This window comes from Plectropomus leopardus, chromosome 21 (genome assembly GCF_008729295.1).
Source record: "Plectropomus leopardus isolate mb chromosome 21, YSFRI_Pleo_2.0, whole genome shotgun sequence".
Classification (NCBI taxonomy): domain Eukaryota; kingdom Metazoa; phylum Chordata; class Actinopteri; order Perciformes; family Serranidae; genus Plectropomus; species Plectropomus leopardus.
The window spans coordinates 16,338,818-16,569,908 of record NC_056483.1 but is presented as its reverse complement, the minus strand read 5'-3'; the positions used below and the strand labels follow the sequence as shown (position 1 = coordinate 16,569,908).

Genomic DNA, 231,091 nt, shown 5'->3' with positions numbered 1-231,091 from the left:
TTGCTTTCACGCTAAATTCCCTCATAAGATGTAGACTGGACTGAACAAGTTCCTCATTAGTGCGCAAATGTGTAGAAATGGAGCGATGATGAAACATCCTGTGAGCAACCAACAGTGTCTACAAATATATCAGATTATTCAGAATAACCTTTTTTTGGCACGGCAACATTTTCCATTATTGTGTCAGATAAAAGCTGATTATTCTGATGATTGTGACTTTATTCAAGCAGCTGGAGCTGAAAAATTAGGTCAACTAAAGGAAGCAGATGAAGATTCCCCACAACATTTCTTGTTTGGTCCATTTTTTACAGTTTAACAGCTGAGCAGTCAACTGTTCAAGAATTAGGTAGAGTAACAGAAATAGGAGACATCCATTTTGGAGAGACTGACTTCTCCAAGAGGAGACCTGAAGCGTCTTCGACCACTGAGCAGAACAATGGACAGCGGCAGGATTCACTGTATGCACAAGTCAAATTGTCCAAGAGCAGGATGCTAGAACTGTTACCACTTCTCTGTTTATTTGATTGAAGACTGCAATGCAGCATTTTTAATGATTATATACTCATTACAAATATCCCATTCATTTCTTTCATTTTTTAAAATTATATTTACAAATGTTATCAAAATTATGATAACACAGCTGTTTTCAGCTGGTGTATATACAGAATAGATAATAGAGTAAGTGATAACTTTATGCTCCCTGAACAGCCTTTTCACAGAAAAGCTGAAAGTTCAAATATTAATCCTTATTTTTTAAGAAACATATTCATTTATTTAACATGTATCCAATGGAAACATAAGCTAAGCACTTAAAATAAAAAATGAGGTCTAAGCATCTTTTTGAAATCTACAGAAAAAAACAAGAATCAGTTCAATGTGAGATTTAATGATTCAAGTGGATGTTTTTACTTTCGTGTTGTGTTTGATAAATTCAAACAAAGCAGAAAAAAGCTAAAATGTTATTCATTTGAGTTCAAAATTCTACAGAGGAAATGCACACTTTATTGTAGGTGGTAAGCTGAAACGGCAGAATAGACAATACAGTGTGTGATTGTATTCATAGTGAACATCCTCCTGGTCTCCTGGCTCATTGTGAATTTAAACTCCACAGCACTGTTGACATAGACTGCTTCTTCTGCGTCCTGTAGAAATGAAACAACACACAGAGTGGTGTCAGTGCTCTGAAAGATCAAATAGCTGAAATATGTTATTTTCTATACCACTTAGCTGCAGTTGTGTCACAGGGCCTCACGACAAACAACTAAAAGAGCAGCAGATGACGCAAACAACCACAATAAGATCCTCTCATGATGATGCTCACCATATCATCTTTTTAAGGTGATTCTGTTTTACAGATGCTGCTCTTTAAATATTATGGCCTTTGAAAGATTATTTCTGCATAACTATTGTACATAACTGACTCTCAAGAGCTAAATGAGAAAATAAAATAGCTCTGCTCATCTGGTGGCTTACCTTCTCTGCTTTGGTGGAGTGTCTTGATCTAAACCAGCTGGAAGAAAAAGAATAAATGAAGGTTTTAGTGATAGTGATCTGTGCCAAACCACATCTAGAATGAGACGAACGAGAGTGTAGGTCAGAAAAGTTCATCTCACCACTCAAAGATGCCCAGCGTACTGACAAGCATTAGGATTCCCAGGATCTTCAGTATAACTTGAACACCAACTGATCGAGACTGTTGATCTCCTGCAACACAACAGCACGCTCACCTCCTGCTGAAAGGGACATTTCATCACTCTGAAAACATCTTCATATCTGTCGTACCTTCAAATATCAGCTGACGTCCTGTTGACAGCTGAATGTCCACATCGTTTCTGCATCCACAATAATACAATCTGCCTCGATCACCGTCGGTCACCTTAAATCCATAAACCTGTGTATCGACTTTGATCATTTCCAGTCTGCTGTCACTCATCATGAACCACACAAAGTTGACAACAGGAGGGTTTCCTCTGCAGGAGCAGGTCAGGTTCACCACGCTGCCCACTGACACTGGATCAGTGGGACTGATGATTACTGAAGTGTCCCTGGGAGTCTGCAAGATTTGGCACATGACATGAAAAGATCAGTTGTCTTGCCACCTGCTGTCATCTCCATAAAACACAATAAATGAAGTCTTACATGAAACACTGAGAGGCATTTCTTCCTCTGCTGTCTTATAGTTTCCTCCCTCCACAGGATATGAGGCAGAACAGCTGGTTGACTCCATCATGTTGGTCTGACAAAATGATGGTCGTCTTGATTTTAGTTGTGAGGGTTCGGTCTGTGTTTTCCTCGATTGTGTTGTGTGGGTCTTGTGTAAGAGTCCAGGTGAGTTTGGGAGGGGAGTGTGGACAGGGAGTGGACGCTGAGCAGGTTATAGTGACAGACTCATTCTCCTTCAGATCACCTGAGATCTCAATTCTGGGCCTTGGAGGAGAATCTGTGGTTTCAAATCAAACACAGATTTTACCATGAAAAACAGTAAAAAATAGTCACCTAACAGATACTGTTGACCAGTTCTGACAAATTTGAATGCCAATGTGCACACATTTGTATATACATTGTGCCCATATTTGATGATGGGGATGGGGTGATTTCACATTTGCTTCCACAGCTGTGAATCAGGGTGTGATTGCAGGCAGGTGTGTCTGGGTGTGCCTGGGTGTGCCTCACTCTCTTGTTGGTTATATAAGTATGTGCTGCAAACACTGCTGCCAGTCTTCTGTTTGTGCTGCCTCTGTGCATGTGAGAGTTTATTCAAGGTTCTGCTAACAAAAGAAAGAGTTCCAGCTTCTGAAAGGCTGAAGTTTTGTCATTCTTGTCCAAAAGTGTCACCTTGAAGAGGACTGTCTCCAAGAGTATAAAACTGTGGACTGTAGAAGCAAGAGACTTGTGGCACCGCTGTCTCTCGGCCTGTCCCCTGTCCCTCCCCTGATAAGTAGGCATGACTTTAAAACTGAAAAACGTTTGAATGTAGATGACAAGTGTGTCAAACTAAGAAACTGTGTGTTATAAAATGTAGTGGAGTAGAAGTAGAAAGTGCCATGAAAAGAAAAGCTTCTAGTCAAGTACAAGTACTTCAAATTTGCACTTAACCCTTTGAAACCTGGGCAAATTAGCTTGATTTCATGGGAAAAGGCAATGAGCACCTTAACAAGAGAAATAATTACAACTATACTTTTAAAAAATATCTCTACCTCTTTTTTTCAACTTTGATAAAATTTCTTGCAATTTGTGAGACATTTCTTACCAATTTGCTGGGTGCATTTTCCCCTATGATTTTGAAAGAAATTATACCAATTTGCTCACATTACAGAAGTTTAAGTTCTTCTGAACAAATGCAGGAAATGCAAGGGCTAAACTCAGATAGTGATAAACATTATAGTTGCTGAACATACCTTACCTCTTACGATTATCTGAAGAGGATTACAAGAAGCTGTTGACACAAATGGCCTGTTTTCGACTCTGAAGTAGTACCTGTCTGTATGACTTGTGATTACACTGGAAAATAAAGTGGTGCAGTTTTTCTCACTCAGATCTCCGGTTATATTCAGTGGATAGGTGTTTACTCTCCTACTATTGTTGAAAATCACATTGTTTGGATATCTGGCAAAATCAATGTCACTTATAATCCACACTCCAAAGGTTGTCCTTGTGCCACTGAATGTTTCTTCTGGTTCGGCACGAAAGCTACATGGGATCTGCAAACAAGATCCACTCAGCGCTTCCATTTTCTCTGGTGCAGTAATGAAAAGGGCTGAATGATGAGGACAAGCAGCCAAAACATCTGTAAAAACAGACTCATGATTAACATTAAGAAGGAAACATCTGCATAAAGGGAAAGTTATGATACACAAACTTTGACTTTTAACATATAACCAAATAAATTAAGCAGCAGCATTTTGGTTCTTGATTCTTACGTTAACTCTATGAAACTAATATCAATACCAATTTTATTGTCCTGCATTCAGACGCCTTTCACAACTATTTAACCCTTTTAAACCTGAGATTTACCCAGATTTCTCACAAAAACATGGGGAAAAGGGCAATTAACCAACTTGGCAAGAACTGTGAACATCAATTGCATGAAAATAGTAAAAAATGACAAAAAACAATTAAATAATTACATTTTTTAAAAAAGGGAGGAAAAATAATCAGAAAAAAATAAGAAAAATGTTCATCGATATTTATAATTGTTATAATTTTATATTTAAAATGATTTTGCACAAATAAATATATGCATACATATATATGTATATATATTTACAGCACATTTTACAGGTCTTTTTTTCCTCTTTTCTTTTTCTTTCTTTTTCCACTTTTATTGATTTGCTTATTTTCAGGTATTATTTGTAACTGTAATTTTTTGGGACATGTCTTGTCAGGTTACTCATTGCCTTCTCCCTATGTTTCTAAAAAAAAGAAAAAGAAAAAAAGTTTTAAAGGGTTATTAGATACAACACACAAGTTTTGACTACTCTCTGAGAACATGAACAGTTGGAAAAAAAATCAGAGTCAAATATAGATTGTAAATGAAGAGTAACTCTTTCAAATAAGAGTGACTCACCTGAAAGAAAGAGGATGCTCAGTAGCATGTTGGCTGTCTCCATTTTCACAGACTGGACTGCTTTCATCGCCTGGATTTACAAACACAACAATGCTGCTACTTCCCATTCTTGGTCATGTTATTTATGAGGATTTCAGTAACTTCCCTATTTAAAATGCACACACGTCATCACTTACATGTCCTTCAGTTCACTGTGTTTTAAGCAGTGATAAACATCTGCAGAGCTACATGATGACATCTGTAAAATCTACTCATCATCAAAAACCTGATCCAGTTATTTTGTCCATCAGTGCAGGTCAGAAGACAAATAACTTCACTATGTGGCTTAAAATGCTGAGATGTAAAAATCAACAGCAGTAAAACTCAGTCTTACCAAACAAGCCCACAGCAAAAAGGAGAAACGAGATCATTTTTTAGTGCTGCAACTCAGAAATGTGATGTGACATTCATGTGATGAAACCTGAGCATCAGACCAACCACCTATTTAACATTTGCTGTACGACTTTTGAGAAACATGTCAAGCCCATTATGTTTAACAACTAAATCACATGACCTGAATTTCTGCAGATGTACAGAAAGGAAGCAGAAGCAGAATGCTTATGTCCTGTGTGTATTTTTATCAAAGGACTCACTGCCAGCCTCTTTCAGTGAAATTCATTAAAGAGGAACTATGCTCATTTTCAAAAATCATACATTTTTACTTCTAAGGTCTAAGACAGTCCAAAAATATTGGTAAACATGGACAACTCTCGCCCAAATTTAAAAACTAAAGTGCTAGAACTCAATTTATGAGGCATTCAAGTATAAAGTCTGAAGATAGATAAAAATGAGAACACCCATTTTCTGTTTCTAAAGTGAGAACGTTACATTAGAATAAAGCTCATTTTTAATTACAAAAAACTTTCTGTGGGTCCTCAAAATCAGCCTCCCATATGGAGCAGCTCTAGACTACATGCCTTATTTACTGTTTTCCCTGTTTTCTGGCTTTGGGAGATAGGGAATTGTATTATCAAGTATTGCTTGAACTTTCCTAAACCCTGAAAATAACATTGGCGTTCTGGAAAAACTAGAATATGACATCCAGCACACTATGTTCTGTCAGGCTCAATCAGGGTTCCTGTGGCCTAACGCAAGGCAGATTTAAGACTTTTTAAGATGTTCCTAATGCCACCCGTAATTGAGTTTAAGACCAATTTTCTATTAACCAAAACTGAAGGACAATTTTGTTTTGCACAAATGTCTATTGTGACATAAAAAATGACTTTTGTTGTCCAGTGAGGAAGATTACATTATCTATGTTAAATGTTGTGGAAAAAAGAAAAACTTTTTTGAGTGAAACACATGCAAGACATTGAACATATAATATTATCAAAAATGGTATCTCTTTGGTTTACCTGCAGTAGTGGAAAATATCTATTGAGTCTGGTTTAGTTAGCATAAAGTTATATTAGGAAATGTGATCAAAGTGAAACAACAGTCAGAAAACACTTGTATGTGTTTAGTGCAGCAGCATTATATGAGTGGGAATTTGGCAGTGCATCATTGCATCGACAATAAAGATGACTATACACATAGTGAGTCCTGATTTTACTCTGACGTTTAAATGTACAAGACAAATATTACTTCTGACTCAACTGACTTTCAGAAAGCCACTGACAGCGAAAACACTGCAGAATGTCAAGCAACTTCCCTGTACACATTAGTTCTCAGTATTTATCGAGTGCTTTTACAGCCTTATCTTGCCCCCCCCACCCCCCGTCTGACCAATCTGCCGCACAGTCAACCCACAAATATTTCATCACATTTAGAGCCGTGCATACTAAATAAGCATGAAACAGTCTGGGAAACTAGACAGTGACAGAACAAGTGGCTGCCAAAATGAATTTAGTTGTCTTGCAACAAATGCAAAGTCATCCTAAAATGCTTGCAAAACTCTGAGTCTGATTCACTGGAGAAAATCAAGCAGATGTTTTTATTTATTTAAATCATATAGTCTGCGAAACAAGTTTGTAATGGCTGCCACTGCCAGTACATGCAGAGGCGGATACTGTGAGTGCAATATTTTGGACTAAAAATGTTTGCACCGTATGCATATCCTAAAATTAAAACCACCATGTGTTTAAGCAGGAAGCATAGTGCAGGCTACATTATTTGCCCTACACACATGCTTTACACAGTATGAAATAAGTGCTGATCTACAACTGTTTTTCCAGTTATAAATTTGACTCACAGTTGTTAGTTAATCCAAAATTTGAAAATCACAAGACTAATAACAAATTGCTCTACAAAAGGACTTTTATTCAATAACAGAAACACACTGATAAAACCATTAAACACAAATTAAAACACTGCTAGCTTGGATCAACAAAATCTTGTTTGGTGAAGCACAAATTCAGTTGTTCAGCTCATCACAACCTCTTACTGTGCTGCAGCTTCCTCCTGCCTCACCTGGAGCTCTATGGTCTTGTTTTTTACTTTTATTTAAAAGGTGTTATTCATTACAATAATCACTTCCCAAAGGAATCAAAGAAGCAGTGTGTTCAGTCTATTTTCCCTTCTTAAATTTGCCGGGCGTTGCTCCTGTCTTCTGCTTCTTTTTTGCTGATCCTTTTGGCTCAGGTTCCTAAGTTTGGCAAAAGAAATAGAAAAAAAATGAGTCCAACATTTAGAAGGTAACTGAACATCCACAACAACAATCTACTGTAAGAAAAAAGTGAAAATATACACCTGCATCAAAATACAGTAAGCCCAATGAACATACTGCATACTGTATTTGTTCTACCTTTCGTTTGGAGGACAGAGATCCGGTGACGGTGAAGAAAGAGTCCAGTCGTCCCTGTGTGCTGCCCTGTCGGCTCTTCACAATCTTCTTACAGCCGTTACGGATCCTGTCCTCACTGCACACAAACACACAAATCAATAAATGAATCATTAATCATGTACACATTATCATATCCTCAGTGTTATTTCCAGAAATCAATTTCCCCCTGAGGAATCAAAGTATTTTTTTCTGAACTTTACATTATTTTTCTTTTCTGAGAAACAAAAACAAGCATCCAAAGCAGCATTTAGAAGATTGTAAAAAGTAACAAAACAACTGCCAGGGCTCACTGTAGTAACTGTCATTATGAAATGAACTCTAAAGCTCAGATTTTATGAAAAAAAGGTTGCATTCTCGAATGATGCTTAAACCGTAAACTCTGCCTCTAAAGGGCCAGCAGTGCAGCCTTGTGGACAGATCTTTGTATAAACAGTTGGTCTGGTCATATATAGACAGCACACACCATGTGTGTATTGCAGTTATCCTGTGCAACTATCAATCATCAACAGTAGCTGTACAAGTAAAGTTGTATATAGTGTGTATAGATTTTATGTTACTTTATTTTTATTTTTTCTTATTTGTATGTAGTAATGTTTTATCCTTTTTGCACTCAAGTCACTTTTTTGTGCATTTTTCTCTGTTTCTGTGACATGTAAATTTCCCTGTTGTGGTATTAAGTAATTCTTATCTTCACTGCAGCCATCCATGTCATCATCAATAAACTCAAAAAAAAACCACATCAGATGAATCCAACATGAAGGACAACATTGAAAAGAGTCTGCTGATGTTTCACCTGAACTGCTTCTCGCTGCACATGAACTGGATCAGTCCCTCCTCGTCCGGCTCGCTCCACTTCAGCTCCACTGTCGAACAATCCACCACCTCTGGCTTCAAAAACAAACCCCTGGCCTCTTTGTAGAGCCAGTCCTCTGGAGCAGGGTGTTTCTGCATGAAGACGGGAAAGATGCACACAAATAATCAGAGCCAACCCTCCAGTTTAACAGCCTGGACCTTTGGATTGTAGCAGACATCAACTTACGTTGGGGTCAATGTTTTCCAGGATCTCCTCGATGCTGCCGTGCTGTCTGATCAGGTCGATGGCTCTTTTGGGGCCGATCCCCTTGATGGTGCCGCAGTAGTCACAGCCCAGCAGAATACACAGGTCTATGAACTATGATGGTGCACAGAAAGAAGGAGACCGTAGTATCACTCCTGTGCCTGATCTAACTGTGTTTACAGCTCCACAGCACAAACAGATCTAATCACCAGGAGGAGGTTGTGATGTTTCTGTTAATATTTGCATGCCGTGTTGACACTGCACCACAGGGTGTTTGCAGACTGCACATGTTAAAAGCAGGGGAGGTTCCTGAATTTTCAGATGGAAAATGACACTAGGAATAATTAAAGTGCTGCAACTTTCTCATGTCAGAGAAGAAAAGTTTACCTGTTCATTGGTCAGGCTGATGTCCTGCAGGATGCGACTGAAGTGGAACTCTTGAATAGGAAGTTTCCTAAAACAAACAAATTCTGCAATGTATTATAAAGGTGGATGCAGTAATACATAGCAATTACTGTTATTTGTGTTGTGACACAGTTAGCGTCTCCTCTTTCAAACCTCAAATATACACAATTATTTCAGAGTGAAGATGAATGGGAATAATATATGTTTATGTCTACGGGCTCACAGTGATGCAAACAATAAAACCATCAATAAAGCTTTTCCATATGAGTTTAGTTATTACTTTAATAAAACAGAGGAGAAAATGTATGGGACAGAACAACCACTAGTTTTATGGCTGTCATGCCTCTGGGCTGTCATGCAGTGTTTCTCCTGAATTATTCAGAGCTGGTAGGACAATCCAACAACACTGCCCTTATTAAAATATGAACTGTGATAGCACGTAATAAGTAATTTGGCCCCATTTTGCCCTTTACACGATATTGGATAGTTAGAAAAAAAAAGGAATTGTTGCAGATTAAATGTTATTAAAGTATAGAAATAAGATTATTTCTCAGGTTAAATTTCAGGGAAAATCTCATTCCTTCAAATATCTCTTCTACAGGGCCGAACAGTTGATATATATGATGCATTAACGTTGGGAAGCAGGTGCAACATTACTTTGCTTCACTGGCTGTGAGGTGTCTGAGCAGCACATTTGTCCCAAAGGTCAGCCCGTCCATATCCTCCGTTGCCGTGGCAAAGACCTTCCCTGATTTCACCAGAGCAGCACAGCTGGCCTCCGCCTCACATGGAGCCTGCAAAAGAAAACAATGCAAATCACATTTCACAGAGTGATTCACCCGCACCTGTCCTGTTGAAACAGATTTCTCTGATGTGGCTAAAATACTTCGGGGGTATTTCACTACACACAGACTCAAAATTTACTTCCTCATTTCTCCAGATGTATTACAGGGTGAGGACATTTCTGTTCAGGTGTGCTGAGCAACAACAAAAATATACTTCTAGTGCCTCATAAGATAAGCATTTACTGTTTATGTTCTAACTTTTGTGTCTATCAGGGCCTGCAAAGAATATAATAGAGATAAACACCCAATTGGAAAATGATGACAGAGATGAAAGACTGAAAAAAAAAACAGATTCCTTAAAACTGTTTCATAAAATCACTGTCGATACAAATGTGAAAATGTTCTTAAAGCCAGTGAGAGTTGCAAAGTGACCATCGCTCTAACCTCAATGTATGGCACTCCCATCAAGGTCAGCAGCTTCTTGCACTCATCATTATGCTGCTTGGTGACTTTTACCAGACGCTTGGTGAATTTGTCAATGTTCTCCTGTTCGCCTGTGTTGGGGAAAAAAATTGCAGACATTTCAATACTTATCAAGGTCAAACATTTCTAAAATCTTTACCATGTAATTAAAACAAATTACATTTTAAAAAAATATAAAGACTGATCACAATGGTTTTTCTCTGATTAACTGGATTAGAGCCTAAATAAAAACACAGCACATCAAGGCCACACTGACACAACTCCTGATTACTGTTAAATAAATTATGAAAAGTATTAACTGTACCCATTTCCTGGGCCTGAGCCAGCAGCTTCTCAGCCTCTGCCCTCCTCTCCCCTCTCTTCTCCAGCTGGGGGTGACAAGAAGAGCAAAGACAGAGAAAGAGAAATATGAAACAAGAGACAGAGGGTGTAGCTTTAAAAAAACAAAAAACAAAGCTACTTCATTTTCACACATTATTTTTATCAGAGGGTGAGAAACAAAAATCTAACTCTGCAACATTTTCTTGTCACATATTCCATTACTTTCAAAATATACAATATACACATATGGAGAGATTTAAAATATTTTTGCATTTACTGATCTATCAAACAATAGATTACAGGGAGTAACACCGTGGTTACACAGTAAAGAGCGCCACTTTCAGACACCACACTGTTTGATATAAACAGGTGATCAAGATTACGTGTGAGGTGCAAACAACAAAAATACTACACAGAAATGTAAAAAAAAAAAGGTGCATTTTGACTGTAACTTCCACAATACCAGTATGCAGGGAGAAGAGCACCAAAGGAAATCAGAGCCCACACTAACCTCTGCTGACTTGAGCTGCGGGGGCTTGCCATCAAACACATATACAGGTTTGATGCCATGTTCCAGCATGCGGATTGTCCGGTAAAACATTCCCATCAGGTGGCTGAAAAAAAGAGCAAGCAGGTCGCAGAAATATTTCAGATTTGAAATAGTCTGGGATCAATCCAGAAAATACTGTATTTTTATGTGTCTTCTGCCATGTCTTCACAGTCTGAATTTCAAAGTGTTTGCATTGTGGAGTTTGTACCTTGTTGTTTCTCCATCCTCGTTTTGCAAAACATTCCCATCCTGTCGTACAGCAATCAGGAACTGGTAGATACACATGGAGGCATCTATGGCAATCTTCCTGCCTGTAAGAGTTCAGAAATTCAGTTAGCTAATTATTTGGCATTTTTAAAGCAGCAGGGGCATCAAAACAATGGCATTAAGTGTGACAAATTATTGCCAACTATAAGTTTTCTGTGAAAGCCTTTATTCACTGTATTATAAAGCAAAATAAAGTTCACAACATTCCTTTATTTGCCCATAGGTTCCATACGCATATTGGATATTGATCATTTTTTATTCAAGACAAGTAATGTTCTGAACCATCAATTTGAATTATAAGTACATCATTATGACAAATTGCTGAATAATAACTGACTAATTTGGTGCAGGGCTCAATTAATCTGTATTAAATTAAGTACACTTGTCAAGTAATTATGGTCTATTTTGATTCATCCACCATCCTTGTTGTTTCACCATGCAGTCTAATAAACTTAGATCTGATCTGATTATCATTTCTAATGTAAGTTTCATCATCAATATGTTGAAAAGGAACTCGCAAAAGTTGTTACCAAAGTAGTTCTTGATGTCTTGCTCCTTGATGGCACCAGGGGCCTGGTCGGCTATTAGCTTGGCGAGTCCGTGTATTCCCATTGTGTTTGGCTGAAGCTCAAACTGAAATCACCAAAGTCCAAACGCACAAATTACATATATTATTAATTTATATTCATCCATCATGACTTCCCTTTGTAGGGACCAAAACAGGTAAGATCTGAAGTCCCCCAACCATTGTTTAAAGCGTGCTTTAAAAGTTTATTTTGTTTACATATGTGCTGGGATGGATGCCGAGTTACAGAATAGCTTCTGATTATGGATAAAACATTACCTAACTGTATTCTGTGATTGTAGAATTACAGTGACAGATGGCCACATTAAATTGCCATTTTTTAAAGGACACTTGGTTTAGGGGGACAGAACTTGTAACATTAGCTTTGCCGCACACAGCCAGGTTAAGCTGCAGAGGCACAGCTAGCTGGAGGGCTAACACGTGAATAACGTCACATTTATTCCTAACGTGCATGCTATTAGCGGACAGCAACAGTTGTCATTGCTATACTTTACACGTTGAAGTAGGTTAAACCGTGTTATGTTTACAAAAGACTCACCAGTTAGCCGTGTTACACGAGCTTGTGCACTTGTCCCGGTGTCTCGGGCGCGAGGAATTGCGTCTCTTTCGCGGGAAATCAAATAGAAGGCATCGCCTATCAATCTGTCGAGCACGGCATCGTTAAAAACCACGAAGAGCTGCGCATCGATAGTGCAGGTGTGATTTTTCAGGTCTGAGTTCTAACAAGGAAGTACTGAAAGGGCATTCGATTGGTTCACTGAGGTTGAAGGAAATCCGGTCAATACAGCAAAAATAATAAGCGTCGTTTCGGTCGGGTCTCAAACGGTGTCATTGCTGCTTTTCGGTGGAGTTTAAGCACAAAAACATACCATTTTGAGCACAAATGGCTCCTGAGAGTGACAATTTACCGGCTGTGAATAACCGGTAACGTCGGAGGTGTGTTTTTGTTTCTCCGCCCACTCCGGAAAACTCAACCGAGTCGTCGTTATTTTTATTTTTTAAGGTGACGTGGAGTCGGACCCCCTCTTCTACACTGTCTCATATGTCAATAAAAGTACTTGGTGTACCCGGATATGATCGCAATGAATCCATAGCACGTTGGGACACTGCATCGAGGATTTCCAGGATGTTTAGCTGTAAATCGTTACATTGAGCTCCAGCATCGGCGCATACCGGAGCAGAGAGGAGACTGTCGGGGCCTGGAGTCCAAGAAATCCAGCGGACAGACAGGTTTTGTTGGATCTGCAGCACTGGGACTGAAGTGACACAACAGAGATACTGGTAGCGCGGCATTTTCTGACTTCCTTTCTGTTTCCATTAGCTGTCTTCGTTATGTGCTTCTTTGCAGCTGCTGTGCATTAGTTGTTTTTTTTTTAGTGTTGTTTTTTTTTTTTTTTACATGAATCAATGAGGTTCTTCATCATAGTCACGTTTGTTTCCATAGAATCTGCCAAAAAACAGGAAATGTCCTGGGTTTATTCCACTTTGATACTTGATCTTTCTCTTAATAGCGTAGTAAATTAGGGAATAGTCAATTTATTTATTACTTAACACATAAATATGGAGAAAATGATAATGACCATCTTGACAAGAAATTAAGGGAAAATAGTAAAAAAAAACAGGTTGAAAACAAATTAACTGAAATTTCAGTTTATATGTTTTGATATTATTTAATTATTAGAATTAAATATTTAAGTTTATGTTGCAGCAAAAAATGAAAATAGACTTTTTTTCAGCTCTTTTTGTGTAATTTTTGCTTTTTTATACTTTTCTTATTGTGCTTATTTTCAGGTAATTTTCTTGTAACCTGTTACTAATTTCTCACTCATTTTTGGGCCATGTCTTGTTAAGTTGCTCATCACCTTCTCCCCATATTTTTGGAAGATATCAAACCAATTTGCTGAGATTTCAAAGGGGTAGCTCTGTAGATTTCAGTACAAAGAGTTTAGAATGACTGCTTTGGCTAAAAAAGTTGTCAGTTTGTACTGTTGTTATATTATGTATGTATATATATATATATAAAACTTAAGGAGTTCATGTAAAAAAAAATCCCATTTAAATAGGTATTTTAATGGCTGTCCTAGAATAATACAGTCCAGGAGGTCTAGACCTGCAGGTGTGATGCTACTCTGAAGATTCATAACAGGAAACATAGAAGATAAGAGATGAGCTTTTTGGGACTTACCATTTCTGCGGAAGCTCTTCAGAGAGCAGTGCTCTTTCATGCCAATGCTGCTCTACTAAGAGACCAGCTAAATCCTTGTTATTGTGTTAGAAAATCATGCCCACAATCTAGAGAGCACAAATTGGGGTGAGAATCACAAGAGGCCTGTGATACAATATAATGTGATTTCTTACCTATTTTTATTTAATTGCTGCGTTTTAATATTCTTGTAGGCTGCTGAAAGCTTAATTTATATTTGCAATATTATATAATAAATCGATATTTGGTGTCCCCATATTAATACAATATTGCCACTGAAAATATTGCAATACTATGCCGTATCAATTTTTTCCCCCTACCCCTAGCACATATCCTGCAGGGGCACTCACATTTATTAATCTGAAATCTGCTGTCACCAAAACACTGAACACTTCAGGTCACGTACATCACAGAACATCATCCAAAAACATGATGCTGCTTGCTTTGTGAGGTTGAGGATGAAATTTGTATGATTGAACTATTGCTTTTAAATACGTGTTATGGTAGGTTATTAGCTTTGATTAAGTTTGCATATTTGCATATTCCAGCACTTTCCTTAAAGAAAAAGAAACAATGGCACTGTGGCATAAGTGTAGTGTAGTGTCATCATTTCACTTTCAAAATGTGGTGATAATGAATATTAGCATGAAGGTTTTATATTTCCAATACATTTTGTTATTGAAAGCAACATCCTTGTGAGGAATTTCTGGAAGATCCTTGTATGTAAATTAAATCTGACCTGTATAATATCAGAGCAGATAAAAACAGATGGAGCTCATATAATTCTGGTCAAAGAGCCCTCCTGGACTGATAAAGCTGATGAAATACATTGTAACATATGGTGGTAAGACAGTCTCTCACAATTCTGAGTGTTTCTCAATTTTCGGCTGTGTTTGCCTCAACTTTGAAGGAGTGATGTTGCATAAAGTGCTCCACTTGACACATAAATCATCACATATCAGGTATCAGTGGCATCCACGTGAGCTAATGTCCTGACTTGTAGTGAGAGACATACTCTAAGTGTCAGGACAGACAGCCCAGTTTCAATCCAACCTGTCCCTGATGAACTGTCCATCTTTGCAACAGGGGGTGATGCAGTGTGGAATAGGACACCTGCCAGGTGGCTGCCAGAGGACGATGGGCCTGCACTGCGTCTTGATCCTGTGCTTGTTCTCAGGCTGGGCAGTGGGCTACAAGGTGGGGGACAACGTGACTCTCTATGTCAACAAAGTGGGCCCTTATCATAACCCCCAGGAGACATATCACTACTACACTCTGCCTGTTTGCAGGCCGGAAAAGGTCAGTCTTTGTTCTGATTCACAGTGTAATAATGAGCTGCTAAAATCCACAAAAACAGCAGATTATTTTGTCATGCTGATGCTTGTGCAAGGATATCATGTCAACATTTCTTGTAAAAAAAAATCTGAAAGTTACTGTGCCTGGCCATGAGATTTAAATGTTGTCATATAAGATTATAAACTAGTAGAAATTATTTCCACATGCTTACATCTGTGTAGGGTTTCACTTTATTCTGTGTTCTCAGTCCATCAGACCTTCATCAAAGCATGCATTTTTAAAAATTTTATTTTATTTTATTGAAAAAGGACCATGTACAGTATACAACATAAATGTTGCCATTTGATGCGCTGTGCCAGATTATAGCTTTGAGTTAATTTGCATCTGCAGTCCCTCAGCAGGTCAGAACAAATACACAGCACAATGACATGACAATGTAAGGTTTAAGGTAAGACACAATAAAACATAAAACTACACAAAATGTACATCACACAAAACAGCTACACACAATAGCGCATCACATGTGAATGCTTGGCAAATTAGTACATATGCATATACATATATTTCTATATACACATATACATATATGTACATGTACATGTTCGAGAATATTTTCTTCCAGTTCAGACTTATTGATGTTTCCAGTATCTTGCCAAGACTAAGCTGAGTGGAGCGCTGGTCGTAATGCATCATGTAAGATTACAAAAAGGGAACAATAAAGGGGATTTGACATTTTTTTTTTTTTTTTTTTGTTGTTTTTTTTACTCCTGTGTCCATGTGTTTCCTTGTAATCAGGAGGTAGCCAAAGGGGTTTTTTTAGACTTTATTCTGGGACTTCACTGAAGAGGGCTTGGCACATTTTAATGAACACAGAATGAAAAAAAAAGACTCATATTTTCATCAAACCATTGTTTATTTGGGGAAAACTGACGGAGCTTTAAGCTGTTTTACAGCAATGCCTTGGAAACACACTGGTGGGCTAAAAGGATATATAATATATGATAGCAATTGCAATAATGTAAATTAGGATACCTAAATGAATTCCATATGGATAAATAACAGCAGTGGCCGTCAAAGGTTATAAATAGCAATAAAAAAGTAAAAAGGATGAAAAAGTTAAATAGCAAACAAATATGAAAAACAAAAAACAAAACAATAACAACAACAGAAGAAAACAACAGTAAAATGTTGAAAAAATACAAACAATAATAAATAACGACCATGTCTGTGAATTAACCAAAGCAGGAGCGCTGTACAGTAACCATATTATCTAGCACACACTTAAAACACTTAAAAAGATCCAGAAAAAAAAAACCCAAGGCACTCGTCTTTAGGAAAAAAGAAAAAAAAATGCATTTATTGCATTGGCAGATTCTAAAGGTAGATCATAAAAACTATTACTTCTTAAAAAACTTAAAAAGATCTACTGACACAGACCTACCTAGTCTCAATACCTCTTGTAGTTTTTTCTAACTATTTAGAAAAAACGCAAAAACACCTAAATGCTAATTTTGCTATTGAAAAAAAAGTGTTCAAATGTATTTAGTATAAGTATACAAGTATAAAACTTTGAATTATACACCCAGAAACACAAGGTATAATTAATTTGTTTGTTTATGTATACACCTATTTGCTGTCTGTGTGTTACTGATGAGATATTTTCCCTTTGTTTAAGGTTTAATTCATGAGTCATTGAAGAACAGTCATTATTGGAGGTGTGGTTGTTTTGGTAGCAGTGCAGCCAAAATTTACCATAGCTGTAACTTATTGCCCACCGTTTCAGGACATGTACTTTAACATCGAGCATGCAATGTTGCTTTAACTACCCCAGAGCTGTGTACCCACTGAGTTATGATCAACTAATTCTTTGTTCTGCTCTTTTTTTGTATTTTTTTATACACTACTTTACTCATATTGTTACATTTCTTCTTCAGGTGCATCACAAGTCCCTGACTCTGGGAGAGGTGTTGGATGGTGACAGGATGGCAGAGTCGTTATATTACATCCGATTCAAAGAGAACGTGGAGAAAAGAACTCTTTGCAAGCTCACTCTATCAGAGAAACAGGTATTTTTTATTTTTTATTTTTACTCAAGAACAGGATGACATAACAATTTGCGAACTACCAGCCTCAACAGTGGATTTAGGCCATAATTTTACCCTTTAAAACCTGAACAAATTGGTTTGATTTCTTTTAAAAACATGGGGAGAAGGCAACAAGCACAAAGCCCAAAAATTAGAAAGAATTTCAGAAATTCAAGAAAATTACCTGAAAATAAGCAAATGAATAAATACATTAACTGATAATTAAAATATAAAAAGTAAAAAAACAGACAAGAAAATGACCTTAAAAAATGCTGGGGATAAAATAATTCTATGCATTTCTTTTTTTTCTGAAACTTAATATGAAATCTAAGATGATCATATTTGTGAATGTAGTTCTCTGACATTTCTTACTATTTTGTAAAATCATTTTCTAATTATCCTTTCCTTTTTTAAAAAAACTAACCTGTAGGTAATTTTCTTGTCACCTTTTACTAATTCTTGTAATTTGTGGGACATTTTTTGCCAAGTTAGTCCTTGCCTTTTTACCTCATGTTTTGAAAAACGGAGGAAAAAAATCCAATTTACTCAGGTTTCAAAGGGTCAACTAGCTTGTGACAGGCATCTTAAGGCAGCACAAGAATACAAATGTCAGTCCTGGTTTCAATGGGTTAAGCTGCTTGATTTTTAATTGAAATTACTGTATGTCTTAAACTGGATGATAAATGTTGAAGCACAAGGACCATTTCATAACCACTTTTTAATAATACTTGGAGTGCTTTGTCAACTTAAGTTGCTTAACATTTCATGAATGGTCCTCATTATGCCGGTCCACTCCATTGTAAGTTTAAAAATGATAATCGAAATATGACAGCCCTTAAACAAATGGGATATGATGGTGGATTTTGTGTGTGTCAGGTGGACCAACTCCGTGAGGCCATCGAGGAGCTGTTCTACTTTGAATTCGTCCTGGATGATATTCCAATCTGGGGGTTTGTGGGATACATAGAGGAGAGCGGCTTCCTGCCTCACAGCCACAAGGTAAACGGTTTGTGCCTCTGAGATATGTGGAGTAGATCAACTCTATCAGGGAGATGAGGAGAGATACTGTGCAGTTTTATCTTTATGCAAAGTTCCTGTTTCAGCTGAACCACAATCACTGTCATTCTTCTTATCTCTCATTTCCTCAACAGCTTTCTTTTTATTTTGTCCCTCTCTTTTGTATCTCTCCCTCTCCTCTTCTCTCATCTGCAACAGGTGGGTTTGTGGACTCACCTAGACTTCAACATCGAGTACAACGGCGACTCAGTGATCTTCGCCAACGTCTCAGTAAAAGATGTCAAACCTGTTCCCCTGGAGGAGGGGGCGGGTGCAGCGGTGGGTGGAGTCGGGGTGGGCGGAGGCAGCTTGACGGTCACCCACACCTACAGCGTGCGCTGGTTCGAGTCCCCCCTGCCTCACGCCCGGAGAGCCGAGCGCCTCAGAGACTACTCGTTCTTCCCCAAAACGCTGGAGATACACTGGCTCTCTATTATTAACTCACTGGTGCTGGTGGTGCTGCTGCTGGGCTTCGTCATCATCATCCTCATGCGGGTCCTTAAGAATGACTTCGCCAGGTGAGTCAGCAAAAGAGTGGAAGTGCTTATTTCTGAGCCAATGTATGGGTCACTTTATGTTTCATGTCTTTTATTATGAAAGATTATACTAAATGAAAGGCTGATAAAGATCAGTGCACTATCAGCATGAAAACATCCGAAAGACTGTAAAGGCTGTTAAAATATCCCCCCAAAACACAAGTTTAACAACCTAATAACTAACCAACAGAAAATATCTTAATATATACATAAAATTATTATTTTTATTTTTTTGCTATTTGTTCATCAAAACAAGCAGATTGATGACACCACCCTGGAATCTGGGACATTTTAATGCAGTTTGCGTCATTGTTTTTGACATGTTGGATATAATAATACTGTGAATTTTATATACTGCAAAGGAAGGTACAAGGTAGATCACATCTTGTTTACTCGCAGACAAAAGACGTAAGTCTTTCCTTCTGACATCCACTGCTTTAATACGGTAGGTGTTCTCCTGAAATTGTCTGAGCTAATCGTGTGACTGTATTAAAATAATGGATGTAGCCACTGTGACATCAGCCTTTTTTTGAAGCCTGTAGTTTGGCATTTTGGCCTTTGGCATCTCGGATTTCAGCAGCAGGATGTGATCATATTTGCATGAGAGGGTTGAGCTCACTCACAGACTGTGGTGACCCCTTAAAAGACAGCCTGTCAGTCAAAGCGTCCACACTCTTTAATATGTATAATTTTTTTTCCATAATACAATGTCAGTGTCAGCATTTTTCAGCCCCAAAGGAGTCAAATATAAAGTTACATACAGCACCTTGTCTATTCTTATTCTTGATTTGAGATGTTTTCAGATTGATCTCATTCCTTTGTGGACCTTTTGGGCCGACTTATACGAACCATGATCCTATCAGATAGACTTTTTATCTCAGCTTCTCATATCCTGCTCGTGAGATATATGATAAGATCCTGTGTGAAAGCATTTTTCTCCTCACCTGCAGATATAATGTGGAGGAGGAGGGCGGCTGTGATGATCTGGACCAGGGAGACAACGGCTGGAAGATCATACACACTGATGTCTTCAGGTTTCCCCCTTACAAAAGCCTGCTGTGTGCTGTGCTGGGAGTGGGAGCTCAGTTCCTTACCCTCGCCACAGGTGAGCCATTCATTCTCAAATAGACCCAAACACAGCAACACACACATACACACATAGGACTATTATTTTCCAAAGCAGTATTAGGGGCTATCATTGATCTGTTAGAAAATTGAGCAGACTAGTTCACCTATAGCAGCGGTCTTTGTACTGACCAGCAGAGTGATGTTACAAATAGAAAGCTAATAATGAGATATATATACAGACCACAGATGCAAGAGTCTGATCACACTAATGTCACCTCATTGCTCCAGGAATCATCTTCATGGCACTGATGGGAATGTTCAATGTGCACCGCCACGGCGCCATCAACTCTGCAGCCATCGTCCTGTACGCTCTGACCAGCTGCGTGTCAGGCTACGTGTCATGCAGCTTTTACACACAGATCAACGGCCAGCGCTGGGTGTGGAACATCATCCTCACCTCGTCGCTCTTCTCCGGTGAGTCTGATGTCAAGGTTTTGGGATCACATCCCATACTGTAAAATCTGAGGTGATAACTAAAAATCTTGAATTTTTAATTGTTAAGTTTAATTGGAATTTAGTTATATTTACTTAATTGGTTTAATTGAATCACTCTTTCTAAGTTTTAGCATCTTCAGTAAACCAAGTATACTGTACTATATATCTGTATTCTGCTCGTTGCAAATTAGTCAATAATATTTGTATTAAACACATTATCTTAAACATGTTAACAAAACAGAACTCGCTGATCTCTTAACTTCATCATTGGCTAAATCCTCCTTGTCATGATTAAGTTTAGTCAGACTTGGTTCACTGAAGTTGCTAACACTAAAAAAGAACAAGGAAAGTCCACATGTCATTTTTTAGTTGCAACAACTTCACAAAATTAAGTAAATAAAGATAAATTTCAAGTAAACTTGACACTTCAATATAAAGGAAACATAAATTAAGATTTGGAGTTATATTTACTTTACTTCTTCAAGGTAATGGGTCTCCAGCATTATTTGAAGTACAATCAACTTGTCAGATTGGTTGTGCATTTTGTGCACTTTGGTCGTAAGAGCCGAGTAAAAAAAGTTCATGGAGCACTTGAACATATGCCCTGAAACATTTTTTTACATAAACAACATTGATTTACTTGTTAATATCTTCACAGTTTATTGAAACTTAATTTATGTATTGTCCCAGAAATAATTGTGACTAATGACATTGATATTTTAAGACCATTTTATGCCTTTTGCCATTTTATCCCACTGATATATTGATACTAAAAGCGCGATAAACCTTTTAACTCTTAAGACATTCAGGCGTTTGAATTGGAATGTGAGGAAAGTATCAAAATATCCTAAATAAATATAATTAAGTGTGTGTGAGTCTGTGCGTGTGTGCTTGTGTGTGCTTAGGCGTTGCACTCAAGTCTTACAATGGTAGAAAAAACCCTGCTGTTTATTCTGGCATCATGTTGACTGAAATGTTTGTGACATTGTTGTTATGCAAATCAAGGCATATTAACACATGGGTAATTTTTGCAGACCTTATTATATATAATAAGGTATACTTATTGATAGTGTAATTATCGTGACAGGCAATCTGTAATGGATTCAAATCATTCGCTGTGTTAAAAGCTTGGTGTTTGTGTGCCCATTTCTCTCCACCCATGCCTTGTTTTCGTCTTTATTTCCTCCTGTCTCTCCTTACCACTCTCTTATTTTTCCTTTCAGCAGTTTCCATTTATGCATTAAAACTGTCATGGTCTTTAAGGAGTGTTAGTTTGCACTCTGTTGGTGGTGGGGAAATAATTGTAAAATATAGCTGAGATTTAACTTTTAACAAAAAGCATTTAAAAATGTAGTCATAATTATTTTGATTAACTTGTCGGTAAGACACTTTATGAGAGTTTTCGTCAAAAATATACAATGTCTATTGCACCTCGGTGAGAATATTCACCCATATTCTATGAACCACGGTTGATCTTACATGAATATATAGGTTTAATGACAACACAAATGGGATCCGAGAGGCATGACCATGGACAAAGACAAAAAAAACTTCAAGAAACAGAACAGTGATTCACCTTAGAAACTGTAATTCACCCGTCATACAGCTGTGTTTAACATTGGAGTCTAAACATCTACAAGCTCCAAATTGCCTAATTTTAACCTTCAGACACTCTGGAGCCTCCTCACATGCCTGCATGCACACAGTGAAGGACTCTGAGGCCTCCAAAAGTACCTAAACCATGACCATTAGGGGTCGACAGATAATCATCCTGGCCGATAATTGGGGCCGATATTTGGCATTTTGCCAATGTTTTGTATCGCCTTTATATTTAAATGATAGATAAAATTTGTTAATTGACATCTGCTAATTGAGTTTCAACATGGCAGGAACTTTTACTCTGTAAAGCCTCAGGGAGCTATTTTTATTAATTCATTTTTAATTTAAATGTTCACTTGACTTTATAAAAAATAAAAAGTTGCTTGGATTAGCTGTATGATGTTGAACGTTTCAGTTAACATTTTGCTTAAGGCATTCAAACAAAGTCTTTTGTTGGAGTTTGTTATATTCAGAATTCTAAATATTGACAGGAAGATTTGCATTTTTTATTGTGAGCTGAAATCGGTTTCAAATATCAGTTGTAAGTCACATTAACTACTAATAACCGGTGTTGGTACTGGCCCTGAAAAACACAATATCAGTTGACCCCAAATGATTGTGCATGAGTCATACATTTATACAGTTACTATTATACTTGATGACATTCAAATACTTCCATACTGAATCATGTTAAATAATTTTCCACAAGAAAACTCATTCTTACGAAGCCTTGTTATGGATCCCATGTGTGCTGTGATTGGCTAGTACTCATCACGCTGACACATCGAGGCTGGAAGTGGTTTGGATTAGAGCAAAGAGGTTATTGTTAGGTCTGATGTTAGAAAACTTTAGATATTCTTTGAGATTAAAGTGGTAAATTTATGAGAAAATATGTCAGTTAGTCAGGTGATGCAGTATAAAGACACAGTTTATAGAGATCGCAAAACATGGTGGGTGAGTGAGTTAGCACAGGATTTACACACAGGAGAGTGGATTTTGAGGCCTGTGTGAGCCAATGTTTATCATTTTTAGACTTCATTGCCACATTGGCTCTTTCCACCCCAGGTGCAGATAGCACTGTTGGCTATGAACACCTGTGTGCTTGTCTCTGCCATGATGATGTATACACCCAGGTGTAAAAAGTCGAATTGGCTGTTCCACCCCGAGTGCAAATATTGCTAGCTACAGACACCTGCATGCAAATAGCACCTGCCAAACACAAATTGTCTATAAGGATGCTCTCTGCTTTTATTTACAGTCCCATCATTATTCATACATTTGGCTTTTAGCTTTTGCGTTAACATTTCGAAAAGAAACTAGAATAATTTCACCCAGGTCTAATGCTTATTAGAGCTTTTATAGATTTTGGAAAGTGTCGTTTTTAAAGGTAAAAGCTAAATAGATTGGGGCACCTAGAGTGTATTATGGCAGCGTCAATCCATGTTCTGTACGATGTGACAGTCATATGGTACTCATTTAATAATTAATCATTTATCTATAGTATATTCACAGCTTTCACACTTTACAGGAGCGCAAAATACCCTCTGCCACTTCTGGCTTTACTGAGTAATCAAAAAGCTGTATCATTATATTTCATCATAACAACACTGGTCTCATGGATTCTTTTTTTTATTAATACTCTGAGGCAAATCTTCTTAAAGAATCAATGTAAAACGATGTCTGTACTTGATTCAGTTGTTCTTTATTCCCACAGCTCCTCTCTTCCTGACATGGAGTGTTGTGAACTCAATCCACTGGTGGAGCGGCTCCACTCAGGCTCTGCCGGCCACCACCGTGCTCCTCATTCTGGGCGCCTGGGTGCTGGTAGGCTTCCCACTAACTGTCATCGGCGGCATTGTGGGGAAGAACCGAGCCGGCAGCTTTCAAGCACCTTGCCGCACCCGCAACATCGCCCGGCAGATCCCTACACAGCCCTGGTACAAACACACGGCTGTGCACATGGCCATCGGAGGCTTCCTGCCATTCAGGTGAGGCATCCTTATGTGTGGGACAGAGGTGCTTCGATCAAAGGTTGAATTTAATGGCTTTAAAGTCCTTCTCTCCATAGTTATAAAGCAGAGAAGTGAATATTTAAAACAACAAAGGTACACTCCCAATCGCCTTTTAACAGTTAATGATTACTTTCTTTATTTCTTTATTTGTTAGTCCACACAATCAGGCAATTAAAATGTACCTCTTTATGTATACCTCTTTTATACAAACATCACACACTTGCATTAATTTTGGGGGACAGCATGACATACACAGGTCCGCTGCTGGAGTGGGGGGGGGCATGCTCCACTGGTGGTTCTGGAGTGTGTGTGTGTGATGAGGAGCCTGATTTAAAAAATTTTGTCCCCCTGTCAGTAATTTCTAATGGCTGGCCTATATAAAAATATTTTTCAAAATGTTATGTTTGATAGCAATAAATTGAATTTATACACTGAGATTTTATTTTATGACAATAATCTAAATGTAAGTGAATTTTTTATAAAAGAAAATGTCTTTGATGTACCATTTTTTTTCCTGCACTTACTGGTGTGTAGCTTTTATAATACTTACTATTAAGGTCCAGAATGGTTTAAAAAATGGTGAATTCTACTATCTTCAAGTGTTTGCACTTAAAGTTATACTTTAGTGTCATCTTAACTGATGAGGCGTCACTATTTGCTACTTTTCTAAAGATTTGTATACTACAATGGAGAAAAATGAATAAGCCTGTGGCAGTCCATTTTCTGCAGACTAATTTGTCCTTCCATCATCTCCCTCAGTGCCATCTCAGTGGAGCTGTACTATATCTTTGCCACGGTTTGGGGCAGAGAGCATTACACACTCTACGGCATCCTGCTATGTGTCTTCGCCATCCTCCTCTCAGTGGGAGCCTGCATCTCTGTTGCGCTCACCTACTTCCTGCTGTCTGGTGAAGACTACCGATGGTGGTGGCGGAGCGTCCTGAGCACCGGCTCCACCGGCCTTTTCATCTTCGTCTACTCTGTTTTCTACTACCGGAACCGGTCCTCTATGAGCGGCCTGGTGCAAAGCACCGAGTTCTTCGGCTACTCTCTGCTCACGGCGATGGTCTTCTCACTGATGCTGGGCAGCGTGTCTTTCTGGGCCTCACTGGCTTTTATTCGCTACATCTACCGTAGCCTCAAGATGGACTAGACGAGAAATGTGCATACACAGACACACAACTATAAACACTTTCTCATAGCACACATGGACAATCCTCATATTTCTCCCTTGCTTTCAGTCATACACAACTCACACAAACACACACCTCCACTGTGGGAGGAGAAACAGGGGCCTTTACCGTGATTTGTCAGGAGTTCATGATAAAACTGGAGATTTCATTGTTTTAGTAAGGGATGATTTGCTGGTTGTTTGGATGGACGGATCATGTATTTAAGGGATATTTCAGTACAAAGGGATAATTAAGTCCTTTCAGGAGTGAATGGGTAAAATGTATGATAATTGAGTGAATGGGTTTAATCATTGTATAATGTAGTGAGGCATCTTCTGCTCTGGTACCTACTTCATGGTCTGTCAAGGCTTGGCAGGATCTAGCTCTACTTCCTGCATCCCATCAGTTACCCACTGAGACAGCTGACTCATACTGTAGTTTTGATTAATTATGCAGCAGTGCAAGTGTTATTACTTGCAATTATACTCCCCGGCACAGACAATTGTGGCAGCCTATTCAAATAAAATATGAAAATTATGTTTTGCACTGGCCCTGTCAAGCTCCACATGGCCCTGCAGTGGGTGAGAGAGTGATGCATTGTAGATTGAAGAGCTGTTGGTGATGGGAGCAATATTATTGTATTCTAAGGTCACCACTGATTTTGGTTCTGATGTAAATATAGTCTTTTCAATAAATGCTTTTAATACAATATTGCCAGCAAAAAACTCTTGGGTTAATTTTCTCCCCAGAAAATGTACATTTCCCTTCAATTCTTTTAGAAGGGTCTATTTTCTGCACATCCTGTATAGCCTGTAAATGTCCAGTGAGTAGGATTTTGACAATTATGTTGATAGAAATGAACATAAGTAGTGTAGTATATGTAAATGTATGTTCCCATATAATCAAGCTCTCAGACAAAACACAAAAGACACACTGAAACAAAGTTGCCAAAGTGAACCTGTATTTATAGCAAAAAAGTAGGAAATTTGTGCAGTACTTCATCAGCACTTTGCCTTAAAAGATTTTCAAAAAAACATTGTAATCCGAAGAATGTAGCCGACTTGGACCCATCTCGGCTTACCAAGCGCAAAGAACACACCAACATATATTAAATAGTTGCGTATAAAAATAACACTTCATGGTAGAAAAGTAACTTTTGAACAGAGGTATGAACAAGGCATATGTACACCCGGCCACATCAAACCGACCTCATCAATTACATAACTGCACCGGGAAACTTGAATAGAAGAATATTAACAGGGCTGTTTGGGTAACATTTACAGAAAAGCTCAAAAGCAGCACAGCATCGGCTACTGGCTGGCATTATGCATGGCCATGTTTAAGGAGCTCTGGCTGTTCTATGGCTCCCCGTCTTTGCCGTCAAAGCTTGTGTCCTGCCCGGAGATATTCACAGAGCCTGCGCTGGCCGGGTTGAATGCATTGGGGTTGTATTCATAGTGGCCGACTCCTGGAGGCATGGACCAGCCAGCCGCCTGGGGCCTGTTGGAGGGCACTGCATGCTGGGATGAGCTCGGCGACCATGGAGGGTAGCCAGCAGATCCAGCAGCAGAGCCCATCGCAGCCAGATAGAAGGCCAGGTTCTGTGGAGCGGTCTTCTTGAAGGCTGCCTCCATCATGTGCTGGTTGTAATGCTCCTTGAGCTGAGCCCGTGCTTCTCCTTGATACTGAGAGACAAACAAAATGTTCAAATTAGTATCCAATGAAGCACCCAGTTTGTTGTTTCATTGACAAATTTTCAAAGCCTTCCAATGACATTTCAAGGACCAGTAACTAAAGGTAAAAGATATTCTTGTCCCATACCTGAACATAAGTTCAGGTAGCTGGCATACATGAAAAAAAGATGAATAATATTTCACAAATTGACATTTATTAGAGTAATGTTATTTCAGCAACCACAGAAAATAAATTTGCTTGTTGCATAATGTGGAAAGTTATCCACCAATTACTGTAACAATTTCAGTACACACACACAAAAAATCCAAAAAATCCACCCAAATCCCCCCAAAAAATCCATGACGAACCCTGTATATTGTATGACTGTGTTTTGTCTCGCCTTTAAGGCCGTAACTAAACTATGGTTAGGCCTCCATTGTGGACAGATTGTTCTATGTCCAAGCCACTGTTTCTCTGTTATCATTTAACAGCAAACCTGGGCAGGACAACAGGCATAACTTTTAAGAGAAATGCATAGATCTTGCTCAGAATTATAGAGTACAAAAATATGGTAGAATTGAGTCAATATGAAATACCTCATGACATGCAGCCCCACTGATAAATTGAGCTTTATATTGCAAATTAGAGATACTTACAGTTGGGATGTGCGTGGGAATGTTGGTGTACATTGTTCCATGTATCGAGCTGCCTTTGTTGTTGGCGTAGCGCTCAGACACCCAGCTGTTGTCTTTCTGATGCCTCCTTAGCTTCATCCTTCGGTTCTGAAACCAGGTCTTCACCTACAAACAAGATGAAGGCGGTCAAAAAGTGCAAAAACACTTTATGCTTGTTATTGTTGTTATTATTGTATGTTACATTGTATGTTAGTCAGCAGCCTTCTTAAATCCCTCACCTGTTTGTAGGTTAGCCCGGTAAGTTCTGCCAGGTTCTTCATTTCAGCCGGGGTGAGGTACCTTTGCACACTAAAGCGCTGGACAAGAGCATTCATTTGAGTCTCTGAGAAGGCTGCCCGGACCTTTCCTTTTGGAGTATTCACAGCAGTTGTAGTGCTTTGTTTTTTTGGAGCAGTTACGGGTGCATGTATAGAGCTGGTGTTGTCAGTGCACTCCTTCCCACTGACAGCAAAGGTCCTTGGCTCCTCCATGAGAGAGCTGGAGACATCCTCGCTGGCATCCGGGCTCCTGCCGCTTGCCTCATCGTCAAGATCTTTAATTGCCCAGGTAGCAGGGTCAGCCTGCGGGAGACTGCCTTCTCGGCTGCTGCCAGAACTCCATGAATCTAAGTGAGGAGGAACAAACACAGGGTCAACATGGATGGAAAACTTTTATCTTCAAGAAAAAACACAACAACAATGGTATCATTCGTATATATATATATGCGACAGTACATTCAGTGGTCAAGTAACAATTTAGTGAAGTTACAAAAAAGTGTATGTACCAAAAATGTGTATGTACCTAAAAAATGACACACATATGAACACAATGGACATACACAGGAGTTTACCATATTATTATATTTTTGTCATTCATATCAGGATCGTAGCTATAACAGTAGAAATCAATGGTCCGTTTATGTGTATAAATCCAAATTCTGTACAATGTTTCTATCAGTTTCGATATTCCCGTATCCTGTCGCGAGATGACGCCAATTTCCCTTTCCAAGGTGCTCATTAAAATCAGTGGCGGGTTGAAACTTTACATCAAGATTCAAGATGGAACTGAATTGGACTTCGTGGTCAATTCTGGCCGAAGAAATCATCGTTTTCAGCAGCCAACGAGGAGATGTAAGCACTGACACAATGCCTTAAATTAGAAATTAGATTGCAACAGCGCCATACCTTGCCGGCTTTTTCCTGCTAACATTAGCGCGTTTGAGAAAGCTAGCTTAAGGTCAAAGCGTAGCTTTTATACCTGGTGAGGTGTGCGCCTCCGAGTCACTGGTCGAGTCGCTCCCGGCCCGCCTGGCTTCAAGAGCCCGGGCATTGTATGCAGCCCGGTGGGGTCCTGCCAACAGCAGACGGCCTGCCTGGGTGTCACCGAGGTAGACAACCCCGGAGCCCTGGTAGTGACCGTGGCCGCTCACGGCGTGCTGCTCCGGGCTGCCGGGCGGAGACTCGTTCCGGGTCCGGGCGGTGGTGGCGTAGTAGGCCTGAGTCATCCCGGCATTGTAGTTGCTCAAATCCGTGACCCCAGCTTCGCCCCAGCTGCTCAGGTTCCCGTGGTTTTGCTCTGCTCCGGGTTGATACACAAGGCCGTAAGCGTAGGCATGGTAAGAGGGTTTGTAGTTGTAACTTATCTGCGCCTTCCAGTCTGCCATCTCTCTGGAAGGTTTTTTTCTCGTGATAAAAGTTATAAAATGCAAAAACTACAAAGGAAAAAATACGAGGCAAGTTAAAATTTTAGTTTCAAGATTGCTTAAAATCCTTAAAACAGCCTAATAAAAGCAGTGGCGAAGTCATAACAAGCAGTGGTCTTCAAAAATTGCCCGGAGTTGTTCACGGGCTGTTTTTAAAGAGGTGTGTGGGTGTGGAGCGCAGGTGTGGGCGGGGCTGTGGGTGGGTGTTTTGGTTTGAGCCAATCGCTGTGAGTCATTGCCAATGCCTTTTCATTGGCTCCCCAGGTAAATTTTGTAATCAAAATCACAAATACTTTATACTTTAAATGCTTGGGGAAATTGTAGCTAATAAGATTCACTCTGATGTCAAGCATAGAGAATTATAGAAAATCAAAATAAACATTTTTATATATTTTTACATTTATATTTTATATTTTAAATTTACATACTAGTGCATTGTAGTATAAGGCACAGTTTATACACACTCATTACATTATCCAAAATATAATTTAAATTTCACATACTGGTGCTAATTGTCTTTTACTTTATTTCTTATATTACTATTTTTACACACTTACATGCTAAATACATGCATATTAAATACTTTTTTCAGTCTTTAAACATTTACATGCTGTGCTAACTGTTTACTCTTACTGTATTTTTATTTTCTATTTTTATACACTTGTTCTGGTACTTATTTCTACTTGCTATAATTATCTTTGCTGGCATCACAGCGAATGTAATGAACCACAATTTATCAAATGGAATCCATAAAGAATTTCTCATATCTGATTCTGATAAATAGCACAAAGTATGTAAATATTTAAAACAAATCTCTCTATATATAATATGCTGAGTGTGTAAAAATACAAAGTGGAAATACAGTAATAATAAGAGACAATTAGTACTAGTTTGTGAATATTAAAAGAAATATGTCTAATGTACTGAGAGTGTTAAGTGTCTAAAAATAAAAAAATGTGTGCCTTGTGCTACAATCTATAAAACTAGGATGGACAGTTAGGAATATAAGATATGTGCATGATTCCATAATGTAAATCATATTTATATATACATGGTTAAGAGGAACAACATGAATATATACAAAATGTGCAACATGTTGAGGTATATCCTGCATTTAAGTTGAAAGAATAATGCACATTTGGATAACATCACAGAGGATTGCTTTATTTGAATTATTGCACCAATTAGCCCACTTATTTAACACTGTCATCAAGCACTGTCTATAATCAGAATGTTTACAAATGACTAATTAAGTAATTCATTTAATTACTAATTAATTTAGTGAATAATCAATAATACCACAGATCAGATTGAGCATAATCTCACCTGGTGTTGTAGCTGAGTTTTAGTGGATTTGATTGACTTCGTTCGAGGCCCGCATTCATTGTATGAGTAATGGGTTAGACTTTCATTATTTCAGCTGATTATGATTTTTAAATAATTATTTATATTTACCCCTTTATAATTACCCCTTGCCCTAGGCCTTCGGATTATGTGCCAACTGACAAATCAAGATACATACTGATGAGGGTCAGATAGTTACTGTTGGAGGTGTTTTGTGGTTGTTTGTTAAAGAATCACACCTTCAGCAATCCTAATCATCTTTTATATCCTCAATAAGGAAAGGACAGTATTGCAACATGGTGTTTTATGGCATCTTCAGCGTTGGTTCACAAAACAATCTTTCCCACCTGGATGAACACGTCGTGCAGCAAGATAAGTATCTAAGCAGGAAATGGCTTTTGTGTTGACCAGTTTCACAAAACAAAAATTAGTACCAAATAGGAGCTATCCAAATAGTTACTGTCAGCACATAAGTTTCAGTGCTTTTTAAACCACGGTATGTTGACTCCCCCAGTGGCATAATTAATTATGTTTTCATGAGCTTCAGTCCCAGATCAATAGACTAAATATAGCATCTGGGTCTTAAGCATGAATAGTTTATGAACCACTGATACTTCTTAGTCAGCGTTATTGTTAATGATGGAGAAATACAAAAATAAATCTAAGGCTGTGAAGCAAAGAGGTGTAAGGCAGTATTTTTTAAGTGCTGTCTGTGAGGAGTGATACATTTATCCTTAAACATAATGTAAAAAATATATTTTAACTGTTCAATTTATGCACTTTGAAGATAAGAGTTCAAAGACAGAAACTTTATCTTTCAGTCCCTGTATTTCCCCATTCTGTGCAGTGGAGTGGACATGTTGACGCAAACTGCTTCGACCTTAATTTGCATTTCTTTTCACAAAGATGATTTAGATTAGCCTGTGTGTTAGCATCCAAGTGGTTGTTTGTGCTCTCTGTCCTTCGCTGTATTGTTTTGGTAATGATTCAGTTAGTGATGAAATGATGTGGGAACTATAAGCCTAATGGGCACATTAACATTTCTACTGATCTCCGCCTGGACAGGGTGTGTGTGTCTGATCTTGCATGAGCTGAGTTTAGGAGGGGGTGATGGTGTAGGTGTGTACAGAGGGTGGGTGACCAGGTGTGCAGTTAATTAGCATTGGTATGTGGTGAGAGGACAATAGACTGGCTTTTGATGCCTATTGCACTGTATTTTTAAGTGTTTTGTGGGGCACTGCTTCTGTAAAAAAAGGATGTACAAGTCATGTTTTCCATATATTTGAACTTAATCATTTTTATTAGTTATGGTTTGTGTGTATTGTTTCGTTACTACATAAATATTGGAAAATTTTCTTGCCCTCCTGTAATACATCTATTAAATAAATGCAGATTATTCCATAGGCACAAGTATCACAAAACTGATGCTGATTTAGAGCTCTTGCTGTCCTCCGGCTATGTGATTAGTTCTTCAGAGTGTTTGTATTGGAAAGTGCAGATTGGTCCCTGAAGTTGTGTTTTCAGTAATGGGTGTTTTGGGTGTGAAGTGCGAGACCATGAATATTTCCTTTGTTGCCTGAAAAGTGTGCAAATGACCACTCGTGTGGTTACCTTCTTCCAAATGCAACCACAAGACTGTTTTTATGCAATCCTTCTCAGTAGTTTATTCAGTAAATGTGTTTTGATATGAATCAGAGGTGGAAGAAGTACAAGGAAGGTCCCTTACTTAGGTAAAAGTAGTAATACCACAGTAGAAAAAAATCTCGATTGCAACTAAAAAGCCTGCACCAAAAACTGGACTTTTATTTTTTTTATAAACTTTAAGTATTTTCAATTAAATGTTACTAAATGTCAAAAGTGAAAATACTCATCATCTTGAACTGTCCCTTATCAATGTTTTATATCATTACTGATTTGTCTGGGCGTCACTTCAATGTGGTAGCTGGTCGAATAAGGATTTTTTTAAACTAGCAAAATAGTGCAGCTTTGTAGTTGTGTATATATATATAATTATCAATACAGTCTGAACAGTATTGTATTTTGGAATATATAAATATATATAAGTTGATATTCAATTTTTACAATATATCAGCTGATAATCATTGTATATAAGCACATAACCTTTACAGATAGGTTTCATCAGAATTCCTGTGGGAGATTTTACTGTTCAAAACATCCTCAAAACAAGCATGCAGTTGAATCAATGCCTCTCTGAAACAGTTTTAATAAAATTGACATTATACCTTCATGAAGGTAAGGATTTATTGTGGGACTGTTCTATAAGACTGCATCACATTTAGCTAAAGATGCGGGACAAATACAGGGAAAAACTGAATAAAAGGTTGAATAAACATCAAATCCAGCTGCTTCTGTGCACCATTATGACAACAATGTGATAAAATGCTACAGCTTTTACAGTCACCAGATTTCAACCCTGTTGAACAACTATGGCAATTTTGAACCAACTGTGCAATAATGTGATCTGACATATTCAAATCTTTCCAGTGATCTCTGATTGTCTAATGCGCTATGTCCTTTTGTTATGTCTATGTTTTTTTCTTTCTATCTAATCCTTCTAAAAAAAGAAATCATTGTCTCTATGAGATTACCTGATTAAATTGAGGCTGTATAATTGACTTAATTTATTGTGAGAGTTCCTCAGACTTGGTGAGTAGCGTTGAAGCTGCTGTTCTGGAGGCTTGTAGTAGCCTGACTCCATACTAAGACACTTCATGATGAGTTTTCCCTTTGATTTGTCACCAATCTATTCCTCATTAACTGGCAAGTGAGTGTATGTTCTGTGCGTAAAATCTGCAAAGTTGCTATTAGATAAATGTAGTGGAATAACAAGAACAAGTATAGCAGAGTAGACAAATAAAATAGCATGGAATTAATGTACTAAAGTAGTGTGCAAATACCTTAAACTTACACAAGTACCATAAGCATACCTGGTGTTTTCCCACCACTGATTTACATGTGTTGCAGCATGCCCTCCTCGCCGGTGGGAGGCGCTGTGTGTTTCTTTCAGAGTGACTGCACACTGATTGCTGCAGGTCCCTTTAACTCAACTCACATGGAACTCCTGGCCGGTTTTGCCCCGCGTGCTGGCAGTTGAAGCCCTAACCGACCAGACCGAGCTCGGGGCTCGAATCTGTCAGACTCGCCTTTTCTGCCTGATAACCTCGCACGTATCCTGCTTTTCCGAAGTGAATTTTCACGGAAAACGTGGAAGCTAGCGATAAGACCTGCCCTCGGAGGCTGTGTTTACATATTGACAGCTGTAACATACTTGGGACACCGTCGGTAACCACACCGCGAGGGGCAGCTCGTCTATCCAGCCCGGTTTATTAGAAATCTGAAAGTTAACGGTCACGACAAGCTGAAGGTGGTAGCTTTGGGCTGTCGAGATGACAGAAGAACTTGAGCAGATTCTTTCGCAGCTAACTCAGCCTGATAATGCTGTTATTCAGCAGGTAACACCACATTTTTTTTAATTAAAATTTAAACTGAGCTTCACTAGTTTGTTAGACAGATGACAGTTTAGATAACTAACGGTTATTGCATCAAGCTAGCTAACCTAGCAAAGTTAACGTTTGGTGACAATGGCTAGCTAGCTGTCAGTTGGTCATCAGCAACACTATTCTAACGTTTTCCTGCTGAAGTCTTGTCAGTTAACTTATGAAGCTAGGTCAAACTTTATGTTAAAACAATAAATTAAGAATTGGATTGTGAGTCAATTGGCTGTCTTTTGTCATATTGATGCCCTGTGATTTCTATGATATTGCCTTGCAGTTTGTGGCAGCCAGTCTAAACTTTGTGCGACCTCTTTTGTCCCCTTTTAGGCCACCGCCCAGCTGAAACAGGCTTTCAAAGACCCAGCCATTATACCGGCCCTGTGTGCTGTCATGAGCGGCTCCCAAAACCCTCAGGTGTGTGTGTGTGTGTGTGTGTGTGTGTGTGTGTGTGTGTGTGTGTGTGTGAGAAAGAAAGAGAGAGTAGTGTGATCATTATTCTACCCCACATAATACGTATAAGAATAATTTACAGAATGAGTGTGAATGTGGGAAAAAGTGAGTAACAGGTGTCAGCTATTGCCCTCTGTACTTTATTCCATGTTTACTACTCAAAGTCTTTACCCAATTTTATTTCTTAGATCCGCCAGTCAGCTGCAGTGATGCTGAGGCTGCGAGTGAAGAAACACTGGAAGAAGATTAGCCCTAATGATAGAGAGAGGTTTGCTCATTTCTTCTCACTGAGGATTTTCTGACTATTGTAACTCCACACCCAATTGTTATAGTTGAAATGAAGTTGAACTTACGAAATTGTAATGTTTTCCTTCAATCATGCAGCCTTAAGGCAGTGGTGTTGCAAGCCTTTATGCAGGAAACCGAGTAAGTCATTAATTTAATGCAATTTACTGTGTCTTAAATTACCCAGATTTTGTGTGTTGTAAATGACACTTAAACACATAAAGTATTGCTAAAAGTGTGTACAGCCTTATGAAGTCATACACATGTAAAGTGTCATCAGTGAGCCTGAACTCTATGTATATGTCCATGTATCTCTCTTTTGTAGGCACACAGTGCAGCACTCACTCTCCCAACTGTGCGCAGTGATGGTTAAACACGAGACACCAGACCGCTGGCCTGCCCTACTGCAGCTCCTCAATCAGTCCACCAAGAGCAGCAACCCCAATGACAGACAGGTACGGGACTCGTGAAACACCTAGGAACTTAGATAAGGCTAATGTAGCTAATAATTGAACAGAATTTCTGCAATTTGACCTTCAAATGATGGCTGAATACCCCTAAGTCTAAGCTGTGGCTGTTTTTTTATTTAATATTTTCAGTGATTGTTGTTTAAATACATGATCTTCATCAGTAACAACCTTGAAATGTCACTGCTCTTGTGTCCTAACAGATTGGCCTCCTGCTGCTGAATAAAGTAATGGATTCCAACCCTGAGCCTTTCAAGCCTCACTACTGTCAGCTGCTACAGCTGTTCAATTCTGTGCTGCAGGACCACAATAACCCAACAGCCTTGTACTACTGCATCCTCACCCTCACAGCCATAACTGCATACACCGGCTCAGAAGAGATGGTGAGGCAGTGACATAGTTTAACTTTGACATCTGGCAGGAACAGAGTTTCAAACAGTATAGAGACATCATATCCATTACAGGTGGGATCGATTTAAACCCTTTTTATTGACTGAAGTGACTCTTTGCTGCCCCACAGAATCAGATGCGTTCCATTATTCCCAGTCTGATTGTTGCTCTGAAACACCTCATTAAGGCCGATCAGGTAAATTGTAATATGTTAAAGTCATTTTTTTAACAACTTTTTGTTGCCAGATACATGTGTTAAAGTTTGTGGATAAATCAAACATGTCATAGTATTGGGTTTGCTTGTGTCTGCACAGGACCAAGCCAGCGAGGCCATGGAGGTGTTCAATGAGCTCATGGAGAGCGAGGTGTCCATCATCGTCCCTCATGTTACTGACATTGTCCGCTTCTGCTTGGAGGTGGGAGCTTGTGGCCGAATTTGTGTTCTGAATTTCCTTTTAATTTCATAACGGGCAAATGTTTGTTATTTCAGTGCTCAAAGGGCCATATGTGAGAACTAAAACAACATATGTTCAATATTAATGTTTTTGACAGGTGGGCAGTGACACCACACTGACTGATTCTTTGCGGGTGAAAGCACTCTCTTGTATTGCCTTCCTCATCAAGCTGAAGAGCAAGGTAAAGTCGCCCCTCCGCTTCGATAAGTAAATGACCCATCAGTGTCTTTCAGTTTGAAATAAGTAACAAGGATCAAGAATGTCTGCAGTATCAGTCATCATGGTGCACCTCAGTCCTTTTGGATTTTTTTTTCTTTAGAGGGTATAGCAGCCCTCAATGTTGTCTTGATTTTCCATTCACATTAAACAAAGGTATTAACAGATTTGCCCTGTACACTAAAACATATACCATTTCCCTGTTTTAGGAAAACTGAAAAACAAACAAGTTTTCTGGGAAATTTCTTGATCTAAATTTGGTTTAAAAAAATGTAACTATACCTATTCTTTTGTCATTAGAAAAGTTTACTTTCTGGGGTCCAGATGAAGTAAAAGAAATAAACCGCACACCTTATTAACCTAAATATGGTACGATTCATTGATAACAAAATGTGCAGGTCTCCTGGGTTTGCATATATCCATTTCTTTTTCTTTTCTGGCCAACAAAAGGTTGAAGATTTATACTGTTTGCTTTTCTGCTTAATTACATGCACTGTTAGTTAGCTTGTCCCCAGACAAAGTATTTGGAGTAGTAAAATTATATTGATTTAATTTAAAAAACTCCTTACAATTTTCTCTACTTATTTTTAGACTGTGCTGAAGCAGAAGCTGCTGAACCCCATCCTGCAGAACATTTTCCCTGTACTGACTGCATCTCCCCCACCTGGCGAGCAGGACCCAGAGGATGAGGAGGATGACAGCGGAGATGGCACAGACAATGACAATCCCAAACATTGTGCTGCTCAGGTAGTGGAAAGTTACTTTTGTTGATGTGCAATGAGTTCCTTTGTTGTGACAGAAAATGTGTTTTACAACAACTGTAGTAAATTCACTGTGGAGTTGAAAGGAAGATCAATCTTGATTTGTTGTTGATGTATTCCCAGATTATTGACACTATGGCACTCCACATGCCCCCGGAGAAACTGTTTCAACAACTGGTAAGTCATTTGGATGTCGATACAAGCAGTAATGTGCTATGTTATGGTGAACTTTCTTGTTTAGTTCATTGTTTAGCTCTTGGTTCATCTAAAAACTGCATTGTGCTGTAAATAGCTAACACAGTGACCTGCCTCTTAACAATGAATTGCGTTGTATAAATTGTCTCTTGTGTTTTAGATGCCCCTCACACAGACCTGCCTCGCCAGTGAAAACCCCTATCAGAGGAAGGGGGGTCTGATGTGTCTTGCTGTGCTGGCTGAAGGATGTGCTGACCACATACGCACCAAGTACGTCAAGTTTTTTCTTTCTTTCTTTTTTTTTTGTAAAATAATCTATCATTAATTACAACACACTTATAGTCTTTGTGAAAGTGGTCTGATGACTGGCGGTTGACTGTCACCAGTGTTTGAGTTTATTCTCCTTTTGCTCTGTATTTGTGTTAGGATGCTGTCATCCATGCTGCAGACAGTGTGCCAGAGTCTTTCTGATAGTAATCAGGTGGTTCGCAGTGCCGGGCTTTTTGCCCTGGGGCAGTTCTCTGAACATTTACAGGTGAGTCAACACAGCAACATGTACAGTTGTATACATGTGTTTTTTTATTTTTATTTTTGCTTACGTTTAAATATTTTGCTTTATTATACTTTTAATGAGATGTGTTTGGACTTTATGTAGGACTGAATTGCACTGACTCACTTCGATTGAGTACTGCTTATTTAGTATAGGTTTACTAATATATGTGCACAGAATATAATTCTTTTTTTTTTTTTTAATTATTATCATAGAAAAAAAAATATTTCAAACAGAATAGGTCTATTGTTTGTTGTTCACTTTGTTTTCCACCTATTCTTCTTAGCCTGAAGTGAGCAAGTACTGTGCAGAGTTGATGCCTTTGCTGCTGGGCTACCTTTCATCCTTGAATCAGGCCAAGGTCGGCCATGTCACTAAGGCCTTTTATGCTCTAGAGAACTTCATGGAGAACTTAGGTAAGCTTAAAAAAAGGTTCATGCAGCGACTGACACTGTAGGATCTGCACACCTTGCCTAATGCAAGAGGAAACAAGAAACTTTCATAGACATCAACTTTCCTGCTTTTCATTTTTTTTAAAAACCCAACCTTGAAATACATTATTAGAAAACTAACAATAATAATCACTGATCTACATAAAATAGTCCAAACTTTGTTATAAGCTATTCATCTGATTTTTTGGCATACATTTTACAAGATGCAGTCTTTTTAATAATTATCCATGATTTAATCATCCAAAGTTTGTAGAAAAGGATCTACATTTCTTTTAATCTCCCTTTTTTTTTGCTAAACAGGAGCGGATATTGAGCCGTACCTGCCCACCCTGATGGAGACTATGTTGTCCGCCCTCAACAACACTGAAAACCTAAAGATAAAAGAGCTCGCTGTGTCGGCCATAGGGGCCATAGGTAAGAAACACAATTTGTCCAAAGATAAGAAAATAATTCTGCCATTTTTTTACTGGCTAACTATGTAAGCTATATGTTAAACTTTCTTCCAGCTTCAAATTAATTTTCATAATCAACACTGTATAACTTTGAGCATAATTTTACAAGTCTATAGGTGTATTTTGCTTAAGGAATGTTTTTCTCATGTGGACAGCTGAGCATGAGAGCAGCTTTACATTTTAGGCAAAACTTTTCACTATGACACAATCTTGCAAAACAATCTTGTGACTGCTTGGATTTAAAGTCAGGTGACCCAAGCCCCATTGTGAATCATTGTCTTATCAGCCAATGCTGCCAAGGAGCTGCTGGTTCCCTACTTCCCACCAGTTATTGAAAGCCTGAAGGGCTTCCTGACCACTACCACAGAGGAAATGAGGTCTCTGCAAACCCAATCACTGGGTAGGTAAACCACAGAGATTTGCAAAGGACAAGGAGGAAGTTGGCAGTTTGGTATATTTAGAACAAGAAAACATCCCACTGATCACTGGTAGCATCTTGTTATACTTATTATTTACTCTGTTAAGGCAGCAAATATGACATCTCATTAACACCAAACTTAACAGCATGAATGACTGAATGAATGGATGTTGGTCCTCGTGTGTTGCTGTCAGATACTCTCTCCGTTCTGGCCCGCACCATCGGCAAAGATGTCTTCAGTCCTCTTGCTGCAGAGTGCCTTCAGCTGGGCCTCAACCTGACAGACACCATTGATGACCCTGACTTGAGACGATGCACGTAAGTCACTCAGTTTGCGTGAATGTTTTAGGGTTGTTGTCTCCGCTCATTAAACCAGTCCACACACACACACACACACACAAAAAAAGAGAAATAAAAATACATACATGAATTTCTGTGCAGAGTATACACATCATTGTCATTATTTAAGATAAATAAATAAATGTTGGTATCTATCTATCTATCTATCTATCTAACAGCAAAACAAAATCAATAATTAATGTCCTTGTGTTGTCTGTAATCTCTGCTTCATCTCTCTGTGTTCCCCCCCCCGGCAGGTACAGCCTTTACTCCTCTGTGTCCACAGTCAGCCCAGAATGCCTGACTCCCCACCTCACTGCCATCACCACAGTCATGCTGCTCGCCCTCAAGTCTAATGAAGGCATCACGGTATGAGGCACACAAACAACGCTCTACAGGCTTTTCACGGTATAAATAATGAAACAGATTTTCACTTATCACCCCCCTCTGTCCTCTCTCCAGGCACACCTCGAGGAGGATAAGACCTTTGTCCTGCTGGATGAAGATGATGATGACGATGCAGAAGAAAAAGATGTGGATTTTCTGGAAGACGAGCCTGAGACAGATGTCCATGATGTTGCAGGGTATTGGTCACTCACACAAATGTATATTTACTACCATTGTTAAGCAAAAGACTGCTCTAACTCGGTCTATTCATCTCTCAGGTTCAGTGTGGAGAACGCCTACATCGATGAGAAGGAGGACGCCTGTGATGCTTTGGGAGAGATCGCCTTAAACACTGGGTAACAGATATTTAAAGAGGATCTAGTCTTAGCATTTATATGGCATTTCCTGTATTTCTCCTCTAGTCAGAATTAATTCTCAAAAACTGTATTGCAAGTTATTTGAGTAATGTGTGCAGTTACACTATAGCTAAAGCTCTACTTTTGTAGGGAGTAATGATGAAAGGTTTTGCATTATTTTCGTGTCAGATATGTTCTTAAAAAGCTTGATATATCAACTAAATGTCAGACATTTTCTTGTGTGCATACATGTGAATATTTGAACTTGTGTTGCTCTGGTGTCCCCCCTGACAGTGCTGCCTTCCAGCCCTTCCTGGAGTCCAGCTTCCAGCAGGTTTACGAGATGAGAGATGTAAGTCACTCTGGCTGGTTGGCCCAGTCATCCTGCTCTGTCTAATGTGCTGTGAAGAGCATTGTGGTCTTGGTTTGTGCATACATTGTGCCACTCCAGGGTTTGTCTCCTTATTGATGGACGAGTCTGTTAATAGATTTATAATGCAACTCTTATTCTCTCAACATGTCATTATCATTTACTTATTTTAACTTTACCCATGGTGCTTTAACCTAACCTCCCCCCAGTTTCCCCATGAGGATGTCCGCAGGGCAGCATTTGGAGCCATGGGCCACTTTTGTCAAGCTCAGCATCAAGTGTGGAAGGAGAATCCCACCGAGGCCAACTACCAGGGTAAAGCCTCTCTTTGCTGGAACTTTACACTACTGTTACTGCTTTCAGGAAATATAGAAATTAGCAGTGCTGCTGTCTGCTGCCCTGGGGATTATTTAAGATCAACATCAAGGGACAATAAACAAATTGTCTCCAAGCAGATGTACAGTATACTGTAAGACTGCCTTAACAGTAAGGCAGAGGCCAGCTAACTTATGTTTTTTATTACAACTGTGTCAAAAAGGTATTAATTCTGTTGCTTTTAGCTAATTATAAGGTATTTCTCCTCTTTCCTGTACGTCCCCCCACCCCCAGCCCTCCTGAAGTTGCTGGATGTGGTTCTTCCATGCTTTGTGGAAACAGTGCGAACAGAGCACGAGCGCCAGGTTGTGATGGGCATCCTGGAAACCATGAACACTGTCATGAAGTCCTGCAAAGAGGAGGCTTTCAAAAATCCCTCACGCCTGAAGGAGATCAGCCATGTCATCCGTGATGTGCTCAAGAAAAAGGTGAGATGGGGAGAGACTGATGAGGATGGGGAGATCGTGGCTGTTAAAACTATGGTCACTAAAATAATGTTTTATTATAGGTGGAAGCTATAATAGTAACCTTTCACCATTGTTTTTTTTTCTCTCCGATCAGACCGTTTGTCAGGATGGTGGTGGTGATGAAGCCGATGATGAAGACCAACAGGTAGGCTGTCCTCTTGCTGCATATCAGAGTCAAAGTCATAAACATCACAGTACATCTACACATACTTATCTATTCTTGTGTGTCACCACAATAAAGCAGATTTCAAATCAAAGTTCTGCATGTTTGGATGAATATGAATTGGCATCATTGTGGAAACAACATGTTGATTTATTTCTATGTAAAGTGTATGACCTCACATTACACTGATTCAGTCAAAACAAAAACATCCACCAAAATGCATGCAGTGTGCTTTAAACAAAGAATTCTAAATGTTGATTGATATAAATACAGAATATATAGATATTGAATCACAGATTTTTACCCATTATTTCCATGTTTCTATGTTCACAATACTCTCCATTTGCTCATTATGCTTTTTGCTGATGTGCTGTCTGGTTCAGGCGGAGTATGATGCCATGCTGCAGGAGTATGCTGGGGAGGGAATTCCTCTGGTGGCCTCTTCTGTGCCTGCAGACACCTTTGCCCCTTTCCTCAATGACCTGCTTCCTCTCCTCATGAGCAAAGCCGTGAGTCTGAAACTACTGACAGAAGTTCACAGAAATCTTATTCACTCAAACACATTTTCTCAGCTCAAAACTATCCCGGTCCTGTCTTCTAGTACTCATTGAACTCCTGACACTGCAGCTGCTTTTTTTTTTTTTTTTAACAAAAACTCTTTGCAACTGCAAGCTCATTTTCAGAGAGCAAACTCTGACTTAGAGGTTGATTAATTGCTTACATACAAAAAGTGGCATGTGGTTGCTTAAAAAAGTGAATATAATAGAAACAAGGGGAGTTTGTGTCAGAGACAAAGCTCCCTGCACAATTCAGCAATATTCAAGACTAACAGATGATTCAGATTCAGTGTGATATGTCAAAATGACCTCAGCAAGTTCTTTGCATCTCTTTCTTTGCAAAGCAAGCTATATCCCTCTGAATGAATTCCTAACTACACAAGGGTGTAGGTTACAATGTCATCATAGTGCAATCCTTTGATATGCTACTAATTAATGCCTTTGACGTGTCCTTTTTTGACAGTGTCACACTAATTAATTTTCTTTATCCCGTAAAAGAAAACCACGTGCACTGTGGCAGACCGGTCCTTCTCTGTGGGAACAATCGGAGAAATCCTGCAGGCCCTTGTGAGCGTGTCCGGGGGCCAGGCACTGGCAGGCCGACTGTCCAACCGTTTGCTTCCCGTGCTGGTAGCCGGAGTGAGGGACAGCGATCCCGAGGTCCGCAACAACAGCGTGTTCGGACTGGGATGTCTGGCCCAAGCAGCTGGACCCATCTGTGTAACGTATCCTTTTCACTCGTGTGTGTTTCTTGGAGTGTGGATGTGGGTGTATGAATACATAATCTAAAAACATCAAATGCAGCTGTTCCTTAACGAAATGTGTTTCACAGAGACTATCCCATGATGCTGTCTGTGTTTTCCAACATGCTGACTAAAGAGTTAGACCTGCGGGTGATTGACAACCTGTGTGCTGCCCTCTGCAGGATGATCATGAGTAATGTGGATGCTGTCCCTCTGGAGCAGGTATCGTTACAGCTTCCACCTCTCCTGAGAAGATAGTATTTATTGTAGCCCCAGCAAGTAAACTTTACTGCTGACCACGTATTTCCACGAGCAGGAAATTCACTACAGACACGGTGTGCTCTCTAACAGGTTTTGCCTGCTCTGGTGGCCCGTCTTCCACTCAAGGAGGACATGGAGGAGAATAAGACGGTGTTCAGTTGCCTGGCTATGCTCTACACACACAGTCCTGCTCTGGTACAGTACAGATACAATGTATTTTTTTCCGGCCCTACAGAAACCTTTTTCGTTACTCCTCTATATATATTAAAATGGGACATTATTAAGGTTAATTGATAGTGGCATCATGCATGGGTGTAAGCACCATGGTAAATTCACTTCTTACAATATTGCTATAATTTATCAGTTTCTCTATATATCATGACATTGATTTATTTATTTATTTTTTACTAAAAAAAAAAAAAGACAGAATTCCACATTATTGATGCCGAGGCAGCTTCAAATGCGTTGTACTGACCACTATCAGGCTAATGTTTTCATCATTTTTTTATTACATTTTGATATGTTTTATAAAGTATTACTACATCACATGCATGCATACAGCCTACTACAACTCTAGATCACACAATTCTATAGAACTAAGACAAATTTAGCAGTTACACGAAGACAAAGAGGTGACAGCAGGATACATAAACCGAAACATTTTGATTCTGAACAATTGGTTTTAATTGACATTACATGCCTTCATGATAATCCTGAAAATGTACGGTTCCTCAGACTTTGTGTGAATTTGGTCCTAAGACTTGGACACAAATATTCAACAGTGTTACTGCATTTCTTTAAATCCTTTTTCCCTTCCAGGTTGTGAAGCTAATGAAGCCCATAGTTGCAGCTTCCAGTCATGTCTTTGGCAACAACAAAGTTGATACAGGTGAAGATTTCTTAAGTAACAGGCAGCATTTTCAGACCTGATTTTACAGATTGCACTGAAAGAGCCACTGATTTACCTGAACTCTATGGTTAGTGTTCAAGCCCTTTGTGCATCTAAAGTTATTGAAAAACAAAGCTAACATCCTCTTTTCCTTCCATTGAGTATCCAGAGTCAGTCACTGCTGCCTCCTGTCTCAATATTGCTGTTTTAGTCTCTGTCATCAGTGTTTTGCTGTCTCCCCTAAACTTATTTTGTCTCTCCTCCCCAGAAACACAGAACACTTTGGCCATGCTGATTAAAGAATTTGCCCAGCAACACTCTGCAGATTTCCAAGCAGCTGTGACATCACTTCCTGGAGAGCAGCAGGCCAAACTTAGCGCGGCCGTCTCTGCCTCATAGCCCACACACATCCTTCCACTCCTTTGTGTGAAAGCCAGCCAAAAAAAAAAGGAATTTTTATACTGTAGGTGGAAAATGGGACAGTTACTTGTGACGTTTCCCCAAAATGATCTAAATGCAGCACTTCAACCATTCTACAATTTATTATTACATTCAACGGTCATGCTCCCGAGTATTAACTTTTAATTTATTTACTTATAAGCATGCTATATTGAAGTTTTATTATTTTAAGAGTAACGGTTATCCTGTGTTGTTACCACTGTATTTTGTTTCTCTGTTATTCCCAAAAAGTGCTACTGTTAATTGCTACTGTCCCATTTCTGCCACTGTTTGGACGGGCTCCTGGCTTTGCTATGTGAGTGTGAAGCAATGAAGTTGGATTCCTGATAAATGTTTTTGTTTTTGTTTTGTTCCAACCTTCAATTACAAGTCAGCAGACTTTAAACTTTTGATTTAGAATTTATTGTTGCCTCTCAGAGATTTATTGGTTGCTTACAAAGGGCTTTCTCTAATGGGCCGACAGTGCAGCTGTGAGTTGTGTGAACTCTGGCAGACACACAGCAGTGAGAACCCCCAGAGGTAACTGACTAACTGGACACACTGAGCTATTAGGTCACACTCAGTTGTTACAAAAACAGCACTTACTTTACCCTCAATACGCTGTTAAAGCTTACAGCAGCTCAGCCTGTGACTGCATGCAGCAGTAACCAGTCCGTCTCTATTGGTGCTATTTCTGGCCAGCTTGTTAAAATCTATTCGAGTATCCTACAAAACAAATTTGACAAGTGCAAGAGATACTTTACAAATGCTTTAAAAATTTAACGTGATGCTTCAATGCTGGCAAGTTTCGCCATGCAGTTAATGTCAAGCCATTCAACCTCGCCTCACTGCGGAAAGACGACACTTTGAATCCTCTAAATAAATGCAAAAGTGCATCTTGGAATCAAAATGGAGTTAAAAAGTGCTTTGCCATGGAGTAGTTGAACATGTATGTCAGCCTAAATGGCTAGCTTGTTGATTCACATTAAACTGCACTCTTATTTTGGATGATAGTTGACTCTGTGTTGCTCCTCAGATCTCCCGTTGTCCCTGGTCCTCAGTAAAGTCCGGCTGCTGATTTTCCAACGCCATAGTCATCTGCACCGGTGTCAGCCCGTTCTCCCCTGACAGACAGAGAGAGGTCTTTTTTTAAATGCTTGTTCCATTTAAACCACAACGATATATTAGCATGTGCTAATGACGAGAGGGACAGATATTACACATGGATAAGAAATTCCTATGAGGTTGTAAACACGACACAACTGAGACGATTTGATCGAGTGGCTCTATTTTGTCTGTTTTTGCACTGTTGTTGACATTGAGCATAATCTTCAGCTCTCTCTGTTACACAACAACCAGCCTTTTCTGCACAGATGTCATAAAAAAATAACAGAAATGAATGACCGTGAGTCAGACAAGTCAAACAAATTTTCACAAATTCCCGATAGCGTTGAGACTTTATCTGGACTCTGATGCCATGTTTACCATGATCTCATTTCAGTGCCTGAGGCTGTGGCACACCGCTGTGATCTACATCAGCCTGACAGTTTACCCGTTATCTGAGAGGTCACTGTAGGCTGTGGCATGGCTGAGTGACTATTTGGGCATGGTTGTGCAAATACAGAAATAAATCCTCCATCACATGAGCACAGACAGAAGATGAGGAAAAATTTGAATCCAGGAACCCCGAGAGCTGACAGTAACAGCAACATAAACTACATTAAAGTGGTAGTTTGGGTTATTTTCAAGTGGGGTTGTATCCATAGACAGTTTATTACATACAGTAGAAGTAGAAGTAGAAGTCGGTGCTATCCATTCAAGTGTGCAGTGTATTTAAAGTAATTTTTTTTACAGCTTTACCTTTAAGTCAGCCTGCAATTTCCAACAAGGTTGTTGGAATAAACATTGATTTATATTGATCACCTCAAACCAGACTCCATAGAGAAAAACAGTGATTTAACATCCCTGAACACAGGAGCTGCTGGTCTCCAGCTGCCGTTATCTGGTGTTTTGTGCATTATTTTGTGACAGTGGCATTCATAAGGGTGAGTTCAGATTCCCCAAAGTCACACAATAACACTAACTAACTAAACAAGGTAGCAGTAGAGCAGCAGCATGGTCGGCGAGCTAAAACTGCTGTTTTTTGTCACTGGAGTCTGGGGGCTTCGACAGGAGCATAGATGCAGAACTGAAGCAATTCACAGCTTTCCCGTTGGCACGGGATATCTGATGGAAAAATAAAAGAGTGACAATTCTCTAAATATAGCATACAACTTAAACTGTTATTGATTGTTCGTGGCCAAAATCCATTTCGCTGCTGACCTCTCTGCAGCGGTGCATTGCTTAGCTTTCATATCACACTCCAGCCTGCTTTTTCAAACTGGGGGCGTGTTGACCGCCATGACCTGTAGTTATTAAACTATCTATGGATAAGTGTCTTAAACAACCACACCTAGAAAAAAAAATCTGAACTATCCTTCAAATAACTTGACAGTTTGAAGGATTTCAAATTGGGCTGATTTCAAAGCGCTTGCAGACCTGTGTATCTGTGTTTCCAGGGCAGGATATCCATTCCTGTGCGACAGAATGAGCGGTCAGTGTGGGCCTCGGTGCTGTACAGGACCTCCTGCAGCTGTTTGTCTCCGGGCTTTTGGGCTTTCACTCTCACCTACAAGAGAAAACCAACGTTATGTTACGATCCTGCCCCTGGCATCCTTTTGTTTGCTCCTACACTGTAAAATCTGACAAGCTGATTTTATGTACAATAATCTTGGAAACTGATTGCCTTGAAAAAGGAAAGTAAATGTAACTATAAATCTGAATTTATTTTACGTCAAAGTGTTAAGTTTACTTGAAATTTAGCTGCGTTACTTAGTTTTGTGAAATTATCGTAAGTTAAAAAGTGACGTGAAACTACATTGTTTGGTCTCAGTGTTAGCAACTTCAGAAAAACCAAGTTGATCTGATATAACTTGATTATCACGAAGAGGATTTTACTTTTGATAAACTTAGGAGATCTGTTTTGTTTTCCTAATATGTTTAAGGAAATACAAATATGATTGACTAATATACAATGAGCAGAATACAGAGATATAGTACAGTGTACTTGGTTTTCTGAAGTGTCGAAAACTTGAAAAACATGGTTGTAATTAAACTTAATTTTGAGTTGCAACTTCACAAAATTGAAAAAGATTCATACTTACATGTACTTATCTAAGGCAATCAGCTTTCTAGATTTTTGTAAAATTACCTTGTCAGATTTTACAGTGTATTTACATAAAGACGTCTCATTTTTGAGTCATACCTCCAGGATGGTGATCTCTTTCTCCTTCAGCTTCCCTGCTTTGCTCTTAACCTGTGTCTTCTTGGTGTCAACCCACACTACCCTCTCCTTCACCTCTGACCTGCACACACACACACGCACGGAAACCTGTTAAATCTCATGAAATTCCTTTTAAAGATTCCTCACGCTGAGAGCACACTCACTCTTGGATGCCCAGGTCGGCCAGTGTGGTGTCCAGGAAGGGGAACGGCTGGTGTGCCGGGTCGGGCAGCACCTGTATAGGCAGTGTCACCGCCATGGGGATGTCCCACTCCAGTTCGACGCGCACCAGCTTGCCGCGTGACCCGGGGGACTCCATTCCCGCTGGGCTGTCAGGTACTCCGTTGGCCTGCTCCACATTGGCCTCTCCCTCCTCCACCAAGCTTTTTGTCTCGTCTGCTGCCAGCTTGACTTTCTGATCGCAGTCTGAAGCAAAGAAAGATGTGTACCTCTCCCTTGCCTGTATGCTTTATCTCTGTGACAGATGCTCTGTGTTGTTGCTCTCCCTCTCTGGGCTGGTGATTCAGAGCTCTGACGATGAAGGCCTCTGGAAAGTGTGAGTGTGTGTATGTGTGTGTGTCTAATGCATTCGGACTTGTGCTCTCCCCTCCAGGCTGATATAAGGAGCCGGTGTGAATGTGTGTAATGTGTCACTCAGGTGTGAGGTTTATTAGACTGTCAGGGCGGTGATGGACGGGTGGTGGTGTTCTCTGTGTGGATTATCAGTCTGACCGGGTCTGGGTGACGTCAGTGCTTAGTTGTGCATGTTTTGATGGTAAATAGAGGAAGTATGTGGCCTAAAGTACCTCCAATCTGTGAAGAAATCATTGAGAACTGAATGCTTTGTGATTTGTAATTGGTATGTAGTTCGTTTTCATAACAAAAAGCCAAGAGGTCACATCAGGTTCAGTGTGACAACAGATTTATTACTGTGTAATGAGATGATTCTGGGATGATTCGTCTCCCCTCCGTGCTCTCTCTCCCATTCCCCCGACAGTTCAGGTGGACAGGATTGATGTGTGGATTATTCACAGCTCAGCGCCACATTTTCAGCTTTTGAAAAATGTGTTCTTGCTCTAATTTACAAAGTGGAGGACACACGTGTTGTGATGCATGTGTGTGTAGTCCCGTACAGCAGGGATCTTTTTCCCACTAAACTAGCACTCTGTGCTCAGCATGTCACATTCCAAGGGCAGCCACTATAAATCCTCCTGACGTCAGCACTGTGGAGGGATACAGATGATGTAAAGGCTCGGGAATGTATGGAGCCAACGGGAGGTCGACTGTCTGAGCATCAGGTTGTGGTGGCGCATGTTGGATTTAATGTTCTTTAAAGCTGCTTTTTTGGGGGGGGGGTTACTCATAGTAGTTAGTCTATTGTTCGTCTTAGGAATTTGCCCTTTTGATTCACTCCCTCGGCCCTCATTGCCTTGTTTTCATAGATTTTATAAAAGAAGTGTAAGTAGCCACTGTGATGTCACACATTACTTTGTGAGATTATCGTTTTGAGGCCTTGAGTTGTTTTTTTTTTTTTTTTTTTTTGGCATATTTTTTTGCATGTATGCAGGCATATTAATGCCTGCATATATGCAAAAATTGTGTTTTTTTGGAGCCAGATCATACTCAGATGAGAGGGTGGAACAGCCATGGATACACATTGTGACAACTCTGTTTTGAGTTTTAGATTGATGTGGTAGCGACTTGTCAATCACAAGTCGGCCACACCTTAAAGCATACCCCGCTTTATCGTCTACCCCATTTGGGACCATAACTGACAAAATAATTAAGGGCAAACCACTTCTTTTGACAGTTTTGGGTCCTTTGAGTTGATACATGTAAATGTGTTTTGATACTTTTTGCATTATATGGTGTCAGTGTCTCCATGACAATCCTCCATAGTGCATGCAGGTACAGCTAGAGCTGCTCGCACCACAAAACTTCCCCTCAGTGATTTACCAATCAGCATGTGGACATTGATTAAGTAAAATGTTCATTTCAGTGCATTGATTCAGCATCCCATTTGTATATAGGTAGACTATGTAAAGTCACTGTTTCAGAAAACACATCTTTAGTGGAGCATCCTTGTTGTTTCCACATTACAGGTAAAGCATGAACATGAACACACCAACAGAATGAGGAGCATGTGAATGCACCATTGACCTTTGCTGGTGGTGGTCTGGACTCAAATCCTATTTAATTGGTCCTCATGTGTTCATAGACCTTTTTCCACGGCAGACATTTTGACATTTCATAGTGGGAAAAGCAAAAAAAAAAAAAAAAAAGAAAGTTTATTCAATATCATTACTGATAGCTGCATTCAGGTTTGGTGGGAACCTGGTATTGTGCATGTTGTGCTCACTGGAACAGCTTACTGGCACACTTTTGGAACTCAGTCATTATTGATATTATCAGTTTCACATTTGCTTATTCTTCTATGACGTGAAAATGTCTGCCATAAAAAAAGGTCCATTCAGTGCCTTTGCTGCGCTTTGCTGAAATACGCTAAGGATTTTTGAACACTCAGGCATTCGACAGGCTGGTCCGGTCAATGCTAGACACTGACAAGAGTCATTCAGATGTTGTGTTTGTTCATTTTCGCCCGTCACTATTACAAAATGAACATCATGGTCTATAGAAGGTCTGAAACTAACGATTTAGACCATAAACACTTAGGAAAATGTTTACTGAGGTAATAAATTAGGTGAGAAGACTTCTACACTAACAGACTACATGTTGTTACCAGTGGAGTTGTACTGCTTGTACCGCACTGTTTGTGAACACAGTGAAGTCACAGTTACATTTTGGTGTCTGTACAAGAAGCTCACTGTGACCTCTGTTTGTGCCAGAGGTGACAAACCATCAAGCTGCTTTTGAGCAAGGCACTTATCTTAAACTATGTGGGTTTGTACCTGTATGAAGGAGGTAACAGCAGGGGGAACACAAGAGAAAAAAGTAGTTGACTTGTTTTATATAATGAACTTTTGAATAAAACATTACGAGGCAGTGAGAAAGGACTTTTCCTGGCATAGCATCACAATCGGGATGTATCACAAGTAGTATCAACAAAATTATCATTCTGCTGTGTTGATGTGAATTTGGATTTCTGCTCTGTGACTGCAGCACTGACCTCAGCGCAGTCACAATGAGGTGCAACATGGACAGGGTCTTACTCCCGACACACACACACACACGCACAGACACAGTGTGTTTAACAGGCAAACACTTTAATTGTGTGGAGTTATTGAGGCATGAGGTCAGATAGGAGTTTTCTGCCAGCGAGGCACAATCTGGTCCAGGGTAGTGCTGATGTACTTACAAGTCACATTTCAGTGGTTTCTGGATGTTTTTCTGCAACATAAGCTCAAATCTGAAAATGTAAAGTAAACTGTTGGATTTGTTGGCTGTTGGATTTTTTTTCTCTGATGCATTCAGTTTAGAACAAACTTTAAGCTTCATGTTCAAAGTAATTTTTGGGATTTATCTCAAAGGACCAACACTGGTAAAAAAGTTCAACCAGGATTTTGACAGCGTTTATGTTTTGTGATTCTTGAATAGTTGATATTAGAGAATACTATGCTGCAGAAAATGACAAACCTAGGTAGTATTCTCACAAATAAGTACTGAAAAAAAAGTGTATTGGGCCAGCTTATTTTTTAGAATTTGGAAGAATCATTCAGGATCACGGTAGAGCAAAAACATTTTATTAAACGTTTGAGATATAAATAAAAGAGATAAAAATTCACTCAACATATACAAACCGCATGAAACGCTAAGTTTAAAATCATAACGATGGTTAAAATCCATACAAACTGTATTAAAAGCTTAACTTAAAATCATAAAAAAGGTTAAAATCCACACAAACTGTATTAAAAGCTTAACTTAAAATCATAAAAAAAAGTTAAAATCCATACAAACTGTATTAAAAGCTTAATTTAGAATCATTATGTAGGTTAAAATCCATAAAAACAGTTTAACAAAATCCTCCAGGTCCAGATGTTAAAAAATTTAAATTACAGTATGTGAAGTTAAATTATTTACCACTAATATACTTCAGTGGGTAAAAGATTTTAAAAAACCACAACCGTATGAACAAATTAGAACCAGATGAAAATCTAATTTAAAACTGTAAGAAAGCGAAGTAATGCAGTTCATAGTTTCACCCTTCAGAGTAATTTAACAATCACAGAAAAACACTGAACAGGGTGATCTGATGATCTCGTGTGTTACGAACATCATCAGTAAAAAAAACCACCAAAAAACTGTACGTCTGTGGGACTTCAGTGTGACTAACTATATTTGTGTGTGTTCAGGCGGTCTTCCTGAGCGCTGCGGGGTGTATGGTGATGTAACTGTAGGGTTCGGCCTGTTGTACAGTCACCTCTCGAGCAGACAGCAGCTCTGAAACAAACAAACAAACGTCACAGATTGATGTCATCACAGTGTTTCCCTCACTGTTACTGAGGACACCTGAAAAAAATCAGGATATATATCAGGAATATATAATATACATATATGCTAGTCAATGAAGAGCAGGAACATTATGTGTTCATTGTTGAGAAACCAGCAGCATTTCATTTCCTCACCCAGCAGTTTGAAGAGTGTGTGAGCTGCGGTGGTGCGGTCGGCCTGCGGGGGCAGCAGCGAGTCAAAGGTGACCTCTCCAAACCTCTGCAGGTTGAAGGAGATCCAGCTGGAAAAGCAGAGCAGTAATAGCAGTGCACAATAGGATTCAACCTAGAGATGTATGTAATGTGACATCAGCATTTTTTTACACTACTGATATCACAGATTACTGATGATGGAGCAGAAAGCTTGTGCATGTATGACACCGTTTACGTGCGTCTTGATTGATCGGGACACTACAAGTCAGCTCTAAATACAGGTGTGAATGCACCCAATGCATCCTTTATGCATGTCGAGATCCAATCGCTTTGATCAGATGATCTGAGCTGCATGTGGCCACATTCCTTCAGCATTGTGAACGCTATTGTATCCTGTGCCACAGTGCAGGACTGCGTTCTCAGCCGACGTTACAAAACTTTCTGTTGCTTCTGTGACACAGGTTAGACGCAGCGCTGAAGGATCGTCTCTGGAGCCGCTCTCCTCCGTCACATCGGTTAGCACAGTCTTACAAATGGTCCCAACAAACTCACATCAACTGTCCCAGGTGCAGAACTCACACTCCCGCAGCAGTAGTCTCTTAGCAGCGTGGAGGCGGAGACAGACTTAGAAGTGTCCACTTGTAAGAAGATCACCCAAGATGCTTGTTTATACCAGGTGTAAACAGGCTCTACAGGGTTCCCAAACATTTGTACGGATAAAATACTGAAACTTTTCCATGAAATTTCAAAGACCTATACTTTTTTTTTACTGTAACAATTTCATTACACACAACAAAAGTCAATGACTTTTCCAAAAATTTCCAATATTTTTTTTTTACTAATTGCATGACTTTTCTAGACCTGGAAAATGTTATTGTGGAATTCCATGACTTTTCCAGGTTTTCCATAACCACCCTGGCTTCCACTTTCCAGTGAAACCAATAATCACAGAGCCACTATTGCTGCTGTTAATACAACTCTGGTAAAAACAGATTCCAACAGTCCAGTTAATACAACACTGCCGTTCAAAGCAGTGTTTACAGAGTCTATTCTTAAAAAGAGAAAAAAAAAAAAGAAATGTAATTTTGTATGTATGTAAAGTATGGATGATCTGCATGATGCTTTTTTACATTTTAGTTTGTTTTTACTTTGTGTTAATTTCTCTTCCATTTTTTTAAGACTGATTTTGTCATAACCTGAGGTTGAATTGAAGTAACTACTGTTTTTCCTTTCAAACACGCGTTCAAACAAACCGCTTTACGTCTGATTTGCTGACACTGGTCATAGTGTGTAATGCGTAATGGAGGAGTTAAACAGGGAAATGTGTCTCTGGCTCAGGTTCGTCCCTCAGGCCCGCTGTTTGCTTTCTATTTTGAATTTCAAAGCACATGTCAAACAAAGTAGGATGTGGGTCGACCTGTGACGCTGGAGGCAACAAGTGTTTTTCCAACCTTCAACAATATCGCCATGACGACAAAAATAACTTCATATGAGCTGGTTTACCCTTCATGGCCACAGTTATTCAAACATGCACTCAGTGCAGCGTAAGTCCTCAGGACGATTGGGACAACAATGCTGGAAGTCTCCAGATCTCGACACACCACTGCAATTAAGCGGAGCTGGAGAATCGCAGCCTGAACATAGAAACAAAGTAAATCCACTGCCTCACACTCGTATGCCCCCTCTGTTCCTGAGTAACGCAAAAGGCTCTTTCATGAGGAGTCTTAGAAAAGTCGTGAAAAATCACAGTCAAACTAGGTGTGTGTGTGTTTTTAAGCTTGCGTGTGTTCTGTGTGTGTACTGCATGAGGTACCTCAGCATGTCCCTGCTCTCTGTGTCAGTCTGAGCCTCGGGCATCTCGATGTTCTCCTCCGCTATGGGCTCCATTGGTGGATGGGCCTCCTCTTGAGGAGACCTACACACACACAAACACACGCACACACACTGTGATCTATTTCTTTATCCATCCAGTCATCCGTCTGTCTATCCATCTGAGACTCACCATCTGCTGACAGGAGTGATGACATCGCTTACAGATTTGTCCTCTTTGGACATGTCCAGGATCACATCTAATGCAGCTGTTTACACACACACACAAACACAAAGAAACACAATAAATAGCTGCCAGCTTTAAGTAAATGATGTGTTTATTGAGCTGCCAAAACATGATATTTAAGGAGGATTTCTTACATGAGCCCTCTGCGGGTTGCAGTCCTGACTCACTGGATATCTGTGAGAGAGAGAGAGAGACAGGCAGAGATTCATGAAATAGAAACGAGGTTTATAATCTAATTTGTCTCACCACTGAACTGAACACTCAGTTGGCAGGCTGCGACTGCGGGCTAGCTGGCTAACCTTTATTATTATAGACACAGTTTCACAAATACCCTCTCAGATTTCAACACATTACTCAGGAGTTTGGAAAGAATATAAATGTTTCTCCCTACAGATGTGTGACTTTAGATCATTATTGTAGCAGACATAAATGATCTATGTACCTTTACACAGACCCACCTCTCTTCTGCTTGAATGCCTTCTCTTCCTCTCTGCCCTCAGTATTTCTCTGTCCTGCTCTGACTCCCCTCTCGCCTCCTCCTCCTCCTCCTCCTCCTCCCTCTGTTTTTCCCCATGTACAAGCAGGGCAGTGATGGAGGCACACTGTTTCCATAGTGACTGGAGGTCAGCATGGAGCAGGGCTGCGGAGAGGTCAAAGGGCAACTATTGGTCAGTATTTAATATTTTCTTCATCAGTGTTGATGTTAAGAGTTTGTGGAAAGTCGGTGCAGCTCACAGAATGCTGTAAAATGCTCATAAAATGTTTCAGAGGTCCTGCGAGGTTGTAGCTGATTAGAAAAAGCGTTAAAAGTTATGATGAGTTGTCGGTACACTCCAGTGGCTCTCAAGAGAGCAAGTTTCTGCAAGAGGTGTGTGTCCTTGAGCATAGCTTCTCTCTGACAGCGAGGTTTCGAGTCTAAATCTGATAACCACTGGAACTTATTTAACTGGCTTAAACATAGACTTTATGGCCATTTATTAACAATTAATAAATGAATTATTATTTATTGGGTTCTTCGCCCAAAAACACATCTTTTAAAATCTACATTTTTAATGTGTGAAAGTTTTAGAGTTTAATAGTTTTTTTTTACCAGCAACGTTTAAACGTTACAGGTGTCATTTTGGGATTTACTCATGTAGAGATGTGTAGCAAATGAATAAAGGTATCTTGTGATATACATTTTTTGCCAAAATTGCAGCCCGGTGTTTCAAATCAGATGCATCAACTGATGTGCGTGTATTTATCTGTTTAGTCATTATATTTTCAAAATGCATTTGTTGATTGTTTTTTTTGTTGTTGTTTCTCTTTCTTTTGTGTGCTCTTAAATAATATTTTGTACTCCTGTCTGGGATTTAATTAATGAAGAAAAAAAGCTAATGGATAATGTTATGTCAGTAGTGTGGTCTTTTCTACAGTTTGGGGTGAAGAGTAGCACTTAGCACTGACATCCACAGGGGGCACCGAGGAGCTGAGCAGGAGTGGCATGCTCGGTCATGGAGGGCAAGTCCAGCAGTACCTCGAACTGAGAGGGAGACAAAATTATTAGCTTGAAGTAGGATTTTTGCTTTTTTTACACTGATTTTTAGAGAACACAGTGAAGAGAGAGAGAGAGGGTAAAAGTCAATGATAGTGTCTCAAAGGAAATTAAAGAAATAAGGAATGAACGAGGGAAGACGGAAAGAGAGAAAAAAGGCAATAAAATCAATGAGCACTGTCCCACGGGGCTCAGAGAGCAGGAATAAAACTGGAGAGCTGGGGTTTAATTAACTGACCCGCTGTGAATAAACACTTTGATGGCAAGTCTTTGATTACAGAGTCGCAAAGACGGGAATTTCAGCTGGTCACCGTCAGTGAACCCATGATCCCCTTCAGAGTGTGCTGTATGTGTGCATACTGCTCGTACAAGTTTGGGTACAGTGTGTCTGTAATTACGTCATGACGTGTGTTTGAGAGGGAGAGAAAGGGCTGTTTTTTTTATGGTGTGTGTGAGATCACTGAAAAAAGCCTCAATAACAGCTGAAACTGTCAGTTTGTAGAGTGAAAATCAGCAGTACTATGTCATGCAGATGATTATTTAAGGGCACCAAATATCACTCTAAATGACTGAAATATTTAATAATATAAATACTGCATTTAAAGTCAGTGGATTCACTTTAAGCAGGGTTCATACACACCGTCAGAAAGCTTATAGACATGTGCGTAGGAGGAAAATGTCCATAAAATGCCTAAAACAAGGAATTCTTGCACATTGTCCAAATACTTGCAAAAAACATTTAAAAGCTTCTGACCTGATGAAGGTCCGATGACCGAAATGTTCACTCAGTAACATTTTTTGCAAGTAGGTGGGCAGTGTGTGGGAACTCTCTCTTTTTTAGTCAGTCACTGGATCAACTTTAATCAGGGTTCATGTGCATTTTTACCACGAAATTTCCATAACTTTTTCATGCCTTCAAGACAAATTTTCATGGCCATACATTATCTGAAATGTCTTTGTACCGGAGCGGAGACTGTTCAAATGCTGGAACTAACTATGATCACAGTCTGCCCTTAAAACACGCAGAAAACAACAGAACTTCAAGTGACGTAACGGATCTAACCGAACATTAACACTGTATATACACGAAATATAGGCTATTACACTATATGGGTATTTGTGGGGCAAATTTCCAAGACTTTTTCAAAAGTTTTTTATTTTTCAAAACTTCTCCAGGCCTGGAATCTGCTGTTTTCAAATTCCATGTCTTTTCCAGGTTTTAAATGACCATATGAACCCTGTATATCATATAAGCTGTAAGTCTGAGTGACGTAATCTCAATGTGTTTTTTGTACCATTTCCAGTGTTTCGGTCAGCGGGTTACTGATCTGCTTCTTCATTGCTCTTTCAGATATCTGGACCTCGGGGTCCACAAACACCAGCTGATGCTTGAGACCTCCGCCGGGCTTCCTGAGAGGAGGAACAGCCACCTGACGGCAGAGTGAGAAACACACAGCTTTAGTGTTCACAGCGCTGCTTCTATAAATGGACGTCACTCTCCAGCACACAAACTGGAAATTATGAATCTGTATGCTGACACACCCACATGTGCTTTCCATTACTAGTTTCCAAAACGAAACTAGCTGCTCATGAGTCACTTTGTGGAATGCCAATTAAAGTTGACGATGACCGTCACAACAGAAAATGCCTCGTCACTGTCACCTCTTTTTCCTACATGTCAGAAGTTGGACAGCAGGTCAATAAAAAGGCACTGTGAAATTTATTTTAGGCTGATATTGTGTGTGAAGAGGCGCTATACTTGAATTTCATGCTTTGTATTTTCCATTCAGGCAAATTAATGACCCGCATTAATGAACCGAAAATGTAGTTCTCAAAAAGTTTCTCAAAAAACATGTTTATATATGCAAGTGTCTTTAATTACTTGATGTCAGTGCAGCAATAAGTGCAAATAACTATTTAGTCACACACATACTTTAAATCTGACATTATTTCACTTTAATATTTGAACAATACAAAACTACAACTGAACAAACCAGAGAATAGACAGCATCAGCCATGTCTCACCTCCTCATACAGTTCCTCTGTTGCTCCCTCTTTTCCAGATGCCCCAGAGGGAGGAGTTGGCATGGCAACCCGCAGTGGGGTCATCTCTAGGGCAACAGCTGCCAAAGGAACCTCCGCAGGGTGACCTGACTCCTCGTCTAACATCCTCACACTGTCCCGCTCTGCTCCCAGCACTGTCTCCTTCAGCCTGGATACAGTAACAGACACACACACACACACACACACACACACACACACACGTGCACAGTGCACAAACTGATGTACTCTACACTGAATCTGCCAAGTTAGTTGTCATCACAAAGCTGAGCTAGATACTGACTGACTGACAAAATTCTCAGTGTGTTTAAAGTGTCTCTTGGAACTAAAAAAGGTGACAAGCGTACAAAAGTCAGACTGCTAGTATCATGTTTACATTGCCCTGAAGGCACCCTCTGAGCTGCAGCTTTATAAAGTAAAAAAAAAAAATAAATAAAAAAAAATAATATATATTATTTATATATCTTATACTTTATTAATTAATAAGTAAAATTTAAAAAATAATAAACAAATAAAATATTTTAAGTTTTTCTTTAAGAGGGAATTTGAGATTTGGGTTTATTTTGCTTCCGTAACAAAACAAAACATCCAAAAAACACATTAAGGTGGTAATTATCTCCACTAGGTGTAAGCCTGGAGGTGATCAGGCGTTCTGTCTGTCTGCCCGAAGCTAATCTCAAACACTGCTGGATCATACTGGCCTCATATCTTGTTTGCACATTCATGTCTGCATGCTCAGGGATCTCTCTCGTGGTTGCGGTGACTCACAATTGTTGACAAACCTGTTTCACTGGCTGTTCTATACCATCCCTCCTAACCCTACTGAAAGTGTAAGTTTTCCTGAATAATGTGGCAAAAAACAAGCTCACTATCTGTTGCAGGCCACATTTTGACCTTTGTCACGGATCAAAAACTCACATCCGTCGTAAAGTTGGTCTCATTTATAATCGAAGCATCTGCAGATTAATCTAACACCTGATATGTTATGATTCTTTAAAGTTAGGCACGATAGTAGATGAATGATTTCCCCCTTTTTTGTTATCTCTGCCACCATCTAGACTGCGAGGTAGCCTGGAGCTATAGTTTCACTGCTCGCAGCTGCCACCCGGTTTAGTAACATTCTCTGCACGGTTTCATACCACAGCGGGAGCATGGCGCATTTTGCCTGCTTGATTTTGTAGATATTGTAGTTTTTCCTTGATATTTGTGCTTTCACCGTGAGTAAGTAAGTAGGTTGGCTAAGTGGTTTTAAATTGGTTCTTTTTTTTTGTCTATGTTTGTTGTGTTTATTGTTGTTATTTCAAACTTTGTGCTGTAGTCTGTAGAGAAAGTTGATACTGTTAAAAGTCCAGTTATGGATGGTATGAATCAAGATTTTTTTTAAATAAATTTTAAAAATATAGTCATCCTCATGACTACATGGTAGACTATCTATATTTTAAATAAAGTGCCTGTTAGTGAGAAAAATCGGTGCACCTCCTTTAAAAACAGAGAAGGTGTGTATTTTCTTAGCTTTTGGGACACCTCTGAGACACTTTGCGGCACGTCTGCTGACCTTAAAGGATTGTCTAGAATAGCCACCATCAGCTTGGGTTGCCACTGAGATCGACACTGTACTGAGTGCAGTTTTAGCTCTTATTTATGTTCTGGAAATGTTTGCATAAAATGCACATTTAATAAGAAATTGCCTCATTCGCATAGTTCAGCATAAAATTTCAGAAAACTACCAAAAAAATGAGTTATAATGCAATTGATCAGCTGGGGAAGTTTAATTTTTATGTCTAATTGTTAAAACTTTTACCCTGTTCACATGAAGTGTCTCCCCTTAAACTGACTAAAGACTCACTGGTCAATAGAGGACATGGCGCCTTCAAGTTCCCGAGTCCTCTCATCCGTCTCCACTTCTGTTCAACACACAATGTCACTTATGTTTTATATACACACACACACACGGACACAAATAAACACAAGAGATCACATTTCCCCCAAAATGATCTAATCTGTAAAAAGCTTATTAACATTCAAATCACATACATTATTCAAGAAACTGGTTTTCCTTGTTGTACCAGACCTCCCCGAACCAAACTCCCTCTCTGCTCTTTAACTGCTGTTTTAATGCAGGAAGTGAAGTGAATGCAAAAACAAACTGCCCAGCTAAACACATGTTGTCCTTGTGCTGTCTTTGCTAAGAACAGTAGGCAGTTTTGTTACAGCAAACGAGGCTTTCCCAAACTCAATTCTCCCCTGAAATGAAACACTCTCCTGAAAATAACCTTTTCTGTCTGGTAGCAAAAGCACTCACAGAGTCAGAATTGCTTCTTTTTTTCAATTACAGAGGTGGCTCAAAGCATTTGACCTGGCTGACTGCTGCAGACACATTACAAGAGAGGAACACACTGTGGGACTGATAAATTAGACACTTCACAGATCCCCCGTGTCGAGATGAAATGAAAAATGCCTTTTTTAACCCTTTAGATCATATACAATATATACGAAATACAAAAAAAACAAAAAAAAAACAATTCATCTATATTCTTATATTAAAATCAAAATCTTTTCTTTCTGTAAAACCAAATAAGGTGTTGCTAATCTCAGCTAGTTCCAACCGATGATATGACGGCCATCAATTTTTAGCCACACAGAACTAAGATTCATTAGTTGGCTAGCAACAGCATGCTATATCATCGTGTCATCGTTTAGATTTAGTGAAAACTGACAGCATGACATCAGACTAAACAACAAAAAAAAACCAAAAAGATACTTTGCACATGTAATGCTTATCATAAATGTTGAAGGAGCTGTACGCGATGTTACAAAGAACCAAATGACAGTGGCATCTTTCCACTCCAGTGTGTGATTTTAGATAGCATGCCGGTATTGTGGAATCAAAAGAGGCGTGACATGTAACACAACAGCATTGGCCTCTAATGTAATATATAACATAGATGCGGGCAGCACTTTATAAACAATAACAATGGCATTAAGTAACAATAACAATCATTTACTGTTTGTTATATGGCGGCTGATCTCGTCCTCTGCTCACAGGACAAGGAGCTCCTGCACCTGATTGTTTTCCCAGTTGAAAGACGTGCTCTTTGTCTTTAAGTTAGCAGCTAAATGCTTGCTTTTAAAACTCCCGTGGGGGGTCATAGGAGGTGTCAAAACGTCACACCTGTGCTACTTGTGATCCTGTCCCACCCGCTGTCCTGTTTATACAGACATTGTTTTGGCGATGTTACTACTTCAGATGCTAGCTCAAAGTACCTTTTATACATAACGGCAAGGTGGCATAATGGTGGGATATTCGTGCCTTGAAGAGGCACTATAAAAGCAGCTACAGAGGGAGTATGACTTCATTCTCTGTTCAGGATGTCACTACTACATCTTTACTTAGCAAATTGTTGTTTGCTGCTAAATTAATGCTCTGAATGTCGCTTAGAAAACCTTTGAAGACACCCACCTCCTCTGAACTGATCTGGTTGATCCATCAACAAGTCGATCTCTCTGGCTGTGGCTACAGGAAGGTCATCTCCCTCAAAACACTGATACAAAAAGAAGGCAACATTAGACAAAAGTACAGAATAAGGAAAAGGGGATAAGAAACAGAAGCAATGCGGTCTGTTTATTGTCCTTAGTGATGAATAATGTAAGAAAAGTGATGTAAAACAGCAGTAAAATAGAGCAACAACAAAAGCAGAAGCATATATAAAGATATTGCTCAACTTTTGCATGCAAAGCAGAAAGAAACCCAAGGGGCAGACGAGCGGGGGAGGAGGACAGCAGAAAGTGAGCCACATATCTCCGTAAACAAACTGTGAGTGCAGGCTGATGTAATTAAGTCAGATCTTATTAAGCCAAAGTGGACTTCATCAGCTGATGATGCTTCAGGAGGAGCATTATCAGTCCCTAAGTGACAGAATGAGGAGGGTAATAGTGTGTGGAGGCACTGCTGGACCCAGACTGACTGTCGTGACACACAGCTGCATTTTATGACTAAGATACTATAGCTCTGCTCTCTGTTAAGCACTGTAGACACTGAGAGGTGAATCCAGGACAGTCGTCAGTTAAGCATCAGGTATTTTATGTCCACATTCCCCTACATCATTAACTTCACTGTATCATACACACCATTTAGAAAGATGATGGATTTTTTTTTTTAGCATTTATGAAAAAAGATCTCCCATAAATATCTGTTCTTTTTTGGCCACTGTTAACCAAATACATCCCTCGAAACTTGTCTTAAGAGTATTTTCACATCAAGAACCCCAGCCTGGATCCGAGCACACTTGACCCCAAAGTTCAGTATGTTAGATAAGTTTGATCACAAGTACACTTAACCATGCCCGCAACTAATATGGAAACGCCCTAAAAAATATACATTATTGTTGCACTGGACAATATAGAATCTGTACCAGCTTTAATGCTACTTTTTCATCACATAACATGCCGCAGTGACAGGAGAGGCCAATAAGCAAGCAGCTTCCATTCTTTTTATTTATGTGTTTTTTTGTTTGATTTGTAAAGCATTTTTATTTTTGTATATTGATATAGTTATATGTTATTTTACTTTCTTGATCTAATTCACAAAGTGTTACACAAACAGCTAAGTTGTGACTTTAACTAAAGCTGCTGTAGGCACACGGTCCACATCCCAGCTCAGTGATTCACCTGATGTGCCTCAAACTGATGACAGGGATGTTTCCTGTCCCTGGACTGTGACAGAGAGTTTACCTCAGCAGCGGTGATGATGAACTGCTCCTTTTCTGTCAGGGTGATGGCAGCTGGAGGTGACCTGAAACCTGGTTTAACACAGCAGGAGGAATTAGGAGCCGAGCATGTTTGCAGTGTAAGGAGGATGTGCTGAGAGTCAGCCGCGTCTGTCGCTTTAGGGAGAATAACAGCCAGGACAATGAAATCTGGGCCTGCCTGGGACTGATGCATATTTAATTCAACAGATAAAATACGCTTAATTCACTGATGAAAGGACGTTTATTCACAATTTTCCCAACAGGGGTGGAAACAAAAAAATCTTCCTGTTCCAAAAATCTAAATTTAGGAGAAAATCCATTTATGAAATCTAAGCTAAAGAACATTTATAAAGCCTCTAAAGATTATTAGATTATCTTAAGCAGAAACATGCAAAAATATTAACACAACCACTGTTAGAAATCACACTCAAAGTAATCTGGATTGTTAATTGAAGTAGGTTTATAGCTAATTATAATCACAAGTGTAACAAAGCAATTAAGAATCATCCAGAAAAATCCAATGAACTGCATCTTTTAGAGGAATTATGACATGTTTGGTCTTGAAAGTTGGGCCGCACCTTAAATGGATCACATCTACAGTCTTTCAAATATTGGAATATCATTCTCACCATCTGTGTCAGGTGCGGTGTGGGGACTGGGCACCAGGGAGTGCTGTGAACCTGCCTCTTCAGTCACCATCATCGGCTGGAAATGTACAATTATAGATATCATATAACGAGACAGAATAGTGAAACTGATTCATTTTTATTTCTTGTTTTATTACAGAGTCTAAACTGAAGCTTCAGAAAACTGACTCTTCATGACCAAAACGAGGTGAGTTGAAACTGATTCAGAGGTGATATGTTATCTATTTTCATCGTTTGCCTCTGTGCACTGAGAGGAAGAAGCCGCTTTGCTCTGACTGCATGTGGACTTTTCGGGTTAATATTCAGTCGTTTCTAATTTACATTCTGGGAGTTAACATGCAGTTTTGGGATCCTTTAACCCTTTAAAACCAGAGAAATGTGGCTTGATTTTTGTTAAATCCATGGGAAGAAAGCAATGAGCAATCAAAGAAAAAAAAAACCCAACAAAAATTAGTAAGAAATTAGTAAAAAAGCACAAGAAAATAACCTGAAAATTATAAAAACAAAAAATAAAAACAAAACAAAAGTAAAACAATAAAACAAACAAGTAAATGAACTTGAAAAATGTGTTTTAAAATTATGATTCTGTAACACAACTTTAAATATATAATTAACATCATTAGAGATATTGTTTTTCCCTAACTTTTCTTTTCCCCTATTTGTTAAAAAACAATTTTCTCAATCTACTAATTTTTTGCAATTTGTAGAACAATTATTACTAAGTTGCTCATTACCTTTTCTCCCATGTTTCTGAAAGAAACTGCACCATTTTGCTCAGGATTAAAAGGTTTGAATACTTGTAAAAGGCATCTGAACGCAGTAGGAGAAAAATGATGCTGCTCCAGGTTTCAAAGGGTTAAATTCCCAATAAATTATAGTCATACTATTGTCCCCATGCTGTGTAGTCTTACACTTCAGCCATGACTGTGATTTAAGTCACACTGGGTATCTCCACAGGGAAAGATTACAAGGAGGACAAAGTTCAGCCGCGTCCGCCAGATTTACGGCGCACACACTGAGCGAGAGTTATCGACTGTGATTCACTGCGACAATACCAGCAGATTGTATAAAGGGTTAATGCACATATGCTATGTTAGAATGGGAGTGACCTACACTTGTGTATGCAAGGCGATAAAACAATGACACACTTATAGTATATTGATGACTTGATAATAATGGCTGTGGAGGCTACATATACAAGGTGTGTGTGTGTGTGTGTGTGTGTGTGTGTGTGTGTGTGTGTGTGTTAGTTCTGTGTGTGGAAACTCTTGTAGCAGCTGAGCATTTGTGCTAAATGTGGTCAGGTGAAGCAACTTACTGTTATGTAATTTTAATCTTTTATCATTTTACTGCTGTTATGGACACTAAAAGTTTAAAGCATTGCTGAAAGAGAAAAGATGTAATTCAACACACGGTCTTACATAAGAGGCTTTTCCTGATTAATTAACTGATCTTCAGATGTGGGAATATTTTCTGTCAAAGCTGCAGTTTGTCTGAGACATTGGCAGTTATAAATGGATCATATTATGAGAACGGGCTACAAAACATTGAGTGTCTGAGGTCGTGTTTGTATGGACCCCATGAAGAACCTGGTATTTCACCTGTGGTGGTGCCTCACGTCCTGCGTCACAGTGTTTTTGCCTGATTTGTGTCTCCTCACTTTGGATACAGTTGTTTCATCACTCTGTGGATAAGCTAGCAAAACTAAAAGTTGTTTATTAGCCTAATCTTTGCCTTAATCTCAATTTTATTTTTGTAATTGTCAATTTAGGAACACACACTTTGCTCTTTGTACTGCTGGCACGACTGCAACTGAGACCAGACTTCCCTGCAGATATCAGAAATTTTTAGCTGACTGCTGATAAAATTCTCAAAGTGACCACTATAATGTTATACTGGAAAATACCTACAACGAAGTAGTACTAAAAAATATTTACTTCTAAATGGACTAATAAATATCCAACAAAAAAAAAAACTACTTAGATGGAGCGTCTGTATTCTGATATCAGTGTCGTGGCTTGCATTAATCGAAACTATCAGTTTCCACCCACATAAGTGTGAGACCAAACGTACAAAGTATAGAAAAACATCAATTGAATATTCTGTATCCCCTCATACTTATATACTGTATTATTTAGTCAAATTTGCCTAATATTCCAAGCTTTGTAAATAAAAGTAGTAGTGTTTTTAGGGAGCCCCATGCTTGTCAGGTATGTGTATTGTTTACTGCGTTATCTCAAACTACTGCAACTACGAGTCAAGGTGAATTCTGTACTGCTATAATTATAACAGTTGTACTGAACACCAGAGTGGCTGCGGCTGCTCCTTACAAAGACTGTTCATAACACTTATCCAGCCCTCACATGTTTACAGAGTGAATATTTGATTCAGGTGCAGGAGGGGATGGCGACTGTGTTCAGGTACATTTGATGTTTGTTTAGCTTCGCTGAGCTGCACTGCAGAAACACGAGACATGAGATTACACCCTCTGTGTAGACATCCTGGCATGTTTCAGAGCCACGCCAGCACATACAGTGAATGCCTCTACACGTTAACTGTTAATGTACCTGGTGTATTTTATAGGGGCTGGGCAGTTGGTGTGACTCCATGAGCCCGAAGAAGGGGTCCTGAGCTCCCTCAGCCTCCTCCATCATGCACAGGTTGTCGGGCACATCCAAGGACAACCTGCCAGATAAGAGAGCGAGACAAAACCGAAATATTAAAACACACGTACAGCGCTGTAAGAAATAATGCACCACTATCAGGGTTCCTACAGCTTACAACAAGTGGAATGTAAGACTTTTTCAATGTCACTCAGAATAAATTTAAGACTGAATTCATTATATCAATACCCTAAATAACATCAATTACTTAGGATTAGGGGGAACTTTTCCCAAATATTTACTTTAATATAATAATATAATTGTATTCTGTGAATTTTTTTTGGATTTAACAATGCAGTGTCACAAAGAAAGATCAGTAAAATTGTAGCTTTGCGCTTATAATATGAAAAATAATGTAAGACATTTTAAGACCAATTAAAGCCTTATTTTAAGAGTGATTAATTTAATGCCTTTTTCAGGACCCTACACTATGCATGCTATCATCAGCGCTGTTTGTTTCATGGATTTATGTAATATAACTGGAATAAGATTAACACACAGCATCTTAAGAGAGCAGAACTTGGAAAAATATATTGCATCTGTAGAAACAAGAGCTCATACATTACCACTGTTACATAACATGGCTTATTAAACATTTACGAAGCCATTCACATGAAAGTAGCTCAATTTGTCCATCACTCACTGTAAAACACTGCCATCTCCTTTTCCCAGTCTTTATTCCCCCAAAACAATCCCCCTCATAAATATTCCACCAGATGCTTTTGAGCTCAACTTCCCTAAACACGTACAACCCCGGCACAGTCCTGCTTAAAATTTTAGCCGCCCAAGGATACAAAACCACTGCGTTTGATCAAATTTGTTGTGTGTGTGTGCAGACCTGTCAGACTCAGCCATGTTTATATGTGTGCAACTCTTAAAGCGCAGCAGGCGGTCAATGGTCTGCTGAACCTCCTCTGGAAAACAGACAAGGGATTAAAAGTTTACACACAAAACTCTTAGAAGTGCAGTTGTTTTCTGTAGAAACAGAGATTTATTCCTCTCTACATGAGAGGAGGCATGGATGGTAACAAGGCATCATAGTAATTAAATGGTATTCACCACTGGTATTACTCAAGGTCATCTCTAACAGCTTCTTCAGGGTGCGAGCCTTTTATGCATTGCCTTCACTGATTTTCTTTACTGCAAAATTTTCGTCAAATACCCAATTTTCATTGAATCTGTTCTACCCTGCGTTTTCCAGGCTACATCGACAGTTAGCTGGCAGACATCGGACGCTCTGCTCTGAGCATCCTGAGCAAAAACTAAACATGAGTGTTGTTGGTTCCACTATCCCGATTTGGTCTCGTTAATGCGAAAGGCATTTTGGAAACTATTTTACAAAAGGGGTTTTTACTAATTATTTGAGATTTTACAATGCAGGATCAGAAGAGAAATGATCCGGGAAATCCTACTTTTCATGTCTTTGTATTTTTAAGACTTTAGAAAGACTGATTGAAAACATTTTAATAGCAATTAAGGCCTTACTTTTAAATGAATGAATTCAATGCCTTTTAAGTTTTTTTTAAGGATCCATGGGAACCATATTCTTATACATAACTGGGTTTATATCACCCTAGTCTGGGCAAACAATGATGAACTAATGGAAAAATTCACATTTTTTAGAAGATCATATAATGAAATTTGGGGGACAAACTCAACCATGCTTATGAAAAACAGCATAAACAAAATTATGTTTGTCTCAGTTGTATGTGACAGCTTTGGGGGGTTCTATTCTTTTCTTCTGCATGATGAAATGAAATACCGTTGCTGAATCCAAGAGCCGTTGTAGACAACAGAAAGTGGATGCGTTCTTGGCGTCTCCCCCTGCTTATCATTATGCATTGTATTTCACTGTTTTCATCAACCATGACAACAGCATGACTGCGAATCTGTCGGATGCAATATCAGTGTCAGGGTGTAATTTAACACCAGATGAATGGAGACTGCTGAGCTGTGTTTGATGATATTGCATTCATCAGCTCTATATTGGCTTCTAAATCAGACTTGCCACGCTGATTTAGGAAGCATTGTGCAGACGTATGATGATAACACTGTGCTGGTTTTACACCAAAACAGCAGAGATTTCTACATTTAGCAACTGAAAGAGACAACTTGTCTTCTGTGTTGGAAAGCCGCCCAACAGAAAATAATGTTCCTTGTTAAACTGAAAAACGTCCTGCTGACTGAATGCATTTTCTGCAAATGTACAAAAATTGGAGATGATTCCCTTGTTTTAAATCCAGCTACCTCACTGCATTTGCTGACTTGTGGTTTATACTTTTGCTACACGAACAGAATATTACAGTATACTGCAAAAAGAAGTAAAGTCTCTATTTTTTTTTCTCTTACGGAGCAGGAAGTTGCAGTATATTGTGTGTAGCGAATGTATTCTGGAGGGGAGTTATGACTGATTTTTCTATTTTTGTGTGTTCCACTTTGTCTTTTGCCCTTACCGAGCAGGAAGCCACACTGCCTGTGGTAAACAACAACCACTCCATACTGCAGCTGAGATGACAGGTAGAGAGAGAATCGAGGCCTCGGTAGGTTGGGTTGCGATGCAGGAACCTGAGCTGTCACATAGTCCAAAATGTCCCCGCTGTAACATAAAACATTTGATAAAATTCTGATAAAAATGTACATTTATTGTAATTTCTTAATTAGCATTTGATCTCTAAAAAAAATACCATACAAAATTTTCCTGTTGGATATAATACTGTTTCTTTATTCTCTTTTAGCTTAAACCCCCAGAAGTGAGAATACCTTTACACCAGGGGTGTCGAACAGACCAGTAAAACAATAAGTGATTTTAAAGTAAAAATGCTTGATGTACATTATGGGTGTAATTTGGGATGTCTTGAACTCAAATATTTCACTTATTGTCTGGAATTGTGGAGCTATGTTTTTTTGGTTTTTTTTTAATAGCACCTAGATTTTCAGGTTTGAAGTCCTTTCAAGTTAAAATTTATAAAATGAAAATGCTTGATTTTTGTGAGTGCATATAGTCAGAGATGTCCTCAACTGAAATGTAACAGTCAATGTCTATTAAATATTGAATAACGAAGAATGTGCACAATTTCCTCACAATTTTGTGGTATTTACTTTTTAATTTAATGGAGATAAAAAATCAGTTAAACTATAGTATTAATGAATTCTTTAAAATTTCACACTTTGCAAGTCACCCATAACTGACAAATTGGACCCTTTGGAGGACTGGCTCTGGCCCGCGGGCCCTATGTTTGACACCACTGCTTTACACCAAACTAGGACAGATTTCTCGAGAGCTGCTAAAAATAAACTCCAGCCCACTGATACAAATAAAAATGATCTAATGTTATATTACAAAGTCATATAAGATACATTGTGATAAGTCTTGCTAGCAATAAACCAGAAAGCTAAGCTAACGATAGCCACTCACTGCAGATGTTCTTACCATGTTCGCTTGACATTGACTTTGAGAAGCTCTCTGCGAGTGACTCTGATACCTCTGGTGGCTGCTAACCTGAAACACACAACACATTTATACAATCTAGAAATCAAACTTTGCAATCAGACTAATCTGGTGTGTAGTTAGTTTAAGATTTCCTACTGTAATATGTTATCGTTAGCTAAGTTAAGCTGCTTTGTAGCTAACACAAGCTCATGATCTAGATTTGATTTTAGATTTGAACTCACCAGATTGTGGAAAAACATCCGGTGTGGTGATGGAGGACATTTGGGTAGTAAAACATTTTCGCCTCTCTAGATCTATCATATACTTTGAGGTAAAACTTTATGGATTTATTTAGCTAATGGGACAATATTAAAAGCTTGGAAAATGACGCCACAAATTTTCCCGCGTCAGATCACACTGGACCAATCAGGCTGCGAGATTCATCACACTGAAAGTAAACACTCGTGATGCATTGAAGAACTCTAGGAAAGTTAGAAAAAAGAGTTTGGGGAATCCAATAGTAGTAGTAGTAGTAGTAGTAGTAGTAGTAGTAGTAGTAGTAGTAAATTATATTGTACTTGTTAATATATGAATGTACCTATACATTTACTCATACACATCCTCTACATTCAATACAACACAGCTAGTTACTAGTTACTTTTCAAACACAGGCAAAAATGATGATCATATAGGCATTTTTTAAAATTTATGTAGGCAAAATAATTACTAAAAAATATGAGCAGATTACTATCTTGAAGTATATCAAAATAGTTCAAATTAGAGCCATATTGGCATATTTAATAATACTCGTGTTTTTACAGGGGTCATTCTTCTTAGAAGCAAATTTTACTTTGGACACCTGAAGTACATTGTGTTGTTGATACTTCAGTGCATAGAAAAACTTTAGGCTAAATTCTGAGTTTTAATTGTAATGCAGTCATTTCATAATGTTGTATTTCAGTGCTTCCTCCACTACAACAAATCAGCTTAACAAACTTTACAAATAATTTAAAAATATTGTATTTCATCATAACTATTTTAGATGATTAACAAGAAGAGAAAATAGAAGTGCTTTGATTTGAATACATTAAAAAATTATAATTATTTCTCATACATTCGCACATTTCTCCTGTAGTAAAAGATAAATGATTACAGGAGGGTTTTTTTTGTTTCTCTCTTTATATTTTTACTGTTTCCTTTTGCTTTTTTTCCAATATTATAATCATATTCATTACTCTGTATGCACTGAAGGAAATGTATGATGCCATCAGCAGCAACATGCCCAATAAACCGGACTCAATTTTCATCTTAATAACCAAGAATTACAACTTTGAAAACTTGTTTTTATTGTGCTGTGTCTTTACACTTGTGATGAGGGACTTCATTTCAGTGACATAATTTGTTAACTATTTTAAAATGTGGTTTTCTTACTTCCGGGTGAAGAAAAAATCTTTAGATCTTCTAATGTTTAGCTTCAGTTTTGGTATCCTGAATATTACGACCAGTAAAACAATAAGTGATTTTAAAGTTTAACAAACTTTGATACAGTAAAAATGCTTGATTTCCATTAATTTGGGATGTCTTGAACTCAAATATTTCACTTATTGTCTGGAATTGTGGGGCTTTTTTTTTTTTTTTTTTTTTTTTAATAGCACCTAGATTTTCAGGTTTGAAGTCCTTTTAAGTTAAAATTTATAAAATGAAAATACTTGATTTTTGTGAGTGCATGTAGTCAAAGACGTTCTCAACTGAAATGTAACAGTCAATGTCTATTAAATATTAAATAACAAAGAATGTGCACAATTTCTTCACAATTTTGTGGTATTTACTTTATATTACGGTTTCTATTTTTGCTCTTTTGAAAGGAGAGGAAAACGTGACGTCACCCTCCTTATGGGAAGTGGTGAATGATTGGCCACGCCTCTGTGCGCGAGGCAGGCAGGCAGGCAGTAACGTGAACGTCGGGGTGGTGGTGGAGTCTGATTGAATCAGCTTAGTGAAGAAACTACAGCGGGAGGAAACACAGTCGGTCGGTCTTTACTTGCTCAGTTTTTTTGTCAGAGCATTCCCTTTAAAATGGCGTATCACAACAGTCCGTACAGAGCTCCTCCGCACATCAACGCGCCTCCGGACCAGGGCTTTCTGTGGAATATCTTCCAGAGGTGAGTGCGGGGAAGGCGGCTTGTTTAGCTGCTGCCGCTCCGCTCCGCTCCGCAGTGAAAACTGCTGTCATTTGTAGCGCGAGGAGAACGAGAGTGGGGCCGGGTGGTGGTGACACGAAGTATTTCATTCACAGCTTGTTTTGTCTTTACTCTAATGAACTATTTTTTATCTCAGAGTAGTGCTCCGCAGTGACATTTTGTCAGGTCTTACTAAGGTTACCTTTCAGTTGTAAAGCTTCCTGGAAATACAACTGCACAGACACATAGCCCATAGCAATTCACGTCACTCAGCTTGTGTGTCAGTGTCACAGAGCTTTATCATTGGCGTTAAATGTCACGAAATGAATCTGTGAACTGTCTCCTACAGCAATGCAGAGTTGGAAATTAATCTTTTTGGCCACTTGCAACTGTGGCTGGTGGACTCCAAGATCTACCAACCTCTGAGCAGATTACTGTTGTTTTTGTGGCTGGTGAGTGAAGCAATTTAAGCAGCCACTTGCATATTTTACCAGTATTTGGCTGTTGGCTGTTGCTAATTTCCAACCCTGCAGCAACGAGAGTTTACAAACTGGGGTCCAAGGACCTCCAGGAGTCCTTGAAGGCTTTGTGTTCTGGGTTATTCCAGCAAAAGAGAGACAGTCCAATTTTAAAATGATCCATTTACAGATGGAGACACGAGAGAATAATTCATGAATGAATCTTTCAGCTGCCTGTGTCTGCACCATATCCGCACCAGTGAAAAATCCTCTCAAGATGGGGTTTCCTAAAAAATTCTGACAGTTGTGAGTCTATATGACGCAGTGTGAATCTATTTATGGGGGGGCTGACTTGAATACATTGGAAGGCTCTGTCCAACACAATAACCATGGAGTGTGTTATTTGTTCTTGAGCTGATGCCAGTATCAGTGGCGCTTTTCAACCACTGATAGTCATCAATTTCACCACAGAGTCAAAAGTGTGTCAGCAGCTTAGAAGGTCACATAGTAAGCAAGGAAGGAAAAGCATGATATGCTATGGCCCCTGGTAATAGTAAGCTATAGAGTTATGTAATACTGCAGAGGATTTTTTCCTGCTGCTTTGCTTTCTCACAACATTGAGATGCTGCGCGCATTGCAAGGCACCCTTAACGAATTATTAATGTATGGCGCAAATCCTTTTCAGGTTGGAAGTACACCATTTGTCTCATACACATCTTTTGCTATAGCTTTTACACATCAACAGCACTTCTCATGACTATCATGACTGTGTGCACATCATAACACATCATTACACGTCATGCTAACACAACAATATGACTTTCATGAACACAGTCATCCGTCACATGATCATTATGCTGCCTCATCTGCTGCCTCCTGGTAAATATCTGTCAGAGCCGTGCTGGAATTCCCTCAGTCATGTGATCAGAGTCAATAGAGCATAGTTGAAGTGGGAGGCATCTCAATCTCAGTGTCACACACACACTTTCCAATGGCAATGTATGACTCACCGTTTCACTGTTACACAGTGTTTGGGTAGCCATTCAGGTTAAGTCACACCTTCTAACTCTCGTTCTCTAATCCTGAATGTGTAATGACAGGAGAAGAAATTGAGTCATTCATTCAGAAAGGGGTTTTTACGCAGTGAATGGTGGAAGAAGACTGCATTTGCACTGTAGTCTGCCTCTACATTATTATTTTTTTTTTATAAATATGGCCCATATAAAATCTAAAACCTGACACTGGGTGAAACATGAGGATGCCACTCAGTCCCTCTTGCTTGAAAGTTTCAATGACGTTGGTATGACAAAAATGTTTGAACCCAGCCCTTCACGAGTCAAGATGTGTTGCTATGGGAGTAAAACAACACTGACTGTCTGCTTCTACTGATCATTTAGGAACAAATTTAAACGTATTTTAAACACATTAGAACTTGTAGGAAGGGCATTTGGTTCATCTAGAATAATGGTTCCCAACTAGTGTGTTGTGGTCCAAAAGTGGGTCGTGGGTCCATTCTGAATGTGACGCAAGTGTTTGTGAGTGTGTCAGGTTTGTAAAAAAACACACAATATTTTGAAGTACAGACCTACAGGGCCTAATTTATTAAGCCAACCTGTTTTTACAGCGACTGTTTTATTACCCTATTGTTGGTATTTTTGGCCTGTTAACATGCTGTGCCTTACAGCATCGCTGATCTTAAAGCAATAATAAGCACTTTTTTGGTTGCAGTCCTATTTATTTTTCTAAATTTCAAATAATTTTACTTTATACTTTCATAAGGTTTTATTTTATTGTGTTCTGAGCCCATGTGTTGTTTACATTTTTTGAAATAAAATTGAATATGTTTGAACCTTGAACTAATGACTAAGGAGAAATCTGGCCCCTGTGAGTGGACGAGTTGGGACCCACTGATCTAGAATAAATGAACAGGAGTTTTTACATGCAGTAGTGATCACTGAAACATGTGGACAGTCTAACCTGAAACAGACCCATTATTTGATCCACAACTTATATCATAGATTTTTTTTAAAAAGTTACCCAAAGTAGCAATGGAAACTGACCGTTGGACACCAGGATTTCCTTGGAAGCTTCTGTGAACGCAGCTTTAGTTTGGAAGTGTTTTCCATTATTGGAGCCACAATGACATCGTTTATGTGGAAAAGTAGGGCGAGCTTTATTCCCCGAGCCATATTCCAACCCGATTGCTCAATAGGAAACAGTGAAACATGGGAAACTCTGAGCAGAACAGCCCACTGAGCCGTGGTGTTTTATGTCGTCCCGCTGCTTTACCTACAATTTCTGTATTTGACGGTGTGAAGATGGACACGCCAGATGGTTTACTGTCTGCGCTGCAGGCGAGACTGAGTTTTAATGATGCTTTCACTTTTTCAGCTCCCTTTACGTGAAAGTTTGGAGAGGTAACTTAACCTAAGGCTGAGTGAGTGAGCTGGTAAGAAGAGAAGAGGCGAGAGCTCATTCTGTACACACATACGTCTTTGAGTTAATCTATCAGTGTTTGGTAAAGGCTGGGTACCCCCACTGCCTGCCCCGACCCAACCACTCCTCACCATCAGGGACAAAGCTCTCATTTATGGAGGCGTGCTGAGAGCTGTTTTTCTCCCCAAGGAAAGCTGTCGGGTTTGTTTTTCTTTCTTTAGGTGGGGGGAGGTAAAGCGAGGAGAACGCACAGACTTATAGCTGATCAGTGCACAGACAGCCATGAAGGCTGCAGACATGGAGATGTGACCGCACACAACACGTCACAGCTGGGAGTGGAAACCCAGCCCACAAAGTCAGCACTGGGCCGGGCTTGAGGTTTTTTTCTGTGGGGGGTTCCCCGTCTCCTTCCCTCCCTCTTTTTCTCTGCTGGTATTCAGCTTATGTTTGATGAGTGTGCTCTGTGTCGACAGGTCGGGGCCAAGCAGGTTGCTAAGGAACAACTGAGTCACTGAATGTTTAACTGCTGCATTTCAAAACTGCGAGGCCCGTTATTTGTGTCATAGTCCAGCCTGTTAATGTTTTTATGTCTCTGCGTCTCAGAGAAAGACTCTTGGCTTGAGTTTCAGAGCTACGTTATCAGCTGCCCTGTGTTTAGAGAGATGGTTAAAAAGTCAGTGCAGAAGTAATGCAGTTCTTTTGAGATCTAGTTTCTGAAAACTAGATTACGGATCTTGACCACGAGTGAGTTGTTATTGGTATGCTTTTTTTCCCCTTGACCTAGAACTGCTGGATGTTGGTCACGGGATGATGACATATCCAGAAAGTATTTCTAAGCTCTACTAAGACTCTGATCTAACACAAGAAGATACAGAACTCATGAAAAGCTATTGAAAGTTATAAAACCATCTCATCACACACTGAACTACACAAGTTTATTGGCTTTTATTCAAGCTGTTATTATGCGTGTTAAATGATCCTTTTGAAAAAATGTAGTCAAGATAGACATATCCACTCACTCTGTATTTTTCCCATATTAACAGGGTCGACAGATTATCGGCCTGGTCGTTTATTGGGGCTGATATTTGGTTTATTACCTTTATTGTTGATTACCTTTACTTGCATTTTATTTTAATGATCGTTAAATCTCAGGGAACAATTTTATTTAATTATCCTTTTTTTCACTTGAGTTTGTAAAAAAGGTAGCTGGGAACTTACTGTATATGATGTTAAAAGTTTTAGTTTTGATTAAACATTTGCTAAAGGCATTTAAACTAAGTTTTGTGCTGGAGTTTGTTATATTCCAAATGCTAAATATTGACAGAAAGATTTTCTTTTTAATTGTAAATGCATATCAGTTCCAAATACCAGTTATCAGTCTCATTAACTACTGATAATCAGTATCAGTATTGGCCCTGAAAAAACAATATTGGTTTACCCTTATTAACCTGACAACCTATTAATTTCTTGCTATGACCTAACTTTAGACACTTAGCCTAAGTGTGTGGCTTTACTCTCTTTCTCTGATGTCCTCAGTATTTCCCTGGAAAAGGTTTACACTTTAACTCTTTTCAGTATTACCTTTAGAGTTCCAGTGTGTAGGATTTAGGGTCATAGTGTAGTACAGTGTGTTATCACCTGGAAAAAAAAGTTTTGTTACCTTTGAATGAGCTGTTTTTGTCTACACAGGGAGCGGGTCCTCGTCCTTGGAGTCCGCCATGTTGTTTTGCTGTGCTTCTACAGTAGCCCAAAATGGACAAAACAAACACGGGTTCCAAATAGGGCCGTTAGTGTTTTCATGTCGGGCACCGTAATAAGCAACACCACAGTGATGAGCTGAACAGCGTCATAAAAGCACTGATTTTTAATGTGAAACGGCTTTATTCAGTGCTTTTACTGATTTAAATTCCAATTTGTCCATTTGTTTTGGAGAAGAAAAGACCTCTGCGGAGAATCCGGCTCCCGGTACAAACCTCCTTAACAACAAACATTGAATGAATCAGTCGACTAGCTGATTTACTGGCCAGTTATCTAAGATGTAAGCCCCAGGTCCTGGAGAGATAGAAAGAAATCAAAATATTAAAGATTACCTTGTCATGCTAAATTCTAGTGAATTAATTCTCATTTTGAGCCTTTAGAAGCTGCAAATTCTTGAGGCATTTTGTCTTCATGTGATAGTAAAGATACATGCAGGAAATGCAAAAAGAGGGAACGAGAGGGAGAGGGTTATAAGAAGCAACAAAAGATCCCTGGCCAGAATCTAACAGGGGACATTATATGGTCTTAACCAGTAATCCACAGCACGCCTCAGTAAGCTCTTTTAAAATGTGCTGGAGCTTCTCTAAAGCACGAGGCGGTTTTTAGTTTTGCTTTCTCTCTTTAAAAATATGCTACACTGTCTGAGATTCTTGCAAGCTGATGCTGCATGCTGGTAGCACTACAAGCTGCGTGTGCAGTTGCCAACATTCAGTTTCACCTTTCGCTGTCTCTGGATCAACACACACACACATTTACACACACACACACACACACACACACACACACACACACACACACAGCTTGTCTGGCTGGTCTCAGGGGAGCTACAAGCGTACAAGCTGCCTTGTGTGTCCCGATCATAAAACTCCATTCATTCTCAGTGGACTGTTGAAATACTAACACGCGCTCAGGAGGATAAACTTTCAGCTGGCGAGTGTTGATACCCGCTGCTATTGTGTGTTTGAGTGGGTGGGTGTTTGAAGTGGTTAATGCAGGCGGTATCTAATCTGTGTTTTCGTCCCCAGGGTTGACAAGGACCGGAGTGGAGTGATATCAGACTCGGAGCTTCAGCAGGCTTTATCGAATGGTATGTATCAGAGTCTGACTGTTCTGCCACTCCCTATTTGTTTCCTTCTCTTGATATCTCCTTATTTTGGACCATCATTCCTTCTTCTGTCCTCTGTCTTCTCCTCTGTTTTATTACCTCTTCTCTGTTTTTAATCCCTCCGTCTCCCTCCCATCTCTTTGTTACACACCATTGCTCTCTGCCACTGTTTGATTTAAGCAGCTGCCAAGGAGAAAATGGATTGTGATCTTATTTTTATCCCAGAGTGGCAGGTATACTGAATAAAAATGAATGGAGTTTTATTTTTGTCCCAGGACAAAAGAGAAGCAGGGGAAAAGTTTATCAGTGCAGCTTCAAAGAAAACACTTCAGTGTGCCTCAGTGTCCCTGTGATGACAGCCGACTCCGCACTGTAACGGCTGCTGGTTGAAAGCGTTTGTTGTGTGGACTATAGGGATGCACAATATATTCTTTTTTTTTAAATCGTCATTGCGCTGTCAACATCAGCACATTGCAAAAGACTGCAATATGGCAGTTAGGAGTTTTTTTAGGTAGTCAAAAGAGAATATCACTACTGTACTTGCCTTTGTGTTCAGTTCAGTGTGCAATCAGCTGAATAAAAGAATGAATTTATTTCCTTTATTTTTTTAAATTCAATGAGTAGTTTGTTGTATTTTAGCAGTATACTTAAAGCATCTGAAAGGAAGAATTGACCACATTTGAATTTTAATTTATCACAAATAATATTATTATCGCGTCATTTGACTGTATTAAACAGCAGTCTGAGCGGTGTCTCACTTTGACAAGAAGTGTCAAAAGGGAGGGATCAGAACAAATTTTGACCCTTACTGGAGAAACTATATGATTGATTTTTGTTGGATTTGCTTTATTGTGCCTAAAAGTGCCCAAATCTCATAGGTTTACAAGACACCTAAAGTGCCATTGCATGAGTCCAAACTTTCATGACTTTTAATTTTTTTCTTAACTTTGTTATTTCATAGCTTGTCTTTTAATATTTGTTATATTGAGCTTGATCCAATACTTATATTTACTTGAATGTTGATTAAGTATCAGACATGAAAGCTGTACCTACTAAATCTGACACCATAGTTTTCACGAACTACTTGATCCAAATACAGAAGAAGAACACTGAGTCCACTTTGATTGCACAGTGTTGTTACAGAGTGAAGGTTCTTCCTTCACAAACAATCTTTGGCTGATGACAGAAACCAGCGTGCCAAGTTGAATTTTGGCCTGCCATCAAGTCACTCACAGAATTAACGTTAATTAGCTCAAGAGACGTTTGTTTACATCGGCTACAAAAGCTGCTGCCTGAATGTTTTGTATGCTGTTGGTAGCATCCGAGCCTCGCAAATCTGTGTATTTTGCCAGCCTCCGCATATGAAAGCAGAGTCAGGGAATGGTACACCAAAGAAATTAATTCACATTCACACACGCGTGATTTTCACTTGCATATGGAGCATATTGCTTGCACTGTAGAGCCTGCCTGTAGCATCAGGGACACACTAGCAGGGTTTTAGTCATAGAATGTGTATTAGTTTTTTTTTAATTTGTAAATATGATTGATGTGCATTAATATAAGCAGAACAAATAAAAATGAATTGAAATCAGAGGGACAAAGTAGAGTTCAATAAAAGGAAAAAAAAGTGTTTGATTTTTTTTAATTTTAGCCATACAGATCATTTGAAGTATGGGAAGTCCTCACCTTAGATCACTTGTTGTCTTTTAAAAAATGGAAAACCATTTTAACTAAGTTTGCCCCTGTTAATGTTTTTACAACTTTGTGTTTATTGGGGAATTAAATAAACATTTCCATTATTACAAGATTTTTTCTTTTGAATTTTACTAAATGAGAATCCGAATTTGTAGTCTGTAAAGATCTCCTATACTTCCCCGTCACATGTCAGCTTCAACTCTACTTTCATCCCCCGTTTTCATTTTAAACTGAGTATATTCTTTGTGAGAACAGGCAGGGGATAGGGAACAGTCAATTTAAAGAAATCTGGTAATCCAGCGAGGAGTTTTTTTGTGCTGAAGACTGGGATTCATCTGAGAGAGATTGAAGACTTTGAGGGAATAATGAGCATGAAAAGGACAGAGCCTGAGAATAACAGCTGCTAGTGATGGAAGTGCCATCGCTCCTGGTCCTGTGTAGCTCGGGAGGAGGAGGATTCAGCGGATTAAAAGTTCAGCTCAGGGACCTTCTAAATAAAAAAAAGTATACTTGTGATTCTGCAAGGCTGTTCGGGGAGTGGTGTTGAATAAATGATACAGGTCGTCCTCTCTGCTCAAATCCTGGCAAGGGAAGTCAGTTTTACACTTGTGTGGACTGAGAAGAGAAAGCGGCTGGTGAAATATCTGTTTTTTCGTGCCCACACACACAACAACACTGTGCCAGCGTCACCTCTTGACCTTCATCACATCGAGACAGCTGGGTTGAAATATGGCTATGATTAATGAGACGCATATTTCGGTGCACAGGAGAAATTGTAGCACAGGTTGATGTTTGTCTTCTCATTAAAATATAATGTGTCCCCCGTCAAGTTTATGGTTGAATGGCTCAGGCAGCTTTTCAAAGACTTTTGAACAGATTACTCTCCTCTGAAACCCATTTTTCTGGGCACTTCAGAGGAAGAAAAAAAAAAAAACAAGTGTAGAAGCAGCAGCAGCAGCAGCAGCAGTGAAAGAAGCTGTTATCAAGCTGCACAGTGGCTATGGCTCAGCATACTGATTAGACTGTGAGTGTGTGTTTGTGCATGCATGCATGAACATGTGTTTATCTAAAGTATGCGTGAGCGTCATTTTGTCTGCATTCATGTTAGGGGTCAGCGAATAGCCTTCTTGTTTTTACAGACTTGGCATGTACGTGTGTTTTCTTTCCAGTGTTGTGTGTACTTGTGCACCTTGCTGCGCATGTGCGTGTTGTGAACGGCAGGTTTCCCGGTCCAGTCCCATCCAGTTCATTAGGCTCACCGTGATATGAAACAGAGCCAGTGAAGCTGAACACACACAGCACTACATCCTGTCCCACAGTTTGCTGGCTAAAGCCTAAAACTCAGCCACTGTCTGTCTGACACTGCAAATACTGCTTATATTTACAGCACACCATCATCTGAGCTTTGTCTGCCATGCCTGTGTTTTCCCGCTAGACCTCTGCCTTTATCATCCACCTCTTCTGTTCTCCTCTCCCCTTTTTCCCCCTCCTCCCTCAGGGAGACAGAGAGCAGAGAGTATCAAGGCCCTTGAGGCTAGGTAGTGAGGCAGGAGTTTACACACTCCTCCATCCTCTGCTGTTTCTACACCTCTTCTTATCTCCCCCTTCAGTTCTCTGCCTTCAATACCTGCCTTTTTTGCACTTGTGAAAACTATCAGCCTCCCTCTCCATGTTCCTGTCCTGCATTTTAATAGTTCCTCTAATCTTTTGCTGAGTTTTTTTTTCTTCTCAAAGTAAAAAAAAAATAATCTGCCAACAGGGATGGTGGGATATTTTCAATTGCTTTTAACCCGATTCTCTTTTATAGTGGTTTGATGCTTCTGAGGATCTTTGCTTGCTGTAAAGACGATGTCCCTTTTTAACAATGTTACAAACTGCATTATAAGCATGATAGTGGGCCGCATGCAGCAACATTCTCGTAAATGTCCAGTTTTTAAGATTTAGGCAGAAAAATAATATAATAAAAGAAGTACGTTTTCTTTCGTGTATAATCATCTGAAAACAAGAATCTTTTTTTTTCCGTAACTTATGAGCTGTTAAAATCTTTATACAGAGCAGGTCCTGTTCCACAGAGTCAACCATGTTGTTCATACAGTAGCCCAGATAGGACAAACCAGACACTGTCTCTATTTAGGGCTATTCATGTTTTCACGTGGGCCGCTGTACGTAGTTCTCCTACATGCTTGGCACACAGGACAAGTCTCAGTCGGTTGCAATATCCAAGCCTTATAGGGTTGCAGCCATATATCGTTTTTAAGGTATACTGTGATATGAAAGTTGACGATTATCATACCTTCTACATTTACTTATCTACAATATTGAAAAAAAATGTAACTGGATGGAAAATCTCACCTGTATTTTATTTTTTTAAGAGAGACTTTTTTCACATACTTCCATCAATTTCTTTTTTCAAATCTTAATTAGTGATAAAACATTTCTTTAACCAAAATTAAATTTTCTGTTTTCATTCCTTTTAGGGTCATTCTGACTGATAATAATAATAACTTTGTTATACCTTGATACGGTGAAACCACAATATTTTCTGAGACTGTTATCGTACCTTGAAAATCTCATGCTGTTACAACCCTGCGTACCGGCTTACCCACACTAGTACTTTAAATTCCTCTTATATTTTCTCTACAGAGAAGAGTTCCTTTTCTTGTATTTATTAGAAACTAACAAAATTAAACGTGAGACTAGATATAGTCCGGGGGCCCTCTCCTGTTCTCCTGGGTTCTCTCTCTCCGGCTCTCCTCCCACAGTCCAAAGACATGCAGCTCAGGTCTCTAAATTGCCTCTCCTCTCTTATTTATGTGTCGGCCCTGCGATTCTGGCGAACTGTCCAGGGTGTACCCCGCCTTCCGCCCGATGATGGGATTGTTACTCATTACCGAAAATGACCTGACTGTGTCCTCTCCTCTGTTTCCTCCTCTCTCTCTCTCTCTCTCCTCTCCTCTCCTCTCTTTCTCTCTTTCTCTCTCTCCTCTCCTCTCTTATTTCGTCTCCCTACATTCCTCAGGAGGATATGGCATTGTCTCATTGCCTGCTGTGTCCTCTGTCTGTTTGTCCTCTCTTTCTCTCTCTCACTTTCTCTCTTTCTCTCCTTTACTTAGTCCCATTTTTCTACTCTTTTCCTCCATCCCCCCTCCCTCCTCTCTTCAGTCTCTCCATCCCTCTATCAGTCCTGGGTGTGACAGTATCATCCCCGATGAGACACCGATTGGCTGTGTGCTGCCAAAGTGTGCGTGTCTGTGTTGTGTGTATGCCTTGTAGCTGTGCCATTTGCTATAAATACAAATTTGGCCTCACTTTGCTCAGCAGTGAGTCGACATCATACCAACTTGCCGTCATGCTCCTTCACTCTCCCGCGCGCACAGATTTATACTCCTCCTCAAGTTATTTATTTAAGTGTGTAGGAGCAGTAATAGCCACTAAAATTGCTGATTCGTTGGGAGAGCACGGGCCTGCTGTGCAGATTGCAGAGTTGGCTGAATGGCAGGACTCAAGGAGCTCGTTCAGCAACTCTTGCCTTTATACTACTATATTTGTAGCATTTTGTAAAACTCGGTTACACTGGAGCAAAGTTAGATGGCAGTAACCATTTATTTTTGTTTGCCAGTGTTGAGCTTTTTCAAATGTTTTCCTTGTTACCAATCTTCAGACCTGTGTAGCCATATCTGTCATAGCTGAATAGTGGATGTGATGCTTCATGCCGTCACTGAATGTGTAACACCCTGTAATTATGAGCTAATGGTCTGAGGCACCAGGGCTGTTAATGAATGAGAGTCCTTGAGCCCAGCCTGCTGGTCTGCGTCTCGCATCATGACTATTGTCTGGCAGAAAAACAAACTGACAATGACTTCCGCACTGACTCATTGGCCATTGACTATTTTTGTTTCATGATACATGAGCAATGATTTGACTGAGTCCTGGTGTTTGTTAAGAATTGCCTGCCAAGAAAGCTTAATTTGCTAAAGTCAGATGTCTGAGAGGACTACTTTATATGTCTGAATGGTCTTTCATGCTTTTGGGTTACAGGGTTTCACTCAGAATCAATGTGTGGTAGTAGTTGCTGCTCCGTCTGTGCCCAGAGTACCTCTGCGCTCTGAGAGTGTGGTGCAGTCAATAACCAAACAGAAATATATTCCAATAGCGCACCTAATGAACTAAAAATATAAAATCAACCAAAAATAAATAAATGAATAAATAAATATGTGGGAACCCAGGGGTTGTAGAAACTCCCTTTTACAAATAGATGTTATTTTGTATGACAGTTTGTTTTGAACATGGAAAACAAAAAGCTGGACAGTGGTTCAGCCAGCCTGACAACTAAGTCTAGATATCGGAAACTTGATACCTATACGGTATCAACTGAAATACCCTAGTACCAAGTAGTGTCAAAGTACCATCGGTCAAACAAAACCTGCGTTTGATCTTTTTGTGCTGGGACAGTGGCCTCGTGCCGTCCCACCTCCCTGTTGGATCAGCAAACTTGCTGTTGCTGCCATCTCCTTAGCTGCTCTCCTGTGGTGAGCAGTCAGGTCAGTGCCTGCCTGGTTAGTACATGTTTACACAGCACCAGCAGCTAACATCCAACACAGAGCCATTAAACAGTCCCAGAAAACCCATACTGACACTGAAACGGCTCGACTCTTTCATTAAATTATTAGTTAACATTAGCTGTGTGATGCTAAAAATCAGCTCACAATTGTTCCCGGGACAGAGCTCACACTCCCACAGCAGCTACAACCTGCAGACTCTGTGGTGTGATGAAGCAGGTCGTGGTGTATTTGAAAAAGGTAGCAGTTCAGTGTGCCAAGATGAAAATATGGCTTTACTACACCCCCCTCCATTCATATTATGGGTATTAAATGACGTACATAGTTGTTATCTGTGTTAATTTAAGAGTAGGCCTACTGGTATCGTAATTTTGTAAATCATACTCCGCCTTACTGACAATTGATTAGGCAGAAGGAGACAAAGATCCCTCTGAGCAACTGTTAAATAAGAATAGAAGAAATCATTTATTGGTAAAAACAAACAAAGAAACAAAACAAAAAATGGAAGCTTAGCATTAAAATGTATGCAGATTTAAGTAGGAGCAGGTTCCTGTTTCAGTGTCAAAAGCACGATAATGCCTACAACAAAATCTGTTGTTCAGACTTCACAATAGAAATACAGGGTCAGTCTCAGGTTAGGACTATTGTGTCTCAGATCAGGAAATATCAGCTGAGCATACAATGGACCGATAAATCACAGTTTAAATGCATTCACTCCAGCCGCTGAGTAGACTGCAGAGGGCCCGAGGAAAACAGATTCCCCAAAAAGTCAGAGCCAAATTGCACTGTTTTGGTTCAATAATGACTGAGGGTCTCTTGCGCTTTCCTGCACTGGAAAACTACTTGAAAATCAAAGGGCAATTGGTAGAGCCCTACTGATATTGAATTTTTGGGGGCTGATGGGGAAAAAAATGCTGATATTGATATATTGACTGATACTATACATATATGCAATTCAGTTATCCCTCAGATATGGTAATCAAACAGCTGTCACAAAGATATGTAATGGAGGCAGGATATTTCAGAGTTTAACAATAAATATTATTGTCAAAAATGACACAGCTGCACTGAAACAGTAAACCTCATTGGGAATGTGATAATTCTAAATTACTCTAAGCATCTTTTTCTGCATTATGATCCATAAAAATAAACTTTTCATATTATACATATCGGATAACATGTAAGCCGATACTGATATATTTGTGATGGACCAATATCAGCCCATAAAATCAGTTGACGGATATATTGGTCAGGCTGTAGTATTTGGGAGAAAAAATGGTTACAACAGTATTCTCCCCTGTTATGCAATACTTTGGGGACATTGACTAAATGGAAATTTTAATAAATTATTCACCTTCGGGGCCCAAACTATTTTAAATGCAAATAATACATTTGGTGTCTGAATTATACTGTTTTTAATCTTAATAAATTATCCTTTCTTGAAGGAAAGAAGCAAAACATTAATTAACATTAACAGGTGATTTTAAACTTGAGAGTTTGAGAGAACTTGAGAACTTTTGAACATACCACACAATGTGTTCAATATAAATTTAATCACTAGAAATACAAGGTGATGATGATAATTAGGCTTTTTCAAGAAAGGTGTGTATGTACAAGTGTCCCCGCTGAGCCCCAGCACAGCCGTTATATGTATGTGTATACACCGCGGTCAGTTCACTCTGTTTTTCCACCAGCCGGCCTCTCTCCTCACCTCCTATATTCCCTCTCTCCCCTCCTCCTCTCCTCTCTCTCTCCATCTCACCACCGGCTCACCAGTGAGAGAGCTCAGTGTGCGGACTGGACAGAGAGTGTATTGTCCCAGTTTGCCATCACACTCACACACACAGACACACACAAACATCTCAACCAACATGACCACCTCACACTGGGCAGCCGCAGTCTGTCTGGCATACACTGGTGACCTCACAGTTCGCTACTGGTGTGAAAAGTGTGTGTGTGAGTGGTAGGATCAGTGTGGCTGCAAAGGTCACAACTTGTTCTTCTATCCTCTGCCTTTGGCCATTTTTGTGATGGCTCTAATGCTGGAGCGACATTTATTCAGACGTTACAAAACGATTTCTGATGTCTCTGTGTGTCTGTCTGTCTAATAGTCTGGCCATCTTCCAGATTTAAATTTAAATTTAACATTTTGGCTATGGTCAAGTCTCAGCACAGAAGAGCTCAACGGATAAATCAGCCATCCTAAACTCTGGCTGACATTAGAGTCCACAGTTAAACATCATTATGGACGATGATATCATTGTTTGGCGGTGGGAGGGCTATGTCTATAAATGTACATTAACTTTTTAAATACCTCATCATATCATTTCTATATGTATGTATGTTGGATGGAAATTATATGTTTTATTTTTTGCCAGTTTGAGCCCAATTACATACCATCCTCATTTACTCACCCAGGCTTTCCTAATGTTTCCTCCTTGTAACAGCTACCTCATGAAGAAAATCATCTAATTATAAAAAATAAATAAATAGTAATGGTTCATTTAAAATGATAATAATAAAGAAATTGATGTGAGAGGATATGATCAGTGACTGTGGTAAATCTTTGTGATGGCAGTAACAATTGGTCACCAAGAAAGGTACCTCTTGTCCATCTGGCAGTAACAGAATCTGGTGTTAAATTGTGCAATTAAAATCCCTTTTTTTCTTTTAATGAATCGGGCGTCACAAAGTTGGGCGATTACTTTGGTCCACGGGCAAGTGATCATGTCCAGTCTCAGGGTTTATGCATCCATCTGCTCATAAGTAACAAACCATTGCAGTACAACAACACAGGCTAACATTTTGATGTTAAACAGGTATAATGTTTAACATGCACTGTCTTAGTTTGCTAACATCTTCTGACGAGCACTTGAGAAGAATTAGAGCTGAGGCTAATGGGAGTGTTTTGCAGTTATATGTTCAGAAACCAAAATACCATAACAATAAAAAAGACCTGATGATGGAACTAGATAAAAGTCAGTGGATGAACAAAATAATGAAAATCAAATTCAACACGATCCCTCTGCTCTACATACTCCAACCATCTCCACCCCCCCAGGACTAAGTTCTGCACCGTGGGGGATCAGGCCTTCTGTTCTGCAGCCTCTTGTCTGGGGAATGTCCTCCCTGACCATCTGAGGGCAACACGGACTGTTGAGAGTTTTAAAAAACGACTTCAAACATTCCCTTTTAGCTAAACCTATGACTTTTAAGTCGACTCTTGCTGGTTTCTCTACTTGCTTGTTGTTTTTATTTGTTTTTTCTGCACCTTTTAGCACTTTGAGATTTCTTCCAAATGTATAGTGCATTACAAATAAAATGTATTATTATTATTATTTTTATTGATATTATTAAATGAAGGGATGATAAATGCGTATACCAAATTTTCTTTTATATTAAGACATTTCACTGATAAACAAAAATGTCAACCTAGTGATAGAGGAAAAGTCAGAGGATCACCAAAGTCAGTAGGATTCATCCTCTGGGAAAGTGTGTACAAAATTTAATGGCAATCCATCAGATAGTTTGAAAAAAAAATGTTTAAAAGTTTTTTTTGTGGGGCTTTTTGCCTTTAATGGAGGACAGTGACAGTGTGAAAGGAGGGAGAGGGAGGGGACAACATGCGTCAAAGGGCCGCGGCCAGACTTGAACCTGTGGCTGCTACTTGGCTTTGTACAATCCATCAAATAGTTAAGATAATTTAGACTGTGAACCAACTGACCACCTGACATCGTAACACCAGTTACATAAGAAGGAGCCCTCTTTTTTCTGCCATTTAGAAATGGTGGCAGAAACGATGTCAGGTGCACTTCAGTGTGCAGAGAGCAGACCAAACATGTGGATTGTTGTGTCTGTCATTAGTGGTTATGGCTCTTGTAAAGAGGGGAATCGGGGCTCAAGAGTGCAACATGGGTAGCTGTGTCTGGCATCGTTTTAAACCAACAAATGTCCATTTACAGACCTGACTGTTAATGCATCCTGCTGTGATCAGATGGCACAAATGTCATCTAAAAAACAACTTGCAGGGGATGCGAGGTTTTGATTACACTGCACTGCAGCAAAAAACAAAACAAACAGGAGTCACTCTTGGTTCTACAAATTGGTCTTGCATCAATATGCTTATGATACTCTCTGATTGTTGCTTTAGATGAGCAGATAGTATAATATTATAGATTCTGGCCCAAACCCCAGCTTCCGTATGAGCCTCAGGCCTGGTCCCAGGACTGCTCTGCCCACAGTCCCAGACAGCCTCACCCATCAATAAAACAAACCAGAGAAGAGGAAGGAGTGTCCTCTTTAAGCGCTGAAGTAAAATCCTAAAATCTTGAGGTGCTGAAGTCCTAAAGCCTTTTCTTTCACTTTAATGGGCTTTTTTTAAAAGGTGAAATGTAGGTGAAAAGGAATCAACAACAACTTCTATATTCTACTTTACTTTTATTTAAATGAGGTGCTCAATTTCAAAGAGTTTTATCTAAGCTCTTATGGCTCACGCTGCAAACCTGCTTACTGCTGGCATAGCTAAACTGTGGAGGGAAATCAAAAAACAAGCCGTCAGGAGCAACACAGTGTGAAAAAGCCTCCATGCTAAAATTCTGCAGATGCTGTTTTTCGGGGTCTGCAGATAGAGTTGCAGGGAGGAATCTTAGGTCAGCAGAAGCAGAGAGTTCAGGTTACTGCAACAAAAACTAAACTGCAGATGTTTTGCGCTCCTTCTCATCTCCTCTTGTCTCTTCTCTTTTGTTGCTCATCTGGTTATCTCTCCTCCTTTCTCTCTTGTTTTATGTTTTTTACTTGTTCCCCCTGTCTTGTCTCTTCGGTGCATCCTCCCACACTCACTTCTCTTTATTTCTGGTCCCGAGCTGTTGGTCCTCTGTGTAATAAAGTGAGATGGTGAGTCAGCAAGGATTTAGATGCCCGGATAAATCTCAGTGTCTTGAGACTGGAGAGTGTGAAGAGGGCTATAAAGTATAAACACCCTGCTGAGCTAAAGCCCAGTCAGTCTTTTTCAGGCCGTGTAAGTGACAGCTATATTCACACAAGATTGAAGAGTTTGTCTCAAAGATGAAAAATAACCATTTGGTGGGTGTGAGGGGAAAAAGGATGCAAAATGTCACAAAACTTAACTGCTTTTGAAACCCACAAGCTCATCATTAAATGCATTTATATCTCACCCACTCCCTCCTTAATGCGATTTTGACATTTGGTGAATGCTTTTATCCTCCTCTCCCACGAGTGCATTATTAGTGTGGGTGGCTCCTGTGAGAACTGAGTATGACCGCTGTCCATCATCTGTCTGCACTTAGATCATTTCTACTTCGCTGTCAAAATGTCAACAGGAGGAAGTTATGATATTGAAGCAGATGGACGATAGGTCATATATTCCTAATTTAGGCAATCTTACATTGGCTTCCATTTAGGGCTGGGCAATATATTGATATTGTATTGATATCATGGTATGAGACAAGATATTGTCTTAGATTTTGGATAATGTAATATCATAAGTGTCCTTTTCTGGTTTTAAAGGCTGCATTATAGTCAAGTGATTTAATTTTGAACTTAACAGATTGCTCCAGCTATAGCCTTTCCCACTTTCCCATTGTGTGTATTTTGTAAAAATACAAATAGTCAACCCCACAATGTTGTCACAAGACCGATGTTGAGGTATTTGTTACAAAAATATTGTGATATGTGATTTTCTCCATATTGCTTTGTAGGGGTTGACTGAAATAGGTTTTTCAGGTCTGATACCGATACAGATTATTGGTAGTCAATGAGACTGATAACCAATAGTTGGAACCAATACACATTAACAATAAAAATGAAAATCTTTCCTTCAGTACTTAGAATCTGGATTATAGAAAACTTATACACAAAAGTTTGTTTGAATTTCTTTTACAGATGTTAATTGAATTTCTTACTCATTTGTACAATAACAGTAAAGATATTCTATATTCTTTATCAAAATTGAAACACTCATCATCATATACAGCATATCATATCATCATATACAGCTGCAAGTTGAAAAGTGAAAAGCCTGTTTTTTAAAAAAAATTAATTTTATTTTTATTTTTTATTCAAAATGGTGTTTACTCTTATTTATGACGTAGCAAATAAAGCATTTGTTGTTCAACAAAATGTTACGACAGAAAGTTATTGCAGTATGTTTAAGTGCCAGTCTTTAATAGTTTTAAGCATATTTCTATTATTATTTACTTTTATTATCAGGATTATATGGTCAACTGCAGTTATTTTAGCCATAATCGTGACATGAAATTTTCATATCATTCCAAACCTGAGTGCAAATTTACAAATGTCCATTGCAATTGCACTGCATGAGCTTTTATCTCCTCATAATTATCACCTTGATTATCTGATGCTTCATCACATTATTAACTATATCCCCATGCCTCCAAAAGTGAAATTATTTTGATTGTTTTTAGTTTTGTTGTTCTTAGAGTATACACTAAAATAGCTTACTGGTCTCACTAGTGTGGTATGTTTTTAACTAGTATTCTTCTGTCTCACAGGCACATGGACTCCTTTCAACCCAGTGACCGTCCGCTCCATCATATGTAAGTAGCTGCTGACAGTGACGTGCCCAACTTTCACACAACTGCTTGTTGTTCTCAGTCTGTGCAGGTTGTTTATGTACCCCCCTCTCTATGACAACCGGATAATTTCATTACGACTTGAACAATCTGAGGGCAGACACAAACTTATCTTTGGCTTCAGTAACTGCTGCTCTAGTGGAAACCCAGCAGCCATCAATATCAGGAGGAGGAGCAAGCATCAGCAAGGAAACGAGAAAGTCGGTCTCAAAAGGCAGCTGCCGATTGCCTCGGACTCCAAATATCGATCTGTTTGCTCTCATAAAACAGTTGTGATGTGCAGAAACTATAAACTCTGCAGTGTAGTTAAAGATGAGTTTGGCAGCTTTTTAGCTGCACTGTTGTAGGTCGAACTGTACTTCAACACAAATAAACCTAAAGATATTTTAGATGTTTATTTTTTTATATTTTATTTTTTTCCAGAAGAAAACTGAAATACAGTTAAACACTGCAGTATATACAAACAGTTGGTCGCCTTTGTATTTATACTAGCAATTGCACTGATGGAGGTACAAGTGAGTTCATTTGGTAAATAGTCAGTGATAATCTCATGAGGTCACATACACAATCCATCTCTGCCAGTAATTGTATCAGTCTGTAAATTTAATTAAAAAGACATTCTTTACATCCCTTGAATAGTAGAAACAAAATCTATCCAGTCAGTCTTTGTTGGAGGTTCGGCCTGTAACCATTTTCGTGTTACAGCTTTCTTGCTGGCAGCTAATAATATCTTTAGAAGATATTTATGTTGGGCCAAATGATGAGCTGCAATATTGCCTGAATCGATCGTAGTAAAGGAGCAGTCAATTCCATCCCTAAACATGTTTTGTGTTGCTTGTGTTACTTCCTGCAAATACCACAGAAAGCCTGGGCAGCCCCAGAATATGTGGAAATGATCTGCCAGCTGTTCACCACATTTCCTCCAGTGTAGACCTCTGTCCATCACACCTGTCTGTACACTTTTTAACTTAGGGGTTACAAAATATCCAATCAAATGTTCTAGATTTTCAGTCTTAAGTCTTTGGTATTTGAACTAATGTGTCGGATTTGTTTCGTACTTTCAAACTCCTGGCACATTTTGTGCTATTGCTCCAAGTTTACACAAAAATATGTTAAAAATATCTTTCCCCGGGTCTCACATGTACTTTGTTCCCTTTTTGTTGTGTGACTTGCAGAGTAAATCCCTGTAATTCCATCGCCTCCTTTTCCCACTATTCCATACTCAGTAAAGCCATTGTTTAATAGTCCCCCAGCAAGAGGCATATCCTGTGATAACACTCTCTTTGTTAGGAGGTAATTGGATTGAACCGCATGAGGGTGAGCAGTGGAGTATTAGTGGGGGGATCGAGCAGTCTTATGAGGGTGCGGTTAGTCAAGTGTGAGACACTTCTCTGCTCTCTGACAGCCATTTCCAACTATATGTGAGACCATTTCTGCTTTCATGTCACAGGATCTGTCCCAACTGCATACTGTTGTAGACTCGAGTGAATAACAGATTGTGAATACTGTCTCTAACTGTCCACCCTCTCCCCGTCAGCCATGTTCGACAGAGAAAATAAAGGTGGTGTGAACTTCAACGAGTTCGCTGGTGTGTGGAAGTACATCACAGACTGGCAGAACATCTTCAGGACCTACGACAGGGACAACTCCGGCTTCATCGATAAGAACGAGCTCAAACAGGCGCTGACTGGATTCGGTGAGCAGCAAAGTATGCTTCTGTATTTATGTTTGATTCATGTGGTGGAGGGCTCCATAGCTGTCTCTAGGAAGGTCCTTTCTCTGGGTCCAAAGGTCAGATTTTGTTCTTTCAGTAGCTCTGTGTGTGTTGGGATTAGGGGTCGACAGGTTTTTTTTTTTTCAGGGCTGATATCGATTATTAATAGATAATGATAGCCAATATTTGGAACCAATATGCATTTACAATAAAAATGAAAATCCTTTTGTCAATATTAAGACTGCCTTTACCAAATGTTTAATCAAAACAGCAAGTTTCCAGCAACTTTTTAATAAAGTCAAGTGAAAATTTACATAAAAAATGAAAAAATAAAAATAGCTCCCTTATGTTTGACAAAGCAAAATTTCCTCCCATGTAAACACTTTGCACTTTTTATTTGATTAATTTTATCAGCAATCATTAAAATACAACGCTGACACAGATAATCGGCAAAATGCCAAATATAGGCCCCAATAACTGGCCAGGCCGATAATCTGTTGAGTTTGGATAGACCAACATGCCACTAGAAATAGTTTATTAAAGAAATAGTTTGAAATTCTATCCTTAATTTATCATCTCTGCTCATGTATTTTGTTAAATACTTTAGGTTTGATATCATGGACATGCAATTTCAATTTGTGATCTGCAACAAGGAGCAAATAAAACAGGACGAATCTAAAATCATTTTGCAGAAAAAGCATTCATATTTGAGACAAAGTCAACATGATGTGTTTGACTTTGAGATCCTATTTCCAGTGTTTGTACTGTCTAAAAGTGTCACGGCTAAATCCCTAAAGACTTTTGTTTAAGTTCAGTAAATGCCAGAGGAGCCGAAAATCGATACGCTGTTTGAATTGTTGCCAACAATAAGTTCGAGTTAAAGCTGGGGAAACTGTTCTGTGGAGTCTCTCTCTCACAGCTGAAACTTTAGGCTGTTTCAAGGTCACATGTTTGTCTTCACACTAAGTTCAAATCTGTTTGTGGTCACATTTTTAACGTCTTTTTTGTTACTGTCTCCAGGCTATCGTCTTTCAGATCAGTTCTACTGCACGCTGATAGAGAAGTTCGACCGTCAGAGGAAGGGACAGGTTGCCTTTGATGACTTCATCCAGTGCTGTATTGTACTACAGGTAAGAGATTCACCCTAAATCAAACTGTATAAAACCTGATTTCTCAGTTTTTCTTCCTCCCCACACATTTATGTTGTCACAAATATTACATCATTGATTCTTATCAATTCTCAATATTTGAAATGGTTTCAATGGTTATTTTCGGTTGTATTTATGCGCCACTACCAGCTGCGCTTTCTCTCTATTGTTAATATTTACTTCAGGCAGTCATGCTGCTTTTCTCTGCCACTAACTAAGAAAACAAAAGTAATCTTTCTCATGTGTATAGCCTTATTATATAATAGTACTGAAAATCATATAGACTATTGATATTTTTCAAGGTATTGTATGAAAGTTAGAAATTCCAAGACTGTGACAGCACAGCACAGAGTATAGGACGCTCTTTGGTTTTACTACTTGCATCACAACTAAGCTCCTCTTGTATTCATAAGATTCAAAAGGGGAGCCTTAATTATGCATATTTAAGAAACACATTACAGTCTTCCCTTTTAGATTATTAATCCTCCGAGGAAGTTCAACTTGAGCCTCTTTGTTCCGTTTTAGTAATTTCACACACATGGAGTTGTAATGGAAGCTGCCAAGCGTAACTGTAACCTTTCACTAATGCAGAAGCTGAAGCAGCTCTTCAGGTACACCAGTGTAGAAATATAACAGTAGCTTTTGAATCGCCATGCTCAAGGTCTGACAGTAGCTCCCGAGCTGTCAACCACTCACTTTGCTTTGTTTAACACTTTTTTCAGACCTGGATTTGAATTAATGACCTTGTGTTGCTATAACTGCATCTTTATAAGTATAGGATAAAGAATTAAAGCACATGTATCATTAAGTGACCCAGTGTTGAATGCCTGTTTACTGTGGTAGTAAATGTATGAAATGTGATAGTGATAATGTTGTAAAATTGTGATTAAAAGGTTTCTGATTTTGCCCAATCAGTTTTCCTGTAGATCCTTGGAGTCTTAAAAGGCATTGAATTCATTAATCTAAAAATAGGGTCTTAAGTAGTGTTAAAATGTCTTAAATCAGTCTTTCAGAAGTCTTGAAAAAATGTTTTGGACATGTAATGTAGGCCTCGATGAATTCTTTATTTTTCTGATGTTGCATTTTAAAATCTCAAAATAATTGGGAGCATATATCTCTAATATAATGATAACATCAGGTGATTCAGGGTAGCAGAGCCAACACAATTCATGTTTTAAATTACAAAACACATATGGGAAAAAATGTCCATAATCCCTGTTTTTTGGTTTGTTTGTTTGTTTTTCGTGCTTAAATTTAATTCTAAGTGGCATTTAAAAAACGTCTTAAAAAGTCTAATGTGCCTTTATCTGTAGGAGCCCTGCTAATTTCTACTAATAAATGTACATCTATTTTGCATTTGAGACTTCGGCCCAAAGATAATGGAAAGTTTAATGTATCATTTTCCCGTCCTTTGCACAGAGGTTGACTGACGTGTTCCGGCGGTACGATACAGACCAGGACGGCTGGATCCAGGTTTCATATGAACAGTATCTATCCATGGTCTTCAATATAGTATAACGCACACGGATCATCACAAAAGAGCACAACTGGACACAACTGTGCCAAAGCTACCGGCACCTTCCGGATGTCTGCCATGGTGGACACTACAAGATTTTTTTAAACCTAATATTTAGCCCTAGTTGGGCTGTTTCACACAAATTTCTAAAATGAATACAATAAAAGAGGAACCTCCAGGTTTTTGAGGCTGTAATACCCTCCATGTGACAGTATTTGTCTTGAGGTACAACTACAGTGCTTCACATACTTCAAAAAAATCTTGTAGTGTTTTGTTTGAGGACAAATCTGAGCTACGTCTGTTGGGGTTGGGGAATATTATGGACACATTCTGTCTCTCTGTCAGTCTATCTGTCTGTTATTGTCAACAAACTTTTTAATGTCTTAACTTTAATTGATACAATTAAAAAATAATTGTTGAGAGTAAAAATGATGCATTGTAAATAAAATGCATTGCATGCTTTTCAGGGAAATTTAACCCCACGTTGAAGCATGCTTTCCCTTTCTAATCGTCTTTTCCTCAGCCCTGTTTTGCTCAAAGCCATGTTTACAAAAACAGTGAAAGCAGGTGATGTTCTGCGTCAAGATTCACTGACATGCCAGCTTACATGCCATATTTGTACAAACTTATTTTTAATGGCAAAATCTTCAAAATGTTAGAACATATAATTTTTGGTAGAGGGTAAGCGTAATGCCTTTTAGTATGGCTTATTTTTTTGTGCATGATGCCTTAAAATGTGTGAAAACAACACAAAAGAGAAATCTTTTATTAAAAAATTGAAAATCTGATGTGGAGTTAGATTTCATCATTTCTAGGAGTTCACGTTGCATTGCAGAGTAAACAGTTGACCTGCAAAGTGGCTCAATGTCTCCATCTGCTGTACTTTAATAGTGCCTACCACCGCAATGCACCAACATAAGACCCGGATCCCCGTGCGTTGCTCTTGTTTCTCTGGGGAAGTTTAAAAGCGTTGCGCCATCATATCAAAGTTGTTTGTAAGTTCGCTAGCATTAGCTTACTGCTCAAAGAGTAGAAAATACAACGACAGTTTTTACATTTAGACATTAAATAGTACTTTGTGAAATTCGATGGCGCTTAATACAAGTTAATCCAGAGATTCCCGTGTTTTCGTGAGTTTTAGTGATGGCACTGAAACATTTTCGGACGTTGACACCGATTTTAGCGGACACCTGTTACAGTAAAACATTTAGACTGTCGATAAAAGCCAGTTTGTTGCCTGTAAAATGCTACAGCACAGCAACAGGAGGTGAAGACACAGGAACAGGTATGTCTGGAAACGTGTATTAACTTAATATTGGCTGTAGGAGGCGGCAGAGGCTGCCATTATGTCAGTAACATTAAATAGCATAGACTGTGGGTACACTGCAGGCACCTGAAGCACACACACTTTAAATTAATGCGCTGAACGACACGTTCTCAAACCGGGATAACATCAATGACTGAAGAATACTAAAACGTCCAAAGTTGTGCGATTAAACATTTAAAATCTTAACTTTTCAGCTCCTTCACAATCTAAACGCTTATTTTCACTCAGAGGATTTTTTAAGCATTTACACAGCATACATGTTTAAGGGCCATTGCCATCACTAATGCTTTTCGCCTGTGGCTTCTTCATATGTCAGTGTTTACAAAATAACATTTATGATAAATGTTATCTTGCAAATATTGTTGTATTAATGATATGGCATGAAATCCTTGTTGTTTTTTATATGTTGGTAAATATTAACTTTTTTTGTATAATGCTCACTTCGTAAAATGTTATTGATACACTTTGAAAAATAAAAAAAAAAAAAAAGAAAAATGATGTTGAAGTTATGTGTATTATCACAGCTGTGAATACTGATGTAATTTCAATGAGTGAACCTGAAGGAGCCACAGGCGAAATGCATTGCTCGCTCTGAATAAAGTCCACAAAATGACCTAACAGAACACACAAATGACAACAAATAAATACAAAACAACAAAAAAGGAGGCAAAACAAACACAAAGACTGTGTTTCTTGATCCTAGACAGGAGAGGTAGTGGGTCCTTTTGCATATCTGTGCCCAGGGGCCGATTCTCTCATTATCCACCCATAACACCTCAATTAGGATTATTGAAGAAATCTACTTGCCCTGATGAAATCCTTGGGCATATATTAAACTGTTAAATAGCCATGAGAAGTTAAAGACTTTTTAAATGACAACCCTCTTGAGTCCTAAAATAGTGAAAAAAAAGTGAGGAGCAACAAAATCAGTGGGACACCTATTTTTTTTATAAACCCAAACTGTACTCACTAATGAAAATAGCTCCTGACTTGAGCTATTCTTGACTGTTAAAAATTGGCAGTGTAACTATACATTGATCTGGGTCTGTCCATTGACCTTATGATTCCATATTATTGATGCAAAATAAAAACATCAATACGGGTTGTCATATTTAAGATTTTAAATGGCCTTGTCATGTCTGTTTCACCATTTCTGTCCAAGCACACATCCCTCCTAAAGATTCAACAGTGTTAGCGGCCTAGCGCCAGGCAGACGGTAGTGAGCAGCTAAAAACAGACAGTGAGGATATTAACTGGTATCGTCTCATATCGATCTAACGCCCCTGAATTGAATCAAAGCGAAATCATGTCTTGGCAGACTTTGTGATATCAGCAAATATCGGATGGCTGTCAAAGGAATTTATATTATGCAGTGAAGAAACTTGTGATTTACACTTGTATAAAAAATGTGTTGTTATTGCATAAAACTGACATGAAACTCCTCTCAAAAATAATTATACCACTAAAATATGATCCTAATGTTTAATTGCCCTGCTGACTCACTGTGTGTTGCTCAGTCTCAGAGCTTAAGTCCTAAAGTGTGACCGTGAAATGAAGTGAAAAACAACACTTCACACAGGTGGTAAAAACGTGGTTCCACTCCCTTGCGCACACTGTACTGTGTGATAATTTGTTTGAGGTGAAGCAGAGTAGAAAGGGCTGCCTGAGACAAATTGCCTTTTTTTCTTCTTCCTCGCTTCACTGCGTTTTGTTTAGTAGTCCCCTCTCCTTAGAATAGCCTGTGTGAGCAGGGTTAATGCGCTCAGTAGCTTTGTTTTCCTTGCTGTTTCTTTCTTGGATGCAGTTGCCCCTGGCTGCGGTTGACAGCTGGATTCCCCAGGATGACCCTGAACAATGTCAGGTCAACTGCCTGCTGCAACCTCAAGCCACAATCACTGGCACGCTCACACACACTTATCAACACAGAGACAGAGCGAGAGCCAAGGCCCTCACCTCAACCCGGACCATCTCTTTCATTGTGTCACTGTCTGTCACTCTTTCTGTTATCAAGTCTGTCCACATAAAAACAATTTACATTCCATCTCCGTCCCTCCTGCTGCGGAGGTTAAACTTCACATCTCTGGCTCGGCCTCTTTCTAAGTGTTGTGGTCCATATTGGTTTCTGTCTGTGCATCTTTATCATTCTCTGTCATTAGCTGCGGGACAGACTGTGGTCACAGAGCGCAGGGGGTCCGTGGTCACCGTGGCGATAAACCGTCCTGAGGTGCGTAATGCGGTGAACCAGGAGACGGCGAGGCGTCTGCTTAAAGAGTTGGAGGCCTTCGACAGTGACCCAGACTTGAACGTGGCTGTCCTGCATGGGAAAGGTAAGAGAACTGTAAGAGACTGAATGGATGGGTGAAAATGTGCACTTAGGCAGATTAAGATTTTGTCTGTAGTTAGAGACAAACTAGCCACCCTCAACAACATAAAAAAAGTCCCCACACTGTAGCTCCCTTATGTGCAATTTGTCGACACATCAGTAAGTGATTTAGAGCTATGACACGTCCACAAGTGACAATCACGTTGTGTTACAGGAGAAATAGATAAATTAAAATATAAATAATCACACACACAAATATCACAAATACATGTTTGAACTGTTTTAAACTGTACATGTAGAGAAAAACACACATTCAAAAAACATTATACACCAGAGGCCGTCATACCTCTCATATGGCTAGATCTATGTAGAAACGTCTCTATGTTAATATATAAGAAAATAGGATGTCCCTGATCACGTCTTCTAAGGACATTAACGATATCCCCCACTTTGCCACTAGCCGCCCTCAGCATCAGTCAGTTTCCTCTAGTTTCTTTTTTCTTATCCTCTTTCTGATCTATGCTTCTTTTTTTTTAACATTTCAGCTTTATAACTGGTCACGGACATTTTGGGAGTATCATGAAATTCTGAGAGCATTACACCTGAAAGAAATAGTTGAGAAAGCTATATGAGAAGAAGGTTGATATCATTTTTCTGTCTGTATGCTAAGTTTGAAACTGCTGCCAGCAGCCGGTTAGCTTAGCTTACCCCAAAGACTGATAACAGCGAGAAGTAGTTATTCTGGCTCTGTGCAGGTATCAAAATCCACCAACAGAACCTACAAACCTCACTCACTATTATATCTTGTTGGTTTAATCTGTACAAAAACTGAAGTATAACACATGTTGCCGTTTACTAGCTATTATGTGCAGGATTATTTCTTGGTCAGTAGCAATAACTTACTGGAGTCTCCACTGGTTGCTTGACAACATTGCAATGATTATTGTACAGAAATGAGTAGTATTGATATTTTCGTCTGACTTTGCAAGAATGTGAAGACGTTGATTAACCGAAATGTCAAACTAATCCCAAAGAGAGGATGAGGGAATTTTAGGCATTGTCCTTGCAAGATACAGAATTTAGTTTTTTTTTTTTTTGTCCAAATGCATATTTAAACCTCTTAACTAATAAGTTAAAGTTGCAGCATGTGACATTCAGAGCATTATTATAGCAGCAACCAACTATATACTATGTAAAGATATATTGGAGTAATGGTGTCTGGAGCAGAGAATGAAGTTACGCTCCCCTGCGTGTGTTGTGTCCTGAGCTTCTCTGTTTTTTGTTGTGGTAGCTGGTTCAGCCGTGTGAACATGTTATTGCATGTGAGTCCCTGTGTGCGTGTCTCACTGGCAGTTATCGCTGATAACGCCGTCCCAACCAACAGTGGCGTGATGGCATTGTCGCAGAAATGTAATGCCCACCCTCTGTTTTACCTTCAGATTAATGCTAAAAACTCTGTCAGCGCTGTTGTGGTTGTTAGCATTGTTTATGGAATTAGCACAATTAGCTTCTAGCCACCTGCCCTTCATTATTAATTTGTTTAAGCTGAAAAATATTTGCAAACCACAGAGGAAAAACATTGTAGGTTGTGCAGGTGCTCTGATGCAGTAATAGGTAGTCGTGAAGCTGAACGTGCTTTCATCCTTCCTCAGCTCTTCTCTCTCACGTCTCTTCACAGCTCCCAACCTCCCTTCTCTACATCACATTATTGCTCTGCATCTTTTTTTCCAGCTTTTGCTCCTCGGAGTCTTTAGATCTTGCCAGAACGCCGAGGCGACAGACCAGTGCGCGTACAGAACAAACACACACACCTGTGAGGTGGCCTGCACTGTGTCAGCCGCCCAAAGCCAGAATCATGCCACAGCTCCTAATACTTCTAAAAATAATCATCGCACACACTGAATGAACTCCTTCCCGCAGTGGAAATAATGTCTTCAACCTGGATCAACCTGTCTGCTGTATGAAGTGCACTGTGGCCTCAAGAGACACAAGAGTATACTTTGTGTGGTACTTGAGAGGTTGGAGCCTCTCCAGATGACGGCTGTGGAGTGCTACTAGTCTCAGCTGTGAATAGAAAACAGTGTGTGTTAGAGAGTAATTAGCTCGTGTTAAATGGGTAAGCAACGAGCAGCACCGTAGGTCGTTCCAGCAGAAGTAGCTCTTCTGTGATTCCCACAATGTCTATAATGTGCTTTTAATTGTCTCACCACACATTCCTGTCAGCATGTTGTCCTGTATTGCTGCTCCGCTATAACAGGAAGACTGACCCTCAGTGATGATTAGCAGCCTGTCTGTGCTATGAGATGACAAGCAGGGAGGTTCGAGTTCGGCTGTAGTGTTTCTGACAGCATAAGGAATCCATTTTGTTCAAATTAGCTCCAACAATGATCACTCTCTCAGCTCTCATTTTTCAGTGTCGACGTGTTTTTTTTAAAGTCGTGAAATTAAGAGTAATTGCTTTCTGCAGGTTTTGAATATGCTGGCGCATAGTTGGAGTGTTTGGGATTCAGATTTCTGCAGGCGTTTGTGGTCAGGTACAATCTAGATGTCAACCTGGCTGTGTCCCTACAGCTGTGCACATGCTCAGCTCAACTGAGGTGAAGACGATTGTCTGTAAAGCCTCACTAGTCCTATTAAAAACACAACGATAACTATAACCAAGAGCACACAAGTAGTTTTATTTGTCCAAGATTTGAGAAATCAACAGTTGATGTTCCCAGTTTATCACAAAGGCACTGTATGAGGTTGAGGTCATGTCTCTTTGCTGTTTTCTTCCAGTGGTGGAACAAAATTAAGTATATTTACTTAAAGAGTACAAATTTGAGGAACTTGTATGTTTTTTGAGTATTTTCTTTCTATGGTACTTTCTACTTCTGCTGCAATTGAGAGGGAGATGTTATACTTTTTGACTTCATAACATTTATTTCACAGCTTAGTTATTAACTGTGCACATTAAGATGTTTGCTCCCTAAATGTATGAAGAGCTTATAGAATTCACTGTTTTCTTAAAAATTAAAGCACCCAACGGTAAGCACAGCTGAAATTATATATATATATATATATATATATATATATATATATATGATATTATATATATATATATATACATATATAATAGATGAATTAATTAGTTGATTGACAGAAAATTTGTTGACAGCAATTTTGACAAGACTTTATGTTTCATGCTTAAACATTTCATGGTTGCAGCTTCAAAAATGTGAAAAGTTGCTGTTGCAATTTTGAGTATTCTAATAATTTAATTTTAACAACCTTGAATCGCCACTGATTTGACAAAACATTTTGACAGCATTTTTCACTATACTTAGAATTTTTTTACAAACTAAAAATCAGTCAGTGGAGAAAATAATCACTGTAATAATCATCAGTGAGAATGATTCATAGGTGCAGCACAATACAAAATAGTTAAAAATCAACTCTACCTCAACCAACAGTAAAATCCTGCTTTCACATTTTAATACATGAGTCATTGGCATGAATCCCCCTAAAACAATGAAGAAACAATGTCTATTTGTGACTCTTAATCAGGGTTTCCAAATGTCATTTTTGACCAGGTTAACCTAAGACTATATATATATATATATATATATATATATATATATATATATACATATATATGTCTATTATATGTACATATATATTTGTCTTTAAATGTACACATATATAAAAAGTTATTTAGTGGCTTGAAGTAGTAACTTTTTTTAACTGACTGAAACATACATACATTTGTATGGTGATGTTTTTTAATGCTTTTTAAATACTACCCTGTCAATTGTCCTGCCACACCTCAGATTCATCCTGTGATCCCCTGAGGACGGACATCGCTGTCCACACATACTTTTGGTCATACCATATGGCACAGAAGACATGGTCCCTGTGAAAACTGTGAACAGTATAAAGAAAATGTGTTTTCATTACTTTGGTCATAAGCACCCTTTAAAAGTCAAACTCTGAACCCATGAGGCTTGAGTTTAGTCTCCCAGTCATTGCTCATTTGCAACATTTATCATATAACTGCAGTGCATATTTTTATTAAATAAATAGAATATCTCTCTGTCCATTTGGCCCCTCAGAGGAGGTTTGTCATGGACTTTGAGTCTAAATAATGCTTTTACGATCCTCTGTGAATGGGCCAGCTCTTGAGAGCTTCTGCTCTTTTTCCTACCAGGACAAAGGGGTTTAGGGAGCTCTGTCACATCGCTGCTCCCATAAACAGCATGACGCACTGTTTTTCTATAATTGCCCTGCACTGACCCACAGCTGTAATCAAAGCTCCCAGTTGATGGGTGTTGCTGGCACATGTGTTGGTTATAATCATTTTCATTACTGTTACATTACGGAGAGAGGAGGATTTTATGAGTCCCTGCCTCAGCCTGTGACATAGTGTTTGTAGGCCTCTCGGGCAATGTTGTAATTACCACATGAATCCAACGGAAGGGGCTGTGGTTGGAGTATGTTAGTCCTCCATTAATGAGCATATTGTGTATGTGCATATGTGTGTGTGAGCACTTGCATGATTTGTGACTATGTATTGGATTTGGGCTCTTAAAGGGAAGAGGAGCATTCGTGTGCCAGCCAGCCCAAAGCAAGCTGCGATCCAAATTGCAGCCCTCGGACTCCAGCTCAACTTGTTGTTTTTTTCATCCTCATCATTTTCCCTTCCTCTCTGACTTTCCAGCTGCCATACTTTGTAATTTTGTGGTCTCCTCCAGGAGGGAATTTCTGCGTGGTTATGATCTGAAAGAGCTGGCCAATCACACAGCCTCCCTCAAATTGGAGCAAGATGTCACCAAGGGTCCCGGTCCGATGGTGAGCCCTGTTTGCGTGTGCTTGTGAGGGTTATATCTATATTCCCTTATGATGTTAATGAAGGGCTAAAGGCCTCCACAAAAAATCAAAAATAAAACCAGAAAATGATTGTGAATATTTTTAAGGCTTTAGGAAGACAGGTGGTGGTGAAGGTTTGGGTGTGTGTGTTGTACTTGTGCAAAAAAAGTCCTTTCTCACACTAATTTAACTTGACAAAGACAGGTTATAGCATAATAGATGAACTGTAAACTACAAAAAACTACAGCCTCCATAAAGTCTGTTTGGATTGCATGTTAAGTCTTTTGGGATTGAGTGGACCTCCTGTGCAGAAAATTATAGCACTACATCTCTTACAGTATACAAAGTGCATCATTTGTTCAGCAACAGCTGGAACTTGGATCATTTGTTACTCTTTTCTAGAACATTTTTTGGTAGATAATCCATGGAAACAGAGAGGTAAAAAAGCACGAGATGGGTAGTAAAAGTAAACATTTATATACAGAAGTGCCTTCTTTATACCATACAATTGATGTATTTTATAGGATGAATATAGAATGTGCTCATCTTCTGTGTTGATTTTACCATGCTGAAGTCCCATAGCTTTGCATTTATACAGTGTGTATATGTTTTGATGCACTAATCCAGTTCTTTTCTCCAGGGTCCATCCCGTTTGGAGCTGTCAAAGCCGCTGGTAGCAGCAGTCAGTGGCTTTGCTGTGGCTGGAGGGCTGGAGCTGGCTCTGCTGGCAGATCTGAGGGTGGTGGAGGAGAGCGCCGTCATGGGGGTGTTCTGTCGCAGGTTTGGTACGTCTGACATCGCATGCTACTTTTCAGTTACTACTGTACCATGCTGTGCTTTTCCTCAGTCAGTGCTGGTAGGAAAGTACCTCTGCATCAGGGATACTCAACTTGCTTTGCTGTGGTTCCACTTTTGCAAAACATCAGGATGCCAGGGGCCAGTTGCAGCAGCCCCGTACATGTTTTTGGGATTTTAGGACATTGCTTGAGACTTGCAACAACTTAATGTTCATCTTTTACGCCTGCAATTCTCTCAGTAGTTGTAGTAATACTGTAGTAATAGCAACAATGCTACCTCTCAGCACTACTACTTGTGTTTATAGTAATAGTACCTCGACTACTCCGACCACAACTACCATCACTACCTAATCTCAGCTACTGCTGATGTCGTAGCTTCCACTTGACTCATTATCTGTTAATATTTATATTACTGCGACTAGCTTTTGCTACTTTGACTGCTTCTTTTTGATGTTTTTCTATTTATAATACTAGTGATACTAATGTGCATACTGTTTCCCTTTTAACTGCTGCTGTTAATATTGCTAGTACAATCTTATCACTACTGGCAGTATTAATAGGAATAGTTCTGCTGCCACCACCACCTCTCTTCCACCTTACTCTGTTTTGCTGCTCGACCTGCCTTTGTGTATCTGCTCATCTAATTATAGCTGTCCATGAAAACATCGTTGTGCTTTTCTCTGCATCCACACATACATCATTTGTCTCCTAATGCCAGGAAGTCCACGCTGTTTCTATTTTTCAACTATGTTACTCTGTCCTGTGTTATCACCCCAGCCTCCTCTTGTTTGTGTGCAAGTCATAGTGCGATAACACAAGTGACCGTGACCTTTTGGCATCACGGCCTGAGTCTGCTGGGCAGTCTTGATAAGTAGGAGAGGAAGCAGCCCTCTGCCAGTTTTCCACTGCGGGGCCAAACAGGGCTTACATATTATTTATGTCACACAATTTCCTCATAAACAACATTTTCCTTTTTTGGCGTCTTGTAGCTTATTGGCATAGTTTGCTCGCTGACTCGGCTATAGTTTTTAAAAGAACAACTAGTACTTTGGGTCTTCTGCTGTAAACACTTTAAGTCAATTCTGATCCCAGCAAGTCATGGCTGGCTTTAATATGTAAAAGTGGCTCATGTTGGACCGTTGCTGTAGCATCTCTCATGATGTAGCTGTCATTGCTCGAGCCATGCTGCTAGAGGGTTTAAAATACAACCATGGTGTTTATAAATACAACTGATGTACTATAATTTACTGGCAGTACTAGATTTAGAGTGTAAACATGCAGGGCTTATCATCCCAGGCCTGTAATTTACAGGAGAGCATCCTGGCAGTGCCCTTGTCTTTCTGTCTGTCTGACTGTCCGTCCTCCCAGACTGTCTGATGGCAAGTCTTCAGCGCCAGGCCACACTCCAGTCTCTGTGCACATCACATTATAAGAGCTCTTTTACCATAACTTGAGGAAAAACATTCTCAAAGTAAAGAATAGAAAAATAGATAATAATAAGTACGGAAACTGGGGTACCGTATGGGCACCAATATCAAAAACATTCAAACTATAACCTGGTCTTTTCCTCAAATCTAAATTTTTCACATCTGATTGCTTCTGTCCTCTGCCTGTCGCAGATTTGTGTAGTTAGAGTCTCTGTGTAAGAAACCAAAAGTTAAAACATTCAGTTAAAGGTGGAGTATGCAATTCTAATCCACCACAGGCTCTGTATATGGTAACCAAAGTCGCTTAAGCCACACAATACTAAAATGATGTTATAGTCCCTGTTGAATAATATTCCCTTCTGTTAAAGTGCCTCCCTCGATGGTTAGAGTCGGGGATAAGGTTTAGTTCAGGTTCTGTTAGGGGGAAACATTTCGACAGGGGAACAATCTTTGGCACAACACAGCATCTCCCTCTTCCATGTCCTCGCCCATGAGGAACAAAGCTGTACAGCAACAGAAATCAATTCTAAATAACATTGTAAATATTACTGAAGCTTCTGGATGAGCACTGATGGTATATTTGTTTTCACATCCAATCAAGTTTATTTATATAGCACATTTAAAAATGCAGTTGACCAAAGTGCTGTAGAAATGAAAAGAGATGGCACACATATAGATAACATTTAAATAGGCACAACAGCAACATAATGGTACTTGAAATTACAAAGCAATATTATATGTACACAAATAAAAAACAAAATAATACCAGTAAGATCAGTTACATACATAAAAAGATTCTGAAATATATCAAACCACTGTGAGCAACCCAAGGCCTTTGAAAATGTACGTTTTAGGATTAGTCTGGAAATTAATTTCTTGAAATTCATGAAGATTTCTTACCAAGATGCCTATTGCTGATTTTCCTGAGTTTTTTTTTTTTTTTTAAAGAAATTGTGCCATTTGCTTAGGGTTCACAGTTTAAAATGAATGAATGCGTCTGAAAGCAGCACAACAAAAGTGACGTTGCTCCAGGTTTCAAAGAGTTAAGTAACATTAGCTGTATGTCAGAATCAATAACAGGAGAAGAAGTAAAACACTGTCATTGACGATGGAAGTGAAGATTAGGGGGAGAGGCACAAGAATTGTAACAGCTGATTATCGGTGCATCTCTGGACACAAACTGACAAACTTCTTTCAACAGATTCAAGAATCTCGATCTGAGCTCTGCGTGTCCCATTAGGGATGAAATTAATCTAGTGCCTGCACTCAAACCTCTTCCCTCAGCTCAAAACTATGTTTGGGAGGCAGAAATTAGCATCGCTGCGGTCTCAACACATTAAGTTGCACATTTCCTCCCAGTAATTAATTCTCTGCCTCTTGATTGCCACATATCTTCAGGCTTGTTTGTCAACACATTTGAGATGTTTCCCCCAGCTTAGTTGAAACCACTGTGGTTTTTTCAGATGTGCATTTAGCACACTGATTATTACTTTGGCTGCTGGACCCAAACTCTGTGGAGCTGTATGCTGCACAACCAGCATCTTCACCTTTTCAAGCCTGTAGTTAGTGTAGTTTAAATCCTGAGGTGGGTGAGGGAACATTAACGAGACTAAATGGGGCTGCATTCCACAATGAGACATTTCTCATAAGGGCCTAAGTTTAGAAAAAACAGACTTTACAGTGGAAAAGAGTATACATTCAAACTTTATTTTCCCAACATTAAACAATTGAAAACCAAGCTTCCCTCCCCATTTACATCAAATGTGGTGCTGCTCTGTGGGACGCACAGTTTATTTAAAGATCCTGTGTTTCTTACAGATTATTTCCTTTTAATGGTTGAATTCTGTAACCGTTTTGGGGTCGGGCACAGATGGCAGCAGCCGGAGGGAATCCCTGGTGGCTTTGGAGTCAAAAAACCCTCAGAGGCTTGCTGCAGCGCTCTGATGTGGGCCAATGGCAACCATAAGGATTTGACAGCTTTCTGGCACGTGATTGGCTGCCGAACCTGTGGCTTCCTGTCTGGGGCCCCTCTGCCTCGCCAAGGAGGAAATGAGAAGGAGGAGATGGTTGCGTCACAGGAGTCTGGTATTAGTGTCTACTGCTGTTGGATTTTGATAGACCTGAATGAAAAACCACCGTGCTTACCTAATTCCCTGATGTTATTTTGGTTCCTTAACCCAGAGGAACATTACAAAGCAAAAAAAAAGCCAAAAAAAAAGTTGGCAACGGAAGAGGAAACTTAAAATAGTTCAGTAATACTTCATTCAAGGATTTTTCTTTAATGGTGAGGCTAAATCAGGCAAGCGTGGAAGTTGTCCAGGACTGTTAGGATAGTACTCCTCTGATTTCCCTGTTTGAAGTAGAAACCGATAAATGGAGACCCCTCACACACACACACACACACACATACTGATCAGTCATGTCAGTGTCTCCTCCCACTCTCCTCTTCACAGTTTTAAGTCCTGTCTCATACCTGGACGAAGCCGAGAAGTAGAGTGCCAAAAAAAGAAGAAGCCACATGTTGAATCGAAGTCAAACCTCCATCCAAAGCTGACATAACATCGGCCAATTCAAACACCCGCTCGGTGAGTTTGAAACTGAGTGACATAGTCCAGTGATTACATCACCTCGCTTTAAAATCGGCAGGCCCTCTTGAAACTTCAGGTTTCTTTTCCATGAAGAGTGAATGGACGGAGCAGTTGTGTGCAGAAACGGGATCAGTCAACATTTTGAAGAAATACTTCACTCACAAAATGAATTGTGTATCAGTTACTCACCTCGTGTTACGTTGACTTTGTGAAGAAAACTTTCTTGCATGCCTCCAAGGTGAACAAAGAATCCAAAAAGCTGACAAAATTCATGATGAATTAAAGTAATCAGATATCGAGTGTAACAAAAGCAAAACTTTATCAAAACATCTGTTTCCAAACTTAAAACAAGTCTCATTTATTCAGCTGTGTGTCCAATACTCAGCAAATACCCATTTTCACTAAAAAACTTACTTTTTAAACACTTCTGCATAAACGGTTTTATACATGGATGAGTAGCGTGCCTGGGCAAGTGCGTGCGTTTGAACTCCGCTCAATGGGATATATGAGCAGAGTTCAAACGCACGTTTTTAACCAGGTGTGCTTCTGTTATACGGATGTGTTTTAAATAATACGTTTTTAGCCAAAATACATGTGTTTGAAAAGTAGTGAGCGTATGACGATACAACATGAGCTGTATGAGAGTATGCCAACTGATTTTTTTTATATAATTTTGCTGTTATTTGAAGTAGACTCAATTCATCAAGAACTTTCTCAAATTTTGGATTCTTCATACACCATGGAGACATACAGTTTTTTCTTTTTGTCCAGATCATTTTGTGGGTGAATTATTCCTTAAAGTAGAATAATTGATGGCAAATATTATTTTCGGCAGTTCAAATCAGCTTTACTGTCATTCTAAAGTCAAATGGAGTCTCGAATGATTGAGGGACTTTTTGGCAGGTTTTATAATGTTTAAACCTTCAGGTGATTTTGTGTTTTCCCATTAGGTGCTACATGTCCTCCGCAGTTTCACAGTGTAAGGCCCCGTTTGCAGCTTTGGTGGTCTCGTATAATGGTGCTCTGCAAACTAAAGAATATGCAGCCCTGGTATTAACTCAGTGGGCTAAATACATGAAATCAAGTTAACTGTGTGGCACTCATGTTTGACCCAGCCCAGTGCAGCTATTTTCCTTCATTCCTCGGGAGTAATTCAAAGTGAGCTGCTGCTCTTTTCCCTTTGTCCATTTTAGTCTGGAGTTGTCCGGAAATCGTTAATCCACATCAAACTTAATCGCATTACCCTCATGGGAGGCCATTGTGGTGGGTTTTACTTTGATGTGGTGAGGATGCCAGCAGCAAACCACCACACCTCAGTGTGTCGTGTTTCACACTCTGTTCTCAGGTTTGTAGTAGACGTAGATGTTGGATGTGATGTACCATCGAGTGTGGTCTCCTCCCGTTGGACTTGGTACCACATCACATAGAAAAATGTTAATTTTTCTGTTTTGGCTTCCCAAGTCCGCGAGGAGTTCAGAGGTCAGCTACAGAGCAGCAGTCTTTTCTTTAGTAGGGATTGAGTGTCTTTATCTGACTTCTCAGCTGGTTGATTATGTAAGTAATAGCTGACAAGGGGGCTTGAACCCAGAATTGTTTCATTGTTTTCTCTCCAAAATAATTTTTATAATGTAATAGATACCTGTAAGACAATGGTGGTTACCTACAATAATGTACCAAAGGATGTGCAGATGCAGAAACACCTGATCTGCAGCATTTCTTGTTTTAACTGAAGCTATAGAACACATAGATTAACTCTTTTTAAATGTTTTTTTTATGTTAGCATAGTTAAAGGACCACTTTATGTTATGTCTTTTTCTGTCTTATTAGAAAAAAATATAGTTCAGTGTGCATTAACTGTCCTTTCAGTGCAAGTTTTGAATTAAGAACTTTGTATCCATGGTCTGAAATTTATACCGGCCAAGCGCCAAATGCGGGTAGATTTTCTGTTTGGCAAGGAAATCTCAGAAGGCTGTCTGCCACACTATAGAGGGTAAATGTTAAAATAGTCACTTAGTAAAAAAACTATGCTTGGAGTCTCTATCGTGTTTTGGTTGGACTCACAGTAGCGCAGCTTTGTCCTCTGCAGTCTGAGACGAGTTTTGCAGAGCAATAGAGACTCAATCTTGCATTCAGATGCGCCGTGTAAACTCTGAAATCTATGTTGCCTTGTACGGCAAAGCATGTGGGCGCCAACTATGGTTCATTCAAGCACACCTTGTAATCTATACTTGAATGGCCATTAAGGTTATTTAAAACAGGAAAGCATTTTAATAATTGGATGCTTAAATCTGAACAATATCCCATTTATCTCTACCAAGAAAGATTTTAAATATTCCATTTAAAAAACAAATCAGGTTGTTATCAGCAGCCCTATCATATTCTTATTTAAAGGTCTACTTAACGGATACTGTTATTTTGGCTTGTAGAAAATACAGTATGTTTGGCCAGTGGATTTTTTTTATCTAACAGTCCTCTTGGCCTGTGAGTCAAACAGTTAAACTGGACTCTGTATCATTACTGAGTAAGTATAAAAATATTATTGAAAAATATTTTTTTGGTAAGTGAATGCTGTTGAGAATCCTTGAAAAAGAAAATACCCAAGAAGCCTTAGTTTCCAACTGAAAATGTTTGTGATGACTCATATAGGATTCGGGAGGAACACATTATTTAGCAAGTAGATAAAATGCAGAAAGATAAAATACAAAGTTCCTTCATTCTTCTAGATTCCTGCATTTCAGTCAGATAAGCTGTGATGACCTGTTGATGCAGGAAGAGAACCACCTCCCATATCTAGTTATTAAACAATAGACTTTGCTGACTCATGTTCAACCTTGCTAATAACAAGCCTCAGTCTTGATAATGGGCTTATCTGCTTTATACAAGAAGGCAGAGGGCTCCTTTCCAAAATGTTTGGCTCATTACTGAAGAACGATGACAAATCCACACTTTTGTTTTGCGGACACTTAACTGATTATCTTGTATCAGGATCACTGCCAAACATTTGCCTCCATGAAACTTGGAATAGAGGATCAGAAGCCACCGCTCTCCGCCTCAGCCAAACATGCCTTTTGAGTTAAAGCTACTTCAATGAGGTGCTCCCAAGCTCTCAGCTCCCATTCATATGGGACAAAGCGCAGGTCTGTATAAAGTCCCACAAAACAGGACACATCAGAGACAGGACTATCAGACAGGGAGAGGAGGGTGAGGGCTGGAGGTGCTGGAGACAAGTGCTGTGGATAAGAAGGGAGATCCTTCCGCTTGCTGATAGCGATGGTGCCAACAGCAGCACCAAAGACAGACAGGCTGGAGGTCAGCTTGGCTCCTTATCTGTCCCTCTAAGAGTCAGGCTCTGTCTTCCTCTGCCTGTCACTGTTTCCTAGCCAGCCTCCTGTCTCTCTCTGTCATTCCTTTTTCTGTCTTTTGCTGTAATCAGAGTGATCGTGCTGGACACAACATAGAGGAGCTCTGTGCGATAATCGACCCTCTGTTGATGAGGACTAGAGCAATGATTGTGTCTGAAGTTATCAGTGGGTACATGGAAAAAACTGTAGAGTAGCTGAACAAGAGGGGGGGGCTAAGTTATGAGAAATAGTTTTAAATACATAACTAAAGAAATATGTAGATGGATACATAGTTGATGTTATCAGCTTAAAGTAATGGCCAAATTGTCAAAAGAATAAGAATAAGATAATCAATAAATGATTTAAATTATTCCATTATGAGGCTCGATGATAACAAGGCCTGCAGTATGGATACTATTTCTGCAGAACACTTAAAGAATGCCAGTAATAGGATCTGTCCCCTGCTCGCATTGTGTTTTACTGGTTTCGTTATTCATGGTGTCCTTCCAGATTCTATCATTTCTGTGCTGCTAGTTCCTGTAATTAAGGACAAGGCTGGTAAATTATATGATATGGATAATTACAGACCTATTGCCCTTGCCAGTATTCCCTCTAAGGTGCTGGAAAGAATCCTGATGGAGAGGTTGGAAATACTTCTTGTAACTGCTGATAATCAGTTTGGCTTTAAGAGAAAACTTGGCACTGATATGTGTATTTATGCTCTTAAGGAGATTATTGCTAATTACAGGACTCGCAATTCTACTGTATTTTTGTGTTTTATTGACGCATCCAAGGCCTTCGATTGGATTAACGATGAAAAATTATTCATGAAATTGCTTGATAAAGGTGTCCCAAAATACATAATTGGAGTAATTGTTTTCTGGTGTGCTCCTCAGAAATTAGGGGTTAAATGGGGGAATGTGGTGTCGGCTCCATTCTCTGTGAGCAGTGGTGTTTGCCAAGGTGGAATTTTGTCCTCTATATTGTTTAATGTGTATCTGGATGAAAGAAATGGATCTATTTTAAACAGAATTCTGACAGTATTGGATAAACAGTGGAAATATCTAAAGGACTGACTTTGCAAGTGTCGGTGGGTCTTCCTGTATCCAGACATTTTTTTAAAATCCTTATTTGACTACTTGCCCTATCTGAAAAAAGCACCTGATTTTTTACAATCACCTACACCGTGTCCCTTGTAGCCCAAAATCTTGACTGTACAGTGCCTTAGTGTTCATCATGGTTGTCTCCAACTATTTCTTCATAGTATAAATGCACTTACTGTATGCACTCAGAATAGCATATATAAGCACAGAATATGGGATTTGAGACAGCAAGATATTGATGGTTAAAATGGTATTTAAATGTAATAGATAAATGAGTTGAGTTCATCTGACTGGACTGTGGGTGTACATCAAACAATAAAGGTTGTGAACCACCGGACTACAGTCTGGTGTGTGTGTGTGTGTGTGTGTGTGTGTGTGTGTGTGTGTGTGTGTGTGTGTGTGTGCGCGCAGAAATACTTGGATAGGAATGCTATTGTGAGTGTGTGTGTGTTGCATGTGGTGCAAGACAAAGCTCCACGGAGCAAAACCTTGCCTCAAACACTCTCAGTTGTTGTCTCAGTCAATATTAAAAAGACCTTGAACCTCACACACACCTGCGCTGCAAGAATCTGTGCTATTCTTATAATTGAATTGCAGCAAAAGGAATCCAGCTGTCATTTTTGTTGCTTTTCATCAGCTCCGAGTGCTCAGCTGTATACTCTGTAATTTACATTTCAGTAGGATACACTCCTGTAATGGGGAATGACTGAAAAATTGAGTGAAATCTAGTATTTGCAGACAGTGTAATACCCCCCCTCCGTCCCCAGGCTGATCACAGTCTTTTGTCTGTCAGAGCGCCATATGTGCTGACGGTCTGAACCCAAACCAGGCCTCTTGGATTGGTCGCACGTGTATTAACAGTGGTATTCCATGTATTCCAATTTAATTTATTTGAACGACATGGAGAAAGAGAGTGGCTTGCAGAGCATGAATAGAATCACAGTATTTCCACGACTCCCTAAAGAATGAGAGAGAGAGGGGGGGAGAAAAAAAACTGAAAGCTAGCATGATGATTTGGGGTTATGAAAACATGTCCGACACATGTGCTCTCAATAAGGGGCGGTCAAATAGAATCAGCGACTTGGAGGAATTAGGGAGTCGGGATTGTGGCGTGGAACTTGGGAGCGCTCAACGGTAGAAAGTATGCCAATTCCAGCTGGTGCTCTTTAGAAATTAGGACAGATGCCAGATGCTTACTGTACCTTGCAGTGTACTCTCTCTCCCTCCTATCCCTCTTTCTCTCTGGTAGACCCAGTAATAATGCAAATGTGTCCAGTGAGAGTGGAGTTTTCACGTACTGACTGAAAGAAAGCAGAGTTACAGTGAAGGAGTGAAACTGTTTCAAAACTTTGCTCCCCTGACAGCTGTAACCCAGATTAATGCCAGCAGTATATTATGTATTTCTAAGTGTTTCTTTGGCTGTTTTCACACAGTTTAAGTCACCTGAACCCCATATACTGGCACAGTGGCCTACATTCCCTTTCACCTTTTCACAGTTAGGTAATCCAAATTTTTATCCGCCCACCTCCACATTCTGGATATACTTTTCACAGGCACAGGAATTTCCAAATGTGTTCCAGTGCAGTACAGGGCTATAATCAACCCATCAATTTATTTTCTGATTTATCAGTTAGATATGTCAGAACATCAAGAACGTTTTCCATCAAAATGTTGCAGAGTCCCAGATGACGTCTATTTGTCAAAAGCTCAAATGTATTTCGTGTGATTAGTTAACTAGTCGATTAAATGTTGCTACCCTCGCTAGTCAGCACCACAAATGCCAGTCAGTTAAACTTATTTTTACAATGATTATTATTATTGCACAGTATTGTTTTAACTCAATGAAAATGCCATTGTAATAATAAGGTACAAAGATTTACTTTCCTAAAGAATAATTAAGAATTATTATTTTGTGAGTTGTTTTCATGTTTTGTCAGGTGATAATAATGCACAGTGCAAAATATGATTAGTTACTGAAAAATGTGATTAACAAGGATAAATGGCTCTCAAACACAGTATCTTTTGGACTATGTTTAACTTTACAGATTAAATTTTGCTCAGTTTTGACTGTTTTCTGTTTTCTAGACTATTCAACTAGTCTAGGTTTATATTATGTTTAAAAGTCTGGAAAATTAGTCGTTAGGAACATCATGAGTAAAAGACTAATACTGCATCTAATAACAGATAAATCAGTGGGCTTTCAGTATAAATGCATTGGCCTGAGATGTAGCATAAAACAGTGTGATTGTGCCTTTTATATGAAGATATATTTGATACTGAACATCTCATCTTCTTTCAGGAGTTCCCCTGATCGATGGAGGCACAGTGCGGCTCCCACGTCTCATCGGTCTGTCAAGAGCTCTTGACCTGATTCTGACTGGGCGACCAATCGGAGCACAGGAGGCTCTCGCCTACGGCTTGGCTAACAGAGTTGTGCCTGATGGCCAAGGTATTGGAGTTCCTGTAGATTCTGTTTATCAGTGCTCTGTCAAGGTATCAATCCTCAACACCAATAACAACCAAAATGTGTCACTGAGTATCAAAAAGTGTCAAATATTGAAAGTTGGTATTGAATGTTTGGTCAGATTCTTAGAAATCTAACTAGATCTTTCATCTGATTTAAGTTTATTATTATATATTTGAAAATGACATTGTCATCTGTCCAAAATTTAACTGTCATTGCCATATCCAGATTTTTTTTTTTTTACTTGCAACATAATAACATGTTGACAAGTGGGAGGTAAAAACAAAAGCACTTCAGGAAACTGCTAATTTAGCCCAAGTCCAGCATACACGGCAGGACAAGTATATTTATATACTACATTTCAGCACCAAGGCAATTCATAGTGCTGCACATGAAACATCAAAATCACTGAGAAAAACCCATTTTAAAGGACATTTAAATACATTTAAAAAGGGATTAAAGAGAAAGTGAATAGAAAATACAAACAAGATTAATAGTGTAAGAAATGAGTAAGTATCGTATTTCATAAAAGGCAGCAGCAAACTAAAAAGTCTTGCAGTTTGTTCCAGATATATGGCGCACAAAAACTGAACTCTGTTTCTCCATGTTTAGTTTTGACTCTGGGGACACAAGGCAGACCTGTCCCAGACGACCTGAGAGTTCAGGATGTTTTATAATGTTACAGAAGATCAGTAGTTTGACCCTAAACCATTCAGTGCTTTATAAACCAGAAGTATTCGATATCAATTATTTGACGGACAGGAAGCCAGTGTAAAAACCTCAGAAGTGGAGTGATGTGATTCACTTTCTACACCACTGCAGTAGTCGAGTCTACTGAAGATAAATGAATGGACAAGTTTATCCAAATCATGCCGAGTCCTTTTATCCTTAATATTTTCTAAGATGATAGTAGGCTGACTTTGTCATTTTCTTAATGTGGCTGTTAAAAATTCTGGTCCGTATCCATGACAACACTGAGAGTTCCTGCTTGGTCCGTTGTTTTTAACATAGTCAATTAAAGCTGAATGCTGACTATAATCGTTCCTCCTTAGCTTCAGTAACAATAACTTCAGTTTTGTCTGTTTAATTGAAGAAAATGATGGCACATCCAGACATGCTTTTTGTTCAGTGCACTTACTCAGTTCTTGTGTTGGACCATCATCCCCTGTTGATATGTAAATGTGTGTGTCGTCTGCATAATTATAGTAAAATACAGTATTTTGCTGTTTTTCCACAATCTGAGCCTGTGGAAGCATGCAGATATAAAACAAGGATGCTGATGGGGTGTTCACACTGCATTGTAGTTGGTATTTCATGATATTTGATAGCAAATGGTGGAGATGTAAAGACCAGATATGGGGGAGGCTGGAAGTCCTCTGTCTGTGTGGGGGAAGTAGAAATCATTATTCACTGTGAAGTCCAGTCGTGTCGACACCACAGAGAAACAGGCCCGTGACCCATTTTCATTCAGGAAACACAGTTTTTAAGAAACTGTTCTGTAGGTGAGATCAGACAAAAATCAGACATAATGTAAATTTGTTCCAGTGAATCTGTTTTCTTTATTTGGCTCCGACATTAAGCTGAAGCCATAACTCACCATTAGCACTACCCTCTCCTCGCTCGTTCAAGCAGCAGCCTGAGGATTAAGTTATGCACGCATTTCAATACGGCATTTCCTGTATTACATTAATACATGAACGCTCCCGTATCCTTAAATCCCAAAAAAAGCCCTTCCATGTGCGAACCCCCCCCCCCAACTCTCCTTAGACGTTAAAAGAAGATTAGCTTAATTCTTTTAGGAAGTTCTTCTTCCCACACTCAAGTCTCAGCCTAATTGGCCTTTCTGAGGGATGATCACTTAGTGCGGATTTAACATCAGACGAAAACAACGAAGTAGCAGCTTACCAACATATATACACACACAGGGCATCAAAGCGTGGCACCATGAGGCGTCGTTTTTTCCATAGGAGCGATCTGGATGTGGTCCTGTGCTTTCATGTGGGCGAGGATGCAGAGAGGCATGGGTAGACACACAGCAGCGGCATGGAAGGGCTGGTGGTTTTGTTTTTTAGTTTAAGAGAAAGGGTTAATAACACGGATGTATTTTACTATGTTATGAATGGCGGCATTTCTTAGCGTATGCATGAAGTATGTGTTCATCTGTGTCACTGTGCTCGGCTGACTTCATGTCACAACCACAGCTTTACAGGCAGCCCTGCAGTTAGCAGAGCAGATCAGCTCCTTCCCTCAGCAGTGTCTGCGGGCCGACCGCTCCTCAGCCATGTACAGCTGCTACGACGCTCCCTCCTTCTCACAGGTACACGATATGTAGGAATTTCATACCATATCTATGATACCAACATGTAAGCTACAGTAGATAAAATGTGATATCAAATTACAGGTCACTTCTTTCCCTCATGTGCTGACATATATTATTGTCATAATTCCGTGGGCTTTTTTTGTGATATATCGTATTGGTCACCCAAACTGTTTTTCTGTCCAGTTTATATTTTTGAAAGGTGGCTCAGTTACTAAAAAGTTCTTGCACACCGTAGTCTTATAGACAGGTGTGTCTGATTTTAAAAACCTGAGTGTCAAAGAACCAAAAAATTATGCATTATGAACGTTCACACAAATTACTATTTCTTGCTTTTTCTTATATTTCAAACAATGACCATCAAACAGTTTATGAAATTCATCCTCTCAAGTTGTCACCAGGTTGAGTTCATTAAGTGAAAAAAAAACAAACATATGATATACAAAAAAGTAGTTTTTAATTGGTGTGATCTGTCTCTGTCTCTGTCTGTCCAGGCAATGCAGTATGAGATCGACCACGCAATTCCTGTCATCAGATCAGAAGCTGTCGCTGGGGCAACCAGGTTCACTACTGGAGCAGGGAGAGGAGGAAAATTCACCTAGGATTTAGTTTGCAGAGGCCTTGTGAACTATCATTGTTCAGGTGATCTAACACGTCTCGTTGCATCCCTGTTGGAGGTCCTCTGCCTTCAGACCACAAAATGTCTCAGATAATGTTGGTTATTTTGTGTTGACGTAATGCCAAATTATTCCCTATCCAACCATATTAGCTTATTAGATAAGCATCAATCCCTACATTTCAGAAGCAGGTAACAGTGACTGATAGTTTAAAAAAAAGTTTTAAAAAAAATAAAAAAATATTGTAAAATGCAATAACTGCGTTGACTTTTGTGAATAATACAACTGCAAAGTCTTTGTTCTGCAATAACAAAGGGCTGAGAATGTTGACTTCACTCTCCCTGATGAATTTTAAGGTTTAATTATTATTATTTAAATTTGTTTTTGGGTGAATATCATCTAAAATGCCAGAAAGATAAGATAAAAGGTAACGTTAGTCTATGGAAATGGTTTTATCATTTTTGTGACAAGTCGTGTCAATTTTGATTATAAAGCCCACTATCACAAATCACCATTTGCCTCAGAGGGCTTCACAGCATACAACATCTCTCTGTCCTTGGATGCTCATAGCTGATAAGGAAAAATTCCCCCCAAAAAACCCTTAAACGGGGGAAAAATAAGTAGAAATCCCAGGGAAACCAAGCAAGCAAGAAAGAAGGAATCCCTCTTCCAGGATGGACAGATGTGCATTAGATGTTGTAAAGAGCAGTAAAATTAAAGTACTATATGGACCCCTATATTTATGCACATTAGGTCACAGACACCCATTTGATAAGATTTAATTTCAGGACCACTGTCTGAAAAGACTTGGGTTGTGTGACATGTTTAAGACCAGAAGTCTACAGTTGTCAGCTACAGTTAAGGAGATTATTATGGACTTCGTTAATCACACGAGGCTGACATCTATAGGGAATTTAATACTGAAACAACCATTCCCCATTTTTCTGGGGTCCACTGGAACTCCCTCAAGGACCTCTGGTTGAGAACCACTGATCTAAGGTACATTTAAAAGCCGCAACTTGCGATTGTTTTACAATTATCCGAAGGCAAGCTCCACATTTCATGACGCAGCATTTTTTTTCTTCAAAGGAAGGTCATTCAGGGCCTGATCTTTGGGAGTATGTAAAGCTCCACATGAAGAATAGACTGGAGGTTTAACTTTCATTTTCTTGATACAACACACACACATTTCTTTCTTTCTTCACTACATATTAACCTATTATTCTTATTTTTTAAATTTAAATTATAAATATACATGTTGAAAGAAGTGGTCTTGCACCATTATTATTTTTTTCAAAGCAGATCTTGAAGGAGGATCACTGAGATATCTTTACATGCTGGGCGATGCTGTGCTATAGAAAGGCTGTGACCACAAAACTAATCCAGCACAAAAGACTAAAAAGGCATCAAAAGCACAAAACCTGCAGCAGCTCGCCATTGTTCCTTTGAAAAACACTTGATTACTGGGATAAGACGTGTGTTCGCGCACATGTGCGTGTAACCTAGTAACCATAGCAATATACTGTAATTATTGCAGAAGATTCAGCACTTTTTGTGAGATCTGTGCCAGGTGTAAGCATTCCTATGGTTTTGGAGCACGCTTCCCCTTAATTTTGCATGTTGGAGAGATGTCTGTGTGTGTGTGTGTGTGTGTGTGTATGTGTATGTGTGTGTGTGTGTGTGTGTATGTGCAATCCTACTTTAGCACACAGTACACATACACCATTCTCTCTTTGTGCAAGTTTGTGTGAACTCTTTTGTGACCTTTTAATGCTCTTTAATAAAAATGTCTCACAGGAAGACTGAAGAACTAAAACCATGATGTATGGTGATATGTGTGTGTGCATGTGTGTGTGTGAGAGAGAGAGAGAGTAAAAGAGATAGATACAGACAGACAAAGACCTCATTAGGTCTAGGAGGTGTCCTGTCTAGACAGTGTGATGACAGGACACAGAACCTCTGTTTAATGTTTCCTCCTCCTCCCTCGACTTCCAATTCACCCAGCATACACACACATCACCTGCTCTGCTGCCAGGGATGCACACACATACACACACACACACACAAACACACACACACAGTTGCTTAATGTCAAGCAAAATGTTAAGGACATGTAGAAGTATTTAAGTGCTTTTCTCAGTCTTGTCAGCTTACGTTATGCAGCTTGTTTATCACAGGAATGTTGTGATAGCACCAATGAAGAGGAAGCTGTGGATGCTTTTGTGCTGATTTGTGTATTGAGTATGACACATGCCCAAAGTTAATGCCTCCATGAAGTGTTTTTAAAACATGGATTCCATGCTTTTTGTGACCATGAGCTGACTCAAATGAGGCGGTATAAATCCCCTATTTCCTTTCGTAGTCTTATCCGCAAAATGACTATTTCCCTGTCTCTGCGTTCGGTGCCAGAGCCAAAAAAGCATCTTGAGGAAACTCAACTCTGTTGCTCAAACTCAGCTTAACCACTGAATCTGTGTTATAAATCAGGAATAAGCTCTCATTTAAGTAAATGGGAAGTTTAAGTCCAAGAAAAACTAAAAAAGCTGATAAATGACATCCTGGTTCTCAGTCAACCCAGTAGGGCGTCTTCAGGCCTGGTTCTGTTATTTTAGATTTTGGGCTGTCGGCTTTCTCTCTAGCACACAGACACACGGGCACATGATGCTGTCGCAAACAATTCTCGAATCTTTGCAGAATATTTTTTAAACTGCATGAAATGTAAACATGTAGGATTTCTTTGTAGACAGGAATAACATTTTAAAATCAAAATTTTTCCACTTGTACGTTTACCAGTAATATTAAACACAAGTTTGTTTGTTGACATGCTGTAAAAATGATTTGTTTTATGTTATAATATGGCATTTAGTTTTTAGCTCTGTGATAGTGGATGTATTGTATTTAGTCCGTAAGAGGTGCGTGTGTGTGTGTGTGTGTGTGTGTGTGTGTGTTTAGTGGTGGTATGTGTAGCTTTGATGCTGGTTCTCACTCCTCACATGCAGATAAGATAGACCCTGGCAGCAGCAGCGGTAGCAGAGACACAGAGATATGGACACCTTTGGATGTTATCACCAGGACCATCACCTTCTGAAGGGCCATGAAGACATAACACAGGTTAGGGTGAAAGGGATGATGGGAGGAAGAGGAAGGAAAGAGGGAAGTTGGGATTTAAAAGAATTCCTTCCCTTGTCATGGAGAAGTTTCTGGGACACGTTCAGCTGTTCTCTTACAATACTAAAATATTGTTATAAACTAAAAATGTTTATAATCCTGTATGCCATTTGACAGCAGGCATTTCGTTTTAGTTTATGTCTTTATTTTGAAAATGCTAAACAAAATGGGAGAATAGAATAAAATATAGGTAAGAAAAAACACCAGAGTGCACACTAGACATACAATATAATTTTATTTCTATAAAACGTTTAAAATTAAAATTAAATTTTAAACGTGAATATTGCCATTGTCTGCCCCAATATTCACTAACAAGAATTAAGACACACACACAAAGAAACACATCAATACAGAAAACAAAATCACACTATACCGTCTTACTGTGCCCATTCCCCTCTCTGTACCACCACCATATCCCTTAGAAATGCTGTTTTGAAAAACACATTTAAATTTGTTATATGTTGTACATGTTTTTCAATTCCACACTACAGCTGCCCCATAAATTAACCTCTTTCTAGTTATCCTTTCTTGAACATACAAATTCCTTTTAAATCATGTTAACTTGGTCTTTAATTTGAAACAACTTGTGAATACTATTAGGTAGTAGTTGACGAACCATTTAGAAATCAACCAGATCTTTGATAAAGAGTGGGATTGTTGGTTCTCTGTAAGTGATTTTTCAAAACTTTTTTGGCTCTTTTTTTTAAAGTCTAATTGTTGCGATCTGTTCACAATGGTAGTGACCTGAGGGTGTATCCCCATCGTGCAGCTGGTCTAGATTTTAAATGTTAAGCTATACAATTAATTCGAATACTTAGGAGCGTTTATTTCTATAGTGATTAAAGGAGATCGGATCACCTCTCCTGTAGGTTGCTGTGCGTCATTGCTTGCTGTTTCCAAGTCCATCGTCAGGGGTCGTGCCTCAACTGGGCAACATTTATTCCGCCTCAGCAGAGTCCACGCACACCTTGATTATAGATGTGTGAAGATGTAATTAATGCTTCCTTTTAGCAGATTTGACAGTTTGGTGAAAGTGCGGGCATTTTCAGAGAAGTAAAAACGCATCTATCCAAACGAAACAGAAGCGTGAGCATAAATTTTGTGAACATACTTTGACAATCCTGCTACAGAAAACTAAAACGTAGCTGGCGAATCTAAAGTTATATCCCAATAAAACCCAATCCCAAACTAGTAACACCATACAACAGTTAAACAAAAACAATAATATAAAACACTGCGCTTATGGTGGAGTCATTATGTCCCAGAGACCGTAAAAGTGTGTAACAGAAACATTATGAGCAACACAATTGCAAAGCAGACTCGCTCGGCGTTTTTATTAGAATAGACAGGCTGTTATTCTGCAGCGAACAAAATATGGAAATATGATGTTAGAGTTGTCCTTGTAGCCGGGAGAGCTCCACCTCTGGCTAAGTGCGCACGGAGTGGGCGGTTTCGGAACACACGTACACACACAGACACACAGACACACACACACACACACAGAGTACACGCGCACATATTATGGACTGCAACCTGCTGATTCCTGTTAGACTCTCACACACAGCCTGTAGGAGTAGGTGACCGACACCGAGAACATTTCAACTATTAAAGGGCGGTTTCTGTCAGTGCGCCACGTTTGGGAATCTTGTATATTTGAGATCAAATTAGTAAAATGGCTTCTTTCAAAGGACTTGTCGTTGTTTTATTGGCGAAGTTCGTATCAAACTGTGTCTTTTGACCGACCTACCGGAGCGCTCAGAATAAAGTTTCTCATGGTGCACTTTATCCTGAAGCAGCACAGCGCGCCACGAGAATCAGAAATGAAAGCAGGACCGACGCTATTTTGCGCATTTCTCTTTAGGAAGTATTTCAAATGGCTTGACACACGAGTCTTTTCTCGCTTTTGATCTGCGGCTGCGACAGATAACCGCGCGCACGGACGGACTTTGGTTCCCATTGCGCTTGTTTTACATTTGGATACGCGACTGAAGCTCCAAGACAGACACACTTGGGACTCCGGAGAGCACAGCGGGACAACACCATGACCAGCTGCTGGCTTGCCTTGGTCGGATTGTGGTGGAGCGCTTATTATTGCATGTTCCTGGTCGCGGGGAGTAATTATTCACTGGATGGAAACAACGAAGTGCACCCGGGTTTCATCCACCGGCGGCTGCGGACGCACGAGAAGAGGGAGATGCAGAAGGAGATCCTGTCCATCCTCGGGCTGCCGCACAGACCGAGACCGCATCTATCGCACGGAAAGTACAACTCTGCTCCACTTTTCATGTTGGACTTGTACAACACCATATCTAGCGAGGAGAAAAGCCAAGTGGAAGGCATGCTGGACCGGTATCAGTCCATGCGGACGACCCAGAGTCCTCCTCTGGCCACATATCAAGAAACTGCCTTTCTAAATGATGCAGATATGGTGATGAGCTTCGTTAATCTAGGTAAGTGTATTTATTTTATTTATGTTTTTGTGCGTAATTGCGCTAGTGAGGGATGTTTTTTTTTAAATTGCAAAATTGTTGAAATAGAAAATCTCACTTTGCAAAGTCGAATTCAGGGTGAACAGGTGTTTGGCACAAGCGGAAGAATCTGTTCTAAATTAATAAAGAGTATATGAGATTTTTTAAACTGACACACAAATTGGGGTTCTGCTTATTTTAAAAGACATTTTTTTCCACACAGTGTCTAGCAGACACCTTGAGCTCATTGTTGACCCATATTTTATTTTAAACACGGGGCATTGGCGCAACGGACGCACCAGTACGCACGTCTAATAATGGAACACAAACTATCTCATTGTGTGAACCGCATAGAGGCCACATGCTCCCACATCTCCTCTGTGGGTTAGAAAAGCTGATGGGGTTTGTATTGTTCCGGAGTAATTTATTGTTACAAGTCGTTTCTACTGGTAGATTGGCCCTCCTCGGCTCATTTATAGGACCCGAAATTCTGTGGTCAGTCATGCTGTTTGCAATGTGCTCCATGATGTATGTCCTCGCGGGGAAAAAAAGATCCAGTATCCTCAGCAAACCATCATCCACCACCGCTGGTATTTGTATATAAAGGGCTATTCCTGCCGTTGACCTCCAGCGCAGCGAGTTGCGGTTTCTGTGCGTAAATTGCGTCGCATTGTTTGTGTTACCCGAGCAGATTTGTCTTTAATTAGCTCCAGTGACGATAAAGAGGGACACTTTAATCATAACGAGTTTGGAACATAAAAGCCCAAAGGCCTTCCTTCCATTAGCAGCTCCAGTGTTTACTGGGAGACTCTAAACAGAGCGCCTAAAGATAAACAGAGGCGCTGCCAGAGTCAGACGCTGGTGGACAAGGAGGCTTAAATCCAGATTGATTGTCATTCTTTTTGGGAACTGAGGGCATTGTCATGATCCGGCCGTGAAAACAGTGGGAATGTATCACTGCTGAAGAATGTAGTCTCTTGTTTTTTATCCTTTTTTTCTGAAGCAGGAAGTCCTTTAAATATTGTATCCCTCACCTTTCTAAAAACATCTAATAGTCGTTGAATACCACACATGAAGGGGAGAGTTAGGTTTGGAATTAGAAAAAAAAGTAAATGTTTCTGTACTTATTGGTCCTGTGAGTATTGGTGTTGCAACATGTAGTGATGAAAACCAGATATTCAGACAGAAGGAGGCCGTCGCTTTGGTCTCAAATATCGAAGCCCCTCTGTTGGCTTCTGTGTGGGGGTGTGATGGTGGCGGCGTGGTGTTTGTGTGTCTGTGGTTTTGGTATTCCTGTGCTGTGTCAGTTTGGGTTTATACTGTGTTGTTGCACATCTGGCTCTCCACTTTGATTAATCGCGTCCTGTGCATCTTTTGACGATTCCCTCAAATTTCTGCGGTGACCAGGGGATTAGGTTGCCATCTCCTCCAGCCGTACACAGAGTCCTAACCGCCCTGGAGGAGGGACGGCTTCCTCCCCGAATGTGATTGTAATTAATGTTGGACAGGCCAAGGCTTTCCATCTGCTTTGCAAATAAGGCCTTGCACGACTACCGTGTGTCATCGCCATCCGATTAGCTTTTAATGTGTCTCTTGCTCGATTTGAGCGGTTTGTGTGGAGCGACTTAGAAAGCTATAGTAGAACAGAGGCCCGAAACACTCCTGGGTGGTCCTTCTTGTTTCTATACTGGCCTAAAAATCTGGATATCATGTGTGGCCAAAGTGAAACTACAAATTAGAATCAAGATAAATGAAAGGAAGAAAAGCGAAGAAGCCAAACAATCTGTCTGAAACAATTTGAAAAATATGGCGCAGGATTAATAGGCAGACCCTTCAGACGTATTCACTGAAAGGCACCCATGCTGCGTGATCTGCGTTTGTGAGGCAGAATCAAAGCGAAGAAAAAAGCAGCGGCTCCGTTTACACTGACGATCTGATTTAAAACTGTAGTCACCTTTTTACATCAGCAAATCCTCCCTGGGTGTAGATGCAAGAATCTCCGACTTTAAACTGACCCATAGCAAATAAAACGATGACAGTGATTTAAGCCCTGGTGTGAACTGATGTCTTTCACAGCCAGCTGCGGCAGTAGCACAGATAGAGAGCTCATTTTCTGAGAGTATTCTCATGGGGTTCAGATAGATTTAAGAGCCCCTGCGTTACATCCAGTCTCAAGTGCTCTCTGCAAACCATATGCACCCCCCCTCCTCCCCTGCATGATTCATGTAGACCTCTTGTTCAGTCATCCATTCTCCTTAGCTTTCATCACTTGTTCAAAATGACCCATTGAAAAAAAAGAGCGGAGCAAGTGGTGGAAAACTTCAGATTGTGGGACGAGAAGCATATTTTCCAGCTCCTTTTTCGTCTTCATTCCTAGAAAAGTACGTTCATCACTGTTTGCCTTGCGGACGTCCTGCTTTCCACTGAGGTCTTGTGAAGTGACACTGTGTGCTGAATGACTCATGCTGTGTGACACGCTGCAGCTCCGGACATGTCCTAATACACAGCAGGGTCCTCAGATAATAGTAGTAGTCACTGCAAAAGGTTCCCTGTGGAGTTTTAGAGTAGCACTATGGAACCGTTTTTCTACCCATTTTGTTTATCTCTTGGGCGCACAATGAGAGTGAGGCACACACATTCCTGCCAAGTTATGCAGTAAAACACCAGGGAAGGGAAGGAAGAAGACTGCAAGCTAATAAACATGTATGTAAACAATATAGGATTTAAATACTTGAAGCTGTTTTATAAAAAAGGAAATGGACTTGACACGTTTGTCAAATCTCAAGGCTACACATAATGCATTTTGGTGAATAGCACTAAATGTAAACATAAATTTTGTTTGTTTACAACGAAACTTCACAGGATCCCTTTCAACTAGAGTTCAAGGCTTGTCCACACTCGTTGAATGTAGATTTTAAAGATCCCCTCCATTCAAAAATGTGTTTCTCTTCTCTATATGTCCCGTTAAGTGTCTGACCTTCTTGGCAGTTCTGACTTCTTTCTGTGCAAAGTTTGTCACTAGAGATTTGTCTTCCCAGTCCTCCACTGTGCACTTCCTTAAAATCGCAGATTTAAACATAACTCGGGCAAGATAGATTACGTACATCACAAATTCAAAAGCCAGTTGCTCTCTAAAGTGCAAATGCTGGCAAAGAAACCTAAAAACTTCCAGTGCGGACTTATTACAGGAAATATTTAAATCTCAGCCTCACAGAATACATCTTTATGCAAACGTTGTTTAAACCTCTAGTACATAATTATGCAATAACAGTGTGACAATGTGAACATGCTGTAACATGGTAGCAGATATTTTAGCACCCCACTAGCTTGAATGGTAATCAAATAATTCAGTCTTGCGGCTGAATGGATTAAATCTTGGTAGTGAATTGAGTCATTTGACTGAGGTTTCAATGCTCACAAAATGTATCCACTGTTTTATAGACTTCTCTTCCCCAATGTAAATCAATAGTAAAAGTCTTTCTGGGCCCCATGGCATCATGACAAAGCTGACCGTGTAATTCCACTTCTAGCCACCATGTAAAATTTGCTTCAACGCCTGGCACTCGTTCTGTGGGGCTTGAACTACACCAACCCTTCAGATAAAGTTGCTAAATGCTGATTTTGGTGCACAACATACTCCTCATTAAGTCTGGGTCTAACTTAGGCTAAAACATGTATGGCTGAATCTCTCCGATGTTTCCTCTAACACCAATGTATTCACACTGCTATTTTACTGGTCAACCTAGCATATACAGCAGTAGAGAAAGCCAAAAGCGAACCTACTGCAAGCAGCAGTGATATTTTTACTTTTAAACAGGTGTTGAGGGTAACTTTAACATAATTTTTCTTTGTTGAATAAACACAGACAGGGTGACTTTTAACATGAAGTTAAGTGATTTCACCATTGTACTTTTATTCATAAGTGGAAACAGATAATCTTACATTAAACAGACATGTAAATGTTCTCAAAGAATTTGTTGTAGTTTATGTGCAGGAAATCCTGACAAGTTTTACGTTTTTAGGAGAACTCCAGTTGAGACAAATGAGATGCTGGTCTCTGGTCAAAGACTTTCTATGAATCTCTCACAGGTGTTTTGTGTATTGTGGAGTGAGTGGGGAGACACTGACCAATATTGGGATGGTGCATCCCAGTGGAAAACAAATACAAGAGGTCATTGCTCATTCATTAACGAGGGGAGACACATTGCTGAACAAATATCTGCAGCCACTGTCGGGGCTATAATAGCCAGCAGCGGAAATTTTTCTATTCCTATCAGGTTTGGTTTTTGTGGTTGAGCTGTTACCCCGTGCTTATGATGAGTCAAGGATACACAGAAATGGCTTTGGTTTGATGGGTCTCAGAACAGGAACTCCAAATGTTGTTCCTGTGTCATCTGCATTTAACTGTGATGAGTTTGCTTCCCTGTTGCTCTCCCATGCCAGCCAGATAGACAGGTGTGGAGGCCTCTCTGAGCTTGGCTTGGCTCAGAGTGCAGCCAAAGCTCCCTTTGCTTGTTTGCTCTCCCATCCTTTTCTGTTTGTGTGCTTGGTCTTACCAGAGGAATGGTCCCATAATACTCCAGGAAAATCCATTCATTCAGTCTTGTTTGACTTTTCCTACAGTTTTAAATACCCTTTCATGGTAACAGGTGTTCTTGACCCTGACTCTTTTCAGCTCTAAGGCCCTGTTTACATTTAACATTTTAAGCGTCTCATTGTAAAATTGTAAAATAAAATCCAGTTGAATCTTGGTCAGCTTTTGTTTGCACTTACCCATATACTGTGTATGTGCCTCAGCTGGACAAATCACATTGTGTTTGTCTTGTTTCCGCTGGCTTCATGCTAAAATCAGAGTTGGTGCCACTTCAGACCAAACCAAATCAAATGCTGTTTGGTAACTGTTAAAAGCAAATGCAGTTTGGCAGTTTATATATGACTAGCAATGACTTTAACTTGTTTGGACTGATGACAAGCAAGACAAAAGTTTTGCTTATCTTAACAGCCTCTCACATCTTTCTCTCACCATACAGATCATCCAGTGGTTGGACTAATCAGGATCAGAGGGGCTGTATATAGTCCCCTTTCCAACATGACAAAAACCCTACTAACATCTGGCTTTTGTCTTTGGTGGGAAAGGTTACATTCGGTACTCATTCCCAGGACAGATAATTGTAGTAGTCAAGGATATTTATGAGCTCCAGGTCTGATTGGCAATGATGGAATCATGACGCCAGTGCTTTAGCCCCTTTTGCGGCGCAATGCAGTGACACACTGCAGCATACTTTTTCCGTCTGCATCCAAGTAGTACTCAAACATTGTTCCAAATTATTTGGCACCAAGCTTGAGGGAGAGACAGAATTAGTAAGAGATATAAGAAAGAAGTAACCATCATAGCATTTTCACTGGCCTCCCTGGTGCTTTGTACTATTTACTTATTTATTTTCTGACATGTTCGTGACTTCGAATGTGACACACCAGATAAAAACAGAGACATACTCATCTGCTGGTAATGGGAAAGGAGTCCTATTGCCATTTTTTGTGGGTTTTCCTGCATCAAAAAACACTGCATATATCCATTAATTTTTATGGTAGAGGGATGTATGTGACAGGGAAAATAGCATCTAATGTCAGTGTAATTTCAGGGTCACTTCAGCTGTTGTCATCACAGGGGACAGACCCAATCCCTACAGACTGACAGTCAGCTTTGGTCAAATGCCACTTGTTGGTTATATGTACTCTTGGCTTCATTGATTTCAGATCACAATCCAATCCAGTCACGTCACATAGTGGCTGTATGTGTTAAGTTATTGTGGTCCATTCTAATGCTCTTCAATGTCTGGAAAGTTAGATCACACATGCCTCCTGTAGCTAAAATGTTATAAGATTATTGTATGCTTTCATGCACTTGTCTGTCAGCATGACTGCACTCCTTTTCTTCTTCTTCTTTCTGTTTCTGCACACCTCATTGCATGGCTATAGCTGAGCTGTCACTAGACCTCTTACCTAAGTCAACAGCCAGTCTTTCTACTAGCCTACCTCCCACACTTAAAAGGCAAACAAGCCAGAAAGCTTTAAGAAGTGGGTTTTCAGGAGATTAGCTGGGCCCAGGCAGCCCTGGGCTTATTCTGAAATGAAGTGCCCTTATTAAGCGGCTGTTTTCCCTGTCTTATGATGCCTGGCTGCATTTCTCAGCGCCTTAGCCCAGGTAAGCCACTTCCTTTGCTGCAAAACGTGTCCCAAAGCCCCAGCATGATCAAATAATTAGTTGGCTTCGATCAAAGAGTCAGTTGTTTGATGCAGAGGGAAGCTTTGGAAAATTTTCACTAAACCGTCTTGAAACACTTCCTGTAAAGCCTAAGAGACCAGAACAGAGGACCACCCGTCACTTCACCTCAACTTTCAGCAAACCATAAACAATATTAGGCAGAAGTTGAGCAAGGAATTCAAGATATGCTGTAGTGGAATAAAGGATCTTTTCTGAGACATAAACTTGGCAGTTGCAACCTTCCTGCAACAGTGAGAAAAATTACATTAACAAACTACAAACCTCCGTGTTTGTTTTCATCTGTTTACAGTATCAGATATTTCACTGCAGCTACAAGTTCACTTGAACTTGCAGTGATGTTCGAGAGTGGCCCAAGATATACAAATAATTCTGCTTATTGAGTTACAGTGTTTTAAAGTGCTTCCTTTTTCTCATGTTTGGATTGTATTGGTTGTCAAGCTCTTCGGCCAAACACACAGCCGCCTCAAGAAACAAACATGGTTGATGGGGGAAACATCTCCGGTTAACCCGATTATGTCTTTTCCAGTCCAGCGTCATGTCTGTCAGAAAAGATGAGGTGTTAGTGGACAACTCTATTGTCCATCAGAGTTTAGTGTGTGCATGTCCTTGGGCATTATAAAGAGGTGAAGTCCTTCTCCTTTCAGTGGACCACCCTATTTCTGGAAAATATAATTAACGGCTAGATGCAAGTCATTTTTTGATGTTGTTTTAATTTTGTCATGAATTACACATATAACATATTTGTCAGTTTAAAGATAACTTTGCAAGTTAAGAGAGTCACAGTTTGTTGTAGAACCATTTAGCTTTGTGTGAAATCGCTCAGCGAACTACATTTCTTGTCTCGCACAATATACGAGATCAACACAAGCACTAACATGACAATTAAAATGCACAAATGTAAGCGTCTAATGGCCTTTTTATCAGCCAGGAAGGGAAAGATTGACCGTGACCCACAGGCATCCTAGTTTCAACGAGAGAAAGTTATGACGTCATTTATGTGACTTGTGAGGTCAAGAATATTCAGAAAATGTCCCGAAAATTATATTAATAAATGTAATAATTACACGTTTAAAATAATGTAACAGAGACAAAACATAATTTAAAATTATTTTTTCTTTCCTTTTTTTTTTCCTTTTTAGCACTTTCTTAAGGTCATTTTCTCATTCAGTTTTGTTTTGTACTTTTCTTTTTGCTGCTAATATTAAGGTAATTTTCTTGTAACTGTTTACGAATTTCCTGCCTACTCTTCTGGCCATTACTTTTTTAGTTGCTCATTGCCTTCTTGACATTCTTTTGAATTAACTGAAGCCAATTCGCTCAGGTTTCACAGGGTTAACTGACCGGACATTTATTGTTTTTTTTTTCACCATGTGTACATCGGGTGTCACTGTGCTGCGCTCAGGTATATAGGTAAGAAGGCCACTGTTGCTGTCAAGTATTTGACTGGAAGGTCAAATGTATTTTGACTGTTGTGCTAAAAACTTGTTTGCCACAATGTAAGTTGTGTTTGGTAAATTGATAGAAACAAAGAAAGTTGACTTTATTTACATTTATGCACAATGGAAATAAAACAGAAGATTGTTATGCTGCAACTGAAGTCTGCAGATCCCTTACTGAACGCAACACACTTCACAACAAAAGATAACGAATGGCATCAAACCAAAGCAAGCGCGTCAGCTGGGTCACTCCTGGGTTAGACATCTCAGTGGCTTGAAGTACTAAACTTACAATAGCTCCTATAAACAGTTTTACACACAAACTGCGACTTTCTTGACTTGCAGAGTTGTCTTTTAAATTGACAGTCCTTGTTTGATTAATCCATGGCACAATTAAAACAGGATAAAAAAGTTATTTGTCTTTCCCCATGATCAACCATACATATTTTTTCTGAAATGAAGTCCTTGCTGCTCAACTTAAGGAGATGGATTTGGCCTCTCTATTTTCCTCTGTAGGTTGATGCAGCTAACCTTTTGCTGAGGGTGTATACATAGATGGAGATGTATACTCATATGGCTGGTTGACCTTCAGGTCAGCAGATAACCATTTATAAGACAGCATTCCATTTACACTTGAAATCTTCTCTGTCACACACCCTGCTCTTAACACCCTGCTACGCAGATACACACATCCCTCCTCCACCCCCGCGCCCACCCACCCTGATGATATCTCTCCCTCTCACGCCATAACTCTCCGACTTGACGAGATGGCAGCAGAGATTGGGGCTAAGTACAGAGATTACACCTCTTGCCTTGTTTTTCTCTCTTTCCTCATCTCTTCTCCCGTCCAGTCTCATGTCTTCATCGAACATTCCAGTCCAGAACGATAGTGACGCGGGATGGAGGAGTGTGACGAGATAAGGAGGTGAAGTGCGGCACACTCACGTCTGCTAACGATCTATCGAACAGAACAGATAACCCCGGCGGAACATCTGATTAGGGCCCGCTGCTCCCATTTATCACCTCTTGGTGCAGGCATGGAGGAATTTACTCTGTTTGTTCTGCCGTGCTTCAAGCAGGACGGGGCAGAGATTTACTGTCCGCTCACACATCTGTTGTTTTCGCCTCATCTGTCTGTCTTCACCCATTTCTTTTTCTCTCTGTCTTTGCCATGCGTCAATAAAGTGCACTAAATTTAAGAAGGAATCTTGACCACATGTTGTGCAACAAGCAGCAGCTGATCAGAAGCAGGTTGATATGATGGCTTCCTCCAGAAGTGCATATAAACAGACAGCACATGATAGATTAGGCTATTGGCTCGATAATAAACACATTGGTTATAGTGTTGGGTTCACTTGAGAGTCTGGTGGTCCAAATGCAGTTTTAAAGGCCTTTGCAGCAAACACACACAAAAATTCTAGCATGAAAGGGCATAATTTATCCATGTTGGGGTTTGGCTCAAAGAGGATACAAAACTATCAGAGTGATTGATCATGATTTTATACTGTGTTCTTGTTGTGGTGCTCAGAGGGTCTGCAAACCGGGTGTAGTCTTGCATGTTTAGTGATTAATGTTACTTGTATCATGTGCATTTGAGTGTTTGTGCTTTAAACAAGGAGAGACAAAAAGAGAGCGCGTGTATGTTTACCTGTGCATCAAGCCAGCCTTTGTCTTGTGTTTAATGGTCTATGAGGAGGCCAAGCAGAGGAGATCATTAACCTGGAATTAGTGTGTGTGTGTGTGTGTGTGTGTGTGTGTGCGTGTGTGCATCTGTGTGTCTGTTTGTGTGAGGCTGTGTTTGTATATACCAAGTTTGTATATGTGAAAGAGAGAGACAAAGATGCAAACAAATGTGTCTCTTTGTTTTGATTCCTGCATTTTTCGCAGATCTCCGCATAACCAAAGCCACAAAAGCCAATTTTGTTGAAAGTTAAACACACCTGTTGCCTGTGTTTAGATAGAAGTGGATGTGATGAGGTTTGGTGTAAGAGCAAAATAAAGGACACGACAGAATATAGAAACATATGGATGCCATTGATGGATGTGCATCAATGGCATGCCATTTGTTTGCAGTGGTGCAAGCTAAATCAACATGTAGCTGTTGTTGTGATGTAAATCACCAAACACATCTCCTTGAAACATCCTTGACATTCATCTTCTGTTTTTTAAAGTTGATATAAATAAGGCATAGCTATGATTTTTTCCAGGTTCACTGCAGGAAGAAATAGCACCTGTTGGGAGAAACTGCTAGAGATATTTGTCACTGAGAACACAGCTCAAGGAAATGCTGAAAAGAGTCAGAAATGTTTACTCATTGGCACTGTTTAAATCTGCATGATGATGCTTTTGATGTTTTATTACACAGTACAGGACATAAAGTTTTTTAGTAAAAACTCATTGGTATGTCTTTGGAATTTCTGGTCCACCCCAGTGTTAAAAAAGGTTGTGAACCTGTGAACCGCTGAACTCAGAATCGGCGTCTCCTTGTGTACCCAGTAAACTCCATCCATTATCATAATGACCCCGTCGTTTGCACCGCCGGAGAGGCTCGTTCTGGTGGTAGAGATGACTGCGGCCGACAGGAATGGCGTAAATGTCACGGTAAACATTCCTGCTGTCACATTCTTCTGTGAAGCCACCGGGAAGCCCGCAGGGATTTATCTCTAGTAAATAAAAAAGCAGAGGAAGAGAGGGAAAGGAGGGAAGAAAGGAAAGAGAAAAGGCACACCCAGAGGATGCTTGAGGGCTGAGATACTCTGGGACAGATGAAAGGTGATTTAAAGCCTTTTTGTGACCTTGAAGGAGCAGAGGAAGGAGGGTGTGAGTTTGTGTTTGTTCTGGGGGGCTCATATTCACATTTATGTGTGCGCAAATGTCATAGTAAAGATATTTTATAGTCAGTAGAAATATGATAGAAATCCTTTTTTAGAGCTGCTGGCGGTATATTGGTATGTCTGTCACAACACTTTGATCCAGACCGAAATATCTCAACAGCTAGAGGAAGGGTTGCCATGAAATTTTACACGGGCCGTCATGCTTCCAAGAAGGAGAATCCTACAGACTTTAGTGATCCTCTAACTTTTTCTGTAAGGCAACCATGATGTTGACATATTCAGTTTTTAATGAAATGTCTTGACAGGTAGTGGCCCCAACGAGTTGCTAGAATTGCGTGGTTTATTGACCCATTGCTGTTAGAATCAGGACATGGCCATAAGGGGAACCAGTGATGTGCTCATTTAAAACGTGGCTGCTTGGAGCGGGCTGTTCACTTGGCCTCTGGTATTGCTGCTTGCAGCTTTCTCAGGAACAGTTCATCCAAAAAACTTCACACTTGAGACTGCACTCCCTTGGGTTCTAAGCAATAAACCTGCCATGACATGGTGTGTGCCCTAGCAATGCTATGTGTATACATGTCATTTGCTGACAGCCATCTATTTCACACCAAACTATTTCTGAGAACAAAACCATTCATTCCAAAAGTTACATTGCTGATGCATGAAATGTTTGAGTTTGCCACAATGTAACATCTCTGGTCTCTCTTCTTCTTCTGTTCTCGAATGTAGCGAATGATGGAGAGTGAGCTCTACTCGGCATGTTATTCAGTGGTGTAGCAGTTAATGGGGGCCCTTTTTGATACACTGGTATATACATAATACATGACTATTAAATACTGTATGTCCTGTGAATCTCAAGAGCTCACAGTTGACACTGAACTTGCAGCAGTACACCCGCCAAGTGTGAGGTTGATTGGATGACTCTTTCCATTTAGTTTGATGTGAGAGATGTAATTTATATGTTTAGGGGATAATGTTGCTGTTACATGTCAACCATCAGTGATGACCCAAATATTCCAGTAGTTCATTAATAAAAAAATAAAAATAAAATAATCGTTCATTAATCGTAATAGAAGTAAAATGTTCAATTAATCGTGATATTGATTTTAGGCATGTGGTTTGAACCTTTGCAGGGAGGAAATTTTAGTAACTGGACATTTTTGAATTTTAGTTGAATAGGTCCGCCAATTGGTGTTGCCTGTTCTACAGTATATTTGTCATGTTCAATGTCTGACAGAAAATGAATATTTAAACCAAAATTAACCTTATGATATCTTCATATCTATCTTAGGAGTAAAAGGAAACCTTTAAGCTTGACAGAAATACTGATTTGATGTATATCGTGATATATATCAATATCGACTGATATGAAAAAAATTATCGTGATAAGACTTTTTTTCCATATCGCCCAGCCCAAACTGCAGCCCAGTCCAGTGTTTTTCTCTGTTGCACCTGTGCTGGAAATGAATAGTCTTTGCACAACAAATTAGATGGACCCAGGAGCTTGAAGTAAATCAAAAATAGCTGTTTATTTGACAATGACAAGTGCGTTACGGTGGAATTTTCCTCAAAGGTCAGGGTCAGGGGTTGGGGAATGAATATAGTCACTTACTCTTGCAAAGTCCTTACAAGCACACAAATAGAGACGTATGTGACTTGGCTTGTGTGTGTCTACACTGATAAGTGAAGCACATTCGAATGTACTTGTTAGGCAACAAGAACTCCCCCCTTGATATACAAGAAGTCCTCATCAAATACTGGTGTCACAGCGAAAGCTGCACCCCTCGGCTCCTCACATGTTCCCAGGCTGGTCGTCTCTCTAAAGAGGACATGCCTGAAACAACAACCATGGGTCCACAGTGAGAAAAAGGCCCCATGTGAGCGCAGATGCTCCTGACCCTCCCGAGCAAGTAGCCTCCCTTTCAACCGCGCTGCCGCTGACAAATTTACGAGCCCTAGGCTGACCCGCGAGCTGACTTTCCAAACATGATACTGACAGGAAAACAGTCGAAGACGGGAGGGATGGAGGGAGGCACGGTGGAAGAGGGATGAGAAAAAGAGCAAAGAGGTGGGAGAGTGGCAAAATTGCTGAAAAAAAAACATGCTTCATTGCTTTTTTTTTCACAGTTGTTTTGACTGGGTCAGTTTGTCTGATTTCAATTGCAATTTTCTAATTCAGTACATCATTCTTTGCAAAAAGTGGTGGAAGATGTACAAAGAAAAAGTTGAGGCCTCTAACCAGACTTCCTCAGAGAAAGAAAAATAGGATGATAGAAGTACAAGGACCAGAGAGTGATGAGAGATAATAAAACTACAAATACAAGGAAGAATGATAAAAGGTAGTCAGGTAAGAAAGAGGTAAGATGAATAAATATGGTTTTATTTGTATGTCACTGGGTGAAACAGTGCATTATTATTTCTAGAGGTTAGGGGTTTGACTCTCAATGAGGCCACTGATAACAAAAATGTATCCACTCCCAGTGCCGTGAGGCTCTCTGGATAAAAGGATCTTATCTCTAAGGATGTGCAGGGGAAACTCTGCCCAGTCCTTCCTCCTTTAAGGACACTTTCCACACCTCCTGGATACCTTATCTGCCTGGCTGAGTGTTTAAAAGTCCAGTATGAATCTTTTTCAAGGGAATGTCACATTTTTAGCTATGTGCTACCATATGTTTCCATAAGGTATGGTTGGTGAACACACACACACACACACACACACACACACACTTTAGCTGGTACCGTGTACACTTTGCAAGGAATGTAATTGACATTCATCTAATGAATTAGAAAAACAGCATGAATCTTGTAGAGTATAGACGATAGTCCAAAATGTCTGAGGCCTTTGTTGTGGACAGACTGATATCTCATTGTCAGAGAATCCTGTGGTCATATTTTGGTGGTAATCTAGATCAGAGCTATTTAGGTTATTGTTTTTGCCTTTTGCTGTTTTTGTTGTTTCCACTAAGTATCAGAAGGCCAGTTTCTTTACATCATAACTGTGTGTGTGATGTGGCCTAGTACTTCAACTATAGTCAGAAGTGTTATATTACAAGATATGCTGTTTTATTACAGGCTGGGTCTTATTTTGGAAGTTTTGGCAATAATTTCTGTCTGGAATAAAAAATTTTTACTCACTGAATCAGTTTCTGAGATCAAGGAACATTGCTTAAAACATGTTCAAACAGGTTGTAAATTAACTCCCATGTCAGCCAAACTTTTTTTTTTTGGAAGAGAAATGGAGGTGAATTATAAAACTATAACTCAAGCTGTCAATTTCAAACATCCATTACACTTTTCATACTCCCCGACTCAACTTTAATCTACTGTACTAAGTGTAGTTGCACATGCACAGCTTCCCTGTACAATGAGGAATCATCACCAATGGGAGCACTCACTCTCAGTTTCACCTCTAGATAATGCGGTTTAGAACAACTCGCTTAACTGTTGGCTTGTTTTCTACCTGTATGATTGTCTGGATGAGAATGATTTTGTAATGAAACAGAATTATTCTCTATCATGGTCATCAGTGGGATTTGCATCAGATTTGGCTGTTCAGTACGAATATTCAAGTAATCATTTGCTTTTTGTCTGTGTAGAGTTGTAGAGTTTGAACAGCGTTTGGAGAAACATTTAGGGTAACAGTGACTTTCACCTAATATAATAAATAAGAGAAGTTAGCCCTCCAAACTAATGTGGGGTAACTACACTAAAGATGGGTCAGAAGTGTGCAACAATATTTTTTGCCAACACTATATATCCAACAAAAGACTGTATCATATTAAGTTGCTGTAACCTTAAAACTTACTCCCTCTAAGCAGAAAGCAGAAGATAGCGTTATCTCTGAGCCTGACAGGGCAAAGCCTCTCTTCCTCTCGGCAGCTGCTTGAATTGAGGAATCTCAATTCTTGACTGATAGGCCTCAGACTGATGATTCGAACCTTTCGTTTTCATTGGGCAGCGGTAGCCATCGGTCACTGTTCCATACTATTTGATTTGCCCAGATGATTATAGTAAAATAAGATGTAAAAACCCAAGAATAGGACTAAATGACCCCCCAAAAATGTGATTATTATAAAATAAGCAATGAAATTAACACACTTATTTCCCACTTTCCTGAACACGATTTTATACAACATATTTAGAGTAAAGTGGAGCAGTGGAGTTTAAGGAGCAGTAACCACTGGGGCAACCAGTACTGAAATAACACTTGAAAGGTAGTTTGGATGTGAAATTCTGGCTTTCACCAAAAACTTGAATAACATGAGGAAAACCAAAGTTCTCTCCACTTTCATCTCACCGAAATTGTGTTGACATCGTGGACAGATGTATTATTAGAAGCATTGATTATTTTTCTCCTGATTTTTCTCAAGGCCCACATGCTTTTTGAATATCCAGGTATCTGGTTACCGTCGCTGTTTTTGGAGCTGTGCCTGTGTGTAAAACAAGCAGTAGGTCTTACATGTAAGTCAGCCCAGGGGGGAGATTGAAGCTGGTCCAGACTGATTTATCAGTGGATCATATGCTCTGCCTTTAAGCTGCCGAAATGCGTTGTGGTCACCGCTGACTTTCCAAAGGGAATCGCGCTGAGGCTCGGCTGTCTTCGTGACAGAGAGAGCGGAGGGGAAAGAAAGGCAGGCAGAGAGGTGAGGATAGGGAGATATAGCAGTGGAGAGGGAAGAAAGATGTGCTAAGAGGCAAAGAGGGACGAGAAAAGGAGGTGTTCATAGCGAGAGGGAGGGAAAATAGAGTACCGAACAGCATCACAGAGTGAGCTGGCCTTCTACCTTGTGGCTGTGGAATGCAAAGCCACCAATATTTTGACTTCTCCTTTGGAAACAGCTGCGTTTTCCTTTTTCAAAGATATTTTTTCCTTATTTATCGGATCCCTCAGGAGAGATCCATCTCCTGGCCCTGACACCGGCTTCCTCCTCTAAATCTGGGACCAGACCGGCGTAGCTCAGACACACACACACACACACATACACATACACACCTGCTGCCCAAAAGCAGACTACAGATCACTATAGCAGGCCTCTTTCCTGCCTGTACTGCTGCACATTGATAGAAGCACATGGACACACAAGATACACAAAAATATGTGCCATCATACAAATAAAGCCACACACGAAGGCAACAAATACTTATAACGCAACCTGAAAATAACAAATAAGCAGCCCATGTACCACACACACACATGCCTGTGTGATCAGTCTGCCGATGGTTTCCCACAAAGCCTGACGGGCCAGTAAAAGGGGGTTCTTGACGACCATCATCCCTGTATTGACACGCCATAAATAAAACGAGGCCTGGTGAAAATTTAAACCCGCAGAAATGTTTTGTTTTGCTCAAAATGGACTCCCATCAAAACCATGGGAGTACATCTCTGTTTACGGAATATTCACTTCGCGCTGAATGGTGGCGGATCCCCAAAGCCGCCAAGGGAGCCGTTTCTGAGAGGGTCTGTGGTCACGACCTGAGGGGGGAGCAGTAAGTAGCCATCATTTGTCATATAAATCGCAGAGGAAATGGAGCCGAACATCACGGACAGAGAATATTCTGGGAAAATGGAACAAGATCAGAGGTTTCTGTTTTCAAACGATCAGACCCCCTATATGCCATGGTCACTGATTTCCCCAATAAATATTAATGGTAATGGCATCTTAGAAAACTATTATGGATCCACCTGTTAACCTACATTTGGGAATTTCATGTTGTGACCAAACAACAGTCAAAAAGATCATTTTATTTTCAAAAATCGCTGATAGATTTGCAGCAACTTTTACTTTATAGGAGAGAATCATAGACCCAGAAAAACACTTCTGCTGGCGGCCCAAAAGTTTTCCTCTGTATCCAATGGCAACATAAGACAGCAAACCCTGACAATCCGACCAACTCTAAACAATGTATCTTTTAGTGTGCAGTGTATTGTGAGATGAATGATTCTGGTTTAGGATTGTTGTTGTTAGTCTCATGCGTTAGGCAGTGAAGTGTTTGCTGTCACTGGTTTTGTTTATGACTGTGGTGTTTGGTTGCGTTTATTTTCTTGTTCGTGTCTAAATGAAACAGTAGTCTTTCTGCCAAATCGGCCCCCAAAGAGAACACAATGTTGGAGACTGAACAAAATTGACTCATGCACCAAACTCAAGCAGAAATGTTGTGCTTTTATCCAGAGAGCCTTACAAGCACCATGAGTCCATTCAGTAATTTCAAATTTAAAGCCCACCTATCATTCCGTGACCAAAATGGCAGGAAAGGATCCTTATTTTTGTCTGCGCTGAAGGATTGTAAAGACTAGAAATAACTAATTATATTCACTCCTCTCACAGTAATTGTGTGGCTTTTTACTGAACTTGGATTTATGTCGTGCTCTTTCCACTACTGAGGATTTGAGAAGTCATCTGGCTCTTCCGTCCACAAGACCGAGTCCTGTGTGAAGACCGCCGATTTAAGTTGAAGCAAAGTGTAGGCCACCATTAGCCTGACCAGAGGCTGTTGTGACAGCTGCTCTACTGTAGAATTACATTTTTATTAACATCCCATAAAGTGGAAAAAAGAAATCTGCGTTGTTTATTTTACAGCTCATTTCTTTCCTGATTTCATGGAATTTCCTTACAAATGTGAAAAAGATGTTGCACCATCTTTTGTTGACAGCTCATTGGCTCAAATTGGTGTCCAATGAAACCAACACTTGTTTTTACAGGGGCTTTGGGGGAAAATCACAACTGGCCATTAATGTCAAAGAGTGTTTCTCTGTGGCCATTTAGACTTGTAAGTGTTCAAACAGACACAAATGCTGATAAAGATTGATTATAGACATGGGTGTAAAGGTTGAATATGTACATGCACTCACAAGGCTCGTCCCTTACACACACACATTTGTCTTGTTAAAGGGATAGTCTGGATTTTTTTGAAGTGGGGTTGTATGAGGCACTTATCTGTAGTCGGTGTATTACCTAAAATAGAAGCAGAGGCAGGGAGAAGCAGACAGGAATACCACCACAGAAGCTATCTGATGTATCCCTCTCAGCAATTCAATGGTGAAAAGATGTTTGATAAATGTTATATGTCTGTTTTTCTTTAGACGTTTAGATTTTGGTTATTCAAGTAAAAGTTTAGTAGACATCAAGTCTTAACCTAGATGAAAGAGTAAACAGAATCTGTGTATATGACAAAAAATAAACATTCATAATGTCAATGCACAGATATGTAGTTTTGTACTTTTGGTAATTATTTACAGGTATACAGATATTTTTAATGTACATAATGATTATTTTAATATATGGTTTAAAATCAGGCCACAAATTCAAATAAAAACACAAATTTTACCGAACACAGGGGTTGCTGTGCTAGTGCTTCCTCGATCGGTTAGTTTATCCGTGTGATTGTGTGACTTTGGTGTTTTAAAGGATTAGTAAGGATTCATCAAATTGCAAAATAACACAAACAAACTAATCGATCTAGGCAGCAAGTCCTGTGTTGTGTGAGGTAAAATAACTACTTTTTTTTTTTTTTAGGGAAAAGACAGAAAACGGTTCAGTTCCTTGGTGAAAAGGGGAGTCTGCTGGCAAGATAAAAAGTTTGGGGAATTTTTAAAATTTCGCCTTTTTTTTTTTTATGTTTTTATTTGACAAGGGGGGGGGGTATATTGATACTGGTATTGGTTTACGATGTGTCCGACAATGACCACATCATTAGTGCAGGACTTGGTGGCTGTTTACGCTTTTTGTGTCAAGTTGGACGAAGTGTTATATGACCGTCCATCATTTTGCTCTGAAATGAATGCCTGATCTAAATAGGCTCAGTGGTATACTTCATTATTGTAGTGGGAAAGGTACATAACAAGAACAGAAAAAACAAATATTCACATACTGCCGTTGTTTAAATGCTGAGTTAATGTGTCCACATCTTAATCCTAAATAATAGTGCTTGAAGAGACAGAATAAAATCTCCTATTGACACACAGGTATGACACATCCAGCTACCTAGAGGCCAACTGGAGACTCAACAGAGAGCTGATGACTGCTACCACTCAGCTGTCAGTCCATTGCTGGAAAAAACTGATACTACACAGTCCAACAGCCATACCTTGGATATCTATCTGTTAGCAAAGCCCCAGTAGAGGTGCAATTACAGCAAATTATCCGCCTACCCTCGGGGTTAGACACACACACAGAAACCCACACACATTGCGCGCTAGCTAAAAATCTCAAAATGACAAAAGATAGATGTGTGTCCAGACTTCATTTTATCATCTTGTATGGAATGCGGCTCAGTGGTGATAGAGCTACGGGGTGGTGGGAACAGAAATTAAATTCTCCTCCTCTGTGGATTTGTGTGAGTTTGTGCATTTGTGTGTGTCCTGGGACAGTATGGCTAACATTATATGTCATGGTTTTGGATGGGTCTGAAGAAAAACCCAAATGGTTTTTCAAGTATTATATGGAGGACGATAACTGTAGACAAATGTGATTACATGGTTCAAATGGGGCCTTTGTTCCTGGGGATGCTTGTCCAGTGAGGTCACTATGTACTGTAACCTGTGGGAGGTAATGGAAGAAGAGCAGGCTGGATATCCAGGCCACTGATGAATGTGTGTGTCTCCTTGTGTGAAAGAGGAGGAAATTGTTAGGCTCTCAGCTTCAGTGTGACATTATAAAGTTCAGCAAAAACACGTTTCTTGCCTTTACTTGATGTCATAATATCTCAGAACCAGCAGGGAAGACATTTGATCAGATACTGAATTGGTAACACTAGTCTCGGATGTCTACTTTAAAACTCTGCTGATTGTATAGATCTTCTGTGCTGCTGGGGGGAAGCTATGTGTAAGGCATCCATGTTTTTAAAGACATGGATGTAAACTGTGTCTGCCACTTGATCGGTTCACGGAGGCATATAGCCATGACGCAATAATTCTAGTTTTGTAAAAGAAAATGAGGGAAAGTAGGTGACACTAAGGCAACATGAATCTCTTTTGTGCTATGTTTCTGCACTGCATTTCCCAGAGAACCCCCTGATCTGATGAGGATGCTGCTGAGGGTTTTGCTCATGTTAACTAATGTACCAGGTTTTTTTTGTTTATTCCAAACAAACCTGCTTGAAACATAGAATGCATCACTTACTTTGCACCAGAGGAATTTTCCCAGGAAAGAAACCTCACACATGCTGTGTTGAGCAGTAAAACGTGAAAGCTTCCATGAACAGGCTGTCAGTTCAAACACCATTTGGGGCCAGAAATTATTTATATGACATTGTTGCTAATTGTTACTTCAACCGATCGGCCTGCTGAGCATGAAGCACATTACTTGGCTGTCTGTCAGGAACATATAGCAGTAGTTACTTATGTGCGAAAATCACTGTACTGATTTCTGCTGGACACGGAGAGTAACGCTATCAGCTGCTGTTCTGTGTTTGCTAATGGGGCTTGACAGTCTGCAATAGGGCTGGTCTCACCGCCTCATATCTTCGCTATGGACTGATGCTCCTGCCTGCCCTTGAATTCTCACACCACTGACCTCTGGGAGTGTCTGTGCATCACAAAGTGTGTGTGGGAATGTAAGCGTGAGCCTCTCAGGGAGTGTGTCTTTCAAATGTTTGCCTTGACATTTACATTTGCACCTGTGCGTCAGTGTCTGTATGTAACTAGCCTGCGTGTGTGTTTGTAAGCCCATTTATGAAATGTCTAGATATGTGTTTGTGTGCCTACATGCATCGGACATAAACTCTCGCTCTTGCCAGTGGCCCTTGGCTGGTCCTGTGGCGCTCAGTGTGTCGGCTTTGATGGTGGGTCAGGGGAGAAGATCAGAGCACAGGATGAGTCTCCAAAGACACACCACACACAACACACACACACACCCTTGCTCAAAGTTAATGATGACTCTCAGCGGATCCCCAGCCCTGTGGTCTGTAGCTCAACCCCAGGAGCTGCTCTGCCAGCTGCTTGACTACAAAGAGCCAAAACACTCAGCAGAAGGCGGACACAGCTCCTGGTGGCAGCCAAGCATAGTGGCATCACAGGCAGCTCACACCATTGCTGTGTGTGTTTGTGTGTATTATTAGCTGCCAATATTTATCCTGCTTTGCAAAACCCAACAGCTGTCTCTCTGTTTTATCTTTCCACACTGCGTCGATGCCAAAGGTGAAAGAGTTTGAAGCACAAGATCTGGCTTGAGCTTCTTCAGACAGACTGGTGTTTACAGCATAAAGATTTCCACTTAATGAGATGCTTTTCTTTTTGAATGTAATAGTGGCTAAGAGTTGTGATTGTATCAGCTGTAAGAGTTTCCTGTGAAAGTCAGTTTGACATGCCAAACCTTTAATTAGATGGGACTGTGGGGGAATTAACAATGAATGGAAGACAAGGATATATCTGAGCTATCACCATAAACCATCAAGTCTGAGAGAAAAACCAGACAGGTTATGGGCTGTGATTACATAAACACAGATGGATTCCTCTCATGCCTTGGACGTCCAGAAAATATTTTATTGGTTTAGCCATCCGCATATTCTTTAACAATGTTGACAGGTTCTTGGTGTGCAAAAACTTAATTGAAGGGTGTTTGTAAAAAAAAAAAAAAGTCTGCCTTTTATCCTTTCCTTTTTCTCATTTACTCATTTTGTCTCTCTCTCATAGCATCTCCTTCAGTGTGACGCAATATGGTCAGAGGAAATAGTAAATTACAGATTTAATTAGAAAGCAGAGATTTTTATGAGGGTCTTCGGGATCCACTTTTGGCATGCTCTAAACCTCCGTTATTGAGAAGACACTGGAATCTTTGCTGTGCTGCAGAGAAAACACAGCTTGTTTTACAGCTACACTGGCTTCTTGTTCCCTTGTTAGTTCAACAAGGTCAGTGGTTCTGACTGCAATCATCCTATTTCTTCCAGGAGACACTGAATGGAAAGCCTAAAACCAAACATTGCCTGCTACAGGGACAGTAAGCCAGAGCATGAAAATGTCTTTTAAATCATCCTTAAACTCTACCTGTCTCACAAAGTAAACATCAACATCCACTCTTTCCTGTTGGGCAGAAGAGGCAGAGTAAACCCTGGGTTGTGCGGTGGATTATGGGATAGAGCTAGGAGGAACAAAGAATATTCAGATTGCGGCTTATAGGTTTTAATTTTTGCTAGAAAAGTCAGTCAAGTATCACAAACCTGTAATTAATGTTCAGGTTTTTATTATGCATAACCACAATCTTCCCCTGAGTTTAAGTACAGTGTTACTATAATTTTAGTTTTAAAAAAGGAGCTGTGCAAGACAGCTCCTTCAAGAATTACCTCTCACTTGTCTGTATGCAAGGCATTTAACTCTGTTGCAGGAGTACTTCACATCTGAAACAGAGTTACAGTAAATGCATACTTAGCAATTACTTTATAATTTGCAACCTGCAAATTAAGATGCCATGTGTTTGGCAACTGTCCTCCAAAATAGGACCACATAGGTCTTTTGTAGGAGCAAATTATTGTGACTGGTATTTCCAGTTATTGTTAGGCAGCGTCATGAGTGTTAGTAGTTAGTACTGTAGTAGTTATTATGAGAGCAGAGGAGGATTACAGGATTAGAGTGACAAACTCTGTATACAGAGGTGGTTGGGGTGTTGGTTGGATCAAAAAAACATAGGACTTGATGATGAAATTTTGGTGCAAATGGGACAGTTTGACAGCATTTACCCAATGTTAAAAATTGACAATCTATTCTGTCATTTAGGTATGGCACCGTGGTTGTATGGGCTGGGTTGGAGGACTTGTGTGCTTGCAAAATCTTCCCTGCCAATCCATTAGCCTGTTGTATCACCTGGTATATTTGTTCCACTCGCTCACAGTTTGGTTAGCGCCTGATGGTGTCTTTAAAGTAACAGCTCTTCAGCAAAAGTTTTATACTCTTGCTTGAATGTTTTGACATGAAACAATATAGAACAGATTCAGCCTGCTACTGTCTGAGGTGGAGGGATATGCATGTGTTTTGCATGTCTGCAACTGTAGGACGATGAAAAAAACGTGGCTTAAATTGGCTGTATGAACTAAATCTCTCTGTCTGTCATCAAACTGGTACCTAGTAAAATTGTACTGACAGATCTAATAAGAGCTCCCTTAAGACTCTATTATCTGGGTCACAGGTGCTCATTTCTCCGTAATCTACATTGCAGCACTGGATACTACAGGAAAGTCTACAACGATAACACTGGAAAAGTATTTTAGCAGTTAGATAGCTTCAGAAGATGCACCTTTTCGTTAAGATTATGGACCAAACTGTGTCATATGCCTGCTCTGGTGGTTCCTTGCACAAGCCTAAGTGCGACAATGAAAACCTAATTACTCATCTATCTTTGAGGCTAAAAGCTTTCAGTAATCCCCTCGTCAAAATGGATAAATATCTGACAACATAATTACCTCTGAGGAACCCATACATAACTGTCCCTTTAGCTAATTTTACTGATGACGGGGGAAATGTATTTTGGTGTGAGAAGGTGGTTGTTGGTTGTTTTGCTCTGTGGTTGTGGGACGTGTGAGAGAAAGCAAGAGAGATTTGATGCAGGCGGCTGTTCGCCAGCTGTCCCTCCAAGGGATTGGCTGGGCAGCATTAGGAGTGTGAGCAAACTCGCTGACCACTGACCACAGACAAGTCAGCCTGTCAACCACCCCAGGGCCTCTCGCTTTTTCTGCTTCACACTGAAGAACACTGCTCTTCTCCTCTTCTAAACTACTACTAGTTTATATCCTGTTTATCTTGTCTGTTTTCTTTCCTTTCTTACTTCCTTCTTTGGCTTACAAATTCCATCACGCTCTCTGTTCTCTTTTTTCAAGCTATTTTTACATTTTACCTTCCAAATTGGTGATTCTATTCTTGCAAACTTTGTGTTTTTTAACATATCTCCGACAGTTGCTTGTCTCCCTTTTTTTTTTTTTAGGTCAATTGCCAGAATAAATGTCTGCGTGTGTTTCTGCAAACCACACACGTGTAACACTTGTACACTATTATGTAGTGGATATGTTGAAACTTTACGTTTCTTCCAGTTTCTGCAATGCTGTAATAAATATGTGGCCATGTTTAAGCACAAAAACCACTTGGTTAATTATAGGTCAAGAAACCCTTTTTTGGTGGCACAGTCGCCACTAGAAATGCTGTGATGTCTCACTAAAAAGCAACCAGTTTTGTTGTTTGTTGGTCGCAAAGTGTTCTGCTGCTTTGCAGCCGTCTCGCCTAAATGTCATGCCATCCACCATCCCCTCCAGCTCCTGATAACAAAGTCAGCTCATATTCATGTAGTCAGTGCTATGTCACTTCAGAAACATCGATTTGTGCGAGACTACAAATGTAACGTATTGGCGGTTTGCAGAAACATACAATTTCAACATTTTCTTCTGGCGACTGGGTTTTTATTTTTACTCCAAAGGTTCTCAGTCACTGTCGGAGTCATTTTCATCTCTTGTATTTGTCCTCAGAGTGGCCCGCCTCTCCGTGCACAGACAGCCCTCTGGCTCAGAGGTTCACTCACTTGTCTTTCTTTCAGCACCTTTTTCCCTCCTTTGCTTTTTAAAGGGACATACATGGACTTCAGTTTATAAAAACAGTCTCATTGAAGAGTCTGTGATTTCGCTTCCTCCAAAGCTGGTTTATATAGGATTGATATTTTCTTATTTACCTTTTTGAATAATGCCAATAAATAATCTGTTGATTTGAGTTTTTATATATATATATAAGTGTATATATATATATATATATATATAATATTTAAGATTAAGATTTTCTCTTGTCATATGAGAAAAATAATTACTGATGTGACAGCAATTATATAGACTGTTGCCAAAATGCCATCATGTTTGTCATGTTCTACATTTTGAAATAATGAATGCTGAATTTCAAGTCTCATTCACAAAACAAGTTTATGTACTAATAGCCACTCAGCATGTGCAGGCTGTGAATCTAAGGACCATATGATACCGAAAGATTCTGAGGGTCAGTGTGAGTGTGTGTGTGTGTGTGTGTGTGTGTGTGTGTGTGTGTGTGTGTGTGTGTGTGTGTGTGTGTGTGTGTGTGTGTGTCTGTATGTGGGTACCATGGTAGTGGGACAAGGACGGCAGCGCCAGATGTTGCGCAGGTGAAAACGAGAATCAAAGTGTCCAAGTGAACCTGCAAGTCGTCCCTCTCACTCTCTTTCTGTCACTAACTGTCTTCATCTCTCATCGCTCTCTCCCTTCACTTTTGTCCCCTAGCGTCTTTATTCGTCTGGTCTTGTCATCTTATCCGCCTCTCGCACAGTCATTTTCTTCTCCTGTGTTATTTTAATGGACATAAACTTCTTTATTGACACACTGATTATTCTTTTTTTTTTTGCTGTTTCCATTAGAGTTATCCTACTTTAAACATCACTCGCAAAAGATGTTCTCCACCCTCCAAAAAAATCTTAATCCATTTCCCTTTCTTTTAATTCACGTGGTGAGTCTCTACCTATATCACCATTCAAGCAGTTATCCCTTATTTCCCTCTCCTCTCCTCTCCTCTCCTCTCCTCCTCTCCTCTCCTCTCCTCTCCTCTCCTCTCCTCTCTTCTTTCTCTTTCTCTTTCTGCCTCTTGTGTTTCTGTTTTTTGTAGCAGATTAAATCACCCATAGTGTTTAGGTGAATCATCAGAGAAATCCCCACTATTGTCGTGTTTTCTGGTTAACATTGGCTGCCGCTGTTCGTGTTTAGGTTACTGAGAATGAATAACTCTAACCTTTTTTCTGTTTTGTGTGTACTTTCTCATGAACTGGTGACCAACAATGGGAGTGTGTTAATAAAATAAAGCCATAAAATACACCTACAGATTAGTAGTCACACACATGACACATAAACACTGCACTTTCCATTGAGCACTGTTTGCACCAAATCACTAATATAATCACTCTTTCCCCATCTTTAGAATCACTCTCCTCTCTGAATCATCCAAATCTAAATCCCTTTTCCCTTCTGTGTGTTCCTGTCTCAAAGCTCACGTCATGGTAGATTAGCACAGAGGTTACGCTCCCTGTACGCGTCGTGTGAAGACTTCCCTTTGATTTTAGATGCAAAACCTCAGTGGATTTCAATCGAATTTCAAGCTGAGAAGGTGGAGAGGCAGCTGGAATGCTACTTAACCGCTAACGCCGTGGCTCCCAGGCCGCCTCACAGAGGCTGCGATGATATAGTGTACGATAATATGAGATGTGAGACTGGGGTCTTCATATTTCATAATTTTAATTGTTTGTCTTTATCTTCACGCTACTCAAAATGGCTCACCTCTCTGGGAAAAGAACCCCAAAAAGATTGGTTTGAACTTGAGCAGGCTGGTGAGTTGTGAAGCGCCTAGAGACTTTGGTCGGATGTGAGGAGAATAAATATTAAAAGAAATATGTCCTGTGAATTTCATTAAAGCCTCAAGAAATCAGTGGATACATTCTTCACCTCACTGAAAACAGCTTTCTTCTCGCTCATTCACTTCTTTTGTGTGATTGTAGTAGATTTGTAGCATTTTTGCAGGAAATTTACAGTAGAGTAATGTCACCATTTGAATACTGTCAATGCCTTTGCTGCATCACTGAAGCTGTTTACTGGAAGATGGAGGCCATACTGGATGACTCCCAGTTTGTGCGTGTGTAACTGGTCCTGTGCTGGTTACATAATGTGTAAGAATGGCTGTAAAGAAGTCTGAAGAGTGTAATGCTACCTAGGGGGGTAAAAAAAAAACCCTATAAAAATAGAGGCTGAATTTAGGCTGAATTTCTGTTTCTCTGGTGTTGCCTAAGGGTTAGCAAAGGGTAATCATCTTGGAATACTTTGTGAATACTCCCAAAATCAGCGAGAACATGTGGTTTTCCCGTTCATCCCATTCCACTTACATTTTTCGAATGCTGAATACAGGGAAAAAACACATACACAATAAGAAATCTGATACAGATTTACTGTTGTTTGATTAGGCAATAGAGCCAGGTGCAAGATATTTAGCATACAGCACATTGCAGCAAATGTAATATAAATTTGATACCTGTGAAACTCCTCCTGACCTTCTCACCACCTACAGTCCGTTTATCAAAGAGTTTTTGTGCCAAAAAGTCAGTAGATTCTTAAACAGGGAATATAAAATTTCAAGCTGCTGGTTAAAGGGAGCTGTTAAAGGGAGTGTTGTAAAGTCATTTAGAGTACCATGACCTCTGCTTAAATCCTCCACACACAGACACACAAACTTAGCTGATCTATTCACCTTCAGTACAAGACCAGAACTGTTATTGCACAAACTTACTGCGACATCTGTGTGTGTGTGTGAATGTGTGTGTGTGTGTGGGTGGGCAGCTTGTGGAGTGCAATGATGAAATGGTCACTGTCATATCTGATAGAAGTCACAGTGATGTGAATAACATCTCATTCTCTATAGGTGGTTTCATTTGATTCAGTGGAAAGTGTTTGAAGTACAGAGAGGCAGAACTGGCTCAGACGGAATCTGAGAGGCATCAATTATTGCAATTTGTTTTGACCAAGTCACAGCAGTATGCTTCAGAATTGGATTATTAGACTTTACAGATTTTTCTCAGAAATATAAGCTAGAAAGACACACCTTCCCTGCCTGCCTTTCTGCTCAGTTTCTTACTTAAGTTTAGCATTTATGTAATTTTGAAATGTCTGGGGATGAGGGGAGCCTTGACCTTCCTGGGTGTGGGTACAAGGTGGGGCTGGCACTTTTGGGAGAGTCTGATTGGTTCCAGTGTTCTCACATCAACACAATTTTCTCTTCAGCTGTGACTTGGGGAACAAAATGTGTCATTGGTCCATTTTGGGTGGGTCCCCACATCTTAAAATTGCCAGAAGTTTTTAACAAGCCTGGCTCAGAATCAAAGCCAAATTCCTCTTACCAAAGCTTGGCGCTATAAAACTATCCAAACGAATCTTCAGAATAAAATGTAATATCTGTGAAAAATAAACGTACCCTTTGCTTTATTGACCACTTCACATACAATGTTCTGTCTTATGTAGGTCTGAATGGTGGACACACACTAATTATGAAGCCATGTGTTGAATTAATGTAGGAAGTCGGAAGACTCTGTGTTTCTTCTTATTTATTTTGTCGTGAAATATCTTCATATTAGCTCTCACTTTTAAAGTAATCATTTTGGAAAAGTCCAATTATTGCTTCTTTTGAACTAACTGGACTTGCTAGCATAATCTGGCTCTGTTCACATGTCATGTAACTACCATTATGTGTTACAACTTGATTTTATACCAGCTAAAAACGCCAAGGCTAGCTATGTCCCTTTTTTTCAGCTTTATGTTAAGCTAAGCTAACCGGCTGCTGGCTGTAGCTTCGTATTTAGTATACAGACTTGAGAGAGGTATACATCTTTTAATTTAACTCTCTGTAAAAAAGCAAATAAGCATATTTCCCAAAACATTAACCCAAAGACGGCACTCAAGTCCCAAGTCATCTCTGAAGTCAAGACAAGCAAGTCCTGAGTCAAGTAGATAAGTCCCAGTTTTGGCTCCTAAACAAGTCATAATGCGCTCCTCACCAAATGTAATGCCATTTTATTAACTGAGTAATAATATTTTAAATTTACAAAAATCATGAATGCTGTTCAAAATTAATTTAAAAAAAAAAAAAGTTTGTTGGAAGTTGTGTCCCCATCTGTACTTTTCAAACCACATTTTGTAATTAGTTTTTTGCAGATGACTGTGTAGTTTTTCACTCAAACAAATTTATCCTTAATATAACTTTTTCAAATTGGTGCTCAGTAACGTAACGTTGTTTCTTAATGGTTCTCTCCTGCAACCTGATGGATGCTGTCGGACTGGTTCAAACAAAGTGGATCTGGAGACTTAAATGTTGACTTGTTGGGAACGTAGCATTAACATTGATTCAGGAAACAAAGGGGAATTTGTTGGTTTGTGGCACACATTATAAATAACATACCTTAAAATCTTTGGGCTAGGGGGAAATTATCAAGTATTTTCACATCAAAAGGTTCATGTTACGGTGAACTCGAGTCCTAGTCATGTGACTCGTGTCCACACCTTTGTGTCAAACTACTCCAACGAAAATCCTGCCGGCTGTAGCACATGTAGCACTTGTAAAGGTAGTAGTAGGACAGATGTGGAACATGCATTATAGTGGACATCAATGTTTGAGATGGTAGTGTACATCCAGTCTGCACTCAAGTCTGTGATGGCGAAGCTGCAGCCTGTTGGACTTTGCTGAATTGAGTGGAGACGATGGTGCAGTGTGTGTAGTATTAAAATTAGTCAGTGTGTGATGAAGTTTGAATAATAAGATTGAACTGATGTTTCTTTTCAATACTCGAGCAATGATGTTACTAGTTTTTGTGTGTTTTGCAGAATATAGCTCATATTTGAGGCTTAGAATTTACTTTTCATGTCTTCATGAGTATTTCTGTACCCGACCTTCTAATTGCACTCGACATACCCCTCTTTATTCACTTTCTTTTTCTCACTCTGTGTGTCCGCCGATGAACTCACTCTGCAGGCTCTTTGCTGTGGGGGAAAAAACCTCCAGCGAGACAGGAACTGAATCCCCGGAGAGCACATTATCATTATGGTGCATATTGCACTTAAAAGCATAGGAGGGAGCACATTTGTTGGTTTTTGTCATTTCACGCCGTCAGAAGTGGTCGCAAAAATGTCTCTAAGTTTGCTGTCGCCGAAAAAAATATGGGCTTTTGCTTCGGACTGATGATAACAGGGGTTTATTTAGGGAAACTGGAAGCCACCAAACCTATTAGACTTAAGGATAAATCACATGTGATCGTTTTAAAGGCTTCCATGGTCGACCTCAGCGTAGTGTCTGTGAAAAGGATATCCGCTTATCACTCTCTACTGTATATTTACACTGAAACCCTGTTTGTAAATATGCAATTTGATCCTATTTGTAGGAAAAGCATCATAAACGCTTTACAAGCCACTGAAAAGGCATTAAAGGTCAAAAAAGCAATGCAGTCCATTAAGAAGAAGCAGAAAGAGTAGTTTTTCACTTGTCTCTTTGTGTTATCTTTCCCATCTCTTTATCTTTGTGCATAATGTCCTAATCCTATGTGTGTGTGTTTCCATCCCACAGTGGAGTACGACAGGGAGCTCTCTCCGCAGCGGCGTCACCACAAGGAGTTTAAGTTCAACCTCTCACAGATCCCAGAGGGCGAGGCTGTCACCGCAGCAGAGTTTCGCCTTTACAAGGAGTGTGTGAGCCGCGCCTTCCGCAATGACACCTTCCTACTCAAAGTCTACCAGGTGGTCAAGGAGCACCCTGACAGGTAACACACACACTAAGTAATAAGCTTTTGACAAGAAGATAGCTGGTTTGAGTCCCTGCAACTAAGAAATGCACGGTGGATCTTTCAGGTCCCTTAATGACCTGCTGGACCCTGATGCCCCCTAATATAGTTTTCTTTTTTCTTTGGTTGAACCCTCATGTCAAATTTTAAAATGCTACATCTGTTGTAGTTATTTAGTTTTTCGGTTTTGACCCCCGTTGTCATGTCAGACATTTGACGCTGTTTTATATCAAACATCAAAACAGATGTCTCCCAGTAAGACATGCAAAATCATCAACTATGGCATATGTTGCTCTGTATACTTTAAAATAATATATCATGCATTTTGTAAAGAAATTTGACATCAAAGAGAAAGCAGAAAAAAAGACCTAAAACTGCTACAAGCTTGAAGTTTAGCCTGATGAATTTCTTTTTTTTCACATTACCCAGGCTTTCTGGAATAACTGGCTTTTTTCAAAATAAACTCACACATTCTTTATCAGTGAGATGGCACATTGGTATTGGCAAATTGGCTTCTTCTTCTCCTTTGTCATTTTCCTATTTGTCATCTTTGTCATCTTTATTGTCTTATTTTTCTTTTTCTTTGTTGTCTTCATCTTTTTTGTCGTTTGCCTCTTTGTTTTCATCCTCTTACTTTTCTTTGTTGGCTTCTTCTTCTTTGTCTTCTTTTCAGTCTTCATTCTCTCCTTTGTTTTCATCTACATCTTCTTCCTCTTTGTCTTTGCGGTTTCCATCTCCTTGTTCATGTTCTTCTCCATTCTCTTTATCTTCTTTGTCTTCTTTGTGTTTTTGTCGTCTTTGTCATCTTCATCATCATCTCCTTGGCTGTCCTCCCTTTTTTCGTCCTCTTCTTTCTCTTGTCTTTTTGTTGTCCTCTCCTTTGTATTCTTCTTTGTTGTCCTCATTTTATCCTTTGTCATCTTCTTCCTCTTTGTCTTCTTTGTCATCTCCATCTTCTTGTTCCTGTTCTCCTTTGTTGTTGTCGTCTTTTTCCTTTGTTGCGTACTTGTCTTCTATGACATCTTCATCTTCTGTGTCATCTTCATGTTTTCTTTAGTGTCCTTTTTGTTTTCTTCATCCTCTTTCTCTTTGTTGTCTTCTCCCTCGTCTTCTTCTTTGTTGAATTCTTTGTTTTTTTGTTTTTGGTTCTCTTCTTTGTCATCTTCTTCCAAACTGATGATCCAGTTTTAGCACTGACTGCGCACATAAAGATGTTTTTTTTAAATTTTCTAACTTATATACAACATAGTTCTCTGTGTCATAGTCATACATATCTTTTACATATTGTGTGAAATCTTAAATAACATTCAGTGGATTTTAACAGTGCTTGGCCATGCAACATGCGTGTGCAATAATCCATCCACATTTTGGTCTGGTAGGTTTGCAGAGGGTTTGCTCTGTGGTTGTACTGAGAATCAACAAGTCAACAAAGCAGGGTGTTACTGAAAACAGCAAGCATGCTCAGTTGAATTTTTCTGTACACAAAAAGGTAAAGATCATGATTGTAAAGAGAAAGTTGCCTTGTCCTGTGTGTTACACAGACTCTGGGCCCTTGCCATGTTTATATTGTAAAATCAAGCAAAACCACGTCTTACAGAAATAGCACAGCTTCAAAATCCTCCCGTCCCCCAAATGAGCGCTGCTAATACATACCAAACATTTACATTACGTCTGCAGGGGCAGATAAACATCCAGTAAGATTTCTGAATGATATTTGTGTTTTATCAAGCCCGCCCAGTGAGAACCAACTCCAACATGAAGAGAATTCCTGATATACATATGTAACATCTTATATCGCCCAGTATATTTTGCTTCTCAATAAATATACATCAAAGTACCTTTCTTCTTTACAGTTGTAGCTATTACCTTGATTAATATATTATTTTGTGTTGAATATCATCAAGAAACGAAACACCTTAAGGTGGGGTCACTAACACCAAATGTTCTCAGACTACAGCACTGAGCTGAAGCTGATCCACTCTGAGGGCCGTGGATTGAAAAAGTCACTATAGATTTTGGCAAAGTATATTTTTCTGTCTGTCAAAAGGTTTCTGTAGGTATCAAGAGCTACTTATTTGCTGCATTCCTTTATCCCTACAATGGGTGGTTTGTGCTCTCAGGCCTGGAGGTAAAGCCTTTTTATTTTTGGAGATATTTGGAGATTAAAGGTCCCATATATCTCCAATTTCTGTATTATTGTAGGACAGGTTTTCTTTACCTTGAAGAAAATTACAGCTTGGTTGGTGTGCTGTCAGGTGAAGGAAATTTTCTGAGTAAATTAAAGGTGCAACATCCATCCACTGACAAAACCAGCACGTTTATATGACATTGAAGTTGTGACTGCTCTCAGTTTTCATTCTTATTTCAATTCTCCTCAGTGCTGAAAATAACATCGGAGGTTGGATTGTTTATATGCTGTTAAGTCTTTGTTGTTGTTTTTCCTAATTTTCCACCTTTTGCAAAACTGCTCCTTTGTAATCAGCCAATCAGCGGGGAGCCTATTAACTTTCTCGTGCCCCTCCTTCCCGTAAAAACCTGACTCCTGTTTTGACTCTAAGCTGTAATGATAGAGCGCTTAATTAGCCTGACACCCTTTGTACTTTTCATTTGATTGGGGTGGTTTCGCTAACAGCGGGAAAGGAATGTGAGAGATTACAATGCAAGAAATGTGGCAAGCCTGACATTGTACTGAGAAAGCACAGGTTGCTGCAACGTCTGCTTTTACCAACCAAAACCAATGCAGCAGCATTTACCAGTTATTTTAGTGCACCTAACCAGATCCTCTTTTCAAAGTTTTTCAGTTCTTGTGAACAGTAATATTGTCTTTTCCTTCATTCAGTGGTGGATGAAGCACCCGAAAGCCATCCTTGAGTAGACGTACAGAGAAAATGTCTTTGGTAGAGGTCACCTTATAGAATATTACTTGAATTAAAGCCTTATATTATTTATTGTACTTAAGTATCAAAAGTAATTTTATCATAATAATGTTTGTAAAAGTTTTGAAAGTAAAAGCTGTTAATAAAAAGCAAGCAGTCAGAGTTTTGACTATTATGAGATTTCTTTCTTTGTAACATACGCTACCTTAAAAAATGGAGTGTACATTACACTTGACAAAAAAATGTCCTTTTTACAACTAAAACGATTTAATGAACAAAATCTAAGATTTCCTTTTCTCCCATTCCTTTATTTGATAGTCTGTCCCCTCCTCTCTTCTCGCCTCCCTTTACTGTTTTTTAGTAAGTAACTGAAATGCGTAGGGGAAATGTAGTATGTAAAATTATACAATTTATATGGGAAATATCGTGGAGTAAAAATAAAAATTTACAGACATAATAACCCAAGTAAAGTACAAATACTCCCAAAAAATACTTAAGTACTGCAACAAAGTATTATTACTTTGTTACATAACACCACTGCTTTTATTCTTAGGTATACAGGCATGTTTATCCAGAGTTATAACCTGCGTGTTGTACTGAAAATCTCTGCATCCTTTCCATCCAGATGTCTGACTAACATATTGCTTTTACAATCTTACAAATATGCCTTTTCAGCAGTTTAAAAGATGAAAGCACATGAAATAACCAGGCCAGCTGTGAGCTCCACTCTTCCACCTTGCATTACATTTTAACAACATTCACTGACAAGACTTATAAAGGAGATTTATAGTAGTCAAAAAACACAACTTTCACCCCTGACCTTATTATTCCAGTTCATTTAGGCAGTCAGTCAATAAGCAGTTTTACTGTAGGCCCTGCAGGCGGCTCTCTGATGGACCCCCTGCCATCCTTTGTCAGCCGAACAGCGGCTGTGACGATGAGGCGGAAACATTGGTACACTGGCCCACGCTGTGACAAACGTGTGAACTTAGCAGTGGGGAGGAGTGTGTGTGTGTGTCTGAGGGGACTAGAGACTTATGTGGAAACTGTCAGAAACACTCTCATTAATGACCAATAAAGAGAGGCTGCTGATGCATGACTGCAGGGGCATTCTCCGAACACCTGGATGATTGTGAGGCTTTGATGTCGGCTTTGGAGGAGGCTCCGACAGAGCCAGCGCTGTGTTATTACTACTGTAATGGGACAGTGGGAGGACAGGCCCTCTTATCGCTCACACTCTGTCTTTTCTTTATGACTCCAGTGCTCTCTTTTCATTAATTCGGCCACAGTTGTGTTATGTGGTTCTTTTTTTTTACCCTGTTTGACACAGTGTTCCATTTTGTAGCCTGATTTCATTGACACAAAATATTGTCAATGATATAAACACACCTGTAGCCTGATACCGAGGATTTAATATCTTCCTTTGCTCCTGTCCCTCAGAGAGGTAGATTGTATGGTCAAACCCACAGTGGAGCACAATACAGTGTATCCCCGCATTTTCTGTTAAGTGCAGCTATCCATCTTTCTGTCATTTTGTTATGATCCTGTTACCCTGATACAAGCCAACAATTCCTGCGTTTCCTTGGTTTCCCGAGCGACAGTATAACATCACTCTACTGTAAATCTCTGTATTTATGCTTTAGACTGACTGACTGAAACAATAAAATGCAATGTACAAACAGTTATACAGAGCATAATTATCATAGTCAAGCACACTTTTCTCCTTTTTTGCCAGTTTTATCATGTCAAACTTCTCTTTCCCTGTCTCTGCTTAAGTTGTGTACTTGTACTTTGTTTCATAGACTCTTACCAGCTACCGTAAAATGTTTACACTGAATCTGACATGACTGTTGGCTCAATCCACACTGCCAGATATTTAACTATATTTAATTTAAATTCTAAGATGTTTGTTTTATTCTTCATCAAATGTAACCAAGTCATTTTTATGACTATGATTCACTTTGATATTTGCCTGCAACTTTACTATTTTTACCTGAAACTGAATTATAAAAAAAAGTGTGTAAGTATGCAAAATTACCCTTAAAAAATCCTGTTTAGACTAATGCAAAAGTAAAAAAGCTCAATAGTCACTTATGACTTACTAAGTGTGGGATGGTGTAATTACCTGCAGAGACTCTGCCTGTATTTTCTTATTTTCTTCCTATTTTACTGTGTGAGGGACATTCATTTGCACAGCATACAGGTAAAGTTAGGACTTTATGATAAGGTAGCTACCAGGTGCCAGACCATAAACAACATCCAAGGGAAGCTACGAAAACCGCGAACACAGTGCCAAAATATGCAAATAAAGCAATAAGAGTAAATCTAGCGTTGACTGTTATTTTAACTTTTTTCTAGCAATATTGTTTATAAACAGCAACTAACAGTTCTGCATAGTATACCTTTTATAATGAAATGGTTTTCCTAAATCTTTTCTGTTCAGTGCTTAGGTGTTAGGCTTGTTTACATTGGCTTATATATTTTGTTTTCACCTTTTTCATTTAGATGACAGTCTTACTTTGTAATATGCCTGACCTAATAAAAGCCAGGTCACAAAACAAATTTATATTATTATGCGCGATCTAAATTATTATTATCTATTGTGTCATATCCCACGTTTTCACAGAGAAGCAGACTTGTTCCTGCTGGAGTCTCGCAGGCTGTGGGCAGCTGAGGAGGGCTGGCTGGAATTTGACATCACTGCCACCAGCAACCTGTGGGTGATGAGCCCAGTGCACAATCTGGGTCTGCAGGTCAGCGTTGAGACCAGCAGTGGTAAGGATCACATCACATACAAGTGTTTCTTTTTACTTTTACTGCACACTATTCACATAGCTTCACAACATTCATTCATAGCTGGAAGACTGTCTTATATTTTTAATAGGGCTGTCAAATGATTAATTTTTGGAATCACGATTAATCAAAGAATTTCAATAGTTAATTGCAATTAATCGCATTTTTAAATCTATTTTTTTCAATTCCAATTATTTTGCATTTCAAAACATATGTTGTTCATATTGACAAGGTAAATCAATTATTACCAGACTGTCATGATTAACAATCAAATGACAGCAAAAGGCTTCATGGGACTAGCATAAAGTGGGCACGTCTGTAAAGGGGAGATTCATAAGTGCCCACAGAATTAATTTTTACTCTGATATCTTGAGGTCAGAGACCTAGGGACCCCTGTGAATGCCCTTGGCATTTTTCCATCACCAAAATTTAGCCTACTTTTGGAGCATTATTAGGCCCCTTTCTCAGAAGGTACAGCCTCTTAAAGACTGGAATGTTGGTTGGCAATTAAATTATTTTTTCTTTTTGAAATAACACTATGTACGGACCTTAATCGCATCGCAATTAACACATTAACGCTGACAGCCCTAATTTTTACTTTTTCATAGTATCAGTATGTCACTTCCTGTGGTTCCACAAAATAACTATAACTGACAACATAATTTAATTTAGGCAAATTGTGTAAATCAAAAAAAACATCATGGTAAATCTTGCCTTGTGTAGTTTTTAAGCACTGTGTCGTCTGAAACAGGGCAGAGCATCAGCTCTAAGGAGGCGGGGCTCGTAGGGCGTGACGGTGCGTTAGAGAAGCAGCCTTTCATGGTGGCGTTCTTCAAAGTAAGTGACGTGCATATCCGCACCGCACGTTCTACTGGCGGAAAACGTCGCCAGCAGAACCGCAACCGATCCACGCAACCACAGGAGGGATCCAGAGGGCTAGGCCCAGCAGGTCAGTCTGATGTCTGCTGCACAAACACTGCAACTTCACTGACCTCATCAATCAACACAACCATGAACACAATCAGACACAAAACTGACCTCAACCCAACCTCCCTACATCCGTAACTGATGTCTAACCTGTTGAGATCGGTACAGGTGCAGCATGTGTTTGAAGTATTCCTCTTTGAAACGCTTGATAAATTGGGCCTGACTTCATCCGCATCTCTCTCTAATCAGCCCCCATCAGATGAAAATCCCTGCCCAGGGATGATGTCCAAAATCAGATTTTTTACTGTAGTTTCTCTGTATGAATGAAGAGCATTGACGTATGTCCTGAAACTTGCATTTTGAGTAATATATTATATATACAATGTATTATTTATGAAGGGGATTCTGTGGCACTTCTCCAGACAGGCGAGAGAGAGAGTTGAATGGAGGGTTTGGCTTGAGATTTTAGCTCAACAGATGAGGAAAAGAGGGAAGACAACAATATGAGATACATCGATGGTGTTAGGGAGAGAGGATGGAGAAGAAAGAAGTTTAAGAGTTTTGGGGTAACAACGAAAAAAAGGAATCTGTGTTAGATTTTTGAGAGCTACAAAGTAATTTCTGTTTTTTATTTTGCCCCTGTGGAAAAACTGAACATCTTACCAGAGATTTTGAACAACACAGTGAAATGGCAGAGACACAAAATAGCAGACTAGTGAATATGCAGTGATTTAGGGCGCAGACGGCGAATCCATCTTGACAGGTGACCTCATCCTCTCAACCTCCTCATTAGTCCTCCCCGCTTCTCTTCCTACTCAGCAGTATGATGTAATGAGCAGGTATAAGCCCGATGTTATGAACTCTGCAAGCTTTTCAAATTAAATCAAACCCTAATCCGCCCACCTTTCACCTGCTGTGTAATTCTGGCCAGACTTTACAGTGCTTAAAGCTAAGCTGCTCCTGTGAGGCTTCATTGTGTGAGTAGTGCAGTACATAAAGCTAGCGCTCAGGGAGCCTGCTGTTAATATCGGTCTGATCCTTAGCTAATTTGACAGTTGAAGCATTATGTTAATATTAAGCCTTCACGGCTCAAAGCTTTCAGTCTGCTGTGTGTGAGGGGAGAACCCTGTAAGCAGCTGTAAATAAAATGTATCCAGCACATCACCACTAATATATTTTTAAAGTATTAGTGATATTTCTTACCCACTTAAAGGTAAAGTTCACCCCAAAATCAAAATACATATTTTTCCTTTAACCTGTTGTGCTATTTGTCAATCGAGACTGTTTTGGTGAGAGTTGCCGAGTGTTGCTGAGTATGATAATGTTAGCATGTGGTCTAGATAGCACATACTGTATTTAAATATCTCATAGGGCTGAGCTTCAGGTAGCCAAAATTATTTGGCCCAGAAGTAGCCTAATCTCTGCACACCTGCTTGCTGGTCTCAGGTCAGATTTGTAATAAATGATGTGCAAAAATCAGCCCAAGTATACTTGAGCAGATTCCAGGGGCTGACACTGGCCCAACGTTAGCAGCCAACTGGAGCTGATTTTCAACCCAAAAAAACTCACCACAACAACCGAGCTAAATGTGGGCAAAAGCCGGCTCACATTTGATTCTCTGGTGCCAGAACGCAACTGAGTGCACTGACACACAGCCACAAACGGCCTCACTTGGCCGGCTACCTGGGAAGCGATTTACCTTTTCTTGCTGCTTTTGCTGCCCCGTTTAATGCATCCACCATCTGCGTGGTAAACAGAGGTATTTGTAGGACACGTTGTGTTTGTTCTCACTACTAGTCTGAAAATCCCTTGCTGAGAATTTTTGGCTTCCTGTTTGTCCAGTGCATCTCCTTCACTTTCTCAGTAGGTAACAGTGTGCTGCTGTTAACACAACAGGTTGTAAGTAAAACTCCTGCAGGGCTTTTTCTCAGTAATTGCATTAGATGAAAGCTTTGGCTGACATAACAGAGAACAAAGACTCATCATTTGTTATGCTACACGACAGTTAGAGTGTACCACATGTTCAGTTCTGGCTCCAGACCTGTTCTCTGTACTATCCAGCTGTCTTTGGCTTGAGATGTCTTAAGACTTTAAGTCGAGATGTCTTGAAGATGATACTGATACTGGGGTACACGAGTGGATCAGGGGGCTCAGGTGCACACCATGTGCTCACACTGTGGGTTAGTGCCTCTGTAACGCATGTCATCTTGTCTCCCTTTCAGTATATACAGGAAAATATTTAGCAAATGTAAATAATTGTATAATTAAAGAAAAAGTTAGATGCCAATAGAGTGTGTCTCACTTTTGTAAGCAAACTGTAAATAAGGTATGCTGGCTGCTTTTGTGTCCCAGACTATATCAGGATGAGAAAACCTCTCAGACATGAATCTACTCTAAAATCTGCTCTAACAAGGACAAACTGTTAAATATGTGTCCTGGAGGATTGGACTTTACATAACCCAAAACATCAAGACCTCTCCGCCTCGCCACTCGGGACGACGGGGAGTGTAAATATTTAGATCCTACACAGGAAGCGGGGAGGCCCCCCTCGCGACAGCCAAGTGTCCGTGGCCAGCGGAGGACTGCTGGGATTGGACGGGATGGGAGGATCCGCAAGGAATTCAGGAGGGCATATGGTTTCAATACCGCATCACTCACTCCAGAGACAGGGAGGAAGACAGGATGGATGGGAAGAGCATCCGTCTTGTGGAGCGCTCGTGGGGAGAAACAAAATGTGGACGTTGTCCCCCAGTTTCCCCCAGTCTGGCGCTGAGCTACAGTACATCAGTTAGGCCACCACAGCTCCAACTAAAAAGAGTATTTCACCGATAATTCACCCTGATACTTTTTTTCTGGAAAAACATGAGATCTAAGGCCGGAAGGCAGCAATGTGTTTGTTTTTAATTGCACGAACTTCCACATAGAAGCTTTTTTAAAAACTTTTTTTCAGGATGACTTACTTACTCTGTGTGTTTTCTAAAAATAGTTTCCCTCCTCTGCCCTATTTGCACTCTCCTGACCTGTGTGGTTGCCACTGCACTGATTTTTACTGCATCTTTTGTGTCATTTCGGTACCATTTCTACGCATTTTTCATTTAGATTTTATACATTTGATTGCTCTTTCTTTGCTTTGTCAAAAATGACTAAAATGCCTTCCTCAGTATGCTTAGGATATAAAACAACCGTTTAACTCTGAAACTTTATTTTCCCTACTGTACTCCCTGTGAGGCTTTGGGCCTTGTTATTTCCCCATTTTCACAATTTTAGCAAGCTGGATTTAAAATGACACGTGATATTAAATGTCTTCCAGATGACAAAATAGCACAAATTGAGCCAAATAAATTTCTGCAGCATTAGTTTTAATAATAGTGTGATTATATGTGCAATAAATCATCTTTGTGTTTCAGATTTCAGTCACAAAAGCAGACAGTTTGCAGACCAGGAAGTATAATGTCTTATTCATTTAGCAAAATGGTCTTTTTAGTTTATTTGTTTTCTAAAATTTGGAGTTATGCGGTGGATGCATGAATAGTTTTGTCAGTATGATGCTTCCGCCCCCTCTGGGTGTGCCTGATGTGTGCGCAGTGGAAAATGCTGCTGTGTACTTTGCCAGAAGAACAATACAACACCTTTAAAGGTAATTTGGGGTTTTGTGGGCGAAGAAGGCTGAGGAGGTAATGGGAGTCGGGTTGGGCTTTGGCTGTGGGGGAAGTTAACAACCATCCGGGGAAGGAATATCACGTCCCGGCACAGCACAGGCGGCCTGTAATTAGGCCTAGCCAGTCATTAGCTGCACAGCTAAAAGACTGACCACGTTAACAGTATCGCTTAAAGAATTATAATAACACGGCACCGAGCCAGCAGTGTTTTTTCATTTGTCTCTCCTCTCCTCCCTCCTCCTCATTCTCCTCGCTCCCTCCCCACCCGACCTCCTTTTGTTTACCGTTGGAGTAATTAGACACGGCGGAGCTCCCTCGCAGGGTTTAATAACCTCTGTGATGAAAGACAGGAAGAAAGATAAACTTCAGTAGTAGTGGTTGGTGGGAGGGGAAGGCGAGGAGAAACGTCAGTGACATTCTCTTTTCATGTCACTGTTCGTGGCCTCTCTTCGCTCAGGCAGGCATGAGGCCATTGGGACTCTTTCCTTCCTCCTACCGGGTGAAGGACCCAGATTTTATCTTAAACATTGGGTCTATATAACCCAGGTTTTCTGTCACCACCACCTCAGTGGGACTTCATGTAATTGATACTGTAAAAGCTGTAATCTTTTCTCGCTCTTGATTTGAGAAATTGCTAGAGAATTACAGTGAGGCAGTTTGAGAGACTGTGGCCTGCTGGGGTTGAAACAACTTTTTAATGTCAGATGTAAAACACACACACTGACACACACTTCCTACACTAAACAGCTTGGCTATAACTTCTGAATTGGCACCATTTAATTTGTGTATTTTTGGAACAATGTGATAAATGTAACTTATAGCCTTTTCCTCTTGACACAAGTTCTTGTAAACGTGTTTTGGGTGCCCTATGAATGGCAGGTAGTGTAGTGAGCTGTTAATATCAGTGCAGTTCTGTATATCGAGAGTTTCAGCGTTAAAGAGCTACAGTGCTTACGCTCAGTAAGGAGCAGTGTTTCCCCTGCTGTTGAATAGCCAGTGTGGGGAACCAGTGGCCCCTGCTTCACCTTAATGAATTCAATGTGAATTGGCCTTAGCGGAGAGTTTTAGCGTCACATGGTCAAGTGGATGCTTGTCTACTCACAGAGAACATTTCCAGGTTAGCTGCTGTAATATGGTAGAAGAGCGCAGTGCCACTGGCTCCATCCACATTACTGTGTCAGAAAAGGAAATCCTGCTTCCATTTGATATTAAAATATTTGGTCCTGACTGCAGTGAAAGAAGCAGGTAAAATTAGAATTCATGTTTTTTGAGGTGCTACTAGTGCTTAAAGGAGTTGTTTGATATTCTAGGATAAATGCTTTTCTGCTTTCATTTTGAGAGTTAGGTAAGATCGATACCACTCATGTCTGTCTGTTGAAAATGAAGCTGGGAGTTGGTTAACTTAGCTGAAAAACTCCAACATACTGTTTTATGCTTTGGTTTTTGATTGAATATCAGATGAAACAAAATATTAATAAGTTAACTTTGCTGCTGCAAATTGGATTTTAAGTAGATTTTAATGCCTTAGACAGAGAAGAGTCTTTATGCTAAGCTATGCTAACCGCCCGCTAGCTGTAGCTTCATATTTAGTGGTATCAAATGAGCATATGGGGTGCTGCAGGGAGGAAATTTTTTTGTAGGCTGATGCAAAAGTTAGCATCACCCTGGTTCGCTTGACAAACAGCCTATGGGATTTTTCCATTGCATTTTGGATTACAGCAGAAAATAAGCTCTGTGACAATCAAGAGTTTATGATGCAAGATTTGTTCAGTAAGATAATCTTAAAAGGTTTACAACTTTTGAAGTGAAATGCCATTGACAGAAGTAAAAAAAAACAGGTTGCATGAATTCAATGTTACCACCACAACAAGCCTGTAATGCCGTGTTTGGCGGGATGACGTTCTGTGGTCTCATTAAGCCATTGGTCAGCAACCACTTTTTTTGATACACATTGAAGCTTTAAAATTCATTAAAGATTTACTGACATGTTTTATGTTTTGAAACAAAATTTGAAAGCCTCTTAAGCTTGTGTTAACCACAGACCTTATTTCAGGCATAAACCCGAAAAACCATTGACTTCAAGATGAGGGAACCGGGAGTGCTAAAAATGCAAACTCATTTCCAGGTTTTAGGCCTCTTTCCTGCACTACTCATCTACACTGCACTACAACGTCAGACTATTCCTTTAATAAATGAGCATTGTAAAACCATCTGAATCATATAATAATTTATTTTTTTTGCATACCTGCTACTACAATGTAAAACCTACTGGTATATTCATAAATACATTGTAAGTAGTAAATAAGCAGCATGCACAGACTTTTAATTAGTGGAAGTTAGAAATAGTGGTGTACAGATTAGAGTAATAAGTTTAATATGTAGAGTTTTGTCGTTCCTCCTCATACCACTGCTCTCTGTCAAGCAAAGGGAAAAGAAATGAATGGAAGCCTCATGGGAGCCGGAGCTCAGCGGTAGCTGTGTGGCATTAAATTTTTACAGGCAGGAAGGGGAGATGTGGTTTATGGGCACCACAAATCTGGGCCTTTACACTCAATGAAAGCCCACAGTAAATATCAGCTTTATTCCTCTTAAAGAGTCCCACAGACTGTAAATGCTGATGGCTTTGAAGGCCGAGAGGTGCAAGAAAAATGAGTTGTGTGTATGTGTGTATGCGTGTGTGTGTGTGTGTGTGTGAGAGTGTGAGAAAGAGGGGAACAGGGAATATGTTGCTAAATAGTTTACCTTGTGCTGTGCAGCGTACGGCCAAGCGAGATATTCTTTTATGTGTGTTGATATCCACATTCCATGTAACATAATGAGTTTAAGATGATTTTAACAGTTGCAGGAATTACATCGGCTGATAATAGGATCATATCTCAGTATGTTAACCAAATATCCAAAGTTACTGTGCTTGGAAAAAGTGGTTTGCTTATGGTTTAATAATCCTTCGAACAGAATATCTGACTGCACAGGATACTTAACCCTTGAAACATAAGTAGATTTGCCTGGTTGCTTTCGAAAACATTAAAAGATGGAACATACCTATGATGGCTGAAATATTAGGAAGACATTTTTAAAAAGTTAAAGAAAACTACCTGAAAATTAGTAAGTGAAAGAAAGAAAAACAAAATAAAAAACAAAAACAAAAAAGGAAAAGGGGAAAAAGGAAAACAACAACAAATAAAAAAATATAACACTGCAACATATTTTTAAATATATCATTTTGATAATTTATAGTTTTGTCACCTAAACATTTTTCCCTCTCTTTTTAAAAATAATTTTCTAAATTTCTTGCAATTTTTGGAATGTTTCTTACCAAGTTGCTCATTAAATTTTTTCCCATGTGTTTGACTTTGCTCAGAGTTACAAGGTTTTAATACTTGTGAAAGTCATCTGACCCCAGCACAATAAAAATATGTAAATTTGCTCCAGCTTTCAAGGGGTTAACCAATGGAGAATTTTATTTTGATGGTGCATTTTTTCTGTCTCAGCACGCAAATCTTGCTCATGCCAAACAGGCAGCTGTGTGCAGACTGAAGTCTAAAAAAATCAAATGAGATGATCAGATTTTACCACTCTGCCTGCAACCACACAAACCTCATGAGGAACCAGTGTATTAATAGCTACTGTGTGGCAGTCTGAGTAGTGTGCAGGCAGCCTCATTCACCCTCCACCCTGGGCTGAGATTTGACCCAAAGCTGAATGTCACGCACCATAAACTAGACCTGGATGAAGGAGCAGGAGGTCTCTGAGAGTGTGTGTGTATAATATGGGTGTGTGTAGTTTGAGCCAGTGTGTATGTCAGCCCAACTTTATTAAAACCCCACCGCTCCATTTTGCAGTTCGACTCATAAATCTTTACACATTAACTGTGTGAAAGCCCTATTGTCCTGTAGTATTGTAACGTGTCAATTCCTCTTTTTATAAACATCTCCTCAAGTTCATGTCAGGTCAGCCAAGTCACTCAGCCAATCAGCTTACAGCTTTCAAGGGCACGTTTTCCTCTGTCCTTGGATGTTTCCTGTATATAAACAATGTACACACTGCCAATGTGCCTTACAGTACAAGGAAAAAAAAGGTGGATTTTTTTTTGTTGTTGTAATAATTGTAGGAAAAATCAGTACAATCCTACAGCAGCTGGTCTAGGACCAGCCTGTTTCCTCATCTGTAAAGGTCTCCATATAGTAAATCTGTTAGATCCAAATGCTCTCTGCTGTTGAAGACTTTGGCAGATCAGTCAGTCCGCAGGGAGGCAGGACGAGCACATGTGACCCAGTATCATCTGCACACACACGGAGCCAAACATGCGTGCCTGAATCCACAGCACTCACACACACACATATAAACTCTGTATTTCCACATTAGCAGACACCCATTGAACTGCCCTTCCTATTGGAAAGGAAGCAACTGTAAACTAGGGAAACACCTGACTGTATTTGATGGTTGCAGATGACCATTTGACCTCAGCCAGCAGCCGTCTGCCTTGACCAGTCGCACCTTTCATTTCCTGTCTCTTACAGAATTAACCCGCCTAATCAGATGACATATTCATGTTATCACTGTGCTGTCGAGAGCATTTTTAGTGCAGATGGTGGAGACTGTGTTAGTGCCATGCTCTACTTAGCTCCTCTCTGTCTCTTTTCCCTCTCTCCTCATTTACTTCAAGCTGAGGTGAATCCAAGTGACAAATCCAACTTGCTCTCCCTCCCTCTCTCTGTCTGTCTCTTTTTCTTACTTGAGGCGAGTCCAGCTAAAACACACATAGTCACAAGTCTGGGCAGTGCGGTCAGAGCGTCTGTTCAAAATGAAATTTGATTTGATGATGAAATCTTAATGCAACTAGCGCTGGTGAATTTAATTTACAACTCTTCGGTTTAATGAGTGGCTTGGCTGTTAAACAGATAAACATCAGGTCATTTGTGAGTGTATGTGTGTGTATTTGTGTATGTACAGTAAGTGCCAGTGGTTACGAATGATAGACGTGGAGATTCAGGGACCCAACATCAATGACCCTTACATAATTGTGTCTGTGTATGCAGTGTGTGTGTGTGTGTGTGTCCAACTCCAGCTGACTAAACAAGGCTGCTGTTGGTGAGTTAGTGAGGTGAGTGGCTGTGACTGAGTGACAAATCTTCATCTGCAGTCTGACTCACTCACTTTTTTTTTCTCTGACACACGCACACACAAACTTTTGAGGTACAAAAAAAAAACAATCAGATGATGTTTTTCACGTGTATGGACCTAAATCTATAATTATTTGCTTGTCTATATACCATGGCATCATGGCATTTGTTTCTTGTTGTAACTGCGGTTAAGTGCATTTCTTTAGTTGAACAGATCCTCTGTATTTCTTGTCCATGAGAAGCAAATAGCTATGTTTGCATGATTTGACAGGATAAGTGGCTGCACCAAACAGGCTGACGATGCAAAGAGCAAATGTAAAAACTAGCAAATGTCACTTTTGGATGTGAGAGCCAGCTGCATCAAAACTCAAAGCTGTAAAAAATGTTTTTTCTTGCAGTGTGTAAAGTTATTGTAGCCTACATATCTTAAGCACTAACTCTACTCTAGGCTAAACACAGAGTCAGAAACCAGTATTGTAACCCTAATGACAAGTGACACAAAAAAACAACAAAAATAGGCAACCACCGAATGGTTTTCAGCCAAAACAGTTGGTTAACAGTTTTATAATTAACATTGCAATGTGAGAATGTGCAGACCAATGACCAGCTACAATTAGAATAACTTGCGGGCTTAAGGCTGAAGTGTTACTGAAGGCATCATGGGGCCACCAAGAAGCCAAGCGTAGGGTGGATTTTAAGGGACGACTCCTCCACCACATGGGGCGTGTGGATGAAGCTCTTTTGAGAATACAGGACTTCAGCTGCTTGCATTTTCCTGCTCATTGTCTTTCACTGGGAGGTTTGTGAAGAGTAAAAATAATCACAACAATAAAATCAATGAGGCGAGACAGAGAGTGCGGGAGAGAGAGCCCTTGAAACGTCAGTGGAAAGTCAGTGTCACCGTCTTGACTTCAGCGCGGTGACCGATGCCAGCAATGACCTCCACGACTGTGAAAACCAAACCTATACCTGGGACTGTCTGCTGCCGTCTGCCTCGCTGCTGCAGAGTGGAACGGAGATAATTAAGAACAAACTGCAGGGCGGCAGAGTCCATAAACACAGTTGTGTCATTGTGTCACCACTTGAGCTCGCACCAAGCAATATTTGAATGCTGATGAATTCAATTAGGCATGCGTTCAAATGCATTAAACAGCAGATGAATGTGAAGCACGTAGAGCGCACTGACCGCTGTAATAACCATTTGTGCCTGTGCTCTGGTGGACGCCCTTACATGTCTCCACCCAGTGCATTACATGAGGCGGATCGTGTTGTTCTTCTGCTCTGAGACACTGAATGTCATGAGTCACTTCCAAGAGGTTTAATTGGGATTTTTTTTTTTTTAATGCATCATTTACCCAAGGGAAGGGTTTTTGCTGAGTGTATTTTACCATCAGTCACATAGTGGGAAACATTTCAAACATTGATTGCCACATGTAGTCACGTTGGGCAGTGAGAAAGATGTGAACAACATTACATAGATGTTTAACATGAGTGTGTGTGTGTAAGATACAATGTCCTATTAATTTCTGTTTTTTTGTTGCAGATTACAACAGCAGCGATCAGAAGACCGCATGCAGAAGACATGAGCTCTACGTCAGCTTTAGAGAGCTGGGCTGGCAGGTAACCAACATTTTCTTATTCAGTACATCCAAACAGGTCCTAAGGCATGTGTGGTTAACAGGTGAGGTAGTCTCTTTAGGGCTAGTTTGATATTCTAGTTCATGTTTACTGACAGGCAGATACTTGACTGTATGCAGGACAATTTAAGAGGCCAACAACAATACATTTGACTTTTAAATACCGAATTTGGTTCACCGAGGATCGACAGACACGCAATGTTGGATGCAAATCTACACAATAGGGATGACTGTGGATATCTTGCATAATCAAGTCTCCCTCTGTGCATACATACAAGTCTAGCAGGCACAAAGAGTTTGCAGAAATAACACGAGGGAGTAAAATGCACAGATGTTTCAGCTATGTCTCTTTCAATGTGCAATAACCATTAAGCTTCAGGACCAAGTTGTTTTATACTGTTAGCAGTAATAACTGTCAATCACTTTTTCACCAGAAGGTGTAATAAGTAGCTGCCTCCTGTAAGATACTTTAGGCATCCTAGCTGTTGATGACTCAAATTCTCCTGATATGAAAAGGACGCTGTTACGTTTTCCTGTAAACCAACAAAATGTATGTTTACATTCACTCACTGTGTGTATCCTTGAGGTCTAACAAACATGTCAAATGCAATAAAACATTTGCAAAGCTGATTTTTAAATACTTTAAATCCTACATTCATGTTTACTCAACTGCAGTCTTCTTCTTTGCTGTCTTCACTGTCACATTGCAGTAGATTAAAAGTCAAAAGATTGAAAACTAAACAACTATTACACACTACATTAAAGCTGAAACATCTGTGCATTTTACTCTCCTGTGGTGATTGTAATTACTGAAAAAACAAAGTCCACCCTGACAGATTAGTGTCAGTTCCTCTTGATCAGATCATTTACTGCAAAGTCACATTGAAAACACCAGTGAGACTCAGGCTGATAGGAAACTAGTGCTGCCAAACATCGGTGATCGAAAAAGAAAAAGTCAGCTAAAGTAGCTTTGTGAAAGGAGTTTGTGTGTGTGGTTGCGTGTGCATGTGTGTGTGCATTTGTGTGTTTAAAGCGAGACAGACTGGGGAAGAAATAGAAGGGCAGAGTTACGTACATCCTTCCAAACAAGCTGTGAGCTGTTAACACAGCACTGACATCTAGAGGGAGACTGCCAGCACTCTCTCTCTCATTCACAGTCTCTGTCTGTCTCTCTCTGTCTCATACACACACACACACACACACAGGAAGGGAGCTGGACAGAAAGAGACAGACAGACAGAGAGAGAGAGAGAGATTATTAACACAGACAGGAAGGTGCACTAGATAAAAACACAAAAACAAGTTAGACAGAGGTAAAACATGCAGAGAAGCTGTCGGAGCGAAACAGTAAGATGCAGAGAGGAAGGAAGGAAGGAGGGGAGAAGTATTGCTTCCCTGAGCGATTCCACAGGCAGAAGTGTTTGAGCAGGGACGTCCTTGGAGACGAGATTAACACTGAATATACCAACAGGAGTCTTTTTTTTTATTAAGGAATAACTGCCTACATTCATAAAATAATCAAATAAACAGTGACACTGACAGGACTGACTGACTGAGCTGCCTTTAACGTTTACTGTCATGTTTCTCAAAGGACTGGATTATAGCTCCCGAAGGCTACGCAGCCAACTACTGTGATGGAGAGTGCTCCTTCCCCCTTAATGCCCACATGAACGCCACCAATCACGCCATTGTACAGACCCTGGTAAGACCAACCAAACAGTGTAGGTTTTGTTGTAAGTTTAAGTCCCTGATACTGGACAGATTTTTGAAAGGGATTTAGGAAGATTGCAGCAATCGTGCTACAAGATATAAAAAAAGGCTGCAACTCCGTTTAAAGGGTTGCATTGTAAATGTTTTAAATGACTTCAAAAGGTAACTGCAAGAGCAGAAGAGTTCAGAAATGTGTTGTAGTATTTTCATCGGATGGCTTTGTTTTTATCAGTGTAGTTTTTAGAGCTACATCAGTAACATCAGTACGATTGCCTTCTTTTTTGAGAAATCAAGGTTCATGGTTAAACAATTTGATTACTCATTAACAAGTACAATACAGTAACATACAGTTATCCCAAGAAATACTGCATCCCCAACCCATACAACCATGAAGATAAGTTCACTTTTTATGAAGAGCACTTCTAAGCTTTTGAAAAAAGTTGTCTTTATATGTAAGGGGTTTTTAAAGTATGAGAAAATAACCCAATTATGTCATTATGATGTCATGGGGTTTTCTTGAATTTAGTTTGAAATGTAAAATCTTGTTACAGATTTATACATTTAAAAGACATAAGCATTAAGCAGGCAGGTAGAGTTAAAAAAAAAAAGACTGTTGAGTTGCATTATGGGAAATGTAGTATTTTCTGTCTTTTTTTGGAGCTTCCTGTACTAAAGACCAAAAAACTAGAAAAGTTACAAAAAAGCAAAGACATCTTCTGCTGCTTCGATTTTATTTATTTATTTTAAATCTTTATCTCATAAGTTCCCAAACTAAATGTTATACTGAATTGCTGAGGGCGATTTCTTATATTACTAAGTACCTTGTCAAACTTTCTACTAATTGCAGTTTGACACCTAAAGGGTCTTAAAGGGTGCGTTCGGAAATACTCGCTCTGAGCATCTGAGTGCTCTCCGGCACAAACTGGACCATTTGTTGGAATATACCGTTCGTTTATCCGGGGCACTGTACTCTCGCAGTGTGATAGTGTACTCTGAGCACTCCGCCTGGGAAGACGGAGCAGCAGAGCGCCAGATGGACTGAATGTGCAATGAACTACACTGTTTGTTAATTCACGTAGAGACAGAACGCAACAGCTCTCTCATATTAGTGTGGAGCGTCACATTAGATTTACGAACCCACCCGGTATATTTCCTTTGATTTTCAGGTACACCTGATGAACCCAGAGAACGTACCAAAGCCATGCTGTGCCCCCACCAAGCTCCACGCCATCTCAGTGCTCTATTTCGATGACAACTCCAATGTCATACTGAAGAAATACAAGAACATGGTGGTACGGGCCTGCGGCTGCCACTGACACTGACATCGAGGGTTAACGACGCGTGACTGAAAAGGTTGGGTTGGCAAAGGGCTGAAACTGCACCAGTGACTCCTAGGTGATGTTGACCTCAACTAGACACCAGTTTCCTGCCCAAATCCTTCACCCGCAAGGAATATAAAACCTGAAAGATCATTTATATCTTCTACTCCAACAATCTTGGACAGCTCAAAACGTCAATTTAATCAATAAAACGAACATTTGTCTTCAAGAAGGGACCAATACTGGTGTCACCTTTTGGCGACTTCACGCTGCTCCAGTGTTGAGCCACCAAGTTGTCAGTCACCTTCTCTACTAGCTGTGCAGTCTTCACTTCATGGGTCTGCAACTGAGTGAATGACTGTGTGTGAGTGTGTTGGAGGACAGAGTGTTTAAGTTTGTATATTATGTGTTTATGGAAGTGTGAGTGCATGAGCGCCTAAAGAGGCTACTGCACCTTCTCCCTCATTTAAGAGGGCGAGGGCAAAACTGAACTGTTGTGGGACCAGTCCGAGTGCTGCTTTCTTTCCCTTCTCCGCTCTGGCAGAAAAACATGGTGGATCAGTTCTCAGAGGGGGCTCGGACCCCGGGGAGTTGACTCAGTGTTATCACAACGCTAAAAAACCAACAGTAGTCGGTGACATCACCCGCTTAAATGGCAGAAAATGTGTATAAATGGTTTGAGTGAGATGGGAAAAAACGAACCCCTTTCAGTGCAAATGTTAACTCAAACAATCTAACACTAAGTGAATACATTGGAGTCCGTAGATTCATATTTCCTTCCTCTTTCATAATGTATTTTCTTCTCAAGCCATATTTGCCCTCCTAAAATATAATATGGACTGAACCAAAGTGACCGCAGGCTATTTTAGTTGCGCGCTGCTCCAAATATCCCCTCCGTGTCAATATTTGCCGGGCTCACGCTGAGCTGCGATTCACCGGGCTGGTTCAACATGATGCATGTTGTGGCTAAACTGATGTTTTTCTCCAAAGAACCGAAGAATACAGCCTTATCCCTCCGACATACCGCAAATGGCCATTTCCATGTTGCTGCACTCGCAGAGTTAACAAACGCTTCCACCCCTGACAACCCATCAAGACATTGTGGAAAAACATTTAGCGAGTCAAAAACAGCCGGCTTAGCTGCGTCTGTGCCAGCCTTCTGAAATTAGCTCTTTGCTTTTTCAACCCTGAGGGTAAAATTATGTTGAGATTTGTGTCCAGTGGCAACGTCTGTCCAATTGAGCATGTTACTGTGAGCTTTGAATGACATGGAGTTTTTTTTTTTTTAAGAGAGCATATTTTATTGACAAACTAATACCAAGAAGAATCAAAATACCTTACGTGCCTAACCAATCATAAATTACAAAATATACCTCTGGTAAGCTGCTGTTTACATTTGTGATCATGTTTAGACTGTTTTTTTTTGTAAATACTTGTACATTCTCATCTTATTTATTGCACCTTTTATTAAAAAGAAAAATCACATACCTTATTAACAGAGACAGATGCAAAAACGAAATGAATACAAACTTATTTTTGAAATTTTTTTTTTATTATAAAATCTCATGTTACAACTTGCCATTATTCACTCTTTTTGTACAAAATCCATGGGTAGTGCACAACCCATGACTCACAAGGACAAAATACTTCTGTCACTGGAGTTTCTTAGACCATGTGCTATCCATAAAAACTTTTACTGAGAAAAACAAACACTGCCGTGTGACTGTTTGTGTGTACCTGCGTCAGATGATAAATGGTGGGCAACATCATGCAGCACAAACTTTTTACATAATCTCAGTTAATCAGAGTCAAAACGCATTTGCAGTGTCATGGGCGCTAATATTACTATTATTCTCTATCAAAACCAGGTCATTGAAAGATTACACTTTTGCCTTTGAATGGTGAAACAAAGGTTAACTTTCATGCAAATTGTGAGTTGATTGATGGTTATGATACTGCAGAACCATAATGCATTCCTGTCAGAAACAAAAATATTTCCCAATTGTCTTAAACCAGATGCTCATAAAATCTTGTTTTCTGAATTAATTAGATTATCTTGTCTGTTTTTTTCCATTTCAAAAAAATAAATTGTCTAATTAATTCAGACATTTTCTTCCCATGAAAACTTGAAGACTCAGATTATTATCTTCTGATGTCTGATAAACAGAGTTAATGCATTATGCTTTGAGAGGAAAAAGTCTCACCAATAGTTATAGTTATAGTGGGAAACCAGCAAGCGACCAACAAGTTATGGTTTATTTTAGTTGCAACTATTAAATGATGCCTCGTTTTCAGATCATTTTACTGGATAGTGGGACTTAAAAAAACAGCAGCTCCAATGAAACATCACAAGGAGCTTTGATTGACAGTCCGGTGCTCCAACCAAAGTCGAGCTCAGTTTCTTGTGCAGAAGATCCTGAACTTAAACTGCAGGCTTTACTCTCATAACGAAGTGAACCAACAGGCTTCTACTTCACTTACTGATTACAAATTTATATGTGAAATGTACCAGAAAAACCTTGACATCACAGGAGTCAGCCAATAAGAAAGATGCATCATTATGAGGAGAAAGTCTGTGAAATGTGATCAAACCTAACAACGATGTCTTCGTCACAACTCCTGCTAGTTGGTATGACTGCGTGACTTGAGTTGAATTATTTTATTTTTTTCATTAATTTTTTTTTTATTAAACTCTCTAATACGGCCTTCTTTTTCCCCCCCCATTTTTAGTCAAATACGAACTTTTTTTGTAGATTTTATGACATGGCATTTTCGTTGTGCTTTATTTTATTACTGACTGTACCATCACATTTTTCTTTTGAATTTTTATGACAAACCACACGAGGCCTTCTTTTGACATAGTATAACACAGACCTTTTTTTCTTTTTTGTTACATACTTTACATGACTTTTGCTCATACCTCTGTAGAAAAAAAGTTACGACACACTGTATTATGACATTTATCATTTGACATTACAAGCATAATATGAAAGCATGACATGACTTAATATGACTTCTTAAGCTATTTTGGACAGCATTTTATTCTAGTATAAACATACTGTATGGTTATTTTGGATGACATACTATATGATGACGGTTTTGTGCCATTTTGAACCATATGATATAAATGATGCTTTTGCAGGATTTTGAACCACATATTACACTATGATGTTGATGTGCAGTTTTGGGCATCATGCTATAGTGTGATCTTTTTAGAAAGTCTTTGCATAACATGCAGACCTAACTTCCACAGATAAATGAGCAGCGTGCAGGAAATATATAGTCATACTACGACATTTTCCATGATTGTTTATTGATACACTAAATAATGACGTTTCTCCATGATTTTAGACATGCTATACAATGTGGTTTTCATCTGTTTTTTGGACATCCGTCATTTTTTCAAAACGCTATATTGTGGTGTTTTTGCACATTTTTTTTACATTCTATACTATCGTGTTTCAACATGCTATTTTATGTGGTTTTCAGCTGTTTTTTGGACATGTCTTGCTTTTTTCATTTTTTCCATATGCTATTTTACAAGTTTCTGGGTCATTTGGGGGTGTTTTTTCAACACTGTATAAGATAACAAGCCTCTAAATGCTATGCGAAATGGTTCTAAGCTGCTTTTTGGACATGTCAGAGTTTGAAATTTTTTGCCATAGTGTTGTCTTACTATTTTGGTCATTTTTTCAAGATGCTTTTTTATGGGTTTTTGGGCCTTGGGGGGATGTTTTTATCAACAATGTATACTATAACAGACCTCCACATGCTGTACCAAGTGGTTTTCTACAGTTTTTGGACATCTTGAATTTTGACATTTTTCTTCATACTATAGTCTTGCTTTTTTGATCATTTGTTGACATTTTTGCCTTAATATAGCCTTGCCTTTTCGGTCATTTTTTTGACGTGCATTTTTATGCTGTTTTTGGCAGTTTTTGCTGAAACTATGCTATAGCGTGTTTCGGTACGCTATTTTATCCTGTTTTAACGTGTTTTAAGCTGTTTTTGGGACATGTCATTTTTGACATTTTTGCCTTACTATAGCCTTGCCTTTTCGGTCATTTTTTTTACATGTAATTTTATGCTTTTTTTGGCCGTTTTTGCAACAAACTATGCTATAGCGTGTCTCTGCACGCTATTTTATTCTGTTTAATGGTTTTTTAACCTGTTTTTGGGACGTGCCATTTTTTGACATTTTTGCCTTACTATAGCCTTGCCTTTTCGGTCATTTTTTTATGTGCATTTTTATGCTGTTTTTGGCCGTTTTTTGCAACAAACTATGCTATGGCGTGTTTCGGCACGCTATTTTATTCTGTTTTGACGTGTTTTTTCAAGTGTTTTTGGGACATGTCATTTTTGACATTTTTGCCTTACTATAGCCTTGCCTTTTTGTCATAATTTTTTTGACATGCATTTTTATGCTGTTTTTGGCCGTTTTTGCAATAAACTATGCTATAGCGTGTTTCGGCACGCTATTTTATCCGTTTTGAGGTTTTTTAAGCTTTTTTTGGGGACATGTCATTTTTGACATTTTTGCCTTACTATAGCCTTGCCTTTTCGGTCATTTTTTTCAGGTGCATTATTATGCTTTTTTTGGTCGTTTTTGCAACAAACTATGCCATAGCGTGTTTCGGCACGCTATTTTATTCTGTTTTAACATGTTTTAAGCTGTTTTTGGGACATGCCATTTTTTGACATTTTTGCCTTACTATAGCCTTGCTTTTCGGTCATTTTTTTGACGTGCATTTTTATGCTGTTTTTGGCCGTTTTTGCAACAAACTATGCTATAGCGTGTTTCGGCACGCTATTTTATTCTGTTTTGCAGTGTTTTTTTAAGCTGTTTTTGGGACATGTCATTTTTGACATTTTTGCCTTACTATAGCCTTGCCTTTTTGGTCATTTTTTTGACGTGCATTTTTATGCTGTTTTTGGCCGTTTTTGCAACAAACTATGCTATAGCGTGTTTCGGCACGCTATTTTATTCTGTTTAAACGTGTTTTAAGCTGTTTTTTGGACATGTCATTTTTGACATTTTTGCCTTACTATAGCCTTGCCTTTTCGGTCATTTTTTTTTCAGGTGCATTTTTATGCTTTTTTTGGCCGTTTTTGCAACAAACTATGCTATAGCGTGTTTCGGCACGCTATTTTATCTGTTTTGAGGTATTTTAAGCTTTTTTTGGGACATGTCATTTTTGACATTTTTGCCTTACTATAGCCTTGCCTTTTTGGTCATTTTTTTTTCAGGTGCATTTTTATGCTGCTTTTTTGGCGTTTTTGCAACAAACTATGCTATAGCGTGTTTCGGCACGCTATTTTATTCTGTTTTGAACGTGTTTTAAGCTTTTTTTGGGACATGTCATTTTTGACATTTTTGCCTTACTATAGCCTTGCCTTTTTGGTCATTTTTTTGACGTGCATTTTTATGCTGTTTTTGGCAGTTTTTGCAACAAACTATGCTATAGCGTGTTTCGGCACGCTATTTTATTCTGTTTTAACATGTTTTAAGCTGTTTTTTTGGACATGCCATTTTTGACATTTTTGCCTTACTATAGCCTTGCCTTTTTGTCATTTTTTTGAATGCATTTTTATGCTGTTTTTGGCAGTTTTTGCAACAAAAACTATGCTATAGCGTGTTTCGGCACGCTATTTTATTCTGTTTTGAGGTACTTTTTAAGCTTTTTTGGGACATGTCATTTTTGACATTTTTGCCTTACTATAGCCTTGCCTTTTCGGTCATTTTTTTTCAAGGTGCATTTTTATGCTTTTTTTTGGCCGTTTTTGCAATAAACTATGCTATTGCGTGTTTTGGCACACTTTTTATCCTGTTTTAACTGTTTTAAGCTTTTTTTGGACATGTCATTTTTGACATTTTTGCCCTTACTATAGCCTTGCCTTTTCGGTCATTTTTTTGACGTACATTTTTATGCTGTTTTTGGCAGTTTTTGCAATAAACTATGCTATAGCGTGTTTCGACACGGTATTTTGTTCTGTTTTAAGGTGTTTTAAGCTGTTTTTGGGAATGCATTTTTGACATTTTTGCCTTACTATAGCCTTGCCTTTTCGGTCATTTTTTTTGACGTGCATTTTTATGCTGTTTTTTGGCAGTGTTTGCAACAAACTATGCTATAGCGTGTTTCGGCACGCTATTTTATTCTGTTTTGAGGTGTTTTCAGTTGTTTTTGGGACATGCCATTTTTTGACATTTTTGCCTTACTAATGAGCTTGCTTTTTTGGTCATTTTTTTCAGGTGCATTTTTATGCTTTTTTTTTTGGCCGTTTTTGCAAGAAAAGGACTATGCTATAGCGTGTTTTGGCACGCTATTTTATCCTGTTTTAAATGTGTTTTAAGCTGTTTTTGGGACATGTCATTTTTGACATTTTTGCCTTACTATAGCCTTGCCTTTCGGTCATTTTTTTGACGTGCATTTTTATGCTGTTTTTGGCAGTTTTTGCAACAAACTATGCTATGGCGTGTTTCGGCACGCTATTTCATTCTGTTTTGAGGTGTTTTAAGCTTTTTTTTGGGACATGCCATTTTTTGACATTTTTTGCCTTACTATAGCCTTGCCTTTTTGGTCATTTTTTTGACATGTGCATTTTTATGCTGTTTTTGGCAGTTTTTGCAAAAACTATGCTATAGCGTGTTTTCGGCACGCTATTTTATCCTGTTTTAAGATGTTTTAAGCTGTTTTTGGGACATGACATTTTTGACATTTTTGCCTTACTATAGCCTTGCCTTTTCGGTCATTTTTTTTTACGTGCATTTTTTATGCTTTTTTTTGGCCGTTTTTGCAACAAACTATGCTATAGCGTGTTTTGGCATGCTATTTTATCCTGTTTTAATGTGTTTTAAGCTATTTTTGGGACATGTCATTTTTGACATTTTTGCCTTACTATAGCCTTGCCTTTTCGGTCATTTTTTTGACAGTGCATTTTTATGCTGTTTTTGGCAGTTTTTGCAACAAACTATGCTATAGCGTGTTTCGGCACGCTATTTTATTCTGTTTTGAGGTGTTTTCAAGTTGTTTTTGGGACATGCCATTTTTGACATTTTTGCCTTACTATAGCCTTGCCTTTTTGGTCATTTTTTTCAGGTGCATTATTTTATGCTGTTTTTGGCCGTTTTTGCAACAAACTATGCTATAGCGTGTTTCGGCACGCTATTTTATCCTTTTTAACATGTTTTAAGCTGTTTTTGGGACATGCCATTTTTGACATTTTTGCCTTACTATAGCCTTGCCTTTTTGGTCATTTTTTTCAGGTGCATTTTTATGCTTTTTTTGGCCGTTTTTGCAATAAACTATGCTATAGCGTGTTTCGGCACGCTATTTTTTCCTGTTTTAAGGTGTTTTAAGCTGTTTTTGGGACATGCATTTTTTGACATTTTTGCCTTACTATAGCCTTGCCTTTTCGGTCATTTTTTTTGACGTGCATTTTTATGCTGTTTTTGGCAGTTTTTGCAATAAAACTATGCTATAGCGTGTTTCGGCACGCTATTTTATTCTGTTTTGAGGTGTTTTAAGCTGATTTTTGGGACATGCCATTTTTGACATTTTTGCCTTACTATAGCCTTGCCTTTTGGTCATTTTTTTGACGTGCATTTTTATGCTTTTTTTGGCCGTTTTTTGCAACAAACTATGCTAATAGCGTGTTTCGGCACGCTATTTTATTCTGTTTTGAGGTGTTTTTAAGCTTTTTTTGGGACATGTCATTTTTGACATTTTTGCCTTACTATAGCCTTGCCTTTTCGGTCATTTTTTTTCAGGTGCATTTTTATGCTGCTTTTTGGCCGTTTTTGCAATAAACTATGCTATAGCGTGTTTCGGCACGCTATTTTATCCTGTTTTAACGTGTTTTAAGCTGTTTTTGGGACATGCCATTTTTGACATTTTTGCCTTACTATAGCCTTGCCTTTTTGGTCATTTTTTTGACGTGCATTTTATATGCTGTTTTTGGCAGTTTTTGCAACAAACTATGCTATAGCGTGTTTCGGCACGCTATTTTATCCTGTTTTAGGTTTTTAAGCTTTTTTTGGGACATGTCATTTTTGACATTTTTGCCTTACTATAGCCTTGCCTTTTCGGTCATTTTTTTGACGTGCATTTTTATGCTGTTTTTGGCAGTTTTTGCAACAAACTATGCTATAGCGTGTTTCGGCACGCTATTTTATCCTGTTTTAACGTGTTTTAAGCTGTTTTTGGGACATGTCATTTTTGACATTTTTGCCTTACTATAGCCTTGCCTTTTCGGTCATTTTTTTGACGTGCATTATTATGCTTTTTTTGGCCGTTTTTGCAACAAACTATGCTATAGCGTGTTTCGGCACGCTATTTTATTCTGTTTTGAGGTATTTTTAAGCTTTTTTTGGGACATGTCATTTTTGACATTTTTGCCTTACTATAGCCTTGCCTTTTCGGTCATTTTTTTTCAGGTGCATTTTTATGCTTTTTTTGGCCGTTTTTGCAACAAACTATGCTATAGCGTGTTTCGGCACGCTATTTTATCCTGTTTTAACGTGTTTTAAGCTGTTTTTGGGACATGTCATTTTTGACATTTTTGCCTTACTATAGCCTTGCCTTTTCGGTCATTTTTTTTGACGTGCATTTTTATGCTGTTTTTGGCCGTTTTTGCAACAAAACTATGCTATAGCGTGTTTCGGCACGCTATTTTATTCTGTTTTAACGTGTTTTAAGCTATTTTTGGGACATGTCATTTTTGACATTTTTGCCTTACTATAGCCTTGCTTTTTCGGTCATTTTTTGACAGTGCATTTTTATGCTGTTTTTTGGCAGTTTTTGCAACAAACTATGCTATAGCGTGTTTCGGCACGCTATTTTATCTGTTTTGAGGTGTTTTAAGCTGTTTTTGGGACATGTGCCATTTTTTGACATTTTTGCCTTACTATAGCCTTGCCTTTTCGGTCATTTTTTTTCAGGTGCATTTTTATGCTTTTTTTGGCCGTTTTTGCAACAAACTATGCTATAGCGTGTTTTGGCACGCTATTTTATCCTGTTTTAACATGTTTTAAGCTGTTTTTTGGGACATGTCATTTTTGACATTTTTGCCTTACTATAGCCTTGCCTTTTTTGTCATTTTTTTGACGTGCATTTTTATGCTGTTTTTGGCAGTTTTTGCAATAAACTATGCTATAGCGTGTTTTCGGCACGCTATTTTATTCTGTTTTAACGTGTTTTAAGCTGTTTTTGGGACATGTCATTTTTTGACATTTTTGCCTTACTATAGCCTTGCCTTTTCGGTCATTTTTTTTTACGACATGCATTTTTATGCTGTTTTTTGGCAGTTTTTGCAACAAACTATGCTATAGCGTGTTTCGGCACGCTATTTTATTCTGTTTTGAGGTGTTTTAAGCTTTTTTTGGGACATGTCATTTTTGACATTTTTGCCTTACTATAGCCTTGCCTTTTCGGTCATTTTTTTGACGTGCATTTTTATGCTGTTTTTGGCCGTTTTTGCAACAAACTATGCTATAGCGTGTTTCGGCACGCTATTTTATCCTGTTTTAACGTGTTTTAAGCTGTTTTTGGGACATGCCATTTTTTGACATTTTTGCCTTACTATAGCCTTGCCTTTTCGGTCATTTTTTTTCAGGTGCATTTTTATGCTTTTTTTGGCCGATTTTGCAACAAACTATGCTATAGCGTGTTTTGGCACGCTATTTTATTCTGTTTTAACGTGTTTTAAGCTGTTTTTTGGACATGTCATTTTTGACATTTTTGCCTTACTATAGCCTTGCCTTTTCGGTCATTTTTTTGACGTGCATTTTTATGCTGTTTTTGGCAGTGTTTTGCAACAAACTATGCTATAGCGTGTTTCGGCACGCTATTTTATTCTGTTTTGAGGTGTTTTCAGCTGTTTTTGGGACATGCATTTTTTGACATTTTTGCCTTACTATAGCCTTGCCTTTTTGGTCATATTTTTTCAGGTGCATTATTATGCTTTTTTTGGCCGTTTTTGCAACAAACTATGCTATAGCGTGTTTTGGCACGCTATTTTATCCTGTTTTAAAACGTGTTTTAAGCTATTTTTGGGACATGTCATTTTTGACATTTTTGCCTTACTATAGCCTTGCCTTTTCGGTCATTTTTTTGACGTGCATTTTTATGCTGTTTTTTGGCAGTTTTTGCAACAAACTATGCTATGGCGTGTTTCGGCACGCTATTTTATTCTGTTTTGAGGTGTTTTAAGCTTTTTTTGGGACATGCCATTTTTGACATTTTTGCCTTACTATAGCCTTGCCTTTTTGGTCATTTTTTTGAGGTGCATTTTTATGCTGTTTTTGGCCGTTTTTTGCAACAAACTATGCTATAGCGTGTTTCGGCACGCTATTTTATTCTGTTTTGAGGTGTTTTAAGCTGTTTTTGGGACATGTCATTTTTGACATTTTTGCCTTACTATAGCCTTGCCTTTTTGGTCATTTTTTTGACGTGCATTTTATGCTTTTTTTGGCCGTTTTTGCAACAAACTATGCAATAGCGTGTTTCGGCACGCTATTTTATTCTGTTTTGAGGTGTTTTAAGCTTTTTTTTTTGGGACATGTCATTTTTGACATTTTTGCCTTACTATAGCCTTGCCTTTTTGGTCATTTTTTTTTCAGGTGCATTTTTATGCTTTTTTTGGCCGTTTTTGCAACAAACTATGCTATAGCGTGTTTCGGCACGCTATTTTATCCTGTTTTAACGTGTTTTAAGCTGTTTTTGGGACATGCATTTTTGACATTTTTGCCTTACTATAGCCTTGCCTTTTTGGTCATTTTTTTTGACGTGCATTTTTATGCTGTTTTTGGCAGTTTTTGCAACAACTATGCTATAGCGTGTTTTCGGCACGCTATTTTATCTGTTTTGAGGTGTTTTAAGCTTTTTTTGGGACATGTCATTTTTTGACATTTTTGCTTTACTATAGCCTTGCCTTTTCGGTCATTTTTTTTTTTGACGTGCATTATTATGCTTTTTTTGGCCGTTTTTGCAACAAACTATGCTATAGCGTGTTTCGGCACGCTATTTTATCCTGTTTTAACGTGTTTTTAAGCTTTTTTTGGGACATGTCATTTTTGACATTTTTGCCTTACTATAGCCTTGCCTTTTCGGTCATTTTTTTTGACGTGCATTTTTATGCTGTTTTTGGCAGTTTTTGCAACAAACTATGCTATAGCGTGTTTCGGCACGCTATTTTATTCTGTTTTGAGGTGTTTTCAGCTGTTTTTGGGACATGTCCATTTTTTGACATTTTTGCCTTACTATAGCCTTGCCTTTTCGGTCATTTTTTTCAGGTGCATTTTTATGCTTTTTTTGGCCGTTTTTGCAACAAACTATGCTATAGCGTGTTCGGCACGCTATTTTATCCTGTTTTAACGTGTTTTAAGCTGTTTTTGGGACATGTCATTTTTGACATTTTTGCCTTACTATAGCCTTGCCTTTTTGGTCATTTTTTTGACGTGCATTTTTATGCTGTTTTTGGCCGTTTTTGCAACAAACTATGCTATAGCGTGTTTCGGCACGCTATTTTATTCTGTTTTGAGGTGTTTTAAGCTTTTTTTTGGGACATGTCATTTTTGACATTTTTGCCTTACTATAGCCTTGCCTTTTTTTTCATTTTTTTTTCAGGTGCATTATTATGCTGTTTTTTGGCCGTTTTTGCAACAAACTATGCTATAGCGTGTTTCGGCACGCTATTTTATTCTGTTTTGAGGTGTTTTTTCAGTTGTTTTTGGGACATGCCATTTTTTGACATTTTTGCCTTACTATAGCCTTGCCTTTTCGGTCATTTTTTTTCCAGGTGCATTTTTATGCTTTTTTTGGCCGTTTTTGCAACAAACTATGCTATAGCGTGTTTCGGCACGCTATTTTATCCTGTTTTTAACGTGTTTTAAGCTGTTTTTGGGACATGTCATTTTTGACATTTTTGCCTTACTATAACCTTGCCTTTTTTGTCGGTCATTTTTTTGACACGTGCATTTTTATGCTGTTTTTGGCAGTTTTTGCAACAAACTATGCTATAGCGTGTTTCGGCACGCTATTTTATTCTGTTTTGAGGTGTTTTAAGCTTTTTTTGGGACATGTCATTTTTTGACATTTTTGCCTTACTATAGCCTTGCCTTTTTGGTCATTTTTTTTTCTAGACAGGTGCATTTTATTATGCTTTTTTTGGCCGTTTTGCAACAAACTATGCTATAGCGTTTCGGCACGCTATTTTATTCTGTTTTGAGGTGTTTTAAGCTGTTTTTGGGACATGTCATTTTTGACATTTTTTGCCTTACTATAGCCTTGCTTGTTCAGTCTTTTTTTTTTTGACAAGCATTTTTATGCTGTTTTTTGGCTGTTTTTGCAACAAACTATGCTATAGCGTGTTTCGGCACGCTATTTTATTCTGTTTTAAACGTGTTTTAAGCTGTTTTTGGGACATGCCATTTTTTGACATTTTTGCCTTACTATAGCCTTGCCTTTTCGGTCATTTTTTTTCAGGTGCATTATTATGCTTTTTTTGGCCGTTTTTGCAACAAACTATGCTATAGCGTGTCTCGGGCACGCTATTTTTATTCTGTTTTGAGGTGTTTTCAGCTTTTTTTGGGACATTTTTGACATTTTTGCCTTACTATAGCCTTGCCTTTTTGGTCATTTTTTTTGACGTGCATTTTTATGCTGTTTTTGGCAGTTTTTGCAAAAACTATGCTATAGCGTGTTTCGGACGCTATTTTATTCTGTTTTGAGGTGTTTTAAGCTTTTTTGGGAGATGTCATTTTTGACATTTTTGCCTTACTATAGTCTTGCCTATAAAATGTCAAAAAATGGCATGTCCCAAAAACAGGTTAAAAAACCTTTATAACAGAATAAAATAGCGTGCGGAGACACGCTATAGCATAGTTTGTTGCAAAAACGGCCAAAAACAGCATAAAAATGCACGTCAAAAAAATGACCGAAAAGGCAAGGCTATAGTAAGGTAAAAATGTCAAAAATGACATGTCCCAAAACAGCTTAAAAACATGTTAAAACAGGATAAAATAGCGTGCCGAGATACGCTATAGCATAGTTTGTTGCAAAAACAGCCAAAAACAGCATAAAAATGCACGTCAAAAAAATGACCGAAAAGACAAGGCTATAGTAAGGTAAAAATGTCAAAAATGGCATGTCCCAAAAACAACTGAAAACACCTCAAAACAGAATATAATAGCGTGCCGAAACACGCTATTGCATAGTTTGTTGCAAAAAACTGTCCAAAAAAGCATAAAAATGCATGTCAAAAAAAATGACCGAAAAGGCAAGGCTATAGTAAGGTAAAAATGTCAAAAAATGGCATGTCCCAAAAAAAGCTTAAAACACCTTAAAACAGAATAAAATAGCGTGCCGAAGACACGCCATAGCATAATTTTTTTGCAAAAAACTGCCAAAAACAGCATTAAAAATGCACGTCAAAAAAATGACCGAAAAGGCAAGGCTATAGTAAGGCAAAAATGTCAAAAAATGACAGGTCCCAAAAACAACTGAAAACACCTCAAAACAGAATAAAATAGCGTGCCGAAACACGCTATAGCATAGTTTGTTGCAAAAACTGCCAAAAACAGCATAAAAATGCACGTCAAAAAAATGACCACCGAAAGGCAAGGCTATAGTAAGGCAAAAATGTCAAAAATGACATGTCCCAAAAACAGCTTAAAACACCTTAAAACAGAATAAAATAGCGTGCCGAAACACGCTATAGCATAGTTTGTTGCAAAAAAACTGCCAAAAACAGCATAAAAATGCATGTCAAAAAAAAAGACTGAAAAGGCAAGGCCATATAGTAAGGCAAAAATTTCAAAAATGATATGTCCCAAAAACAACTTTTTAAAACACCTAAAAACAGGATAAAATAGCGTGCCAAGACATGCGCAATAGCATAGTTTGTTGCAAAAAACTGCCAAAAACAGCATAAAAATGCACGTCAAAAAATAACCGAAAAGGCAAGGCTATAGTAAGGCAAAAATGTCAAAAAATGACATGTCCCAAAAACAACTGAAAAACACCTTAAAACAGAATAAAATAGCGTGCCGAGACTCGCCATAGCATAATTTTTTGCGAAAAACTGCCAAAAAAAACAGCATAAAAATGCACGTCAAAAAAAAATGACCGAAAAGGCAAGGCTATAGTAAGGCAAAAATGTCAAAAATGACATGTCCCAAAAACAGCTTAAAACACCTTAAAAGACAGAATAAAATAGCGTGCCGTAACACGCCATAGCATAGTTTGTTGCAAAAAACGGCCAAAAACAGCATAAAAATGCATGTCAAAAAAAATGACCGAAAAGGCAAGGCTATAGTAAGGCAAAAATGTCAAAAATTGACATGTCCCAAAAACAGCTTAAAACACCTTAAAACAGAATAAAATAGCGTGCCGAAATACGCTATAGCATAGTTTGTTGCAAAAACTGCCAAAAACAGCATAAAAATGCACGTCAAAAAAATGATGACCGAAAAGGCAAGGCTATAGTAAGGCAAAAATGTCAAAAAATGGCATGTCCCAAAAACAACTGCTTAAACACCTCAAAACAGAATAAAATAGCGTGCCGAAACACGCTATAGCATATTTGTTTGCGAAAAACTGCCAAAAACAGCATAAAAATGCACGTCAAAAAAATGACCGAAAAGGCAAGGCTATAGTAAGGTAAAAATGTCAAAAATGAGATGTCCCAAAACAGCTTAAAACATGTTAAAACAGGATAAAATAGCGTGCCGAAGACACGCCATAGCATAGTTTGTTGCAAAAACTGCCAAAAACAGCATAAAAATGCATGTCAAAAAAATGACCGAAAAGGCAAGGCTATAGTAAGGTAAAAATGTCAAAAATGTCAAAAATGGCATGTACCAAAAAAAACTGAAAACACCTCAAAACAGAATATAATAGCCTGCCGAAACACGCTATTGCATAGTTTGTTGCAAAAACTGCCAAAAAAACAGCATAAAAATGCACGTCAAAAAAATGACCGAAAAGGCAAGGCTATAGTAAGGTAAAAATGTCAAAAATGGCACATCCCAAAAACAGCTTAAACACCTTAAAACAGAATAAAATAGCGTGCCGAGACACGCCATAGCATAATTTTTTGCGAAAACTGCCAAAAACAGCATAAAAATGCATGTCAGAAAAATGACTGAAAAGGCAAGGCTATATTAATGCAAAAATGTCAAAAATGACATGTCCCATAGCATACTATTTTGCAAAAATGGCCAAAAACACTATAAAATATCAAAAAAAATGATAGAACACGCAAGGACTTGCCATCATGCTATTTGATGCTGTTTTGAGGTGTTTCAGCTATTTTTGGGGCATGTCATATTTTGACATTTTTCGCCATACTATAGCCATGCCTTTTTTGTCATTTTTTATTGCAACTTTGATTAAATATAAAAATCGCATTCCTTGTTAACAGAGACAGATGCAAAAATGAAATGAATACAAACTTATTTTTGAAAAAAAATTTATTATGAAATTTCATGTTATAACTTGCCATTTTTCACTGTTTTTGTACAAAATCCATGGGTAGTGTACTACCCATGACTCACAAGGAAAAAAATACTTCTGTCACTGGTTCCTTAGACCATGTGCTATCCATAATAACTTTTACTGACAACTTAAAAGGAAAAAACACTGCTGTGTGTCTGACTGTTTCTGTGTACCTGGGTTAGACAATAAATGGTGCCATACATCGTGCAGCACAAACTTTTCACGTAACCCGGGTCAAAGCGCATCTGTAGTGTAATGGGCATGATGTCGTAACAGGTGGGTGAAGTCACAGTAAGTTGCAAAAATATGTGCTGAAAAGTAACCGCAAATGCTATTAGAACCAGGATATTACTGTTATATTAGCCTTTGACTGACTGATGAAATATGTTAACCTACATAAGTTGGAATTTTGGGGTGATGGTCATGAAACTATGGAATGTAACACATTCCATAGAGAAAAATGAACGTTAACTGAAAAACACACCAGGTTTTTTCCTGAAAAATTTTCTCAGAATTTTAAGATAATAAGCTCATTATTTTAGAAAAAAAGAGCAGAATTCTTTCTTAATCGATTGCATTTCATTTTAATAGGATAGAGCAGATTCAAGATTTTATTTTGATCAATTTCACCATTCGTCAGTCAGAGTGGGAAACCGGCAAGCAGCCAACTGGTTATGGTTTATTTTGGTGCAATAAATGATCCTGCTTTTTCTTAGTGGTTAGCAAGAAATCGAGAAAAAAAAATCAGTAGTTTTAACTATGCCCGATTCAGTCTTCAGTTCTGGGTGCTTAAAGTTTCTGGCTTAAAACAGTATACAGGAGCAGGAAAATTGAATTACGTGGACAAAAGACGCAGCTGGTTCAATCATTAAGTTAAGAGTAGATCACAATCACAGTAAAACAATGATAAGATGTTAGTTAGCCCACCTGACCCTGAGCTGCAGTGAAGGTTTAAGTTCAAACCTCACAAGTATTGTTACAAAAATGTCCAACCACAGAAGTAAGGTTGTAAAATCTCTAATGAAACATCACAACAAGCTGTGAGTGACAGTTCAGTGCTACAGCCAGAGTGAAGATGAAGTTCCTGTGCAAAAGATCCTTCACTTTAACTGCATGCTTTACCCTCAACACAGAGTGAACTGACATTCTTATTTCTCCACTTACTGGTTCCCAAAACTTTTGAGCATAGGCCTGGCCTGAGAAATATATCACAAGAACCTCACATTCACACCTTTTGTACTTCACTTGAGGATAAAATTATGGGTGAATTTCAAAGAAAGTAGTGGCTGTAACGATGTTCAGTAACGGAGATATGGAGCAACATGGTCCAGGCCTGGGAACCTGAATGCTAGGAAGAGTAGCGAGGGATGGCTGATGGACATCAGAGGAGTCTGAAAATGGGTCATCACTGAGAGAAAATAGTCCATGTGCCATGATCAGACCTGTGATAACAACGATGCCTCCATCACGACTCCTCCTAAGTCTGTGTGGGCGTTTCCCTGAGAGTTAAGTCAGATAGGCCATCACAGGCATGGATAGAAAGTGCCCTCAACTTAACACTCAACTTCACATTCGGGTGACACAAACATTACAAATTTTTGACTGACAGTACCGTAACATTGATGGCTTGTGATTTAACATGATCCCATGTATAAAATTTTGCTTTTTTTTAAAAAAAAAAAAAAGTCAAATGGCTGCAGAAGTTCAGAAACATTTGTTGTTTTTTTTTTTACAGGCAGAAACTGGAACATCTGTCCTTCAGTGCTACCATTTTAATAAACATTTTATCTGTGTGAGGAAATCTGGTCCTGATTGATTGAGCTGTGCTTGCAAAGTGGTTGTCAGACATATTACTTCATCTGAAGACACAACCATAATATTCTCCATGTTAGGAGATTTAGGGTTGGGCAACGGCAATGAAATAAAACCCAAAAAACATTCACATCCCAAACACTCTACTGAATCATTCTGCAACAGACTGCAGTCTGTCATTGGCTGACTCCTTTCTGAGAAGAACCCAAGTGGAGAGAAAGAGAGAGAGTTTGGCGACTGTAGGAGAGAGAGTGGTGTCCTACTGGCCAGATATGCAGTGTGGACAAGAAGAGTAGAGAAGTGTTGAGCGCTGACCTGACTCGCTTCTACAGCTCATCTCTCGCCTGTTTCATCACAAAGCTGTGCAGGCTCTCCACGTCACGCCCGCCATGATGCTCGTCACCCTGCTCCCCCGCCCTGAAGATGATCAGGGTGGGGTAACCTCGAACCTAAAGAAAGAGGGAAGAAAAAAAAAGGGGTTTACTCCATGTGCTTCTTCATCTTTGGAAAACATTTAAATCTAATGTAGCAAGGAGTGTGAAACTATTTAACAGTAAACATTAAATGACACGTGATTAAATTATTTGGGATTTGATGAGTATTTACTTCCTCCTACTCCTTCTTGAACATGAAATACTTACGTTTTTACCGAATATATCAGATGGGCTTTCTGGTATTGTTTTTATTTTCTTACCTATATTTTCTGTATCTATTCTAATTCCCATGCTATCACTTTTAAGACAAGGCTATACTACGAATTTTTCATAACTTTTTTTTTTTTTTTTGCATTTTCATGACATACTACACCCTGACTTTTTTATGGCATACTATACTATGACATTTTATGACATAGTACATGATAACTTTTTTCCTAACTATTTTATGACTTTTTTTTTTTTCATTTTTATGACATTCTACACTATAATTGTTTTAATTATTTTATGACTCACTACACTTTCACTTCAACTAAACTGCTGCATTAATGTATTTTTTTTAAAGAAATTCTGTATTTTATATTTTATAAAACAAAATAGGGGCAATAGTATGGAAACACAAACTTATTTCCAGACTTATTTACACCTGGAAATTAAATTCCATACTTTTCCAGACTGTGTAGGAAGCCTGTAAGAACATAACATAAGCCAACAAAAAGGGCACATTTAATCAAAGTGAATCATCACTTAAGTATTCAGAAAGATAAATCAACTGTGGATGTTGAACTCTGACGCAGCGATTCTGCACACAGTCTGACTTACACTGTATACAGTGATAAATGAGGTTTGATTTCAAAATAAATTAAAACAGTAATGGTCTCTTCAAGATGCAAACTGATTTATTATGACAAAGCTATTTATCACTTCATTATAAGTAAGCTGTAGGCTGACATCTGTAACCTCTTCACACACTTTAGTGCTATAACCTGAGTCAACTTTAGATATTGCCCTGAGCTTTAATCTCAATAACATAAATTAGACTCTTCATGCAATCAAAGCTGATAGTGTGTGCGTGTGTGACATTTCTTTACCTATGTCAGCGTTAAATCTGCTTTAGGATTACAGTCTGTGGCTTCTAATTAAAGTACATGGCAATCGGATTGTTTTATAGCTCTGTGATAAAAGCACCATCTGCAGTTTATTACATCCTGCATAACACATTTAATCTTGAGGAAATTAAAATGCTGACAGACGGGTACGTGAGGGGTGGATATACAGAGTGCTGCATGTTCACTTTAGACTGTGTCTTACAGTATTAATTGTGGCTGGCACCAACATACTTACAGAGTATTTGTTGCAGAGCGTGCGCTCAATAGTGCAGTCTACTTTGGCTATCTTGACATCTGTGAGGCCGGGGAACTCCTTCTTGGAAAGATCCTCCCATGTTGGAGCGAGGTTCTTACAGTGGCCACACCTTTAGTGGACAACAGGATAACGCAGGAATGACATCACCAAAAGTCACTGCGAGACTGTAATGTCAAGTGTTTGACTGAAACACATTTACACTAAATTAGTATCAGTAGGGCTTACTTCGAACAAGATGTTAAACAAAGAATAAGAAAACGGCCACCTTACCATGGAGCGTAGAATTTGATGAAGGTGAAGCCTTTGGCCACTGTCTCATCGAAGTTGGTCTCTGTGAGGTCCAACACGCTGGACTGCAGAGAGGAAAGAAACTCTGGTGTAAAACTCTGCTGAACGTTTATGATCCTTTTACTTGTAAAACTTCATCTAAGCGAATAGGAGCAACTAAGGGTTTGGATGCCATGCCAATTTTCTGGTCCTAAATTCTGACCCGTCATCTCATAAAACGTGTGGCGTGGACTAGAGATGGGTTAAGCAGTGCATGTTTGTTTACTTTTTGGGGTGGTGAGAGAAGAACAGCTTTGTCTATTAAAAGACTACAACTGCACCAATATGGCAACACATCGGATTTGAATCAAATAACAGAGGTGTCCTTACTGGATGCAAGCGCAGTGAACTTTCGCTTTGTTTCTGTTTATATCTTATGATTGCTCTGAGAGTGCTGCAGTGGAAGAAGAAACAGATGATTCATAATATCGAAATGAGTAATTATTTATCCAAAACCCTCTTTTTTCACCACAAAAACCTAAATACTGTGTCTGGCTGGAGGGAGATCACCAGGAAGCTGAAAGTTTCTGCTAAGGTAAATAACTATCACTAAAACAAGCTTGCTGTTTGCTGCACTTGTATGTAATTTCCAACAGGCTAAATATCACATTATCAAACAAGTGTTTTCTGATTTAAAAAATAACATTACAAACGAAGGAAGAAGTGTTTGTGTCTCTGGTCTGATCTCGGGTGCACAGCTGATAGCAACGGGATTTGTTTACATTAAGTGACCAAAGCTCATATTAAATGGATTCAATTTGGACAGAGAGCTCTGGTGTTACGCAATGCCACATGATAGTCGGACACTTGTTTTCTGTTGCAACATGGAGTCATTATATTTCACTCAGGAGCAGCTGCTGAGTCCAGTGGACACCTGGGAAAATTCGGTACATCGGTCTGGTCTGGTGTTTGGCTTTATATCAAACCGGTTTCAAAATTTTCACACCAGTCAAACCCTAGCATGGACTTCTTCGGGGTTGTCAGAATTATTATTATTAAGGATGATGTCATTGTCATCAACACGCCATTCTGAAATTCTGGCATCCATCAGGAGGAAAATAATTAGCTTTACCATAATTGCTAGTTGTGAAGCACATACGTAGTTGAGAGGGTGTTAGGATCAGGAATCTTAATTCATATGCAGGTAAAGATGGCCACTGCATATTTCGTCCACCATAATGAATCACTGTTGTTTTATTGTGCCATTAAAACCACGACTGCGCGCCTGTTTGTTAAGTTTGCGTAGGACGGTGAAGTTCATTGTATTTTGGGGTGGCTCCCTTAGAGACAGGGCAGTGTGTGTATTTGTGAGCGTATGATGTGAGTGGTTGAACAAAAACCGTGCGAGCGGGTGATGTGAGTGTCAATGAACGCTTATGAGTATACGAAGCAGAGCAGAGAAAGGGGTCTTTGCCTTTGAATATACAGAGTGAACAAAAATTAATGTGAATAATGACATTGCTGATCCCCTGTGATCGGACTGGAGCTATCCATGCCAATAAGTCATCCAAGGCATCACGCCTGTTAAGGAATTTTTTGGTGTGTAAACACCACTGGGCCTGAAAAAAATTCTAGGGGGGAAACACTGCAATTTCATTACATACAACACAATCCCATGTCTTCTCCAGAACTTTCAATGATTTTTTTCTATTTCAATGACATTTCCAGGCCTGGAAAGTGTGACTGTGAAATTCCACGACTTTGCATGTTTTCCATGACTGTGGGAGCCCTGCCCTTTTGAGGCTGCTCATGCAAAGCAGATTCCCAGTGAATGTCATTAGCGTAGCTGAATACCAGTATTCAGTACAAAGTCAAACCGGTTCTGTAATTCTCTAAATGTATACGTGTCTAAAACTGTTCAAGCGTCACAGGCAGAGTCATCTCAACACATTTGAGAAACAAAAGAAATGTTTTTAAAACATGTTCTCTGAATGTATGATCACCTGCTCAACAGACATTGTTACATAGTTTTCTTATGCGTGACTTCTCCTCTTTTTGTTGTTCACACCCACCTTTACCTCCTCTTCGGCGGGCTCATCAGTGGGGACCTCGTTTGCTTTTTGCTCCTCGCTTGGCTCAGGCTCTTCCTCCTGAGCTACAGCGGCCTTCAGCTGGTTGTCCACAAAGTCTTTGAAGGAGTCCAGGTCTCTTTTTCCTTTGTACTGATCTGTCTAAAAAAAGACACACATACACAAACTAGAATTAATACCTTACTGCTGTTGTTCTAATTGTGGAGGCTATTTGAATAATTTCTTAATAAAGTGAATTATGCCATACAGATGTTGTCATATCAGTACATTTTTCCTTTGGACCTCTGCAGCTCGACACTGAAGGATTGGGTCTACTTTAGGACACTATACTACACTACAACACTACAATTGACAACCACTGAAACTTTTTGACCCACTAAGCATAAATACTAATACTATGTGTGCCTTACAATAACTGACAGAAGTTTAAGCTGAAGCAAAATGTAAATTGATTACTATCAATATTTTAAATAATTGTTAAACTCAGATATTCAGTAGACCCAATTTAATCATTTAATGACTGATGTGATAAACATGCTAGCACTTATGCATTTAATAATTGCAGTATGATGTGTCATGGAGGTTTGTTACAGTTTGTAGTAAATCTTTAGAAAGCGTTGAGGCTGTGCATGCAAGGATTATTGGAAAGTCTGAAACAGTCAAAAACTTCTTTGTTACCTTCTGTCCATTGTAGAAGAAGAGCAGTGTGGGATATCCTCGTACGCCATTCTCAGAGCACACCTCATAGTGCTGTGTACAGTCCACCTAGGTCATAAATATACAAACATGTGTTAATAAATTCTAGTGAAACATCAATGCAAACACAGACCCTGCAAATTTGTTTTAGAGGAGTGCATTTATAACTGAGTATGCAAACAGGTAGCGTGTCATGCAACCAGCATCCTGTTCGGTCAAATATGAAGCAGGATGAAGATGCCAGGTGGTAGTGTCAGGAAAGACATATGGAGAACTACAATAACTGTTTGCACACAACGTGTCATAAATGCAGCTTATAATGTTGGATGAGTGAAAAAAAAACCCACAGTAAACTTCTATTTGTAGAAAGAAAACTAGCAGCCATTACTGTAATAACCTTTTAAATTCGGCCCCTCCAGGATTTTGCAGTCTTTTTTCCAAGATTTTTGTTGTCTAAAACGCCTGATTTGACTGCAGCCTATGCGATGAATTTTTTCTTTTTTGTTTTTTGAAAGAAAGTTGAAGGAGCAAGTGAAAATTGCAAAAATAATGGTAGAAAAGTTGCATTTATTGAAAAAAAAAAAATGCAACTTTGCGCAAAATTCATGAGGATTTGATGCATTTACATTAATTGTTGCGATCATAACATCCTGAAGGGGCTGATTTTTTGCATTGTTTTTACCAATACCACAGTATGCAGTGCTTTATTGTTTTAATATCTGATGTATTTTTATTACAAGCTGTATCATGAACCTGTTAATCTGTACACAATCTGAAGGACCCACCTTTCCGATCTTGACGTCATCAGAGTGCTCAAAGGTGGTGGCCAGCTGCTCCCAGGTTGGAGCCATGGCTTTGCAGTGACCACACCACGGGGCAAAGAACTTCACAAAATGTGCACCTGAAGAAAGAGCAGACAACATATTAGAGACTGACACTGCAGGTAACCAGCAAGAAAACCAAACACAAATATAAATTAAATAATACATTCAAAAGGAAGTAGGTAGAAAGAATATTGCTGTGCAGTATTTACCAATTTCTACATGGAAATAATGCCACAAAGTGCAGACCTAAGTACTAAAGTGGGGCTGAGCAAGTTTATGTGTTCAGAGTTTCGATTTGATGGAGTACTGCTAAAAGTTGATTCCACTACAAACTGAACCCAGCCTGCTGTAAATGAAAACATCTTACACAGAGCTTCTACGCAACCAATTACACAACGTTTATTGGAGCTCTGTTGCCAAGATGTGAAGGTGGGACCTATAAACACTGTTTTAAAAATGTCTATGTCATATCCTGCCGTTTTTCGTCTCCAAACAAGAAATCATTTATTTTTCTTCAAAACCAAAACATTCAGCTTCGGCAGGGCTTAAAAGCCACAATTTCAACGAGACAATTATCGTGAGCACCGTTTGTTTTTGCACTCGTTGTCTGAAAAATACAGAAATGTGAGGTGACAGGAGGCGAGTGTCATAGAGTTGGGTCGAGCTGACAGACGATGTGGACTGTGGCTCAGGTGCTCGTGTTGAAACGTCAGTTATGTCAATCAAGGCAATGAGGTGTTTCCATTCTCTAAGGAGGAATCCAGAAACACTACTTAGTGTGGCTGAAATCTGAAAGTACATTTTTAATTTGAGACAAAACAGAAACCACTTATCTGTTGCAGGCAGGACGCAGCTGCATAAATATACAAGATGACTTTGACTATTCATTTGCCTGAGTCAAGTGGTAAAACAGCTCCTTCATGAAGCCTTAAAAAGCATAACAATCTACTAGATCTTTACCTTTGGCTATGTGGGCCTTAAAGTTGAGAGCAGTGAGCTCATACATGCCCTGTTTGGGCTCTGGGGCTTTAGGAGGCTCCTGCTCACTCTCTGGTTCCTGGCGGACACACAATAACAAGCAACTGTGAACACCATCATTCTTGCAACCTAAGGGCCACTGACTTATAAACTTGAGGTGTTAAATGAATGAAACACTGAATGAATGAATCAACACAACTCACTGAGGGCTCCTCCTGGAGTGTCTTCAGCATCCAGGTCTCCAGAGACTGAAGATCTCTGGGCCCCTGGTACTTAATGGCCTCCTGGTCTGGCTTAAACAGCTTCAGCCTACATAACACACATACAAAAAAAAGTTTTGACCCGATTGCATTGCTGCGTGGTAGACCTATGGTTCAAGTTTAAAACTTCTCAAGAAAGTGTAGTAAAGCTCAACTACCCATGCCATGCACACATAATTTTCGAACTGGTCTGTTTAAATCATTATTACAAGCTCTTGGACCCTGTAATTCTTAGTTATAGAATTAGTTATAGAATGTCAATCATTATCCAGGGACTGCTGTGTTTGCTGGTTCAGCATGCAGTCAGCAACATCCAAGATTTAAGAGGATGTCACTGAGATACTGGCAGAATATTCAGCTTAATGCGGGTCAATGTATCACCTCCCTGTCAATCATTGATGAACAGGACTGTTTATTTCTATGTTGCCTGAGTAGTTTTTATCCTACATCCAACAATCAATTAATTATTTTTTCAATTAAGATATATATTTTCGGTTTATATATTCTATGTAAGAATGTGAAATATCTAGGCTGATCTAAAAAGAATTTAAATTAATTGATAAAATTCAAGAAGTGGTATAACAAGCACTTACGTGGGGTAGCCCCTGACCCCGTGGACATTAGAGCAGAACTTGGTATCCTGGACGCAGTCTACTTTTACCACATACACTGGGGGGTCATCCATGCTGTTGTATTTGTCTGCCAGGTCATTCCACGCTGGCTGTAACCTCTGGCAATGGCCACACCTGAACACAACATTGGTACAAAAAATGATTAGTGTACAACAACTATTCTTAAAGCTTTTGCATGTTTTGGTCTAGAGTTGTCACGATCCAGAAATTCAGTGCAATAAAAATATTGATATTCAATACCATTTTCAGTGCTGCAGGAAACGTTTGACACTGAGGGCATAGAACTTAATCTTTTTATTAAAAGATAAATATATCAAGGCTCTCTTGGTTACTAGCAGAGAACAGCAGAATGACTGTAGGAAACATTAAAATAAGAGAGAGTGAGAACTGCAGGTGATACCAGTGTATCGATACTGCAGAAAATGAGCAATGAAACAGTTTTGACTATTAAGAATCAATATGTTTTGGTTAACTGACATTTCTGACAACAATGTTATGGTCTTGTCAAAAACCTACTTTATCCAAACTGGGATCCTGTTTGCACAAAACATATTTGAACTCACATCACTTCCAAAGGAAATGTGAATTTACATCTATTACAGACCATATGATGAGGATGATATGAAGGTTGTTTTCTGAGGCCAATTGCATTCTTAGAAATACCATGATGCAGATGGTCGCCTACTACTGTACTCTCTCCTATGAGACATCAAAGAGAATAAAAAAGGAAGCAAACTCCTGGATATGTCTGGCACTGAAAGCCACACAGAGTGGTTTTATGTAGTATTTAATCATTTTAATAATAATTTAAAAAATAAAAAAGACTAGCCTTTACCATCATGCATTGTGTGCCCTAATGAATACACACACATATTAATGAAAAAGCAAAGTGTCAGTGGCAAAGCCAAATTTGAGATGAAAATTCTTCTGCTTCTTTACTAATATTATGTACAATTACAGTGTTGAACTGTTGGCTATTTTTCGTTTTTCACAATTATGTAGTGCTGCTAGTTTTTGGTCTGCCATTCGTAATTCACAGCTACTAACCATCTGTACTCTCTCACTTATCTCAGGATGCAAAACACTGTGCAAAACTGTATGTAATCTTGAGTGATCAGCATTTGACATGAAAAAAGGAAGACTTGAGCTTCTGATGTAACCTTCAGACACAGTCCCTATCTTGATTTCCATCCAGTTATTCTATCTACATAAAATTGGGTGAGGATCGAAGCGAATCTCTCATTTTTGCAATTCTTTAGACCCCCTGAAGGACCTCTGAAGGATCCGTGGACCCATTTTTGGACCCGCTCACATAACATCAGTCAATCAGTGCGTGCCACGTAAGCACAACTTCCCAAACCACAACTTTGAACTGTGCCTGGCTATTTCTGTGCTAACTGTGAATAAGCATGAAGCCACAAACTGTGTTTAATTCGGTTCCTTGTTACACGTTCACTATACAGTTTTTTCAGCTAAATTTGAATAGCTGGTGTACTACTAGCATTGTTAGCACAGAGGCCGCTGGAAAAAAAGTGCTCCAATCCACTAAACTGCAGTTGGCTACGCTAGTTAGCGGCTAAGCTAACGACGCCGGTCGTCCAAAAGAATGGGGCTAGCCGGCCAACTAGCTTGTTTGCTAATTTGCCGGCTAGCTATAATCCCACTACAAGCGCTTTCTATTTTCGGTGTATATTCGGAGTGTCAAAACAAGACAAAGGTTACTGACAGTTCATTTATTCAACGTCGACTGGAAAAAACTTTGTAACAAACTGTCCACTTACCATGGGGCGAAAAACATGACAAAGTGGGGTGCAGTGGGCACCGCCTCGTTAAACATCTCAACCGTGTACGTGTGCTTAGCATGCTCATCTTCTTCTGCATCAGCGTCGCAAAATACACTGGCAAACAGTATCGAAAAATAAATGAAACACAACATAAAGGGTGTGCAATTCAGTGCTGAGGCCATGGTGAATCTCTCTGTGGGTGCACAGTGTCCCTGCTGGTGTGAAAAAAACGGCTCTGTACGTGCACGCCCCTCTGGCTGCCTCGCAGTAAAGGAATGTAGACTGTGGATGGGACACAAGCAAATGGAGCTTCCTGTTATTACAGCGGCGCATGCAAACAAGGATGTTGTGTAGATCTGTAAAAACCCGCGGGCGCTTTGCCTTTCCATTCAGACCGACAGGCTCAAACAAATGCCGTTCTTTGAAGTATGGAAGCTCATGTGGTAAAAGCTACTTTACTGGAGGTGATATAATGCATACTATATATACATAAAACTAAAGAAGATATCGTGCAGTATTCCTGCAATAATGTTTGCATACGTGCATTTTCCTATGATGTTTTCCTGCACAATAGACATTGCTTGGCCCAGCACAGGGGTGTCCAAACTTCTTTGAATGGAGGCCGGATTTGATAATGTGAAATTATCATGGGGTTTACTACCTCTGGCATAATGTGGGTTAACTGAAAAATAAAGAAAGAAAGAAAGAAAGAAAGAAAAGAAAAGAAAAAAAACAGAAAAAACATACAAATGAGACAAACACAATTGTTTTATCTTTCTGTGAAAAAGAATTTGCCATTGACTTAATTGTTTACTGTAGGGCTCTGTATTGGCAAGAATCTGGAGATACAATACATACCACAAGTTTCAATTTAACATATAGTGATGTGCAATATATTGTGGTATTTTTTAAACTAATGTAGGTAAAGTTTATTTATAACACACTTTGAACAGATAAAAATTACAAAGTACTTTACATAAAAAACCCAGATATACAGCAAGGCAAATTAAAAATACAAAATAAATGAGCTGTGATAATCAGCAAAGAGTTGACAAGTAAAATCCCAACAACAAACAAGCCAGATGAGGGAAAACTCACCATATGCATAAAATTTGATAAGTTTACTTTTGTTGTCTGTTTATGAAAACACATTTGTTCCACCTGTGCAATTCCCACTCCACACATATCATCAAACTGTGTAATAATCCTATCATAGTGAGGTGAACATAAAAAATACAAAGTGGTCTGCAAAGTGATCTTTAGTAACCAATAATGCATGGGGCCACATGTAGTTTATTGTGAACAACAAGCTAAGGGCCGTTTAAAATCTGTGTATTGGCCACATTTGGCCCTAGGGCCAGACTTTAGACATACCTGATCTATCACATTTGGCACCCTCGACAAGCTTTCCCTGCCCCCTCTCCTACGTCAACTACATATGTGCCACTGCAAACAAAGTAGGCTATTTATTTAATGGTGTCCATGAGCATAATCTTGATGTTTGTGTTGTGTTGATTATTATTAATATCCCATTCAGTGTAAATATATTGATTTCCACTATAAAGTCAGGATTTTTAACATGGATGTTTATGGGGATTTACTCAGTTTAAGAGCCACCTTCAAGTGGCCATTAGAGGAACTGCAGTTTTTGGCACTTCTGCATTGACTTCATTTTTCACCAAGCTGAGTTTAGCATCTAAATTTAAATCTTAAAAAAAGGAAATAACAAAAATAATAAACATTTTTTTTGCAGTGAAAACATACCTTTACTTCAAAGTTGTTCACCTAAAACCAAAATCCTATTAGTACCAGCATCCTTGCTACTGCATGCTGGAAATGGAAATTACATAGGGTTTAGATTAAAATAGGTGTAATGATGTGAACATATTGATAAATATGAGATGACTGCAGTTTAATTCATGCCAAGCCAGGATTCTAGACATTTGGTGAGGCTGCTGAGGTCTAGATCTGTCAAAGACATCAAAAAATACTGTGCTACCCAATGCTTAATCCATCGTGGTGCCCCTTGAATATAATTCATATACTTCTTCCTGTTAAAGCAAAAAACAAAAATCCGTCTATCTGAACCAAGGGTCTAACAATAGAAGGTTTCATATACTGTCTTTTAAGCCCTTCGAGGCAATTTGGTTATTTGTGGTTTTGGACTATGATGGACTTTACAGGATTTGGCTTTCTGAGGGGAGACAGTATCCCCATACTTTATTAAAATGTGGATAAAAGATGTACCACATCACTGTTTTCCCATTTATATTGTGGATAGCCTTACACAACCTTTTATATATGGGTAGACACAAGATTTACAGTTTAGCACCATATTTAAGTTGATTAATGTGATGTTAACAGAATTTCAAATATGAAATATCACTTTGAATGTTAAAGGAAGGCCAATGAAGTCATAAAGGAAGCTCAGCAAGAAAAATGTCATTAGGATATAATTTAAGAGACATTTGAGAGTTTGCTCACCTCTGGAAGAAAAGGAAAAGCCAAATTGGTTGATTATAAATGGTCCAGTAAGTTTTGGTCGACTGCACCTCGTTGGCAGGCGGTCTGAGTTTCCTTCACACCTAAGGCCGTCTTTCTAGAACAAACTGGCCGCTCTTAAAAAAGCTAATGGTATAAATCTATTAAAACATTCATGAAAAGATGAAATATTATGAAAATAGACCTGGGAATTAAGAGAGCACAAAGTTAGCGTTTTGCTTAAACTGTAAAAATATGGGCACCACAGCTCAGGTGTCTGGTTCAGATGACAGATGGACTGTTGGGTTGCTACACCGATGGTCAGATATGAGTCAGAGTTGCCTCGACGATGGAAACGATGCTTGAGAGTGAGAACATTTTTAGGCAAATATAATTAATCCAATTTATTACATTGAATAAATAGTTCCCCTCGTGGGGGCTGTAGTCTGGCATAACGGCGACAGTGTATATAAATCACGCATCTATTCCCACGATGGAGTGTGTCTGTGTGTGTGTCTGTTCCCAGAGTACCTGCTGGCTTCATGGATTGACAGCTCTTTGGCAAGTCCTCCCTTCTCTCCATTTCACCTTTAACACAGTCATGATTTTATGAAGCCAAAAGGAGACAGCCTTCACATATACAGTATTTCTCTTTTTAATCATCCCCCCTTTTTTCCTTTCATCTGGACAACAGGAAGAGTGGGATGAGGAAAGGAAGAGGTCACAGCATGGAAACAGACAGAGGTGTCACCCCGAGCTCACTATGGTACCATATATAACACTATTCCAGACTGTCGCAGCTCTTTCATAAAACCAGTTCGTCTTGAATGTCTGTATGCTAAAGGGTGAAAATGATCCTACCATGTACAGTCAGCGTCTGAAGTTAGATATATATGTTACAGACTGAAGTGTTTATGAAGTTCTCTGTGTGTAGCTGTGAGAGTGTGTTTCCGTAGATTTGAGGCGACTTTTGTCAGGAGATTGTCCTACTGTTCCCTCAACAACCATTGAAATTCCACTGTCAAATGCATGCACACACACGCACGCACACGCACACGCACACACACACACACACACACACACACACACACACACACAGATCATTCTGTCCACAGGGAGTAAAAACATTCAATGGAGAAGCAATATACTTGTAAGAGACTCCCTCCCAGAGATAGATGACGCTACATTGACCTCAAGGCTGACAGAAGGCGATCTTTAACCTTAGGCTGTAAAAATTCAAACGCACTTTATCTTTGAAGAACTTGAAAAGTCTTACCTTTTGGCCGTGACCTCAATTGCAGACTGGGAAAAAAATATTAAACATACAAATCCAAAGGACCAGGAGTCTCCAGATGCCAGAATGTTTTTCAAATCATGCTTTGGGAATAAAACTGAATTATTTGGCTTCCCTATAGCGGGTATATATAAGAGAATTACAGAAATTTGGATTCCAGTATTATATCTTTGACAGCATGTCCAAAGATCATGTATTAACATGTTTTATCTTCTTCTATATGTGTGAGTATTCAACGTGTAAGAATGACAATTTAGAACTATTTCCACTATTTAGAAGTGTGTATTCTCTCAAAAAAGTTGAACACCCATATGTGCCACAAAGTAAAGCAAACTATATTGCCTTCATGAACTTTTTCCATTTCACATCAAAGTTATATTTTAACGAACTGTTATGACTGCTATGATCATATTCCTGCTCTGTACTGTGCTGACATGGAGGTGTCAGCAGTACGAGAACTCCCACCCACCAAAGTTTATTTGGGGTATTACATCAAAAAATGGCCTTGACATCCACCCGTGACCCGAAGTTCTCACTCACATTCCAGCAGCTGCTCGCTCAGTGAAACACAAATGCCTTTATGGTTAATTGGAGGTGAAAAATGATATATGAGATTATTTTCCTTGACTTTTGCACATGATAAATAACATCTACACACAGGCCCAACCCTCCCAAAGGGGCTCTATTGTTACCATGGCGAGCCAATAACCACACATCACTATTTAATCTCAACATGTCATATAGCTGTGGTAAATATGACCAAATTGCTGCTGACACATTTTACATTTTGCTGGGTGAAGGGGGGGGCTGCATAGTTGTGGGTGTCTACTAGTTACCCATTGTTGATGGCCAGGCACCTTGCTAGGCTTGTTATAGCGCGGTGTAATAGGAAAAAGAAAGATTAATGGATCCTGGGGACCCGAGGACATTCTGTTTATTTTCTTAATTGCCTGAAGTTAGTGGCTGGGAGCGCAAGAGTCGGCAGGTGGCAAACCGGGTGGAAGTGAGAACTGAGAGTCAGAGAAAAACAGAGAGGAACAGTGCATGTGAATTTAAAAACAGTCAGCGCTAAAGTTAGATATTGTTCTAGACCACAAACTCCAGAGAGCGAGCAATAACTCTGTCTCTGGTCTAGCTACGCCTTTACAAGTAAATTTCTCATTAAAAAGTGCTGCAGTCAGAGCAGAAATACATTGTGTTTCAGGTTGGTCAGGAACAGGATATTAGATTGTCTAGATATTCTTGGACTTTCTGGTTAAAACAAACAATATGAATCATTAACCAGCTGGCCACCATTGTTCTTAAGACATTGATGTTTGGTCGAATTTTTGTTTTGATATCCTGTGACCAAAGTTCAATGTCAGGAAGACGTCTAATTTGACAAAGAATACTGATCACAGATGACATTCATTTTGTTGGTTTTAAGTTGAGCTGTTAAGCAACAAAAATCCAACATCTTCTCAACATCCCATGCCAGCGTCTTGAAGTAGAGTAACTATAGTTTTATTGTGAAGTATGAAGATTAAAAACCCTTGTGATTGAACAAAGCCCTATGAAAACCCTTTGAAACCTAAGCAAATTGAGTTGATTTCTTCCAAAAACACAGGAAGAGGGCGATGAGCAATGAAAGAAGAAATTACCCAAAAATTATAAAAATTAAATACAAGAAAATTACTTAAAAATTATTATTTTTTAAAAAGTTAAAAAACAACAACAAACAAACAGGGTATCAATTTTTCAATCTAAATATTGGCAAGAAGAACTTCCCAAAATGCTGCACTACTATATTTTTCCCTAAAAGATTTATGTACTCACAGTATAGCCACAGGTGAACATAAAAACCATCATGAAGTAATTTAAACTCGATCATCATAAAATTTAAATAAATTGCAGAAACCCTCCTCTCTACCAGCTGTGCACTACCTCTTACAAACGGTATCTATTTCAAATTGGGGTCTGCTTTCCTGCGCTGCCAAGGAACACACTGAGAAAACCTTTAAGAAGACTTTCTGGAATATTTCAGGGGCTATTTTTGACCAAATCTAATTCTGTCATGTAAACATATGGGAATTACCTTGTTGGACATTCAGTCTTTCTGTAGAAATGCTTTCAGCGCCGTCTTCCCACAAGTGGACATCATGTGATCCAACACCAGCCGTGTTTCCATTTGGAACACAAAGACTCATGGCAGTATCATATCCGGGACACAGGATGTGACCAACGGAGGGGAACCAATGTCATTTGCAGACAGCTTATAAGAGTCACTGCAGCAGGCACCTGTGCTGGGAAAAGACGGTGGGGAAAGGGCTCTCCCACATGACTGGAACAATCCCAGAAACTAACCTTAAGGGATGGAAATCGGAAAGCCTCGTCTTTTCATCTGGGAGGCTAAAAAAGGGAGAGAGGAAGTAAAGGGAATGTGAGAGAAATAAAGAGAATAAGGGAAAGGAAAAGTGAAAGAAAGAAAGAAATTTAAAATACATTTATGAACGAAAGGGATGGTATAGAGAAAGAAATAGAATGAATGAAGGAGAAACGATATGTAAGAAATTGTTGTGGTGGTTGTGGATTACCATGACAACTCCTGCTCTTACCCAAGTGTGTTTATGTTGTACTGCTCTCTGCTGGATCCAGGCGGATTACTGAAGCTGTGCCAAGTCTCCTGAGGTATCAACAGTATTGGAATTACCATCATTTTCCATAAGCCCTGTGTACTTACAGGTTCAGCTGCTTTCCCACCGCTGGAAAGTCTGCTGCTGTAAACAGGTTGAATATTGACAGGTGTGACTGGAATTTGCTGTTTGTTACATGGCCACAAAGTGTTTCAATTACTGTAAAAGTATTGGCAAAGGACCAAAATTTCACACAGTTTTTCCCTTAAAACAGCAATACATGGTTTCAGTGGTTACTGTACAGAAATATAAGTTAACAACAGATTAATTAATTAAGTAACCTCTTGAAACCTGAGCAAACTGGCTTAATTGGTTTCAAAAACAAGGGAGGACAGCATCTTTGGTTAAACTTATTTTTTATTCATTGTCTGGTCAGCTTTTTCTTATTTCTTGGAATTTGTGGAATATCTCTTTCAATGTTGCTCATTGCCCTCTTAGCCACATTTACAAAAGAAATTAAACCAATTTGCTCAGGCTTTAAAGCTAAAATGCTTGTGAAAGGTGTCTGAGAAAACTAATGTCAATCCAGGTTTCAAGGGGTAAATGACAAAGCTCAAATTCACACTAGTGATTAGCAAAGCTTAATAAATGTACCATGGGTGGGATAAAACTCCTTAATGTTACTTGTCCAATAAAGACAATGCTGTCAAATGCCTTTCCGGGAGCAGACTTAATTGTCTCAAAATGCTGTTCACCTGTCCCCCCCAGCAGAGCCCTCTTGTCGTTCCACCCTCTCATCACTACTCCCCAATTATGTCGCCACTGTTTCTTAAACTCAGAACACACTCTAGGTATCAACTTGTTCCTGACACAATTATTTCTCACCCTCTGAGCACAATAACATCACCTGCGTGCTGATTGCAGATACACACACCGACTTGTGTACAGGCTGCAAAGGCATAAATCAATATTTTAAACTCTTATCTTGCATTACCAAACAATATGATTCTAAATTATTATATTTTTATTATGTAAAATGTTGGTCTATTGGTCCCCGGTCCCCCACTTTAATTCAAAGTAAAATATTCCAACTATTGGATAGTTTGCAATGACATCTGGCACAGACATTCATGGTTTCCAAATGTTTCAGCCTATGTCTTGGGGGATCTCCCTTTCCTCTCTCATTGCTGTGAGGTTTACATTCACGGTTTTACATTACACTCTGTTGGATGAAATTTGGTAAACACATTCATATCACCCACAAGATAAATGCTGATCACTTTTGGTATCCTTCACTAAATCCATCAACCCTTACTCTGTCCTGTTCTCTCTGTTGTCTTCACCTCATTTTACCATCCTTTCTTGTCAACTAGAATTATATGTGGTTTGCTGTCTACCGTCTGCCTGACACCAGCTGACTGCAGCATTACCCTTGTTAATTTAACATACAAGATGATTTTTAAGCAATTAGCAGTACAGGTTTGATCTGCAAATCTTATTCTTTATTTCAATTTTTTGTCAGAGAATTATTCTTGTGCAGGTTCACCTACAGAAAACGTATTACAAGTTTTACTTCCTTTAGCTCAGTGTCCTCTCCTTGCAAAGTGTTAAAAAACTTCAACTGACAAAAAAAAGTTAGTTTGTCCTCTTTTTAGGCTTGGGTGACCGAATAGTGCCCCTACCACCAACAGATGTTGTGGTAGAGTTTCACTTCCTGTGTAAAATGCAAAAACATCGACTTTCCGATCCTGCATAAGCTAATGTGTATGATGATCAGCACATGTTGTAAGCAGTTAAGGCTATCACTTAACATTTTTTGTCTTGTCTATGTCAAAATGTGTCTGAAAAATAAAAGAAGTTGCACAGCACTATAGTGTGTCGAACACTGAGGTGAGATGCAACAGGTGGTGACAGGACCCACCTCAACTTGGTTCTCAATCTGCTTCTCACAGATGTGTCTTGGTCCAGAGCCTTCACTGTAAAAGCCCCACTTCCTGCTGGTAAAGCCATCAGGATGCACTGGCCAGATTGTGAGGGGGCTGAGGTGGGGCAGAGAGAGAGAGAGACAGAGAGAGAAGGAGGTAGAGGACAAAGTATTAAAAAAGAGCACCTGGAATTATGGACACCCTGGTGTATCCAGACTGCAGGCCCACCACCTTTATATATCACCATGACAATTGGTGCCTCAGTGTGAAAGCCTGTGGAAACTCAGCATGTTATGTTTTTGAAAGTTTTAGGGCTAACAAACATTTTTTTCTATTGCAAGTAATCGCAGAATTTTGATTGTTAATCATAATGTCTTTCACTTCATTATTTTACACTTCTACGTATATTGACAAAGTAAAGAAATTCTTACCAGATTGTTTTGATTTAGTATCAAATGACACCAAAAAAACTGAATGGGACTAGCATTAAGTCTGTAAAGTAGAGACTCATGGGTACCCGCAGAACCCATTTTGACTCGGATATCTTGAGGTCAGAGGTCAAGGGACCCCTGTGAAATGGCCATGCCAGTTTCCCATCGCCAAAATTTGGCCTAACTTTGGAGCGTTATGCAACCCCTTCTTGAGAAGCTAGCATAACAGGGATTCCTAAGGTCTTCTAGTTTCATATGATACCAGTATCATCACTCTAGCTGTAAAACTAAGCCCGGTACAGCCTCTTAAGGGCAGGAATGTTGGCTGGTGATTAAACAAATAACACGTTATGTAAGGACCTTAATTGCCTCGCAATAAACGTATTAATGCTGACAGCCCTAGATATTTCTATGCTCTAGTTAACCACCAATAAATGGAATTATGTACAGATAGATGTTGAGTGTGTTTGAGATGCTTTAAAACCTTTACAATCCAGTTTTAAAAAGGTTTTAGCAGAGTATTAAACAAACCCCCTTAGCATTATCAAATGTGAAATGCTACAAAATTAATACTGTGGTATAAATTATAACAGAGTCCTCCTTGAAGCCCACATGTTGGAAAGCATCCACTCTCTCAAGTGTCCTTGAGCGAGACAGTGAAATGCTACCAGCTCCATGGGTGCCGCTTTGTAGCCAGGCCCAGCCTCTGAAATAGAAAACAGAGTTTCCCAACAGAGATCAATAGAGGATGACATACTGTTTGCGTCCAAGAAAAGAAAATGCAAGGTTGCTCTTACATGTGCGGCGCATCCAAATATCATTTACAACCAACAAATCAAGCGGCTGCCATGAGGGCTTGAAGCTACAAGGAAAGTAGGGCTCTAAAGTGATATTTCAGCAGACAGTATTTCATATGAAGCGAGCCGTAAATGTCATCAATAACCAATGAGGCTTCACTTTGCCTGAGTAAAAGCCGCACATGAAGACCGTCCATGGTTTTATTCTTTTTGGACATGCTGCAAGACACATTAAGAGTGCTCCGGTACCTGCCTTCATTGCGTCAGGGTTTGTTTTTGTTTTTCCCCACTTAGAAAAAAAAAAAGAAATTACAGATGCTGTCACCCACTTACTGGTACTCCCGCTTGCTCTCATGGAAAATGTAAAAGGGGCCCAGCCTCGTTGAGGTCAGGCTGACATTGCCAGTGAGAGGTGGCCAAGTCACAAAACAGATGTTTACTGTTTTTCTAAGGATGATTTGTTCTCTGCTTCATATTGACTCGGCTCCAACCACAACCAAGGTCCCTTCAACAGCATTAGAGCGGGAAGACAGGGGCACAATGCTTGAACAAGGTGTTTATGTTTCATTGTAAATGTCTTTTATTGTGTGCATGCTTCATCAGTCCGTGGGTACTTTAGGCGACTTTATGGTCCTGACAGGTGTCTGGATTTATGCCCTCTTAAGCAGATGTGCAATAAAATGATCGGATGGATCACACGTAGGAAAGTTGTGTGTGTGCTGTCCTGGATGTGTCACCCTGTGTAGGCAGTGAGTAAGTTTTAGGAAGCCTTTGAGTGTTTCTGTATGTGTGTGTGTGTCAGCCTGCACCTCTGAGCGTCTGCAAAGGCAGTCATGGACCCGGTAAAGGTCTCTCCACAGAAGCCATTAAGCAGTGTGTCTGCTGGAATAATGTGTTTGACTTGGCCGCGGGGCAGCAGCAGGTGCTGGGAGGACCGGCCTGGAGCTCCTGCTCAACGCCCGCTTTGATCTGCAGGCCAGCGTCCAGTCTTCCCCTCTATGCGTCTTCACCTCCCATCCCATCTTTGACTTCCTCCTTCCTTGTCTTTGTTCCTCTCCTTCCCCTCTCTCAGTTTTTCTCACTGCTGTCATTGCTTCCATTTGCTTCGTGTGACTTTATCTGCCATGCTTTTGGCTTTTCTGTTTCTCCCTCTCCCTCACTTTCTGCTCTCCCCATATCATAGCTGTCAAAAAGCTTAGTTGTCCTCCAGCCACACATCTGCTAGATCTCAACGATACTACTGGGTGCAGAGCAATGAGTGCAAGTTTAAATTTATGCATTCAGTGGATCATTGAAAAAGAGGAAGCAAAGGCTTGGAAGTCCCTAACAGGGAAGTCAATAGTAGGTGTAAAACTGTTGTCTTTCCTCACCTTTAAAAAGAATTGTTCAACAATTTTGTAAATTTTTTTATTGGCTTGTTTGGTTGACAGTTGGATGAGAGGATCATGTTTGTGTTTTAAATGGGAAATTATCCCTTTAAGATAATGTCTATTCTTTTAAATGGGCAAACTCATTTCACAGGATTTTCCTTCATGCGTGATTCTCTTAATACACTTTATACCTGAGATACGATTTTCAACCAGCTGTGTACCACAACAATTGAGTAGATTAAATTAACAGTTGTAAACCTCCCTACATCTTATCCACGCCCAAATCTATCTGCTTAGAGCTTGGCAGATTTTTGCTGGGATAAGAGCTATTGCTCGAACTAAAGATTGTACTTCCACATTTTTGTTTGCCCACCAACATTGACACGCAGAGAAGCAGATCAAGAGAGAGAGCCGCCACTTACTCTCTCACACACTCAGAACACACTCCCATCCAACAGTAAAACTAGGCAGTGCTGATCAAATATAAACCAAGATTTTGTTACTGTGTTGCCTTTTTTAAAAAATGTCTTCAGAAACATATTTTAGTGCACTGTTGGGGCTGTTATGGGCTACCAGAGGTTTTAAACAGGAAGTGGGCGCCATACTGTTTCCTCTATTGTAAAAATTAGGGCTTAAAAAACTAAGATTAAAAAGTAAATCTAAGCACTGCTGATCAAATACAAACCACGATTCTGATACTGGCTATTTCTTACCTCTAACATTTTTAGTTTACAGTTTTACTGTAATTCGAGATTAACTGTTACCAGACAGCAGACATATTGTTTCCTGTGTGTGTGTTCCTGTATATTGTTTCCTGCTTGCATTACATCACCCATCAGCCGGTGTGTTTTTTGTTCTGGTGCACTGCAGTGGTAGTGGTAGGTTTTCTATGCCACAGTCCTTTTTCTCTGTTGTCTCTGGTTGTGTTTACAGCACCAATTTCAAAAGTATTTGCATCTTCTTACTGCATAGACAGCCAAGTTATGATGAAAAGACCCTCTTTCCAGCAAAGAAATACCTCTTCAAAAATCTGGTTAAACATCTGATTCGCATCATCTGCTGAATGACAGACAAAACCACACTGAGCACTGAAAAGATGTCATGACATCCAGTGTTTCACATGGGCATGCAGTAGTTGAGTCATAATTTTAGCTCTGGACTCCCCTCCTCCATGTCTTTCACTCTCAGCCTCAAGGTAAAACCATTACGCTTGAAACGAAGCAGCAGCAGTAGTAGCAAAAGCAGCAGCCCACTTGGGTTCAGAGAGACAGGGGAGGGAAACGATGAAAAGCAAAGCCCAGGGCCGTCCCGGGCCCTGAAGGAGAGTTGCCTTTATTGAAGGAGTCCACTCCCATGCATTCTTTTGCCAAGAGCCCAGGCCTCCCTGGAGAAAGCTGGGATCAGAGGCTGGCTCACATCTAGATGGGGGCTCACTGGCTGGAGCTGCAACAAACACACATGGACACAAAAATCACATCTACACAGAGGCACAAACAAGCATGCACCTTTCTCCTCCATCTTCTGTCTGCCTCATTGTTCTGTCAGTCAGGATGGGCTTTTAGCTGTGATCCACTGCAGGGATTCCCCACTTCCTGAACGGGTAACACACACGCGGGCTTGTAAAGCACAACTGATTGATTTATTGGGTTTCGGGGGCTGAGGCAGGTGGGATATTAGATGCTCCTTGGAGAGCTCATCATGAGATCATTCAGCGAGAGCAAAGGGCTTGCTCTGAAAACAACAGGGGAGAAATTCCGCTGTCTTGAGTCCAACAATAGGACAAAAGTTGTTGTTTTGTAAGGAGTGGTATGCTTAAATAGCTTTGTGAAATGTTCACTACTTGGGGAGTCTGTCTTTTTCTTCCATCACACTTTGGTTCAGCCTACGAAAAATGTTCAGGGATAATCCTGTTTTTAAGATGCCTATCATTTATCATGAGCCAGGAGGTTTCCAAAAAACTTCTGTACGTACTGGAAAAAAAGGAGAATCCTACAGTCACTGTTACAGCCGATTTAATATTTTTCTTTGTGTATATTATATGACCATCAATCATTTTACATTCTGTGATGTCTGTAATTAAATCTTAAATATCTTGAAACCTCTTATACTGGCTAATAAACAAAAGAAATGAATTTAAGTGTAATATTTTACAATGGATTCTTGGATCAAAAGATTATTTCTTGTTATGGACTTTCATTTCTTTCTATAGGTTAAAGGCAACAGACAGTAAACTGGGGCCGATCAGCATTGTGGCTGCAAACATCTTGTCCAAATCTGGAAACCACCTGTTCACTGAGAATGGTGTCTGATTTTATTGACTATTTGAACTTTTACAGCGATATCAGTTTTATTTTATAGTATCCCTATTGTTACAGGAACTGAAAACGTTCCTTTGGTAAAGCCCTGAGGGCATGGCTGGAGTTCTCAAAAAGTCACATTTATGAACATACAACGAACACTGAACTCACGAACAACATACTTAGATATTTTGAGTGTCATTTTCAATTTTCAAAGATTGTCTCTTCAACATCTCTGTTTCTACAATCACCAAGGCTTTGAATCATCCTTACTGCTTACCCTTCTCCTCTCTGTTCCATGACTTATTTTCGTAAATCAATACCCAGACAATGAGCTATAAATAAGAGATCAAAAAGACCCAGAGCACATGGTTTTCTCATGACGAGTAGATTTAAATCATACCCCTTTATTTCATAACAGGAACATTTCAAGGGAAGAGGATGTAAATCTAGAGTGCAATGAGCTGGCAGGAAGTTCAGTGATGGAGTCAAGTAAATTGACTGAGGTGAAATCTCTTGATCTTGTTCTGACTGGATAGCTGGTGATCTGATTATTTAATGCCGCAATAATAAATATTTTTTATATTTACAACAGACCGCATGACTACTTGTATGTGGAAGGGGTCACTTGTAGTGACAAACACACTGAGGATTATTGCCTGTTTTGCAGTTTTTGTCAGTTCTATGAAGTTTAGTGCCTGTCAGCTCATGTTTTGTTTTTTTGCTGTTTCGGTTCACTCTTACTACTCTTACAAGGCGTTTTGGGCTAAAGTCATGTTATATCTGCTGGATAGTAAACTGCAAACAATTTAAGTTAAGTAATGCTTTTCCATATAGAGCAAACTTTTCTGCCATTCGGATGCTTCAAGAAATTGTGTCCTATCATTTTAGGATTAAACATCATTGAACCCGCAGCAGCCAAAGAGAGATAACATCAGGAAAATACCTGCCTGGTACAGAAAACAGGGAAAATCAAAGCCATTGAGGAGGTATGTGGTTGGCAGTGAAGCCAGACATTCCTCCACGGTTCAGGAATCTAGACGACAACAAGCTTTGTTGCTGCTGGTGGCCGCTGGCTGATGACAGGCCGTTCTCTGCGTCCTTGCTGGCTATTGTTTGCCCTATGATTGACTGAGGAAGGTGTTTGTTGTTGCTGGACTCTTATCTGTGTTTCTTGGACCTGGCAGGAACACTGAGCTGTTGTATTAGCGAGGCTGTCTGATGAAACTAAACAGACGCAAAACATCACGCACAGTTCAGCTAATTAGACCTTCAGCTCTTATTCATAAAAGACGGCAGAGGAGTGTGGGTCTTTCAAAGAGAGATAACCTGATCAGGAAATGTGGTTAAGAAACAGACTCTGTTCACTGTACAGAATAAAACTGACATGTCAGCCTTCACCAGGGAGCATATCACTGCTGGTTAATAAGGGAGTGCTGGCATTTACAGTGAAAGGTGGGACGTTTAATTTCCATCCCTTTTCTTTCCAATGATTGCTTTTATGTGCCACCCAGTGCTCATTTTCTAAGCTGCCAGAGTCTGAGACTATCCAGCATGCCTTGCAACTTTCCCTCAGAGAAATATCAATTTCTTAATTTGTTTTACTGCAGCTTTGGGAGCTCTCCGTCTCTTATTTAGTGATCCACTGGGTGAACATTTGCCATTGCCAAAGAATTCATATTGCCACCTGCATTACCATCCGCCCAGGACCCATCACTGACTCCCCGGGGTGGTTTTATGCTGCGTTATTAACTTGGAAGCACAGCGCTTTTGTTCATTGGCATTTTCATTTTGGACCCCTTAGTAATTGAGTAACAGGGGCCCATCATGTAGCACAAAGGAAAGAGAGTAAGCATGCAGAGGCTGAAAATTCTCATAAGCTGTCAGGAAAGCCAGGGTGAATGAATACGTAGTCGCTGTCTATTGTTCCAACACAAAACAGTGAAATTGTGTTTCTGTTAGACCTGCTTTTTCTCATCAGTCAACTGAAATGAAAGGCAATCATGCCAAAAAAAAAACGAAGAAAAAATTAAGTAACGCCAAGTTTGCTGTTAGCTTTGTCGAAACTGCAGCAGCCCTCTGAGGTCATGTGTATTTTATTTGTTTCTTCAAGGAAATTCAAGCTCAGCTGGTATTTTATTAGTTTCCAAACAGTACAGCAGTAAAGGAGAGTGAATAGACATTTAAATATCAAGCCATACCACAAACTGTGTTTGACTTATAAAAGTGTACGCTGTACCTTTTATCCTGAACAAAAAAAAGCCAAAGACAAGAATCCATGCATCTGCAAATTTGATTACCCAAACTGTCTTTGTCAGAAAGTATACAAAACTGTAGACAAAAATCATAGGATAGAAACGGGACACAAAAAGTATCCTGCAATCACAGTTACCTATATGTTTATGAAACTTGTATGGTCCAGTGTGTAGGATTTAAGGGGAAATATTGGAAGAAATGGAATATAATATCAGAGGTATGTTTTCTTTAGTGTATAATCAAACTATTATAGTAATCGTTGTGTTTCTGTTACCTTATATAAACCCGTTTACATGGACATGTAGAGTGGGTCCTTGTCAATGGTGTCTGCTAAGCTTGTTCTCACTATTAACTCATCAAATACTGCTGCTTTATCAGTGTACCTCAGTGTCAGTTTTTTCAGTTTTTAACTTTTTTTTTTTTAACTTTCAGGTAATTTTCCTGCACTCTCCACCAATTCCCTGCCAGTCTTTTGGGTCGTCTCCTCATTCTCTGCCAGCAACTACCATAATGTAAAAAGTGAGAACATCCATATAGGTTGGGTGGGAGGGATGTTGGATGGTTCAGACAAATACTGGACTTTCACCTTAGAGCCCGCTGTTTGTTCTTTGGTAGTAATCGTAGCATGCAACGCTACTGACATATGTCACATGATGTGACAAACAAGTAGTGACAGCTGTAGCAAGCCGAACTGTGATGCTTTGTTTTTAGGTTTTACTTCATAAACATCAGGCAACAAAAGCAGGTGATTAAGTTTCCAAAAAAAACTGTTTAAGATACTTTGTTAGTTGATTTTGTTAAAGACTATATGCATGTAACAAACACAAATATACATTTTATTTGAAAAGTGTATTTAAAAAAAAAAACATGTGGGAGAAGTTTTAGCAGGTTGCAGTCTGAAATGCTCAATGCTAAGTGCCACTAAATCCTACACACTGCATCATTACCCTCATAATATCCAGTGCCTCCTGTCAGAAAGCTGTGTACGTGACACAAAACATTACTGTAACTGTGTTTTTTATAAGTTGAGTCTGCACGAAAATGATATATGATTACAGAATTTGGGTGGACTGCACATACAGTCACATCCAAAAAACTACAAATTTTTGGCTGGGTTGCTAGAAGCAAGTAAAACACACCTTACATAGTTTATATGTATATTTTTAGTATCAAAAATTGTTTTATTGACATGTTGAGATTTGGTCACTGTTACAAGCAGATGTTTAGGTATGTCCAAATTTAGTGCAGAGTAATGTGGGTTGATGAAACTGATTTTCTTCTGTCATTAAAGCTAAGCTTCAATACTTCTCTACATGCTCTCAATCCAGCATGAGCTACTAAAGTCAGATCCTGTTTTTCACTAAATGTCTTGATTCAATTTCACATTTCATGCCTGGGTTACATTTCAACCTTTTCCAGTGGACACGGAAAGCTCTTTTTCAGACTGAGCATCAGATTGCATTTACTAACACACCCCTTATCTCTGTCTGTTGCCCTGTGGAGCTCCAGCTGGGTGCTGCTGTTTCCTTCACCATTTGTGTTGGCACAGGGAACGGCAGCTCCGTGGCCCGAGAGCACTGCTCTCCCTTCAAAACAGGAAGAGCACGCTGCTCTCTGATGCACACTGGAGACAAAAAACAAACCAACGAGGGTCCAGAGGCTTGAGGCAGCAGGCTGAGGAGGATGATAACAGGAGATTTCAGCCGGTGCCCAATATCTGCACACAGAGTTGTCTTACAGGTCGGTGTGGAGGGAAAGTGTCTGTGCCAGCAACCTGAGTTCATGGGATGCTTGACAGTTTGATGGGTATCTTTCCAGATAGACCAGATTCACTAAAAATGTAAGAAAGCTCTAATGTTACGGTGCTTTTCCTGTTTCCCATTGAACACAGCACTGATAGTGTTGCTGATAAACACAAGTTACTCAACAATTACTTGACCAGGTGCTGAGATTTCTGGATTTATTGACCTTTCAGTCTGCGCTTTAACATAAAACCAAATTCCTGTGAATGTCGAAACCTGTTGTTGTTGCAAACCCTCATTCGCAAACAGGCGTTGATCTAAATCCCAGATTGCTTAATGTCAATTTAGTTTGGCTGAGTGCATGTTATTATTGACAGCAATGGCCTTGTAATGCAATAAAAGATGGTGGAGGGTTATTCTGACCTGAGAGCTTTCCCACACAGCCTCAGGCTGGTCGTATTTTCTGGTTTTGTGGATTTGAACCGGCAAAGAGCAGACCTGGCATCGACCAGAGAAATGTCTAGATCTACATGTGCACGTATTTGCCTTGTGTTAAATCCTGGAAGAATCACTTTTACGTGTTCCCTGGGCTTACTCAGTTCACAAGAGTTTTTTTTTCAAAACCTGACATTACACAGCGGCGTCAGAACTAATTCTAACAGGTATAAATCCTGTACTTATCAGGTCCAACAAGTACTTACTGTAAGCTTATGACTTCACTCATGAATAGCTAACACTCATATGACTTTAACGCTGACCTTTCGTGTACTCTGACTGTTTTTCTTTCATTCCAATGACACCAAAAAAATAAACAAGGGCAGATGAAAAGGTGCCTTGCTGGCAGAGGTGGGCCGCGTTTCCGTATTGTCGCTCCTCGTTAGCCGATGATGAGCTGTCTCCAAGCTGGACAGCTGCAGTCACCGAGGCGGAGGGAAGGCATGCGCACACACACACATACATATGCAGACGAACATCTGCTGCCATGTCTGTGTCCTCTCTGATCTCTGACGCCAGCCATCACCAACTCATACACACACATGCATGCACAGTCACAGGCAGAGCGACCAGAGGGTGGTTTTGCACGAGAGCTGGGGCGACAGGTCACTGCTAGCCAAATGGAAAAAAAGCTGCAGCTTCTGAGAAAGGGGATACAGAGCCGAGTTCACTTCAGCAGTGTTGTCATACAGTGAAGGGACTCCACTGCTGGATTGTTTTGTTTAATTCTCATTTTTCTTTTTTATTCAGCTATTACTGAAGTCCAAACCTGTTTCTTCAGATGTAACATTGGACATTGGAGATGTCTGGGCAGTTTAAGGGAGTGTGTGGTAGAGGTGTGAAGGGGGTTTCCAAAATATTTGTTCAGTTACGTTGTGCGAGATGAACTGTGTTCTCAGCCATGCCAGGAATGTGCCCAGTGTGCCCACCCATCCATTAACCTGCCCAACGGCCCACTATTGTCTGAAGCAAAATCAAAACAATTCATTAAATGTGCTGCGAGTCTAATATTAACCTCAGAGATTCTCCGCTTCAGGGTCAAGAGCCACACAGATGATTTCACTTCTTTTGTAATTCATAATGTAACTTGTACATATTACTGTGTATTTACTGTAAACCTTTGATAAATATAAAGGATCAGTGTGTAAGATTTAGGGGGATTTAGTGGCATCTATTGGTGAGGACTGCAGGGAGCTGAGTTATCCACAGAGGTTTCTTCCTCTGCAAAACTAAGAAACCGGTGATTGAAACCAGTAGGAACACTCAATAAAGCAGTGTCACATTAAAAATCAGAATTTCTCCACTGTCATTTGGCATGTCAGAGACTGGCCAGAATCTGCTAATGTGACATACTTTTTTTCCTCCGATAACTTCAGATCCAGATGTCCAGGACGTTTTTAACTCCTGGACATCTAAGGAGCTGAATTATCTGCAGAGACCTGCTCCTCAACAAAACAAATGGACAGGGATGTGCAAGATGGCGATCTCTGTAGAAGAGGACCCGCTCCCTATGTAGATATAAATGGCTAATTCTAAGGTCATGAAAACACAATGATGTTTGGTGATGATGGTGATTAAACACTTAAGAAAACATGCCAAATCCCTAACATTGGACCTTTAACAGGTTTTTATATCCATAGCATCTGCTGCTGTGTTCAATTAATCTAATAAACAGAAAATGTAAAACAGAAAGGAACACATGGCGTTTGTGTTTATCATTCTTTGTATTTTTAGCACTCTATTTTATATATGCATAACCAGAAAGAGATGAAAACCAGGAGATGAAAATCTGATATTTTTCTGTTTAAACAGAAATAAAAATATTAGATTTATGACTCATTGAAATCAAATTGGTGGGGGCAAAACAAACAAAAAACAGCTGTTGCTGATCATTAAAACTGGTTTCAGCAACGGCCTTTCATTATTAAAATTACTTCATAGACAGTTGGTTTACTTGAGGCTAATGTCAGAGGTCAAATGTTCCAAACACAAGAGAGCTGCTGAGGGACGATTTGTTCTGGAAACAGTTTTGTTTAAGCTGGTTTCTACAACACTTGACCCATGCTTTAAACACACCTGCTCAGAAGGGCTTTGCTAACATTTAATGTTCTGGCTTTCAGTGCTTTGAGTATCTTGCCTTGATGCCAAACACCAGGTTCCTTTCAACCGGAGGCTGACGCAAATTCATCATCAGCACCCTTCAGGCAAGCATCCATTAAAAATCTTGAAATGTTGAAAACTTCACAGCCAAGGAACAATCGAATGATTGCTTGTTTAAAAATGACATATTCCAGCCCGTAAACATGCTGTGAAAATTCCATGTGCGAAAGTGAGAAACGTTTGAGCCTGATGGCCTGTGAAATGCCACACCGTTAATCACACTTTCATAGTTATGATTTGGAAAGTGTTGGCTCTAGTGCAGGCTCAAGACCTCTATGCCAACCAAGTTCATCAATCAAAGCCAAGAGCTTCGATTAGTAGGACAGACGTCCATGTCCGTAACAAACACAAGTACGTAATAAAAAAGGTTTGTTCACTCACACCCGCGCACAGTCCTTCAACTGATTAGAGGGGTGAAAATTTGGCCAAGTCTTTCTTCTTCTCACTGTACTGTGTGCTGAGTTGTCCTACAGCCTTGGCGTGCTCCTCATCCACCTCCTCCTTTAACCTCTGCTGCTCCTTCAGAAAATCTGCCCACTCGTCTTTCAAACGCTCCATGTTCCCCTGCAGCTGGGTGCTCTGGAAGGACGCACAAAGATGAAATGATGTCTGTCTCAATTTTACTGCTTGTACTACTTCAGCTGTTACACCCTCTTTCAGTCATACACTACACTGAAGATGCTGATAATGTAAGGCAGTGTATATGGGCTCAGTGTGGTGTCAGAGAGGAAATAACATCACAAATGCCTGTACAATCTGCAATCCAGTCTGGTTTTTCAACACTGTGACAATGTCCACTTGCTCTATTAACCCTCCAAAACCTATACAAATTAGCTTGATTTAATTCAAAAACATGGAAAAGGAATATCGGCAACTTAACAGAAAATGACCCAAAAATTAACAAGAATTTCGTAAAAAGTTACAAGAAAATTACCTTAAAAAATAGCAAAAATAAAGAAATTTTAAAAATGACCTTTAAAAAAAAGGGCAAAACTTAAAAATAATAATGATTCAATAAAAATATGTATTCTTTCTGTAACATATTTTTTTTTTAATAATTTTATTAATTAGAACTATAGTTTTCTGAACATTTTCCCTGGTTTTTCTGGGGGGATTTTTTTAAAAAAAATACTTCTCTCTTCCTATCTTTTTTTCACCTTTTACAAATTACTTGCATTTTGTGAGACTTTTCTTGTCAAATTGCTGATTGCCTTTTCACCCTTCTTTTGAAAGAAATCAGACCAACTTGCTCACATTTCAGAGGTTTAAATGCCTGTGAAAGATTTTTTAATGCAGTAAAAGAAAACCTATGTCAGTCCAGGCTTCAAAGGCATAAGTCGTTTCTCTGAGTTGTCTTACCTGCTGTGCCTCTAGCTCCCTCTGCTGGACTCTTTCTGCCATGTGATTGGCAGCCTCCACTGTGGGAGCAAAACAAAAAACAAACAAACAAAAAAAAAGATTCTTAATACCTGTTTTCAAAATGTTTATTTACTCCAACATGACAGATATTGAAATAAAAATATTAAGTTGCCATTGTTTTTCAAAGAAGGTTTCCTGTGATATTATACCCTCATAGGATTAAAATGTATCATATGAAACATAGTGGATGACAAATGCAAAATAATAAATTGCGACTTTTTCCAAAAGATACGGCAACAAATCCTCGTGTCAAGATTAAATGACAGGTCAAAAATTTGCATGATTCTATTTTGAATCTGAGAGAGGGGACTTACACCGTTTAACAACATCAGACAGCATGCCCTCTAAATCCGTGGGCAGCATTTGCTCATTTGCTTCCGGGACCATTTTATTGAGGTTCTCCAGCAGTCTGCTCTCCCTGTGTCCACGTTTTTCCTAAACAAAAGCAGAGAATGCTCAGACACTGGGCAAAAAAAAAAAAAAAAAAAAAATTTAGTCATTTAGTCTATCACTGAGATGTGCTGCTCCATTAAAAAGGTAAGAAAAATATCAATAAATGAGTTGAAATCGTTTCCTGGATTAAAAAAAAAAAAAAGAACAAGATAAAATACAATATTTTTCAAGAATACTGATCACTCCATCAGAAATGTTGTTTGGTCAATTTGTACAAAAGACAACAGAATGCTTCTCTCTCACTTATTGAAAAAAAAGATACAAAAATACAAAAAAAAAAATACATACAAAAAACAAAAAAATACAAAAAAATATAGCTGTTGTTCACAAAAAAAAATGCACTTCATTCATTAGAGTACATTATCAAACATAATGACAAAAAACACTATTGTGTCACATTGGTGGCACAATAGTATCACTAGTATCACTAGTATCACTAGTATGACTGTATCACTGGTATCATTTCTCTGAAGGTTATTCATGTTTTTTGCGATGACCACTGTAGTTCTACAAGTTGGCACACAGGAGTGTCTGTTCTGCAACCTCACTGCACTCTGCCACTAAATCATACACACTGGACTTTTATTGTCCATGGTTAGTGTTTTACTAATACTTGCAAAAAGGTAGATTCTGGTACAAAAGGTAGATTCCTTCTCAGAGTCTGATGCACAGCTTAGTGAGTGACAGCAGTGTTTAAGGATAAAAAAAAAAAATCAAAATAATGCTTAAAAAAAAGTCCAAATATCTGTTATCAGTGACATTGCACCCACAAGTCAAACACCAAGGCATAATCACAACTGTAAGTAGATCTAAATTTTTAAATACGTTTGCAGCCTTATATTTAATACATGGGTTAGGGTTAGGGTTAGTTAGGCTCATGACAAGTACCTCAAACTCTCTCACAAAGTAGTGGATCTCTGCATTGATGACTGGTCTGTGGTCAAACAGCCGGGACTGAATATCACCCACATCTGCAGAACCAAACACAGCTCAAATTACATTCAGTTTATATATGAGGATCACACACGATAAAACATATTTACAACATTGTTGTGACAATATATTTTTTTAAACACAATTTTAAGCACGCCTTTGAAGACTGTGTGTGCTTTAAATGTTGTGCTAGATATTCTGCATGCTATAAAAAGGCACAATGGTATCATTACAAATCTAATTCCAAGTTTTTCCATCTCATTCAGTCTTTACATGTTCTATATAAATACTGACAAAAAATAATGTCTATCACAATATTCATGACAGTGAATGATATCTTATTGAGCTTCATACCAGTCCTCCAGTTCCTCATCAGACTAGCTGCAGTCTGAGATTTAAAAAGTAAACAACAAACCGAAATACCTACATGTATACAATCAGAGGGATTTTTCAGCTGCGCATTTCACTCACCTTTAGTAATTTTGTCCATTTTTACAAACTCTGCTCACGCGTTAACTTGAGTAGTTAAATCAAAGTTTTGTCTCCTGTGAAGTAGCTAGCTAAACCAGCTACTAACCAGCTGCTAATCACTTGCTAAATGTTCCAAATGCTAAGCTAACTAGCAGCCAATTGCGAAAGCGCTTCTTGGCACAACTAAACCGTTAGATATAAACGCAGCCCACAGTTTTATGATACAGTAAAACATGCCAGCTACATTATTTTTTTAAAGCTGCAGTGGTCTTGTGCTAATTACAATCAGGTGAACAGAAGTCAGCTGACAGCGATGCAAATATTTACTACTACTTCCGGGTGTGAGGCCGCGGACTGAACTAAGAGGCTAAAAGAGGGGTGTCACATTCAGCTTAGTATCGTCCCCATGCAATTTAAGATTTTTTTATTTTATTTTTTAAATCAGTTAAATTAATATATTGTCCTCTGCAGTCTTTACTCAAGGTAAGCTGCAGAGACGTGCTTTTTATTCTGATAGTTTTAAATGTCGAGAGTGGTGTAGACCGAGGTTTTGTGTGACTGAGGACAGCAGATGTCAGTCTTGCTCTGTGGTGGAACAAAGTCACAAAAAAATCTACTTTTTAAATTAATTTGCACACGTTACTTGTCAATTCAAAATACATTAAATAACATAAATAACATAAGAATGTATCCTTTTTATATGTAACAGCACTCTGTTTTTTCCCTTACTATGTGGATTCTGTTTGCACTCTTTCCCCATCTGGTTCATTAAACTAATAGAAGTCCTATAACTTTATAATAAGTTAATAGCCTACTTTTTAAGAATAACTATGAGGTTGCTAGGTTGTTAAAAATAACCCTACGTCTGGTGTTTTTCCTCCTTGAGAAGAAATCTTGCTTTATGTTTTATTTCTTTTTAAATTTTTTTTATTAGACTCATTATTAGATCACTTACCCCCAGAGTATCAGAACCAAATTCTATTAGACCTATTTAGCATTTTTATAAATCAATTCTATGAGTCTAAATATTTATTCAGGAATTTCCAACTCTTATAACCACATTATTACTACATAGAAAGGATAAACACCAGCGAGAGGAACTTTTTCACAACCTGGACACCCCAAAGTAGATATTACTTATGTCTAATAACTCACGTATAGCTTTTACTGTTAATTTGTTGACTACTAATGAAGCAATTGTTTGTTTTAAACTCTTAACAACATGTCTCAGTACAAAGTGGTTCCTTATAGGTCTACAATAATGATTGAATATGAGTCTAATATTTATACAGGGACCGGAGTATCCATAGTTGGTTACTTATTATGAGTATTTAGAATCTAGTATTGAGTATTTACTGACCTTATCATATGTTCAGTGCACACTGCAAACAATACTATAATCCTAATAGTGGTAGGATACTATAAATTCATCACACCTCTTTGTCCCTTTAGAAATAATGAAGGAATTTTCTATTTATTTATTTATTTTATGTTTCATCTATTTCCTTTTATGTGTGGTTTTATTGCTTTTATTGCTTCTCTTGCTGTTGTTTTTGGTCTGTTTCTTTGTATTATTTCATACCGAAATTATGCGTCTTGCATTATTTGTCCTCTGGTTTTAATTTTATCCTAACTCTACTCTAATTCATTTGCTTGTGTTCAATGGGACTGTTTGGCTTTTTGTTGTTGTATCACATTTCTGTGAGTGTAAACTCTATTTTTAAAGGTGCTATATAAATAAAGTTATCATTATTATTTTAATGATTGTATGTAGTGATACTGCATACTGAAATCATACTTGTAAGTAAATTAGCAAACACACTTTAACCTTTAGATGATAGAGAAGGCTAAGTCCTCCAATCGCTGACCTCTTTGGGATGAATTACTTCATATTTAGTTTAGTATACAGTATACAGCATTTCCATTTATCAAGATATTTCTATTGCAAGATTAACAAAGACATTAGATACAAGTTCATGTGTCTTTGAAAATGCCACACAGCCACCACAAGATGGCACTAAATGTCTCACATTAGTTTTGAAAATCTAGGGCTGGCAAAGCCCCGGTAACTGAATTATCTTGGATTAGCAAATGCTTTTATTACACATTATGAAATGCAAATGTATTGGCATGAATGTATTAATAAACACAGCACTTGTGGCAAGAGCAAAGTACATGCAGTTATTCAGTCAGAGTGAAAGGAGGCATTGTTTGGGGCAAATGTTGCATATTAGTTGTCAAAAGTTTGTTTGCGAGCCCTAAATTCATTAGGACTGTCATGCTCAGTTAAGAGAAAATCATTAAGGCACCACTTAAGTCCCCCACTGTCCACATTGCTTAGTTAAACACTTATTACATGCACCATTAGTTTTGATTTGGGCCTATTAAGGAGATTAAATGATTGATCAACAGCCGAGGGATAAAAACAAGCCCTTTGCTGGAGCCTCGTGTTTGTCTGAAGAAGCACGAGAGGATCTCTGACAACAAAACATGTCAGATCCAGCAAAGGCCTCTGTGACAGCGACGTGCATCCTGTTGTGTTGTTTATTCATCATTCTGCAGGCTGAAATTAAAAACATTTAGATCAACCCTGAGAATGGCAGAGGCTAGTTATTACACGCAGCATTCATTAACATATTTAGATGGAACAGAATAGCAGAGTAACATAAAAATATAATTTGTGGTTTACAATAATAAATAATAAAATAAGAGATATTAAAATAATCTTATGAATTATTTCACAACTTCAGCAATTTTTTTAGATCAATAAAAATGTGTAATTGCAGTTCAGCAACTCAAACTTTTTTCATAATGCAATCATTTAAAAAAGAATATAATATCATTATTAATGAATTGATGTTCTATTATTACCATATTGGTTTAGATTTGGAGACAGAAAAACAAGTTCTCAAATATTATTCTGATCTTAAAATGTTAATTTAACAATGTATCATTGTATATGTATTATTATTATTATACTGCAATTTAATAAACATTTAGTTTAAATTAGATTTTGCACAATTAACTTGGGGCTGGAAACAATGTATTTTACATAGTCAGATTTTGAGAAGGGAGAAAATCAGACCTCAGATCCTTTTAAACTTATCCAAAGTTGAGATTTCCACAGAATTAAAGAATTTGGAGGGCAAAGCCAACATCAACATAACAAGGAATTATGTGTCCTCCCGCATCATTATCTGTGAGCGTTCTGATGTTTTCGGCTGCAGTTTGCATGCGAGAGCTCGTTGCATGAGAGCAGATCATGTGTTTCTCTGTATTTCTGTCCCACAGGTCTATTAAGTGAATTCTGCTTTTGTATCTGACACCCCTACACAGAGCACAAGGCCTTTCTGGGACGCTCTCCAAAACTGTCACTAAAAACAAAGATAGTGTTCAAAGTTCTAAGTGAGAGCTGAAACTTATTCATGGTAAATATACTTATGCTTTATTCAGCCGTAACCTCATATTTTAGTAGTCGGCTGCACTAGATAAGATAAGATAATTTGCACAATTTTATTAAATTGAGTTCAGTTAACTGCAGTTCAGCAACAGGAAATCATTATCTTATTACTGAGTAGGATGATATTTATATTATCCTAATTCTGTGTGAGTGACCTATTTGATATATTGTCAATCACTTTACACAAATATGAATGCTGTTACTGTAATTTAATTGAAACTTTTTTGAATTTCTGCAAATGATATCTTGTTTGTTTTGTAGGAAAATATTAAAGAGGCTGAAATTAAGAAATAATTAATCACGAATTGACAATTAACTTCCGTTTCCCCTCCTGATACCTTTTTTAAAATGTCTTGTGTAAACATATTTAAATAGTAGGGGTGGTGGAAAAATTGATGTAGCATGGTTTCATGATATTTTGCGTGACAATGATGTATCAGTACACAGACGTCATTGTTAATATTGCAAATACAAATGAAACTTTTGGTAGCCTACTGGAATAATAAAATCAGCTGCTTTTCCTGTCCACTACATACAATTTACTACAATAAGTGAGATTAATAGACTGAGAACTTAGTCTTATTAGATGAGAACCAATTAACAAACAAACAAAAAACAGTTTTCCATTGGGGACACAATTTGTAGTTGAAAAAAAAGTAGCAAATTGCAGCATATGTTGTCACAATACTCAACATATCATATAAGCTTTAAAATCACAATATTATTGTATTGTGACTTAAGTATTGTGATAATATAATATAGCATAATGGGACCTCTGGTTATTCCAACCAATGTTTAATTAGTATTATCTTATTATTATTTTCCTGCGAAAGAATCTCATTTAATTATCCACCAGCATGAAACCCAAGACTCTGGCTGCTGATCCATGAAATAATTTTCCTGTGACTTATGTACCTGAGCACACTGTACACACTATAACCAGATGTATGTGTATTTTCTCCCTCATCTTCTTCTCATTACACATCCACATATGATCTGTGCTCAGCATGTAGAACCAAAGCAGCAGTGTTTGGCCCCCCGTGCGTACACGCTCGCCAGTATCCAGATGATCTCCTGCAGCACTTCCACAAACGGTGCTTCAGCAGTGTAGTGGGAGGTCTGTGATTGTGCTTTACCAAACATGCCCACTGGCCCTGCGAGCTCGCCCTGGTGACGCTCATGCCTCTGTGTCTCTCTCCTCCCTGGCCCGACCACACCGCCACGGTAACAACGGTGCTCACATTACCCACTGGGTATAATTATTCTGCATTTTTCTGCTCTCCATTCCCTCTCTCTCTCATGTTCTCTCTGCCTCTCTCTCTCAGCTCGGCTGGGTCTTGACACTGAGGTCCAGGCGGAGGGCCGCGGGGCCGCTGCTTTGTGTTCACAACACGCTGAACGCCACTCACTGCACCGTGGCTCTGAACAGGTGGGGGGTGGTGATGGGAAAGGGGGGAAAGGAAAGGAGGGGGGTGTTACTCACTGGATGCCAAGGCCTCTGGGCCTGAGGGGAGGTGGGAGTGGACCTGCTGCCCAGCAACCCACCTACCCGCTTCTGCCCTTCTCTCTCTCTCTCTCCTCGTATCCAGTTTCTTATTTCATTTACTCTCTCTCAGTCCCTGGGCTGAAAGCAGGTCGTTTGTCCCAGCGCCACAACGTTCTTGTCCCTCTGCCTGCTGGAGGCGAGATGCTTCAGAGCTGTCCACTATGAAGACGAGGTGGAGGGGGTGAGAGCAAAAAATAGAATCAAAGGTAGATGGTAAAAAATGAAGAACGGAGTGCAGCAGGAAGGTAAAGACCCAAATGAACACACTGAGGGCCTTTATGCAGTGGCGCTTTACAAGTCACTGTGTGGCGTGACACTATCCTGCTGTCACTCTGTCCCAAGGCCTGATGGGAAGACACAGTGGCGGTACATAGCTCACAGCCTGAAAATCAACATATGTACTCATCATCCTGCGCTTTTCAGGGAAGGGAAGATGTTTCTCTTTCACAGTAAAACAGGACGAAACCTTGTCAGGCTCATCTCGCCATGACGGTGAACTGGCCCTTTTCCTTAGAGCAGGAGATCTGCACTGATGCATCCAGGGAGGACTGTGTGTATGTGTAAGGGGAGACCAGTGTGTCGGCCACGATTAGCATTTGCGCAGGCCCCTGCCGCCATTTCGGGGCTCGTCCCAGAGATTAACGGGAACTGTGCTGTCATTTCTCCCATGGGGCTCTGTCCCCCTGTCCTCTCCTGTCCTAGCAGAGGGAGGTATCGTCTCTTTCTCCAAGAGGCAGCGTCGAAGTCGACTGAGGGCAACAGGCTGGGGGAGACTGCAAACCTGTTGAGGCAGAGCGTCCCGCAAAGTGCCCACAATCAAAGTGACAGATGTGGGATGGAGGGAGCGCTGGACGAGGATATCTCTCCATTTGTGGTTGGCAAAATTGCATCTCCTGGCTGGAGCGTTTCAAACACACACACTTAAATAACACATACACATGCACACGTTGCAGCTCGAGCAGAGGAGGAGTTGAGACTACGAGGTGGAGGGGAGCGTCGACTGAGCTCAACTTGATGGTTTTTGAAGTTTTTCTTCAGTTTGCGCGTGTGTGAGTGTGCGTGTTTGGTGATATTCGACGTGGGACAGAGCAGAGGAGAAAGGCAGGGAGTAGGAAAAAAAGGGGGTCTGCCCTGGGGTCACACACCCAAACATGCACACACACACACACACACACACACACACACACACACACACACACAAACACACACACTTCTTGGGCTGCTGTGGCATGTTTGGAGCAGTGCCTCGTCAGATTAGGGCCATGCTGGCTGTGTTTGATGGCCAACCTGGACAGACAAGGCCTGCCAGGCACAAACTGCTCAGGCACATGATGTCAGGGCAGACACACACACACACACACATGCACACACATACACAAAAATTATCCCGCGCCAGACCAAAGAGACAGATGACACCCAGCATGAAGCTAAAGCCAAATCTGTAAGCATCCGCTGCGATCCAGCTGGCTAGCCCTAGGGTACCTGTCTCTGCGAAGTGGAATCAGCGTCACCCCCGTGAGCTGTCAAATTAGCTCACAGGGCTGGAAATGCTGAAGAGATTTGGCCCCTCGTTGTGGAAGAGCAAAAAGAGGGGGGAAGGGAGTGTTGTGTTAAAAAAACGTTATTAATTCATTCTCCTGTAGGAGAAAAAATGGTTAAACTCCCAACAACATAAATTTAGGAAAAACTGACTTATCAGTATGAACCTGTAGAGATAAAGACACACACACACACAGCACACATGTTTACATAAACACACACTTTGTTCCAACACCAATGAACACACACATGCACGAACATACATGCTGATACTAGCAGATGCACATGCTCAGACACAGGAAAAAAACATTTATTGCATGCACACACACTTCATGACTAGCACACACACATATGTACATCCTACATCACACATACACTCACACACACACACGCACACGCACACACACACACGCACACACACACACGCACACACACACACACACACACACACACACACACACACACACACACACACACACACACACACACACACAGTGCCAGGGGCAAGTTTTCAATTACTGCCAGTGCTAACCAGTCACCTGGGAGAGATATACCATGTTTGAGAGGAAAGGCATTTCCACCCATTTTTTTTACCTCTTCTTGTCCCAGTTGTGAGACAGCTGTGAATGTCAGGCACATGATCAAAAATGACATTAAACAAAACATTAAATGTTTCCTCAGTGAACATTTACATCACAGGAAATGATCAAGGAAAGCCTGTCTGAGAAGTGAGATTTGAAACAACTGTTGAATGTGTGAAAATGTGCATGATTGAAAGCCCTGAGGATTAAGCTGTCAATCTAGTCAAAATTAGATCACGTAGTTACTGTGAAGAGCTGAAAACATAGTTAATTTAGATTCTAAGTGGTGCAGCAGCATAAAGGGACGCGTCACACACTAAATTAACGTAAATACATAAAAGACATAAACTAATGAAAGACTTGAAAACAACTTTTTCAACTAAGAGCTGTTACCACCATCACCTCACCACTAGGAAACTTAAATTTAAGTACGAAAATTTAATTCAGACACTTTATATTTGAGAAGATTATGATAAGGAGCTGTACTGAAATAAACAGGAGAGGGGGTTAACCATCTATTTTAGCTTCCAAAATTCCCAAATTATTTTTGCTTCAGTGATTAACCCT

At 39.3% G+C, this 231,091-nt stretch overlaps 12 protein-coding genes across 14 annotated transcripts; 5 read left to right on the top strand and 7 right to left on the bottom strand.

Annotated features, from left to right (window-relative positions):
- Nucleotides 1-866: 866 nt before the first annotated feature.
- Nucleotides 867-4,651, bottom strand: LOC121960437 (sialic acid-binding Ig-like lectin 7). The gene is given in 8 exon segments (XM_042510111.1): nucleotides 867-1,142; nucleotides 1,474-1,510; nucleotides 1,614-1,704; nucleotides 1,783-2,053; nucleotides 2,140-2,216; nucleotides 2,218-2,440; nucleotides 3,404-3,787; nucleotides 4,568-4,651. Coding segments are annotated over 5 exon segments (789 nt in total). The 5' UTR covers nucleotides 4,635-4,651; the 3' UTR covers nucleotides 867-1,142; nucleotides 1,474-1,510; nucleotides 1,614-1,704; nucleotides 1,783-2,015.
- A 1,860-nt stretch (nucleotides 4,652-6,511) lies between these two features.
- fen1 (flap structure-specific endonuclease 1) lies at nucleotides 6,512-12,463 on the bottom strand. Its single transcript, XM_042510712.1, has 12 exons — nucleotides 12,381-12,463; nucleotides 11,787-11,889; nucleotides 11,198-11,300; nucleotides 10,951-11,053; nucleotides 10,423-10,486; nucleotides 10,080-10,189; nucleotides 9,508-9,644; nucleotides 8,833-8,899; nucleotides 8,428-8,559; nucleotides 8,182-8,333; nucleotides 7,350-7,464; nucleotides 6,512-7,190 (listed from the first exon to the last, which is right to left on the bottom strand). The coding sequence occupies exons 2-12, from the start codon at nucleotides 11,866-11,868 to the stop codon at nucleotides 7,113-7,115; spliced, it is 1,143 nt and encodes a 380-aa protein (XP_042366646.1). The 5' UTR covers nucleotides 11,869-11,889; nucleotides 12,381-12,463; the 3' UTR covers nucleotides 6,512-7,112.
- Nucleotides 12,464-12,635: 172 nt separating this feature from the next.
- On the top strand, nucleotides 12,636-26,072 carry tm9sf1 (transmembrane 9 superfamily member 1). The gene is made up of 9 exons (XM_042510710.1): nucleotides 12,636-13,123; nucleotides 15,132-15,344; nucleotides 17,276-17,407; nucleotides 18,302-18,424; nucleotides 18,641-18,999; nucleotides 19,968-20,122; nucleotides 20,374-20,559; nucleotides 23,894-24,167; nucleotides 24,951-26,072. Exons 2-9 carry the CDS (start codon nucleotides 15,138-15,140, stop codon nucleotides 25,342-25,344), a joined length of 1,830 nt encoding a protein of 609 aa, XP_042366644.1. The 5' UTR covers nucleotides 12,636-13,123; nucleotides 15,132-15,137; the 3' UTR covers nucleotides 25,345-26,072.
- Nucleotides 26,073-26,307: 235 nt separating this feature from the next.
- On the bottom strand, nucleotides 26,308-29,535 carry nanog (nanog homeobox). The gene is made up of 4 exons (XM_042510711.1): nucleotides 28,969-29,535; nucleotides 27,951-28,336; nucleotides 27,694-27,837; nucleotides 26,308-27,048 (listed from the first exon to the last, which is right to left on the bottom strand). Exons 1-4 carry the CDS (start codon nucleotides 29,372-29,374, stop codon nucleotides 26,722-26,724), a joined length of 1,263 nt encoding a protein of 420 aa, XP_042366645.1. The 5' UTR covers nucleotides 29,375-29,535; the 3' UTR covers nucleotides 26,308-26,721.
- A 4,309-nt stretch (nucleotides 29,536-33,844) lies between these two features.
- On the top strand, nucleotides 33,845-45,716 carry ipo4 (importin 4). Its single transcript, XM_042510709.1, has 30 exons — nucleotides 33,845-34,230; nucleotides 34,600-34,686; nucleotides 34,911-34,990; nucleotides 35,107-35,148; nucleotides 35,333-35,462; nucleotides 35,678-35,857; nucleotides 35,995-36,060; nucleotides 36,179-36,280; nucleotides 36,417-36,500; nucleotides 37,127-37,282; nucleotides 37,420-37,473; nucleotides 37,652-37,761; nucleotides 37,918-38,026; nucleotides 38,328-38,457; nucleotides 38,794-38,907; nucleotides 39,232-39,345; nucleotides 39,558-39,681; nucleotides 39,960-40,071; nucleotides 40,165-40,286; nucleotides 40,368-40,445; nucleotides 40,740-40,797; nucleotides 41,025-41,130; nucleotides 41,425-41,618; nucleotides 41,752-41,802; nucleotides 42,204-42,329; nucleotides 42,876-43,102; nucleotides 43,210-43,342; nucleotides 43,472-43,576; nucleotides 44,201-44,270; nucleotides 44,539-45,716. Exons 1-30 carry the CDS (start codon nucleotides 34,165-34,167, stop codon nucleotides 44,667-44,669), a joined length of 3,261 nt encoding a protein of 1,086 aa, XP_042366643.1. The 5' UTR covers nucleotides 33,845-34,164; the 3' UTR covers nucleotides 44,670-45,716.
- Nucleotides 45,702-49,343, bottom strand: si:ch211-196f5.2 (uncharacterized protein LOC556372 homolog). The gene is made up of 5 exons (XM_042510891.1): nucleotides 49,268-49,343; nucleotides 48,195-48,456; nucleotides 48,013-48,112; nucleotides 47,247-47,376; nucleotides 45,702-45,832 (listed from the first exon to the last, which is right to left on the bottom strand). Exons 1-5 carry the CDS (start codon nucleotides 49,341-49,343, stop codon nucleotides 45,741-45,743), a joined length of 660 nt encoding a protein of 219 aa, XP_042366825.1. The 3' UTR covers nucleotides 45,702-45,740.
- Nucleotides 49,344-52,336: 2,993 nt separating this feature from the next.
- rec8b (REC8 meiotic recombination protein b) lies at nucleotides 52,337-70,068 on the bottom strand. The gene is made up of 18 exons (XM_042510020.1): nucleotides 70,013-70,068; nucleotides 69,771-69,839; nucleotides 68,794-68,936; nucleotides 67,179-67,254; nucleotides 66,245-66,362; nucleotides 63,660-63,735; nucleotides 63,014-63,081; nucleotides 61,743-61,824; nucleotides 60,129-60,186; nucleotides 58,247-58,433; nucleotides 57,517-57,651; nucleotides 56,134-56,209; nucleotides 55,146-55,327; nucleotides 54,822-54,861; nucleotides 54,634-54,709; nucleotides 54,445-54,546; nucleotides 52,614-52,720; nucleotides 52,337-52,428 (listed from the first exon to the last, which is right to left on the bottom strand). Exons 1-18 carry the CDS (start codon nucleotides 70,066-70,068, stop codon nucleotides 52,337-52,339), a joined length of 1,743 nt encoding a protein of 580 aa, XP_042365954.1.
- Nucleotides 70,069-71,707: 1,639 nt separating this feature from the next.
- pdcd6 (programmed cell death 6) lies at nucleotides 71,708-95,880 on the top strand. 2 transcript variants are annotated; one of them, XM_042510256.1, is made up of 6 exons: nucleotides 71,708-71,932; nucleotides 77,628-77,689; nucleotides 90,492-90,536; nucleotides 92,110-92,280; nucleotides 93,307-93,416; nucleotides 94,854-95,880. In XM_042510256.1, the coding sequence occupies exons 1-6, from the start codon at nucleotides 71,847-71,849 to the stop codon at nucleotides 94,950-94,952; spliced, it is 573 nt and encodes a 190-aa protein (XP_042366190.1). In that variant the 5' UTR covers nucleotides 71,708-71,846; the 3' UTR covers nucleotides 94,953-95,880. The 2 variants fall into 2 exon arrangements, with proteins under 2 accessions (XP_042366190.1, XP_042366191.1); XM_042510257.1 differs by having other exon boundaries at nucleotides 92,110-92,268; nucleotides 94,854-95,877.
- A 142-nt stretch (nucleotides 95,881-96,022) lies between these two features.
- zgc:101569 (uncharacterized protein LOC449822 homolog) lies at nucleotides 96,023-118,354 on the top strand. Its single transcript, XM_042510255.1, is given in 8 exon segments — nucleotides 96,023-96,235; nucleotides 98,434-98,604; nucleotides 103,331-103,342; nucleotides 103,345-103,427; nucleotides 104,086-104,230; nucleotides 115,001-115,150; nucleotides 117,367-117,482; nucleotides 117,977-118,354. Coding segments are annotated over 8 exon segments (927 nt in total). The 5' UTR covers nucleotides 96,023-96,093; the 3' UTR covers nucleotides 118,085-118,354.
- Nucleotides 118,355-122,263: 3,909 nt separating this feature from the next.
- Nucleotides 122,264-176,423, top strand: bmp6 (bone morphogenetic protein 6). The gene is made up of 7 exons (XM_042510300.1): nucleotides 122,264-123,717; nucleotides 153,370-153,562; nucleotides 159,086-159,234; nucleotides 160,004-160,201; nucleotides 170,505-170,581; nucleotides 172,189-172,299; nucleotides 173,474-176,423. Exons 1-7 carry the CDS (start codon nucleotides 123,309-123,311, stop codon nucleotides 173,621-173,623), a joined length of 1,287 nt encoding a protein of 428 aa, XP_042366234.1. The 5' UTR covers nucleotides 122,264-123,308; the 3' UTR covers nucleotides 173,624-176,423.
- Nucleotides 176,424-189,077: 12,654 nt separating this feature from the next.
- Nucleotides 189,078-200,494, bottom strand: txndc5 (thioredoxin domain containing 5). The gene is made up of 10 exons (XM_042510567.1): nucleotides 200,260-200,494; nucleotides 198,440-198,592; nucleotides 197,790-197,895; nucleotides 197,569-197,665; nucleotides 196,570-196,685; nucleotides 195,767-195,853; nucleotides 195,071-195,229; nucleotides 193,002-193,084; nucleotides 192,711-192,840; nucleotides 189,078-191,381 (listed from the first exon to the last, which is right to left on the bottom strand). The coding sequence occupies exons 1-10, from the start codon at nucleotides 200,442-200,444 to the stop codon at nucleotides 191,259-191,261; spliced, it is 1,239 nt and encodes a 412-aa protein (XP_042366501.1). The 5' UTR covers nucleotides 200,445-200,494; the 3' UTR covers nucleotides 189,078-191,258.
- An 11,963-nt stretch (nucleotides 200,495-212,457) lies between these two features.
- Nucleotides 212,458-223,697, bottom strand: bloc1s5 (biogenesis of lysosomal organelles complex-1, subunit 5, muted). Of its 2 annotated transcripts, XM_042510347.1 has the most exons (6): nucleotides 223,399-223,697; nucleotides 222,883-222,965; nucleotides 221,856-221,976; nucleotides 221,482-221,540; nucleotides 220,504-220,701; nucleotides 212,458-212,615 (listed from the first exon to the last, which is right to left on the bottom strand). In XM_042510347.1, exons 1-5 carry the CDS (start codon nucleotides 223,415-223,417, stop codon nucleotides 220,528-220,530), a joined length of 456 nt encoding a protein of 151 aa, XP_042366281.1. In that variant the 5' UTR covers nucleotides 223,418-223,697; the 3' UTR covers nucleotides 212,458-212,615; nucleotides 220,504-220,527. The 2 variants fall into 2 exon arrangements, with proteins under 2 accessions (XP_042366281.1, XP_042366280.1); XM_042510346.1 differs by lacking the exon at nucleotides 212,458-212,615 and having other exon boundaries at nucleotides 216,878-220,701.
- Between the last annotated feature and the right edge of the window lie 7,394 nt (nucleotides 223,698-231,091).

Excerpts from the sequence above, each read along its gene's own strand:
- fen1 (XM_042510712.1), bottom strand. The coding sequence starts at position 11,868 with ATGGGAATACACGGACTCGCCAAGCTAATAGCCGACCAGGCCCCTGGT. Across the intron at positions 11,301-11,786 it reads AGACATCAAGAACTACTTTG|GCAGGAAGATTGCCATAGAT; the intron begins GTAACAACTTTT and ends GAACTCTTACAG. Across the intron at positions 9,645-10,079 it reads TGGGAGTGCCATACATTGAG|GCTCCATGTGAGGCGGAGGC; the intron begins GTTAGAGCGATG and ends TTTCTTTTGCAG.
- tm9sf1 (XM_042510710.1), top strand. The coding sequence starts at position 15,138 with ATGCAGTGTGGAATAGGACACCTGCCAGGTGGCTGCCAGAGGACGATG. Across the intron at positions 19,000-19,967 it reads CTTAAGAATGACTTCGCCAG|ATATAATGTGGAGGAGGAGG; the intron begins GTGAGTCAGCAA and ends CCTCACCTGCAG. Across the intron at positions 20,560-23,893 it reads CACCTCGTCGCTCTTCTCCG|CTCCTCTCTTCCTGACATGG; the intron begins GTGAGTCTGATG and ends TTATTCCCACAG.
- nanog (XM_042510711.1), bottom strand. The coding sequence starts at position 29,374 with ATGGCAGACTGGAAGGCGCAGATAAGTTACAACTACAAACCCTCTTAC. Across the intron at positions 28,337-28,968 it reads GGAGGCGCACACCTCACCAG|ATTCATGGAGTTCTGGCAGC; the intron begins GTATAAAAGCTA and ends CTCCTCACTTAG. Across the intron at positions 27,049-27,693 it reads TTCCCACGCACATCCCAACT|TATCAAGGAGAAGCACGGGC; the intron begins GTAAGTATCTCT and ends TTTGTCTCTCAG.
- ipo4 (XM_042510709.1), top strand. The coding sequence starts at position 34,165 with ATGACAGAAGAACTTGAGCAGATTCTTTCGCAGCTAACTCAGCCTGAT. Across the intron at positions 41,131-41,424 it reads CACCGAGGCCAACTACCAGG|CCCTCCTGAAGTTGCTGGAT; the intron begins GTAAAGCCTCTC and ends CCCCACCCCCAG. Across the intron at positions 43,577-44,200 it reads ACACACACAGTCCTGCTCTG|GTTGTGAAGCTAATGAAGCC; the intron begins GTACAGTACAGA and ends TTTCCCTTCCAG.
- si:ch211-196f5.2 (XM_042510891.1), bottom strand. The coding sequence starts at position 49,343 with ATGCGCCACCACAACCTGATGCTCAGACAGTCGACCTCCCGTTGGCTC. Across the intron at positions 48,113-48,194 it reads GCCGACCTGGGCATCCAAGA|GTCAGAGGTGAAGGAGAGGG; the intron begins GTGAGTGTGCTC and ends GTGTGTGTGCAG. Across the intron at positions 45,833-47,246 it reads CTGGAAACACAGATACACAG|GGGAGAACGGGCTGACACCG; the intron begins GTCTGCAAGCGC and ends TCTGTCTGTCAG.
- rec8b (XM_042510020.1), bottom strand. The coding sequence starts at position 70,068 with ATGTTTTACTACCCAAATGTCCTCCATCACCACACCGGATGTTTTTCC. Across the intron at positions 63,736-66,244 it reads GCCCCTATAAAATACACCAG|CCGATGATGGTGACTGAAGA; the intron begins GTACATTAACAG and ends GTACATTTCCAG. Across the intron at positions 54,547-54,633 it reads ATCACTCCTGTCAGCAGATG|GTCTCCTCAAGAGGAGGCCC; the intron begins GTGAGTCTCAGA and ends GTGTGTGTGTAG.
- pdcd6 (XM_042510256.1), top strand. The coding sequence starts at position 71,847 with ATGGCGTATCACAACAGTCCGTACAGAGCTCCTCCGCACATCAACGCG. Across the intron at positions 77,690-90,491 it reads TCAGCAGGCTTTATCGAATG|GCACATGGACTCCTTTCAAC; the intron begins GTATGTATCAGA and ends TCTGTCTCACAG. Across the intron at positions 90,537-92,109 it reads GACCGTCCGCTCCATCATAT|CCATGTTCGACAGAGAAAAT; the intron begins GTAAGTAGCTGC and ends TCTCCCCGTCAG.
- bmp6 (XM_042510300.1), top strand. The coding sequence starts at position 123,309 with ATGACCAGCTGCTGGCTTGCCTTGGTCGGATTGTGGTGGAGCGCTTAT. Across the intron at positions 123,718-153,369 it reads GATGAGCTTCGTTAATCTAG|TGGAGTACGACAGGGAGCTC; the intron begins GTAAGTGTATTT and ends TCCATCCCACAG. Across the intron at positions 170,582-172,188 it reads TTAGAGAGCTGGGCTGGCAG|GACTGGATTATAGCTCCCGA; the intron begins GTAACCAACATT and ends TGTTTCTCAAAG.
- txndc5 (XM_042510567.1), bottom strand. The coding sequence starts at position 200,444 with ATGGCCTCAGCACTGAATTGCACACCCTTTATGTTGTGTTTCATTTAT. Across the intron at positions 195,854-196,569 it reads ATGACGTCAAGATCGGAAAG|GTGGACTGTACACAGCACTA; the intron begins GTGGGTCCTTCA and ends TTTATGACCTAG. Across the intron at positions 195,230-195,766 it reads TCTTCTACAATGGACAGAAG|ACAGATCAGTACAAAGGAAA; the intron begins GTAACAAAGAAG and ends GTCTTTTTTTAG.
- bloc1s5 (XM_042510347.1), bottom strand. Across the intron at positions 221,977-222,882 it reads ACTTTGTGAGAGAGTTTGAG|GAAAAACGTGGACACAGGGA; the intron begins GTACTTGTCATG and ends GCTTTTGTTTAG. Across the intron at positions 220,702-221,481 it reads GGGAGCTAGAGGCACAGCAG|AGCACCCAGCTGCAGGGGAA; the intron begins GTAAGACAACTC and ends GCGTCCTTCCAG.